Source organism: Triturus cristatus, chromosome 6 (assembly GCF_964204655.1).
Source record: "Triturus cristatus chromosome 6, aTriCri1.1, whole genome shotgun sequence".
Taxonomy (NCBI): Eukaryota; Metazoa; Chordata; class Amphibia; order Caudata; family Salamandridae; genus Triturus; species Triturus cristatus.
In genome coordinates this window covers 1,495,377,425-1,495,643,841 of record NC_140589.1, presented here as the reverse complement: position 1 = coordinate 1,495,643,841, position 266,417 = coordinate 1,495,377,425, and the positions used below count along the sequence as shown (strand labels likewise).

The 266,417-nt window shown below is 47.2% G+C and overlaps 1 protein-coding gene across 2 annotated transcripts; it reads right to left on the bottom strand.

The window, feature by feature from the left end:
* Positions 1-147,699: 147,699 nt before the first annotated feature.
* Positions 147,700-244,838, bottom strand: LOC146821594 (uncharacterized). 2 transcript variants are annotated; one of them, XM_085612620.1, is made up of 8 exons: positions 244,633-244,838; positions 234,677-235,927; positions 228,623-229,495; positions 173,716-173,810; positions 169,566-169,733; positions 153,221-153,378; positions 149,470-149,718; positions 147,700-148,936 (listed from the first exon to the last, which is right to left on the bottom strand). In XM_085612620.1, the coding sequence occupies exons 2-7, from the start codon at positions 235,915-235,917 to the stop codon at positions 149,476-149,478; spliced, it is 2,778 nt and encodes a 925-aa protein (XP_085468746.1). In that variant the 5' UTR covers positions 235,918-235,927; positions 244,633-244,838; the 3' UTR covers positions 147,700-148,936; positions 149,470-149,475. The 2 variants fall into 2 exon arrangements, with proteins under 2 accessions (XP_085468746.1, XP_085468745.1); XM_085612619.1 differs by lacking the exon at positions 147,700-148,936 and having other exon boundaries at positions 149,263-149,718.
* Between the last annotated feature and the right edge of the window lie 21,579 nt (positions 244,839-266,417).

Genomic DNA, 266,417 nt, shown 5'->3' with positions numbered 1-266,417 from the left:
CATTCCGAGAACCCGATGAACATTTCGCAGTTGCGTAAAGAGAGACAAGAAACATGCATGAAACAATTTAGTTGAAAGAATGTTAAGAACATCCATATACATAAGAGACCATGAATGTAAGCGCAATAAATAAAAGAGCAACAATAATGCGGATAACAGATGGACATATCATAACGGATGGACATATCACTATCTGACGAAGAAATGCATGGAAACACATTGTAGATGATAAAAGACCATGCATGTAAAATCAATAAATAAAAGAATACACCATTGCAAATACCAGATGAACATATTGTATTTCATAAAGGTACAAAAGAGATAAAAAGGACATGTATGACAAGATATTAAATGTAAACACATTCCTTCAACGACTAGGCTGCATCTGTTTACGCTGCCCGGTGCATACCTGTGTGCCCTTGTGGTGCCTGGGGCAGCTGCATCTGTCGCTGGTTCCTGTCTCTCCCTCCCGCCGTCGCCGGACATCGCGACCGCAGTGTGGGGGGAGCGCAAGACGGGACTACACTTCCCAAAATCCCTGGAAACCCCGGAACCGGAATTGGCATAGTTTCGCGCCCGAAGGCGCTACTAAAGTGACTCCGCCCTCGGCAGAGCGGGGGCTCCTTCAACGACTAGGCTGCATCTGTTTACGCTGCCCGGTGCATACCTGTGTGCCCTTGTGGTGCCTGGGGCAGCTGCATCTGTTGCTGGTTCCTGTCTCTCCCTCCCGCCGTCGCCGGACATCGCGACCGCAGTGTGGGGGGAGCGCAAGACGGGACTACACTTCCCAAGATCCCTGGAAACCCCGGAACCGGAATTGGCATAGTTTCGCGCCCGAAGGCGCTACTAAAGTGACTCCGCCCTCGGCAGAGCGGGGGCTCCTTCAACGACTAGGCTGCATCTGTTTACGCTGCCCGGTGCATACCTGTATGCCCTTGTGGTGCCTGGGGCAGCTGCATCTGTCGCTGGTTCCTGTCTCTCCCTCCCGCCGTCGCCGGACATCGCGACCGCAGTGTGGGGGGAGCGCAAGACGGGACTACACTTCCCAAGATCCCTGGAAACCCCGGAACCGGAATTGGCATAGTTTCGCGCCCGAAGGCGCTACTAAAGTGACTCCGCCCTCGGCAGAGCGGGGGCTCCTTCAACGACTAGGCTGCATCTGTTTACGCTGCCCGGTGCATACCTGTGTGCCCTTGTGGTGCCTGGGGCAGCTGCATCTGTCGCTGGTTCCTGTCTCTCCCTCCCGCCGTCGCCGGACATCGCGACCGCAGTGTGGGGGGAGCGCAAGACGGGACTACACTTCCCAAGATCCCTGGAAACCCCGGAACCGGAATTGGCATAGTTTCGCGCCCGAAGGCGCTACTAAAGTGACTCCGCCCTCGGCAGAGCGGGGGCTCCTTCAACGACTAGGCTGCATCTGTTTACGCTGCCCGGTGCATACCTGTGTGCCCTTGTGGTGCCTGGGGCAGCTGCATCTGTCGCTGGTTCCTGTCTCTCCCTCCCGCCGTCGCCGGACATCGCGACCGCAGTGTGGGGGGAGCGCAAGACGGGACTACACTTCCCAAGATCCCTGGAAACCCCGGAACCGGAATTGGCATAGTTTCGCGCCCGAAGGCGCTACTAAAGTGACTCCGCCCTCGGCAGAGCGGGGGCTCCTTCAACGACTAGGCTGCATCTGTTTACGCTGCCCGGTGCATACCTGTGTGCCCTTGTGGTGCCTGGGGCAGCTGCATCTGTCGCTGGTTCCTGTCTCTCCCTCCCGCCGTCGCCGGACATCGCGACCGCAGTGTGGGGGGAGCGCAAGACGGGACTACACTTCCCAAGATCCCTGGAAACCCCGGAACCGGAATTGGCATAGTTTCGCGCCCGAAGGCGCTACTAAAGTGACTCCGCCCCCCGCGTCGCGGGACCGCGCGCGGGCGGCGCCGGGCTAAGCCCGGGCAAAGGGCGGGCCCTCTGTGGCCCTCAGAGGCACAAGGAGGCCGGGCTGGGCCACATCTATTGCCATAAAAATCAAGGTACTGTAATCCGATTGGTTTTCCAAACTATCGTGATCCACTGGTGAGGCTGAGTGGTGGACAAAGTTTTTAACACTTATATACTGATCACTGATTCCTTGAAGTATAAGCAGGGGACCTTAATCTATTCTTTTGATGTGCCCCGACCACTCGGGCAGTGAAGTACTAAATTGTGACTGTAATTTGCGCATTTTGTGTGGGATACACTGAGAGAAGGGGGACTGTGACAGATAGGGTACCATGGCTTCCAAACCTAAAACAAGATCATCGAAGAGAAAACCAAGTACCCCATCGGTGGCCAAACAAACTGGATCGAATATCACTAATGTAGCTGGACACTTAGCCCCCCCCACTGCCATAGATCTCATGCTACGTAAGGTCATTGGGGCAGTGGATGGGGAGATTGAGCGCGCTGAGAGACGCCTCTCGATGACCCCTACAAACAACCCCCACTCACAAATACAGAGTACACTCTCGCAGGTGTTAGATATAAATCTTTGTGACAGCTCACAGGACAATATCAATGATATTTCATCTGAAAATGTGCCATGCGGCCAACTGGTATCAGAGATTGACCCTCCCCTTGCTAGGTCAGCAAAAAGACTATTTGTACCAAAACATAGACCACCTAAAAGGCGCACAAAGAATATGCATGCAAGGAAATTAAAATCAATTAACATGGGTGGGAAGACACTAGAAGATGAGATTATAGAAGTAGATGTGCAAGGTCCACTAATCCCGCCAGGATGGCTCCAACCGGTAATAAGTGACCTTCAAAAACATTTAGAAACCTTCATTATCTCACAAATAAAACCTTTAATTAGCAAAATAGATAAAATCACTAATGAATTGCAAAAGTTAGGGAGACTGAAGGAAAATGTAAATCCCATCTCTATTGGAAACCCAACTTCAATTGAAACCCCCTCCTCAAGGATATTACCCATGAATAATAACTGCACAAGCAATGAGCCATGTACTATTGCCCAGGTTCATGTGCCGCCTAAAACTATAGCCCACTCGCAGAACAGAGGCTTTAATGAAAATGTGAAAGAACCTAGCGCTAAACCCCAGGTTCCGCAAAGTCGGGCGCAGACGTTGTTAAGGCAGGTCGTTTCTCACAGCCAGGTAAATAAACAACAAAAAGACTATGAGAGCAAAGGAGAAACTCTCCCCCCCCCCTCGTGTAAATTTACCCCCCCAAACAAGCCCCTATGTTGTGGTACTTGCTGGGGTGCCTGAACTGAGGATGGGTCAAAAAGAGCCATACTTAGATTTAAAAAACAAGATTATTAATTGGCTTAATATACACAGACCGCTCCGGGGGCAGGAAAGGGGAGAAATTATTCACGTGAGGAGAGTATCATGGCTGGGGACCAGAGAGAAGGATATTGAGGGGGACTGTGTCATTGTAAATTTTAGGAATCCGGGTCTAGTGGAATACATATTGGGTAACTTTAATAAAAATGTAACTAGTACTGTACAGGCTATGCCATTAGGTTATTTCTATCTGAGAAGTAGAAACACATATCCCTTGGCCCAAAATCAGGGAAGGAGGGAAGGAGGAATAGACGATTATAGGAAAAGAAAACCTCAATATAGTCACTTCTCATCACTGGATCTGGATGGCCAGCAGTGGAAAAATAGATTCAGTCCCCTTCAATACCTGGACGAAAACGACTGACTAACCAACCCAGATATACAACCTGTGGGGAAAGAAACTAGAATGACCAGGGATAACATTGATTTAACTCCTACAGGAAGATATACACCGAACCCCCAGGAAGGCTCCCAGCAAAATCAGAATGGGGAGATACAAGACACCCGGCCTGAAGAGAGAGAGGCAGATGCTCTCCATATTTGTGATTCAAATTTGATAGGGAAACAGGGGGGAAAGGTGAAAATCACATCCTGGAATATAGCAGGTTTAGCAGGAAAAATAGCTAATGCAGATTTTAGAAATCAATTAAGGGAATCCCATATAGTAGCTCTACAGGAGACTTGGGCGGTTGAGCCCGACCTCTATCATTTGGAGGGTTACAAGCTATTTTTTGTCCCTGCACAAGAGAGTAGGGCAGGCAGAGCTAAAGGAGGTCTAATAATTTATGCTGATATTAATTTAAAGGGGAGATGGATAGTGCCATCCTGGACCTCAAAAAATTTGCAAGCAATAATATTTCATGGCTATGGGATGAAGGTACAACTATTTAACATTTATAACTCAGGCTCAGGAAGCGGCACTAAAACCGTGCTAGAGGAACTAGACACTAGATTACAACAGGAAGCCGATTCAAGGAAAGGCGGTGTAGATTCATTTGTCCTCTTAATGGGAGATTTAAATTGTCATTTATGCCCATATTTAACTTCAGTAACCACGGACTGGGATCTTTGTCCAGTTAGTAAAGGGCCACACTTCGAGCACAGCTCGGAGGGTACATCACTTACAAAATTAATAGGTAGTCACTCATTAGTACATACCATGGATCTAGTAATCCCAGGGCCAAAGGCTACCTTGGTACCAACTTTTAAAGGCAGGGGATGTTCGTCTATTATAGACTACATCCTGATAACTGCCTTTGCCAAACAATGGGTGGGGATGGTATGCACTAAATGGAGTCCCTTTAGTGATCACAATCCCTTATTTATAGAAATACTCTGCAGGGGTTATGTTGAAATGAATAAACAGCTAGATATTATCTTACAGCCTTCAGATCAAGGAAGGCGTTTAAAATGGGCAAAAATCAATGCCTCAGAATTTTATACTGCACTGATAGTAAAGGGGGAAAAGTGGGTTGAAGAGTGTCTAGATTTTAAAATAGAAGGAGCTGATTTAGTAGCTGCCTTCAGCGAACTAACTAAATTGGCCGAAAAATTATTGGAGGCGAAAGGTCCTAGAAAATCTGGGACCCACCCAAGATGGTTTGACGCAAGTTGTGCACGAGCGTTAAGAAATCTAAAATTAAGCCTTAAAGTAATTCCAAGGGACACAGTGGAAGTGGTAAAGTGTAGGAAAATTTATAACATTAAGATCAAAGAAAGGAAGGCTTCCCTAAAAGCAGAACTATGGGCTGACTTAAGAGAGGCCGGTGAAAACAGGGATTTTATTGAATTCTGGAAAATCATAAATAGGCCCTGTTTTCACGACCAAAATGCCCCAGTCATTAGCACAAATATCCTCCCGCAGCAATGGATGACCCACTTCGAGAGCCTTTATAACCAGTCTAAAGATCCTAAACATAAAGGGGAATGGGATGGTAATAGGAGCTGGGTGCAGGATTTTACACTCTCCGAGATTATCCAGGCAATTAAAGGGTTGACTCCAAATAAAGCCCCCGGGCCTGATGGCACCCCCCCAGATTTGTATAGAAGTAATATTGACTTGTGGGCCCCAATTTTAACGAGGGTGTTAAATGCAGCTATCAAGACAGGACTCCCTAGGTCGTGGTCCACCGCCTTAATTGTACCTATTTTCAAGAAGGGAAATAGGGACAATCCTCAGTGTTACAGACCCATATCACTGATCGACGTTTCTGCCAAAATACTGGGGCGGGTGATCCTAAACCGCTTAATGATCTGGACAGAAGAGCACCATACAATAGTGGATACCCAGTATGGTTTTAGAGCAGGAAAGTCGACCAGTGACCAATGTTTAAATTTATACCTTTTGGTCGCTAAATACACCAGAGCGAGCAATGGTACCATGTATATGGGTTTTATGGATCTGGCGGCGGCCTTTGACAATGTAAATAGAAGTAAACTTTGGGAAAGGATGAGTACTTTGGGGATTGACCAGGGACTTATAAGTATCCTAAGAGAATTACACTGGAACACCACAGCCAGGGTTCGCTTTAGTATGGAGGGAGGGCAAACTGACTCCTTCCCATGCTCTAGCGGAGTAAGGCAGGGATGCATTCTTGCCCCCTTCCTTTTCTCATTATACATTAATGACCTGGAGTCATGCCTCATAGCAACGGTGTTTAAAATTGGGACTCATACCATGGGCATTGTAACCACCTTCCCATATTTAGGTCTATTACTTGATGGCAAGATGCAATTTGACACATTACTAGAGGAACACTGTACTAAATTGGCTTCCTCATGTGGTGCAATTATGAACTTTGCCCAGAGACTGGGACGTTAGTCCCCAGAGCAAATAATGAGCTTGTATCGCTCAATAAGCACAGCCAAAGCAGTATATGGAGCCGAGGTTTGGGGCTTTAGGGATGCCAAACAGTTACAACTAGAGGAAGACAAATTCATCCGTAGAATCCTCAAGATCCCACACTCAATACCAGCTGAAATTGCACATTCCGAACTCGGAATTCCGTATATTGTAGATCAGGTCAAGATTAGACCGGTCTTGGCTTGGCTTAGTATTTGGGCTAATCCGGAGGCTGTATTAAGCCAAGAAATCCTCTCTGACTGTATACAAATGGACAAAGGGATGTCAATCCCTTGGCTGAATTATGTTAAACTAACTTTAGAGTCCGTAGGTCAGCACACCCTTTTTAGCACCCCTGCACTAATCACAAGGAACAATAAATTACAAATCAAAAGACTGTTGCTTGACAATTTGGAGAGGCTTAGGGAAACTAAAGCTTTTGCACTAAAACGGTCAGTGGTAGCACACTCCTTAGTTAAAGAGGCACCGGGTATGGAACCGTACCTATTTCTGATGTATAATCACCAGGATAGGTTTTTAATGTGCCGTTTTAGGCTCAATTTGTTGCAAAATATTTTAGCTTATCCGTCTGGTTTTACTGCAACTATTGAGCAGAAGGGTGCCTGCGGCTGCGACAACATGTCTCCGCAGGACACCCTTCATTTTGTATTATTATGTCCATTTTATCGTTACCCAAGGCGTATGTTTCTGGTTGAAATCTTAAAAAATGGAAAATTTCGGCATGCTAAAATAGCCCTCCTGTTTTTACAGAGAGCAAATGATATGCATACCTTATGTTCAGTAATAGGTTTTCTAAAAGCGGCAGTAAGACTAAGAAATACCAGAGACTAACCTATCATGAATAATATATTGATTTTTTTTGTATTTTAACAGGGTGATAGATGGTTAATTTTGATATTGATGTGATAAAAAATCATGTATGTTTCTGTGTTTTAAAATATGTACTTTTTATGATGATTTTTAACCATCGAATAAAGAATTAATTGATTGATTGATTGATTGAAATGTAAACACCACATTCCCCTTTTTTCACAACAAAAGTAGGAAACCACGCACTACCACGCCCCACATCTCATACCAAATCCCACACACCACGAAACACACCAGCTGACCAGTCTAGCATGAAAAGCAGCACACTGGAAGAAACACCAAAGTGGCGCAACAGAGGACAATACAGAGCTCAAAATAAGATGACGGGTGACTTACACCTTGACAATCATCCCAACTATAACAACAAGAAATGGGTGGCTTACTCACTCACAGCCATCCTATCCAACAGCACAAAATGGATACATCCACGCAGTCATCCTAATTACAACAACATGAAATGGGTGACTTACTCACTGACAGTCATCCCACAAGGATATAGTGAGCAACGGGCGACAAACCACTCGCAATCATCCCTAAACAAAACATAAACCATTACGAAACCTATGGGTAACTTATCTTCACACAGTCATCCCAACCAACATCAAGAAATGGGTGATATCCAAGCACAGTCATCCCAACCAACATCAAGAAATGGGTGACTTTTCCACGCACATTCATCCCAACCAACATCAAGAAATGGGTGACATCAATCCACAGTCATCCCAACTCAACAACAAGAAATGGGTAACTCGCAGTCCTCCTTCAATAAAAACACATCTACTATAGGGATAACTATGGGGACTTACTCCCTAACACTCCTCCCACAACTAAACGGCTAGGATAGAAATGGGTGACTTCCATGCCACACACCTTACCTCAAGCAATGGGCATCTCACTTGTGCACAAGTAGGAATACACAATGTCACAGAAACCCTTTTAACATATTCGAATCACAGTAATAATTCCCACACACAGGCAACTTGTGTACCAACAATAACAGACATCCAGTCGAAATAGCAGTGATCTTTTCCACCCGTAAGGTAAAAATTATAAAGATCTAAGAGACCTGCCATTGAATTTAAGAAGCGCTCCAACAATGACTTATCTGAATAGTGTGAAACGCCCGTTGCCTACGGCATTGGAGAAGAAGAATAGGAAGAACAAAAAGATGGTGGCACGTAGGAAAAATATGTCCCAGGTGGCCCGGGCACGTACGTGCTGCAAAACGTGCTGCGGTCTGGAAGCTATGAAGACACCGCCAAAATCTCCGCAGCACCTTCACACGACCCCAATGGGCATGGTAAGGGGTGCACGAGCCGCCTACAACACCATCTCGAGGCCCGTTCAAATGCCGCACACCAGTAACAGCATAACCACTCGGCCCATACCAATGTCGCACCTTGAAACTGAAAAAAACGTGTGGCACATCAGACCCGACAATTTCCATCAGCGCAAGTCACCAATCTGGAACAGTGAAAGAATAGTTTAAAACATGGGTCGTCCGTCAGCCGGTTCCTAATATTAGTAATAAAGTTGATGCCACTGCAGGTCTTTTTTGCCATTAAGTGCACACTGGCAGCAACTCCACACCGGCAGCTGACAACAAAACTAGTGCATGCAGTGCTAGCAAAGCTGCCTACTGAGTCAACCATGTGGACGCCTGTACTAATACCCTGGAGTGAAGGCTGTTAGATGTAGCGTAACACTGGTGGGGTGATCCCCAGGGCATCGTAGATTTCTGCAGGGTCCACTACCTTGAAACTTCTTCTTAATTTCACAACAGTTCTCTTGAAGCTTTTCTTTGTAGTCTTAGCTATTCAGTTTCTTTCTGCAGGTTAACTTCTTTAAATCAACTTGCACACGTAGTTCTTTCCTTAATATCATCGTCAAAATGTTGTAATGAAACTAGGGTCCATACTCTAAGGTGTAGATTACGTAAGAAAGTTTATTTATCTTAGTTCCAGGTAAAGAGTTCCAAAAGTAAGCTTCTAGGATAAGCCAACCTCCCTGCTGCTCAGCCCATACTTAACTGACACTCACAGACACCCAACATTCCAGTGCATCAGTGTGCACCAACATTCCACACAGCACACTCATACTGGCTGAGCAGCAGGTATAACACATTGATAGGGACCTATAGGACGAGAAGCACAACAGATTCCTCCCTTCTTTAGGTATCAGTACTGCCTAACTCATTGTCGGAGTTGGAGCCCCTTTTCATTAGTTTCCATAAAGAATCTAAGCAATTTTTCCAGTATTGTGGAGGGGGGAACCTGATACAGCCTCACTAGTGGACCATCATCTCCTGGCGTCTTACTGCCTGTCATCTCTGCTAGTGCCTCTGAGTTCCTCTAATTCCAGTTGGCTACCAACGCTTTGCCGTTGCTCAGCCATGTGTTTTGGAAGATCTGTCATCTGAAGGTACAGTTTCAGGGCAGTCTCTGACACAGCGTGGGTTGGGCAAATACCATCCGTAGATATTCAATGCAAGCTTCATTTATTTGGTTCCTAGAGATGATATCCACCCCCACGTGGTGCCAGTATTTGCACATGGGGTTTTGCCTTTTTAGGAGGCATGGTAATAATCTGATTTTGTCCCCCTTCCAAAACAACCAGTGCCTGTATTGTATGCATGTGTATTTTTCCTGTCTGCACCATGTGTTCACAACCTGTCTTGCTGCCTCAACGGACCGCCAAGGCCTTTTGGGCCGGGCATTGGTGTGGTTATCTACTCCAATCCCCTCTTTACTTCAGAAACCTGGGCCATACATTCTCCTCCCCGGGCTAGATTAATGCTGCCCACTTTGTTGCCCTGCTGTCCATATAATCGTGGGTGTCCTGGAAAAGCAATGTTGTGTACTCCCTGATGTGACTGACAAAAATGTCATTTGTCAACATATAAGTCTGCAGTCTCCATAGCGGAACTTTTAGCCTGACCAACTGTGTTAGTATAGTAAGGAGCAGTAGTGAGTTGTCTGATACATAGTTGTTTAAGTTTGTATATTTCGATGTCCTCTCTTCATCCCAGTATGTAATCTAAATGACTGCATATTCCATGCAGCGGTGAGTGGTGGGAGTATGTTTTCTGTAACGGGTGGTAGTGCCTCCAAATGTCCAGCAACTGTAGGGCAACCATGTCCCCCCCCCCCCCCCCCATGTAATTTCCACGTTGGGTTTAAGTCCCTTCCTCAAGGAAAAGTTGCCCATACATCAATCTTAAATAAAATTAAAGTCCCCACCCATACAATTTGCATGTCCAAGTATGGAGCAATGAGTCTCATTACTTCAGGAAAGAAGAGCACATCATCTATGTTTGCAGCATAAATGTTAACAAGGCAGGTGTCAAACCCATCCAGTATTACAACCATGATCAGATATTTACCCTTAGGGTCTTAGTGTACCATCCTCTCAATGAAAGGGACCCCGGCCGAAATCCAAGTCACCACCCCTCCTCTGTAATTAGATTATGTAGCTGCAAATGTGTTCTCCCTCATCCTCTTTCCCATTTTCACCACTTCATCTTGGAGCAGATGGATTTCCTGCAACATTACAATTTGCGCTTTATATCTGCGGAATAGACTGTAATGTTCAGGGCAGCTATTAAGGGCTATGATGTTCAAGGTTATTAACACCATAGCCATGACCACAATAAGCGTTTAGCGAGAGCTTCTGTTCGAGTTGGGCCTGGATGACAGCCCCTGATTTTGTAATTACTGCTGTGCCTGCCGTCTCAGCGATCCTCAATGCACCTTGTACTTTCTCAGAAAAACAAAAAATAATTCTCTCCAAAGCAAACAAAGCACCACCCCATAGTCTCTCCTCCCCCTGAAGTTGTAGGTACGAAGAGCATCATAAGCCACTCTTTGCCGCCCCCCCCCAGTGTACCATGAGCAGGGACACTAGACCCACAGACCTATAATTCCAGATGTTTGGACTTCCAGGATAGCCCATCCCAATATCAGGCATATGCAGTCTTACAGCATAGTCTCTGCAGTGTGCCACCCAGACGGTGCGGCAGCAACTTCGCAGCAAGGGCCAGAGTCACATTACGAGGTGCTGGCTATTTCCCTGGAATTGATGTTGCCTTTTCATTGATTCAAGGCTCCTCACGGGCACCTCACGTTCGTCTGATGATGACTCTCCCTCTCTGTCTTTTGGCTATACTCGTGAATTGTTATCCTCCGTGTTTGTGGGGCATCGGTCGCTCAGGTTCCATGTCTCCATCTGCCTCTCCACTGCGGTGTCGGGTGCTGCAAGCGTGAACTCTCCACGGACTGGCCACCATGACTTGCCACACATTTCCATCCAGGCCTACACATCTTCAGGTTTGTCAAAAAAGTAACTCTTACCCTGAGCGCTAACTTTCAGGAACACTGCAAAGAGCAACATGTACTGAAGGCCTATGGCTAAGAGTTTTTGCTTAAATTCAACATAAGTTTTCCTCTGTGCTTGGTCCTTCCTAGTGTAATCAGGGTAGATGGTTATGGCATGATTTTTGAAGGTGCACCACACCACCATTCTAGATTCTTTCAAAATACAATCATGGTCTTTGTGATTTATAATGTGTGTTATCAGGGCCCTAGGAGGAGCCCCTGGTGGGAGCCACGTTGTCAGAGCGTAGTGAGCTCTATCAACAATAGACATGCTCAATAGACATTTAGCAAAAGACACACAATTGATGGACGGAAGGCAGAACAAATCAAAACATTCACCCCCAGTCAAGAGATCTGGGTTAAATCCATCATTCTTTTGCTCACTATGTCACCCCAGTTTATACCTGGCCATATGCAAATCAGTCTTGACCCTGTGCATCATGGGAACAGTACAGCCCAAACTGCCAAGCCAGGTCCTCCCTGGACCAGAAACAAGCAACCTAGGACCGGTATCAGGGTATCACCCCTCTTCAGCCAGGATAGCTTGATTCCAGGGGCCCAGTGAGCGCGGGACCCACGTCTGTGCATACCCGGCGCACTTAGGGTGAGAAAGCAAAAGACACACAATTGGGGTGAATGTATGACATTGTTCTGCATTCTGTCCATCAACTGTTGTTTTTGCATTTGTCACTACGAGTGGGACAGGTATGCACAGACGTGGGTCCCGTGCTCTCCATGCCACTGGAATCAAGCTACCCTGGCTGGAGAGGGGTAAAACCCTGAAACCGGTCCTAGGATGCTTGTTTCCAGTCCAGGGAGGGCCTGGCATGGCAGTTCGGGCTGGACTGTTCCCATGAGGCACAGGGTCAAGACTGATTTGCATATGGCTGGGTTCAAACTGGCATGGCATCGTGAACAAAAAAACGATGGATTTAGGCCCAGATCTCTGTACTGGGGTGAATGTATAACATTGTTCTGCATTCTGTCCATCAACTGTTGTTTTTGCATTTGTCACCCCGAGTCGGACTGGTATGCCCAGACGTGGGTCCCTTGCTCTCCATGCCTCTGGAGTCAAGCTATCCTGGCTGAAGAGGGTTGAAACACCGAAACCGGTCCCAGGATGCTTGTTTCCAGTCCAGGGAGGATCTGGCTTGGCAGTTCGGGCTGGACTGTTCCCATGAGGCACAGGGTCAAGACTGATTTGCATATGGCTGGGTTCAAACTGGAATGGCATGGTAAGCAAAAACACAATGGGTTTAGGCTTAGATCTCTGTACTGGGGTGAATGTATGACATTGTTCTGCATTCTGTCCATCAACTGTTGTTTTTGCAATAGACATTCAGGTCTGAGCTCTCGCCGTTCACAATCTTCCTGAAATTATTATGAGCTGTCCCCTCTGCTCAGGAAACCCCAAAAAACAAAAATTGTTGCAGCGTAAGTGGTTTTCATACATTTTCTGCTCTTTCTTCTAAAATCCTCGTTGTTGCAGCTAACTTAGCCATTTTGTCTTTTAGTATTTTGATTACTGATTGAAGGTCCAATACCATACTTTTCCACCACCTTGCGCAGGTCTGCATGCAGAAGGTTCACTTCTACAGAAACTGTCTCTAGCTTCCCTTCCAGGGCCTTTGGCAATTGATGAATTGCTGCCATCAATTCTAGTCTACATGGCTCCTTCAATGGATGGAGTCACCTGTACCCTCTGGGACTTCACCTGCTGCGTCGTTCTCTGCATGGGGGGGCCTGCTTCATTGTGTAGTACATTATGGTGTTGCTGCAGTTTAGCCACTTTCTTATTTCCCATAGTTGTGCTGCAAGAGGCCATCCTCACAGGGTGTGTCAGGCGCCTCCTACGTCTCCCTTAATGCATAGGGGCTCCGGTCGCCCCCAGCAGCACTTAAATCTGCAAGCCCATGGCAGCAACCCTGTATGACACACAACAGGCTATATGGCAGCTCCACACATCTCTTATCTAACCTTCTTCTGTGGGCCATCACACATCCAATTAGATGTGGTCAATGTGAGTTTCTGGAGCCAAACACTCACAGAGTGCCGTTGGACCCTCGCATTGGTTCCTGGTTCGAGCAGTAGCGACTTGTGGCCCACTCACAAGCTTTCACAGCCCAATCGGTCTTTCAATCTTTCTCCCTGGGGGGGCAAATCAGTGTCCTTCAGGCTGCTGCAAGGGGGAGGAAGGTCCTCACTGCCATAGCAGGATGCCTTGCTGAAGGTCGTTGCCCAGGGCATATCGTAGCTGCTTCAGCACCCATTGCCAGTCGCTAGTTCCATGTGGCCAATACACAGTTTCTGCGCATTCGGCTTAAGACTTGGGGGTCGCACTCTCTCAGCGGGCAGTCTTGCGCCAGATCTGAAATGGATCGTCTTTCCTGCAGCACGGCAGTGTGTTTCACACTCTCAATATGGTCGCTCACACTCCATACGTGGCCTCCGCTACACACTGGCAGTCTGTTTCTCAGCATCAAACGTGCCCCGGATGGTCCCCACAGGATTGCTCAAGTCAGCGACATCTGTTTTGGTTGATCTGGTTTGAATCGGTCCAGTGCTTGCTCAGGATTTTGAAGAATTACGTGTGGGGTGAATGGCCATCCCCCCAAACAGAGTTGATTAATCTAGAACATATGTGGCACACCTGTTCATGCATCTACAATATATATTCAAATCAGCTTTGGCGGATTGAAACCAAGTTTTTAAAATCATTTAACACCAAGTCTTCTGTGAACATAATAGATTATTTACCATCGCAGAAAAGTCAAAATAAAATGTGATAAAAGCAGCAAGTAAATAAACAGTTTAAAATACACACACCATGTAATATAGTTGCATTTTATAAAAAGCCAAATAATCTGAGGCATCCATGTAATAGAAAAACGTTCTCACAAACAGTGGCGTATGCTACAGGTCTAAAATACAGGTGATAGAAATATCCTTTCACTAAGGGACAGATGTAAAAAATGTAGAGATTGTGATTTCCTAATTATGAGTCTTACTGAATCGCAAATAGGAAATCGCAATTCCTAATGTACAACATAAGTATAAAGAAAATAGAGATTTCTAATGAGTTTGCAAATTGTCCTACCTCATGAATATTAATTAGGTAGGTTGCAATTTGTGACCCATTAGGAATCACAGCCATCACAGGGATGGTGGTCAGCTGAGGTCAGCAAACCACCTTGTCTATGATTGCTTTTTAATAAAGCAAACATATTTATTAAAATGCAGTCTGTTTTCCTTAAAGGAGAACATGATGTATTTAACAAGCAAAAAATGAAACTTTGAAGTTTTATTAGGTCTCAGCTAGACAGCAAAGGTGCTGTCTTGTCGAGACATGTTGTTTACAATATGTGAGCTACAGCCTGCCCATAGGCTTACCATTTGTTCGCTTCAATGTCCCTCTCGTATCCATTGTAGGAGAGTAGGGTCTGCAATCCTATGATCACCCAGATTTTTTTGCTTTTGCTTCATTGGTTTACGACTTTCCCCGGCTGTGGGCCTGCCAATCAGACCCACAGCCTAGCTGTTCTCTCTCGAAATTAACACACATGTACGTTAGGTGCATCCACTAATTGGAACTGGGCCGCCTTGTCAGTCCCTGTCTCAGCATACCACAGGTATCCAGGGCATCGGTGTACCCAGGGCCTACCAGGGGCTGAAGCATGTATTATGCCACCCCTGGAATGGCCGCCCAAATCTGACACAACTGGCTGCACGACAGCTGGGGCCACGTGGTGTAATCACCCGTTGCTGTAGGTGTAGTATTCCTACACCTAAACCCTAAAATGGACACATGGATTCCTATCAGTCACTCCTATAGCAGGCCTTATCAATCCTGAAGGCAGAGTGCAGGGAATCATGTGGGACGGTGCTCTGGCGCGAGCTGAGCCCGTCGACGGCTTGCGGAACCAAGTCCTAATAGCCGTTCCATGGTGACGCGGGCCAACTACTTTTAATGCATTATAATCCTGGCGGTTATTTGCTAACTTTGGCCTCACATCACCTACACATGTCGAGTAAGGTGTCATACGAATGGGAATACAAACCCCTCGCCAGTCCTGGTGACGGGGTTAGCATTCCCCCCTTTTAGAGGGACACGACATGGAAGTAACCTTGAACCCCGGTTAAAGTTGACTCAAGCCTCAGCATCACAAAATGGATGCTGCCACCAGACACAAGTCTGACCTCCTGCTGCTGGGGGACCTTCCAGCAAGGGGAGCTTGGACAAAGGGTTTCCTGTCAAGGGCGGTGTTAGCACCGTCCCAGACAGGGTTTGTGTATCCCAGGTAGGCAGGGCTGAAAGGAAGGTGATTGCAAGTGGCACCCCGGTGCTCACTGTGCATAGCCCGGCTCAAACCAGTTTCGGGGGCACACCAGCCCCTGAGCTGGCGCGAAGCCGGACAAAGGATAGGGGTGTAACCACCCCCCTCCTGGCTCCACCCATAGGTAGAACCTAGTCACGGGCCAGCCCCTTTTCTTAGAATAAAGGTAGGAGCGAGTCCCCTTCCCAAATTGGATAATCAGATAATCGGATAACTCCGAATCACGAACCACTTTCCACGAAAGGAACTCTTGACTATTTCTGAAGACTCTCCCTTGTGGCTAAGGAGTAGCCACCCTGCACCAGCAGGCACCATCTAAGCGCTTGCGGGTTGCTGTAAGTCTCTCCTACGGATCAAGACTGCCCAGCTCGACGAGACCCGAGTCCCTGCCATCTCTGACCTTTTACCTACCTCATCAGCCCAGCTGAGAGTCGTAGGTGTGACGAGACCTGCGGGACCGGCCATCTTCAGAACCTGCACGACGCTTATCTAGCACGCCCACCGAGGGACCCTCGAGTGAGTGCACCTAGGGTTTGAGAAGCCCTAACCCTGAGCAGCTCCAGCATCGAAGTCTGCCTCCCCAGCATCCCCGAGATCTGCGTGGGGGCCCTTCCGCTCCTTGCTGTTCACCGCGTTGTTCGACCACTTGCCGACCGGCTTGTGGCCCTCTTCACGACGCACCACGATTGTTTCATCACTAGTCTGGTTGCTCCAGACTGGCTCTTGCTCCCCTTCAACAGAGGAGTACCACGGACCCTCCTGGTCCACTCCCGACGCCATCTTGACTCCCCCGCTTGGGTTGCCACTGCCAAGATCCGCTGCCCCTGCCTGGGCCCAGCATCATCGACAGCAGACACCTTCGTGGGACAGCTCGCCCTCCATCCTGGTCGCCGCCGCGCCTCCTGGCCCGAGGAACAGCCGAGTCCGACGTCACCCACTCACCTGGTCGAGGTGACTTCAGCCGGTACCCTCCTGGTACCACACGATCGCTGGCTAGCGGTTGAGAACTGAGTCCCCTCTGCTTTCAGGTTTCCTTCATCCCCGATCCAGGCTTGGATCGCTCTGAACATCGTCACTGGTCGCCTGCCAGCAACTTCTTCCTTCAGGCTCCTGAGACTACACGAGGACTCCCGACATCTTGCCGAACTTCACGCAGCCGCAGCCTCCGGGCTAGGTAACTCGAGCATCTCGGTGCTCCATCGCAGGTTCGCTCTACAAGTGTCCAGTTCCTTTTTCGTTTAGTCCCACTGATCGGATCACTCCGGAATCAGTACCTCCAGACTCTAACCATTCGCATTTCACTGTTAGTGTAGATGGTTTCTCGTGCCCCTCGGGCATTTGTGTAAATTGTGCAACTGAAGTATTTTCCTAAGAGTTTTGTAGTGTGCTTAGCTCCCTGACTCATAAAGAGCCAGGGTAGTCTTGTTATAAATAAATATCCTTTATTTTCATAACAACTTGTGTGGTGTCCTTTCGCTTGGTGTTCAAGGGGTATATGTGATGGTAAACAGCTGGCTTAACACGCCCTCTAGAGTTTAGCCTAAGACTGCTCGTATCCACGCTACTAGGATAGCTGGTCTAAAAGGTTGACTTACAACCAATCATCAATAAGGGTCGTTTGGAATGATACACAGTGATCACTAGAATAGTGAGCACTACATATCAGGCCAACTTCTCACATTGGTGAGCAGCGGTTGGGATTTGAGCTTGCTGTTGTTTTACCACACACGTATCCTAAGAATATCGCAGTGAAAGATCACATAAGTACCCAGGTACATATAACTTAACTTAGAATACTCCGAGTTCTACTGAACCGGCTGTTGTAGTGTAACAGGGCTTAGCACACCCTGACTACAACTCTTAGCAAGGGATCAGTAGGTAAACCCATAGTGTAGGTAGGTGCAACACTTACACCTCACTAGAAAAGCATGTCGATCCACGGAGAGTCTTCGCAGACTCCCTTAGTGGTCAGTGACCCTCCACAGGTCGTGTCACGATATGCAACTCTTAGCTTCAAGGAGATGCGACAACTGTGCGCCTCCAGGAAGCTAAACCAGGGTTCTAACCCTACCATCGCAATTCTGATAGGTCTCTTAGAGGCGTACGATGCTAGGAGGTCCTCTAACACAGGTCCCCCCAGTGCAGATGGGAACATGCCGCCCTTAGAGGGAACCCTCGGTGACCCAGACCTCGACCTCCACACAGAGGAGGAGGACGAGGACGAGTTATCGGGAGACGAGGCAGACAAAGGTCCAGTGGTAGTCGGCAGGCTTACTAGGACCAATTTAAGCAGGCATGAGAATGGAACTGGGGGAGCCCCGGGCCCACGCTCAAGCAGGCTTAACCTTGGGAACGGACGAGCTAGGTCTCTCTCCAGAGGCTCTGGCAGATCGGTTCATACACATGTCTCTCAGGCATCTTCTCAGAGAGGGATGACTTCCCCTCAGAGGAGGGAGCATGAAGCGAAGATGCGGGAGGTCAATCTGAGGATCGAGCGGGAAGAACTTGCCCTCGCCAAAGAAAGACTTGCCTTGGCCCGAGAGCAGAAATTAAGTGGGTTAGATCCCACTGGTGGCAGCATTCTCAATAGAGAGAAAGACAGGGGTATAGACACTAGACACCTGAGTAAAATAGTGCCCCCCTTTAAACAAGGGGACGACATCCACAAGTGGATAACTGCCTTGGAGAGGGCCTGCACTGTCCAGTGCGTCCCCCCAAGTCAGTGGGCAGCTATACTGTGGCTTTCCTTTGAAGGTAAAGGAAGGGACAAGCTCCTCACTACAAGAGCTGAGGATGCTAACAACTACCAAGTCCTGAAGAACACACTGATTGATGGGTTCGGCTTAACCACGGAACAGTACCGGGTGCTGTTCCGGGACACCCAGAAAATTCAGTCTCAGGATTGGGCTGACTTTGTCGATTGTGCCACTAAGGCTTTGGAAGGCTGGTTGCTGGGTAGCAAGGTTACTGATTACACAGGATTGTACAATCTTATCATGCGAGAACAGATTTTAAACAACTGTCAGAACCAATTGTTGCATCAGCACCTTGTCGACTCGGATCTGACCTCTCCCCAAGAATTGGGAAAGAAGGCGGACAGATGGGTCAGAACAAGGGTCAAGCAGAACCAGAATCAGAACCAGGGTGGTCAGAAGAAAGCAGACCAAAAGGGTAACAAGAACGAACAAAATGACCAGAAGTCTTCGACAGGTCCCCAACAAACCAAAGAGGGTGGGGGTCAGGCTTCACAGAAGAAGAAGACTCAAGAAGGCCAGTCAAAAAGGTGGTGCCAATACTGTAAAAGTAAGACTCACTGGTTTAGTGAGTGCACCAAGAAAGGAGGGCAAACTCCTACCACTGCAGCCCCTAAGGCACCTGCGCCCCCTAGTACGGTCAGCAGTGGTAGTGCGCCTCCCAAGGCATTAGTTGGGTTAACCTTGGGAACCGAGGGGAGTGACGACTTAGTCGGCACGCTCACTCAGGCCGTCCTTGTCTGTACAGGGGATATGGATATGTCCCCTGATGCCAGTCTCAATACTTTGGGAAAATACAGACAGACACCTTTGATAAATGGAAGAGTGGCTCAGGCCTACAGGGACACGTGTGCCAGTGTCACCATGGTGACGCCTAACTTCGTGGACCCTGGACAGATCATGCTAGGTACCAGTTACCTAGTGACCAATGCCAGCAACGTCACTACCAATCACAGTATGGCAGTTGTTGATTTCTCCTGGGGAGGGGTAAGTGGCCCGAAAAAGGTTGTGGTTAGTTCAGACCTCCCCGTAGAATGTCTGTTGGGCAATGATTTGGAAACGTCACAATGGTCAGAAGTGGAGCAGAGGACTCACATGGAGATGTTAGGCTTGCCAGCACATGTCCTTGCTGTGACCAGGTCACAGGCCAAAAGATGCCCCACTGAACAGGTGCTGGATCCTGGAAGAACGGACCAGACACCTTCCAAGAAAAGGAGCAGTAAGGGTAAGGCTTCGCCTTCCCCCTTGCCCCAGGTCGTGGATCAAGTCTCCGAGGAGGCTGACCTTAAAGAACTGAGGGAAACTGAGCCGCAAGAGCTTGAACCTGGTCAGGTTGAGTTTCTGGGCTCAGGGGGACCCTCCAGGGAAGACCTGGGGAAGGCACAGTTAGACTGCCCCTCACTTGAACCCCTCAGACAGCAGGCCGCTGCTGAGGCTGCAGGGAACGCCACAGGTACCCACAAAGTGTACTGGGACGATGGACTCCTGTACTCCGAGGCAAGAGACCCCAAACCTGGTGCGACCAGGAGGCTGGTCATCCCCTTGTCTCTGAGAGGTTTCCTTCTCACCTTGGCCCACGAGATTCCCCTTGCAGGTCACTTAGGCCAGAATAAGACTTGGGACAGAATTGTTCCACACTTTCACTGGCCTCACATGTCCGAAGATACGAAGGAGTTTTGCCGCTCCTGTGTCACTTGCCAAGCCAGTGGTAAGTCAGGTGGCACGACAAAGGCCCCCCTCATACCACTACCAGTGGTGGGGGTACCCTTTGAACGAGTGGGGATCGACATTGTCGGACCAATGGAACCCCAGACAGCATCAGGGCACAAGTTTATACTGGTGGTGGTGGACCACGCCACCAGGTATCCTGAAGCTATTCCCCTTAGGACCACTACAGCACCTGTGGTGGCACGGGCACTACTTGGAGTGTTCTCCAGAGTGGGCTTCCCTAAGGAGGTCGTCTCAGACAGAGGTGCAAACTTCATGTCGGGATATCTGACTGCTATGTGGAAGGAATGTGGTGTCAACTACAAGTTCACCACACCCTATCACCCACAATGCAATGGGCTTGTTGAGAGATTCAATAGGACCCTAAAAGGGATGATTCACGGACTACCTGAAAAGCTTCGGCGGAGATGGGATGTCCTGATACCCTGCCTCTTGTTCGCCTACAGAGAGGTCCCGCAGAAGGGGGTTGGCTACAGCCCTTTTGAGCTTCTGTTCGGACATCCTGTAAGGGGACCCCTTTGTTTGGTAAAGGAAGGATGGGAGAGACCTCTCAGAAAGCCGGCATCAAACATTGTGGACTATGTGCTCGGTCTCCGCTCGCGGATGGCGGAGTACATGGAAAAGGCGTCTAAAAACCTTGAGGCGAGCCAAGAATTACAGAAAGCTTGGCACGACCAAAAGGCTGTCCTAACTGTGTACCAGCCTGGACAGAAGGTGTGGGTGCTGGAGCCAGTGGCCCCAGCAGCACTCAAAGACAAATGGTCTGGGCCCCACACGATCATTGAGCAAAAGGGAGAGGTCACCTACCTGGTAGACCTGGGAACTCCCCGGAGCCCCCACAGGGTGCTCCATGTAAACAGGCTCAAGGCATATGTCGACAGGGAGGGCATGGGCTTGCTCATGGCCACAGATGAGGGACAGGAGGAGGAGAGTGACCCTCTCCCAGACCTGCTCTCTCAGAACCCTGACGATGGATCAGTAGATGGTGTTGTCTTTTGTGGCAGCCTCTCTGGACATCAACAAGAGGATTGTAAACAGGTTCTTCAATCCTTTCGACATATGTTCTCTCTGACACCCAGTCAGACCAAGTGGTGTACCCATGAGGTCGACACTGGGGACAGTCTGCCCGTAAAGAGTAAAATCTATCGGCAACCTGATCATGTCAGGGACTGCATCAAGACAGAGGTGCAGAAAATGTTGGAGCTGGGAGTCATTGAACCCTCGGACAGCCCCTGGGCTAGTCCCGTAGTGCTCGTGCCGAAACCTCACACCCAGGGCGGTAAGAAAGAGATGAGGTTTTGCGTGGACTACAGAGGTCTCAATGCGGTCACTAAGACCGACGCCCACCCGATACCAAGAGCAGACGAACTTATCGACCGGTTGGCCTCGGCCAACTACTTAAGTACGTTTGACCTGACAGCTGGGTATTGGCAAATCAGGTTAGCTGAGGAGGCCAAGCCCAAAACAGCATTTTCTACCCCGGGTGGGCATTATCAGTTCGTGGTAATGCCCTTTGGTTTGAAAAATGCACCTGCCACCTTCCAAAGGCTGGTGAATCGAGTTCTCACTGGGTTGGACGACTTCTGTGCGGCGTATCTGGACGATATCGCTGTCTTTAGCTCCACCTGGGAGGATCACCTGGTCCACCTGAGGAAAGTGTTAGAGGCCCTGCAGAAGGCAGGCCTCACTATCAAGGCCACCAAGTGCCAGATAGGGCAGACACAGGTTGTATACCTGGGCCACCTTGTAGGTGGAGGCCAGGTTCAACCATTGGAGAGCAAAATACAGGCCATCCAGGACTGGGCTCCTCCAACCACCCAGACTCAGGTTCGAGCTTTCTTGGGCCTGACTGGTTATTACCGGAAATTTGTCAGAAATTATGGATCCATTGTGACCCCGCTAAACGACCTGACAAGTAAAAAGATGCCAAAAAAAGTTCAGTGGACAGCAAGCTGTCAGAAGGCATTCGATGACCTAAAGCAGGCCATGTGCACAGCACCTATCCTAAAGAGTTCAGACTACTCCAAACCATTCATTGTCCAAACAGACGCTTCGGAGCTGGGTGTGGGAGCTGTTCTATCGCAACTGAATTTTGATGGTCATGACCAGCCCATAGCTTTTATTAGCAGGAGGCTGACCCCCAGAGAGAAGAATTGGTCAGCTATTGAGAGGGAGGCCTTTGCTGTGGTTTGGGCCCTGAAGAAGTTGAGGCCATACTTGTTTGGCACTCACTTCAAGATTCAGACCGACCATAAGCCCCTCTTGTGGCTAAATCAAATGAAGGGTGAAAACCCCAAACTACTTAGGTGGTCCATTTCCCTACAGGGGATGGACTTCACAGTGGAGCATAGACCTGGCACTGATCATGGCAATGCAGATGGGCTCTCCAGGTATTTCCACTTAGAGCAAGAAGACTCACCTGGTCAAGGTTAGCTTATTGTCCCAAAGTTTGGGGGGGGGTCATGTAGGAGAGTAGGGTCTGCAATCCTATGATCACCCAGATTTTTTTGCTTTTGCTTCATTGGTTTACGACTTTCCCCGGCTGTGGGCCTGCCAATCAGACCCACAGCCTAGCTGTTCTCTCTCGAAATTAACACACATGTACGTTAGGTGCATCCACTAATTGGAACTGGGCCGCCTTGTCAGTCCCTGTCTCAGCATACCACAGGTATCCAGGGCATCGGTGTACCCAGGGCCTACCAGGGGCTGAAGCATGTATTATGCCACCCCTGGAATGGCCGCCCAAATCTGACACAACTGGCTGCACGACAGCTGGGGCCACGTGGTGTAATCACCCGTTGCTGTAGGTGTAGTATTCCTACACCTAAACCCTAAAATGGACACATGGATTCCTATCAGTCACTCCTATAGCAGGCCTTATCAATCCTGAAGGCAGAGTGCAGGGAATCATGTGGGACGGTGCTCTGGCGCGAGCTGAGCCCGTCGACGGCTTGCGGAACCAAGTCCTAATAGCCGTTCCATGGTGACGCGGGCCAACTACTTTTAATGCATTAAAATCCTGGCGGTTATTTGCTAACTTTGGCCTCACATCACCTACACATGTCGAGTAAGGTGTCATACGAATGGGAATACAAACCCCTCGCCAGTCCTGGTGACGGGGTTAGCATTCCCCCCTTTTAGAGGGACACGACATGGAAGTAACCTTGAACCCCGGTTAAAGTTGACTCAAGCCTCAGCATCACAAAATGGATGCTGCCACCAGACACAAGTCTGACCTCCTGCTGCTGGGGGACCTTCCAGCAAGGGGAGCTTGGACAAAGGGTTTCCTGTCAAGGGCGGTGTTAGCACCGTCCCAGACAGGGTTTGTGTATCCCAGGTAGGCAGGGCTGAAAGGAAGGTGATTGCAAGTGGCACCCCGGTGCTCACTGTGCATAGCCCGGCTCAAACCAGTTTCGGGGGCACACCAGCCCCTGAGCTGGCGCGAAGCCGGACAAAGGATAGGGGTGTAACCACCCCCCTCCTGGCTCCACCCATAGGTAGAACCTAGTCACGGGCCAGCCCCTTTTCTTAGAATAAAGGTAGGAGCGAGTCCCCTTCCCAAATTGGATAATCAGATAATCGGATAACTCCGAATCACGAACCACTTTCCACGAAAGGAACTCTTGACTATTTCTGAAGACTCTCCCTTGTGGCTAAGGAGTAGCCACCCTGCACCAGCAGGCACCATCTAAGCGCTTGCGGGTTGCTGTAAGTCTCTCCTACGGATCAAGACTGCCCAGCTCGACGAGACCCGAGTCCCTGCCATCTCTGACCTTTTACCTACCTCATCAGCCCAGCTGAGAGTCGTAGGTGTGACGAGACCTGCGGGACCGGCCATCTTCAGAACCTGCACGACGCTTATCTAGCACGCCCACCGAGGGACCCTCGAGTGAGTGCACCTAGGGTTTGAGAAGCCCTAACCCTGAGCAGCTCCAGCATCGAAGTCTGCCTCCCCAGCATCCCCGAGATCTGCGTGGGGGCCCTTCCGCTCCTTGCTGTTCACCGCGTTGTTCGACCACTTGCCGACCGGCTTGTGGCCCTCTTCACGACGCACCATGATTGTTTCATCACTAGTCTGGTTGCTCCAGACTGGCTCTTGCTCCCCTTCAACAGAGGAGTACCACGGACCCTCCTGGTCCACTCCCAACGCCATCTTGACTCCCCCGCTTGGGTTGCCACTGCCAAGATCCGCTGCCCCTGCCTGGGCCCAGCATCATCGACAGCAGACACCTTCGTGGGACAGCTCGCCCTCCATCCTGGTCGCCGCCGCGCCTCCTGGCCCGAGGAACAGCCGAGTCCGACGTCACCCACTCACCTGGTCGAGGTGACTTCAGCCGGTACCCTCCTGGTACCCACACGATCGCTGGCTAGCGGTTGAGAACTGAGTCCCCTCTGCTTTCAGGTTTCCTTCATCCCCGATCCAGGCTTGGATCGCTCTGAACATCGTCACTGGTCGCCTGCCAGCAACTTCTTCCTTCAGGCTCCTGAGACTACACGAGGACTCCCGACATCTTGCCGAACTTCACGCAGCCGCAGCCTCCGGGCTAGGTAACTCGAGCATCTCGGTGCTCCATCGCAGGTTCGCTCTACAAGTGTCCAGTTCCTTTTTCGTTTAGTCCCACTGATCGGATCACTCCGGAATCAGTACCTCCAGACTCTAACCATTCGCATTTCACTGTTAGTGTAGATGGTTTCTCGTGCCCCTCGGGCATTTGTGTAAATTGTGCAACTGAAGTATTTTCCTAAGAGTTTTGTAGTGTGCTTAGCTCCCTGACTCATAAAGAGCCAGGGTAGTCTTGTTATAAATAAATATCCTTTATTTTCATAACAACTTGTGTGGTGTCCTTTCGCTTGGTGTTCAAGGGGTATATGTGATGGTAAACAGCTGGCTTAACACGCCCTCTAGAGTTTAGCCTAAGACTGCTCGTATCCACGCTACTAGGATAGCTGGTCTAAAAGGTTGACTTACAACCAATCATCAATAAGGGTCGTTTGGAATGATACACAGTGATCACTAGAATAGTGAGCACTACATATCAGGCCAACTTCTCACATCCATCATTCCTGTTTGTCCATGGCATGCATGCGTCATGCCTCTTCGTGTGTTTGGCCCTCGTCCAGAGCATAGACCAAGTACTTGTGTCCATCCAGTGCTCCCATTTTTGGAACTACTTTGTTTCTTTGTCTTTGAGCACTCCATATGAGTGCTCGTGTTTTCACAGGCACAGTCTTCTCCTATTTGCCCCATCCCTGTAGCTTCCTTCCCTCCCCAGATCTTGTTCCTCACCCGCACTTGCTCATGTTTCTTTACCCCCCCCCCCCCCCACCCCCCCTTGTGCTGTTTCTGGACAGGAAACCAAAAACCTCTACAGACAATCCATTTTGTTTCTTGTTTCAATGGCTGCCCCTGCAGAAGCTCGTAATTTAAAGGGCATCCAAGAAAACATCACTGCAGACAAGTTGCGGGTAAAACAACAGTTGATGGACAGAATGCAGAACAATGTCATACATTCACCCCAGTACAGAGATCTGGGCCTAAATCCATCGATTTTTTGCTCACGATGCCATTCCAGTTTGAACCCAGCCATATGCAAATCAGTCTTGACCCTGTGCCTCATGGGAACAGTCCAGCCCTAACTGCCAAGCCAAGTCCTCCCTGGACTGGAAACAAGCATCCTAGGACTGGTTTCGTGGTTTCACCCCTCTTCAGCCAGGATAGCTTGACTCCAGTGGCATGGAGAGCACGGGACCCACGTCTGGGCATACCCGTTCCACTCGGGGTGACAAATGCAAAGACAACAGTTGATGGACAGAATGCAGAACAATGTCATACATTCACCCCAGTACAGAGATCTGGGCCTAAATCCATCGTTTTTTTGCTCACCATGCCATTCCAGTTTGAACCCAGCCGTATGCAAATCAGTCTTGACCCTGTGCCTCATGGGAACAGTCCAGCCCGAACTGCCAAGCCAGGTCCTCCCTGGACTGGAAACAAGCATCCTAGGACCGGTTTCGGGGTTTCACTCCTCTTCAGCCAAGATAGCTTAATTCCAGTGGCATGGAGAGCACGGGACTCACGTCTGAGCATACCCGTCCCACTCGGGGTGACAAATGCAAAAACAACAGTTGATGGACAGAATGCAAAACAATGTCATACATTCACCCCAGTACAGAGATCTGGGCCTAAATCCATCGTTTATTTGCTCACCATGCAATTCCAGTTTGAACCCAGCCGTATGCAAATCAGTCTTGACCCTGTGCCTCATGGGAACAGTCCAGCCCGAACTGCCAAGCCAGGTCCTCCTTGGACTGGAAACAAGCATCCTAAAACCGGTTTCGGGGTTTCACCCCTCTTCAGCCAGGATAGCTTGATTCTAGTGGCATGGAGAGCACGGGACTCACGTCTGAGCATACCCGTCCCACTCGGGTCGACAAATGCAAAAACAACAGTTGATGGACAGAATGCAGAACAATGTCCTACATTCACTCCAGTACAGAGATCTGGGCCTAAATCCATCGTTTTTTTGCTCACCATGCCATTCCAGTTTGAACCCAGCCATATGCAAATCAGTCTTGACCCTGTGCCTCATGGGAACAGTCCAGCCCAAACTGCCAAGTCAGGTCCTCCCTGGACTGGAAACAAGCATCCTAGGACCGGTTTCGGGGTTTCACCCCTCTTCAGCCAGGATAGCATGAGGAATAGATTAACTTTATTTCTGCCTCTCATGCCAATGCATGTTTAAAATAAACATGTTGCCAGAGAGAAGAGCTGCAGAAACACCATTGGCTCGCTGACTAAACATAGTGGGACTCAGCAAGCCACATCTGGTAGTGAAAAGCCTCCAGGATAGCATGTCTCTAGCAAGAAATGAACCCGTGTTGAAACTTCAAAGGGGTGATAAATGCAACTGCCTGAAACATGAGTCATCTCACACTGTTTTATGCAATTTCAGGGTGTGAAAGTTGAAGTTGGCTCCCTCAGCACTACCATGTATATGCTGCCTTCATTCCAAGTCAACAGCAATCCAAGCTCCACAGAGATCACTGGACAATATAGCCAACCGATGTAGACTGCGCTCTGCAATCAGATGGCACGTTAAGACAACAGTCATTCAACTCCACATAATTCAATACAATGCCACACAATTCCATAAACCACGAATCCACACCGCATACTTCCACTACACACAACACATTTCAAAAGCTCATAATTTCTCGCCACTCAATTCAACTCCACACAATTCCACTCTATGCCACATAATTACAATCCAACAAATTCAAAACCACAAATTTCCACACCAGGACACATAATTCAACTTCACATAATACCACTCCACACAAAATAATACCAATCCACATAATTACACTGCATGCAACACAAGTCAACTCTACACAACATAATTCCACACATAATCACAGTTCATGCTACATAATTACACTCCACATTTATCCACTCAGCTCCAGAACACATAATCACCTTCCACAAAATTCGACTCTACACCATGCCACTTAATTACACTCCACATAATCACACTCCACACCATGCCATATAATTCCACACAACGCCACACAATTCAGCACCACACAATTCCACACCATGCGACATTGCACTCCACATAATACCACTCAATACCAAATAATCCAGCTCCACATAATTACACTCCACTACATACCACATAATTACACACTACATAAATCCACTGCATGCCACATATCAACACTCAAAATAAATACACCCCACAACATGGCACATAATTTTACTGAACATAATTTCATTCAACGCCACACAATTCCACACCACAGAATTAAAATCTACACAGTTCCATTCCACACCACATAATGACACCCCACAACATATAATTTCACTACACCCACATACATCCAATTCATAACACAGAATTCCACATCATGCCACATAATTCCATTCCACCACATGCCACTCCACGGCAGACAATACCACTCCACATAATTCCACTGCATGACACGCAGTTCCAGTCCACATAATTCCACTACACTCACTACCACATAATTACTATCCACATAATACCACTGCACACCATAATTCCACCTCACATAACTCCACTCAGTGCCACATAATTCCACATCACACAATTCCACTCCATTCCACATAGTTCCGCACCACTAATTGCAACCCATACGATATAATTCAACATCATGTCACATAATTCCACTCCATTACATGTCAATCCACGCCTCATAATGCCACTCCATGTAAATCTACACGTTGCTAGACGAGGGCCAAGATGACTGAGCTAAATGGCAACTGGTTTGTTCCTGCTCCTAGCTTGTAAAACATTATTGCCCTTGCTAAGAATATGCCCTCCCAAATGTAATAAAACAACTCTGTTGTGTGTTCGTTTTCTGTAGTACGGAATGAAGTATCTGTTTGTGATTTTGAAAAGCTGTTCTGTTTTATATACTTCAAGTAATGCAGGGCACTTTAAATATGTAAAATAAACATGATTGGCCTCTACTGTGCAAACTGCAATGCTGTTTGTATTAAAAGCGCCCATCATGGAAACCAAGCATACTTTTTAAATGTACTGCTCAGTTTGGAAATAATGGCTTTCTGATATATGTAGAAGTTAAAACATTTCTGTAAAAAATTGCCCTCAAAATCCTTTAAAAACCATGTACATGCCATAGAGTGGTATCGTATTGGACTATGTGAAGCAAAAGCATGCAAAAGAGGCGTAATGCTACCAGGAATTATGTTATGCGACATTTATAGCGCGCACGGATACTCAGGAGTGTCCCGGCGTGGGAGCCAGTTTGAAGGAGACAGAAGGGTGTGTGACGAAGATGGATGTTAATTAAAAAGCAAGGTTTTTAACTGCTTTTTAAACAGCCTAAGGTCTTGGGTGTTTCTCAGATCGTATGGAAGAGCATTCCAGGCTTTGGCCGCCCTAAATGAAAGGGAGCTTCCCCCTGTTCTAGCAAGGCGGTATCGTGGGATAAGGGCGAGGCATTGCACTGTAGAGCGTAGATGTCTGTGAGGCACATAGAAGATAGGAGGGCCCAGATTTGTATAAGGCACCATGGGCAAGGGTTAAACAGAACGCGCTGCCCCACCGAGAGCCAATGCAAATCCCGGAGATGTTGCGTTGTACTAGACCTACCAGAAATGCCCAACACCGCTCTCATTGCCGCATTCTGAATGGTCTGTAGCTTTTCAGCTGATAACTGGGAAGGCCAATATATAACGCATTGGCGTAATCGAAGCGCGACAGGATGAGGGCACGAGTCACCATTTCCTTCGCTGATCTGGGCAGTAATGGCAAGAATTTTTAAAGTAATTTCAGTGTGCTGAAGCATGCTCCGGCCAGTTTTTTTTATCTGTGGGGAAAATCTGAGGTCCTCACTGAACCAGACCCCCAGATTCTTCACTGGACTTCCCGTTGAGTTAGGCATGGGTTAACCTGTTGGCCAAAGATCATCCCTGAAGTGCAGAGGGAAGGACCAATAAAGGAGTACCTCAGACTTGTCCTCATTGCATTTGAGCTGAGCCCCCGTGAGCCATTTAAAGACTGCTGCAAGTTTTTGTCAGGGGACAGATCTTTTTCCTTCCACGTAAAGAGGATCTGGGTATCATCAGCGTAAGCTATGATCTTTGCACCCAGCTTCTCCGCCAGATAGATTAACGGCGTGATGTATACGTTGAAGAGAAGTGGAGTCAAAGTTGAACCCTGAGGGACTCTCGTAGTCACCTTTCTTGGTGCTGAAGAAAATGGAGGCAGCCAAACTTGCTGGGTTCTATTCTCTAGAAAGGATTCAATCCAATCCCACGCCGAACCTGAGATTCCAACATTAGAGAGACGGGCCAAAAGTTTGCGATGAGGCACCGTGTCGAAGTCGGCAGAGAGGTCCAATAAAATTAGGGCCGCTCTGCACCGGAATCCAGGCTTTCTCTGATAGCCTCCGACATCTCAACCAGGGCATTCTCAGTGCTCTATGTGGCCCTAAATCCCGACTGGGCTGGGTGGAGGGCACCAGCAGTCTTAACAAACTTGGAAAGTTGTTTGTGGACTGCCTTCTCGCACACCTTCGCCACAGCCGGGAGAAGTGAGATAGGTCGGTAACTGGCTAGTGTAGCAGGGTTTAAAGAGGGCTTTTTTAGCAGGGGGAGTAGTTTAGCCTGTTTCCACTCTGGTGGAACCATAGCGGTTTGAAGCGATAAATTGATGATATTGTTCACTTCATGGTTATCCACCTCCGTCACAGCTGCTAGCTGCCTAGCTAAGCAAGGGTCAGCTGGGGAACACGATTTAAGGGATTTGAGAATTGCCAATGTATCCAACAGGGAAATAGATGAAAAAGCTGTAAGGGAAGTGCGGGCTGGGAATAATAAACTAAAAACACAATTCATTGATATGGCTCATGGCTATTAAAAATTCAACACATTGCAACCTTAGTTTTCACCTAAAATTCGTAAAGGCCATGCATGTAAAAACATATGAGAAATGAAAGGGAAAAAAAACTCATCAAAGAGAAATCAATGATAAAAACCATAAATTATATTCAGGAGAAAGTTTTGAAGACCTACGAAGCAATAATAGTTCTAGAGGGCATAAAAGAAATGGGGGCAGAAAGCACATTGTGGGTGAGGCAATACACAAAATTCAATAATGTAACTAACAGTTCTTAATAAGTCTTATCAGTACATCATCTGTTTTAGCCTGATTTTAAAAGAAGACTACATAAAGTGCATAATATAAAAACACACTGTAAAAGGGTAAGAGGAAACAGTCATAAAGTAGGTTCAGAAGGGAAATCTGACTACAGACACTTCATATGCAAGGATGTGCTGATAAAACGGGGGGAACAGGACTGACTTATAGAGTCTGATTACCCACCTGACAGTCATTAACAATGAGGCTGTTGACTTTTCTAACTTTCCCATGACAGCGCCTATATATTTGACCACTTTGCAAATCAGCTGTGCATCTTGTCCTAGCACATAGATGGAGGTATCCTCGCTAATTGTCCGAAACCCCAGTCTTTTAAAACATGGCTTTAATAGATGAATCCTTAGGTCCAAGAGATAGGGACACACACCTATAATATTTGAAAGTGATTCACTTTTGTAACCACAGCCTGTGCAACATTTGCAGGATTTCCCTTGTTGAACACTCCAATTTGCTCTTAAATCTCCAAACTATAAAGGTTTAAATCTCAGTCTCGTGATTTTCCTTCTTAACTCAGATTTCACATAACTCTGGGCCCTAAGTGAGTTATAGGAGGGTGAGAGGAGCGCCCCCTTTTTTAGTTTGCTTAGTTCCTTTACGTTCTATATAATAATGCGATTAAGGAGGATTGCTTTGCTGATATCTTGAAGGGGCTATAACTCATTGTGCTGTTGCAGTGTTTCTTGAGGCTTAGCTCATCTATAATTCTGGAAAGATTGTTAATGCAATTGGATTGATGGATTTCCTGGTTAGTGCACAGTCCTTTCCAGAGCACACTCATAAAGCGTGCCCGATGCCACATTTTTCAGCCTATAGGAGTACTTTATAAAAAGTAAATCAGCCATCGTAGTGCAATTAGCGAGCCCAAATTTCAACCTTCTGGTAGACTGGAGTGCATTAGGGAAGGCCAAAAATGATCCTTATGCAGTTTATTGCCATAGGTAGAAGACCAATATAGAATTGCTAGCAAAACCATTTTTTAAATAGTCCCAATATCAAATCTCTAGATGAACTGCAGAGTTTAAGATACATTTGACGAAGTTGGTACCTCAAGTAACTGGATTTATTTAACATGGCCTTGTGGTGGATTCTGTGGCACATATTGCTATCTTGTCAAACCCCCAAATACTGATAAGCCCTGACATCGTCAATGCGTTTGCCTCCAATTGACCAATTTGACTGGCTTTTAAAGTCCCCAATGATTACATTTTAGATTCTGATGCATCAAGTTGTAAGTCATTATCAATTATGTGTCTATGGAGGGTAGCCAAAGAGCGTGAAAGACTAAGAGGTGTATGGGCCATATCATTTGCATACCTCAAGACAGGAACATGCACAGAATCCATCCTTCAGTTCTGAGATCTGCTGTGTAAAGATTAAAAAGAAGTGGTGCCAATACGCAGCCCTATTTTAACCCACGTTTAATGGGGATCTTCCAAGAGACTCTAGTGCCCTCCCATACCTTCATCCGAACCCATGTGTCCATGTGCAACAGATGGATTGTGTTGTAATTATTAACCTTTCATATTGTGTTCTTCCATTGGAGTTTGATATTATTTTCCATGTTATTTTATCTCTTGTGCTTTTCCCTCTTTCCCCCTTCCTGTTTTCATTGGTGCATTCCAGCCGTTCCGTTGGAGTTGGCTTACGAATGCTGAGAGGTTCTAATCTCCTGTGAAGAGGGTTGTGAGACATTGTTAATGCGGAGAGCGGAGACTGAAATAAAGACTGCTTTACATACTTCATGCTTCCAGTGTCTCCTTAACACTGACAAAGAGGATGGGATGCGTTCAGCATTTAGAAGTGTTTCCGGATGCCCCATTAAAAAAAAATATCCCCAGAGCACCACCCTATTCACTTTGTAAAGCAACACTAAAATCGAGATAGCATACATAAAGCCTGGTGCCACGATTTATTACTTTTTGTTTTTCACAACAAATTTTATTGTTGACAGACACGAAAGCCCAGGTGACACCAGGGCAACACATTGTATACGTATCATGGCAATGGTAAATATGTCAACTTTTACAATATACAGTTGTCGAAGATAGGAATATCCAAAAATCTGAATTAAATGCAAACAAACATTTGAAACAAAAAACATTGGCGTCACAAAGTCCATATATATGTCATTGTATAAGATCTCCAATCGTAATATTTGAGTACAGGTATAATTATTCTCAATATTAGTACCCAGCATTAGGTCTTTATGGCAGATCTTCGTTGTGTATTGTAGAGTAGATGGGTTCCAGATACAAACCCCGATAATCAGCCCACCGCTTCCATATCTTCGGGTGTTTCTGAGGACATCCCCGAGCCTTAAAAATTGGTAGTTCTAGCCCCATGGAAGAGTCAAGGCCCCGTTTCCAGGCCCCTACAGATGGTGGGGAAGTCACTTTCCAAGCCTTAGCGATATCTCGCTTAGCTAGAGTAAGACCCAGGAATAGCAGATGTCTTTTGTACTTGTTACCTCCTATTCCCTCCGTAATATGGAGCATAGCTAAACGCGGCGGCCATGGACCCCAGCACCTAAGAGAGACACGCCAAAACCGCAATAATGCGGTACATTCCCATATCGTGTGGAGGAGAGTGCCATCGGCCATTCCGCAGCGCAGACACAGGGGGATGTAATCATCTCGGCGTGCCAAAGCCTGTAGCGAGTAAAATATACACAGTGGAGGTATTAAAACTGTATAAGACAAGGGCGCACAGCAATGGCCGCCCTGCGCCGGGACTCAAGAGCCTCCACCCAATCGTCCTCATCAAGTGGGCCCAAATCTTTATGCCAGGCATCTCTAGTCCTATTACGTGTAGTGTGGCTATTAGTGACCAAAGTGCAATATAATGCTGTAATTTTGTGCGCACCCATCTCGCCCAAAACACCTTAGCCTCAAAGGGGTTGAAGTTAGGAATATTGTCTTGTTGTGTTAAATAAGGGGAGAATGCGTGACGAGTATAGAATTGTGTGTAGTGATTTAGTGTCAGTTAACCAGTGCTCGACAGTATAGGCAGGGTCCTGTCTATCTCTGTACCATCAGTCATTTAAAATGAGAAGATGGGATGCAGCATGATACGCCTGGACGTCTGGAGTATCGAGCCCCCCACAGTATATGGACTGGAAGCATGTTCTTAGTGCGACACACAAGGAACCCCCACCCCAAAGGAAGTGATTAAGGACCGCGTTTAATTGCTGGAACCATGTATACAATATTGGGTGGGGATTTTTTTGAAGTTGATTAAGAAGGCGGTGCAGCGAGACCATCTTAAAGATGGCCGATCTGCCGAACAATGATAAGGGAAATTGTGACCAGGAGCGCACCTGTTCTTTAATTTGGTTCAACAAAGGGGCCAAATTCTTATTCCAGGAGGCGGGTTGAGATGCCGACAGGAAGACCCCAAGATACTTAAAACCATTTGACACTACCGTAACCTCGCGCGTCCAAGTCCCAAGTTGGTCACCCCCCCGCATACAGGCGCGTTAAAAAAATAATACATCGTCAGCGTACAACGCTATATAATCTGTGACCTCCTGAGACCACTCGAAGCCGTATAACTGGGCATCAATTCTAACCCACGCCGCGAGTGGCTCCATGACAAGTGCAAAAAGATAGGGAGATAGAGGGCATCCCTGCCTGGTTCCCCTTCTGATGCGAAACGGCTGCGAGATCGAATCAGAGATCCGCACCGAGGCGGTAATTTCTGTATATAGGAGGCGGATGTATTTAATAAGTCGAGGGCGGATGTTAAGGCGGCTCAGCAGTGCAAAGAGGTAGGTCCAGCTAAGGAAATCAAAGGCCTTGTCAATATCCGCAAGAAGGAGCTCAACCGACTCGTCCAGCCAATCTACAGAAGCAATAGCGTTGTGTGCACAACGGATATAATGTCGGGTGGCGTGTCCGGGCATAAGGTCTGCCTGATCTGGATGAACTAATGTTGCTATGTGTGGGACAATGCGGTTCGCGATGATTTTAGCTAGAAGTTTCGCCTCCACATTGAGTAGGGAGATCGGTCTATATGAGGTATGCAGTTCTGGGGGCCGACCCGCTTTTAAGAAGATCACTATTTCAGCGTGACACCAGTCAGCCGGGAGCCGGCCGTTCTCTGCCACCGCGTGAAGCGCTGCCAGATAATGTGACGATAATTGAGACTTTTTTTTTTAGAGAACAGGGGTCCCTGGACAGTTTAGAATTAGTTTGGGAATAAATATAGTCTAGATAGAAGCTATATTCACTGTCCAGCTGGACAGGGTTTTAATCACAAGATAAATATATACACAAAGTATACACAAAAATTCAAGTGGGACATATCCAACGTCCTACTTACACATGGAAACAAGGAAACAAACACAGATAAGGAAGAAAAGGATCAGGCAAAACAAAACGTATCTGCGTTGTATAAATTATGGCAGAATCATATGACGTGAAAACACCATTGTACATTAAGTATTTGCAGTATATTAATTGCATATGATGTAAAGACTGTCGACGGCGTTTCGATCTCTTGCTAAGATTAATGGCACCATCTTCAGGACATTGTAATATACATGCCTGCTTACAATTGGCGTACAATTGGATAATATCACCAGTGATTGTACAATTAAATAATACGTATGGGGAAGAAGGGAGGACAACGAACGGATTCCGATGTTGCCTCGGGGGAGCCAATGCAATGAAAACAACCTCGGATGGGATGAGCCGAGTATGTAGGTGGGACGGGGAGATAGAGGCAGGCGCGACGGAGGGCGCCGCGAGGAAGTGAGATCCGTGATAAGGATCGAGTACTTCGTGTTGGCGACTAGCGATGGTCGGTTCCCAATCCAGTGGAATTAAGCGGAGAGTGTTGGGTCCAGCACTCGAGTACCAGGAACAGCCTGAGTCAATGCTCATGGTCTGACCTCTAATTGAGAAGGGCACCTCTTATAGAACTCACAAGGAAATCCATTCGGGCCTGGTGCGCTACCCAAGCTCAGGTCTGCGAGAACACTCTGAATCTCCTCGGTCGTAACTGGGGCATCCAGGTCATCGCGCACAGAATCCAGCAAGGACCTCGGGGGCAGATTGGCCAGAAACCTGTCAATGGTGGCCTCAGGGAGAATCTCCTGTGGGGTGTATAAATCTATGAAGTAATCCGCAAAACTGGTAGCGATTCGTGTAGGGTCTGTGAGTACCTTGCTCGCTGGTCTGACAATTTCAGGAAGTATCACGGGTCGGAGCGACTGCTGGTATAGATGATACAGAAGGACACTAGATTTGTCCCCCCACTGATAAATCCGACTACGCGTAGCCAGCCAATACGATGTGGCTTCGTCCAACAGATGACTAGCATACAGCTGTTGTGTCATGGAGAGCTGAAGGCAAACCGCACCACTATCTGCCTCTCTACTCCTTCATTCTAGGTCAATGATTTGGGCCTCAGTACGGAATAGCTTTCCTGGTGTAGTCTACGTCCTGCAGTGCAAAAGGCAATGTCCACCCCCCTTAGTGTTGGCTTCATGGCTTTCCAAAGGGTCACGGGGGAGTCAACTGTACCAACATTGTAGGAAAAATATTCAGAAATGGCTGTGTACTTTTGCTGGTGGTTGTGATCGTCCTGTAGGAGCCACGACAAGAGGCGCCAACGGGGTGGGGATCGCCCGGGGCCCAGGTGCAGTAGTAGTGTAACTGGAGAATGATCTCACAAACCCCTGGGCAGGATCTCGACTATCTTGATTTTGTGGATGTGGGGAGCAGATATGAATATATAATCAAGGCGAGAAAACGAGTCATGAGTGCTCGAAAAGTATGTGTATTCGTTCACTGTCAGATGTAATTTCTCCCAAGTATCGACCCATCCCACTCCCTGGGTCAGTGTTTGGAGTCGCGACTCACACATATCAGCCTGCAGCCCCGTACTACACCATCTATCTGTCGAAGGACACATTACGTCGTTCCAGTCACCGCCAGCTGTCATCAGGCCCTGCGGGATCTCCGCCCAAAGGGAAGTTAATCGCTCCACCAGGTTCCACGACAAGGGTGGGGGGGTATACACACAAATTAGAGCGAGGTGCACACCGTATAATGTGCCCGTCGCCACTATATATCTGCCCTGGAGGTCCGACAAGGTCCTATCATGTACAAATGGCACCCTGTAATGGATTAGTATCGCTTCTCCCCGAGAGCCCCTAGTGAAGCCAGAGTGGAAGGTCTGAACAAAGCCAAAGCGCGCAAGACATGGTGTCTTGTTACCCAACAAGTGAGTTCCCTGTACCATTAGTATATCTGTGTTATAACGCCTGGCCTGGCGGAGTATGGCCCCTCTTTTAATCTTGTCCAGCAGGCCACAGACATTCCAGCTAACAATATTCAATCACCACACCTGGGTTTCTGTCATATCGGGTATCTGACGTGCAAGGAGACCGGCATGTGGGTGATATGATACGATTGGACTCTATACAGGGGAGGGGGGGGGGGGGGTAGGATCCGCTCACAGCCAATGAATGCCCGATAAACATTTCTTGTACATTAAAGCATCTTCAAACCAACTGAAACTTACAAGTCCGTGTAGCCCTAGTTTTAATCCGCCATCAAGATTAGTGTATCTTATCAAACAGTTCTGCCAGCATTAATTAGGAAGATGTAGTATTTTGTTGAACCTCCAATACACGTCTGCGAGAGTTGCTGCGATTTCGGGACCTTCTCTTAGAGCGCTTCCGGGCGTTGCTGTTTCCCGCTGATCCTGAGTGGGTCCCGGCCAGAACCTCCCGATGAAGTGTCTGAGTCTATTCCAGAGGGAACATGGAGCTTCAGTTTTACCGATTCGTCCGTCCAGCTGATCACCTCTTCAGGTGACTCAAAGAAATAGGTCCGTGACTTGTAGGAGACAGGCAGGCAGGCTGGAAATAGTAGGGAATATAGAATTTTCAGACCTCGCAGACAGGCTTTTGCTTCAGTGAATGATTGTCGGCGCTGTTGGACTACTTTAGTGTAGTCTGAGAAGATCAAGATGGATTGTGAGGCGTAAGTGAGGGCCTCCTACAGCCTTGCGTGTTGGACAATCACATCTCGGTCCTTATATTTAAGGAATCGGGCGATAATTGGATGGGGGCGTGCCCTGGGAGGTGGTTTCTGCTGCAGAGCACGATGTGCCTGCTCGATTATGAAGCATGTTGACAAAGAATCGGCTGGGAGCCACTCCATGAGCCATTTAGTTAGAAAATCAGCTGTATTGTTGTTCTCGCAGCCCTTGGGGAACCCTGCAAAGCGGAGGTTATTCATTCGAGCGCGGCCTTCCACGTCTTCTACTCTCGCGACTCCAAGCTGGACATCTTCTTTTGAAGGGTGGTCACTGTGTCCTCCGTCGTAGAGATCCGTGATTCAGTTTTGGTAATCCTCTGCACAGCGTTGCGAAGATCCTGCCGAAGGAGCATAAAGTCTGATCTGACCACACCGATTTTTGCTTCCAGTGCATCTCTGGACTGCATAATAGCTGCCAGCAGCGCAGCATTATCAGGAATAGCAGTCGCCGCACTCTCGGGGCAGGCGCCTGGGCCCAGGCTCCAGTGTACTTGTCCATTGTGGATTGTTTAGATGTGGCCCCCAGGGTTCATCTTCAGCCATTTTGCTCAGGCTGGAGGAGAAGCGCTACAGGATAAATGCCAATAGCAGGCCGAAGGCCCGTGATTTATTGCTTTTTGAGCCATTAAATTAATCACCAGAAAAGTATCCTGGGTTTCACACCACTTTCTGGATCCTGTCTGATACAATGGCAACAATTCCTTGCCCCGCACCCACTCCTCCAATTGAGACAGTAGGATATGTGTGAAAATCTTTGCCGCACTATGGTGGAGGGCAATAGTTCGAGAATTTTTCGGGCCGTGCAGACTTCCTTTCTTGTGCAGCGGATGTTAGATTAAATTCCTCCAGGAATTGGGTATTATCTGAGTTTCCAAAACTGAGTTGTCACTGATAAAGTGGAGCCAACCAAGTCTCCTTGCTTTAAATATGGAAATTGGTATCCCATTTGGGCTGGGGAATGGGGAGTGGGGGGGGGGGGGGGAGGGGGGTGTTGTTGTTATCTCCTCTACTCGCCTTTAAAGATTTAACAATCTCTTTCACGTTGATGTAATGTTGGCATTTTGATCGAGACATAAGTCTGAAGGTTCACTCTGTAGCAGTTATTTATCCTGGTATAGTTCTGAGACGAATAGTACTCAGTTATCTGCATCAATGTTAATTTCATTCCTAGAAAATTCTATTGATCGTATTAACCTCCAGAATTATTTTGAGTCATGATCGGCTGCCCATTTTTTGATACTATACCATCTCTTCAATTCGAAGCTATTCTTTTCCTTCCAGCATTTTTGCTTGTATTCCACTGCTAGTGTTTTCAATTATTGCTTTTTGGCATTGTTGCTGAATACAGCATTTTTTCTCCTAAGACTAGCGTGTTAATTTCATTTTCATGTTGCCTGCTCCGCTGTGTGCCTGTTGTTTGCCTGACCCACACACCCCCAGTGCTTGGGGGAGTGTGAGGAAGAGAAATGATTCACTAAACTGAGGAGGACCTTGATTCATTTTGTGATGATTTTTCAGCCTGGCGGGTAAGTGGCCAAATTGTTGACTAGATTCTTACTGAAGATAGTGATACGGCTTTCATAAAGCCCAACCAAAAATGGGTTCCATTTATTTTGTTCAATCTTGGTGCCGCCTCCTTCTCAGAAATCGTTTAATGTTTAATATTTTGCTTAATCCTCAAATACACTTTGATTGCTTGGGGAAGATGATCACTTTATTTTCTATGTATTTTTTCAAAAGAGCAGATTTGTTGATTGAAGGACGGTAGGAGGTACCAAAGTGTTCTTTAGCACCACTTTGACCCTACTTTCCAAGCCTCCTGTTCATAACCCTGGCTAGTCTATCGGTTAAAATGCTAGCATGTTTTTCTATCGGTTAAAATGCAAGCATGTTTTTATAATAGCTAAGCATTTGTGTTTACACAATTTAATGACGATTCAACATATTCAACTAGCACTGCATATTTCAACTAGCACTTCTTAGGGTCTGTTTTAAAGCCCATCTCTCGAGCTGTTCTGATATGGTTTTGAAGGGCCTATGTGACGTGACTTACTTATTTTTCGCCATTGGTTTTTAACGGTGTGACGTTAAGATATAACATTGATTGAGAGAGGATAACCACTATGATCAGAAGATGCCAATTCTGATCTGGGTTGCTTTGTCATCCCTTTTTACATATAGAGCGGTGCCTCACATCCTGAGCGGATGCCAGGTGAGGTGAGGCGCGCACCCGCACAAAGCCGGGTAAATGCTTTGGACTAATGCATAAAACTTTTGGTTTTTAAACGAATGTTTGTTCCTGACACACTTGGTGGTGTCTTGATACATTTCGAGTATCACTTTTGAACCATTTAACCCACTGTTACAATGATCATTGTGAATGTTTTGAAATCTATATATTAAGTTTATGTGAGTCTTTCTATTTTTCACTAGGTACTATACCAATACTTCTGTCTGTATTTTTCCAAATTGGATCCACAGATATACGCCAGTTGTATGGTTCATCAACCTTGACTTTATTGTTTGATTTATTTTTTGCACATTGAAGCACTTACTTTCTCGCAGTAGCTAATTAAACAAAGGTCCTGACGAAAGCCGGTATTTCAATATCAAAGGGCTGAAACATGTAGACCAATACATCCGACAGTTATTTGTTAAAACTGTATAGACACTGCTTTTACTTTGACACCAAGACAGCGCTGAATAAAGATTTTTGTGTCTTGTTAGTCAATTTTAAAATCACCAATTTTTGCACATTTTTACACTAGCACTGCAACCATCACCCCGAAAGCACATACTGGCTTTTTCCACACAAGTGAAGCCTTTGCTGCTTTTTTCACTGAACCATACCTCTCAATTTTCTAATGAGGGTTAGGTTCATTAAGAGTTCCCAGATGATGAAGCAAGCCACTTCGGTGGGTGATGGGATCTCATTAACTTTTCTTTAAGACTCCTTTTCTTACATTTGTAATGGTCATTGTTTGTGTTGGTGTGGGTTATATTCATTTCTAGACCTCCAGTTTTTACTTGTATTTTGGTACCAAGGTGTAGTCTAGTAAGTTACACTTTGAAGCCGTACAATGTGAGGGTTTTGCACAAATGTAAGGGAGGAGAAAACCATTCAAATTAACTACTGGTATACGAACAGCTTATGACAGAAATTAAGTTCAGACCGATCTTTAGATTAAAGTTGGATTCTACAGGAGATATGCCCCATAAATTTGGCAGATCCTTGAATGGGTCAGGAAGCAATAACTAATAATCCAAGATACTATTCAGGTCTCCTGTTAATATTAACTCTACGGCTACGGAGTGGTAATTGGTGATCCAGATGTTTAAATAGAGCCCTTTGCACAGAGTGTTTCAGGAGACTATCTGGAGGGATGTAGATGGTGTACACCAGTAGTGATTTACACTTTTCTGGGGCCAGGACATTTGAAGACAGTTAATAATTTGTAAATAGACTCGATTACAAGGCTTACTGCATTATGTTCCAAACGAGTACTAATTAAGGCTGCCAGGCCCCCTGATAATCTGTTTTATTATAGCTTCTTAGCAGGGTTAGTCCAGAAAATATAGTTCTGTATGGTAAATTCCTCCCACTCCCATGTTTCCTGTAAGCAAACAATATCGAAATCTTGAAATTGAGTGCATCTGAGCCTTAAACTTGGACATATTGGCGATGTTCCATGAGAGGATGGATAAAGTGTAACATTTGGGCCTATGGCTGTCTGGTTCATGACATGGTGGGCACGAGTGCCTGGACGCCATGGCCAATGCTCATGTATTGGGATGTTGTTAGGGTTAGATGTTTCATTACATATACACCTGCAAACAGACTGAACAGAGATCATTATGTTGTTTAGGCTTTTTTTGAATGCTGACCTCCCAATAGTGTTCTGAGGATTGATTTTGGTTCTGACTGTCCCTTCGAAAGAATTGAACTTGTGTTTTTTGACAGATTACGTAACGATGATGGATAATGCTGAGGAACCTCTGCTTCCACACTTATGCCCCATTCCAGATTTAAACATTTTTTTTATTTAAGTTTAACTTGAAAGTTTCAGGGTAATGGCAAATTATTCTGGTGGATTAAGTTGATTTATCCCAGTGAAGTTGTTTGATTTGGAATAAACTCTACTGGCTGGATATCTGTTATTTTTATTGATGCAAACATGGCGAATAATGAAAATAAGTGGAGAAGCGTGCCTCTGTTAAGGATATTATGTGGGCCTTCGCTATTATACTGAGGAGACCAAATTAAAAATAGATTGCTGTGTCTACGCTGAACCTGCGTTTATCCAAGTGCACAAGATGGTCTAAGTGATCAGGCCTCTGGACTGGGCACCCTTCATCACTTGGCCATGTTCTGATCCCTTCGTCCGAAGCACCAATTTTGGAGGAGGTAGGTCCATTATTCTCCTGAGATGTAAGGTTGAGGCCTAACTTTTTTTGAGTAGTGATACGGGATGGAGCCATCCTGTAGGTTCCTGTGGCATAAAATTGGGGCCCATCTTTTGTGGGGTAAGTTTTACTTTTTGATTGAATACATCACCCTTCAAGTTTTGATAATGTCGATCAACCTCTCCAGGTTCCATCTGCACAGTCTCATAAGAAGGCACAGCTAACCTCATTGTATCAGGTCGAAATTTCCCAATTAAGTCATAGTGGGCTTCCTTAGATACTGTAAATTATCCCGCCTCAGTGGTGCAAGTTTGGGCACTTGTTTTCAGGCCTTCATTTTCAAGTACTGATCGGGGCCGATGTTTGGGGATAGTTTCACTCTACACTCCTGAGCACCTCCCACTGTTCTGTTTGGAGGTGACATTGGTTGAAATGTAATCACTGACTCAATTGGAGCCTCTATGTCGAAGTTCACTCGGCAGTTGCGTTTTTTATTTACGTTTAGGGAAAAAAAGTTTGGGATATTAGTTTCTCTAGTTTTCATGAACCTTTTTAGTTTTGTCTTGTTTTTCTGAGACAAGCGAGTTGAGACTTCTGTGGCTGGCTTGGCTACATCTGTGAGCACACCCAGAGAGGATGGTCTGGTCGTGTTCATCAATTTAACCTTAGATTCGCCAGGGCTAGGGAGAGGAGGTTGTTCAGGCAGTGCCTCAGGCAGAGCCCAGGCTGATTCAGAAAATTACCTGCACTAGGAACTTCACACAAGCCCTGCCGGTTAGAGTAGGCACACAAAAAATCAAAGGAGAGAGGTAAGAGCGATAGGTTCAGCTAGCCTCCCAACGTAATAGGCATAATCAAGTAAAGCAGACCAAGATATAAAACAGTATATTCAGGAAAGTATGAAAAGGAATTCATTCAAGACCCTCATCCACGTATTCAGCCTCAAAGCAGTATATTTTGCCCCGATAGGGTTGATTTTGTGGGTAGCATAATCATCTAGTCTTCTTCACGTGAGTGTTCCGTTCTCTGAGTGAAGGAAGGTCCTCCTTCGTGGAGGTTGACTGTCTGCTTGGAAGCAGTGGTAAAGTGTGTAGCAAATTTAAAATGATCTCCAATCCCAGAAGAAAATGAGTTTTAATTTTGACAACATATAAAATCGGATAGGGATAATGTTAAAAGCAAGAAGCAATGTTGTTAGGATGAATTACTTATCTGGGGTATGAGGTCTAGTTGACATGTTTCAGCCGTGAAAAGCCCTGGTTGGTCCATGGCTTTCGTCAGGGTCGGGTGAAATGGCAGCCCTCAGATTTTGAAGGAATTAATGTAAGTGCATTTCCTTACATGTATCTTTGTCCATGGAATTGCTCATGGGTGGACATGTCAAAAATGTAAGTCCAAAAATTGCCTTATTAAAAGAGAGGATATTGCCTCATGGGGTTGCAGAGGACCTACGCGTCCATTCACATTTGGAAATCGTCCATTTAAACGAGTGTCCTGGTCTCTCTCATCCGGGATGTTAACATGTAAGGGAAAGCCACTTACATAGGTTCCTTCAAAATCTGAGGGCTTCCATTCCACCCATGTTCACCGTACGGGAGCCTTATTTCGTGCTGTGCGACATGCTGGTTCTCGCAGAACGGCTCTCACAGCAGTGTAGTTACAATGAACATGCAGTCTTCGATGGCCCTGAGACTTCGAAAACAGGGGGCAAGTCAAAAAGTCCTTGGAGAATGCTCAGAGTTCAACACAGCAAAAGGTAGCAGGCACGCACAACAAGGCAGGTAGCAAAGTGGCAGTCCCTCCTGCAGCTCAACAGCAGTAGGCCAACACAGCGGAGCAGTTAGCAGAGTGACAGTCCTTCGTGGCAGCACAGCAGTACTACTGGCAATGCACAGATGTAGAGCCAGCAGTGTCTGTTTACAGGTCCAGAGAATGTCTGATTTGAAGGGGTCAAAGCCCCAGTTGTTATACCCCAAATTGCCTTTGATGTAGGGGGTGACTCCAAAGGAGCCTCTGAAGTGCACAAGGATCCCTTTCAACCCAGTCCTGTCTGCCAGGCTATCTGTGGAGGATGATAAGCACTTTGTGTGTGGGCAGGACACTACCTATTCAAGTGGAGTGCGAGCCCCTCCCATCCCTCCCTGCCCAGGAAGATCCATCAGAATGTAGATGCAGTTGAGTGTCCTTTGTTGTGGCTGTCTAGAAGGAATGCATAAATGTAGCTGTCACCCAGCCCAGCCCATACGTGTATTGGAGACAGGCTGTCAGGCACACAGAGCAAAATGCTTAACACCAGCATGTTCCTCTACTGATACTTGCCAGAGGTGTAACTGTGCAGTGCAGGGGGCCCCCACTCACTCTAAAGCCTATGAATATCTGTGAGATATGAGAGTGTCAGGCACCTCACCTCATTGTCAGGGGACTGTATAATGTTGGTTACACTTGTGCTCCCTGCAGCCGTGGCTCGTACAGGTAAGAGTAGTGGGGCAGTGTGGCTGGGTGGGGGAGGATTTCGACAGACGACAGAAAGTTAAATAAATAATTAATTTTCCCTCGTCGTCGTCGGTCCAAATCCCCTCCCACCACCACCCAGCCTCACTGTTCTTACCTGCACGGGCCGCGGCTGATCTTCAGGCTTTTGCTAAATAGCTTACTGTCTCCTGTGTTACTCGTGTAGCTAGATCACTCTGAGACCAAGCAGCATTCAGAACGCCAATGCATTCATGCTTAAGGACTGGTGTTGGCGTCATCCCCCCAGATATTCAAATGAAAATGGCAGAGAAGAATATAGGACAGAAATCCTCCTTACATGGTTACCATGCCATTTTTCTACCATCTTTCAGTTTGTACCAGGAGAGCTGCTAGTGGAAAACTATATGCTTTTCCCTGTGCGAACAAATGCTGTTCTTGGAGATGTGCCAGGCCTGCCAAGCCAAGTAGGGCAGGCTCACACTCAAAGTAGGAGACAACTCTGAATATTCACACTGTAGAGAGCATGACAAGTCCAAATAGTGAAAAGGCAGAGTGAGCCAGTATGTGGGGAGAGCAGGCACCATTTACGTGTAATCACTAAACAGTTTAGGTGCACTGAATAAAGTGCACAAATTTAAGCATTTGCTCTGTCACTGAGCATGTGAAGTTATTTTCAATTAACTGGTTCAGTGGCATCAGTATTTTCCCTGCATAATACTGTTTCGGGTCCAAAACATTAAAAGGTAAAAATAATATGTGAATGGCACTAAAGACGTGATGTTCAATAGCGTGGAATTTGATTTTTTTTTTGTGAACCTTGAATTAACAGCATTTTTTTTGCCATAACTGGGAAGCTAATATATTTCATTCATAATTGCAGGTACATGTGCATTCACTAATATTCATTTTTTATATAGAATACTTTTTAGGTCTGGCCTAGAGATAGTGTGAGCAATAAAAACATCTTATTGGAATATATAACCACAGCCTACAGTTTTCACAAGTATATGTCCACTTCATCCATTGGCTTATTTCACTGTGAATGACGGTATTCATTCTTGCATATCCGCAGAGAAAGTAGTCTACTTTAGTGCAATTTCTGCATTCTTTTCATGTTTCTTTTTTTAAAATTACTTTTAATGTTTATTGTATCTCTGGGAAAAAAGAAAATATAAGACATATTGGATTTGCCAATGCTTGTTTTTGATAGTTTCCCATTAAGCCTGGTACACAGTCTTGGAATGCGAAGTGGGGAAAGCACGGGACAAACCACACCACTTAAAGTAAGGTATTGGCTTTCCCCATCTCCTGCTTTCCACTGATGAATTTATTTTGTATGTATCCTTTCATCAAGAAAACTGCATATAATGGGCTCGTCATGCTTCATGGCATTCCTTGCACTGGCACCCCAGAAGGGGCAGGGTTAGCTGCTTGTACAGGTATGTGCACTTCAAAGAGCTTACAACGCATATTGCTGATTAACCTAGTATTGCAGGGCATACTTCTTGGCTATAGGTTTCACAAAATAATGGCAGACGAGAGCAGCTTAGGACAGTGGGGCATTCTAACTTCAAGCGCATGGCAGGATGCAGGAATGCTGACCTTACTCCCATCACATACGCTTTCTCCTACCAGTGCATTGTTCTCTGTTTACATGCAGACTATGTTCCAGTATACCACAAGAACAACATTTGGACACTCCAGGACATATTTATCATACCTTCACACAGCGCAACAAGCCACCTTGCTGAGCTGCACTGCCTGATGGAGAAAGGGCAGGAATGCGTTGTATTTAACTTCATAATCATAGGGGACATTCCTGTCCTTTTCTTGTTCTGGCGCACTTTTGGCTGCCTAGCACCAATGCAGGCATCCTTGCAAGGGAGCCTGCTTTGTAAGTAGGATTGTTTTTTGTGCAGGAAGGGACACTTTATGGCACAAAAACAATCCTGAGAGGCATTTTCCTCTTTCTCTGTGTGCTGTGAGGAAAAACGAGGCAAAATAAAGATATTTCTATTCGTTATACCTCCCCTGGGGAGGCGTAGCATTTTGACGCATTCTCAGGTGTACAACTAATGGTAAATCTATGAATGCTCCAAAATACATGGATGGATGCATGGGAACACCCACGCTCCACCAATGGATTACCTCCCTGGGGCAGAGTAACACAAGGCAGCGATTTATCAAGCCATGCACTGCCTCGCGTGACCTGGTAAATCTGACTTTAATGTTGTGTGCTCCTGGCGCCTACTTGTGTGGCACAAGTGTGACACAACACTGATAAATATGGGCCTTTTTCCGAAAAGCAAGCAATGTTTACGTTACTCGGTCACACTAAAGATTCCATCTGAAAACAGACCACAAGAATATATTTTGGAAAAATATAGCCTTCCAAGGTTTTGATTTAACATAAACAGGTTGTTATATAAATTTGTACCTGTATTTGCTCCTTAAATCCAGCAAGCTAACACGTTTATAACAAGGTAACATGCTATTCTAACTACATTCCCATTTTTGGAGGCAGATGCAGGGCAGCACTTTTAGTGTGATATTTATACAAGGTTGAGATTCTGCTATTCGGTGTTTTGAAGTTTTTGCAGTGTACATTTGCACATGCTTTCCACATGGAACATATATTTCACATTCTCTTACAGTATTTATCGGATGTGGACGTGCTGACACCAGAGATGAGAATAGAGGAGGTTTAGGGAAAACCCCAGGAATGGCTATTGAAACATGTCTTAGTGCATGACCTTTAGTAAATGTGGAAAACTGACAGAAAATTGACTACACAAATATTGTCTCAATGGTGGGACTCTAACTTGCACAGAGAAACTTATTCTGGAGTAATCAAACATATGTCTCTGCAGAGGACCAGAAGCTGACCTTCTGCTTACTTCCAGAAGATACTTATTAGCAACATTTACTTCATCTCAACAGTTATGTGTATGCCTGAGATGCTACTGGTCCTCCACCCCAGGCACACTGGAACAGAAGGGAATGACGCACATGATGAATCAGGACGACATTGGAATGTTGGAGGGTACGATAAATGGCCATTGAATGTTTTCATAACTGGTAATATCGGTCTCAATTCATGGTACAGCGCGACTTCCACAATGAATGCCATTAGGATTTAGATATGAACCCTCGGTCATTTCTCATTATATATTTAAGACCCCGATCCCAAAAAAATCAACCAGTTAAAACTTATCAATGAAATGAGAATGATGAGAAAAATCCACAGACATATCAGCCGTGACTCAGGACCCCAGCCCCGACTACCAAGCCACAAATGCATTTTGATGGGTGTCCCACCTTATATACGTCTGTGGAAGCTACGCCCCTGCCCCTCTCACCTGGTAATTCTCATTGGAAACTCATAACTATGGTCATGTACAACACAACGGCCTGCCCTGGGATCACTCACTTTAAATGTATTTTCACTACACACTCTACTTCGTCTCTTCTACAAGAAGCCTTGGCGGTAGAGTTGCCAAATCGGTGCATGTGGGCAGGGTTCCATGCTTCTACTCTCACATTTTACAAATCATTTTATGAAATGGGTGATGCCCCATGTAATAACCCCAAGTCATAAATGGAGGAGGTACACACACACAAATTAATAAGGTGAGCTGAGCTATGGGTCTGGCTCAGCTCTAAGAGCCTGTGCACGAGCCGAGCCGTGAAAATGTTTGGTATGTATAATTAAAACATGGTACAATCCCTTCAAAATCTGAAAAAGTGTATTTCCTTAATACAGCAGACTCATTCCATAGACAAACATTTATTAAAAGTGATAGGTTTTAGAAACATTCATCTTCCCCAAGATCAATGCTATTAGTGAACTAAGAGGTAAGTTAGTTGTACTGTAAATGCTAAATGTGGCCTTGATTCTTATTATAGATGAAGCAACATTACAGTCTATTATATCAAACACAACAGGTGTTTGTACAGTGCTCATCCTGAACTCAAGCCATTGAAAGCGCTCTGGTGTGATAATACAGAAGGAGGCTCTGTGGAATAAATGATTTGCATAGTATCACACAGTTTGGGGAAGCAGGTAAGCCAGGTATTGATTCCAGGTTATCTGGTTTCACTTTTCAAAATTCAGCTACCAGATGGGTATCTCTGTCAACCTCTCTCTCTTTCTCTTGTTTACATCAAGGGTCACTTTTTTCTCTTTCATTCTTGGCTCAGGACGAGAAAAACGGACAGACATAACATACCTGACGAAAGGCCCCGAAACCCAATTACCAAGGCATGAATGCAACACCCCCACTGAACTATGCCGCTGTTGGGTGGCCGATGGCGTTCAGCTGACAGGAGCTCTGAGTCAGGAAGACTTGCCTCTTATCCATCCCTTGAACTTTAATGGTGTATTTGCAGCATGTGCTAAGTTATAAGATTTCTGGTACAGTGATAGTGAGGGGGTAATTTCTGTAGGCAGGCTGGGCCCTTGCCAAAAAGAATTATGCATCATGCATACACTTTGGAATTGTATTTTGTACTCCCCATTTGTTGAGAAAAAGTTTTGTATATTCTTTTTTCGTGTTATACAACACAGTCTTGCCGCTTGGTTTTATATATTTTTTATGGTTTTGGCTTGACAGCACGGCTGTCCCCAGACAATTATGTGACAATCACTAGAGAGGGGCTTTGGCTCCACCCACATGTTGGGAAACAGAAGTACATGTTTTGATTGGACAGAAGTTGTGAGAATCCACAAAAAAGGTGCTTCCAATCCACACAGCTGTAATCATTTTATTTATTTATCCAGCTGCCTGGGCTTGAATTTTAAAGGGCACACACATGACATTACAATGCTATTAAAGTACCTTAGATAACTAGATAATTTATGGGATTTTTATGGCAGTAGCGCAGATGAGAGGAGGACAGTCATTAGCATTCATGGATGTTTAAGTCCAGCTTGACAGTGCAACTCTCACTTGACCTTTTAGCCAACACCAATATTATTCTATAGTTCTTTGCCTCCACACAAATAAAAATCCATTGCAGTGCTATGTGCTTGTAATGCTTCACAGTGCTATGCAACATTCACTTCAAAGCCAAACCTATTCGCACTGCCAAAGCTTGTTCAACTAGTCAATAAGATTTTTAGTGGATCCTTTTGTAAGTCAGAATGTAGGACTTCAGCCATATTATTACGAGGGATCTACTCGGCTCTACCTGATGATTGGTGTCTCTGAAAAGTAGACTACCTTTTTTCCAGATTGGGCTTTTCCCAGTACCTAGGTTAAATAAATGACATACTGTTTTCTCTACATACCAACATTACGTCCATCCGGAAGCGATAACTCCCATTTATCTAGTGGGATGAAGACTCACAAATGTCAACTTTCATACATCCTACAACAATGTAACAGCAAATGGAATCCATTTTATATGAATTGACTAGTTTGTGTCCCTAAAAGGCTACAAATCTGTGGAAATTGTACATGTCAAGCGGGACAACCTGGCCACGTTTCAGATTTCTAACTTTGCTAAAAGTAATTTGCTAACATCTCTGACCCCATCTGTTAAAATATGCTGTACCCCTATTGTCTTCTTGTATTAAAAATGTAAACTTTTTCATGTTCAAGTCCATAGTTCTTTACAGTCCTATTTGACAAAAAGTCTACAGTACTGTTATTTGTTTTGTAAAGTGTGGGTTCAGGATTTTTGTTTCCCCTTTCTTACACTCTCATATGCATCCTAAACATATTAATGTACTGGAAGCTAAAATGCTTCATGATAATGAACAGAGGTATCTCCTATCTTAAAAGCATATATATATATATATATATCTATAGTCAGGAAAGGTATTATAGATTGTGAGGCATAAATCAAAAAACATACCTGCCTCCTCTTTTTGAACCTCAGTGTGAGACTGTATAAGGAAACATTGAAAGTTCAAAAGACATAGATCAAGGTATTTTGTGACTGAACCAAACACAAACATTTGAATTCAGTCTGTCTCCATATTTGGAGCCAATGAAGAGACTTATATGTGCCTGTAATGGACTCTCATGTTGGAGACTGACAACCAGTCTTATTTATAGGGATGGATAATAAAATTATGCAAGAGATTGGTGGGATAATGTGATATCTGATAGAGACTTATAGCTGCAGATTCCTTATCAAACAAGCATTTACAATGCAACGGTCTCGGCATTGTTAAAGTTAGAGCTATTGGCATTGCTCATGACATTATTTTTGTTTATATTTTTGTTTTTAAAACATTTAAAGAAACGGCAGAGTTCTGTACGACCTGCAGGCGACGTAGGAGGAAATTTGGAGGCCTCAGTAGATGGAATCGCTATAGCTGAGGCAAGTTGGAATCAGGACAAGGGCTATGGTTTTGCACACATGTAGTAGGAATAAAGGAAAAACATTCCTGAGAATGCGTAGCAAGTTGAAACATGCACCTGAAACTTGGGTTTCCGCACCAAAAACCAGCTTGCCTCGTATTTTCCAGGCATTCACAGCGACAAGTAAATTTCGACATGCTTTCCCAGGGATGTGGACATTATTGCACTCTGTAATTTCTGGGCGTTGTAAACTTCGACCAACTTGTCATTTTGACCAGTGTAAATCGTATTTGCGCAGGGGATTGATAATTACCAATGCACTCGTCATCAAGCCTCATTCATGTGAATGAAACGTTGCATGCTTTCAACACACTACAGATCAAGCAGGAACAACATTAGATCTACTTGTAAAATAATTCTAATGATACCAGCTGGCAAAGGAAGGGCTGATTAAGAGTTACCTCGCAAGAATTTGTAACTTTATTTAAAAAAAAAAAATGCAGTAGTATTAGCTCACTTTCTAAAATGTAAATAGCTAATAAGGCACTAATTTAACTGACAAAAACACTCTCTTAACACTCATAAATATGGAGTGTCATTTGAACTCCTCCACACAGAAATATGTAGCGTAACCAAATGTACTTAATTGGCAGTTAGGGGTTTTGTTTAGACGGGGGAGAGGGGGTAATCACGATTTTATAACTCCAATAGGTAGGCTAGTCATCACGTTTAAAGTACCGTGGCCATGCTAGTGGTGAAGCATCGATATGAGTCTCAAGCACTCTCATTCACACATACGACAATTGTACATTTACATGGACATCTGACAGCATTAATCGGCCACACAATGCAGTGCAGCCCCAAACAATGTTTCGTGGGTGTCCTAGCACACTATTATTATGGGACTTGCAGTTTCAATAATAACATTATCATTTGTGAAAAAAGCAGGCAAAGTAATGTAGGCTAAAAAGCAAGAAATAAATGGAGTTACACATGACATGCTTTGATTACTACTGGCCGCCTCCTGCAGGGCAGGAACGCCCCTCCTCATGTTCATTATATTTTCGCCGGTGTCCTAACACAATATTATGAGACTTGCAGTTTAGCTATTAATATCATGTTTCAAAAAGGAATGAAAAGTGATTTAGACTAAAAAGCAATAATTTAAACGGTGGGGTTACAAATGACAACAACTCACAAAGCAGCAGCCTTACTGATCGTCTCCTGCAGGACAGAGAATACACCTCACCGTGTTCATTCCATTACAAGAAGTACAAAAGCTCAACATTGCGCTGCTCTGTATTTTTTATCATGCGGGTGCATTTCAGTACTTCAGATTGTATCATCCATTACGTATTTATTAAAAGTGATCGTTTCTGGACGTTAACTTAAAAGCTGTTCTCCTCGAACACCCGCCCTCCTGACAATACCATTATTGAACTAGAGGTAAGTCAGTTGTCATGTGCACCCTATATATTGGGTTTTATTGCAGACGGGGCAACATTGTACCAACCTAATAGTATATTGAACAAAAACTGGAGGTTTTGTCTAGCGCACATTCTGAACGCACGTTTGAAGGCTCTTTCAAGCGTTATGAAAAAAGGGAGTCTTTGTGAAAAAAAACTTATTTGCCTAGGATCACACAATTTCCTGAAGCGGAGAAGTGGGATTTCTTGTTTACAGTAGTGCAATCCAGAGACCAGATGGGTATCTATTTCTCTCTTGTCAGTTTTACATCAAAGGTTTGTCATGACAAAAGTTTTCTGGGTGATGACCCCACTGCAGTCTAGAACATGAATCATTTTAGTTGTTAGTAGAAGGAGGAGACCCCCCCCCCCAAACGAGGGTGCCTTGAGTGGTACATGCACAGGTCCTGTGAAGGAGGGGTAGTGGTTGCCCCCAGGGACATCTTAAGGATTTTGGGGGCCCTGGGCCAAACATATTTTGGGGGCCCCTGTTCAGAACAGCTTTGAATTTATGATCCAATTTGAGCCCCTGTTTCCCACGCAGTTTCTGCTTCCTCAGCTGCGTTAGTGATCCAGTTTGCATCATAGGCATTAGTCTATATATTCCCGATGTAAACGGACACAAGCAGCTGACAGCGGTAGGATTTAGTGTTTCCTGCCCTGCTATATTAATAATTTTTAAATTGTATATGTGTGGCTGAATTACTCTGTGCTTTTTAACAATTTCTCCTACCTACGCACACTTACACTTTTCTTGATTCTGCTTGCCTACAAATCCTTAGCTGCTTTGATACGCATCTTGCTTTTCCTCCAGTCCTGGTCCGCCGCGGCTGATACACCGATTGTGCGGAGGGCTGGGGCTACTATCGGGCTCCTCACTTCTGGCAACGCAGTTTCCACTTCCTCAGCTGCGTTAGCGATCCAGTTTGCATCATATGCATTAGCCAATATATTCCCGATGCAAACGAACAAACGCAGCGAGCGCGCCAAAGGCAACCCTGTCTGTGCTGTGAGGCGTCCCGGAGGCGTCCGGCGGCGGCCATGCTGCCCATTTCCCCTCCGGTGAGTTTCTTGCACTATATTACAATAGAAAAAAAACTGCTTAGCCTTAGGCGGCTACCATTATGTCAGTGTACAGCGGCTGATCCGAGCTTGGAGGTAGACTTTCGATGCAATAAGTGCAACTGGTCTCTCCTCCAGCCCAGGAATCTCACACCCAAGATCCTCCCACGCAACAATAAGTGTAAAAACAATAAGAAAATAGAGGACTTATAGGCCACCCTTTTAAATTGTCACTCTATGCGAAAGCATGAACCACACATTTATGGCCTACTTTTAGACGAACAGCCTAATTTTTTATTTCTCACTGAGACCTGACTGTCTGAAGCCTCCAACCCTACTATAACCTTGGCCATCCCTATGGGTTATAAAATCCTTAGGAGAGATTGGGAAGGGGGGCGGTGTCGCCATAGTTTACTATCAAAAACTAGACTGCTCTCCCATCCCGATGGAAAACATCGAGAGCGCAGAGTCCTTAGGCTTACGCCCTACCTTATCCCCCCCATCATAGCACTGCTGCTTTTCTAATTTACAGACCTCCCAGTGCAATTGGAAATTGTATTACTACGCTTAATACAGCCGCCACCTCCCTGGCCTTAAAATACAACAACTGACTTATTCTGGGAGATTTCAATATACATATGGACAATGGAAAAGACTCTCAAACAATTTCCTTGTTGGACACGCTGCAGGCCTGCAACACGTTTCCATCTATTTCTTCGGCCACCCATGAGAAGGGCCATACTCTAGACCAAATCTTTCACAACTTTGACATATCAGTAAGTTTACCTCTTCCCATTATCTGGTCTGACCACCTCCTATTAAAATTTGTCATTCCCAACTCTGCCACAGCTCTCGGGCTAACACAGGGCAGAGGGACTCTAATTACAGGACGTTCCATAAAATATCTGTTAGACCTGTCAGCCCTTTGGGTGGTCCCTCCTCATCATTATTTATTTTGTCCCACTTTTGCCTCAAACCCTGTTATAATTTTTCCTTTTTGGGAACCACCAGACTTTTTAGTGTTGATGCAGGGTCAGGGAGCCATTTTCCCTACCCCTGGAACTTCTGTCTGAGGGCCTGAGACACAAAATGGTGGCCACCCATTGTCACCTGTGACATCACCAGAACCCACTGGAGGTTTCTAGAACCTTCGGTAACATTCTAGAACCCTGTGACAGTGGGAGGCAGTTTAGAATGTTGGGAGGCCATCTCAGAGTGGCAGTTGGCATCTGACTGGAGAAGAGAGAGGACAGATATAGGAGGAGGTCGGAGTAAGGCAGCAGGGGTGGAAACCAGTGCTTGGAGTGGGGTCCAGAAACCCACCCTTGATGCTAGTCCCTACTGACCAAGCCCAGCCTGAAGCCCTGTGTGGGACCAAGACCAGAAGAACCATCTTAAGGACCTGAACAGTTGGAACAGGCCTTAAAGAAGAAGAACAGCAAGCTCCTGACCTGTTCAGTGGTGTCCTCCTGGAGTCCTGACGTCGAGAAGCCTGGAGACCTGGGGCCTGAGGTAGAGAAGCGGCGCTGAGAGAAAGCAGACGTCGTACCCGGAGCCGTCAGAGGTCGAGTGAGGGCGCCGACGGAGGTCGTGGAGAGGCGCCGGAGGTCGAGTGGAGAGTCACCCGAGGTCGAGGTGAGGGCGCCGACGGAGGTCGTGGAGAGGCGCCGGAGGTCGAGTGGAGAGTCACCCGAGGTCGAGGTGAGGGCGCCGACGGAGGTCGTGGAGAGGCGCCGGAGGTCGAGTGGAGAGTCACCCGAGGTCGAGGTGAGGGCGCTGACGGAGGTCGTGGAGAGGCGCCGGAGATCGAGTGGAGATTCACCCGAGGTCGAGGTGAGGCGTCGACGGGGGAGTGAAGTCCGCCCACCGGAGACGCCGGAAACTGAGGTGAAGCACGCCGGAGGTCGGGAGTGGAGATCGCACTCCGGAGACACCCGGAAGCGGGGAGGTCGTGTCCCTGCGACGCCGGAAGGCGACATCGAGACGAGGCCACCCAGCGACATCGAGTCGAGACCGCCCAGCGACATCGAGTCGAGACCGTCCAGCGACGTCGAGACGAGGCCGCCCAGCGACATCGAGCCGGAGCCGCCTCACGACACCGACACGGCGCCGAGCGGAGCCGATCATCGTGAAAAGGGCAGTAAGTGGTAGAGGGGGCGTCTAAGGCCCCGTGGAGCCCTAAAAGACCATTCTAGGGGCTAGAGGGGTGTTAGAACCAGCCTGGGAGTGCCAGGGGTGAAATAAGACTGGTGCAGTGACATCTGTTAGGGGCTGTGTAGTTTGGAGGGCCAGATCTTTAGGTTACCCTTGTTCTGCCTCAGCTTAGGCCACAGCCTTGACCAATCTAGGTGGGACACCCCCATGCCATCCAAATGACCACAAGCTGTGTATGGGCAAAGTAAGACCAAGTTACCTCATGAAAGTGATCGGATCTGTACTGTCATTGATTGCCTTTCCTTATTTATTGAAGGTGCTTTATTTATTGTCTTCCACTAATTTATTCCTGCACTGTATTTATTGTCTGACTGTATTTATTTGCAGTCTGTATTTATTGCACCTCTATTTATTCTTTGCTTACTGAGGACCTGAATCTATTTATTGAAATTCCAAAGTAGCATTGTTTGTTTGACCTGCTCTTTTTAAGGAAAATCCTATTGTATTGTATTTATGTTATGAAACCTGCAACTAAGAGAAAATAAGATAAAGACATATATATATTTTCAACTTGACTTGCATAATTTTTACGGTGTAGTGTCGTTTTTGGAACAGATGAACGCATGGTTATAGTGAGGGTGTGACGTACGCTTAACACGGTGCCTGCCCCCAGCCGCTCGAGCCAAGCTACCACTGTGCTGGGAACCTGGTGACTGCTAACCCGGTTGCCCGGTTTCCAACATAAAATTGGTGTTCAGCGGTGGGATAGAGCTGTGCTTGCGTCTACTCGACAATAACTGTGGGTAGTCCATAGGCCTACACCGGGGGTTTTCTCCAAGCGGACTTCCTAATTTTGAGTTTTGTTTTTTCCAAATTTACTTCTGGTGGTGGGAGGAGGTATTACAAAAGGTACCCCCCTGCATAGCTTCTGTAAGCAACTGTCTTCTATCCTGAGTGGGCAAAATGGAGTTTGTGTTGGAGGATGTGGAAACTTACACTGTGGCCCAACTCAGAGAGTTTTGTGAGCGAGAGGGGGTGTTTTGTCCCCAAGGTGCAAAGAAAGGTGAGCTCCAGACCAGCTTAAGGGCTTGGGGGGAGGCACGTCGAGAAAGTAAGGTTGAGAAGGAGGATAGGGATGGAGAGCCTGTCAGCGAGGGGGCTGGTTTGTACCAACCTGAGGTGGGGAACCTATTAGAGGGGCCCAGGACACTTTCAAGGAAGGGCAGCAGTGTCTCTAGTGGCGGCTTATCAGAAGCAGTATTAACTGACCGGAGGGAGAAAAGACAGCTCACATGGGAGTTGGCGAAGCTGGAGAAAGAAAAGGAGGAACGGAGGATGGCTCACGAGTTGAGGCTCAGGGAGATAGATCTCCAGATCCTACGGGTCGGGGCACACACTGTTCCTAATGGTGGCAGCGAAGAGAGAGAAATCACCAGGGAACCCAAACCCTATCTGCCAAAAGACATAGTAGCCAGCTATAGTGCGGGAGATGATATCGCCAAATGGCTAGCGGCCTATGAGGTCTCTTTAAGAGCCCATGGGGTTCCAGAGAAATATTGGTGAGGGGGATTGTATAAATACATGCCTCTTGCTGGCAGGGATACATTATTGGCCCTAGAGCAGGATGAGCAGACCCACTACCCCACCATGAAAGTGGCGCTCGTGAGGAAGTTTGGACTAACACCCGAGAAGTACAGACAGAAGTTCCGGGGTAGCCACAAACTGGGCACACAGAATTGGGTGGATTTCCCGGACTATGCAAAGAAGGCATTAGAGGGTTGGATACAAGGCAGCGAGGTGAGGGACTACAAGGGGTTGTTTGATTTGATGTTGAAGGAACACCTGCTTGAAAAATGTTTCCCTGACCTGCGTCAACACCTGGTGGATAGCAAGCTGACCAATCCCCGGAAGCTTGCTGAGGAGGCGGACATTTGGGCTAGTACCCGGGTGTCCACAAGGGGGACTGGAGGGGACTCTCAAAAGACCGGACAGGGCGCCCCCCAGAAGAAAGAGGGAGGGGAAAAGAAAACGGAGTTCTCTAAAGGCCCCCAAAATAGTTTCCAAGGGAAGGGAACGGGATTCACCCCTAGGGCTAACCCACCCAGAAACCCTAATCCTGGCCAGAGTCAGCAGCCAAGGGTTGTCCATTGCTTCGAGTGCGGTGGTATCGGACACTATAAGGGAGATGTGAAGTACCCGAAAAGACCACCCCCTCCCATCGGAGGAAAGGACCCCGGAGTAGCTAGTGTAGTGCTCGGGGAGGAGATGCCTTTAGATAAGGGAAGGGAGTGGGCGGGTGTCACTTTAGTGTCCCTGGGAGAACGGGAGATGGTTCCTAAGATCCAGGTGCCCACAAATACCACAAAGTATGGGCAGTGGGTCACCATCAACGGCCAAAGAGGGGAGGCTCTGAGAGACACAGGAGCCAGTATGACTATGGTACGTAGCCAACTGGTGTCTCCAGAGCAGGTGATTCCCAATGTACTCCACCCTGCCGCGATGGCTGACGGCAGAATGGGCCACTATCCGGTGGCCGAGGTTCCATTTGAATGGGAAGGGGTTGCAGGGTTGCTTCGAGTTGCCGTAAGCCCTGCCGTGCCAGTCGATTGTCTGCTGGGGAATGACATGGAGCATAATGCTTGGAAGGAGGTGGAATACCGGACTCATGCTGAGATGCTGGGTACACCTGACTGGGCCTGTGTCAGCACAGGGTCTGCGACTACCCGGAGGGGGAGTTCGTTTAGGCGGGAGCCTGGAACAAAGTCACCGCCGGCTGCCGACCAAGGGAAGAACCGAGGGCAGGAGGAGCCTGCCTCGGCATCCGCGCCCCGTGTGACGGATAGGCCACCGGAGGTGGTGGACCAGGAGTCCGCGGAGGGGGATGTTACCGAACTGGAGAACCTACCCATCCCGGCCGAGTGGCACGTGGAGGGAGGGCCGACCAGGGAGGAATTCTGCAAGGGCCAGAAGGAGTGTCCTACCCTCGAGGGACTGAGGCGACAGGCCGAAGCCCAGGCAGCCGGGAACGTTGAGGGGAACTACAACATTTACTGGGAGGATGGCCTCCTCTACAGTGAACCCAAGGCACCCATGCACGGATCGTCACGGGCCTTGGTAGTCCCTCAACGTTATCGAGCCTTCCTCCTGGAATTGGCTCATGAGATCCCCTTGGCAGGACACCTGGGGCAAGACAAGAACTTTGCCCGGCTTGTCCCGCACTTTTATTGGCCTCAGATGAAAGTGTCGTCCGACACCTATTGCCGGACGTGTGTGTCTTGTCAAGCCAGTGGGAAAACAGGGGTGAAGCTGAAAGCTCCCCTGGAACCACTTCCTGTCGTTAGCACCCCCTTTGAAAGGGTGGGCATCGACATTGTGGGTCCATTAGATCCGCCTACTACAGCTGGTCACAGGTTTATCCTGGTTCTGGTGGATCATGCCACACGGTACCCAGAGGCTATACCTCTGAGGACCATTACTGCACCTGTTGTGGCCAGGACCCTGATGGGAATCTTTACCCGAGTGGGTTTTCCCAAGGAAGTTGTGTCCGACAGGGGGACCAACTTCATGTCAGCATACATGCGGGCCATGTGGAAGGAGTGTGGGGTGACCTACCGGTTCACCACTCCTTACCACCCCCAGACCAATGGTCTGGTGGAGAGGTTCAATAAAACCTTGAAAGGCATGATCAGAAGGCTGCCTGAAAGCCTGCAGAGGAAATGGGACGTCCTCCTACCCTGTCTATTGTTTTCTTACAGGGAAGTGCCACAGAAGGGAGTGGGCTTCAGCCCCTTCGAGCTTCTGTATGGGCACCCTGTGCGTGGACCTCTCAGCCTGGTGAGAGACGGATCGGAAAGAACTCCCAGAAAGCTTCCCCAGGATGTGGTGAGCTACATGCTGGCCTTCCAGAGCCAAATGGCTAAGTTGTGGAAGCAAGCTTCTGACAACTTGGAAGCCAGCCAAGCAGTGATGAAGGCGTGGTATGACCACAATGCTCACCCGGTGGAGTTGGAGCCTGGCCAGAAGGTGTGGGTGATCGAACCAGGAGAGCTTAGCGCCCTCCAGGATCGCTGGTCAGGACCCTTTGAGGTGTTGGAGAAGAAGGGTAAGGCTACCTACTTGGTGGATCTGAAGACCCCTCGCCAGCCCCTACGGGTGCTGCATGCCAACCGCCTCAAACCCCACCATGAGAGGCCCGAAGTCATATTGCTGATGGTGACTGACGGAGCAGAGGACGTGGAAAGCGAGCCTCTCCCCGACTTATTTGCGTCTCAAGAGAAGGATGGGTTGGTGGAGGGAGTGATTCTCTCCCCGTCCCTAACTCCTGAACAGCAGGAGGACTGCCGCCAGGTCCTGGGGCAGTACTCTTCGTTGTTCTCCCTTGTTCCGGGTAGGACTCACCTGTGCGTCCATGACGTGGACACAGGAGACAGCCCACCTGTGAAGTCAAAGATCTACCGGATGACAGACAAGGTGAAGGCCAGCATTCACAGTGAAGTCACCAAGATGCTGGAGCTAGGAGTGATTGAACCTTCCAGCAGCCCCTGGTCCAGTCCGGTGGTACTAGTACCAAAAGCTGCACCACCGGGAGCCCAACCGGAACTGAGGTTCTGTGTGGACTACCGGGGACTGAACTCAGTAACCAAGACTGATGCTCATCCGATTCCAAGAGCGGATGAATTGATTGACCGGCTGGGAGCTGCCCAATATCTGAGTACCTTTGACCTTACTTCCGGGTACTGGCAGATCTCTCTGACTGATGGAGCTAAGGAAAGGTCAGCCTTCTCCACGCCCAAGGGCCACTACCAGTTCTGCGTGATGCCCTTTGGGCTCAAGAACGCACCTGCCACGTTTCAGCGTCTGGTGAACCAGATCCTCACTGGAATGGAGAGTTTCTCTGCTGCTTATCTGGACGACATTGCCGTCTTCAGTAACAGCTGGGAGGATCACTTGCGTCACCTGCAAGCTGTTCTCCAGGCCCTGAAACACGCTGGTTTAACGATCAAGGCCAGTAAATGCCAGATCGGGCAGGGGTCGGTAGTGTACCTTGGACACTTGGTGGGTAGGGGAGCGGTGCAACCCCTCCAGGCAAAAATCGAGGCCATCATGGCCTGGGAACCCCCCAAGACTCAGACTGAGGTCCGAGCTTTTCTGGGCCTCACCGGATATTACCGCCGCTTCGTAAAGGGTATGGTACCATTGTGGCCCCCCTCACGGAGCTCACGTCCAAGAAGCAACCTCGACGGGTAGTCTGGACGGAGGCTTGTCAGCAGGCCTTTGTGAAACTGAAGCAAGCCATGTGCGAGGCCCCGGTCTTAAGGGCCCCAGACTTTTCCAAGGAGTTCATTGTCCAGACGGATGCATCGGAACATGGCATTGGGGCAGTGTTATCGCAACTCAATGAAGAGGGTCTGGATCAACCCGTGGTCTTCCTATCCCGGAGACTACTTCCCAGGGAACAGAAGTGGAGTGCAATAGAGCGTGAAGCCTTTGCAGTGGTATGGGCTCTGAAGAAGTTGCGGCCATACCTGTTTGGCTCGCACTTCCTAGTTCAGACCGACCACAGACCCCTTCGGTGGCTGATGCAGATGAAGGGGGAGAATCCCAAGTTGCTAAGGTGGTCTATCTCCCTACAGGGAATGGACTTTCAGGTGGAACATCGGCCTGGAGTGGACCACGCCAATGCAGACGGTCTCTCAAGGTATTTCCGCCTTAGTGATGAGAACTCCCAAGGGGTTGGGTAGCTCTCCCCACTTTCAGCTGGGGGGGACGCGTGTTAGACCTGTCAGCCCTTTGGGTGGTCCCTCCTCATCATTATTTATTTTGTCCCACTTTTGCCTCAAACCCTGTTATAATTTTTCCTTTTTGGGAAGCACCAGACTTTTTAGTGTTGATGCAGGGTCAGGGAGCCATTTTCCCTACCCCTGGAACTTCTGTCTGAGGGCCTGAGAAAATGGTGGCCACCCATTGTCACCTGTGACATCACCAGAACCCACTGGAGGTTTCTAGAACCTTCGGTAACATTCTAGAACCCTGTGACAGTGGGAGGCAGTTTAGAATGTTGGGAGGCCATCTCAGAGTGGCAGTTGGCATCTGACTGGAGAAGAGAGAGGACAGATATAGGAGGAGGTCGGAGTAAGGCAGCAGGGGTGGAAACCAGTGCTTGGAGTGGGGTCCAGAAACCCACCCTTGATGCTAGTCCCTACTGACCAAGCCCAGCCTGAAGCCCTGTGTGGGACCAAGACCAGAAGAACCATCTTAAGGACCTGAACAGTTGGAACAGGCCTTAAAGAAGAAGAACAGCAAGCTCCTGACCTGTTCAGTGGTGTCCTCCTGGAGTCCTGACGTCGAGAAACCTGGAGACCTGGGGCCTGAGGTAGAGAAGCGGCGCTGACAGAAAGCAGACGTCGTACCCGGAGCCGTCAGAGGTCGAGTGAGGGCGCCGACGGAGGTCGTGGAGAGGCGCCGGAAGTCGAGTGGAGAGTCACCCGAGGTCGGGGTGAGGGCGCCGACGGAGGTCGTGGAGAGGCGCCGGAGGTCGAGTGGAGAGTCACCCGAGGTCGAGGTGAGGGCGCCGACGGAGGTCATGGAGAGGCGCCGGAGGTCGAGTGGAGAGTCACCCGAGGTCGAGGTGAGGGCGCCGACGGAGGTCGTGGAGAGGCGCCGGAGATCGAGTGGAGATTCACCCGAGGTCGAGGTGAGGCGTCGACGGGGGAGTGAAGTCCGCCCACCGGAGACGCCGGAAACTGAGGTGAAGCGCGCCGGAGGTCGGGAGTGGAGATCGCACTCCGGAGACACCCGGAAGCGGGGAGGTCGTGTCCCTGCGACGCCGGAAGGCGACATCAAGACGAGGCCGCCCAGCGACATCGAGTCGAGACCGCCCAGCGACATCGAGTCGAGACCGTCCAGCGACGTCGAGACGAGGCCGCCCAGCGACATCGAGCCGGAGCCGCCTCACGACACCGACACGGCGCCAAGCGGAGCCGATCATCGTGAAAAGGGCAGTAAGTGGTAGGGGGGGCGTCTGAGGCCCCGTGGAGCCCTAAAAGACCATTCTAGGGGCTAGAGGGGTGTTAGAACCAGCCTGGGAGTGCCAGGGGTGAACTAAGACTGGTGCAGTGACATCTGTGAGGGGCTGTGTAGTTTGGAGGGCCAGATCTTTAGGTTACCCTTGTTCTGCCTCAGCTTAGGCCCCAGCCTTGACCAATCTAGGTGGGACACCCCCATGCCATCCAAATGACCACAAGCTGTGTATGGGCAAAGTAAGACCAAGTTACCTCATGAAAGTGATCGGATCTGTACTGTCATTGATTGCTTTTCCTTATTTATTGAGGGTGCTTTATTTATTGTCTTCCACTAATTTATTCCTGCACTGTATTTATTGTCTGACTGTATTTATTTGCCGTCTGTATTTATTGCACCTCTATTTATTCTTTGCTTACTGAGGACCTGAATCTATTTATTGAAATTCCAAAGTAGCATTGTTTGTTTGACCTGCTCTTTTTAACCTCTTCAATGCCTATGACGAGCTGGTCTCGTCATGGGCCGCGGTTGCGCTGTGCCCATGACGAGACCAGCTCGTCATAAACCCCGCCCGCTAATGAAAGCGCCGGCACAGGGCGGGGAAAGGGGCGGGCACTGAAGGGGTTAAGGAAAATCCTATTGTATTGTATTTATGTTATGAAACCTGCAACTAAGAGAAAATAAGATAAAGACCTATATATATTTTCAACTTGACTTGCATAATTTTTACGGTGTAGTGTCGTTTTTGGAACGGATGAACGCATGGTTATTGTGAGGGTGTGACGTACGCTTAACACGGTGCCTGCCCCCAGCCTCTCGAGCCAAGCTACCACTGTGCTGGGAACCTGGTGACTGCTAACCCGGTTGCCCGGTTTCCAACAATATCCATCCCAATTTTTAGCAGATGACCTCGGTCATTCCTCACCGGAGCTGGCTGGCTGCCCCGACTCGGACACCCTCTCAATAGATTCATGGCTCCAAACCAACATTGATGCAGTGGTACCAATTGTTTCCCGCTCCACAAAGAATTCGGCCCCACCAGCTCCATGGTGTAATAATACCCTCGGATCTAGCAAAAGAAATTGTAGAAAAATGGAACGGAAATGGCGTAAATCCTAGCCACCTGAGGACAGGAAGGTGTATAAAGACAACTTAAAAGCTCATTACATTCTCGTGAAGGCAGCCAAGAAAAATGTCTTTCAAACCAAGATAGAAATTGCCCAAAATAAGAGTAAGGAAATCTTTAGTATAGTTAAATCCTTTACCGCCTGAAAGCTGGCACAAAGGAAGGGCCATGCACGGAAGAATGGTCTAAGCAAATAGCTCAATTCGTCCTCAAAAAGATCTCCGTTATCCAACATGCCTTCACTAACAGCTCAGAGGAAGAACTGGCCTTCTACCTTGGTTCTAATAGCATATTTCACCTCTTGGATCCTCCATCTTCACTAGCTTTCCCTGAGTTTCAGCTTGAAGAGTCACTGACCCTTCTCCAAAGCATTAAGTCTGGCTCTCCTACCGAACCATGTCCAGCGAATATCCTGAACCTATTAGCTCCCACCATAAACCCCAAGGTAAACCAGCTCTTTAATGCTTCCCTCGCCTCAGGCAATATTCCGAAAATATGGTAGAATGCTAAGCTTCATCCACTGATAAAAAAGGCTAAGGCCAAACCTACGAACCCTACCAACTACAGGGCAATCTCCCTTCTTCCGGCCCTCTCCAAAGTATTAGAGAAGCATGTAAACCAGGCTCTCCAAAAATACATTGAAGATGGGAAGCTCCTTCGTGAGTCCCAATCCGGTTTTAGGGCTAACTACAGTACGGAGACCGCTCTGCTGGAAGTGACTGAATTTCTCAAGGGTAAGCTGGACCAGGAAGGCAAGGCTGTTCTGATACTGCTCGATCTGTCGGCGGCCTTCAATACGGTCCCAGATGAGAGGCTCCTGGAGAGACTTGCTAACATTGGCCTGGGGGGGACCGCCTTAACATGGATGTCATCCTTCTTGGCAAATAGATCTCAGGATATGGTAATCCAGAAACACCTGACTGGAGCCCTTGGTGGCCATAAGATCTGCCGTGCCTGCCAGCGGAAAAGGAGAAAATAAAACACTTAGGAAATGTCATAGACAAGACACTCTCCATGTGTTTTCAAATCTAAAATCTAACAGGCGTTTGCTTTGGCATACTCAGGATGCTAAAAAAATTCCTGCCACTGTTACCGCTTGAGAGCAGAAAGATTGTGCTGCAGGCTCTGGTGACATCAAAGCTTGACTATGTCAACAGCTTGTATCTCAGTCTTCCAAATTCCTTATCCAGCGCCTACAAGTGGTACAAAATGCGGCAGCAAGAGCCTTCCTGAGACCTAAACCCAGATCTAGTATGACCCCCTATTCTTAAGTCTCTACACTGGCTCCACATAAAAGAACGGATTGACTTCAAAGCGATGACCATCTTCTTTAAAAATTCCCTGGCTCAGGAGCCGGCTACCTAAATAAGCGCGTTAATCGCTACACAACATGTAGACCCCTAAGATCTTCCAATGCCAATCTGGCCATCGTGCCTAAAATATGCCGTGCCCGCACTGGAGACAGATCCCTCAGCTTTCTAGGCGCAAAATTGTGGAATAGCCTACCTGAGTCTCTGAGACTAACCACAGACCTACTCTTTCAGGAAAAACCTGGCTTTTTAATAACTGATGTGTCTTTTACGCACATTTTCCTCCCGCTGTCAAGCACCAGGACACTCTAGTCTGAGTAGCTGCACGATTTATTAAATACATTATTTCATTTCATTAGGGCCCTGACAGTGCAAAGGAACACTTGTTCAAATTCTAAGAGCCTTATTTATGAGGCCTTGCTTCACTTTTATGCTGCGTATGCGTCACTTTTTGCGACGTACCGGCAGTGTAAAAAATGTGCCATGTTGCCCCCTATGTACAAAGTGGCGCATCTAGACAGATGCATCACTTTGTAAACCCCTGCACCACATTATACCTGTGCCAGGTATAATGTATGCAGGGTGGGTGTTGCCCCGCAAAAAGCTTTGTAGAAGTGACGCATTGAAATCTATGAGAACTCAGTGCGCCACTTCTAGGACGCCATTGCATCAATGTCTTACACCTGCCTCACAGCTGGTGTAAGACTGATGCAGGAAAGCCCCATGTGAAAGGACACATTGCTGGAGTTGCGTCTATTTTCAGACATACCCCAGCAATGCATCACTTTTGCGGCTACAGATATGTCAGAAATACTGACGTATCTGTAACTCCTTGCAACATGATGCATCATACAGTAAATATGACGCATCCATCATGCGATGCATCACTTCTCATAAATAAGGCCCTAAATGTGTTTACATCTAATGTTCAGGGATAGTTTTGTGTGTTTTCAATATTGTAACTCAGCAGCAGCTCACCAATATAATTTCTTTGATGCCCTTCCATTTCTTATATGTTAGGCATTGTTTTGATCTAAAAGAAACTTTTTTTAGGTATATTGCATGAAACCAGCACAACATTTCTCTGCAAAATGGCTGTACTAGACTTTCACACATCAAGTACATAAAAAAGAAATTAAAGGAAAACCGTATTTAAAACAATCTGTTTAAGCAATATTCAAGGTCATTAGGGCAAAACTCTGGAGAACAGAGCTGACTTTGTCAGGGGGCCCCCTGAAAGGCTGGGGCCCTGGGCCAGAGCCCACTTTGCCCATGCATTAAAACGTCTCTGGTTGCCCCGCAGAATCATCCTTCGATTTCTGCACCCTGTAATACGCCCCCGCTCACCTCCGAGAAATAATCGGATTTTTGAGCCTCATTTTCTATTTATCTAAATCGCTTCTCCAGCTCTCGGCGGAGTGTTTGTGGAAAAAAACGCCGCGCCTGTGCTGCATCGGGGCTGCTTAGCAGCCATCACACCACTAGTCAGTCCCATTAAATGACATCCGGTCTGGGAGATGGACAGATTCGCGCTCGCGGCCGCCTGATGCAGTGGGTCACGTGCCTGGTGAATGCGACAGAATGCGGAGGGGGCTTAGGGGTGGGGGCGGCTCGCGCCCGGCCCGGACTGCTCGGAAGACAGAATGCTTTCTAAGTGCAGTTGTATCACTCTGACAGTCCGGAGCGTGAATCACCCCCACTTATGTTCAACTCGCGCTGCCAATTAGGCCCACCTTTGCTTCGAAGAACAAGCAAATTAACGTCTGTTAATGGACTCCGGCAGAAGTCTGGGTGCCAGAGCTGCGTATGGCGTAACAGGTCTGGCGCGGAGGGCTGCGGCTGCGACCCTAACAGTGCAGAGGGACTGCTAAAGGGACTTTCTGTGTGTGTGTGTGGGGTGAAGGGGGTGGTCGTAGGGCTGAACAGCCAATTAGTGGTCACCAAAGAGACAGCCTGAACAGCTGATTGCTGGCTATTAAGGGCGTGGCTATCATTAGCGCAGCTGGTGCAGCGGCACCGAGTCCTTGGGCTATGAGGACCACTGCACCTCAACGATGACCATATTTTGCAGACAACCGAGGGGGTGTGAGAATCGTTCTGTAATTCCTCGTGCTCTTGCTCGCCTTTCACCAAAGTTATATATTAAAAATATTTACTTGCATAATGGCCGCTTTAATGCCTGGAGATGACATAGAAAGCAGACTAAAATGGCACCACCTACATTGAACGCGGCAGTCCAGTTAGTGGTGTAGCAAGAACATACGGAGACACCACCGCCTTTCTCCGAGGTCAAGCAGAAATGCCTCGGAGAAACGCAGCTGCGTTTTCGGATTCGGGGCGTGTTTTTCTTTCTCTCCTCTTGCCATTGGCTGGAAGGTTTACATTCCAGAGGAGAGAAAGAAAGTAAAAAATACGCCCCCGAATCCGAAAAAGACGGGGCTTCTTTGGAGAGACAAAGCTCTTCTCCAATGGCTGACCAGCATTTAAGAGGCCAGCCAATGGAGAAGAGGGAAGAAGAGGGGCGGGTTCAAGCCCCTCTTCTGAAAACATTAAATCTCGGAGCGAGACTGCGCAAGCGCAGCTTTTGCAGCCGAGACCTAAAAATATTCCCAGGTGTCAAACTGTATCTGGATTTTTTTTTTACAATTCCCCTTGCGCGCCGGTAGGTGGCAATGTTTGGCTTCACCATTTGACACCGCATGGCATCGGTGATGTCGTTCACGTCGGAAGTGACGTGCATGATGCCTATATAGGTGCCACCCTAGTGGAGTGACTTCACGTCTTGACTATTTTTGCCGCACCAGAAGCATATAGCCAAGCTGAGAAAGAGTGACTGGTGTGCTAAAGGTGAGGTCCGAAAGGATCTCTTAAGTTAGAGAAGACAGTCCGCAGAGCGGGAGGATGGGGGGTCGTAAGGAATCTGCGGTTAGATAGAGTCTCTGCCAGATAAAGCATTGCCAAAGGTAAGTAACTTGTTAATTTGATAGAGACTTCTAGCTGCAGATTCCTTATCTCAGAATAGATACCAAAACAATATCTCTCCCCGGAGGTGGGTCTGTGGATTGTTTTAAACTAGAAGTCCTAGAGGACCAAACGGGCAAAATGCCCATCTCGCCGGACCAGACTGATGAAACAGTAGTGTTTGGCAAATGTGTGCAGTGATGCCCATGTAGCTGCCTAACAGATGACCAAGCCTGGGACTCCTGTTGCTAATTCACTGGCTGCAACTGTAGCTATGGTGGAGTGAGCTCTTAAGCCCTAGGGGGCTTTATCTTGGCCATTACATGTTAGATATTGATCCAGTGGGAGATGGTTCTCTTTCAAATTGCCATCCCTTTCTTTGCCCCCTGCAAATCCAACAAAGAATCAACCGTCCAACCGGAAATCTTTGGTAAGATCAATATAGAACATGAAATGCTCTTTTTGTATACAGGCGGTGGAAGGCAGGGAGAAGTTCTGCCCATTGGAAAAAGGTATCTATACCTTTGGTAAGAAAGATGCCCGAGTTCATAGCACCAATTTGTCTCAGAAAAATGAAGTGTAAGGAGTGTTAAGGGAAAGCATTTGTAAGCCGCTAAACCTCCTGGCAGATGTTATCACCACACGGAAGACAGAGTTAATTGTGAGGAGTCTTAAGAGGCAGCTGTGTATTAGCTCAAAAGGGGAACACATGAGAAAAATCTAAACTAAATTCAAGGCCTATTGGGTAATAATGAAAGGCTTGGGTGGATAGCTACAAGCCTTAAAGTAATCTAGTTACAACATTTGACTTAAAAAGGGATCGTTGATCCGGCTGCTGTAGAAAAACGGAAATGGCACACTGATATCCTTACAATGTGCCCAGAGCAAAGCCTTGCCGGGCCAGGGATAAAACAAAGAGGAGAACTTCAGACAAGAGTGCAGACAGAGGGTCAACAGATTTAGATGTACACCACAAAACAAACTTGTTCCAACAGCAGGTGTAGATGGCTTTGTTAGAAGAATGCCTGGCTGCCAGAATGATATCACATACTTCAAGAGGGAGATCAAACACCTTCAGCTGTTGCAGCTCAATCTTCACGCATGAAGGTGGAGAGTGGACAGGCTCAGGTGCAGTACCCTGCCCTGTTGTTGCAACAGAAGATCCTCCCGAATGGGCAGCCTGATTGGAGGACAGATGCTTATGCTTAGGAGTTCGGAATGTCATACTCTCCGTGCCCAGTCTGGAGAAACTAGGATGAACTGGGGCCCGGTCGTTCATGATCTTCATGAGAGGACAGGAGTGATATCGGAGAAAAGGCATATAGGAGACCTGAACCCCACTCAAGATAAAATGAGTCTCCTAGCGAGAGCCGTCTTGGAAACTCCAGCACGTAGAAGTGCTGATATTGCACATTCTCAGCGGTGGCGAACAGATCTAATCAAGGTTATCCCCAATCTTGGAAAGGCCTAGCACCACCTCAGGATGAAGAAACCATCATGATCTACTAGTCATCGAAAGCGGAGTTTGTCTGCTCTGGTGTTCAGAGAGCTCGCAAGATGTTGAACAACCAGGAATATGTCCTGATGTTCCAGCCATGTCCAGAGACCCTGTTTGTTGCAAAATCACATGGCGGTGGTGTTGTCCGTGAACACTTGAACTAGCCTTCCTGTGGTGATGTATGTTTGGAACGCTGCTCTGTCGTGGAATCCGACACGCGTGGTGATTCACGCGCGGTGATTCCACGACAGGCAGTTATCTCTGGGCCCCTGTTAGGACGAGATCGTCCCATCTTCTTAATTTACAATAAACCACATTTGAACATAAAGGTTCGCCTCGCCCCTTCTTCACTTCCCTTAATGGAAGGAAGAAAGGCTTCAATGCCAGATGTATTGCTCTCATTTCCAACAAACTGATGTGGAGCTGAGATTCTGCCAATGACCAGAGGCCTCGGATCTCCCCTTCTCCCAGGTGGCCGTCCCAAACCACAAGTGACACATCTGTCACTACTGTGAGCTCTGGGTGAGGAAGAGAGCGAGGTCTACCATTGACTGCAGATCTTTTGCAGTTCCCTATAAAATCTGGACCAGGTCGGAGAGATTTCCCTGATGCTGTGCCCTATGGGTTTTCGAATCCCACTGCAGAGCCCGCATGTGCCAATGGGCATGTTTCAACAACAGGATTGAGGAGGCGGGGAGACTCAGCAGCCTGAGTCAATCTCACCGACATCCAGGATAGAGGCTGAAGAACAAGTTACTTCGGTAACGCTTTTTCTGGTGGATACAGTATCTGCCCGTGGATTCCTCACCTTGTGAATATCCCCTGCGCCAGCATTCCACTGAACTTTTTTCCCAGCTCTCTACGCCGACGTGGACGTCATAATACCTCGACTCCGCTCGCGACTCCGTATGACGTCACTGGAGCCATAAGAGAGCCACGTCGGCGTGATGACGTCAGTTCCACCCATTTTTTCCGTGCCTCCGAGGCGAACAGGTGGACCGACAACAGATTCAAAGTATACACAGTATACAACATTCGAACAAATATACATAGTACATATACAAAAAGGAAAGCTTATGAACAAAAGCATTCCCTAAAGGTGTACCAGATAGAAAGAAGACACAATATAAAACACATGCCAAACAAGACATCCTTTAAGGTATACAAAGGTGGACAACGGGGAGGCGGGTGGGCCAGTGAGGAATTCACAGGCAGATACTGTATCCACCAGAAAAAGCGTTACCGAAGGTAAGTAACTTGTTCTTCTGATGGATACGTCTGCCAGTGGATTCCTCACCTTGTGAATAGATTCCCACAGCAGTCCCACTCCCGTGTCCACCTTCCTATACCAAAAAGTCCTGCAAGACAGAGCGCGCGAAGTGGCCCTCCCTCCTCATCTCAGAGTCTAAGCAATAATGCTTCTCGAAAGTATGGATGGAGGCCCAAGTCGCGGCTTTACAAATGTCTGCCACAGGAACACCCCTGGCCAAAGCAGAAGTAGAAGATTTAGCCCTAGTTGAATGAGCTCTAATACCCTCAGGTGGGACCTTACCAGCCAGGGCGTAGCAGATCTTGATGGCTAGGATGATCCATCTGCACAAAGTGCGCTTGTGCACAGCTTTGCCTTTAGATTGTCCAACATAACCCACGAAGAGCTGATTGTCCAAACGATAGTCCTTCGTTCTGTCCAAGTAAAAGCTCACAGCTCTTTTTAGGTCCAGTCGGTGAAGCCTTTCTTCCTCCTTGGAAGGATGAGGAGGAGGATAAAACACAGGGAGAGTAATCGACTGCCCCAGATGAAAGGGAGTCACTACCTTAGGTAGGAAAGCAGCCCTGGTCCTAAGAACCATCCTTTCAGCATGTAAGGTTAAAAACGGGAGTTCTGAACTAAGAGCTTGAAGCTCACTCACCCTCCTTGCCGAGGTTATGGCTACAAGAAAGACCGTCTTAAAGGACAACAGCCTCAAAGGACAGCTATGAAGGGGCTCAAAATGGGACCCCATCAAAAAAGTTAAGACAAGATTAAGGTCCCACTGTGGCATCACAAAAGGAGTAGGTGGAAACCTGTTTGTAAGGCCTTTGATAAATCTTAGTACAATAGGAGATTTAAATAAAGACGGCTGATCTGGAAGACATAGAAAAGCCGATAAGGCCGACAGATAGCCCTTGACTGTGGCCACAGCACAGCCCTGCTGAGCCAAGGAAAGAGCAAACTGAAGCACATTAGAAAGATGGGCTTTTAAAGGGTCAATGGATCTCTCTCCACACCATTTAACAAACTTAGACCACCGATATGAGTAAATGGACTTGGTGGAGTGTCGCCTGGCTGATAAAATAACATCCACCACATCCGGCTGGAGAGAGAAGGAACTCAGGTTGCCCCGTTCAATCTCCAGGCATGAAGGTGCAGGCTCTGGAGGTGGGGGTGAAGAACCTGCCCCTCCGATTGCGAGAGGAGGTCTGACCTGAGAGGGAGACGGAGTGGAGGGTGCGATGAGAGGTGAAGTAGATCTGTGTACCACACCCTTCTTGGCCAATCCGGAACGACCAAAATAACTTGGGCCCGGTCTTGGCAAATCTTCCTCATAACCCGAGGAATCAAGGGTATGGGAGGAAACTCGTAAAGGAGTTGTGAGCTCCAACTCAACTAAAACGCGTCCCCCAACGCCCCCTGCATCGGAAACTGGAGACTGCAGAATGACGGGCAATGCGCGTTCTCGCGGGTGGCAAGCAGGTCTATCCGAGGAGTCCCCCACATTCGGAAGATGTGTTGAACTACCTCCGGATGAAGCATCCACTCGTGGTCGACGGAGAACTGCTGACTGAGACTGTCTGCACGTATGTTCAGCACCCCGGCTAAATGATTCGCCATCAAGCAAATCCGATGATCCTGAGCCCAGGACCAGAGCCGTAACGCTTCCCTGCAGAGACGATACGACCCTACTCCTCCCTGCTTGTTGACATACCACATCGCGGTAGTGTTGTCCGTCAGGACTTGAACCGACTGACTGCGAAGGGAAGGGAGAAAGGCCTTGAGCGCCAAACGTGCAGCCCGTAATTCCGTAATTCCAGAAGGTTGATGTGAAGCAACCTTTCCTCTGGAGACCAAAGACCCTTGATCTCCCGATCCCCCAGATGAGCACCCCACCCCAGGGTGGAGGCATCCGTTATTACTGTGGCAACCAATGGAGGTAGATGGAAGGGCTTTCCTTGAGACAGATTGCCCCCCACACTCCACCAAGACAGATCCGCTGCAGCTTCTCTGGCGATCCTGATCGACTCCCTGAGATCTCCGTTGTGCTGATACCACTGCCTGCGGAGGCACCACTGGAGTGCCCTCATGTGCCAGCGTGCATGGTTGACCAACAGAATGCAGGAGGCCAACAGACCGAGCAGGCGAAGGACCTTCAGAACTGGAATAACCGCTCCATTGTGGAATAAAGGGACCATCTCCTGGATGTCGAGAATTCTCTGAGGAGGAGGAAATGCTCGACACACAGTAGTGTCCAGTACCGCCCCTATGAACAGGTTGCGTTGAGAGGGCACCAGGTGAGATTTGGGCACATTGATTGAAAAACCCAAGTCGAATAACAGCTGAGATTTTACCTGCAGATGATTTTGCACCATCTCTGGGGACTGTGCTTTCAGAAGCCAGTCGTCCAGGTAGGGGAAAACCGGAATCCCCGACCTCCTGAGAAGAGCAGCAACCACAGCCAACACCTTCGTGAAGACCCGAGGTGCGGTAGTAAGACCAAACGGGAGAACCGCAAACTGGTAGTGTTGCGACCCAACCGTAAAACGGAGATACTTCCTGGGCGACTTCAGGATTGGGATGTGGAAATACGCATCCTGCAAGTCGATCGACACCATCCTTGCTGCAACCTGTGAAGAACCTGTGCAAGGGTCAGCATCTTGAATTTCTCCTGTTTCAGGTAAAAATTCAAGACTCTGAGGTCCAGGATTGGACGCAATCTGCCGTCCTTCTTGGGAATCAGGAAATACCGGGAGTAGCACCCCTGGCCCCTTTCCTGCTCTGGAACCACCTCTATCGCACCTTTTTGTAGAAATGCAAGAACCGCCTGCTGCAGAAGAAGCAGATGGTCCTCTGAGCAAAATCCTTGGCAAGGAGGGTAAGGGGGAGGAAACTCCTGAAAGGGAAGGGCGTACCCAATCTCCACGAGGTTTAAAACCCAAAGGTCCGTCGTAACGGATTTCCAACCTCGCAGAAAGTGGGACACCCGGCACCCCCCACAGGTCTCACATGTTCTAGGATGGGGGATCTAGGACTGTTTCCCTGAAGCTTCATTGGGAGCAGAGGAGGCAGAAGATGAAGATGGGTTGCGGCCAGAACCTCTCCGGCCCCTTTTCCTTCCTCTATACGACCTATAGAGAGGATTCTGCTGTTGCTGCTGTTGCTGTTGTTGAGGCTGACGGAAGGTACGAAATGAAGACCTCCCAAATCCTCTATATTTTCTGAAGCCAAGCCCCTTAGCAGGAGTCTGTAAACCCAAAGACTTCGCAGTAACCTAGCTATCTTTAAACCTTTGCAAGGTCGGAATCGGCCTTCTCCTCAAACAGTTTTTCTCCATTAAAAGGCAAGTCGACTAACGTGGCCTGAACATCCGCAGAGAAGCCAGAAGTACGAAGCCAAGTTGCCTCCTAGTGGCTATCGAACACCCCATAATTCTAGCCACAGAATCAGCCGTGTCTAGACCCGACTGAATAACCTGCCTCGCTGCAGCTTGGGTGTCCGTAACAACCTCCATAAATGAGGCTTTCTCTTCATTCAGCAGCTTAGGGGCTAACAGCTTCATCGAGTCCATCAAGGCGTGAACATAGCACCCCAATAAACAAGTGGCATTGGTTGATTTAAGAGCCATGCTTCCAGACGAAAAGACCTTCTTGGCTGTTTGATCGGTCTTCTTAGAATCCCTATCCGCAGGTGTTTGTGGGAAGGCGCCTGACGATTGCTTCGAGCATGAAGCTTGCACCACAAGGCTCTCTGGTGAGGGATGAGAAGAAAGGAAGCTTGGATCCCCCGAGACCACCCTGTATCTCCTTGCCACTTGTCTGGACACTGCAGGCGAAGAAGGAGGCTTGCGCCAAACGTCCATCACTGGCTCTAAAATAGCCTCATTAAAAGGCAACAAGGGCTCTACTATTGACGAAGGTGAATGCAGGACTTCAGTCAACAGGTTCGGTCTATATTCAGCAGAGGGCAACTGCAAGTCCAGCAACTCTGCAGCCTTTTTGATGACCGTATGATAAGGGGCCAACTCCTGTGGCAGTGAAGACCTAGCCGAAGAATGCTTCCATTCTGGAGTAGTATCCAGACCACTAGCATCCTGAATGCCTTCAAACTCATCAGAAGATCCACCGACCTCATCTTCCTTCACTTCTTCCCTATAACGCTCCTCCTCCAAAATCCTCTGGGCTGCTCTTCGAGAACGGATCCGGGGACTCGGCGGCGCCGTACGTGGAGTCGGCAGCACCGGTGGAGTAGGTGGCGCCAGGCGTGGAGCAGTTTGAGTTGGCAACGGAGTCGAGGAAGGCTCCGAAGGCAAACGATCCAGATGAAGCCGGGATGGATCTCCAGACGGCACCGGGAACTGCCACGAAGGAGCCATCGGCAAGAAGGGCATAAAGGGAGCCTGAGCATAATGCTGCGGCACTCCTAAAGTGTATGCCATAGGACCCACGGGACCAGATGGTCCACCGGATGGGAAGGCAGCCCTTTGAAAAACCCCATACATTGCATTGAGGAAATGCGTTGGATCCGCACCCGGAGTCGGGAAATGCGGGTATGGGTTCGAAACTGAATCCGGCCGAGGAGTTTCAGGAACCGGAGCCAAAGTGTCCTCTATTGGCGCCGCCGGTTCAGCTGGCACTGGAGAAGGCTCTTCCTCCTGACCCGAATCGGCGTCGGAAGCTGGAGACTCCACTGGCGCCGGTGACTGCGCCGCGGATCGCGCTGAAATCAGCATCAGCGAAGGAGACCTCTCAGGTGAAGGAGATGGAGAAATAACTTCCTTGCTTCGACGCCGAGGCAACGGCGACCTCGAAGCCTTACTCCTCGACGATCCGCGCCGAGAGCTATGCTTCCTCTTCTTATGATGCTTCTTCGACTTCGAAGAGTGTGAAGTCAACGACTCCGGCCTCGACTTCTCCTTTTTCCTACCTCTTCTTTCCTTCTTCGCCTTGGCCATGAAGAGTTTCGCCTCCCTCTCCTTCAGGGCCTTGGGGTTCATTTTTCTGCAGCAGGAGCAGTCATCCACATCATGGTCTGAAGAAAGGCACCACAAACAATCATCGTGGGGGTCAGTAATGGACATGTGGCCCCCACATTCCCTACAAGGTGTAAAACCTGATTTTCTCGTCGAAGACATAGCTTATCCAGAAACAGTAACTCCAAGACAACAAAGTAGCAGGAGAGTGCTGGAAAACCGTTGTGCATCGACGGTGCGGAAAAAAGGGAACCAACGTCATCACGCCGACGTGGCTCTCCTATGGCTCGGTGACGTCATACGGAGTCGCAAGCGGAGCCGAGGTATTATGACGTCCACGTCAGCGTAGAGAGCTGGGAAAAAAGTTCAGTGGAATGCTGGCGCAGGGGATATTCACAAGGTGAGGAATCCACTGGCAGATGTATCCATCAGAAACATCTGAATCATAGCCTGAATGCACAAGTTTCTACTTGTGTAACGATATATCTGTAAGAGACATTAGTTAGTGATAGATTCCTTACCTTAGAATATCCCCAGGCATCAGACTGGATCCGAAAAGTTTTTCGTCAGCATACCCCTGTGCGTCGGTAGGTGGCGTTGTGCAGCTCCGCGTCCGTCGCTGGTGTCGTAAGCGCAGAGAGGACGTCACGGAGACTACTTAGGCACCACCCATGTGCGCTGACGTCAGTTCTGTACACGACTTTCCGCGCCAGGAACGAAAAGCCATGCAAGAAACTGACCACTGGTGCCATGAAACTAGGGCCCTGAAAGGGATGACCTTAACCCTAGAAATCAGTTCGCAGAACGGGGAGGATGGGTGGGGTGGTAAGGAATCTATCACTAACTAACGTCTCTTACAGATATATCGTTACACAAGTAGTAACTTGTGCATCTGAAAGAGACACATTAGTGATAGATTCCTTACCTTAGAATAGATACCTCAGCAATACCAACCCCGGTGGTGGGCCTGCGAATAGATTACACCAGAAATTCACGGAGAACAGAACGGCTAAAGAAGCCGTCTCTCCGGACTTGACTGTCAAGGCAGTGATGCTTGGTAAACGTGTGCAGCGAGGCCCACGTAGCTGCCTGACAAATACCCTGCAAGGGATCGCCGCGTCCCAAGGCAGTAGTGGCTGTTGTCGCCCTGGTAAATTGGGCACGCAGCCCCACATGAGGCTCCTTCTTAGCCAACGAGTAACACACTTTGATGCACAAAACAACCCACCGAGAGATGGTTCGTTTGTGCACGGCCCGACTTTTTTTGGGGTCCACGTCGCCAACAAAGAGCTGGTCATCCACCCGGAACTGTTGTGTGCGCTTTAGATAGAACGAGAGTGCACGTTTTGGGTCCAGACGGTTGAGCCCCTCTTCCTCTTTTGAAGGATGCCGAGGCGGAAAGAAGGTGGGCAAAGTGATGGTCTGCCCGATGTGGAGGGCGTGACAACCTTTGGCAAGAAAGAAGGATGGGTCCTTAAAACCATCTTGTCCGGATGAACAGAAAAGAAAGGAGGTTTAGAAGAAAGAGCCTGGAGCTCACTCACTCTTCTGGCAGAGGTGACAGCTACCAGGAAAGCCGTCTTTATAGTGAGAAGACGTAAAGGACAGTTATGAAGGGGCTCAAAAGGAGCGCACATCAGATAGGTCAAAACAAGATTTAAGTCCCATTGAGGCATTATGAAAGGCACGGGAGGAAACGTGTGTGTAATGTCTTTCAGGAAACGGTTAACAACCGGGTACTTAAAGAGAGAAGGCTGATCTGGAAGCCTAGAAAGGCGGAGATGGCCAAAAAATAACCTTTGATAGTGCCCAGAGCAGAGCCCTGCTGGGCCAAGGATAGTATAAACAGAAGGACCTCAGAAAGAGGGGCAGAAAGGGGATCCACAGACTTTGCTGTGCAGCATGCCACAAACTTGTTCCACCGGCAGGCGTATACCGTCTTAGTGGAGGGACGCCTGGCTGCCAGAATGACATCACAGACTTTGGGAGGAAGATCGAAAGCTGTCAACTGTCGCCGCTCAATCTCCACGCATGGAGGTGGAGGCTGGACAGGTTCGGGTGGAGGGCCGTCCCCTGCCAATGTGACAGAAGATCCTCCCGAAGAGGCAGACGGATCGGGGGATCGATCGCCATGCTGAGTAGCTCGGGATACCAGTATCTTCATGCCCAATCTGGAGCCACAAGGATGACTTGGGCCCGGTCACGCTGCATCTTCTTCAGCACTCTGGGCAGAAGAGGTATAAGCGGAAAGGCGTACAACAGACCGCAACTTCGACGAACAGCGTCGCCGAGCAAGTGCCGCCTTGGAAATTCCAACTCGCAGAACTGATGACATTGTGCGTTCTCTTCGGTGGCAAATAGATCTAACCAAGGCTCTCCCCACTGCAGAAAGAGACCTTGCGCCACGTCAGAGGGCAGACACCATTAGTGATCCATCAAGCACCGGCGGCTGAGTTCGTCCGCCCTGGCTTTCAGAGAACCTGCCAGGTGTTAAACCTCCAAGGTAATGCCTTGATGTTCCAGCCATGTCCAGAGGCGCAGAGCCTCCTGACATAGGGTCCACGACCCCACCCCACCCTGTTTGTTGCAATACCACATGACGGTGGTGTTGTCCGTGAACACCTGCACCACACTTCCCCGGACAGACGGAAGGAATGCCTTCAGTGCAAGACAGATTGCCCAGAGCTCCAAAAGGTTGATATGGAGCCAAGACTCTGCCGGAGACCAGAGGCCTCTGATCTCCCCCTCTCCCAAGTGGCCACCCCATCCCAGGAGGGATGCATCCGTCACCACTGTGTGCTCCGGTTGGAGAAGGGAGAGGGATCTGCCATTGACCCAATCGCAATTCGTGAGCCACCACTGCAAGTGTCGTGCAGTGCCCTCCGAGATCTGGACATGATCGGACAGGTTGCCCTGATGCTGTGCCCACTGGAACTTCAGGTCCCACTGCAGAGCCCGCATATGCCATCTGGCATGTTGCACTAGCAGGATGCAGGAGGCCATCAGGCCCAGGAGCCGGAGGGTCATCGTGGCTGAAACCCGGGATAGAGGCTGAAAGAAAGGAATCATAGCCTGAATATCCCGGACTCTCTGCTCGGGAGGATAAACCCGAACCCGCATCGAATCCAGAACCGCTCCGATGAAGGGGAACTTCTAAGAGGGACTCAAGTGCGACTTCGGAACGTTGATGGAGAACCCCAGCAAATGCAGGAGGTTGGCTGTAGTCTGAAGGTGGGTGACGACTGTCTGGGGCGAGCCCGCCTTCAACAACCAGTCGTCGAGGTAGGGGAAGACTGACTGCCCTGACCTGCGCAGATGAGCTGCGACTATCGCCATCACTTTCGTGTACACACGAGGGGCGCTGTTAGACCAAAGGGGAGCAAGGCAAACTGAAAATGCTCCTGGTCTATCGTGAACCACAGGTAAGGCCGGTGGGCCGGCAGGACGGGAATGTGAAAATATTTGTCCTGCAAGTCCAACGCTACCATCCAGTCTCCAGGGTCAAGGGCAGCCAATACCTGAGCCAGAGTGAACATCTTGAACTTCTCCTTCTGGAGGAAGCGATTGACGTTCCTGAGGTCCAAGATGGGGCGCAGGCCCCCTTTGTCCTTCTTGGGGACCAGAAAGTAGTGGGAATAACAACCATGTACTACTTCTGGCCCAGGAACACGCTCGATGGCCCCCTTGGCCTGGAGGGCCGTGACTCCCTGTTGGAGAAGCGCAAAGTGATCCCCCGACATGCGGCAGAACTGAGGTGGCATGGTTGGGGGGGAAGACTCGAAGGGTAGGGATTAACCCCTCCAGACAATTTGCAGCACCCATCTGTCTGAAGTGACAGAACTCCAGTGATGTCGGATCCTGCCGCCCACCGGTGTGGGGTGCACCCCAAATCTTGGACTAGGAAGGCTTTGAGGCGAATGCTGCAGGAGCGGAGGTGGACTGACCCGCACGTTGGCCCCCTGTGCCGACACGGCGGCCTACACGCCCACAGCTGCGCTGAATTTGGTTTTGCGCAGGCCTCTGGCTGAACGAGCGTGCAGGGGCGCCCCTACCTTGGCCTCGAAAGGAACAAAAGTTAGACTTGGCCGTGGCCCGAGAGTCCTTGAAACGCTCCAGTGCACTGTCTGCCTTATCGCCAAACTGGCGAGTACCATCAAAAGGCATGTCCATGAGGGAACTCTGGACGTCCCCCAAAAACTCAGTGGACCGCAGCCAGGCATGGCGACGCAGGGCCACTGTTGTGGAGATCACTCTACCTAAAGAATCCGCAGTGTCCAGCCCACACCGAATGGCGAACTTCGCGGCATCCTTCAACTCCGCAACAGCTTGGGAAAGTATAGCCTGAACCTCCTCCGGGCACTGGGGCAGTGTCTGCGCCACTGTGTCCCAGAAAGCGTGAGAGTAGTGGCCGAAGAGGCATGCGGTGTTGACTGACTGCAGCCCCAAACTGGCAAAGGAAAATAACTTCTTGCCAAACTGCTCCAGCTTTTTCGATTCTTTATCTGGTGGGGTGGTAGGGAACGCACTTTGGGAAGTGGAGACCTGAATGACCAGGCTCTCCGGAGTCGGATGATTTGTCAAAAAGGCCGGGTCACCCGGTGCCAGACGATGACGCCTGGCCACGTTCTTATCCACCGGAACCCCTGTGGCTGGCCTAGACCAGGTGCCCATCAGAAAATCCATCAAGGCCTTATTAAACGGAAGCAGAGGTTCCATAGAACTTGCCGCCGTCTGAAACACTTCAGTCAGGAGGTTCGTCTTTGGAGTGACAGTAGGCAGATCAAGGTCAAGGGCCTCAGGTGCTCTAAAGAGCACCACAGTTTATGTGGCGCCCTCCTCCATGACAGCGGGAGGAGACATAAATCCAGGCTCAGAGGAGAGGTCAAGGCCACCTGCATCCTCCGAGTCCTCCGCCCACTCATGTTCAGACTCGCACTGCCATGCAAGAGGGTCCTCTGACCCCTCCTAGACATCCCCCTGCTCCACGGCCCGAGGTACAGGCGGCAGCGGCGGGGGAGGCACAGGGGAATACAAAGTCTCCAATGGCGCCGGGAACGGGGGCAGGCACGGCGCCGGTCTACGCCGATCCGGCTCCATGTCCCAATTAGGGTCCCAAGCCGGAGCAAAATTGCCCGGAAACGCAGGCAAGGGCAGAGGTGGGACGAACGGAACCCATGGCAGCGCCAGGAACGGAGCCGCTGGGGGTGCCGGGGCCGGAGCCGCCGGCGGAGGACCTTGCGGCGTCGGGCCGGCGCCGACGGCGGAGTGGGTGGCAAGCAAGGGTCCTCAATAGGGACCGCGGGGCCCGAAGGCGCGCCGGCGGGGGCCCTGGGCCTGAAAAGGTGGTCGATGGCGGCAAGAAACTCTTGCACCTGGGCCGGAGTTGCTGGCGGACCCGGATAGGGCGGGTAGGCCGCGGGACTCCTAGGCTCCAACGGAGCCACAGGGGAAGAACCCCTGGCCCCCTCGTCTGCATCCGGAGACCGACGGGGGGATGACAGAGAGCGAACAAGCTTCTTCGACATTTTCTTGTGACGTCTCTTACCCGATTCCGAGGGTGAAGACTTTGACCCCGAGGAGCGATGATGATGGCTCCCCGGTCGGTCCCTCGAGCGACCCCTGGACCTCGAATGGCGCGGAGACGACTGCCTGGCCTCCAGCAGCTTTCGAGACCGCTCCCGCAAATCCTTCGGAGCCATGGCCAGACAGACAGTGGGAACTTGACCGGGAGTCATGGTCGCGCTTCAGACAGTAGAGACAGACACCATGGGGGACGGCCACCGACATCGTACGGCGACAGGCCCCGCAGGATTTAAACCCAGGCATCCCTACGCGGCACCAGGAGTCATGACTCAAAAGAAGTAGAGACAAAAAGTCGTAAAAAGTCAGTCAAAAAGTGACGAGGGTACGTGCTCTAACCGGATCTGCGCTTGCTGGCGTGGGAAAAGAAAGAACTGACGTCAGCGCGCATGGGTGGCGCCTAAGTAGTCTCCGTGACGTCATCTCGGCGCTTACGACGCCAGCGATGGACACGGAGCCGCACGACGCCACCTACCGACGCGCAGGGGTACTGCTGACGAAAAACTTTCCGGATCCAGTCTGCCACCTGGGGATATTCTAAGGTAAGGAATCTATCACTAACGTGTCTCTTTCAGATATCCTGGACTCACTGCTTCGGAGGATAAGCCTGAAACTGCACTGTGTCCAAAACAGCTCAGATAAAGGGAGAATCTGAGAGGGATGGATTAAACCCAGATCAGTTGACTGGGGGTGAGTGCTTGCAATGTTCAACACTCTGTCCATCATTTCCTTTGGTTTTGCTTTGTTCTCCATAAGTTGGCAGGGTATGCTGACGTGAGTCCCTTGCTCACTTTGCTACTGGATTCAAGCAAACCTGGCTGAAGACGGCTGAAATGCCAGAAACCGGTCCTAGGAAGCTTGTTTCCTGTCCAGGGAAGACATGGCTTGGCAGTTCGGGCTGGACTGTTCCCATGAGGCACAGGGTCAGATTGATTTGCATATGGCCATGTCTGAACTGGGGTGGCAGAGTGGGCTAAAGAACGGTGACGGATTAAACCCAGATCAGTTGACTGGGGGTGAGTGCTTGCAATGTTCAACACTCCGTCCATCATTTCCTTTGGTTTTGCTTTGTTCGCCATAAGTTGGCAGGGTATGCTCAGACGTGAGTCCCTTGCTCACTTTGCCACTGGATTCAAGCAAGCATGGCTGAAGACGGCTGAAATGCCAGAAACCGGTCCTAGGAAGCTTGTTTTCGGTCCAGGGAAGACATGGCTTGGCAGTTCGGCTGGACTGTTCCCATGAGGCACAGGGTCAGACTGATTTGCATATTGCCATGTCTGAAGTACTGGGAATTTTAAGCCCAGCGGTGCAGGGGAACACACCCTATGACTTCGGGTTCTTCCTGTTTCAGACCTACAGAAACACAGAGTCTTCTGGGTGAAGTCAAAGATCAGTTTATTGGCTGCAGACCAATTACAGGTATCCTAGAAGTACAACAGCGTGTATGTTCTCAGGAGACTGCTAAAAATCACAGAAACGGGCTTCTCCTTAAATACAAAATATCATGCTTCAGGCACGCATTCCTTGGTTTGCGACATGGCCATATACATGTATACATTTCAAACGAAAAGGCAGAGTCATGATGACCATCCCACATTCCAGTTAAGCCAGCCCGCAATTATTTACCCAGCAAGGCTCAGATCCCACATCAGATATCGATAGGCCCCAATAAACATGAGCATCTCCTGTTTGCAGGAATAGTCAGGTGCGAAAGAGATTAGCTGGAGGCTTGTGTAGGATGAAAAGGCTTTATGGTGTGTCAAGCCCTGATGCTAATCACAGGTGGCCAGAGGACGGGGAACTTGTGAGACCGGACTGACCTGGGGCAGCGGAGCCAAGCTGCCCAGGTCACAGAAAAGTCAAAGGAAAGCACATGTGCTCTAAAAGGCCCGTATTTGCTTCATGCTATGTAGCCTATGTGAGGGCAACCATAAGATGGCCACCGCTCTAAGATGGAACCCACGTAGTGATGTATAATAACGTATACACAGTGCATTCATAGCTAAAACGTTACACAAAGCACTTGTACATACCGCATTAACCATTCGCGGTTCACTAATACCGGGATAGACAGGGGTAGGGCCCTGCCTCCTACGCGGTCCCAAATTCTAAAGTACGACAGACCCTCCTTTTGCCCTTACATAGGCAATAACTATACTCATTTCAATCCGAGTCGAGGTCAATATTCACGAAGTCATGGAGATGTTGCTGTAGCATCATCCTATTACTTAGCTCGTCCCTTGATACAGGTTTCCTTACACATAATGTAGCACAGAGGCCACATAACGCAGGTGCACACTGTATGCCCAGACAGAACAGGAAAAGGATGGCTAAGATCATTCCAATGACCATCAGAACTTTCCAACCCCAGGCAGATATCAGTTCCCAGAACCACCCCACCAGTGACCAATCTCCTTTATCCACGTGTATGGACTCAGATATTTTATGTAGTTTGGAGATGGCTTGATAAACTGTTGGAGCGTTATCTGGTATGAAAATGCAACAACTAGATTGGATAACCTTACATACCCCACCGCGGTCTGCAAGTATGACATCTAGAACCATGCGGTTCTGCAAAGTCATGAGGCGATCCGCTTGGAGCTCAGCTGTCAAATTACCAAGGGCACCAGCCGTAACATTAACAGTGGATTCAACCACACGAGTCAGTTGTCTCAGGTTCCTACTATTAACCATAGGTCCCCAAAACGGCAGGAAACCCAAAAAGAAATCTCCCGCTTCCTGACCGGCAGTATCCTCCTTACTAATCACGCCTCTCACAACTCTGGTCTTGTGATAGTCAGAGGCGGCAGTAAATGTTGGCGGTAGCAGATTTGCAATATAACACGTGCCCGAGAAATCAGGGGGCAACCATGTATATGCTCGGTCATTGCAGATTAAATATGTACCCTTGGCAGCCAAAAACGCAGGGGAAAACTGTGACGGAAAAGTGTACGTTTCAGTACAGTCACTTCTTCCCAGTTGAGCTCTAGGATTCTGACCATTACCTTGTAAACAGAACCGACCTATGTGGGGTACGACCCAGATTGGGGATGAGATTTTTCGCTGTCTTTCACCCAGACTAATACTATACCCCGTCGCGTTCCACCCTACATAAGCTCTCAACTCTTCTTTGGGAATAGATGAGTATGCGTCGATATCTCTGCTCATATCGGCAACTCCTCTCATTAAAGCTTTGTTATTGGTGCTAGGTCTGATGGAACGCGGTTGTCGCGGGGAGTAGGCGTCTAATGCGAAGAGAAACATGGTCTGGAATGCCCATGACGATCCATTGTAACTAAACGGCAGCACTAGATAGGGAATACCCTTATTAATGGTATGTGGCATTAAACCACACACCCAGCAATTGGTTGTATTCATGACTAGTTGGTGCTGGTGCAGGAGCTGAATAAACGAGTTATTCACAAACTCTGATCGTCTAGCTTGTTCGTGTTCAGGCAGAAGGTGAAAAGAATGTGAGGAGATAGTAGGAGGAGGTATAGGCTGTACAGTGGGTGCAATGGGCTCTTGAGAGGAGAAGAATACAAATCCTACAGTAAACACTACCATACTACATAATACAAACAGGAATAAAAATACAAAACGTTTGCTCTTCATTATTTTACACATTCTTGCTTTAAAGTTCATTTCCTCAGCGAGTCTCTCCATCTTAAAAAACTCCATCCTCTAATCGTGCCACTCGCGGCGGGTGAGTATCTTCTGCTAAGGAGTACGCCTGTCAGTCCAGGGAACGCCCTAGACCAACCAGAACCGTTGACCTAACGTCTTCGGCCTGTATCCCAAAGTCTTGGCACCGCGACCCTGCGGCTGAACCCGGATGGTGGTTCGAAAAACAAAAATCAAGAAAGTCCTTCAGATGGGAGAGCTCTGGTTATCAAAAAATAAAAAGGTAAAAGAAAAAGAATATTTATTTGTCCATAGGCCTTGGTCTTAGATTATAGTGGAGACGGCCAGGTACTGTTTGATCTTGAAACAAGAGTTCAGGCTCTGTAGTGTCCAATCGAATTGACGGTGGCACAGCTTCTTGCAAAATATCGTCACTCTGTTGTGCTGAAGTTGTGCCTTTTATGCATGCATCACTGAACGGCACAAAACGAGGTACAGTGTCTGTTTCTGAGTCTGCGATACCCTCCTGGACCCACTGGTCATACGGCAGAGGCAAAGGGATCCTTTTCACGTGGGCGCCGTGGATCCAGTTCTTCTTCCCCTTTACTCGAACAGCTGATCTCGTAGACAGAAGTACGAGATAAGGGCCGATCCAACGAGGCTCATCGTTGCTTTTGCGCTGGAATTTTTTTACCAAAACCCACGTGCCAGGGTCGATAGGGTGTCCTGGAGCCTCAGAGGCCTGGGGAAGAGTATCGTGCACCTGTTGGTGTAAAACACGTAATTTAACCGTCAATTCATACAAGTAATCAAGCAGTACTGGATGTTCGATTTCACTGAATTTTGTCGGTCTTGGCACACCCCATACATTGGCCTGGCGGCCAAAAACGACCTCGTAGGGACTAAGTCCCACTCGTGAATGCACGGTCATTCTGGTGGACAGGAGTGCTAGAGGCAGAGCGTCAGGCCATTTAAGACCTGAGCTCGCCTGGATTTTGGCCAGTTTGAGTTTTAGAGCGCCATTGTAGCGCTCTACTAATCCAGCTGATTGGGGGTGATTTGCAGCGTGGAATTTCTGTTTTACCCCTACTCCCTCACACACATTCTTCATCACTTGACCCACAAACTCACTCCCATTATCACTCCACACCATTCTTGGCATTCCAAACCTAGGGAAAAATTCCTTCACAAGGGCTTTGGCTGTGGATAGAGCAGTGTTGTCTTTTAGGGGATAGGCCTCTATCCATTTTGAAAAAGCGCAGACAACCACCAATACATATTTCAGGTTGTTGCATCTTTCCATGTGGATAAAATCTAGCTGCAAAACTTCAAATGGATATGATGGAGGCGCAAAATGACCAGCTGGAGTTGGGGTTCCCCTACCAGGGTTGTACTTCAAGCATACCATACAATTCTTGACCACATTCTCTGCGCACTTAGGAATTCCAGCATTCTGCCATACTGGAGCCAACAACTTACAGATTCCTTTCGTACTGATATGTGCCATTCCATGTGCCATAGTAACCACTGTAAGCACATATGCATCAGGTAACACCCATCGCCTATGTTCTGACAAATCAATCCAACAACCATTCTCATCCAACTTACCCATACTTTCTCTCCACTTGCTCAACTCTTTCTCTGTGGCTTCAGCTTGAAGGTACTTTACACTCTCTATTGTGTTTTCACACATTCCAACATCACCAACCCATCTGGCAGGGCCTGCAACATACATTCGAGTCTTCACATCTTTTGCTGTTTCTTTCGCGGTTTCATCAGCAAACGCATTACCACGACCAACATCATCAGTGATTTTCTTGTGCGCACTGCATTTCATAATCGCAACTTGTAACGGTAGGGTCAGTGACTCAAGGAGATCATTCACCAACTTGCCATTCTGAATCTTAGCTCCATGCGAAGTCAGGAACCCACGTTCCTTCCACAATCGCCCAAAACTATGAGCCACGCCAAAGGCGTACTGGCTATCCGTATATATGTTCACTTTCATTCCTTCAGACAACACGCATGCTCCCGTAAGGGCAATCAATTCTGCTGCTTGAGCCAAATTTTGTGGCACACGTGCAGTTTCCACAATCGTGTGCAAAGTCGTGATAGCATATGCAGCAGTCGTATCACCATTCGGAAGCTTAAAACACGAACCATCCACCCATAAAGTACCATCACACTCAGTCAGGGGAGTATCTTTAAGATCTACTCTCCCTTTCGTCTCTTCTTCTGTTCTGAACAGGCAATCATGTTGCTCAATCTCATCTAGGTCTGCTCAATCAATCAATCAAAGGCATTTATAACGCGCACTACTCACCCGGAGGGTCTCAAGGCGCTTGGCGGGGGGGGGGGCCGCTACTGCTCGAACAGCCAGGTCTTGAGCTTCTTCCTGAAGGAGAGGTGGTCTTGGGTCAGGCGTAGGTCGGGAGGGAGGGAGTTCCAGGTCTTGGCGGCCAGGTGGGAGAAGGACCTTCCTCCTGTTGTCGCTCTTCGGAAGTGGGGGACGGCGGCGAGGGCGTGACTGGTCGATCGGAGATGGCGTTTGGGAGCGTAGAAGTTGAGGCGGCTGTTGAGGTAACTCGGGCCTTGGTTGTGTAGGGCTTTGTGTGCGTGGGTGAGGAGCCGGAAGGTAATTCTTTTGTTGACCGGGAGCCAGTGCAGGTCTCTCAGGTGTCTGGAGATGTGGCTGTGTCTGGGGATGTCGAGGATGAGTCTCGCTGAGGCGTTCTGGATCCACTGGAGTCTCTTCTGGAGCTTGGCGGTGGTTCCGGCGTAGAGGGCGTTGCCGTAGTCCAGACGGCTGGTGACGAGGGCCTGGGTGACCGTCTTCCTGGTCTCGGTGGGGATCCACCGGAAGATCTTACGTAGCATGCGCAGGATGTTGAAACAAGACGAGGAGACGGCGTTGACTTGTCTGGTCATGGAGAGGGAGGAGTCCAGGATGAAGCCCAGGTTGCGTGCGTGGTCTGTCGGTTTGGGTGCGGTGCCCAGGGCGGGGGGCCACCAGGAGTCGTCCCAGGCGGAGGGCGAGGAGCCCAGGATGAGGACTTCCGTCTTGTCTGAGTTCAGTTGCAAGCGGCTGGTCGTCATCCATTCGGCTACGTCTTTCATCCCTTGGTGTAGGTTGGCTCTGGCGGTGGCGGGGTCGTTGGTGAGGGAGAGGATCAGCTGTGTGTCGTCGGCGTAGGAGATGATGTTGAGGTTGTGTTGGCGTGTGATGGCCGCAAGGGGGCTCATGTAGACATTGAAGAGGGTGGGGCTGAGCGAGGAGCCTTGGGGAACGCCGCAGATGACTTCTGTTGCTGCAGATCTGAACGGGGGTAGGCGAACTCTCTGTGTCCTTCCAACGAGGAAGGAGATGATCCAATCCAGTGCCTTCTCCTGGATTCCGACGTTGTTGAGGCGCTGCACTAGGGTGCGGTGGCAGACAGTGTCGAATGCCGCGGAGAGGTCTAGGAGGATGAGGGCCGCTGTTTCTCCGTTGTCCAGCAGGGCTCGGATGTCATCGGTGGCAGCGATGAGGGCGGTCTCGGTGCTGTGGTTGGCCCGGAAGCCAGACTGTGAGGGGTCGTGGGATCCGTTCGTCTCGAGGAAGGCGGCCAGCTGCTTGTTGACTGTCTTCTCGATGACTTTGGCTGGAAACGGGAGGAGCGAGATGGGGCGGTAGTTCTTGAGTTCGGTGGGGTCCGCTGTTGGTTTCTTTAGTAGAGCGCTGAGATCGGCGTGCTTCCAGCTCTCCGGGAAGGTGGCGGTGTCGAAGGAGGTGTTGATGATGTCCCGCAGGTGGGGTGCGATGACAGCGTCGGCCTTGTTGAAGACGTGGTGAGGGCAGCGGTCGGTTGGGGATCCGGAGTGGATGGAGTTCATCGTGCGGATGGTGTCTTCGGTGTTGATCGGTGTCCAGGCGCTGAGGGTGGTGGTGGGGGGCGTTGGTGCGGTCGTGGGGGGCGTTGTTTGTGTGCTGAAGCTGTTGTGTATGTCAGCGATCTTGTTGTGGAAGTACGAGGCGAGGGAGTTGCAGAGGTCTTGCGATGGGGTGATGTCGTTGTTTCCGGCGTTGGGGTTGGAGAGCTCTTTCACGATGTTGAAGAGTTCCTTGCTGTTGTGTGCATTGTTGTCCAGGCGGTCCTTGAATGCTGTTTTCTTGGTGGCGTGGATCAGTTGATGGTGCTTTCGGGTGGCGAGCTTGAGGGTAGTCATGTTGTCCGGTGTTGGGTCTCTTCTCCAGGCTTTCTCGAGGGCTCGGCAGTTCTTCTTGGAGCATTTGAGTTCGTCGGTGAACCAAGGGGCCTTCTTGCTGCCGGGTCTGCTGGGCGGGGTCCTCAGAGGGGCGAGTTCGTCCGCGCAGTTACTGATCCACTTCGTGAGGTTGTCGGCGGCCTGACTGGGGTTCGCTGAGCTGGCGGGAGGGTGCTGGCTCAGGGATGCGGCGAGTTGGTCGGCTGTGATCTTGTTCCAGCTTCTTCGTGCAACCTGTGGCTGGTGGTGGTGGATCGTGGTCCTTCTGAAGCTGAAGTGGATGCAGCTGTGGTCCGTCCAGTGGAGTCCGGTGGCGTGGCTGAAGACGATGTCCTTGCTGGATGAGAAGATGGCGTCGAGTGTGTGTCCGGCGAGGTGGGTGGGGGTGGTCACCAGCTGCTTGAGTCCGAGGTTAGCGAGGTTGTCAAGCAGGGTGGTGGTGTTACGGTCGTTGTCGTTCTCCAGGTGGAAGTTGAGGTCCCCGAGGAGGATGTAGTCAGCGGAGGGGAGGGCGTGCGGGCTGATGAAGTCGGCGATGTCTTCGCTGAATGGTGTGCGGGGTCCCGGGGGTCGGTAGATCAGGGTGCCTCTGAGGGTGGTCTTGGGGTCGGTGTGGATCTGGAAGTGCAGATGTTCGGCGGTTGTCAGGGTGTCGTCGGTGTTGGTCGTGATGCGGATGGTGTTCCTGTGGATGATGGCGATGCCTCCTCCGGTCTGGTTGCCGCGGTCCCTCCGGGTGATCTTGTATCCCTCTGGGATGGCGATGGCGATGTCGGGCGCTGAGGAGGCGTTCATCCATGTTTCCGTGAGGAAGGCGACGTCAGGAGCTGTGGTGTCGAGGAGGTTCCAGAGTTGGACGGCGTGTCTGTGGACGGAGCGGGTGTTGAGCAGGATGCACTTCAGGTGGTTGCTGCTGGTGTTCGGCTTGGTGAGTGTTGGTGCAGTGCAGGTCTGGATGCAGGTGAACTTGCAGGAGGGGCAGCTGAAGGGTCCGTGGGTGCGTCTCGGGGTGGCTCGGTAGCATCCTGGGATTCGGCCGGTGTTGAGTGCGTTGAGGGTGGCGGCGTCGTAAGTCCGGCGGGTGGGCTGGGGTCTGCGGGGGCCAGGGGTCCTGGCGCGGGGCTCGGTCCAGGCGCGGACGGGCGCAGACGGGCTTACCTTTGGTGCACCTTCGGCGCTCAATCGGTGCTCCCGCTGCGCGCTTCCGCTGCGCGGTCGCTCAGGGGGCGTCATAAGAAGGGAGCCGGGAGGGAGGGTCCGCTGGGAGGCGGGGAGCGCGGGGGCCAATCGGCAGGCGGGGGGGCAGGGAACGGCGGGAAAACCTATGCGGGCTTGGTGGGCGGCCCTGCGGCGGCTGGGGCGCCGGGGATCCGAGGTCGGGCAGGCAGCAGGTAAGGAGGCAGGCAGAGCAGGCGGGCAGCGTGGGGGCGACCAGGCCGTGGAGGGCGCAGTGGTCGCTCCTGATCCGAGATCTGGGTCCCCTTAAGAAGGGAGCCGGGAGGGAGGGTCCGCTGGGAGGCGGGGAGCGCGGGGGCCAATCGGCAGGCGGGGGGGCGGAGTCGCGGCAGGGAACGGCGGGAAAACCTATGCGGGCTTGGTGGGCGGCCCTGCGGCGGCTGGGGCGCCGGGGATCCGAGGTCGGGCAGGCAGCAGGTAAGGAGGCAGGCAGAGCAGGCGGGCAGCGTGGTGGCGACCAGGCCGTGGAGGGCGCAGTGGTGCTGGAACTGGTAATAATGTAGCTGGATTCAACGTGTTGCATCTCTTTATGTGTATATGGTTTGCTAACAGTGTCAGCTCATAACCAGATAATCGCGCACTAGTTAAGTGTTGTGTCTTGGTCCTGTTTAACAATGTGTCCACAGCATGTGGAACCATAACAATCAATGTATTATCCATCACTAGGCCAGCAGACTGTCGAATAGACATAGCTGCGGCGGCTGTGGCTCTCAGACAACTTGGCAATGCCCTCGCTACGAAAAATATGCGCATGGACGCGGTCTATCGCCAAAAGGCTGTGTTAACACTGATAATGCGCAACCATCTTTTTCATGAACATACAATGTAAAAGGCTTGCTGTAGTCAGGGGTACCCAACACAGGAGCTGAACATAATGCATTACGCAATTCCCAAAAACTTTTCTGACACTCTTCAGACCATGGGATAGGATTCGGTGTGTCTTTACATGTTAATGCTAACAAAGGTTTTGCCAACAAGGAAAAATTGGGAATCCAATGCCTACAGTATGAAGTAATGCCCAAGAAAGCACGCACTTCTCTCTGTGTTCTTGGCACACTCAACTGTGCAATGGCTTGAATTCGTTCTGGGGTCAGTTTCCTTCCCTCCTTCGATAAGAGATGACCTAAGTAGGTCACTTCTTGTCGACAATATTGCAGCTTTGAGAGAGACACTTTGTGATGGAAGGCAGACAAATGACGCAACAATGACAAGGTAGCATTTTTGCAAATCTTTTCAGTATCCGCGGCGATTAGTAAATCGTCAACGTACTGAATGAGGAAAGCGCCACTGGGTAAAACCAGTGCATCAAGCTGCGCTTTTAAAGCCTGACTGTATATTGATGGACTCTCACAGTAGCCCTGGGGAGCGGGTTTAAAGCGGAAGCTTCGGCCTCCTAAACTAAAGCCAAAAATGTCTCTGCTCTCCTCTGCAATTGGGATGCTAAAGAAAGCATTCTTTAAATCGATCACTGAGAACCATGCAGCGGAGGCTGGAATCATGGTTAACAAGGCAGTTATATCAGGGACAACTGGAAACTGTGGCACAACAATCTTATTAACCTCTCTAAGATCAATCACAAATCTGTAAACAGGTGGCTGTGAAGGGTCCGTTCGTTTTAAGACAGGTAAAACAGGACTATTGCAAACGTTGCCTCTTGTCTCTTCAATTACACCCTTTTTAATCAAATCACTGACAATTGCTAACAATGCTTTCTGACCTTCATTGGAGATCTTGTACTGGGCTATACGTGGCAATCTGACATTGGCTTTTAAAGTGACCACGTATGGCGGTATTTCCAAAAGACCCACATCATTGGGACCAGTAGCCCAAAGGACATCCGAAAGGGATGACAATTCAGGTGGCATTGCATTTTTAGACAAATACATTGGGGAAATCACTTTCTTGCCTAATGTAAGTTGTACTCCTGAGGTGGAACAATATAGTGTTGCATGCAATCTTTTTAGCAAATCTAAGCCTAGCAAATTTTAACCACAACCTGTCGTTAGGATGAGGGGTGCTTTTAGCTCACAAGGTCCAACAGAAAGTGACATAGGACTAGAAATCGGGTTCCTAACTGGGGCGCCAGAAAAACCTACTGAGACATTCATTTCGCCAGACAAAGGCGCGTCAGGGAGTTTTGAATGCATGATTGAACTCTTTGCAGCACCAGTATCCAGCAGAAAGGGCTCCGTTACATTTGCTGTAGTTACTTTAACATAGGGTCCGCTCTGATCCACTGGCACTGAAACAACTCCTAGTAATCATTATCTTCTACATTGTCATCTTCTGCATAATAATCATTATTGTAGTACTGAGCTGTATTACCAGTCGCGTTGGCTTGCTGATCAAAGCTATTTATGGTATTTTGAGGCGGAAGTGGACGTGCGTTCTGGGGAACATTTCCACGCCCTCTGCCTCTAGGAGCTTGCTGACCACCTCTACCTCTTGCGCCATACGCATTACGGTTACGCTGCATTAATTTAGGGCAACTATATTTAAAATGACCTTCCTCTTTGCAATATGAACATTGGTTGGGACCTACAGGGATTCGTGGTTGATAATACCCATTCATTTGCTGACTATTCTGAAATTGTTGGGGCTGCAGATGGATACCTTGTGTTTGCCTATAATTATTCTGTCCTCCACGTGGTGGATAAGCCTGCTGCAAGAGGACCTTTGTTTTCAGTTCTTTCGTTTCCTTATCTGTTCTATCCTTCTCATCTTTGTCTCTATTTTCATAATACTGTGCAGTAGCCAGTATTTGCGCTGAAGAGGAAACAGCCCAGGAACTTTCGGAGTCTTTTAATTTCTTACACAACTCAGGAAGTAGATTCTGCACAAATTTATCAACAAATAACCGTTGGCCACCTTCAGTGCTCATGTCTTGACCACTGTGGTCGATAAACGTTTCTTAAAACCTGGTGAAGAAATCAGACACTGTCTCATCTTTCTTCTGCTTACATGCGGATAGTTTATCCCAATTTACGCGCATCGCAGGCATTATAGTTTTCATGTAGGTAATAATTCGACCAGGGAGTTCTTCTACTAAAGGGTCAGGTTTCGCGCCACCAACTTGGCCAGCATCTGCAGCAATAATATTAGCCCATGTGTTACCCAATTCTGCAGCGTGATCTACATTACGAATGGATCCCCATAAAGGCTGTGGAACAACATTCCCAAAAAACATGTCTATGTCAGCCAGATTCATTACACATGATTCTGCAGTTTGTGATAACTCCTTATAATAACCTGTAGGGTTTTTACGGGGGTCAGGCAATGTCTGCTTAAGCGCTAACACCTCAGATCTCTTCCATGGGACATGCACCCAAACACGCTGAAAATGAGCTGGAGCAGCAACAATATTTCTAGCGGCATCAGCCGCAACGGCTTCCTTCCATACCGGAGGGACTTCTCTCATAGGGTATTGTCGCGCTTTTCCCTTCTTCCCCACAGGGAATTCCTGTTCGAACAATGATTGTTGACAATCACCATTTCTGAGGGACAGTAAAGTTGCAACTGCTTTATCTACATTGGGGCCCACAATTGTACCTTTTTCAAAATCAAATCGCACTCGACACAATTCCTGTGGGTTTGGGTTTGCACCATTATCCTCCAATTCCTCACAGAGGAATTCACACATTTTGTCAAAGACATACCTCTGTGTTGGGGCATCCCATTGGTGAAAAACGGTAACAACTGATTCCACATTATAGAGTAAAGGGAAACCAATCCACCTACGCGCCAGATGATCTAACACCTCTTTCTCGTCAGGACCAGGCAGCTGACTGCGCAATTGCTTACGCTGTAAGGCAGGAGTCGCACTAGATGACCCAAAGAGAGGCGACATTAGACTAGTAACTACATTAGCTAGTCGTTGTCGTGCTGAAGGAGAGGTTGAGGCGAAAACGGGGGGATAAACAGAGGGAAGAAAAACAGATTCAGATACAGGTACCTGGGTAGTGTAAGAAGGAGCGCCAGGGGAAGCCGCTGGCGTGCTAGGCAAAGTCGCAGGAAGCGCGGGGGTAACAGGTAGCAAAACTGGCGGCCCTTGAGAGGGCTGCACTGCAGGGATAGGAGCCAGCTGAAGAGGAGCTGGCGGCTGTGGGAAGGCTTGCGGCATATTTACTGGAGGCTGCACATTTACAAGCTGTGGAGGTGCTGTGGCATTTTGCGCATATGGGTATGGTGAACTTAACAAATGGGACATTAGGGAATCTTTCTCTTTCTCTTTTGTCTCATCTTGCACAAGGGGTGACAAAACAGGCTAACATTTATCAATCCCTAGTTTGCGCTGTCTATGTAACTGTTCCTTCATTTGTTCCTCCTCATTATCTTTAAATTGCACAGCTGCTTGCATCACTGACATACCTCTTTCTCTCTTATTCCTCTTTGCTAGCTTAATTTCCTTCTGTTTGGCTTCCTTTCGCCATAGGTGGAAAGAATCAAACATCGCCGGCCGGGCTTTCCTTTTAAACAATTTAACTTCCAAATTATCTAAGATATCTGTATCGAAACTACCATTTTGGGGCCATTTTAAAACACCGTCCTTTCTGGTGTATCGGATCCATACTTCATTATATGCAATGGGGCCTACGCCATGTTTTACATAAAGCTCATAAGTTGGAGTACCAATTGGAGGAACCGGACATGAATCCTCTAACTGGAAATCCCTTCTACAACTTAAACAAAACCAATTACCAAATACACTAGCACCAGGCATCTTCGCTCACTAGTCTAGTTCCCAACTTCAAAGGATTATCAATTACGATAGTCTCGTGAATACACGAGTCCTCTGGCTTTGGGGTTTGCAAACTCCAAATCAAAATAATCCCGAAGGATACCAAATTCAAACTGGGAGACGCTCCACTTATACTTAACTGAATATCGATGATCAATGGCGTCACCAGAAGACTCTCTCGCTCTACCAAAATCGTCAAGGGTCCAAAACAGGGCGATTAATCAGGGCAGCAGTCCTTCGTAGCCGTCGGGACGCGGAGAACCTCGCAGAAAAGACTTTCGGACCACGTCGACATGCAGGGGTCGATGAAGTGGCGGCCTTCCTCCAGAATTTCCACACAAAGCTCCTCACGAACCTCTGGCTTGGACCGGTACCGCTGAAATCGCCCAACGTTGGGCGCCAACTGAAGTACTGGGAATTTTAAGCCCAGCGGTGCAGGGGAAAACACACCATTAAACTTCGGGTTCTTCCTGTTTCAGACCTACAGAAACACAGAGTCTTCTGGGTGAAGTCAAAGATCAGTTTATTGGCTGCAGACCAATTACAGGTATCCTAGAAGTACAACAGCGTGTATGTTCTCAGGAGACTGCTAAAAATCACAGAAACGGGCTTCTCCTTAAATACAAAATATCATGCTTCAGGCACGCATTCCTTGGTTTACGATATGGCCATATACATGTATACATTTCAAACGAAAAGGCAGAGTCATGATGACCATCCCACATTCCAGTTAAGCCAGCCCGCAATTATTTACCCAGCAAGGCTCAGAACCCACATCAGATATCGATAGGCCCCAATAAACATGAGCATCTCCTGTTTGGAAAACAAGCCATAAAGCAGGAATAGTCAGGTGCGAAAGAGATTAGCTGGAGGCTTGTGTAGGATGAAAAGGCTTTATGGTGTGTCAAGCCCTGATGCTAATCACAGGTGGCCAGAGGACGGGGAACTCGTGAGACCGGACTGACCTGGGGCAGCGGAGCCAAGCTGCCCAGGTCACAGAAAAGTCAAAGGAAAGCACATGTGCTCTAAAAGGCCCGTATTTGCTTCATGCTATGTAGCCTATGTGAGGGCAACCATAAGATGGCCACCGCTCTAAGATGGAACCCACGTAGTGATGTATAATAACGTATACACAGTGCATTCATAGCTAAAACGTTACACAAAGCACTTGTACATACCGCATTAACCATTCGCGGTTCACTAATACCGGGATAGACAGGGGTAGGGCCCTGCCTCCTACGCGGTCCCAAATTCTAAAGTACGACATGTCTGAACTGGGGTGGCAGAGTGGGCTAAAGAACGGCGATGGATTAAACCCAGATCAGTTGACTGGGGGTGAGTGCTTGCAATGTTCAACACTCCGTCCATCATTTCCTTTGGTCTTGCCAGAATCTGAGAGGGAGTCATGTGTTACTTCCACACATTGATAGTGAACCGCAGAGAATGGAGGAGGCTTGCTGTAGACTGGAGGTGGGAAACAACTGCCTTGTTATTATTATTATTTCGTACTTGTACAGCGCACTATCACCTTGCAGGCATCCTGGCGCTAAGAATCATAAAGACTGTTTAATGTGGGCAGAAGCAGAGAACAGGCAGCATTATTTAGGGGCTGGGAAATAGCCAGGTCTTTAATCTCCTCCTAAATAGGAGGAGGTCACTCACCATTCTTAAATCCAGCGGAAGCGCGTTCCCAAGTCTGGCAGCTATCACACTGAAGGCTATACCTCCAGATCTAGCTTTCTTAAATCTAGGTACACTTACCAGTCTGGCAGATTCAGAGCGCAAACATCTCCCTGGGATATACCAAACAAATTTTCTCTGCAAGGCGACAGGACCAATCTCGTGCAAGGCCTTGAACACCAAGCAGAGATATTTGAACTGGATTCTCTGTCTAATAGGGAGCCAATGCAACTCCGACAAAGCCAGTGAAGATGATGCAAAACTCGGCCAACCAAGCACCAGCTTGGCCGCTGTAGACTGGATGCGCTGCAATCTATCTAATAGATAGTTCAAGGAACCCAGTAGCAGCGCATTACAGTAGTCCAATCTACTCAATATAGTGCCCTGAACCACTAAAACTCGTGCCTGAGAAGGCATTAGTGGAAGAATCTTTTGCAGAGTTCGTATCATAGCGAAACAGCTTCCTACTAATTGGTTGACCTGAGCTTCCAGCGTCAACTTGTTGTTAAACATAACGCCCAGTTTCCGAACCTTCTCCACTGGGCGTAGGGCCTTAGGGAGATCCAAGGGCCAAAAATTATCCGGCAACATCGGAGAGGCCTTCCCTGCAGAAAAATAAAGAACCACAGTTTTTCCGGCATTAAATTGTAGGGAGTTTCCTTTCAACCAATGAGACATCGCCCTCAGACAACCATGAAACGCCTCCAAGGAGGTCGACTCATCTCCCTCCATGGAGAAGATTAATTGCGTGTCATCAGCATAATTTACAATCTTAATATTATATGCCCTAATGACGGCCATCAGAGGGAGCATATAAGTATTAAAAAGGATCGGGCTAATTGCAGAGCCCTGGCGGACACCATGCATGATCTTAGAGAAGGAAGATTGATATGGAGGCAAGGCCACTGCTTGACTCCTCCCTGAAAGAAAAGATTGGAACCAACAGAGGGCACAACCAGTCACCCCAACCTCTTCCAACCTCCTCAACAAAATGGCATGGTTGACCGTATCGAATGCGGCAGACAGGTCAAGCAGAACAAGAGCTACTGTCCGACCCCTGTCTGCCTGCATTCGAAGCTCGTCCAGTACGGTCACCAATGCCGTCTCTGTGCCATGCGCTGGCCGAAAACCAAATTGTACCTCCTCCAAGATTGAATATGCTACTTACCAGTATGCATCTGTTCTTGGCATGTAGGGCTGCTGACATTCATATCTGTTCATAGATCGCCGCCTAGTGTTGGGTCCGGATGTTTGCACGTTGTTGTCCTGGAAGAGTCTTCGAAGTATCCTTGGATAGGTGACTCCTCCCCTGGACTACAGTGCGCATGGGCATCCTCTCCATCCTCAGATTGTTTTTCGCCATTGTGGCCGTGATGGAGTAGATACAGAAAGTGATGACCATGCTTACAGTAATTCTGAGAGCTGCAGCTGCTACAGGCGCCGGGGAGGAGGGAGGGCGATATGAATGTCAGCAGCCCTACATGCCAAGAACAGATGCATACTGGTAAGTAGCATATTCAGTTCGAGGCATGTGGGCTGCTGAATTCATATCTGTGCATAGAATATATAGCAGTGCCCTCTTATTAGCGGCGGCTACCCGTGCCAGCTGCAGCGGTCTGAAAAAGAGTTTTGAGAACAGCCTGTCCTACAGCTGCCTGCTGTTTTGATTGCACATCTACACAATAGTGTTTGGTAAATGTATGTGTAGTGGACCAGGTGGCTGCTCTACATATGTCATGCAAAGGAATGTTTCCTAGGAAAGCCATGGAGGCCCCTAACTTACGTGTTGAGTGGGCTCGAGGGGGAATCGTTAAAGTGCGTTTAGCCTTTTGATAGCAAATTTGAATACATTTAACGATCCATCTGGCTATTCCTGCTTTGGAGATAGCGTTACCTTTGTGGTGTGGGGCAAAGGCAACGAAAAGTTGATTTGTTTTTCTAAAGGGTTTGGTCCTGTCGATATAATACATGAGGGCCCTTTTTACATCTAGTGTATGGAGTGCCCTTTCTGCGACAGTTTGTGGGTTTTGAAAGAAAACAGGCAGTTCAATAGTTTGATTCATATGGAACTGCGATACCACCTTGGGCATGAATTTGGGGTTGGTACGTAGTACGACCCTGTTGGCGTGAACCTGTATGAATGGCTCTTGGACGGTTAGTGCCTGGAGTTCACTAACTCTTCGTAAAGAAGTTATCGCTACTAGGAAAGCTACTTTCCAGGTAAGGAATTGAATCTCACATGAGTGTAGAGGTTCAAAGGGTGGACCCATCAGGCGTGTGAGGACCAAGTTGAGGTTCCACATTGGGGCTGGTGGGTGGGTAGGTGGAATGACTCGTTTGAGTCCTTCCAAGAATGCTTTGATGGCAGGCACTCTGAATAGAGAGAGGTGCTGCCTGGTTTGTAGATAGGCTGAGATTGCGGTCAAATGGACACGTATAGAGGTGTACGCCAGATTGCATCGGTATAGGTGTAATAGGTAACAAATAATGTTTTGGATGGATGCGTCTAGTGGGTTAATGTCATTATTATTGCAATAAATGACGAACCTCTTCCATTTGGCTGCATAGCAAGCTCTGGTAGTGGGTCTCCTGGCCTCCTTAATGATGTCCATACAGTCAGGTGGCAGGTTTAGGTAGCCAAACTCTAGGACTTCAGGAGCCAGATTGCCAGGTTCAGCTGTTGCGGATCTGGGTGCTGAATCTCTCCATGGTTCTGCGTCAAATGCGCGGGTTTGATCCGCAGCCTTTGATGCGGCACCACGGAAAGTTCGAGAAAGGTGGTGTACCATGGCTGGCGTGCCCACGTTGGAGCAACCAGGACGAGTGTCAGTGAGTGTTGTCTGAGTTTGCGTGCCACCAGCGGTATCAATTGCGTCCAGGTAAGGGTAGACGTGTATGTGCTGCCTCCGTAGATGTGCCGCCACAGTAGCTAGGCACTTTGTGAACACCCTGGGTGCTGTTGTCACGCCGAAGGGAAGGACTTTGAATTGGTAGTGCTGCCCTTGAACAGTGAACCTGAGGTATTTCTTGTGTGAGGGGTGAATGGGTATGTGGAAATACGCATCCTTGAGGTCCAGTGTGGCCAGAAAGTCTCCCTGCTTGAGCAGCGGGAGGACTTGCTGTAGAGTGAGCATGTGAAAATGCTCGGAAAGAATGTACTGGTTTAGGGGTCTCAGGTCTAATATAGGTCTGAGTGACCCGTCCTTTTTCGGTATTAAAAAGTACAGGGAGTACACCCCCGTACCTTGCTCGTGGACGGGTACGACCTCGATTGCGCCTTTTAGAAGCATGCTTTGCACCTCCTGCTGTAAGAGCGTTAAGTGCTCTGAGGACATAGGACGGTTTTTTGGAGGTATGGTGGGTGGAGTGGAGGTTAGTTCTAGACAGTAACCGTATTTGACAATATCTTTGACCCACCTGTCCGTGGTGATGGAGTTCCACGTGGACAGGAACCTTTGTAGCCTTCCCCCGACAGGTGTTATGTTGTCGGGAGGAAGGGAGAGGGCGTCACTGCTTGTTCTTGGGAGAGGACCTGGTGTTGCCGTAGCCGCGTCCTCTGCCCTTTGTGCTGGAGCCACGATATCCACCCCGGGTGTTTTTATCGTAGGTGTTTTGTGTGTTGCCCTTGTTGTATGTTTGCTGTGACCCCTGTCCTCTACCTGCTCCTCTATTTCCGGGGCGACGAAAGGAGCCGCTCCGAAAGGACTGCGTCTGTAGGGCCCCCATGGACTTTGCAGTGTCCGTGTCCTTTTTTATTTTCTCTAGGGTAGTGTCAACCTCCGGCCCGAATAAGTAGTCGGGGTTGACAGGTTGGTTGAGGATGTTATTTTGTACCTCTGGTTTGAATCCGGAGATTCACAACCAGGCGTGTCGTCGCAACATGACGCTAGTGTTTATGGCTCTGGCAGCTGTATCCGCGGCATCCAGTGCACACTTAATGGATGCATTTGTGAGCAGTTGTCCCTCCCTGATGAGGATCTCTGCACCTTCTTTGTATTGGTCAGGGAGATGTTGGAGTAGTTGCTCTAATGTGTCGTAGTGCGCTCGATCATAGCGAGCGAGTAGCGCTTGAGTATTGGCAATGCGCCATATGTTAGCTGCTTGGGCGGCAACCCGTTTGCCAGAGGTCTCTAGCACCTTGGACTCTTTGTCCGGGGGAGGAGCATCACCTGTTGTTTGCGAGTGTGCTCTCTTGCGAGCATTCGCAACGACAATGGAATCCAGAGGTAATTGGCCTCTAATGTAAGTAGGGTCCCCAGGCGCCGATCTGTATTTCTTGTCGATCCTGGGGTTTATCACTCTTGCCCTGGTGGGTTCCTTGAAGATGTCCTTTGCTGGCTTGAGGACCCCCTTTAACATGGGCAGAGTCTTTATATTCCTTTCTGAGGATGCGAAAGTATCCATGAGAAAGTCGTCCTCGATGGTGTCAGAGTGAAGTTGCACCCCATGATTGGCCGCAGCACGTTCAATTAGAGCGTTGAACGCGGCAGTGTCTTCTGTGGGAGATGTTTTTGCTCCATAGAGTTGCGGGTCCTGTGCATCCGTAGGTGCACCTGGGTCTACAGGGTCATCCCAAGCTTGATCAGGGTCCTGTTGTCCATCAGGGTCCATCCCTCCGGGGTAGGGGACTTGGTCACCCATGTAGTCCTCCAACGCATCCGTGTCGGAGTGTGTGGGAGAGAAGGATTGTGGATCCTGGTAGGGTGAATGGAAAGGTTCGTAAAGAACTGGTTCTGAAGCCACTGGCAGCTTTCTCTTAAGTGGGATCCGGAAGGAGTCCAAAGCTGGCTCAGAAGTTATTCTCCTTTTGTGGATAATCATCCTGCCGCTGTCGGCGTCGATGATATGCGATGGAGACGTCTCCGCAGAGTGTTCGGCAGGCGTGATTGTGGTGTGGGTGACCCGTGTCCTGATTTGGAACAGTTTCGGGGCCGTGGATGGTGGCAGGCCAAAAGTAATGTTGGCTGGTGCCGAAGAGGCTGTTGGAGCTTTTATTGGCTCGGAGCCCGACGTGTCCTGGAGGACATTTTTATTTTTGGTGCGTTGCGCAGCAACGGGTGGCACCTGGAGCGCCCTTGATTCCTTTGCGCCAACCGGTTCTGTGGAGGCGGGCGTGGACTTTTTCGGCGCCGGTGAGTCGTGGAGTCGAGGGGCGGGAATGGCCGTCGACGCCTTCGATGAGTGTGGCTTTGGTGGTGCCGTCGAAGCGCTGTGAGACGCGGCAGGTAGTTTGACCTTTGGGGTCGGAGCCGATTGCGTCGGTGCCGGGAGCCGAGTAGGTTTGGTGGCACCGAAGGTCTTTTTCCGTATGTCGACTCCGACGTCGGCCGCTTCGAGCTCGGCACCGAAGTCTCGTTTGTTGCGCTCGGTGCCGACGGGTTTTGCTGGCGTCGAAGGTGTGGAGGGCCTCGATCCGACCAGCGCCACTTTCGGTTTCGGTTTCAGTTGAACCAATACAGCTTTTGGTTTCGGTTTCGAAGAAGGGAAACCAGCCGGTTTGGGCATTAATGGCTGCCGCTGAATGTCCGAGGGCGGGGCCGAAGAACTGCGGGATAGGTCTTGGGTAAGGCCCGAAGGCGATCCCTCGACCGGTGCCATAGACTGTTGCACTGGGATTTCCTCAGTCTGAACGGGTAGGCCTTGCTCGTCATCGGAGCTACTCTCTTCGGCCCCTAAGGCCTCATTGTAGTCTCCTACCTCGGTGTCGTCTTCATCTCTGCGAAAGAGTGTTTCGTCGACGTCTTCCGATCCGGAGTCATGTTCGGAAGCGGGGCTGGAGGGTAGGTTCTCCACTTCTTCGACATCTTCGGTCTCGGCGCTGAAGATGTCGGCCGGGGCCGGTGCCGCTTGCTGCGCCTCGAGTCTCGCCGCTCGTCGATTCCGGAGAGTCTTCTTGGATCGAAATCGGGCACAGGCCATACATGTAGATTCGTCATGATCCGGTGAAAGGCATTTGTTGCACACCGGATGGACGTCGATGTGTGGATATTTCGCATTGCATACAGGGCACCGCTTGAATGGTGTCCTCGATTCCATCGTCGATGTCGGGTCGATGGTCGGGTAAGGTGCGAAAAAGTTGGTTCTGGAAGTTAGTAAACTAACAAAGATACTATCGATACCGATCGGGAACAGTACCGACGCGAACTAGAGGCCTTTTGGCCTGGAAAGAGTTTTTCCTAACTTGAGTCAAGATAAGCACATCCGAACCCAATGGCGGAAAAAAACAATCTGAGGATGGAGAGGATGCCCATGCGCACTGTAGTCCAGGGGAGGAGTTACCTATCCAAGGATACTTCGAAGACTCTTCCAGGACAACAACGTGCAAACATCCGGACCCAACACTAGGCGGCGATCTATGCACAGATATGAATTCAGCAGCCCACATGCCTCGAACATCATTGTTCTGAAGATGTTTTGAAAGGTGATTTCCCACCACTCTTTCTACAATTTTAGCCGGGAACGGCAAAAGAGAGATAGGTCTATAGTTACTAGGGCTCGCAGGGTACAATGTAGACTTCTTCAACAGAGGCGTCACAAGTGCCTGCTTCCACTGCGATGGAACCACACCACTGGAGAGAGACTGATTACAAATCAGCCGAAGTATGGAAAAAAGCTCCACTTCAAATTCCTTCCAGACTCTCGGTGGCAGAGGGTCCAGAGATGAACCTGACATAACCCCTAACGTCACCTTACCAAAGTCTTCTACTGACAGGGTCGGAAATTCGGTTAATAACTTCCCACAAGGCAGGCTCTCGGGGAGGGTAGGTGTAGTTACACCCCCTCCGCCCCCCAGGGACCACAGCCAGCACTAGTGTGTTCTGGACTCACTACCTCCTGACAGCGAGGGATCTTCCCCAGATCCGCAATAATCGTATTAATTTTGTCATAAAAAAAGCTTGCCAGGCTATCGCATAGCTCTTGCGAGGGGGGAATCTGATTCTTGCCGCACTAGGGGCTGGTCAGGGTGTTTAAGTTTTAAAAATGCACCTCGGTCTATTCTGAGCCTTTAGTATAGTGCTAGAGTAGTAATTAGCTTTAGTTAAATTTATTTCTGCCTTATAGCACCCTATCAAATGTTTCCAACAAATTTTTTCCTTATCGTTATAGCTCCTCCTCCACTTCCTCTCCGCCTGATTACACTCAAGTTTCTGTTTTTTTAATTTGTCATTGAACCAAGGTGCTGAAGCTCTTCCTACCTTCTTATGCACTTTAAATGGGGCAGTTGAGTCTAGGACGGAGGAAATCCGTCCACAAAAGGAGGCGTAATTCTCCACTTGCCTACCTAGTGAAAAACAGTCTTTCAAATCAAACACCGGGGCATGTCCTCTATTTCTTAGAAGGGTCTTCCAATCCCTACTAACATAATTAATAACAGAGCTCCCTGCTTGGGCATTGTCATAAGGCATAGTTACCAAAAATTTTACCAAAAAGTGATCCGTCCAAACCATTGGCAGAATACCCACAACATTAAGAACTTGGTCCCCAGAAAAAATAAGATCAAGTGTGTGACCGTCCTTGTGAGTAGCCTTGTTCACCCGCTGGTGAAGGCCCAAGCCTATACATGACTGTAGGACATTGTTGTAACCAGAGTCCAAAGACCCATTCATCCACAAATTAAAGTCACCCAGGAGCACGACCCTAGCGTGGGTAGCGGCCAAGTTGGTAATGGCCTCCAACAATAACTGCTGCTGCCGCATACATAACGCCCCCGGAGGTCTATAACAGACCACCCAAGTTAAAATATAGCCCTGAGCTTCTTTGATGACAATTCCAAATAGCTCAAATCCCTCAATTGTGTCAATCTCTAATACCACACAGTTCCAAGAGTCTTTGTAAATTACACCGACTACTCCTCCTCTCCCCCTCAGTCTAGGTTTGTGTAGGATTTTAAATCCAGGAGGGCAAGCCCAACCTGGCTCCACCTCACACGCAGGGTTGGTCCAGGTTTCAGTCATAAATAAAACATCTAGTTCTTGGAGTTCCAGTAGCAGCTGGATTTCAATGCAATGTTTTGGAAGTGATCTCACATTGAGCAGTCCACACAAAAGGTTCCCCTGTCTCAAAAAATCAGAGACCGGAAGGGCAGTCTGTTCCAAAGTAAATGTGCCCAACCCCTCTGCCGCCACTCCCAGCCTACGCAATTCCATACTGGAATAATTTACAGAGCTACTATCTCCCCCTGAATCCAACTTACCCCCGGCCCGAGCAGCATCGCTGGCGCTGAGCGCGACCTTAGCGCGGACGGGCGCAGACGGGCTTGCCTTAGGCGCGCCTTTGGCGCGCCCGCTGCGCGTTCGCGCCAGCATTCACTATATGCAGCTCGAAGTCCGGGAAGCTGGACCGCTAACCCGACAAGATGGCGGTGCCCCTCAATCGGAAACCGAGCACAAGGGTCGGAGGAAAGAACCCAGTGAAGGTTCCGAAAATTACAATTCTGCCCGTTTTTTAGGTAAACACACACAATATGTTAAAATATTCCTCACAGTACTTGTGAGCCTGCCTTAAACAGCCAATCATCGAGGTAGGGTAACCCCTAACTCTGCAGATGATGCAACCACCACCTTCATCTTGGTGAACACCGAAGGGGCACTGGTAAGACCAAAGGGGAAAACAGCGAACTGATAATGCTGATGGCCCACCTTGAATTGCAAGTAACGTCTGTGGGCAGGCAGGATGGGGATGTGAAAAACAATGTCCTGCAATACAAATGCTACCATCCAGTCTCCAGGGTTGAGGGCAGATAAGGCCTGAGCCACAGTGAGCATCTTGAATTATTCCTTTTTCAAGAAGTGTTTGCGGGGACGCAGACCCCGTATAGGACAGAGGGCTCTACCCTTCTTTGGCACCAGAAAATAGAGGGAATAGCAACAACAACATACTTTTGATGCTGGCAACCTCTCCCTCTCAATGTCTCCTTTGGCCAGAAGGGCCAGTACTTCCTGTCACAAGGTGGTCCTCTGTCAGCCAATCTGGGAATGAAGGGAGTAGCAGCGGGACATGTTGGAATGGGAGGGCGCAACCCCATTGGACAATCTAAAGCACCCATTTGCTGATGTTATGTCCTTCTACAGGTGAAGATGGTGTCAAATTCTGCTGCCAACCGGATGGCAATGCCTGATTGATGGCAAACGAAAGAGGCTTTGACTGTGCGGTTGCAGAGGGAGGGTGGATTTGTTCATACCTCTGGCTTGGGCCCTACAAGACTTGTGAGAGACTCGTCCATGGCCATGAAAGGACTAAGCATGCTGGCCGTGGTGACTAGGTGGGAAAAGATGCGACTGATAGCGCCTACAGTAGCAAGAGAAGGGGTGTACGGTGGAATGCGGCTATCAGAGAGCTACGGAGAGCCTCAACGACCTAGCAGTAGCCCTACTGTCTTTAAATCGTTCCAAGTAAGAATCAGCCTTGTCTCGAAAGAGACAGGTGCCATAGAAGGGATTGTCCATAAGTGAGGCTTAGACATCGTCCGAAAAGTCAGTATTCCCAAACCAGGCGTGAAATTTCAGCACCACCAAAGAAGCAATGGCTCAGTCCAGTGAGTTGGTCATATCCAGTTCGCATCATATTGTGAACTTTACTGCGTCTCACCCATCAGCAATAGCTTAGGAAAAGAATGGCCCAGGCCTCATCTGGGACGATAATCAGCAATTGCGCAATCATATCCCACACAGTATGGTTATAACGGCCCAATTGATACGCCGTGTTAACAGACTGAAGTGCCAGGCTGACAGAAGAAAAAAATTATCTTTCAGAAGGTGTCCAGCCTCTTGGATTTCCTATCCGGTGGAGTGGTAGGAACGTGGCTGGACTGATCTGGGAAGTTGAAGCCTGAAACACAAGGCTCTCAGGGGTAGGGTGCTGGGAATGGAAGGCTGGGTCACCAGGAGCAGGGCAATGGCAGCGAGCAATGGTACTGTGCACAGGAGTGCCTGTACAGGGTTTAGCCCAGGCCCCCGAGCTGGACACCAGTGAAGGCTTCGTTGAAGGGTAGTAAGGATTCTGATGGGAATATTCCCCAGTTGAAGCACCTCTGTCAAAACGTTTGTTATGACTTGAACCATGGGCAGCTGTAGGTCCAGAACCTCAGCCACCCTTTGGACCACCATCGAGAAGGAAGCCCCTTCCTCCATAGCCACTGTGGTAGAAGAGAGGAGGCAGTGTCCGGTAAGGTATTCAGACAACAGGTCCCAATACTAGTCTCCCAGCTGGTATGAATACGAATAGGGATACTCAGATTCCCTTCATTCGTGTTCCTCAGTGAACCTTTCAGTATAGTAGGGCTCTGGATTCAATTCAGGCCATATAGGCGTGGTCGACACTGGTCTGGCTCCTATCGGAGTAGAGAATCATGAGGGGTTTGGTGCTGCTGATAGGAATCAGGGCGCTGGGAATGCTGCCACTGGACCAGTACTCGGAGGTCACGAGGTCGTGGCTGGGGCCAATTCGGATCTACCAACAGATCATAATGGTGCCAAGGGTGAACCCGCTGGTGGTGCTCGAGTCGTAGACCCTCACAAACCTGTGGATCTGAAGCACCTGGGTCTACAGGGTCATCCCAAGCTTGATCAGGGTCCTGTTGTCCATCAGGGTCCATCCCTCCGGGGTAGGGGACTTGGTCACCCATGTAGTCCTCCAACGCATCCGTGTCGGAGTGTGTGGGAGAGAAGGATTGTGGATCCTGGTAGGGTGAATGGAAAGGTTCGTAAAGAACTGGTTCTGAAGCCACTGGCAGCTTTCTCTTAAGTGGGATCCGGAAGGAGTCCAAAGCTGGCTCAGAAGTTATTCTCCTTTTGTGGATAATCATCCTGCCGCTGTCGGCGTCGATGATATGCGATGGAGACGTCTCCGCAGAGTGTTCGGCAGGCGTGATTGTGGTGTGGGTGACCCGTGTCCTGATTTGGAACAGTTTCGGGGCCGTGGATGGTGGCAGGCCAAAAGTAATGTTGGCTGGTGCCGAAGAGGCTGTTGGAGCTTTTATTGGCTCGGAGCCCGACGTGTCCTGGAGGACATTTTTATTTTTGGTGCGTTGCGCAGCAACGGGTGGCACCTGGAGCGCCCTTGATTCCTTTGCGCCAACCGGTTCTGTGGAGGCGGGCGTGGACTTTTTCGGCGCCGGTGAGTCGTGGAGTCGAGGGGCGGGAATGGCCGTCGACGCCTTCGATGAGTGTGGCTTTGGTGGTGCCGTCGAAGCGCTGTGAGACGCGGCAGGTAGTTTGACCTTTGGGGTCGGAGCCGATTGCGTCGGTGCCGGGAGCCGAGTAGGTTTGGTGGCACCGAAGGTCTTTTTCCGTATGTCGACTCCGACGTCGGCCGCTTCGAGCTCGGCACCGAAGTCTCGTTTGTTGCGCTCGGTGCCGACGGGTTTTGCTGGCGTCGAAGGTGTGGAGGGCCTCGATCCGACCAGCGCCACTTTCGGTTTCGGTTTCAGTTGAACCAATACAGCTTTTGGTTTCGGTTTCGAAGAAGGGAAACCAGCCGGTTTGGGCATTAATGGCTGCCGCTGAATGTCCGAGGCCGGGCCCGAGGGCGGGGCCGAAGAACTGCGGGATAGGTCTTGGGTAAGGCCCGAAGGCGATCCCTCGACCGGTGCCATAGACTGTTGCACTGGGATTTCCTCAGTCTGAACGGGTAGGCCTTGCTCGTCATCGGAGCTACTCTCTTCGGCCCCTAAGGCCTCATTGTAGTCTCCTACCTCGGTGTCGTCTTCATCTCTGCGAAAGAGTGTTTCGTCGACGTCTTCCGATCCGGAGTCATGTTCGGAAGCGGGGCTGGAGGGTAGGTTCTCCACTTCTTCAACATCTTCGGTCTCGGCGCTGAAGATGTCGGCCGGGGCCGGTGCCGCTTGCTGCGCCTCGAGTCTCGCCGCTCGTCGATTCCGGAGAGTCTTCTTGGATCGAAATCGGGCACAGGCCATACATGTAGATTCGTCGTGATCCGGTGAAAGGCATTTGTTGCACACCGGATGGACGTCGATGTGTGGATATTTCGCATTGCATACAGGGCACCGCTTGAATGGTGTCCTCGATTCCATCGTCGATGTCGGGTCGATGGTCGGGTAAGGTGCGAAAAAGTTGGTTCTGGAAGTTAGTAAACTAACAAAGATACTATCGATACCGATCGGGAACAGTACCGACGCGAACTAGAGGCCTTTTGGCCTGGAAAGAGTTTTTCCTAACTTGAGTCAAGATAAGCACATCCGAACCCAATGGCGGAAAAAAACAATCTGAGGATGGAGAGGATGCCCATGCGCACTGTAGTCCAGGGGAGGAGTCACCTATCCAAGGATACTTCGAAGACTCTTCCAGGAAAACAACGTGCAAACATCCGGACCCAACACTAGGCGGCGATCTATGCACAGATATGAATTCAGCAGCCCACATGCCTCGAACATCATTGTTCTGAAGATGTTTTGAAAGGTGATTTCCCACCACTCTTTCTACAATTTTAGCCGGGAACGGCAAAAGAGAGATAGGTCTATAGTTACTAGGGCTCGCAGGGTACAATGTAGACTTCTTTAACAGAGGCGTCACAAGTGCCTGCTTCCACTGCGATGGAACCACACCACTGGAGAGAGACTGATTACAAATCAGCCGAAGTATGGAAAAAAGCTCCACTTCAAATTCCTTCCAGACTCTCGGTGGCAGAGGGTCCAGAGATGAACCTGACATAACCCCTAACGTCACCTTACCAAAGTCTTCTACTGACAGGGTCGGAAATTCGGTTAATAACTTCCCACAAGGCAGGCTCTCGGGGAGGGTAGGTGTAGTTACACCCCCTCCCCCCCCCAGGGACCACAGCCAGCACTAGTGTGTTCTGGACTCACTACCTCCTGACAGCGAGGGATCTTCCCCAGATCCGCAATAATCGTATTAATTTTGTCATAAAAAAAGCTTGCCAGGCTATCGCATAGCTCTTGCGAGGGGGGAATCTGATTCTTGCCGCACTAGGGGCTGGTCAGGGTGTTTAAGTTTTAAAAATGCACCTCGGTCTATTCTGAGCCTTTAGTATAGTGCTAGAGTAGTAATTAGCTTTAGTTAAATTTATTTCTGCCTTATAGCACCCTATCAAATGTTTCCAACAAATTTTTTCCTTATCGTTATAGCTCCTCCTCCACTTCCTCTCCGCCTGATTACACTCAAGTTTCAGTTTTTTTAATTTGTCATTGAACCAAGGTGCTGAAGCTCTTCCTACCTTCTTATGCACTTTAAATGGGGCAGTTGAGTCTAGGACGGAGGAAATCCGTCCACAAAAGGAGGCGTAATTCTCCCTACCTAGTGAAAAACAGTCTTTCAAATCAAACACCGGGGCATGTCCTCTATTTCTTAGAAGGGTCTTCCAATCCCTACTAACATAATTAATAACAGAGCTCCCTGCTTGGGCATTGTCATAAGGCATAGTTACCAAAAATTTTACCAAAAAGTGATCCGTCCAAACCATTGGCAGAATACCCACAACATTAAGAACTTGGTCCCCAGAAAAAATAAGATCAAGTGTGTGACCGTCCTTGTGAGTAGCCTTGTTCACCCGCTGGTGAAGGCCCAAGCCTATACATGACTGTAGGACATTGTTGTAACCAGAGTCCAAAGACCCATTCATCCACAAATTAAAGTCACCCAGCAGCACGACCCTAGCGTGGGTAGCGGCCAAGTTGGTAATGGCCTCCAACAATAACTGCTGCTGCCGCATACATAACGCCCCCGGAGGTCTATAACAGACCACCCAAGTTAAAATATAGCCCTGAGCTTCTTTGATGACAATTCCAAATAGCTCAAATCCCTCAATTGTGTCAATCTCTAATACCACACAGTTCCAAGAGTCTTTGTAAATTACACCGACTACTCCTCCTCTCCCCCTCAGTCTAGGTTTGTGTAGGATTTTAAATCCAGGAGGGCAAGCCCAACCTGGCTCCACCTCACACGCAGGGTTGGTCCAGGTTTCAGTCATAAATAAAACATCTAGTTCTTGGAGTTCCAGTAGCAGCTGGATTTCAATGCAATGTTTTGGAAGTGATCTCACATTGAGCAGTCCACACAAAAGGTTCCCCTGTCTCAAAAAATCAGAGACCGGAAGGGCAGTCTGTTCCAAAGTAAATGTGCCCAACCCCTCTGCCGCCACTCCCAGCCTACGCAATTCCATACTGGAATAATTTACAGAGCTACTATCTCCCCCTGAATCCAACTTACCCCCGGCCCGAGCAGCATCGCTGGCGCTGAGCGCGACCTTAGCGCGGACGGGCGCAGACGGGCTTGCCTTAGGCGCGCCTTTGGCGCGCCAGCATTCACTATATGCAGCTCGAAGTCCGGGAAGCTGGACCGCTAACCCGACAAGATGGCGGTGCCCCTCAATCGGAAACCGAGCACAAGGGTCGGAGGAAAGAACCCAGTGAAGGTTCCGAAAATTACAATTCTGCCCGTTTTTTAGGTAAACACACACAATATGTTAAAATATTCCTCACAGTACTTGTGAGCCTGCCTTAAACAGCCAATCATCGAGGTAGGGTAACCCCTAACTCTGCAGATGATGCAACCACCACCTTCATCTTGGTGAACACCGAAGGGGCACTGGTAAGACCAAAGGGGAAAACAGCGAACTGATAATGCTGATGGCCCACCTTGAATTGCAAGTAACGTCTGTGGGCAGGCAGGATGGGGATGTGAAAAACAATGTCCTGCAATACAAATGCTACCATCCAGTCTCCAGGGTTGAGGGCAGATAAGGCCTGAGCCACAGTGAGCATCTTGAATTATTCCTTTTTCAAGAAGTGTTTGCGGGGACGCAGACCCCGTATAGGACAGAGGGCTCTACCCTTCTTTGGCACCAGAAAATAGAGGGAATAGCAACAACAACATACTTTTGATGCTGGCAACCTCTCCCTCTCAATGTCTCCTTTGGCCAGAAGGGCCAGTACTTCCTGTCACAAGGTGGTCCTCTGTCAGCCAATCTGGGAATGAAGGGAGTAGCAGCGGGACATGTTGGAATGGGAGGGCGCAACCCCATTGGACAATCTAAAGCACCCATTTGCTGATGTTATGTCCTTCTACAGGTGAAGATGGTGTCAAATTCTGCTGCCAACCGGATGGCAATGCCTGATTGATGGCAAACGAAAGAGGCTTTGACTGTGCGGTTGCAGAGGGAGGGTGGATTTGTTCATACCTCTGGCTTGGGCCCTACAAGACTTGTGAGAGACTCGTCCATGGCCATGAAAGGACTAAGCATGCTGGCCGTGGTGACTAGGTGGGAAAAGATGCGACTGATAGCGCCTACAGTAGCAAGAGAAGGGGTGTACGGTGGAATGCGGCTATCAGAGAGCTACGGAGAGCCTCAACGACCTAGCAGTAGCCCTACTGTCTTTAAATCGTTCCAAGTAAGAATCAGCCTTGTCTCGAAAGAGACAGGTGCCATAGAAGGGATTGTCCATAAGTGAGGCTTAGACATCGTCCGAAAAGTCAGTATTCCCAAACCAGGCGTGAAATTTCAGCACCACCAAAGAAGCAATGGCTCAGTCCAGTGAGTTGGTCATATCCAGTTCGCATCATATTGTGAACTTTACTGCGTCTCACCCATCAGCAATAGCTTAGGAAAAGAATGGCCCAGGCCTCATCTGGGACGATAATCAGCAATTGCGCAATCATATCCCACACAGTATGGTTATAACGGCCCAATTTATACGCCGTGTTAACAGACTGAAGTGCCAGGCTGACAGAAGAAAAAAATTCTCTTTCAGAAGGTGTCCAGCCTCTTGGATTTCCTATCCGGTGGAGTGGTAGGAACGTGGCTGGACTGATCTGGGAAGTTGAAGCCTGAAACACAAGGCTCTCAGGGGTAGGGTGCTGGGAATGGAAGGCTGGGTCACCAGGAGCAGGGCAATGGCAGCGAGCAATGGTACTGTGCACAGGAGTGCCTGTACAGGGTTTAGCCCAGGCCCCCGAGCTGGACACCAGTGAAGGCTTCGTTGAAGGGTAGTAAGGATTCTGATGGGAATATTCCCCAGTTGAAGCACCTCTGTCAAAACGTTTGTTATGACTTGAACCATGGGCAGCTGTAGGTCCAGAACCTCAGCCACCCTTTGGACCACCATCGAGAAGGAAGCCCCTTCCTCCATAGCCACTGTGGTAGAAGAGAGGAGGCAGTGTCCGGTAAGGTATTCAGACAACAGGTCCCAATACTAGTCTCCCAGGTGGTATGAATACGAATAGGGATACTCAGATTCCCTTCATTCGTGTTCCTCAGTGAACCTTTCAGTATAGTAGGGCTCTGGCTTCAATTCAGGCCATATAGGTGTGGTCGACACTGGTCTGGCTCCTATCGGAGTAGAGAATCATGAGGGGTTTGGTGCTGCTGATAGGAATCAGGGCGCTGGGAATGCTGCCACTGGACCAGTACTCGGAGGTCACGAGGTCGTGGCTGGGGCCAATTCGGATCTACCAACAGATCAGAATGGTGCCAAGGGTGAACCCGCTGGTGGTGCTCGAGTCGTAGACCCTCACAAACCTGTGGATCTGAAGGAGCTCTAGAGGGTTTCAACCGCCTAAACACGAGGCTCATGGCCTCATAAAATTCATGTACCTGTGCAGGAGAAATTCGGGAAAACGTGAAGGAGAGCCAGTATCAGTTGGCGGCTGCACAGGAGCCACCTGCAAGGGGGGCCGGGACATGTGGCATCGTTCCCTTGCATCATCTGTTAATGACAGGCTCCACAAGGCCTGAAACGGGTGGGTTTTTTCTGCGACATTTCCTTTAAAAAATCATAAATAGCACACCAGTCATTCACCAAAGGGTCAAAGCCAGTCAAAAAAGACTGAGGGGAGCTCAATCTGGTTCCCCGCTGATGACACCACTGATGCCACATAGAGCCGAACAATGCTACCTATAAGCAGGCAAGAGAAAATACAAAATAAATTGCAGATCCAGTCTGATGCCTGTGAATATTAAGGTAAGAAATTTGTGGCTAGAGTCTTTACCAGATAAAGCATTACAGAAGATAAGTAACTCGCTCAACAGCACCAACCGGGTCATCTGCTATAAACTCTGCTTATGGTGATGCTACTTGGACCCATTGCATTTTGTGGCTAAGCTTTGAATGGAATCCATGTGGGAGACTGAAAATAGAATTAACTAAAAACCCCTGTTTGAAAAAGAAGATTAAATAATGAAGAAACCAGGATTGGAACATTACCGATGTACGAAACAACGACCCGGTAGCCTAAGAACTCACGTCTAGAAATACACATCTTAAAAACGGTTTCTATAGTATAAGCCTATGACAATAATGGCTCACACCCGCAGATGTGCACCCACGCACCACTGAAGCTGCGATCAGCACTGCGATCCTGTATACTGCATGGTGAATACTGAGTTGATTGTCTATTTTGCAGTGACTGAAGATAGCTGGGAGCGGACAAGGAACGTTAGGAGTTGCAACTCATGCCTTTCTTTTTATGTATTTCAGTTTTTGACGCTTATTATATGTTGGTAAGTGAGAAACAAGTTTGATGCTATTAACATACAATGTTGTAGTTTGGGATTGCAGTGTATTAAATAAGCAAATTGGACATATTATTGCACTTCAACAGTAGAACCCTTGTCTAGAATTGTTTATTTTTTGCTTGACAACTTTAGAACTCTGGGAGACATACTCCAATGTACTCATCACACTGTATTACTACCATGCCCAATTATACTTCCCAATTGTATTATACTTATAATGTGTTTTACAGTGTTCTACTATTTATTCACAAAACTCAATAAACAGATCAAGCAAAAAAGTAAGTCTATGACAACACTGAAAATGTTACAAATGCAAACAATGCATGGCGAAATATTGCCAAATATCATTTGAGGTGCTCAAATTCACAGTGGAAAAACAGAGTTTTGTGAATGTACCAAGACTTTATGCACTTCATGAAGTATGAAAAGCTGACCAAGGTAAACTGTACCCGGAAGCACTTCAACAATGTTTTATCAAAAAAACACACAAAGCACTTTCTAATTGTACTGTAGTCTCAGATATTTATGAATATTTGTTAGAGTAAATGCAATGTTTTTGAAGGAGGCTAAATGCATTGTACTGTATTCCGTTTTTTTTACTGCGGTAACAGCAACTTAAAAAAGCACAGGATGCACTCAATTACCAGTGTAGCAGTTCTTGCAGGACAGAATTCGGTCTCAATGGGGAATATCAATCTTTTAATCTTTTAAAATGTGGAAAGCATCACATTTATCGCCAAGGATGGCCAATTGGATATCACAGCTGTATTGAACAAAGATGTCTGTTTGCTTGGAATGCTACAATTTTCATCTGCATGTATGAGCACAAAAAGCAACATCAATCCCACGTGACTAGTACAACAGCACTAAATTTGACCTGTTAGTTAGTGCAAATATAATTTTTTTAATAGTCGTGGAAACATTGTACCACCATTAATGTAACGTTGCTCAGCACCTGGGCAATCTCTATTCTCGAGCCCCTGCGGAGGTTGCAGCCACTAGGCTGCTCATTTGTCCGATTCTACCAATGTCTTATTCTAAATTGTTCGGGCACACAACTATCAAGTTACTTAACTTCGATAATACTGTTTCTGTTGGATCGTGCAGATTCCTCCCCTCAACCTAGAATATTCCCCAGGTGCCAGACTGGATTCAGAGATTTTTTCATAGCACGCTACTAGGTGGCGGCATACGGCTCTGCATTGGCTCCACACTACACCAGAAGTGACAGTAAAACTGCATATAAGTGCCACCCCTGCATATTAACATCGGTTTCTTATCTTTATCCTTTCCACGCCCACAGGTGTGAAGAGTGAACACATGTTCGTAACAGTGTGCTCAATAGTAACTTGAGACCTTTTTAGATGTTAAAAAGAGGCTACATCACAGAACGGAGAGGTTGGAGGGCAGTGAAAAATCTGCTGTTAGATAAAGTATCCACCAGAAAGAGAATTATTGAAAGTAAGTAACTTGTTTTTCTGATGGATAATTCTAACCACAGATTTCTAACCTTTAGACTGAATACTAAAGCAGCACCTCACCAAGGTGGAGGGTCTGTGGAGTGAACTCAGACTAAAAAGTCTTGCAGGACTGAGCAGGTGAAATGTCCTTCATGGAGTGCATGGCAGTCAAGGCAGTAGTGGTTTGTGAGCGTATGCACTGATGCCCAGGTCGCAGACTGGCAGATCTAAAGGACAGGAACTCTGTGTGCCAACAGATTGGTAGTGTCTTTTCTTCACACAAGAGAACCCCTAAAAAAGCTGATTGCCCTCTCCCCGGTTCTTGGTATGATCAATGTAAAAGCTGAAAGCCCTTTCGGGGTCCAACTGATGAAGCCTCTCCTTCTCCATCAAGAGGTGAGGAGGAGCAAAAAACACTGCTAAAGCAATGGATTGCGCAACATTGAAGGAGTCATAACTTTTAGTAAAAAAGAAAAACAAGCCCTCTGCACCATTTATGTCTGGCGAAACATGGTGTTGGGTGGTTGCACTGCCAGTGTCTGTAGTTCAATCCAATCACAGGACAAGCTGACAGAATTGCAAGGAGGAAGGCAGCATTTTAGGTCAGGGGGATGCAGAGAACAGCTATGCATTGGCTCAAAGGGCGTACACATGAGAAATATCAAGACCAAGTGAAGGTCCCCCTAGCATCACAAATGGATGGAAATGTGTCAATGTTTAATAAACCAACTCATAACAGGCATTCTGAACAAGGATGATTGGGCCGGAAAATGTAGAAAGACCTCAAGGGCTGACAGAGAACCTTTTATAACCTTTTATAGTGCCCACTGAATGGCCTTGCTGGGTTAAAGATAAAACAAACAAAAAGATGACTGGTGGCTTCAACTGTAGGCAGTCAATGTTGCGAACACCACATGGCTTACAAATTTGTCCCAGTGCACAGCATACATGGATTTTGTAGAAGGGTGTCTGACAGCAAGGATAACATCCATCCGCACGGCAAATGAAATACAGACAACTCTCACCGCTCAATCTCAATGCATGTAGGTACACATTATGTAGATTTGAGTGGAGGACCCTGTCCTGTTGGTGGGACCAGAGATCCTCACAAATTGGCAGTTTGATGGGAAGACAGATGCTATGCGTATGCCTAGGAGTTCCGGGTACCACACTCTCCTGGCCGAAATCGGTGCCAATGGTATAACTTGGGCCTGGTCATTCTTGAACTTCAGAACTTGGGATAGGAGAGGTAGAGGCAGAAAGGCGTACTAGAGCCCGATGAATGGCATGCAGCTCCAACCGAATGATGTGGAGCCGGTCCTCCACCAGAAACCAGAGTCTGCTGGTTTCTACGTTCCCCAAATGACCTCCCCAGCCAATCAGTGACACGTCCATTAGCACTGTCAGCTCTGGGTGGGGAAGTGAGAAGGACCTGCCACTGGACAGTTCTGACAAAACATTTGTTTCGGTCTCCATGGAGGGTAGCTCTATTCTTACTATCTCAGATGCCATCAAAACCACCACTGCAGATGTGGCATTCTCTTACATTGGTGGCCCATGTGGTTATTCAATCTCTGTCTCAGGAGTGGTATCAAGCCCAATGGCATTCTGTTAATCAAGCTATAAGGCACCATCAATATAATGAGGTGGGAGCAAGCCATCCCCTTCACCACATCATCGTCATCAATATCCTGGGGCGTACCCATCTCTGGCACAGGATCTGAGTCTGAACGAAAAAGATAGTGAAGCCTTTGTTGGCAATTACAACATGGTAATCTCACGCTGCATGATGACTGGTTGTGCTTTTGTAATTTCATAGCATGACATCGGTCAAGCCCAGGGTGTAATCAATTTATGGTCCAACATTGGCGTTGGCACTGGATGATCCTCTAGCACTGGTGGCTTCGGTAGAAGTGTTGGGGTGAGAGGAACTGCCATGGAACGTGGCTGGGGCTTGAGTGGAAGTCTGTACCAGAGCAGGGGTGTGGAATTTAATAAAATATCTACTTCTTCATGGGCCAGGTTGCTTCATAAATCTACTTACAAATGCAATTTCTTTATTGTATGATTACCTAAAATCATTTACAAATACAATACATATTACGTCATAAATAAAAGCATTGGTTGGTTAAAAATTAAACAGAAAAATTGTAAGAACATCTGAGAGAGAAGGCAAGACAGCATAGAAAGGAGTGAGACTGAAAGGCATGGGAGCGTAGGCGTGCAAACGTGCAATACGATGACATTTACATCATAGAAAAATGCATTTTTATGAGTACATCTGAAAAGTAAGACAAGTTGTGGAGTGAAAGGTGGGCAAACTGCACTGTGATAATAGTTGAATGATAGTGCAAGAGCGTAGGTACAGAGTCGTAATACCTAGGCTGCTGCCACAGTTCGGGGTGTTTGGCTCGTATAGTATTTTGCTGTTATCTACTGTTCTTGCGTTGAGCGTAGAGTCATTCCAGCTACCGCATGAACTTCCCAATTAGTGCAAGCTCCATCTGCACTATGGTGTTGTAGATAAACATTAGAGCCTCCTTGCATGATCTTACTCCATTTTGGATGAACATAGTTCTTAGATATAGGCGCTTCGGGCTTAATAAGACTGGACAGCAGCAGATTACGTGCTCTGCTGATTCTGTGTTATTGGCACAAACGACATCCACTGCTTCCTGATGGTATATTTTTCCAGTGTGCCCTGTAATCCTGTATTGGTAATGTTAGGAGCCTGGTCCTCAATACATTCTGTAGGGCTTGCCTGCCCAATCCTGCTTTCAGGTATGGTTGACATGGGATAGCTTTGTGTGAGTAGACAAGGCTCTCTCCGCCACAAATGGATCTGATCCGTTCAAGATCCTGTGGTCTTGAAGTGATCTTTCTCTGCTTCTTTAGCAGGTTTTTTAGGCCGCCGTTGTTAAATGAGTGACCGTTAGAAGATCAGCTGCCAGACCCAGTGTCTTATTGGCTGTCACGAGGTACCTTGCCCAACGACTAGTGTTGTCAGCGAAGACTATTTGTAGTGCTTCTTTGATAGTACCAGGACTTGCCTTAATCATATGATGATGGAATTTTACTGTATCTTTTTTACATTCTATGTCCATTGCTGTGATATTGAATTCTAGACGAATCAGTGTGCGCCTTGTCGAATATGAAAGCTTAAAAATCTTTCTGACGGCCATAAAGTGCAAATGCTCCAATTTGTCGGTCAGCAAGCCAGGGAAAGCAAGATGGCCATAGCTAAGTGTTGGAATTAACTTGGCTTGCATTACTCGTCGAATGCCCTCCATTGAATGGCTTAAGAGCTTATGAAGTAATCTACATAAGGCATGTGTGACCTTGGTCGCTTTTGCCTCCAGTGTTTTGGCCTGTAGTGTTTTTCTACCGGTGTCTGAGAATGGTGCTCTCAGATAAGTGTACTTAGTGTACTTATTGGCAGTGGCAATTCTTAACGGGCCGAGATGCCAGCCCAGTAGTGATTTTTTGGGTTAGTGGCCAAAGACCAGCACCTTAGTTTTAGTTTGTTTTCCGTATTATAAAGGTATAGTGTCTCCAATGCCCTTTTCATGCCTATTCTAGTTTGGTCCAATAGGACAAGGTCATCCGCAAACTGCATAATCGGTAGTCTGAGATGGCCCGGAAAGATGTTGGTTTTTAGAAGTGCATCTCCCAGGTCCGCAGTATATAAGTTAAACAGTGTGGGTGCGATCACACAACCCTGTTTTAGCCCCTTGTTCGTGTAGATCTTGGCTGTTTCAAATCTCTGTGTGAGCTTGGTGCGGACCCAAGTGCCGGTATGGAGTGACATGATGGCCGCCAAGAGTTTCCTCGGTATACCCCAGTTTGCAAGTTTTGCCCACAGTATGTTACGGTCGATGCCATCGAAAGTGGCGCTATAGTCGACAAAGCATGCAAATAGCGGAGGGGTGGCAACCTCTGTGGCCTTTGTTGCCATATATGATGGTGCAATGGCACTATCCATTGTTGATGAATTTGGCTGAAATCCTGTCTGGTATTGCAGTATGATTTGATTATTTGTTATCCATACCTCTAACTCTTTCAAGAGCACTTTTGTATAAGCCTTCCCGTCAACGTCTAATATTGCGCTCAGTCTGTAGTTCTCCGGCTGTGAAGCCTCTCCTTTTTGTAGATGCAAGATGGAACCTTTCCACGAGTCCAGTACTCCTGAGGTATTGTTGCAATGGTTAAATAGGCAATGCATGTGGGGGGCCCAGAAGTCTCGATCTTCATTGAAGACGCTGCCTGGTAGCCCATTAGGCTGGGGAGCCCTGTCCTTCCAAATTACCTTGAGGGTGGTTAAAATTTCTTTTTCTGTAGGGGCAAGGTCCTCAGTCTCATTCAATTCGTCGGGGTAATTGCCTTCTGCCTCCATGGTTGTTGCCGTGGTTTTGTCTTGGTCGACATATAGCCTTGTTGCGTGGGCTGGCCATTTGTTGGCAGGTACAGCATTATGGATATGTCTTCCACCATTTACACCATTAACGTAACTCCAAAATTTCCTGTTCTTATTGGGAGCCAGCAGAGCATAGATGTGTTTCCATTTATCATCAATGATGGTTTGTTTCAACTGCCATACAGTTTTTTTGTGCAGTCTTCTAGCTGTTTTCAAAAGTGTTTCCGTCCGTGGGCCCTTTTCCCTCCTATACTGTAGCTCTGCCAGGTGGAACCGCTTTTTACTCTCTCTAAATGCTTTGAAGTCAATAAGGTTGGCTGGCCCATTTCTGCTACGTTTTCCTTTATATGTGGATTGCCTTCCTGCAATCAGTGCATTAGATAGCGAGGATATGATTTCTGGCCAACTTTTCTGAGGGCCAGTTGTGCATATGACCTGTTTCCTCTTGTTGTATCTAGCTTGGCTTATGGGTCCCCATTTAAAAAGTTTTATTGCTGCTGTATCATTGTTTGAATAAAGCTTTTTCCCAGCAGTTAGGTGTTCTGCATGCATCATGGTGCTTACATTGACAAGGATGGATATTGGATGGTGATCGCTAGCAGTAGTGTGTGACACCTTGTATTCTTCATACCTCTTCAGTAGGTTCTTGCTCAGAAAGATGTAATCTAGTGTGGAGATGTTTTTGAATGTAGGTTGTTGTTTCGTATTTGGTTGCCCTACTTGGTTCACGGACTCCAGGTTAAATTCGTTAATGCAAGCTTCCATGATGTTCCGTCCATTATCTCCTTGGGAGCCTTTGCATTATTTTGTTCGGCGGGGAACCCACCTTGCTGTCGCTGCGCTGAGAGAGCCTATCATCTTGGGAGACATCGCGCTGGAAGCGCAGCACCATCTACGGCTGTTAGTCCCCCTCGCCGCCGCTTGCTGACACAGAGTGGCCGCTGAGTGGGGGGACTACAGCCCCCACAATTCCTGCGCTGACCCGCCCACCAACCAGCACTTCCGTGCCCAGAGGCACAAAACACAGCTGCTCCCTCCGCGTCGCGGGAGCCTTCGCATTATTTTGTTCAGCGGGGAACCAACCTTGCTGTCGCTGCGCTGAGAGAGCCTATCAACTTGGGAGACATTGCGCTGGAAGCGCAGCACCATCTACGGCTGTTAGTCCCCCTCGCCGACGCATGCTGACACCGAGTGGCCGCTAAGTGGGGGGACTACAGCCCCCATAATTCCTGCGCTGACCCGCCCCCCAAGCAGCACTTCCGTGCCCGGAGGCACAAAACACAGCTGCTCCCCCGCGTCGCGGGACACGCGCGGGACGAGCTGGGTGAAGCCCGGGCAAAGGGCGGGCCGTCTGTCGCCGTCCGGGGCTGGCCAAGGCTGGGCTGGGGTACCCCCCCTAACACTGACTTCAAGATATGCGAAGTAAGACTTTAGTTTAAATTTCGACCTAACCTTATTATTTGTTCTTGTCTATGCCAGGATTACTCTGTGTCATAATACAGTGTTTAATTCATCTAACAAATTGATTCATCAATCGTTTAAACTGGTTCGTTGTCATCCCCTTTTCCAATCTGCATTTATATTAACCCTTGTAGGAACATGAGTGGTCGACGTAGTAAACCTAGGAAATCTCTGGTGGGAGGCTCGGTCCTAGGGACTCTTGATCTTTTCATTACAAGGGCTGCCTCCGTGCTCGAACGCGAGATCGAAATCACGGAAAGGCGTCTATCCTCCGAACTCTTGTATAGTAAACGTTCATCCCTGGGCAAAATACAGTCAGCAACCACTCCAAAGGTTCAGATCCTTGATAATTCCCAAGAGGCTGACATTAGTACCCCATTTCAACTTCAAGACCGAACTTCCTTAACACCACCACATACGAATGATACATCCATTGACACGACTTCAGATACTACCTCAGAGGAGTTAATAACTACTATTTCCTCTAGGGATTCCTCGCTCAAGGAAATGCATAACAACACAATTGCCCTCAGGCAAACAACAGGTAAAAGGAAGCGTGAGGGGACACACCAGGCCCGCAAACACACAAAAATGCCTAAATTAATCAGGAACAACCCAAAGAACACCGAGAAAACTGTGGGAAAGGGAATACAGGATAATTACATTCAACCCACCAATCTCACCAATGACTTAATGGGTAGTATGGAGAAATTAGTTAAATCGCTAATACTGCCGTTAATAGAGCGAATCAAAAGAATGACTGAACAACTGGGGAGCATAGAAAAAGCAACCACAACCAATACAGATTTACTCAATGAATTAGTTAAGGCTAGGCCCCACCAACAAGACCGTACGATACTAAATGGGCCAAAAACAGCGGCGAAAACATCTCGTAATATCACGTCAACAACACAAGTTAAGAAAACTGCAGCCCCCCTGACAACAGACAAAAGTCATTCCAGACCTCAGGAAGTGAGCTCGGAGAGCCAGGCAACACCAAAAGATAAGTCTAAGACCAATGCCTTCACGAAGCTTCTTCCTACTGAGCCCCAAATGACGAACAGGGACGATAAAGCGGACGGGCCAATCAATAAGACAGACAATTCCCAGACTAGTGTAGCTAGGAAGTCCCTTTCCGCTAAATCTCAAATGTCATACCAGCAAAAAATTGACCTACCACCAGAAACGGTACCCTATGTCGTGGTTTTAACTGGGGTTCCGGAACTACCAGTGGGAAAAACTGAGGGCCAACAGGGACTTAAAAACAAAGTCATATTTTGGCTGAGGAATAACAGGCCACTACCCCTCAATATAAACGGGGAAACTCTTCACGTTAGAAGATTAGGGTGCGTAGGATGTAGACCAAAAGATATCAGAGGTGATGTAGTTATAATAAACTTTAGGGACCGTAGAGCAACCAAACACATTGTTGACTGGTACTCCGAGAAAAGAGGGGAAGAAATTTCTACTCACGACCTCAACCACTTCTACCCACAATCCCTATTGGCCCATCCCCCAAGATCCAGTGCCCTTTATGGGCGCAGTAGGGAAAACTTTGGTCTAAATGGCCTTGGTTTTAATGTTCCCACATTTAATCATTTATCTTTGCTCTCAGGGCTGGAAGGAGTTGACTGACTGCTTAAACGAGACATCGGGGTGAATCATGTTTCTAGACAATCAGAAATTTTACCAACTCTAAAAGTTAACTTAAAGCCCGATAAACAGCCCGAAACCCCGAATCCTATTGTATATAGGCCGATAAGCTACCATGAGGTAGAAAATCAATGTACCATGGCAGGAGAACCATCACCGGGCATTAATACGCACAAAAAAGTAGATGCTGTGGAATTTACTGAAGGGTCTTCAATGGAACAACCTTTAGGGCTAGTGGGAACTCCCCCAGCCAAGACCGACTCCTCGATTGCATTCCTATTCTGGAATATTGCCGGATTACGCCGGAAAATAGAAAATGGTATGGGGATAAGTTTCCTGGAGAAATTTCATATTATATCTCTCCAGGAGACCTGGTTAACAACTGAAATCCATCTGGTAGGTTACAAAACCTTTTTTTCCCCTGCAATACATTCAACCTCAGGTAGAGCAAAAGGCGGCCTGACAGTATTCATTTCAAACACCAAAGGGGGCCTGGCCATTACTCCACTAGCCTTGGAAACAAATTATCAAAATTTGCTCCTCCGTCTTAGTAAAGACGAGTCCGTTCTATTAGTGAACTTTTATAACAATCTGCCAGACAGGGAACTTCAAACTGTTGTGCGACAGTTGTGCTCCCAATTATCCACCATATCTAGGGATTCTGCAAAAGGAGCCACCATTTTATGGGTGGGCGATTTTAATCAACATCCCTGTGAACACTGCACCCATAACTTGTGTGGGTTAATGGACGAGAATGAAGAACCATTGGTACATTTTTCCCACTCAAGTATTGGAAACTGCCTAAACGAATCCTTACTCGACCTGGATTTAAAAATTGTAAATAAAACAAATGTTTTAACTCAGAGGTTAGATGCAACTTACATTGGAAGAGGCAGTCAAACCACCATAGATTTCATTTTGATTTCTAATTTCTCAGGGAACCGCGCCACCAACTTTCAAACCCTCGTTAGTACACAAAGTGACCACTGTGCCCTTACTATAACATTCCACCCATTGCGAGAGGACAGCACGCAAATTATAGTTAGGGCACTGAGGCAAAATACCCTACACTTGGTCAGACTTAAAGGTTTCTCATTGAAATGGGAAAAAACGGATCCCCAAAAATCACAAGGAAAGTCATTCAAATGGCTTACAGTTCGATCTTTAAATGCCTAGATTTGGATCACTGACGAAATATCGAGAAGAAGAATATCGAATTGCCAAAATATCGAAGGAAAAATATAGAATGCCAAAATATCGAAGCCCTATCTCCAAACAGGTAAGTACAAAAATATAGAATCCTAAATATCGTTGTAAAAAATATAGTTAGTCACAATATCGAATTTTTTTAAATGTCTTAAAATTAATGTAAAATTAATGAAATAAAACATAGAATTAACTGAAACATACTTAAAAATACTTAAATTAGTTTAAAATTAATAAATAATTAATGTAAGTAAAAAAATAATAATAATACATATATATTAACGTAATATTTATTACAAAAATGCTATATTTTTTACGTAGGATAGCGGGCGGGTAAAATTTACTATTACCACTCCAGTAAGTGCAATAGTAGGGAAAACGTTGGATAGCGGTAGGGTAAAAATTACTATTCCCACTCCAGAGAGTGCAACAGTAGGGAAAGCGTTGTATAGCGGGAGGGTAAAAATTAGTATTCCCACTCCAGACAGTGTAATAATAGGGAAAGCATTGGATAGCGTAGGGGTAAAAATTAATATTCACACTCCAGAGAGTGCAACAGTAGGGAAAGCGCTGGATAGCGGGAGGGTAAAATTTACTTTTCCCACTCCAGTGAGTTCAACAGTAGGGAAAGCATTGGATAGCGTAGGGGTAAAAATTACTATTCCCACTCCAAAGAGTGCAACAGTAGGGAAAGCGTTGGATAGAGTAAGGCTAAAAATTACTATTCCCACTACAGAGAGTGCAACAGTAGGGAAAGCGTTGGATAGCGTAGGGGTAAAAATTACTATTCCCACTCCAAAGAGTGCAACAGTAGGGAAAGCGTTGGATAGCATAGGGGTAAAAATGACTATTCCCACTGCAGTGAGTGCAACTGTAGGGTAAGCGTTGGATAGCGTAAGAGTAAAAATTACTATTCCTACTCCAGAGAGTGCAACAATAGGGAAAGCGTTGGATAGTGGGAGGGTAAACATTACTATTCCCACTCCAGAGAGTGCAACAGTAGGGAAAGCGTTGGATAGCGGGAGGGTAAAATGTACTATTCCCACTCCAGTGAGTGCAACTCTAGGGTAAGCGCTGGATAGCGTAGGGGTAAAAATAACTATTCCCACTCCAGTGAGTGCAACAGTAGGGAAATCGTCAGATGGCGTAGGGGTAAAAATTACTATTCCCACTCCAGAGAGTGCAACAGTAGGGAAAGCGTTGGATAGCGTAGGGGTAAAAATTACTATTCCCACTCCAAAGAGTGCAACAGTAGGGAAAGCGTTGGATAGCGTAGGGGTAAAAATTACTATTCCCACTCCAGTGAATGCAACTGTAGGGTGAGCGTTGGATAGCGTAGGGGTAAAAATTACTATTCCCACTCCAGAGAGTGCAACAGTAGGGAAAGCGTTGTATAGCGGAGGGTAAAAATTAGTATTCCCACTCCAGACAGTGTAGTAATAGGGAAAGCATTGGATAGCGTAGGGGTAAAAATTAATATTCACACTCCAGAGAGTGCAATAGTAGGGAAAATAATAATTTAATATTTTATTAAAAATAAATAAATTATTAATACCAAATAAAAATATTAAAATTAATTACCAATCACACAATATTTAAAAAGTAATTAACAGCCAATTCATTTTCAATACCAACAATTAATAGATAAAATTAATACCAATTAATAATTAATTAAGAATAAATTAATTAGCAATATACAAAAATTATTTCAATAATTATTTACAATTAAATTCATTCCCACCATATTCCCCTATAAACCCACAAACCGCTACAAATAATCAATTAATACAATTAACATAATTATCAATTAAACAATTAATACTAATTAATTACCAATTAATACAAATTATTTACCAATTAATAATTAATCAACAACCAATTAATTTTCAATACCAATTAATAACGACCTAATAACAATTAATTTACTTCCCACCCTATTCCCCTATAAACCCACATCCCGCTACAGAGATAAAATGCAAAATTAAATTAAAAATAATTAATAAATCCTAAAAATTATTATTTAATGTACTATAATTAAATTACTTCCCACCCTAATCCCCTATAAACCCACAACCCGCTACAGAATTAAATTACACAAAAATTTAATAACATAAAACTCATTACTTTAAAAATATTCAAACATACATTCAAAAATGTATACATACTTTTAACACAATATTTTACCCGATTTTCGATATTCTTCACCACTATATTTTGGCAATTCGATATTCTGTCCATTCTATATTAAAAACTCGATATTCTGTCCTCTCGATATTTTGAATTCGATATTATGTCTGTTTACCCTAGATTTGTCTGTACATAGTGAAGAAGTAATAAGTAATTTTGAGGAGGTCACAAAAGCAATACAAGCAGCACCGTTTGTAAAATTAAATAATACTCAAAAGAGATGGTTTAACCACCGATGTACAGTGGCGCACTCTAAACGGAAAGTTGCCTTGCAAAACCCAAACAGGGTGCCCCAAGAAATAGCAGACTTAAGGCGGGAGTATAACAAAGCTTAAAAGGATAGGAAAATAGAACTCAAACAGGCCCTATGGGATCAATTGCACAAAAGCTGTATTCTTAAAGATAGCTCCGCGTTTTGGGCTGTGGTAAATAACAAGTTACTTACCTTCGGTAACGCTTTTTCTGGTGGATACAGTATCTGCCTGTGGATTCCTCACCTTGTGAATATCCCCTGCGCCAGCATTCCATGGAACTTTTCTTTCCCAGCACTCCACGTCGCCGTGGGCGATGTCACAATGCATCGGCTCCGCTCGCGACTCCGTACGACGTCACTGGAGCCATAAGAAGCCCACGTCGGCGTGATGACGTCAGTTCCACCCATTTTTTCCGAGCCTTCGAGGCGAGCAGGTGAACCAACGACAACTCCAAGTATACACAGTATACAGTATACCAACACATAAACATAGCATACAAAGAAAAGGAATGCTAAACAAACAAGCATTTCCTACAAATGTACAAGAAAGTATCAAAACATTCCAACAAGACCTCTTTCATGGTATACAAAGGTGGACAACGGGGAGGCGGGTGGGCCAGTGAGGAATCCACAGGCAGATACTGTATCCACCAGAAAAAGCGTTACCGAAGGTAAGTAACTTGTTCTTCTGATGGATACACCTGCCAGTGGATTCCTCACCTTGTGAATAGATTCCCACAGCAGTCCCCACTCCCGGAGGAGGGTGTCCACCTTCCTATACCAGAAAGTCTTGCAAGACAGAGCGCGCGAAGTGGCCCTCCCTCCTCATCTCAGAGTCCAAGCAATAATGCTTTGCGAAAGTATGGAGGGAGGCCCAAGTCGCGGCCTTACAAATATCTGCCACAGGAACACCCCGGGCCAAAGCAGATGTAGATGACTTTGCTCTAGTCGAATGAGCCCTAATGCCCTCAGGAGGAGTCTTACCAGCCAGGGCGTAGCAGATCTTGATGGCAAGGATGATCCATCTCGATAGCGTGCGCTTGTGCACCGCTTTACCCTTTGAACGACCAACGTAGCCAATGAAGAGTTGGTCATCAAGACGAAAGTCTTTAGTCCTGTCCAAATAAAAACTCACATCCCTCTTCGGGTCCAGGCGATGGAGTCTTTCCTCCTCTTTGGAAGGATGAGGAGGCGGATAGAAAACAGGGAGAGTAATGGACTGCCCCAAATAAAACGGAGTGACAACTTTTGGCAGGAAAGCAGCCCTGGTCCTGAGAACCATCCTTTCAGCATGCAAAGTTAAAAACGGGGGTTTAGAACTAAGAGCTTGAAGCTCACTCACCCTCCTTGCCGAGGTTATGGCTACAAGAAAGACCACCTTAAAGGACAACAGCCTCAAAGGACAGCTATGTAGAGGCTCAAATGGGGACCCCATCAGAAAGGTCAAAACAAGATTAAGGTCCCACTGAGGCATTACAAAGGGAGTGGGAGGAAACATGTTTGTAAGGCCCTTTATAAACCTCAGAACAACCGGAGATTTAGAAAGTGACGGTTGATCTGGAAGGCATAGAAAAGCCGATAAGGCCAAAAGATAGCCCTTGACCGTGGCCACAGCACAGCCCTGCTGAGCCAAGGAAAGAGCAAACTGGAGAACATTAGAAAGATGGGCTTTTAAAGGGTCAATGGAACTCTCTCCACAACATTTAACAAACTTAGACCACCTGTAGGAGTAAATGGACTTGGTGGAGTGTCGCCTGGCCGATAAAATAACGTCCACCACATCAGGCGGGAGAGAGAATGAACTCAGGTTGCCCCGTTCAATCTCCAGGCATGAAGGTGTAAGCTCTGGAGGTGGGGGTGTAGAACCTGCCCCTCCGACTGCGAGAGGAGGTCTGCCCTCAGAGGGAGACGGAGCGGAGGGCACGAGGAGAGGTGGAGAAGATCTGTGTACCACACCCTTCTTGGCCGATCCGGGGCGATCACTATAACTTGGGCCCGGTCTAGGCGAACCTTCCTCAGAACCCGAGGAATCAAGGGTATGGGAGGAAATGCGTAAAGGAGTTGTGAGCCCCAACTCAACTGAAACGCATCCCCTAACGCCCCCTGCATCGGATACTGGAGACTGCAAAACGACGGGCAGTGCACGTTCTCGCAAGTGGCGAACAGGTCCACCCAAGGGGTTCCCCACGTCCGAAAAACATGACGAACCACCTCCGGATGGAGCCTCCACTCGTGGTCGGCGGAGAACAGTCGACTGAGACTGTCCGCACGCACGTTCAGCACCCCAGCCAGATGATTTGCCACCAGACAAATCTGATGGTCCTGAGCCCAGGACCAGAGACGCAGAGCCTCTCTGCAGAGACAACGCGACCCCACTCCTCCCTGCTTGTTGACATACCACATCGCGGTAGTGTTGTCCGCCAGGACTTGAACAGACCGACCGCGAAGGGAAGGGAGGAAGGCCTTGAGTGCCAAATGAATCGCCCGCAATTCCAGAAGGTTGATGTGAAGCAACCTCTCCTCTGGAGACCAAAGACCCTTGATCTCCAGATCCCCCAGATGAGCACCCAAGCCTAGGGTGGATGCATCCGTAATCACTGTGGCCACCAATGGAGGAAGATGGAAGGGCTTTCCTTGGGACAGATTGCCCTCCACGCTCCACCAAGATAGATCCGCTGCAGCTTCTCCAGAGATCCTGATTGACTCCCTGAGATCTCCATTGTGCTGATACCACTGCCTGCGGAGGCACCACTGGAGCGCCCTCATGTGCCAGCGTGCATGGTTGACCAATAGTATGCAGGAGGCGAACAGACCGAGCAGGCGAAGGACCTTCAGAACTGGAACAACTGCTCCATTGTGGAATAAAGGGACCATTTCCTGAATGTCGAGAATCCTTTGAGGAGGAGGGAATGCCCGACACACAGTAGTGTCCAGTACCGCCCCTATGAACAGGCCGCGTTGTGAGGGGACCAGGTGAGATTTGGGCACATTGATCGAGAAACCCAAGTCGTATACCAGCTGAGATGTTACCCGCAGATGACGCTGCACCATCTCTGGGGACTCTGCCTTCAGAAGCCAGTCGTCCAGGTAGGGGAAAACTGGAATCCCCGACCTCCTGAGATGAGCAGCCACCACTGCCATCACCTTTGTGAAGACTCGAGGTGCGGTAGTAAGACCAAACGGGAGGACTGCAAACTGGTAGTGTTGCGACCCAACCGTAAAACAGAGATACTTCCTGTGTGACTTCAGGATTGGGACATGGAAGTACGCGTCCTGCAAGTCGAGCGACACCATCCAGTCTCCTTGCTGCAACGCTTGAAGAACCTGCGCAAGGGTCAGCATCTTGAATTTCTCCTGTTTCGGGTAAAAGTTCAAGATTCTGAGGTCCAGAATCGGACGCAATCTGCCATCCTTTTTGGGAATCAAGAAATACCGGGAGTAGCATCCCTGACCCCTTTCCTGCTCCGGAACCACCTCTATTGCACCCTTCTGAAGCAAGGCTAGAACCTCTTTCTGTAGGAGAAGCAGATGGTCTTCCGAGCAATAACCTTGGCAAGGAGGGTAAGGGGGAGGAAACTCCCGAAAGGGAAGGGCGTACCCAGTCTCTACGAGGTTCAAAACCCAAAGGTCTGTTGTAATAGATTTCCAACCCCGTAGAAAGTAAGACACCCGACCCCCCACAGGACTTACATGATCCGGGATGGGGGATCTAGGGCTGCTTCCCTGAAGCCTCATTGGGAGCAGAAGAGGAGGAGGAAGAAGAGGGGTTGCGACCAGAACCTCTCCGACCACTTTGCTTCCCTCTATAGGACCTATAGAGGGGATTCTGTTGCTGCTGCTGCTGCTGTTGGGGCTGTCGGAAGGAGCGAAAGGATGTTCTTCCGAAACCCCTAAACTTCCGAAAAGCTGAACCCCTAGCAGGAGCCTGCAGAACCAAGGACTTTGCCGTCAATCTGCTGTCCTTAAAACGTTAAAGGGAAGAGTCTGCTTTCTCCCCAAACAGTTTCTGTCCGTCGAATGGCAGATCAACCAACGTGGCCTGAACATCTGCCGAGAAACCAGAGGAACGGAGCCACACCTGCCTTCTTGCGGCTATAGACGACCCCATAATCCTCGCCACCGAGTCCGCCGTATCCAGCCCTGACTGGATCACCTGTCTGGCAGCTGCCTGAGTGTCCGCAACAACCTCCAAGAAGGACGACTTATCCCCCTCAGGCAACTTAGGGGCCAAAGATTTAATAGAGTCCATCAAGGCATGAACATAACGCCCCAGAAGGCATGTGGCATTAGATGATTTCAGCGCCATACTTCCTGAGGAGAAGGACTTCTTGGCCGCCTGATCAATTTTCTTTGACTCCCTATCAGCTGGAGACTGAGGGAAAGCACCCGAAGCATGTTTTGAACAAGAAGCCTGCACAACTAGGCTCTCCGGGGATGGATGTGTAGACAAAAAATCAGGATCCCCTGGTGCAACCCTGTACCTTCTTGCCACCTGCCTGGAAACCGCCTGAGATGAAAGAGGTTTCTTCCACACCTCCAAGACCGGCTCCAAGATGGCCTCATTGAAAGGCAACAAAGGTTCCGAAGTAGATGATGGAGAATGCAACACCTCAGTAAATAAGTTCGATTTGTACTCCACAGAGGGCAGCTGCAAATCTAAGAGATCTGTGGCCTTCTTAATCACCACATGATAGGGCGCCAATTCCTGAGGTGGAGAAGATCTAGCTGACGTATGCTCCCACTCATGGGTGGTATCCAACCCACTTGCTTCTTCAATCCCCTCAAACTCATCTGAAGAAGAGTCGACTTCACCTTCTTCCATATATCTCCCTTCCTCCAAAACCCTCTGGGCCTCCCTCCTCGATCGAATCCGGGGAGCCGGCGTCGTCGACGTCGTACGCGGCGTCGGTGGAGCCAGAGGTACTGGAGTCGGCGGCGCCACAGGTGGAGTCGGCGGCGCCGGACGCGGCGCCGATGGAGTCGGACGCGGCGTCGAAGAAGGTTCCGAAGTCTGATGGTCCATCCGAAGTCGTGTCGGATCCCCAGACGGCGCCGGAAACTGCCACGAAGGCGCCATCGGCATAAAGGGCAAAAAGGGGGCCTGAGCATAATGCTGCGGCACCCCCAGCGTATACGCCATCGGACCCACGGGACCAGTTGGTGCTCCGGATGGGAAGGCCGCCCTGTTAAATATACCATACATGGCATTTAGAAAATTTGATGAATCGGTACCTGGAGCCGGAAATTGCGGATAAGGAACAGACCCTGTATCCCTTTGTGGAGTCTCCGGCGTCGGCTCCGCAGTATCTTCCACCGGAGCCGCAGATTCATCAGGCACCGGAGCAGGCTCTTCCTGTTCATCCATGGAGACATCCGACTCCACTCGAGTCGACGCCTTAGACGGAGCCGGTGACTGCGTCGGGGACTGAGCTGGAGCCCGCTTCGACGAAGGAGAACCTCTTGGGGACTTCGAAGGAGAAGGAGAAGGTGACAAGTCCTTGCTCCGACGCCGACGGGGCAAAGTCGACCTAGACTTCCTGGACTTCGAGGACCGACGTCGAGAAGAATGCTTTCTCTTTTTGTGATGCTTCTTCGACTTCGACGACCTCGAAGTCGACGACTCCTGCCTCGACTTCTCTTTTTTTTTCTCCCTCTCTTCTCCTCACCGATCTTCTTCATGAAGAGCTTAGTCTTCCTCTCCTTCAGTGCCTTAGGATTCATACTCCTACAGCACCCGCATTCCTCCATATCGTGGTCTGAAGAAAGACACCATAAGCAGTCTTGATGCGGATCAGTCATGGACATCAGACCTCCGCATTCCCTACAGGGCTTAAAGCCCGACTTCCTCGTTGAAGACATACCGAATTTTAAACAGTAACACAGCTATATACTACAAAGTAGCTAGAGAGCACTGGAAAAAAAACGTTGCGCGTCGACGGCGCGGAAAAAAGGGAACTGACGTCATCACGCCGACGTGGGCTTCTTATGGCTCCGGTGACGTCGTACGGAGTCGCGAGCGGAGCCGATGCATTGTGACGTCGCCCACGTCGACGTGGAGTGCTGGGAAAGAAAAGTTCCGTGGAATGCTGGCGCAGGGGATATTTACAAGTTGAGGAATCCACTGGCAGATGTATCCATCAGAAATCCCCATTTCTGCTAGAGCAAAAGAATCAACCATCCATTGATGTGGCAATCGATGAATTGACCTGGGTAGATTATTTCTCAAAGATATTTGGAGGGGGCCCAGCAGACATAAGCGCAGATTCAACCGCTGTTCCACCCAACACCAACTATCCACTAGAAATAGATATTGACATTGGTGAAGTTCAACGAGCCATCAAAACCAGTAAAAACGGTAAAGCCCCAGGACCCGACGGTGTCCCGATAGACCTATTTAAATCAAATGAAGAGCTTTGGGCAACAATACTTACAAGGGTACTTAGGGCAGCCTGTGAGGTGGGACTACTGGGCTCATGGTCAAAATCAATTTTGGTCCCAATTTTTAAAAAGGGGGACCGTCAGGAGGTATCGTGTTACCGTCCAATCTCCCTGCTGGATTCTTTAGGTAAAGTTGCAGGCAGGATCATCTTGGAGCGTCTCCAGCAGTGGGCGGAGGATGGCGGGATACTTTCGACATCCAGTTTGGATTCCGTGAGGGCCGGGGGACAGTTGAACAGGCCCTGAATCTAACCCTGCTCCTAGAGAAATACATATGTGCAAAAGCGGGCAGTATCCACATGGTTTACGTGGATCTGTCCGCTGCCTTTGACTGCGTTTGCCATGCTAAATTGTGGTCAGTATTGTTGGATATGGGGGTGGAACTACCTTTAGTAAATTTTCTGCGTGAATTGTATACAAATGCATCAGCTAGGGTGAGGTACGGTGCAAATGGGGAGCTATCGGCGCCGTTCAAAGTGGAGAGGGGAGTGAGACAGGGATGTGTCCTGGCTCCCTTTCTCTTCAGGCTTTATACCAACGGCCTGGAGCAAGCCATGCTGAACGGGAGCCAGGACCTTCCCCAAGTTAACAACCGTCCGATTCCGGCGTTGCTCTATGCGGACGACGCCGTGATATTGGCACGTACCCCCCTAGAACTTCAGAAGGCCCTAAATAGGTATTCCCAATTTATGGGAGAGTTGAACCTACGCATCAACATCAAAAAGACTTTTGTTATGAGTGTTGGATTAGCGAAACAAAGGCCAAAGAGTATATTCTTACACAATGAGAAATTGGATGTAACAGCTCAATATCCATACTTGGGCATTACTATCGATCACAAATTAAACTGGTCCCCCGCAATAGAGTCTAGAAAATTCCATCTAGTAAGAACTACTATGGCTCTTGTAAACTTTTCGAAAAAATTGGGCAGAAGACCACCAGTAGAGCTCATAAAAATATACAGAGCCAAGTGTCAGTCAGTAGCGCTATATGGAGCAGGAGTGTGGGGGTATGCAAATATTAAAAACTTACAAGTGGCAGAAAATGCATTCCTCCGTTTCCTCCTAGCGGTACCTAAAAGTACATCCACCTTCGCGTGCCATACAGAACTGGGAAATTCATATCTAATGGACCTAGTAAAAATTCAGCCACTTCTTCTTTGGCATCGCATATGGTCCGGGGATAAAAACACACTCACCCAGCAAATTATTCTAGATTGTATTGCTTTGGACCACTCATTTAAAATTGGCTGGTTGGCCTATATAAAAGGGTTCTTACTTGATTTGGGACTGGAAAAATACTATCTGGCTCCCGCTACAATCCGGTCACTATCAAGAAAGGCATTACAGGCTCTCTCATTGGCCCATCTAGAAGAAATTCGGTCAATGAAAGAAGCCTTTAAACCATCTGGGCAACACTGCGTTGCTGTCCAAACAACCTTATCAATCCAGCCATACTTAACCCACGATCTTACCACTTTTGAGAGATTTCTCTTAATAAGATTCAGGTTAAATATTTTTCACCGTCTGGTTGCTTTCCCGGAAAGAAACAACTGGGATACAGTACCATCATTGTGCCCGTGTTACGAGACCTCAATTCAGGCCACTATCCATACCCTTTTCTTTTGTAAATTTTATAGAGAGCACAGAAAGATCTGGCTGATCCTGCTATTAAAACATGTAGGAATAAGAAGATGCCGTCCGGCCCTGTTATTCTTACAATCATTGGGGGAGGAGTGGATGTCGAAGTGCATTGTTAAATTTCTGAAATGCATTTTTCGACATCGACTAAATCTGTAAACGTGCCCAGTTTAAAGTAAACCAACTGAGCAAAGTGAGAGCGACATCTCGCTAGAACGTTGTATATATTAGTAATGAATTCGTGCTAACACTATAATTAAAACATAGCGAAGTAACTAAGCAATTTTTACTGTTTTTTAAAAGAAAAAAAGTATTTTTATCTTGTATTAACTGTCAGTATTTCGTTTTTAAAACTGTTATGAAATGTAAATGTCTTTTTTATGTGATCTCTCTTATGGTATTTTTATCTGCTAAAAACCGAATAAAGAAATCCTTGACTTGATCTCCTTGGCGTCGTTCCGGATGGCACAGGTCTCTCATGTTGAAGTCCCCGGTAATGATACATTCGTGCCCGGGGTTCTCATAGAGGTATTCTCTGATCAGTCCAATAATCATCGTTGTGTTTGCGATTTTTACCTTATTGTTTGGATTAATATAGAGGTTAATTACTGCGATTGTGGTTGGAGTGCCCTTTAATCCAATTCCCTTTATAGTGGTGATCTGGACGTCAGGGGAATGCGTAGGCCATTCCTCAATTCGTGCTTGCAGGTTTAATTTTACAAAGATTGAAACCCCACCGATTGGTCTCCCAAAGAAGTTTTTCTTATTGGTCAATGTGTGAATTGCCTGGAAGCCTTTAATGGAATTTGGTGTAGCCGTCCATGTTTCCTGTAGGCATAGGATATCTCCTGTTTTGAGCAAATCCATGGCTTCATTATTGACTAAGGTTGATTTGAGCCCTGCCACGTTCCAACTTATTAGTCTGAACTTGGTTCTTATTCTTGCCTCTTGTGTGCCATTGAGATTGTTGATTTGAGCCTTCCCTGGTATGCCGTCTTGTTGGAATCCGGACAAGATTGAATAATTTCTTCTGCTAGGGATTTGCCCTCCTGTTGGTATGCAGTGCCGTTGAGATCCAGGCCCAGTCTTCTGATGTGACGTCCTGAGTCACTCTTACCTCCATGCAATGTCTGGTAGCATCGCCCCTCTTGAGCTTGATTTTAATGTTGTTATCGCAGTATTGACTCGGGATTGGTTTTATGCCCCTTAGGAAACTTTTCTGTGGTGCTGTCGCCGCTTGTTTGAGCGGCCTCTGTAGTAATACTTGGGGCTACTTTTCCGTTGGACATTTGTCTACGCGGATGCCCCAATCCTTGAGTAGATCTTTTTCTGCCATGATGTTTTGGATGTCTAGCTTGTTGGTCCACTTTGTTAGGGTTGACTACCTATGACTTATCCAGGAGTAATTTTTAAAGTGCAGCGATGCAAGATGGGCTTATGTTAAGTAGGCCAATGAGGGTATACACGACAGGAGGTATAGGATGTTTGAGCGATTTGTCTCAAATTCAGGGGTGAGGATTACTGTATGCTCAGTGTCTACCAGATGTCCCTTTCCCGAGTTATTTCCCTCAAACTCATTACTCTGCCCATTGTGCGCGGTTGTTCGATCTGGAAACCCTATTTGTCCATTATTCCAGCAAGGAGTAGCTTGTGTTTTCCCATCTGGTTTATTGTTAAAAGATTGCTCGCGGGTCTGGACCCTTTGGTCGTCCGGTGGCATCTTCCATGCTAATGTGAATTGTGAGGCTGCTATGTTTTGGCCTTTGCATTGTGTTTCCGTTGCGGGTGGATGTGCCTTCAACAAGCAAGGTTCCTGCTCAAGTGCTATTGTCGACTTCTCAATCTTTTCGCACAGTTGTATTTCCGTGGACCTATGTCCTGTTATTGGACTTTTCGTATTTTTGCTGGGTGGTGCCTTTGCCTCTCAAACTTCTGTTCTTTTGGTGGCGTTTCTGTGGTTGGCATTCACCACCTCAGCATAGGATTGTGTTTGAGGATTGATAGCAGTGTGGGTATTGGGAAACGTGGAAGTCGCCTTGAGGGGACCTTCTGTATGCTTCACGTTCGCATAGTATGGAATGGAAGTTTCCTGGCTGTTATACGCCGGCGAAGCTTCGACTATAGTACTGTTTCGCATTTGGAAGATGGGATAGTTCAATGGGCCCTTGTCGGTGCTGTCTTTGCCGGTGTCGGGCTAGTTGCAGACTTGGCTTAATACAGTTGTCCTTTCATTCTTTTTTTGTATAGATGTCATCCCGCTTTTCCTTTTGTTTGTTTTCAGAGATTTCCGTAATTTTTTCTTTTGACGTCTGAAGAGCTGCCCTTCGATTGGTCTTTGGTCAGTTTTCCTGCTTTGGTGTCCATCCTCTGAGCTGGTCGCTGGACTCCCACTTTTGCCTGGGAGCATCTTATTGATTGTAACTGTTGTGCCATTTGTTGCTTCTGGTTCCTTGGGTGTTATTACTGATCCAGAGTGTGATTACCCTTTTTAAGGGTTTTTCCTGTTTTGTATGTTGCTTAGCCGTGCTTGACTACATTAATTTATTAAGGTTGTTAACAAGTCAGGCAGGGTGGCTAACTTTTCCACTATTGCTTCACTAAAGTTTTTTTATTGGACTCGAGGTGCCCCCATGGCCATTTTCTCTAGTAGTCCACTGATCAATTTTAGAGTTTATCATGTCCACCTTTTTGTTGATTATCAAAACACTTTGACCAAGCATGTGTATTAAATCTACCTGTATCTCTAATTTGTGGGATTGCCAGGTGAGTGCCTTTACTGCTGCTAGCAATGATGAATTTATTGTGTTTAGAATGAGTTCCGGGCCATCCTTATTTATTGAATCTTGAACATCATACTATATTCCGGGGTTTTGGCCCGTGGCAACGACTGTGGGTTCCTCTGTCGTTGATTGCGGTTTACTGGTTGAACTTGCTTTTGTTTTTAATAGCTCAGTAAATGATGAATCTGGCGTGCAAAGGTCACCAAGTTTTTGTGGTGTTTGTGCCCTTCCAAAATTGTTAGCGGGCGTGGAGCAATTCTGATTAGTCCCCCGGCCAGAGAGGTTAATAGAGTCATCCAGTATTTCCTGGTGCCGGTCATTTATGGTGGATGAGGGCCTCTATTTCGGAAGTGTTCTTGTTGTGAATGTGACTAGATGGTGTTGGGCCCTGCAATTTGATTAGTGCTTCGCCATCGATTAAGGTTGATGAGATCTCAATGATCCCAGTTTGCTCTGACCAATGTTCTACGATGTTGTGGTTTTTGTATTTGCTGGTGGGCCTTAAAATATCATTGCTGTCCGTGACCATGCCTGCTGTCTCTGCGAGTCTCGCCATCTCTATGATTATTGATTTTCCCAGGCTATCCTGGGCTGTTCGATTTGAGACAAGTGGGGGAACTTCACCCTGAGTTACTGCCTCCTGGCTTGATAGCAAAGGGCTAGGGCTGATGGCTGATACGGCCCCTCTTCCACCGTACTCCCTGTGTGATCGACTTGGGATTCTGTCTTCAGCCTTGTGAAATATTGATGTATCGGGAGGCTCCCTATTGAAGGTTTACCCAAGTCTTACGAGCTCTTCGGTCCTCTTATTGTTCCCCGTTGCTGCCGCACTCTTGTTTCCGTATTGGCAGATCCTGCACTCCTCATTTTCCCAGAGGAGATCTTGGCGGTAATCCTATTCCTACGAGCCCCAAATATCTTGTGCGAGAATTTCCAATTGATGTGGAATGCTGAAGCCTTACCCTACGCACCCAGTCTATGGCCTGCTCTCTTGATTTCTGCTGCCTCGTTTGGCTATGGCTATGTTGAGTTCCTGTTTGGACTGACGTGGGCTGTCCTGGCTGGGGTTTTGGTCTCATTGGTAAGGTTGGATTCTGATTGAATTCTGATTGGCTGGCGAGTAGATCCTTCTATCCAGTTGTAAGAAATATATCAACGTTGGTAGTAAATGGAGTTAATGGCATTGATGAACAAGTTACTTACCTTCGGTAACGCTTTTTCTGGTGGATACAGTATCTGCCTGTGGATTCCTCACCTTGTGAATACCCCCTGCGCCAGCATTCCACTGAACTTTTTTCCCCAGCCCTCTACGCTGACGTGGACGTCATAATGCATTGGCTCCGCTCGCGACTCCGTATGACATCACCGGAGCCATAAGAGAGCCACGTCGGCGTGATGACGTCAGTTCCACCCATTTTTTCCGTGCCTCCGAGGCGCGCAGGTGGACCAACGACAGATTCAAGTATACATAGTATACAATATACAGCCAAATATACATAGTACATACCATAAAGCATAACAACATCTCAAGCAAGACATCTTTTAAGGTATACAAAGGTGGAAAACGGGGAGGCGGGTGGGTCAGTGAGGAATCCACAGGCAGATACTGTATCCACCAAAAAAAGCGTTACCGAAGGTAAGTAACTTGTTCTTCTGATGGATATATCCGCCAGTGGATTCCTCACCTTGTGAATAGATTCCCACAGCAGTCCCACTCCCGGAGGAGGGTGTCCACCTTCCTATACCAAAAAATCCTGCAAAACAGAGCGCGCGAAATGGCCCTCCCTCCTCATCTCAGAGTCTAAGCAATAATGCTTTGCGAAAGTATGGAGTGAGGCCCAAGTCGCAGCTTTACAAATGTCTGCCAGAGGAACACCCCTGGCCAAAGCAGATGTAGACGATTTAGCTCTAGTTGAATGAGCACTAATACCCTCAGGAGGAACCTTACCAGCCAGGGCATAGCAGATCTTGATGGCAAGGATGATCCATCTCGATAAAGTGCGCTTGTGCACAGCTCTTCCTTTAGAATGACCAACATAACCCACGAAGAGCTGATTGTCCAGACGAAAGTCTTTCGTTCTGTGCAAGTAAAAGCTCACAGCTCTCTCTGGGTCCAGGCGATGAAGTCTTTCCTCCTCTTTGGAGGGATGAGGAGGTGGATAAAAAACAGGAAGAGTAATAGACTGCCCCAAATGACTACTTAAGGCAAGAAAGCAGCACTGGTCCCGAGAACCATCCTTTCAGCATGTAATGTTAAAAAAGGGGGTTTAGAACTAAGAGCTTGAAGCTCACTCACCCTCCTTGCCGAGGTTATGGCTACAAGAAAGACCGTCTTAAAGGACAACAGCCTCAAAGGACAACTATGAAGAGGCTCAAACGGAGTCCCCATCAGAAAAGTTAAGACAAGATTAAGGTCCCAGTGTGGCATTACAAAAGGAGTAGGTGGAAACCTGCTTGTAAGTCCTTTGATAAACCTTAGAACAATAGGAGATTTAAATAATGACGGTTGATCAGGAAGACATAGAAAAGCCGATAAGGCCGATAGCTAGCCCTTGACCGTGGCCACAGCACAGCCCTGCTGAGCCAGGGAAAGAGCAAACTGAAGCACATCAGAAAGATGGGCTTTTAAAGGGTCAATGGATCTCTCTCCACACCACTTAACAAACTTAGACCACCTATATGAGTAAACTGACTTGGTGGAGTGTCGCCTGGCCGATGAAATAACATCCACCACATCAGGCGGGAGAGAGGAAGAACTCAGGTTGCCCCGTTCAATCTCCAGGCATGAAGGTGTAAGCTCTGGAGGTGGAGGTGTAGAACCTGCCCCTCCGACTGCGAGAGGAGGTCTGCCCTCAGAGGGAGACGGAGCGGAGGGCACGAGGAGAGGTGGAGAAGATCTGTATACCACACCCTTCTTGGCCAATCCGGGGTGACCAATATAACTTGGGCCCGGTCTTGGCGAATCTTCTTCAGAACCCGAGGAATCAAGGGTATGGGAGGAAACGCATAAAGGAGTCGTTAGCCCCAACTCAAATGAAACGCGTCCCCCCAACGCTCCCTGCATCGGATACTGAAGACTGCAGAATGACAGGCAGTGCGCGTTCTCGCGGGTGGCGAAAAGGTCCACCCGAGGAGTCCCCCACGTCCGAAAGACATGACGAACCACCTCTGGATGGAGCCTCCACTCGTGGTCGGCGGAGAACTGCCGACTGAGACTGTCCGCACGTATGTTCAGCACCCCAGCCAGATGATTTGCCATTAGACAAATCTGATGGTCCTGAGCCCAGGACCATAGACGCAGAGCCTCTCTGCAGAGACAATGCGACCCCACTCCTCCCTGCTTGTTGACATACTACATCGCGGTAGTGTTGCCCGTCAGGACTTGAACAGACTGACCGCGAAGGGAAGGGAGGAAGGCCTTGAGTGCCAAACGAATCACCCACAATTCCAGAAGGTTGATGTGAAGCAACCTTTCCTCTGGAGACCAAAGACCCTTGATCTCCAGATCCCCCAGATGAGCACCCCACCCTAGGGAGGAGGCATCCGTTATCACTGTGGCCACCGATGGAAGCAGATGGAAGGGCTTCCCTTGAGACAGATTGCCCTCCACGCTCCACCAAGATAGATCCGACGCAGCTTCTCTGGAGATCCTGATCGACTCCCTGAGATCTCCGTTGTGCTGATACCACTGCCTGCGGAGGCACCACTGGAGCGCCCTCATGTGCCAGCATGCATGGTTGACCAACAGAATGCAGGAAGTGAACAGACCGAGCAGACGAAGGACCTTCAGAACTGGAACAACCGCTCCATAGTGGAATAAAGGGATCAACTCTTGAATGTCAAAAATTCTTTGGGGAGGAGGTAATGCTCGACACACAGTAGTGTCCAGTACCGCCACTATGAACAGGTTGCGTTGAGAGGGCACCAGGTGAGATTTGGGCACATTGATCGAAAAACCCAAGTCGAATAACAGCTGAGATGTTACCTGCAGATGATGTTGCACCATCCCTGGGGACTCTGCCTTCAGAAGCTAGTCGTCCAGGTAGGGGAAAACCGGAATCCCCGACCTCCTGAGATGAGCAGCCACCACTGCCATCACCTTCGTGAAGACTCGAGGTGCGGTAGTAAGACCAAACGGGAGGACCGCAAACTGGTAATGTTGCGACCCAACCGTAAAATGGAGATACTTCCTGTGCGACTTCAGGATTGGGACATGGAAGTACGCGTCCTGCAAGTCGAGCGACACCGTCCAGTCTCCTTGCTGCAACGCTTGAAGAACCTGCGCAAGGGTCAGCATCTTGAATTTCTCCTGTTTCAGGTAAAAGTTCAAGACTCCGAGGTCCAGGATCGGACGCAATCTGCCGTCCTTCTTGGGAATCAGGAAATACCGGGAGTAGCATCCCTGACCCCTTTCCTGCTCTGGAACCACCTCTATCGCACCCTTTTGAAGCAAAGCTAGAACCTCCTTCTGCAAAAGAAGCGGATGGTCTTCTGAGCAGGAACCCAGGCAAGGAGGGTAAGGGGGAGGAAACTCCCGAAAGGGAAGGGCGTACCCAGTCTCCACGAGGTTTAAAACCCAAAGGTCGGTTGTAACAGATTTCCAACCTCGCAGAAAGTGGGACACCCGACCCCCCACAGGTCTCACATGATCTAGGATGGGGGATCTAGGGCTGATTCCCTGAAGCTTCATTGGCAGCAGAGGAGGCAGAAGATGAAGATGGGTTGCGACCAGAACCTCTCCGTCCTCTTTGTCTTCCTCTATACGATCTATAGAGGGGATTCTGCTGCTGCTGTTGCTGCTGAGGCTGCCGGAAGGAGCGAAATGAAGATCTGCCAAAGCCTCTGAATTTCCTAAGCCCAAATCCTTTAGCAGGAGTCTGCAAACCTAAAGATTTCGCCGCCACCCTGCTCTCTTTAAATCTTTGTAAGGCGGAATCAGCCTTTTCGCCAAAAAGTTTTTGTCCGTCAAAAGGCAAATCTACCAAGGTGGCCTGAACATCCGTAGAAAAGCCAGAAGAACGAAGCCACGCTTGCCTCCTAGTGGCTATCGACGATCCCATTATCCTTGCCACAGAATCAGCCGTATCAAGCCCCGACTGAATTACCTGCCTTGCAGCAGCCTGAGTGTCAGTGACCACCTCCATAAAAGACGCCTTATTCCCTTCTGACAACTTAGGGGCTAATGATTTCATAGAGTCCATCAGAGCATGAACGTAGCGCCCTAGTAAGCAGGTGGCATTAGTGGATTTAAGCGCCATGCTCCCTGAAGAAAAGGTCTTTTTAGCTGCCTGATCAGCCTTTTTGGACTCCCTGTCCACAGGAGTCTGAGGGAAGGCTCCTGAAGCATGCTTCGAGCATGATGCCTGCACCACCAGGCTTTCTGGAGAAGGGTGGGAAGATAGAAAACTTGGATCCCCAGGAGCCACCCTATATCTCCTTGCCACCTGTCTGGAGGCTGCCGGCGAAGAGAGTGGCTTACGCCAGACATCCATAACTGGCTCCAAAATAGCCTCATTAAAAGGCAACAATGGTTCACTAGTCGAAGCTGGCGAATGTAGAACCTCAGTCAGAAGGTTTGGTGTATACTCAGCAGAGGGCAACTGCAAGTCCAGCAACTCTGCGGCCTTCTTTATTACTAAATGATAAGGAGCCAGTTCCTGCAGTGGAGAGGATCTAGTAGAAGAATACTCCCACTCCGGAGTTGTATCAAGACCACTAGCCTCTTGAATCCCTTCAAAGTCGTCGGAAGATGTATCCACTTCACCTTCTTCCACCTCCTCCCTATAACGCTCCTCTTCCAAGACTCTCTGAGCCTCTCTCCTTGAGCGAATCCGAGGAACCGGCGCCGGTGGCGCCGTACGCGGAGTCGGTGGAACCGAACGTGGAGTCGGCGGTGTCGGAGTCGGCGGCGCCTGGAGTCGGAAGCGCATGACACGGAGCCGAGGGAGTCGGCAACGGCGTCGAGGAGGGCTCCGAAGAAGGCCGATCCAATCGAAGTCGAGATGGATCCCCAGACGGCGCCGGAAACTGCCACGAAGGAGCCATCGGCAAAAAGGGCATAAATGGGGCCTGAGCATAATGCTGCGGCACTCCCAAGGTGTATGCCATAGGACCCACGGGACCAGAAGGTGTGCCGGATGGGAAGGCAGCCCGTTGAAAAATCCCATACATAGCATTTAGAAAATGCGTTGAATCCACACCCGGAGTCGGGAACTGTGGACAAGGGATCGATCCCGAATCCGGCTGAGGAGTACCTGGAACCGGAGTCGAAAAGTCCTCGACAGGAGCCACAGGATCAGCCGACTCTGGAGAAGGCTCCTTTTCCTGTTCTTGCTCGACCTCAGAAGCAGAAGACTCCACTGGCGCCGGTGACTGCGCCGGAGACTGCGCCGGAGACCGCGCGGAGTCCGCTTCAGCGATGGAGATCTCTCTGGAGACTTCCTAGGAGATGGAGAACAAGACACATCCTTACTTCGACGTCGAGGCGAAGTCTATCTCGAAGCCTTGCTCTTCGAAGACCGGCGCCGAGAGCTATGCTTCCTTTTCTTGTGGTGTTTCTTCGACTTCGAAGAATGCGAAGTCGACGACTCCGGCCTCGATCTCTCCTTCTTCCTACCTCTCTTCTCCTTCTTTGCCTTGGCCATGAAGAGCTTCGCCTCTCTTTCCTTCAAGGCCTTGGGGTTCATCCTTCTGCAGCTGGAACAGTCCTCCACGTCGTGGTCAGAAGAAAGGCACCACAAACAATCTTCATGAGGGTCTGTCATCGACATGTGGCCCCCACATTCCCTACAAGGTTTGAAACCTGATTTCCTAGTCGAAGACATGGTGAATTCACCAACAGTAACACACTACAAGACTACAAAGTAGCAGGAGAGTGATGGAAAACCCTTGCGTGTCGACGGCGCGGAAAAAAGGGAACTGACGTCATCATGCCGAAGTGGCTCTCTTATGGCTCCGGTGACGTCATACAGAGTCGCGAGCGGAGCCGATGCATTATGACGTCCACGTCGGCGTAGAGAGCTGGGGAAAAAAGTTCCGTGGAATGCTGGCGCAGGGGATATTCACAAGGTGAGGAATCCACTGGCAGATTTATCCATCAGAAATTGAAGGCTTGATGTTATAGGCTTTACCCTTTGAGCTGTTGAAATGTACGGGATTTAATGTCTAAGCCTTTTCCTGCGGACCCAGGCCCCATAGTTGAGTCTTGTCCAGTGAAGGTCCTTTTTTTAACTTGTTTTGTTATTTATTATGTTGAATATTTTTATCTTGAAGTCTTGCTTAGGTGGCCTCTTTTAGACAGAAAACAGAGACGGGCGTGGTATGTGTGAAAGATGGGATATGGTCAAGTAAGCTTGACACTAGAAGGAGTTCCGGGCTCGGGCAACTCCTCCCACGGCTGAGTCTAAGTCTGAGTCTGGGTTTTCCGGTTCAACATCGGTCTGTGTCCTTTTGGGGTCCTTCCTGACCCCTCTTTGGTCCAAAGATGCAGCAGCAAGGTAGCAGGGTGCTATCAGGGGGATGAGCTGCTAGGCTGCATTCCAAGCAGCTTCCGCTGCCAGGCGATTGCCGGCACACCACACAGCAGCTCCTCCTATCCGCCTCTGTTCAGTGGCACCGGTTAAAAGTTACAGATTCCCAGAGTCAGGAGTACTTGGCTTACTGGGGGTACTTTGGGGTAGCAGCAGGAGAGAGCAACAGTTGACGGAGCTGGTGGCTGAGGGGAGATAAGGGCATTGGTAAAGGTGTTGGTAAAGGCTTGGCGGCGCCCCTAGAGCAGTGTGGCAGCAATCACGGCCAGTATGACCACAATGTGCCCTCTCCCGTTGGGCCCATTGTACCGTTTGCCACCTGGCGGAGTTTACCCTCTTCGAAGTGAGGGTTGCGGGGGGAGCAGAAGTCACAGGGGTCGCGGGGGTGCCCTGGGCGACAGCTGCAATAGAAGTGGCAAACGGTAGGCGGCGGGAAGCAGAGGAATGAAATAGGGTTGGAAAGGTATAGAGGTATAGAGAGCAGGGTGCGCTGGAAGCACCGCAAGCCGCACCCAATCTAGTTGGGCCACTTCTGCGGGATTACCTGGGCTCTTCACTCTGCGGTCACCGCTAAAGGTGACCTCGCTCTCGTTCCTCTCTCCTTCCTCGCTTTCCCTCAGCCTCCGCTTAACTACGCTCACCTGACAAGACTCCACACCTCTGCCTCCCCTCGTTTCGGTGCCTCGAAGCCTGCGAGCTCCTCGCTCCCCGCTGGTGAGCCGGTGAACGGACGGTCTATCGTCCTACTACTAAGCCCCCAGTGTGCTGGAATCAACAGGGGATCAGGCTAGGGCCGGGGCCGTAAACAGTTTGGCAGCAGTTTGGGCGTCCTCCCGCTCCCTGCTCCTGCACCCGCGCTGCTGCTGCGACCTGCTGTCAGAGTGAAAACATGGCAACTGGAATGGGAGTTGCTCAGGAAAGCAAATGCTTTTTGTCTGTATTTATCGGAAAACAGCTACAATGACCAACCATAAATATACTTGTCCTGTAACAAAATCCACTTGCCCCTTTGGTGCCATGTAGTGCAGCGACAAATGATGGCAGCAATCTCATTATATAAGAGCTCTGATATAGCCACTCTGATTATGCCAGGGCTCATACCATAGTAGTGTTTGAATACTTGAAATCCCCTTATATTGCCACGATCTACATACTGGGGCTGAAGGTAGAGGTAAGCAATTGTTCCAGGGTTAGAATGCCCTTTTGAGTCTGTGCAAACCTGTAAACCTTCATGTTTTAAGGGTTTTCAACAACTCTTCTCTAATCTTTTCCTATACTGAGAAATGTTGGAAAATTACTCCTGACAATGGCAGATGTAAACCTTCTTCCAGAGTTGGGAAAAAAAGTGGTTGGAGGGAAAGTGAACTTACAAATACTCAGATTTCTGCATGAGCAAATCTACACATGCTTATTTGCTCAAGCTAATTTACAGTTCACAAATATGTTCTAGGAGTACTATTTCTTGTCCTACTTCTGTAAATTCTTGGGAATTCACAAAAGCTGTATAGCTGCACTTAATGCAAGGACATATACCATTGGAGCACTTTTGAGACTTTCTTTAATAATTGGCCCCTAATTTGGTCTGACGTTGACCGTGACCATTTGGGTTTATTAAAATTCTGTCTCGCTCTCTGTATCGGCTGGCTTCACTGTGAGTGACAGCATTCTGCTCTTTCACAAGGTGCATATCTGCACACAAAGTAGTTTTGTTCAGTGCCAGTAACTACTGTGGCAGTGTGTGTTTTTTGAGACCAAAAATCAATTTTTGCTTTTGCCATTGTTTGTAATAATGGTGAGGGCCCGGCAGCTCCCACACCAATAAGGTGTTACAAAACCCATGCCAAAACAAGTCACACATTGACAAAACTAAACGCTGACCACCAATTTCAGATCTGCCTGTAACTACTGTGGCAGTGTGTATTTTTTGAGACCAAAAATACATTTTTGCTTTTGCCATTGTTTGTTATAATGGTGAGGGCCCGTCAGCTCCAACACCAATAAGGTGGTACAAAACCCATGCCAAAACAAGTCACACATTGACAAAACTAAACGCTGACCACCAATTTCAGATCTACTGGCTTTGCCATTGCTTGTTTATTTTTGTTTCCCATAATCTTATTGAAACTGGTTATACTGATTTTCCATTATGAATATTTTTGGGAAATACTACCATGCATCAACACGTTACTAAATGATGCTGCAAAGAAATGGTACCTGAAATTTGAAAGTATCCTCAATCTTGCGTTCAAGCTTCTGCAAATATTTGCATCAAATCAGAGAGTATTCTGGGAGCATTATACATAGCCTCATATTGCTAAACTTTGAAAACGTGTGTACACATTTTTATACTGGAACCACTGTCAGTAGTGCAGTCAGAGCTTACAACATTTACTTAGAGCGCTCACCCGAATAATAAAGGATCTCAAATAATGAACCCTAAATACAAGTTTGAACAGCATTATATGGGCAATAATATTACCTTAACAGCAGAAAGTGCCCTTCCTTGATCCATAATGTGGTACTGCAAACTGGCAGCCAAAAGTAATTCAGGGTGCTTTGGAACCAACTGAGGAATTAGTTCCGTGGCCGGTGACATCGAAGTACGACTTGTATCAGGACACCCTCGTGCATTCTCCACGGATTCAGAGTGGCAGGATGGGTTGGGGTCCCGCTTTGCTCTTTTATGCTTGTGTCTGCACCTGAACTTACAGGAGTATTTTGAGCTTGAAGCTGAACGGTCGCAGAAGTGGGACAGGAACCATATCCGGGCCCATGACTTGGAACAGAAGTGGGACCTATTCGAAGTCTGCAACTTCTTCTGGTATTCGGGAACATACCACTACAACTTACAGTCTCGGATCATCTTTGGGTGCAAGAGGGCACACTTATAACCTGACCTAGAGCTCTGTTTTGAGCTCAGCCACCAAATACACACCTTGCGTGTCCGTGACCTACAACTACTTGCTGAGGAAGAAGCAGCATGGCTTGAAACATGCAATTTCTTGTGGGTACATTGTTCACTAGCACACTGTGAAACAATTTTGGAAGTCGTTGGAAAACTGACAAAACCAGGAGAGGGGCACCGGATCTGCCTCGGAAGAAACAGAAAGAAAAGAGTTAGTGTCAGCGCCCAGAGTGAGGCTTAAATGCAGCCCCGCTCCATCACTTTTGAGGTGGTGTGGAGCCAATGCGGAGCCGCATGATGCCACCTGGAGGCTGGCTGGAGCACTGGTATGAAAAAAATCTCTGCATGCAGTCCGGCGCCTAGGGAAAAGTGTACGGTGGGACATCTGCTGTATCCATCTGAAATAGAATGGAAATAAAATGAATTCCTTTTATTTACAGAATACATTTAGAATGTTAAGATTCATTGTAGGTGTCTGAAAACTATATTTCCAATTATCAAAATCCTTTCTCAATGTGGCCAACCCTAAGGAACAGATTGTGTCCATTGATGAATGTATGCGTGCAGTGATATATAGTATGTCTGAAGCAAAATATATACAGTACAAACCCAGCTAAGGAGCAACAGAGCACAAAGCAACAGGTCTGAGATTTTCCACAGTCATGGCCAATCAACAGCACATACCAAAAGAAACATAATAGCAAGAAATTCACAAAAGACCTGATTTTATGTTTTTCTGAAGAATTTATTTATGTATTGTTTACTGCTGTCCAATAAGATATGTACCAACATACAATTCCTGCACTTTGAGGCATGACACAGTGCATGTCCATCGAGGGCCGGAGTCTGAGATCACTAGTGGTTCATCCACTAGTTAAAAAATCTGTGATTCACAGATACTTTCAACATTTACATTTTTCTATTAACATACCATTTCTTACAACTGTGTAAAAGATAGTTCATTGTCTCTAGGTTTGTCATTGGTGATCAGGTCTTCTGCAACCTTTTCACGCATTCCTTCTGGTCGAAGACGTTTCTCTTGGTCTGTGGACCAAATCTCTGATGTTGAGTGGTCACCAGTGTAGACATCAGACACAGTTTCAATTTTGGACCAGTTGTGATCCTTTTTAGTAGTCAGGTCTATTAGAAAGCTTCTCCAGTGTGCATTACGATCATGGATCTTGGGAATAAAAAAAAGAGAAACGACAAAAAAATAATTGTGTAATAAATTAGTTTAAAGAAAACAAATCACAACACAAATTAATTTATTTTCATATTATACACTCCCAGCATGTTTGTGGTGAAGTGAAGTGTTATATTTCATCACAAGTGTGCTTCCCAGTACACAAACGGTGAACATTAATATTTTCTAATTAGAGTGGACTACAACCCATTCCTGTATTAAAGAGTCACCACAACACAAGATCATCCCTCTAATTAGCTGAAAGGTTTTAATTTTACTTTGATATCTTCAGTTTAAAGGGACCCTAACACAGAAATGCCGTTCCTAGTAAACACTGCCTTTAAGATGCCCTGAAAGACCAGCTCTTCAACTGTGAGCCATTGCATAGCTGACCCAGGCACTCCCTGTGATAACGCATCCCTCCTCTCAGTAAACTCCACCACCCTGAAGCCTACATAAATACATATGCCAGCATATGTTCTTTATTGAAATGAGATTTGACTTCATCCTCATTCCTCACAATGTTTCCACACTGTTACCACTTCACTATCAACGTCCTTATTCCTGCTGGACAGATTTCAGGAGCACCATAAGAGAACAAGCATTGGCAATGCAACAGGTCTCGCATTTATGCGAGTTTGAGCTATTTACATTGTAAATGACAATGCCTTTTATTTATGTTTTGGTTTTTGAAACATAAATAAAACGCATTGTCATTTCTATTGCATTGCAAATGCTTGTTTCATACTGGTTTGCTGAGAGAAAGCTATGTAAGCATGCAGGCATACAAGGAGGAGTGAAAAAGAAAGGCAGTGCATGAAGGAAAACCAATGTGAACCCCATAGTTGCTTAATGAATTGCACGCCTGTCTCATGCCTCTGTGGGTTTGAAATGGATGTCAAGAAGGCAGATCATATAAAAATGAAATGAGAGGGACCCCTTGTACTAGACCAGGGGATTAGGGTACTACTGACAAGTAGAAATTAACTTCCCTTGGTGGAAAATTGAAATACAAATTGGGTTTTATTAAAACCCTAAACAATCATCATAGTTAAAAATAGACATGTAGCTGTCTATATTCATATAACAAGTTAATGTACCATATACACATATTAATTACACACACATTAAATATAAACGTATTTCATTTAAGTCGATGTTTGCAGAAAATATGATAAAATCAACAGAAAAGAGGAAAATTTGCCTAACCTAAATTCAATACATTGGCCAAACAATCAACAGAGAGACAGATACAGACAGTACATTTTGTCATTAATTATCACATCCGGGTTCAACACTTGCTTGGCTAATCCTAGATACACTTTACTCGTTTTATATCTATAGGATAAGCTGTTCCACGGATTGTACAAAGTACAGCGTTGACGCGTTTCGATGGTTTTCTTTAATATTCCATCTTTATCAAGACCAATAAATATAGAGTATAGACAGCTACATGTCTATTTTTAACTATGATGATTGTTTAGGGTTTTAATAAAATAATTTTTAATATCTAATTATTGTATGGTCCAATTTAGTATTGTGCAAGTTCTAACACATGGGCTATAGTTCTTGTTGGGAGCTTAGAGACCCAATTTTTATTTCAATTTTCCACCAAGGGAAGTTCATTTTTACTTGCAAGAAGGCAGATCAAGCATTGAGGCAGAGGGTGAGCGGGGTGGACAGCGCATCGCGAGGGGCTGGCTGGAGATGAATGGCAGACAAGAGCTGACAACAGGGAGCAAGACAAAGAGGGCTTGACAGGGATACATTCAGCGAGCGGCACAAAGAGGGCGGGCACATGTGAGACAGTGCAAGGACAAAGATGGCGAGGGACAGAGGAGCATTGAGAGAAGGGGGCTGCAGAGAGGGGAGTAGTAAAGCCAGGATGTGAGAGAGAAATGGGGAAGACACACCTCTGCGATCAGCTGTCCTGCAGTTCCCCCGGGGCACAAGCAAGCATCCACTTCTATCAGGACACCTGATCGCAGCAAAAAGACAGAAGTGGATGCCTGCTTGTGCCCCGGGGGTACTGACATTAAAAAAAAAAAACAAGCAAAGCGGCATTTTCGTTGTTATGGCAATAAAATGGCGTGGGATTGTCCACTGTCCCTTGGACACGCGCATGCGGTCTGCATTGGACAGATGGCGGGAGCAGCCATCATTGTCCATGCAGGCGTGTGCATGAGCCCACGGCGGAGAATCGATTCCAAAAAGTCTGTCTGACGAGAGGAGCGCATGCGCTGCTTTTTGCCAGGCGAGACCTAAAACATATAGGTGGTAAATTTTACCCACATAGCCAGTATTACCACCATTACTGGCAGGGATGTAGGCATGCTTACATGGGATATAAGCTCTGACACCCGCTGGAGGGGAACATTATCAGTGAAATTAGGTGGCAAACAGAGAGAGCTGCTAGGATACATCATAACTCCCTGCCAGTGGAAAAGATTTTCATAAGCACCAAACGTTGGTGATAAAAAAAAACTAAAGCCAAGTGGTAACGTATGTTACATTTAAGGCCATGTTCAATGGTTCTGTGCGGCCTTGGTGAGTAGCAAATCTACAGTCAGAATCCGTCCACAGCTAAGAGATAGCATAGTTGCAGACCCATCCAAAGCATCAGGAATAGTGCAGCTCATGCAAGTACATTCTTGGTAATAAGGACCATGTTATACCACCAGACGAGAGAGTAAAAGCAAGCCTGTTCCAGCAAAGCTGCAGTAGCAACTTGCACTACAACATAGCTATGATTAGAATAATCCATTAATCTATCCAGTGGATAACACAAGCCACAAAAGAGCGAAAAACAAACATAGCTAAACTGCCACACTTGTGGCCCACATGATTGCAAACTGTTGATCAATTGGCATTCATCTCCATTACAGAGTACAGAGTGGTTTGACAGATTATTGATGAGGAGCCAGATAAGTGCCTATGTGAAGCAGATTATCCACCAAAAGCAACATCCTTTGCAAAACTAAAGCGTTCACACTCTCCACCACACTTCATTCACAGCCGACCACCACCACTCAAGAATTTAGGTTAACCTACACATTTCCACCACATTTAGTGACATTAATGACCACACATGCTAGACTTACCTAAGTTCACACAACGAATGCCTTAATAATGGCAGCGCACACATTGGAACATGCATGACACACAGTAAAATGTAAGTAGCCTGCAACCATTGTGAGTCCCTTGTGTGAAGGTTGAGTACCTACAACCACATGCGAATGTTTGAAGCACATAGCGGGGTATGAATGGTAGGCATCAAATCTTTAGGGATTATTAGCTCACCGGCACAAAGCCCAGTGAATGCAGTAAGTTCTGCCATTTTGTGCCACTGTATCGGGGGCAGGTCAAGCCATCAACATGTTTCCAATATCGCACCACTTTTCAGAGTATTGGATAAACAAAATCACACACAAAAACACCTCACCTGGACCTGGTTCTACTGCCAGTGAAACAGCATAAAATAATTTAACAAAATACGTACAGACACATGTCGCCTCAGTGTGGACATGTCAGTAAATGTTCTTTCACAAGCTTTGCATTTGTAAGGCTTTTCTCCTGTGTGAATGCGCTGGTGCCGTCGCAGTGCTCCCTGTTGAGTGAAGGTTTTCCCACACTGATCACAGAAATAGGGCCGAGTCTCTGCAGTAAAGGAGGCATAAGAATGCACCAGTATTATGAGCATTGGAAGCTCAAATATATGGAAGAACAAAACAGCAGAACATGTCTAGTAGCTGCGGCAAGTTTTGATTATTTTTAGTTAAGAATCTGTTATTGATGGTTTGATTTGAATGTCTCATTTATTCCATAATGTTTGCAGGTACTACAGCTCAATGTAAAGAAAATATATTCACTATAGGAAACAAAACTCCTGTCAGGAAAATAAACTGAAACATTATCTTTATCAAAATATATTTAGAGTCAGTTATTACTTAACCGTAATTGATGGTTTACGATAAATTAAGAAATAAGTTGTGCTGTTTTAAACTGTTCTTCAGTCACCTAACTTTAGGCCGGAAGTACAAAGGGAAAAATCGCAAAAAGTAGTTGCAAATTGTACACCAACTTTTTGCAACCAGTTTCTGATTTTGCAATGCAATATATGTACTAATATGTCGCACTACAAAATCTCCAGTTGCAGAATAAATTAATGAATATAATTTAGGCAGGCCACTTATTTGTGACACCCTATTATTGGGTACAAACAAGGAGATGGTGGCCTGCCAGCAACAGCAGATCTCCATATCTGTGTTTGCATTCACAAATGGTATACCCTTTTTTCATATGTAAATATATTTTATTCATTAAAGGAGCCTGTGCTGTTTATTAAAAAAAACAAAAGGTTTACAGTTTTGGACAACTTTCTGGGTCATCTGAACCACTGCTTACTTATTCCTCCCACAAGGTCACCAGACACCATTCATAAATCACTTTCCCCTTTGGTAATCAGTTGCCAGTTCATATAAGGTGTTGGTAAGTGAGAAATGGTTTGAGATTGCAACTGAGGCCATAACAAATCACAATTTGGAGAGAATGCCCCTTCTACGCCCATTCCTAATTGAACAAGCATTTGCAATTGCGAGATTTTGAGCTATTGGCAGTGTAGGTGACAATGCCTTTTATTTATGTGTTTAAAAAACAACACATAAGTAAAAGGCATTGTCATTTACAATACCAATAGGTCAAAGTTTCTAAAATGCGAGAACTATTGCATTGCAAATGCTTGTTGTTTACAAGCACCCCATGCTGCGCTTTCACGTTAATAGAAGCCACGCCCCTTTCTTTAGACAAGCCGTGTCTAAAGAAAGGTCCTCGGACGCTATTAAAGTGAACGTGCAATATGGGGCGCTTTTACCCAAAAAAGCATTTATTTGTCAAGTTGACAAACAAATGCTTTTTTTTGGTAAAAGCGACCTTTGAAAGCGCACATGGAGCGCTGAATATACTGAATGTTGCAGGAAAAAGCATGTCGTGCCTGCAGTAGGAGAAACTCATGAAAGAAAATAGTGCTTACAGACTAAATAAGACATACCGTGTAACAAACGAAGTAGAAGTAAAAGGGCCAGTCCTCATGGGAGGTTACAAATGAAGACAAGGTGGGACCAAGGAGGGACTAATAAGCCTATTTTTCAGAAACCAGCATTTACGAAGGACAATGACACAAGTCAATGACAAATATGGGCAGAGAGAGGGCAGGGTTTCAATTCCATACTCCAATACAGCAGGCCGCGCAGAGCTGCGCATGACCTGCCAGGCTCGACCTAAAAACCGGGCTTGCAAAATATAAGTCAATTTTGCATCATTTGCAATAACAAATTGGGTTTGACATCTGGCCAACAGTGCTGTCTATAGTCGTGTCTATGTCAATCTATAAAATGGTATAAGTAGCAATCATGACTCAACTTTTGCACTGGTTGCCCTGTTTGTGGATAATGTAATGGATATTATAAATGGCTTTAAGCAGGCAGTAATTTGAACGCAGGTCCATTTAAAGCTGTTGGTAACAAAATATTAACCTGGGATAATTTAAATGTCCCTACATTTCCGTAGATTATTGCCAAGAGCTAAACAATTTCCAAGAAGTTTCAGAGCAACTTGAGCATGCACTTCAATGTACCTTTTTCAAGGACAGTTCAATGATTCCAAAGAATAATCTTCTTTAAAGCCACTTACATTACCTTGGTGATCTCTGTATCGCCGATTCTTTTTAATTTAAAAATAAAATCATCCAATTACGTCATATACCTTTTTTGTTTCAAAATAATTTAATCATCTTTCAATCATCAGTGCTGTCAGTGCAGTTCAGGAGACAGTGTGAGTTCAATAGGCTTCTATTCGTTCATTCGTTCATAATACTTTATTTCGGTTATTTGCAAACCATAAAAGACACATAAGATATACAATACATTATCACAAAAAGCCAAATATTTCACTAGGTACAAATGCAAGGTAAAGAATACATTTAGCAGTATAGGCACAAAGAGAGGACAGAGTTTCACTGGTCCAAGCATTTTCTCAATCTAATGCATAATTTTAAAAACTCCTTGAGTTGGAGGATACTGTCGCTGTGCAAAAGCTGGAAGTACAAAAGTGCCGGCTTGATTTGTTTAAAACCAAGTTTTTTTAAAAGAGTTACTAGATATTGTTTACGTGGAAATTCATAAAATTTACATTAAAAAATAAAATGCAGCATGTCCTGCGGAGACTTTCCGTCGCAGCCGCAAGGCGCTGCCGATTGGTTAAACCTAAATCTGTTCAGTAAGAATTTCTCATGTGAGGTCAAGGACCCTTCCAGATATGGCTCGATGGCCACTGTAGTCTTTAACATAACAAACTTCCTCACACTCGGTTTCTGAAGCTCCACTTCTTCTCTCACAGTCCTCCTATCCAGCAGAAATGCTTGTTTAATGGACTCCAGATCTCCCTTTGAAATTAGACGCGGATTGGCAAAAAGTTCAGAACGACCAAGTTTAGCGAAGTTTGATTTTAAATAGCTTAACCAGGGAGAGCTCAATGCCTTGTCCAGGGTCATAAAGTCCTTCACAATTAAATGTGTAAGGGGTATGTCCTCATTTAGCCATAATTTGAGCCAAAAAATCAAGGGGCGTAGGGAAAGTAAATCACATAAATATTGTGACCCCAACTCCTCGTGCACAGCGAGGTTAGACGTACCAATGGGGACACACAAAAGACGCTTCATAAATAAGTTTTCTACAATCTGTAATTGCTCTCCACCGACATACCCCCAAATTTCACTGCCATAAGATGCAGTTGCCACAGACTTAGCATTATACAATTTCAACATAGCGCAAATGGGTTTTTTCCCCAATTTAGCAGCAAAATTAAAAATAGAAGCATTAACCCTCACCATTTCTCCTTTTTTTTTTTTCAAGATGAGGTTCCCAGTTTAATTTTGTATCAAAGAGAACTCCTAAATAGGAGAATGTTTTAGTTTGGGGGATTATTTCTTAACCAATCCTAAAAAGGAAGGGTCTTTTTGGTTGCTGACCAATTTGTAAAACAAATGATTTTGTATTATTTACCAGAAGGTCTCTATCTCTCATAAATGAATTCAAAACAGTTAACAAAGATTGAAGTCCCTTCTCTGTTCTAGAAATTAAGACTGCATCATCTGCATAAAGAAGTATTGGAATTCCACGCCTGCCAACTCTTGGGCAGTCAGCACAAACATCCTGTAACACACCATCTAAGTCATTAATATAAAAGTTAAAAAGAAAAGGGGCCAAAATGCAGCCCTGCCGGACACCCTTTCCAATGCTAAAATTATTTGTTACACTCAAATCTTGGGAGTATCTCACGTTGGCTCTGGTATTACAGTGTAGGTCAACCAAAAAATCAACCAGACCGCTATCAACCCCTTTCGACCTCATGGACTGCCACAGCTTTCCCCGATTTACACAGTCGAAGGCGGAGGACAAGTCCATAAAGGCAAGATGAATGGTGCCTTTCTGTATTATGGTATATTTACTTAATATCAGGAAGAGGTTAAGGCATTGAGTTATTGTCGAGCGGCCTTTGCAAAAACCATACTGCGAGGGAGACATAATATTCTTTTCCTCCACCCAATCTGACAGTCTTTGCAGTACGATTCTTCCTATAATCTTAACCATAGAGTCTATCAGAGAAATGGGTCGATAGCAGTGTGGGCTACCCTTGTCTCCCTTTTTGAAAACCGGGACAATTGTAGAAACACCCCATGATCGTGGACATCCTTTTTTTTACAGCAGCATTAAAAACAGACTCTAAGATGGGTGCCCAGAAATTAGGATCAGATTTGAATAAATCAGGGGGAATCCCATCAGGACCGGGAGCTTTCCCACCTGTAATTCCCAATATGCCCTCCAAAACTTCGCCTCTGTTAAAAACAATTTGTACACCAGTATTACTACAGGCAGAAGTCGTATTCGTGACCCCTGTACAACAGTATAACTTCTTAAAATGCACTTCCCACTCCTCCTTGGATATATAACTTTCTAAACCATCTCCCGGATCCTGAGCCAGAAACGGTTTCCTCATCAAGGCCCAAAATCCAGTACTACTTCGAAGGGTGGCAGGATCTAAAATCTCTAACCACGCCTCTTCCCTAAGAGATTCCTTATGTCTAGCGATAATATTTTTATAGGTCTTTCTACACAGCTGGACATCAGCTTTTATCCTAGGTTTTGACGCCAATGCTGCTCTTAGATTTCTGGCGGCTTTTGAACAATCCTGATTAAACCACCTAGGTCCTTTTTTTAAATCCGACTTTTTTACAGGTACTGATAATAGCTGAGACACCTTAACCGTTAGACAATGGAAAGCATTTAGGACAATATTTGGGAGTGCACCCTCTTGTGTGCATACCGTAATTTCGTCTGCACATGTAACTTTAATTTAATTGTACAACAAATCGGGGGTAACCATAGACCATCTCAGCCGACGTCTGCCATCTGTGGTATTCACCCTACCAATAAGGGAGTCTTCTCTTTCTTTAACTATCAGTGGACCCCTCATAAGAGCAGTGAGGGGATTATGGTCACTGAATTCATTAGCTTCAATAGAGAAGGATCCCACAACAGACTGCATTACGGGTGTTAACAGAATAAAATCTATAAAGGTTGCCCTACCGTTCCCCTTAAATGTCGGGGTATCAAAGCACTTATTCGGGGCCATCAAAGCCATCATAGGTGTTAGATCCAACTCATTAAGCATATCGTTGAGGTATTCCCCCTCAATTGAATGCTCAAAGTGGAAATTCTCACAGTGCGAGCAATTAAGTTCAGTAATCCTTTTAAAAAGAGGGTCACCACAGGGATGCACATTAAAATCCCCCATCACCATGAGATTGTGTATACAATCCTTCATAGAGTTACTAATAAAAGTATTCAGTGTTACTATCTGACTAGAGTTAGTGCTACAATTATTAGCATTATAAAAATTGACCAGGCCGGCCCTACAGTTATCCCCTATTAAAACTAACCCAATAATACCAGTGTGGTTTGTTATGATTCTCCGAACCTTACAACAGAGTGCTATAGAAATAAACACAACCAATCCCCCTTTGGGTCTACCCCTAGTGGTCGCTACTGCCGGGACATAATAGGCCTTGTACCCTTCCAGGAAATAATTGCAATCAATTCTCCAAGTTTCCTGTAAACAGATAACTTGGTACTTCTTAATGTACTGAATCCAATTGCAGTCCCTCATTTTTGTACCTAAACCCGCAATGTTCCAAGAAATTATGTTATTTGAATTTATAACAGCCGAGATACTCTCCAAACACTCCAGAACCTCTGATCTCCGAGTTACCTGCCCAACAGATACCTCATGTCAGTCACATGACTCTAATCCCGATAGGGCATCAAACCTGTTATGAGTTACAATATTGAAACCATTCCCTCTCTGGTTACCAACATTGTATACGTATTCTCCATTGGGAGGCAGTGACTGTGGGGGTGTACATGATCTAAGAGGACCAGGGGTCGGTGGATTTCTAATCAGGTGGGAGTAAAAAAAAAACAAGGGGCGTATACAAATACTATTAGGAGTGTTAGCCAATGCAGCGGCTCTGAGTAAGACTGTGGCAGCATGTTGAGGATGCCTAAAATTGACGATAATGCAGTCACCATTTGTAGCCTTGCTAGATGGTCCGATCCAGCTCACCCTTCTTGTTGTTATTATTTGGTCGGCAAATTTAACCGGAAACCCACAGTTCTTATTAAGCCAAAAGACCGTCCTATTCTTTAGAGAGTCATGAGTTTCCTCAGGCACCTGATATGCGCGAGACTCAATAGGAGGGACATTTGTAAGTACAGCCACATAAGGAGCACAATCAGGTGGAAGATTGACATGACGAGTTTTCTTTACATGACTGTAAGCTAGCTTTCCCTCAGGAATTCCAGTAACCCTTGTGTTCTGCATAATTGGAATATTGGGTATATTGGGATCAGGTAGGGCAGGTTCAGCAACAACCAATGTATTCTGCCTGTTATTTGGTAAATTATTTGGTAAATTTCCTCTGCTTATTCCCATACCCTCCACGATTAGTTTATTATTTACTACAGCTGAGTTTCCTGATGCTACAGCCAAATGCGATTTTAACAACCCACCTAATCTTTCCACTTCCAGGGCCAATATATCTAATTTAGATAGCAAAGGTTGCATCAACTCAGTGATTTTTGCCTCTAATGTTTCCTCCAGAGAATGAATCAGAAGAGTAAATGGTTCCAGGTCAATAATAGAACTAGTTTCACCCATTCCACTACCTTCCTCTAGGTCCTTTTGCACTACCCCGCTATTAGAAACTCTATTGCTCCTCCCTGTTCTAAGCTTACAGTTCTTCCCCCCACGCTTAACTTGTACCTTCCTGCACAGTCTTACTGGTCTATGGTGGGGTGATGAGAGTGATGTCTCTTCCTCTATTAAGTCAGGTACTAATTCTGGGTGATCTACAGTCTGGTCTGCATGTACCTGAACTTCAGTCGTTACGACAGCCCCACTGCCCCCTTCCTGTCTATCTGTGGCAGCTACGAACATCAAGGGAGAGGGCAACTCTGCGGATAAGACAGAATCGTTACCTCGCCCTAGAGAAGCTCTGCGGGTATTATTAATTTGATTCACCTTTTGAACAAGATAGTTTTCCATGGAACCAACCCCCATTACGGGTTTATTCATCTTAACCTTTGCCATGTTATCAACCGTAACAATAATCCTTGGAACAGTACAGGTTTACCAGGAAATGTACCAAACGGCTAACTTCTAGTGACACATAAAGTTAAACACAATAAAATGCACAATATAGTGAATGAACAAGTTCCACAGCGAATAAATACAGGGTCCGTGGCCCAGCCCTGTCTCCTCTGGCCTCTGAGGGCCACAGAGGGCCCGCCCTTTGCCCGGGCTTAGCCCGGGGCCGCCCGCGCGCGTCCCGCAACGCGGGGGACGGAGTCAGTTTTGTAGCGCCTTCGGGCGCGAAAATGCGGCGCTTCCGGGGTGCAAAGGATCCTGGGTAGTGTAGTCCCAACGCTCTCCCCCCACACGGCGGTCGCGTTGTCCGGCGACGGCGGGAGGGAGAAGCAGAGGCCAACAGGAAAGGCTGCCCCAAGAACCACAGGGGCACAGCAGGTAAGCACGAAGACGCTGGTGATTGTGTCAAAATCGTGGCAACGACCCCCTATTCTATTCATGAATGATCCATATACATACTAGGCCTCCCATATGCAGTAGAAAGCTCCAAGATACTTTTCTACCTGACCTACACACTCGACTGTGTTACTGCAACTAATGGTGCAAGTGGTGCTTGAGTGGCTGAATGTTTGCCCTGTCTCCCCAAGGAGAAGTAGTGGAAGCTCTGCACTCTAACTCCCACACTAATTACCCTTCCTATACCTTCCACACACTGACTTTGACCCCTTCTTACAATCATGCACGCATCCATTCTTCCAGCTGTGCACTCAATCCCCATCCATCCATCCATACACTCAATTCTGTATGCTTGTTCTTAGCAACTTACGGTTCACAGCCTCTAGTTCATTACACAATTGCCTTTCTCTCACACTTACTCCCCACGCTCCCTTTGAACTCCACATCGATTCATGCACTCAGTCTAGCTATCCAATATTCACTCACCCATTCAATTATTCATCCTTTACCTTACTTATTCACCAATTCTCTGCTACTACACCATACACTGCCCTTTGACCAGAGTGCCCCATTCTCACAACAATACACTTATCCTCACACACTGCCTATGCCTCCTTCACACATTCATGCCCTTACAACAGCCATCTACTGATGCAATCACTTCCAACCATACAATCAATCGTTCTTCCATCCAACCATTAAGACAGAGTAGCACTCACACTACACACACGACACCTATCACTCACATAGTTACAGGCTCACACATCTACAGCATTCTTATAGAAAAATAACAAAGAATGGTAAACAGAATGGCTTATAACTGAAAGTGCATGTCAGACGTAGTGGCTTTAGTGAAAGGCTGCTTGTAGTAAGGCATTCTGAATGTTTATTGTTTTTTCACATTGGGAAGCCTGACTCCAAGTTGGCTGTCAAGAAGGGTTGCAAAATCAGTTTATTTAACCTCTTCAGTGCCCATGACGAGCTGGACTCGTCATGGGCCGCGGTAGCGCTGTGCCCATGACGAGTCCAGCTCGTCATAGACCCCGCCCGCTAATGCAACGGCCGGCACAGGGCGGGGAAAGGGGCGGGCACTGAAGGGGTTAAGCCTCTGGTGGCTTCTCTTCAGCCTGCAAGGGTGAATCATTTCTTTTGTGTTTTTAAGCTTCTGCTGCAGAAATGATCAAGTTGTTTCAGCAAGGAGAATCCTTTGTGAACGCACTACCTGAGGCACTGCAACGGACTACTCCCCTGTTCCATTCTGGACCATGTTTTATCCAAAGCAGCCTAATGGACTGCACATCTCATTTCATGCTGCGATGATGGGAAGTGGTTCACCCACCTAGAAGTGTAGACGCAACACTACCTCACCTCTCACGCTCCTCTAGCTGCTGTGGTCAGATCCAGTCGTGAGCTGGGCAATCACTGCATCATACGATACCTGGGACCAGCAGCTACATACTTTGTCAGACTACCAACTGAAAGTAAAGGGATCTTGCTCCCTCTCAATTCAGGTCGTCTATCTGGAGTAGCCATTGAATAAATGAGAATTCCATGCCTGTTGGGCGCTAGATGAGGGAGGCAATTAAATCTACCCTGGAAAAAATTATATGTTGCATGTTGTCTATGAAAGTCTTTTGCTAGAAAACAGCAGGGCTCTTGAGCTTCTCCTTGCCAGCTGTCAGTACCTCATAAAAAGATGCCTTTCACTGTGCATTGTAGTAATTATAGTACTGCATTCAATAAAGGGTAACATAACTACAACTATCAGAATCCAACCTTAACAAGAAATGTCAAAGCCAATAGGTTTAGCTTTAAGGTAATAATACATGCAAAGAGCATCTGTGCAGGAGTGTGTTTGCATGCATAAGCACTTAAAAAAATAAATCTATAACAAGCATTGGCCAGGCTAACAGTGTGCTTGACCTGTCCCTTTTTGCAGGATTATCCCCAAACGTTTTGCCTTCCTATGCCTGTTTTTCAGACCTTCTTTTTGTTGGCTTTAGGACTCTAACTGCTAATCAGTGTTAAAGTGCATATGCTCTCTCCTCTAAACAAGATAAGATTGGTTTACACCTGCTTGGCATATTTGATTCACTTGTAAATCCCTTGTAAAGTGGTATCCCATATACCAAGGGTCTGTAAATTAAATACTACTAGTGGGGCTGCAGCACTGCTTGTGCCATGCACAGAGGTAGGCTCTGTAACCTGTCTCAGGCCTACCACAGCAGGGCATGTGTGCGCAGTTTACTACCTCTTTGACTTGCCATTTAAAACTACTTGCCAAGCCTTAAACTCCCCTTTTATTACACATAGGTCACCCCTGAGGTAGGTCCTAGGTTGCCCTAGGGGCAGGGTACTGTGTACGTAGAAGGTTGGACATGTGCCTTTATGTGTGGCATGTACTGGTAGTGACAACCAGCCTAGTTTATTTTCACCATTGGAGGCCTACTTCTCTCATAGGCTAACATTGGGAATTCCCTTATATACTTTTAAGTGGTCATTTCTGATCAGAAAGTAGTGGCGTTGCCATGTTTGATATGTTTAGAATAGTGGGGATAAATTCTCCTTAATGTTGTAGTTAGATTTTACAGTACTATTTTCGAAATGGCTACGCAAACAAATAATGCAATGAATGCTGAATAAATCATACATTCACCCCCACTCAAGAGATCTGGGTTAAATTCATTGTTCATTTGCTCACCATGCCACCCCAGTTTGGACCCAGCTATATGCAAATCAGTCTTTACCCTGTGCCTCATGGGAACAGTCCAGCCCGAACTGCCAAGCCAGGTCCTCCCTGGACCGGAAACAAGCATCCTAGGACCAGTTTCGTGGTTTCACCCCTCATCAGCCAGGATAGCTTGATTCCAGTGGCACAGTGAGCCCAGGACCCACGTCTGGGCATACCTGGCGCACTTAGGGCGAGAAAGCAAAAGACACATAATTGATGGACGAAAGCAGAACAAATCAAAACATTCACCCTCAGTAAAGAGATCTGAGTTAAATCCATCAATCTTTTGCTCACCATGCCACCCCAATTTATACCTTCCCGTATGCAAATCAGTCTTGACCTCATGGGAACAGTCCGGCCCGAACTGCCAAGCCAGGTCCTCCGTGGACCGTAAACAAGCATCCTAGGACCGATTTTGGGGTTTCACCCTTCATCAGCCAGGATAGTTTTAATATAGTGGCACTGTGAGCCCAGGATGGATTTAATCCAGATCTCTTGACTGGGGGTGAATCTCTTGATTTGTTCTATCCATCAATTGTGTGTCTTTTGCATACCCGCCCTAAATGCGCTGGGTGTGCCCAGACGTGGGTTCAGGGCTCACTGTGCCACTGGATTCAAGCTATCCTGGCTGATGAGGGGTGAAACCCCGACACCGGTCATAGGGACAAATTGGGAAAAGCTCCTGGCCCAGACAATCTGGATGTGTGGCTGGGTCCCTTAACAGCAGCCTTTAATGTGATCCTAGCGGAAGGTGTAGTCCCAAATCCCTGGAGGTCATCCATAATAGTACCTATTCATGAAAAAGGGAGGAGGGACGATCCTACTAATTATCGCCCAATTGCTCATTCTCGCTACTGGATGGTGTAGGTAAAATCTTTACCGCCCACCTGGAGACCTGGGTGGAGGACAACTGCATAATAACTCATCTTCAAGTCGGCTTCTGAAAGGGCCAGAGCACAATTGATCAAGTCCTGCGACTATATATGATTTGCTTGAAGTACGTGGCTGTTCGAAAGTCATCTCTCTTTCTGGTTTTAATAGACCTAAAGACTGCTTTTGACCTGGACCAGACTACATTTAGGCGCATCTGGATTATGCTGTTCCCAAATACCTGTTAAACCTGCTAATTAAACTCCAAACAAGTAATATAGCAGATGTAAAATAGGTCATAAAGGCGAGTGCACGACCATATTTGGCATATACACAGGGGTTAGGCAGGGATGCGTGTTAGCACCAATTCTATTTAACATCTATATCAATGACAGGGGGAAGCTGCATATCGATCTTGCCCAAATGTACCTAAGCAAATCCCGATCCTTATATTCGCAGATGATGCGGTCATTTTAGCATGCACAGAACTGCCAATGCACCAGTTATTGGAAGGATTTTAGCTTTTCTGTAAATCTATGAAATTAACGATCAACATACAGAAAACACAGTTCATGATAATGAACTCAAAGCCCACGTTAAAATAGTATTTCAAGATCTATGGAAATCCAATAGAACAGATTAAAACCTTCAACTAGTGGGTATTCGGATTGATGATAAGAGTCCTTGGGGCACCCAAGTAACCAAGTCAAAAGCGGTTCTCTCCCAAGAGGCCGGAGTGGTTCGGAGATTTACAAGCAAGTGTAATAACCGTAGGAAAAAACCTGCACTGACTGCGGATAAAACCAAAGCAATAGCTGCAAAAGCTCTTATGGCGCTGAAATATGGGGACATGTAAATGTGCAGGCCTTACAAAAAGTGGAAAACACCATCCTGAGATGATTGTTACCCCTAGGTCTAGGGACACCATTGGTAATTCTCAGAGCCAAATTGGGAATGACTTCTGCTGCAGAATACATCGCTTTTCAGCCAGTAAGCTATTGGATATGAGTACGGTACCAAAAGAGCCTGAAGGACATCCTGAGATCCCTAAATTGTAAATGTTTGCCTTGGTTTAGAAACATTTGAGTATATCCTAAAATCAATAGATTGTCCCGATTTATGGCTTTATCCAGATAACATGACTAAAGCCACTTTACCAAGGGTGATAAGGAAATTCTGGGCTTTCATGTGGCAAAAGCATGGGGCTACAAAAAGTGCCCTAGTGTCTAAAAATCTGGACCTGAAAGTTGAACCCCGCTGGGAGCCTTTCCTTGACTGGATTGCGCCACCTGAAAAAGGGCTCTATACCTCAGATTTAGGCTAAGTATGTTACGGGTGCAAACCTATACCAAATCCTTGTCCAAGAGTTACGGTCAGAGAGCTGGAATGTGCAACTGTTCCAGGGGCGGCCCAAAAACTTTGAAGCATTTTATGCTACTCTGTGGCAAGTCATTAGCCTCCCCGAAGGCGTTACCTCCGCCTCCTGTTTTTAAAACACTGTACAAGGAGCTGTAAGGATGTCCTTTCATTTTTATATAGAACTGATCAGTGAGAGATCTATCAGGCTGAGGCATTATACATTTTCGCTGCTTGGAAGGGAAGATGACCGATTACAACATAGGGATGGGACAGTAGCAACCTTAGCAAGATAGAGAATCAAGGGATATTATTATTATATTTTATTCCTGTCTGGAGCATCAGGTTGATACTCGGAACAAATGGTTGTTACAGTTCTAAATTGCACTTTCTTTCAATGGGGGGACTAGGCCGGTGATTTGAGCCCATATAGATACTACCTAATAAGCGAGTGGTAGAGCTTTACTGCAGTTTTACAAGGTGGTCCAAGGTTATAAATGTCTATCTCTGGCATCAATATATTTTTAAAAGACTTTGCCCTGCACAGATGCACTTTAGCTGGCACCTCTTGAGACGCCTTAATACTTCCAAGCCATCAGCTGGCATAGTCAAAAATTACTTATAGCACTCTTCTTCGCCCGTGGCATATTTTCGTATACCTAGATATGCTATTTTCTGTCCCAGTTTAAAAAACAAATGCACCCTTGATCTAATACATCTATGATTTTATTTGTTATGCCTCCCAATGTAGCTAAACTGCACCTTATTTGTGATGTAGTGGAGGTTAATATACACATCCATGTTATCAAGGGAAGCCAGGCAGACTATTTGCAAACCCAATGAGGTGTTTAACATATTCAGGCAATAGCCTGCATCTATGAAATTATAGAATGGAGGCATTCTAGCATAAGGGATCATGCTGAGGGGAATGTAGAATTCGGGGCATGTATTAATATAATGAGGTGTATACTTTTGGGGATTCTGCAATGTGTAATTTTATGATTTATTATTGTATGGCCTTACTGCAAAGCTGAATCAATACATTTGACTTGAGACTTGACTTGAGCTGGGGTAGAGCTGTTCCCTGCCCCACTTACATTTCATAGGGCTGGCTTCAGTACACTCACAAATAAACTTGCCACCAGCTCATTATTACCCTAAATCACTTGGAGCTTGGACAGGGGAAGTAAGGAAATATCCAGAAACAGATGGGGGAAGGGAGTAGAAGTTTCTCCCACTTCAAAAGCTGGCACCAAGTACATATATTGGACTCTCAGACCAATTCTTTGGTGCACTGCTGAAACCGTGGAAGAATTTAGAAGGACTGGCTTGTTCTTCAGATGACTGCTCTGCTGCTTGAGGTGTGCTTTGTTCTTCAGAAGATGGCCCTGCTGCTTGAGGAGGCCTGCGTTGATGCTTGAAGGAGAGAGTATCATCTCCTTGAAACCAGGACTACCAGAATAACTCCAAGGGTGAGTTGGCTGACCTCCTATTCTAAGCTACAGGGAAACAACACGCTCCAGAGGCTCCCTGCAACTGACCAGCTGACCTGCTACTACTGGCCCTGCCTGGACCTGCAACTGTTCCTGTCTGAGCCCTGCTGGCATCTGCTGGAGTGAGAACCTGATCCAAAAGAGGCACCTTCTCAGGTCGTGGACTCTTAGCTGACATCAGTTGAGCTGTTACTGTGAAATCCGGGAGTTTTGAATTCTGCACACTGACCTTTGAGAAGGTAACTTTTTCAGTTGGACTAACCTACTCCCTATATCCAGCCTGTACTCCATCGCAGTCGGCCTGAAGGTGTGACTTGGTTCCAGTCTAGCACAACCAGATACCTATAATTATTGCTTTCTGCTTCTTGGTGCTATTCTTACCTAAACCACTAACATTGCATATCTCCAATTCTCTTAATTGTATTTTCGTCATTTTGGTCTCAAATTATTTATTACACTTTACTCTATTTTTGTAAAGTCAGTTTTAACTTCATTACTGTTTGTATACTGCAAAAATACTTAACACAGTGCCTCTGAGTTAAGCTTGACTGCTTTTGTGCCAATCTACGAGACAGTTAATCACACGTTAATTTAGTGACTTTTGTGGTTCACCCTGACAAGTATTGTGTTTGTTGCTTGAGAGGGGGTTTTAACCCCCCTCAATCAAAAACAATTTTCTACAGTGAAATAGTTAGATTAGCTATTACAAACTGATTACACGTTGACACTGCAGTTAAAGAGACGCTAGCAGCTTATCATACCACTTCACATTAAACTACATCTCTTCTTTTCAGGCTCTTAGAAGTTGCAATTTGTACACACTAGTTGAACCTCAGTGGAAAAACCAGGTAGGTCCTATATTCAATTCGGTGTCATGCACAAAAGGGATTGAAAACAAGGTGAATGCAAAGCAACAGATCTTAACCAGTTATGTTGAGTTCACGAGACAGACAACTTTGATATCTGTCACTGCCCAACCTGACAGCCTTTGAAAAGGTATCCTTTAGCCATTTTTTCATTTGGGTTTGAATTTGTTTTATGAATACTGAATTTATATTACATGTCACACATGGCCTGCCCCTTGTTATTGAAGTTGTGAGCAATGCAAACATGCTGTGCTTTTTAAACATGCACTGTTTGGACTATGATCTGTCTTATCCTCATTTGCCTCAATACGTTTAACGTTTATGGAGGAAGAATGAGAATAGTGAAGGTGGGACAGAATCCAAGCCTTGCCAATACATGTGAAATAAATAAATGTTAAGTCTGATCAAAATATTTCTCTATGCAGAGGTCCATAGCAATTACTATTTTTTTTATAAATCTTGTTTTGCATACTAGTTGTAGTGTTACAGTAAGAAAGATGTGTTACTGTTCCCATGGTGAAGCCAACTTGGTCAGGCTCAAAGTATGATGGGGGTGGCCGTTGTGCAGTTTGTTTTTTCCAGTTTCAAGGATTTCACGCTCATTAGAGTTACATTTGCTGGGGGTGTTGCTGTAGACTTACTGAAACTAGTGCTAAATGAGGTTCCTACTTATAGGGACCTTCAGATCTTCATTTTACTTTTTTATGGTAGCAATATTAACAATTATCACCCATTTAGCCTATGTGCAGATAGGCTGCAATAGCCCCGGATACTAAAATTAACTTTATCATACATCGCACACCGAGCTCTAGTGCCACCAGGAACTGTGTCAACAATACTCATGAAGGATTGACAATTGAGTGGGCAGGGAGCCGAGTTTCTCTAAGAAAGTCTGATTGTGAAGAACACCAGTTAACTCACAATGTCTCTCCATGCATCTCATATCTGCTCAGGTTTCACAAAAATTTGATAGGACAGTAGCAACAGAAGCCACCCTTTTCAGCATTTAATGTGACCGAGAACTGAATATTCTTCTCAAACTCTATTAAGCACCCATATGCATACAGCCATCCACCTAAGATCGACATGCACCCTAGCTGGAAGACCCTTTTAGGTCTGTGTGATCTCCCTATGCAAAGTATGCAGGATGATGTCTGCAGTACTATAGAGACTGTGAATCTCCTTGGTTTGTGACGGACTCAAACCAGTATTGATCAGGGATGTACATACTTACTAATAAACAAGATATTAAAAAAGGCAATTGGTGAGAAGTGAAAAACAAGGAACTGAAAGTTGGAGGGTTTCCAAGGAAGAGCTAGGGGAGTTATCACACAAAGGTCCATGGGAATGCACAAAGTTAACTTTTCTCACCTGCATGGACATTACTGTGCTGCGCCAGAGAAGCTCTCAAGCCAAATGTTTTCCCGCACACTTCACACTTATAAGGCTTGGCACCCATGTGACATCGTTTATGACACTTTAAGTATTCGTTTGTTGTAAAATGTTTTCCACACACATCACATCTGAAAAGCCGCTCTCCTAGAAAGATACATAGTATACATGTGAGTTTATTTAAAGTTACACAATGGGAATATTATATGCATTTTACATCACACTTTCAAAAGGAAATTGCCTACAGAATCATAAACTGTATTGACAATTCAAAAGATAGTGTAAGTGTTAGAAATGGGGGTCTCTAGTTGACAGGGGTAGGTACCTTTGTCCAAATAGGGACCCTTGCTTCTAGTAAGGGTAAGGGGGATACACACTTTAGATAACCCTTGCTCATCCCATTGGTAACTTGGCACGAGCAGACAGGCTTATCCCAAAGGCAATGTGGAAAGTATTTGTATCAACACTCACAGTAACACAGTGAAATCACCACAAAGGGACACCACACCAGTTTAGAAAAATAAAGTATCTTTATCTAAACTAAACAAGACCAAAACGACAAAAATCCAACATACACAGTTAAAAATATGACTTTCAAAAGGTTTCAAGAACTTGTACCACAGAAAACTATGGACGTGTGTCTTTTCACCAAAGTACCTGTAGTTGTGTCAAAGTTCACCTAGCCAAACAGCCGCAGCGTTGGAAAACAAAGAGATGCGACACTCCTGAGAGCCTGAGGAGGCGAAGCGACAGTCCTGCTGCATGCAGAGGAAGGGTTGCATCTATTCCGGTCTGAAGGGGGAGTGATGCACAGATTCTTTGTGCCGGTTCCGGTCCGAAGGTGATGCGTCGGGGAAGCGTTGAGCACAGGTACGATGCATGGATCTTCGGGATGCGTCTGCGTCGGTCCTCTTCAGCCGTGATCCCTCGATGCGTCGATTCTTGCAGCGACAACATTCGTAGCGGCACGGCGATGCGTGGAAATTCTTCTTGCGCCGTGGAGATAGGTCGGGACAATAGCCACAAGAAGAGCGAGGAGTCGATTTCTGTAGCTCTTTGAGTTTCTTCTCTCTTCCAGCTCCCAAACAGCAGCAACAACCACCAGATGCCCAAAACTGACACAGGTACCTCAAGGCAGGTCAGAACTCACAACAGCAGAGTTCAGGGGAGCTGGGGGTGAAGTTGTTTTGTTTTTGAGACTTCTGAACAGGAGGCCAGCTCACTTCATGCCCTTGGAGATCTCCTTCAAGCAGGGGACACAGCACACAGCAAAGTCCTTCTCCTTTCCTTGGCAGAAACAGCAACTGCAGGCCAACCCCAGACACACAGCAAGGGCAGTACTTCTCCTCTGTCGCTTCAGTTCTTCTCCTCTGCAAAGGTTCCTCCTGAAGTTCAGGGGTTTTAGGTCTGATACTCATACCCCATAATGTCTTTGTTCTCTTTGTGCAAGGGGCTCTGAGCCCAGTTCAAACCAGTTCTGGGGGCACTCTGCCAGTGCACTACAATATCCTTTGTTAGTGTGAGCTCTGGTGCCAGACACACCACAGGGGGGCGGAGCCAGCATTGTGGAAGGCAGGCACAGCCCTATTCAGGTACAGGTGCTACTCCTCCCACCACTCCAAATGCAGATCAGGCCTATTCAGCCTAGTGCTGACTCACCCAGACTCCTGGAGCCACCCCAGCCCCTGTCACTCTAAAGCCAGACAGTCAATCCACAAACAGGCAGAGGCACACAGGAAGGTTGAACAAGAAGACAGCCACTTTCTAAAAGTGGTAATTTAAAACACACAATTTAAAAACCATCTTTACTAAAAGATGTGTTATTTAATTCTGAGATCAGGGGTACCAAACTCAATTTTTCCATCTTATCCCTATGGGAAGATTTGCTTGTAAAATGTAACAAAGCATTCCCCATTCTGTCCTATGGGCAAATTAGCCTTTCAATAACGAAATTGGCAGTATTTCACTATCAGGACATGTTACACATACCAGTACGTGTCCTACCTTTCACATACACTGTACCCTGCCCAGGGGGGTACCTTGGGCCTACCTTAGAGGTGTCCTATGCGTTATAACCGGGAAGGGTGAGGCCTGGCAAGTGGGTGCACTTGCCAAGTCGACATGGTAGTTAACAAACTGCGTGCAGGGACTGCAGTGGCAGGCCTGAGACCTCTTTTCAGGGCTACTCATGTGGGTGGCACAACCAGTGCGGCAGGCCCACTAGTAGCATTTAATTTACCCGCCCTGGCACACATAGTGCACTTTACTAGGGACCTACTGGTGAAACAAATATAATCAGGGAGAACCAATCACAATATCAATTTACACAGGGAGCACATGCACTTTGACACTGATCAGCAGTTGCAAAGTGCCCAAAGCATCTAAACCAGCAAAAACGAAATCCAGCACAGCAGCAAAAACACAAAACAAAAAATTCTCACACCATCCCTTCCAAGTTGAATCATTTTGGTTAGGAGACAAGCCGGCTATGTGGGTAATGGTAGGTCGGCAGAGGGCTGAAATAAGAAACCTGGTAGCTCTACTAAAAAGAGCTATCAATCTACAACATTTTAGACATATTTTCGTTATGCTTTCCTAACTTACCTGTTCCAGAATTAAACATCTACCTATGTTAATCACTTAGTTATTTTAAACAGCATTTATTTATTTAACAGGCTCAAGGGTTCACACCACTGTGATATCAGTTAATCTTTCAGAAAAAAAATCCCATAACATAAAATAACTTGACTCCTCGTGGAGGACCAGCACAAACAGGGCACCCATAGGAGCTGTAAGGAGAATGAACTTCTCATACATCACACAATTAGGGCAATTGCCACCATGAGCTTGGTTATTAACACATGGGCTAAAGGGGGAGCACAGAGGGTAAGGCATAGAGGACAGGCAGCAGGTATTTCACAGTTCCTCCCCTTTTTAGGTCGAGCCTGGACAGTGCATGCGCTGCACTGCATGGCATAATGTATTCAGGTAGGGATTTGAAGCTCCACCCATATTTTTCATTGGCTTGTGCCATTGTCCACTTTAAAATGTGGCTGTTCATTGGTCAACAGGCTTAGTTGTCCCTTCTTAGTACCGCCTTGTCTAATTTTGTAACCTCCCATGACGACACCTCCTGTTACATGTGCTTTTACTCGGTAGGCTTTAATTACAGCCTCCAAGCACTATTTTCTCGAATTGCTTTGTCCTGCCTGCTGTTGTAGGCACGACACGCTCTATCCTAACGCTTATTTTATTTATTTTTATAGAACGGGCGCCGAACGCATTTGCAAAGTAATAGGTCTCTCATTTGCGAGAGTTTAAGCTATTGGGATAGTAAATGACAATGCCTTTTATTTATCTATTTTAAAAACAACAAATAAATAAAAGGCATTGTCATTTACAATGCCAATAGCTCAAACTCTCGTAAATGCGAGACCTATTGCATTGCACATACTTGTTGCCTATGGTTTTGCCTCCACCACTCATTGCCTCAGTCTGATACGCTGACTGTTATGCCGGCTAATAAAAAAAGGAGCTAGGATTCAATGACATAGAGTGGATTCAGTTCCCTCAGAGCAGGTAAAAGCACAGCCTCTGCCCCTTACTCTGCGCTTATAAGCATGTTATCCATGTGGAGGATGAGGAAAGACTCAGCGTGCTTCAAATCCACAGAAGCACAGTTTCCATGTAGGTTCCACTTTGCACATCTACAGCAAGTACAGTGTTAAGAACCCAGCATCCAAAATGCAATCTGGCCATGCCTGGTAGCGTCAAATTGCTAATATTTTACCACAATGGTTGAAATGCTAAGAGCAGAACGGTTTCCTCACAATTCAGTCCTAACTTCTTGTATTTGACTTCTCTGGAAACTGTTTCAGAATGCAGCACATTTCAGGCTTTGTCAATGGGCAGCAGAGGAATGATTGCCTGGAAGATGGTAGGCTGTGTGACAGTCCTTACAAAGGCACAGGCAAAATGTATTATTGACCATTCAGGAGGTCAGTGACATTAATTCTAGTCCTTACTTTTCTTAGGAGTTTTATTCCTCTTGTGTTGACTGTAATAATTAGTTGAAACTTCATGAGGCCATTTTTGAAAAAAGAACAATATGCATTTGTGTTACACTAACCTGTATGAGTTCGTTTGTGGCCATTAAGTTTGCCTTTATCAGCAAAACAAGCTCCACAGTCTTCACAAATATACGGCTTTTCTCCAGTATGTGACCTGCAATCCACGAAACAAAATGCAGGATACTTCAGGTAAACAGTAGAAATTCAAACAACTAACTTTAACAAATACAATATGACACAAAGTACATTGCATGTTCATTTAATCTGTAGTATCATTTCAAATCAATTCTGATAAATGTATTTTATTTTGGTTAGGTAAATTGTATGGTTTCCATAGCTTAGTAATGGGCATATGTGTTCACTATCTATATTTATTGATTAAACCCCCTCCACCCTCGTCCCCACCTATCTATCTAACCAACTAACCATCCAACAACCATCTATGTAGGACTACATCTTTACATATAGGAGTTGACTCAAGATAGTTAATGGGAGCGCATAAAGGTAGAGAAATTGAAATAATGTACAGTTTGGTTATGCAGGAGAACTCTTCCTTTGCGGTATTATGTTTGCATATCTCCATGTTTTCGATAAGCATATTTGTGTATATTTGATTTCATGTGTATTTAACACTGCCATATTGTTTGTTTTCCCGTCTATTGTAGGCCACTCTGACCCATGTATGCCAAAAATGTTTCTTCCTAGGAGGTTGTTATTGAATATGTGATCTGCCTTTAGTTTAGAATTTGTTTTTTGTTTGTAACTTATTGTTTGATTTGAAAATTCAATAAAAATAATTTAAAAAAAAAAGGAGAACACTTCCCAGCTGTTGTGCTTGGAAGATGCGAATCCGACAGAAGGAAGTTCACACCGGTTGGCGATTTGAATCTCAGCGCCTCAGGTAATGTGACGATATAGGGAATCACCATCCTTTGAATGCCTTGCAGAATAGTGGAAGGTGTATCCATCCCAAGAGAAAGAATCTCAGAGCTTAAATGAGGGACTCCTAAAATAGGGTTACTATTCACCAGTAGAGTAGTGACACTCAACCCCAAACAGGAGGAGCATTCAAGCAGAGATACTAGGGAACATAACATGAACCCCGATATCACTCTATCCTGTGATGTAAATACATATCACTTTTGGTTGCCACCTTGACAAAAGAATAAATAGTAAACAAAGGATTTCTTACATCTCTTTATAAAGGAAATGAGGATCCTCAGGGCTAAGCTTTCTCTCCTTTCGTATCCCTTCTTGATCCCTTTCATTGTTTATCAATATTTTCCTTTATCTGATTCCTTTTTCTTAATCATCTTTGTTGGAACGCTGGATAAAATCATCACAAGGAGCCCAATGTAGTGAAGACATATGTTTATTGCCAAACATCCCAGCCACAGCTGAGAGAACACAGATCTGAATCGCGGTTAACCGCTGATAAAATCCCCGGAACAGAATATTCCATTGTACATGAAGGGGGTAGAAGCAGGGAAGGAAACACTTGGGAGATACCACAGATCCCCCTTTCTTCATAAAACATGATGTTTGTTTATGCCTCTATTCATCATGTGGGTCTCATTATCTAGCATACTGCTATTGTTATTAGTTTCCACAACAGGAGGCTGACTTGAATTGTCCTTGACCGCAGAGTAATTGAGCTTCACTCATGATGGTCCGGGGGGCCAGGGAGGAAGAAATTATGCATCAGCTGGCGTATCAACCTTAATCTCAAACTATGGGTAGGAATGGGGTATGGGTAGAAATCTAAAGGTTGTAAGCCTAAATGTTAGAGGATTGAATAACCCAGTGAAGCGGTCTGCAATCCTTTCTCTGTTGACAATTTTGGGAGGGGGCATTTGCCTTTTACAGAGACTCACCTTTTCTCTAGGGACACTATGCGCACAAGACGCTTCCCACAGCAATTCTGGTCCTCTGGACCGGCCAAGAAAAATGTGGTGGCAATCCAAGCACATTTACCTGGTAAGGTAGTGGCCACTCTAGCTGAAATACGAGGGCGTCTGTTGGCGATTAGAATTTTATGGGATAACACATACATCACATTGGCCTCTATCTATACCCCTAATACCCAACAAGAATCATTTACTCTTAAAGCAGAGGTGTTGACATCCCCAGATGCGGCTGTACTGGTGGGAGGTGATCTTAGCAAACACAAGGTGATCTTAACCTGGTGATGGACACAGAAATGGATCGGTCTGGACAGAGGTCGATACAGGCCGGGGCCTTCTCCTCCGGGGTTTGGGGTGGTTGGCAGATAATGGTCTGCAGGATGTCTGGTGCTCTCATCACACTGGAGTGAAACACTATACCTATTACTCTGCGGCCCATAAATCGTATGCTCGGCTGAACCACTTTTTTGCCTCCAAGCCACTGGCTCGCCGATTAGTGGACTCTTCTATTGAGCCTAGATCTCTCTCTGACCATGCTTTAATCACGGGTAGCATCCACACACACCATACCCAGACAACTCCCCGTAGCTGGAGCTTGAGGGAAGGCCTCTTGCATTCCCCAGAGATCGTGGCGGCGATAAAAAATAAGCTAGTAGAATACCTACAGTTTAATGATGTGGGGACCGCATCCTTGGCTGCTGTCTGGGAGGCATTGAAAATGGTGATGAGAGGAGAATTTATCGCAACCTCTGCAGCAGAGAATAAGGTCAGGAGAGAAAAACGACAAGAGCTTGAGCACGGAGTGGCAGAAATGGAATCAATACACAAAAGAACGGGGCTCCAAGGGTGTGGAGAGAACTAGAGAAAAAAAGACTTTTATTGAAACGTTTAGACCTAGATAGGGCAGAGTATGCACTTCTCAGACTACGCCATATATTTTGTGCACAGAGGCTATGGGCTAAAACACAGACATCCTCGATTCTGGCGTTTAAAAGACCATCTGGGGAGGAGGTCAGTGCTGATTCGCAAATAATAGATGTCTTTAGATCCTTTTATCACACACTCTATATGGGGAAGGACCCACCGGTACTAGACCCTTGCTCTTATTTAGAGAACTGTACCCTCTCTAGCCTGCCAAAATCTACGGCTGAGCAGCTTGACCAACAGATATGCATAGAAGAAGTAATCTCTGAAATCTCCGGCTTAAAACGGGGAAAGACCCCGGGCCGGGATGGCTGCTCTGCCCTGTTTTACAAGTCTTTCTGTCAGGAACTAGCACCCTTCTTGACTCAATTAGTCAACTCATTCCTGGAGACAGGATCAGTAACAAATTCCATGTCAGAAGCGGCTACCTCAGTTATCTTAAAACCCTCTAAAGACCCCACTGAGTGTGGGTCATACAGACCCATTTCCTTATTAAACATCGATCCGAAAATATTTGCTAGTGTCTTGGCAGCTCGCCTAAACCCTCTGATGGCAGACCTGGTTGACACCAACAAGGCTGGTTTTATTCCTCCTAGGTAGGGGGGAGATAATGCTAAGCGCCTTTTTCACCTCATGGATTGTGTGCAGAGATCACAAAGGCATGAGCTGTTTTTATCCATAGACGCAGAGAAGGCTTTCGATAGGGTGAGCTGGTCTTATCTGTCACTGACACTGTGATATTTTGGGTTTGGTGAAAATTATATCAGATGGATCAACTACATTTATCGGGCTCCCAGGGTCTTTGTCTGAGTGAATGGTACAACTTCCGCTACATTCCCGATCTCCCGCGGGACAAGGAAGGGATGCCCCCTGTTTCCCCTTTTATTTGCTCTGTATATGGAGCCTTTTGCGCAACGCCTGAGGGACGACCCACAAATTGAGGGACTGAAGTTTGGGAATGACACTCACATGGCCAGTTTATATGCTGATGATGGTATATTATCGCTTACTAACCCTCAAACTACCCTGCCTGCATTACTCCTAGAATTAGATACATTTAGCGACGCCACAGGCTTTAAAGTCAATCTGAATAAATTGCCCATACTGAATCTGTCGATTCCTCAGGCTATAGTAGACCGTATCCAGCATCAGTTTCCATTTCAATGGACACAGCAAGACATATTGTACTTGGGTATTCGGCTAGCCCCTACCATTTCACGAGCTGTGGCCCTAAATTATGCGATCTTGCTTGATCAAACAGCTTCGGATGGCCGGGTTTGGGAGAAGTGCGGCTGTAAAAAGGACGATCCTCCCCCGTATTCTTTATATCTTTCAAACGATTCCCTTGGCACCACCGCCAAAAGCGTTGGGCGAACTACAGTCCCTAATCAATAAATTTGTCTGGGGAGGGAAAAAGCTGCGCATATCGTTTTCACAACTGATGCTCGCTAGGAAGGAAGGAAGGAGGAGTAGGACTCCCTATGATTACCCAATATCATCAAGCATCGACCCTCCGGTATATTGTAGAATGGAACAGACCCCTGTCTGGTAAACACTGGAATTTTATGGATCAATCAATAGCAGGGGTCAACATATGGCGAGAGATTTGGCTACACCGCACACACAGAGCGTAGGGATTGTATTCCTCCTTAGTTACGTCTTTAACTATGAAGGTGTGGAATGCGATGGCTTGCAAGAGTGGCTGGACCACTTTTCCATCTCCAATAACCCCGATAGTGGATAACCCGGACTTTCCACTAGGCCGTGATTCGGCAGTGTTCCAAAGATGGAGGGAGGAGGGGTGCAAGAGGCCTGGATCGCTATTTGATACAAAAAGATTGATCCCAATTGAACAGCTGAAATGTGAATAGGACCTCTCCCCATCTGATGAGTTTGCATACCACCAGATTTGTCGTTGGGTTACATCGTCCTCCTGCCACGGAGGGGCGTCACAGCCGCTTACGACATTTGAAAAATGGTTGATTTGCAAGAAGGATGACCTGTGCCTGATTTCTGAATTGTACTCAATGCTTTCTACAGGTCACATGGGGAGACGAACAAAGGGTCAAGACCGGTGGGAGGCAGAATTGGGAAGGACACTCTCTGATAAAGAATGGGCTGATATACATTATCGTGCGTACCACACAGCACATAACACGGCAGGGTCGGAAATCGCATTTAAGGTTTTATCGTACTGGTGAACAAGTTACTTACCTTCGGTAACGCTTTTTCTGGGGGATACAGTATCTGCCTGTGGATTCCTCACCTTGTGAATATCCCCTGCGCCAGCATTCCACGGAACTTTTCCCCCCAGCTCTCTACGCCGACGTGGACGACGTCATAATGCATCGGCTCTACTCGCGACTCCGTATGACGTCACCGGAGCCATAAGAGAGCCACGTCGGCGTGATGACGTCAGTTCCACCCATTTTTACCGTGCCTCCGAGGCGCACAGGTGGACCAACGACAGATACAAAGTATACACAGTATACAAAATACAATCATATACACAAAGTATACAAGGAAAAGGAAAGCTAAATAAAACAAGCATTTCCTACCAATATACAAGAAAGTATAACAACATCTCAAGCAAGACAACTTTTAAGGTATACAAAGGTGGACAACGGGGAGGCGGGTGGGCCAGTGAGGAATCCACAGGCAGATACTCTATCCACCAGAAAAAGCGTTACCGAAGGTAAGTAACTTGTTCTTCTGATGGATACATCTGCCAGTGGATTCCTCACCTTGTGAATAGATTCCCACAGCAGTCCCCACTCCCGGAGGAGGGTGTCCACCTTCCTACACCAAAAAGTCTTGCAAGACAGAGCGCGCAAAGTGGCCCTCCCTCCTCAGAGTCCAAGCAATAATGCTTTGTGAAAGTATGGAGGGAGGCCCAAGTCGCGGCTTTACAAATATCTGCCACAGGAACACCCCTGGCCAAAGCAGATGTAGACGATTTTGCTCTAGTTGAATGAGCTCTAATACCCTCAGGAGGAGTCTTACCAGCCAGGGCGTAGCAGATCTTGATGGCAAGGATAATCCATCTCGATAAAGTGCGCTTGTGCACCGCTCTTCCTTTCGAATGACCAACATAGCCCACGAAGAGCTGATCGTCCAGACGAAAGTCTTTCGTTCTGTCCAAATAAAAACTCACAGCCCTCTTTGGATCCAGGCGATGGAGTCTTTCCTCCTCTTTGGAGGGATGAGGAGGTGGATAAAAAACAGGGAGAGTAATAGACTGCCCCAAATGAAACGGAGTAACTACTTTAGGCAGGAAAGCAGCCCATGTCCTAAGTACCATCCTTTCAGCATGTAATGTAAGAAAAGGGGGTTTGGAACTAAGAGCTTGAAGCTCACTCACCCTCCTTGCCGAGGTTATGGCCACAAGAAAGACCACCTTAAAGGACAACAGCCTCAAAGGACAGCTATGAAGAGGCTCAAACGGGGACCCCATCAGAAAAGTCAAGACAAGAATAAGGTCCCACTGTGGCATTACAAAGGGAGTAGGAGGAAACATGTTTGTAAGACCCTTGATAAACCTCAGTACAACCGGAGATTTAAATAGCGACGTTTGATCAGGAAGACATAGAAAAGCCTATAAGGCAGATAGATAGCCCTTAACCGTGGACACAGCACAGCCCTGCTGAGCCAAGGAAAGAGCAAACTGAAGCACATTAGAAAGATGGGCTTTTAAAGGGTCAATGGATCTCTCTCCACACAATTTAACAAATTTCGACCACCTGTAGGAATAAATGGACTTGGTGGAGTGTCGCCTGGCCGATAAAATAACATCCACCACATCAGGCGGGAGAGAGAATGAACTCAGGTTGCCCTGTTCAATCTCGAGGCATGAAGGTGTAAGCTCTGGAGGTGGGGGTGTAGAGCCTGCCCCTCCGATTGCGAGAGGAGGTCTGCCCTCAGAGGGAGACGGAGCGGAGGGCATGAGGAGAGGTTGAGAAGATCTGTGCACCACACCCTTCTTGGCCAATCCGGGGCGATCAATATGACGTGGGCCCGGTCTTGGCGAATCTTCCACAGAACCCGAGGAATCAAGGGTATGGGAGGAAATGCGTAAAGGAGTCGTGAACCCCAACTCAACTGAAACGTGTCCCCCAACGCCCCCTGCATCGGAAACTGGAGACTGCAGAATGACAGGCAGTGCGCGTTCTCGCGGGTGGCAAACAGGTCCACCCGAGGTGTCCCCCACGCCCGAAAGACGTGACAAACCACCTCCGGATGGAGCCTCCACTCGTGATCGGCGGAGAACTGCCGACTGAGACTGTCCGCACGTACGTTCAGCACCCCGGCCAGATGATTTGCCATCAGACAAATCCGATGGTCCTGAGCCCAGGACCATAGACGTAAGGCCTCTCTGCAAAAACAAAGAGACCCTTCTCCTCCCTGCGTGTTGACATACCACATCGCGGTAGTGTTGTCTGTCAGGACTTGAATCGACTGACCAGGGAAGGGAGGAAGGCCTTGAGCGCCAAACGAATCACCCGCAATTCCAGAAGGTTGATGTGAAGCAACCTTTCCTCTGGAGACCAAAGACCCTTGATCTCCAGATCCCCCAGATGAGCACCCCACCCTAGGGTAGAGGCATCCGTTATCACTGTGGCCACCGATGGAGGAAGATGAAAGGGCTTTCCTTGAGACAGGTTGCCCTCCACTCTCCACCAAGACAGATCCACTGCAGCTTCTCTGGAGATCCTGATCGACTCACTGAGATCTCCGTTGTGCTGATACCACTGCTTGCGGAGGCACCACTGGAGCGCCCTCATGTGCCAGCGTGCATGGCTGACCAACAGAATGCAGGAAGCGAACAGACCGAGCAGGCGAAGGACCTTCAGAGCTGGAACAACAGCTCCATTGTGGAATAAAGGGACCATCTCCTGAATGTCGAGAATTCTTTGAGGAGGAGGAAATGCTCGACACACAGTAGTGTCCAGTACCGCCCCTATAAACAGGTTGCGTTGAGAGGGCACCAGGTGAGATTTGGGCACATTGATCGAAAAACCCAAGTCGAATAACAGCTGAGATGTTACCTGCAGATGACGCTGCACCATCTCTGGGGACTCTGCCTTCAGAAGCCAGTCGTCCAGGTAGGGGAAAACTGGAATCTCCGACCTCCTGAGATGAGCAGCCACTACTGCCATCACCTTCGTGAAGACTCGAGGTGCGGTAGTAAGACCAAACGGGAGGACCGCAAACTGGTAATGTTGCGACCCAACTGTAAAACGGAGATACTTCCTGTGCGACTTCAGGATCGGGACATGGAAGTACGCGTCCTGCAAGTCGAGCGACACCATCCAGTCTCCTTGCTGCAACGCCTGAAGAACCTGTGCAAGGGTCAGCATCTTGAATTTCTCCTGTTTCAGGTAAAAGTTCAAGATTCGGAGGTCCAGTATCGGATGCAATTTGCCGTCCTTTTTGGGAATCAGGAAATACTGGGAGTAGCATCCCTGACCCCTTTCCTGCTCCGGAACCACCTCTATCGCCCCTTTTTGAAGCAAAGCCAGAACCTCCTTCTGCAGAAGAAGCAGATGGTCCTCTGAACAGTAACCTTGGCAAGGAGGGTAAGGGGGAGGAAACTCCCAAAAGGGAAGGGCGTACCCAGTCTCCCTAAGGTTCAAAACCCAAAGGTCTGTCGTAACAGATTTCCAACCCCGCAGAAAGTAGGACACCCGACCCCCCACAGGTCTTACATGATCCAGGATGGGGGATCTAGGGCTGCTTCCCTGAAGCCTCATTGGGAGCAGAGGAGGAGGAAGAAGAAGAAGGGTTGCGTCCAGAACCTCTCGACCCCTTGGTCTCCCTCTATAGGACCTATAGAGGGGATTCTGCTGTTGTTGCTGCTGCTGAGGCTGTCGGAAGGAGCGAAATGAAGACCTTCCGAAACGCCTAAACTTTTTTAAACCAAATCCTTAAGCAGGAGCTTGCAGACCCAAAGATTTAGCTGTTACCCTGCTGTCCTTAAATCTTTGTAGGGCGGAGTCAGCCTTTTCTCCAAACAATTTCTGTCCATCAAACGGCAAATCCACCAATGTGGCCTGAACGTCCGTGGAGAAACCAGATGAACGGAGCCATGCCTGCCTTCTTGTGGCTATAAACGAGCCCATTATTCTCGCCACTGAATCTGCTGTATCAAGCCCCGATTGAATCACTTGTCTAGCAGCAGCTTGAGTATCTGCGACCACCTCCATGAAGGACGCCTTATCACCCTCAGGCAGCTTAGGGGCTAAAGACTTCATTGAGTCCATTAAGGCATGCACATAACGACCCAGCAAGCACGTGGCATTGGTAGACTTAAGTGCCATACTTCCTGAAGAAAAAGTTTTCTTAGCCGCCTGGTCAACCTTTTTGGACTCCCTGTCCGCAGGAGACTGAGGGAACGCTCCCGAAGCATGCTTAGAGGAGGACGCCTGCACAACAAGGCTCTCTGGAGACGGGTGCGTAGAAAGAAAATCTGGATCCCCAGGTGCCACCCTGTATCTTCTCGCCACCTGCCTGGAAACCGCCGGAGAAGAAAGTGGTTTTCGCCATACCTCCAAAACAGGCTCCAAAATAGCCTCATTAAAAGGCAGTAAAGGCTCCGAAGTCGAAGTAGGTGAATGCAACACCTCTGTCAGCAGATTAGATTTATACTCCGCAGAGGGCAACTGTAAATCCAACAACTCTGCCGCCTTCTTTATAACCATATGATAAGGAATCAATTCCTGAGGTGGAGATGACCTAGATGAAGTATGCTCCCACTCAGGAGTCGTATCCAGGCCACTAGCCTCTTGTATCCCTCCAAACTCAGCAGAGGACGTGTCCACTTCACCTTCCTCTACCTCCACTCTATACCTTTCCTCATCCAAGGCTCTTTGGGCCTCCCTTCTCAACCGAATCCGTGGAGCCGGCGTCGTCAGCGCCGTATGCGGCGTCGGTGGAACCAGAGGTGTAGGAGTCGGCGGCGCCAAAGACGGAGTCGGCGGCACCGGACGCGGCGCCGATGGAGTCGGCAACGGCGTCGAGGAAGGCTCCGAAGCCTGATGATCCAGCCGGAGTCGCGATGGATCAGACGGCGCCGGAAACTGCCACGAAGGCGCCATCGGCAGAAAAGGCATAAACGGGGCCTGTGCATACTGCTGCGGTACCCCTAGAGCATACGCCATAGGACCCACGGGACCAGTCGGTGCACCGGATGGGAAGGCAGCCCGATTGAAGATTCCATACATGGCATTTAAAAAATGCGAAGAATCAGTACCTGGAGCCGGGAACTGCGGATAAGGAACCGATCCTGTATCCATCTGCGGAGTACTTGGCAACGGCGCCGCAGTGTCCTCTACCGGAGCCGAAGGATCCTCAGGCCCTGGAGAAGGCTCCTTCCTTTGTTCCTGCTCATCATCAGAAACAGACGACTCCACTGGAACCGGAGATGACGCCGGTGAAGGCGCCAGTGACTGCGCCGGGGACTGCGCCAGTGACCGCGCTGGAGTCCGCTTCGGCGAAGGAGATCCTTCCGAAGACTTAGGAGAAGGAGAAGGAGACAAATCCTTACTTCGACGTTGTCGAGGCGAAGCCGATCTGGACGCCTTGTTCTTAGAAGACCGGCGCCGAGAGGGATGCTTCCTTTTTTTATGATGTTTTTTAGACTTCGATGACCTCGAAGTCGAAGACTCCGGCCTCGACCTCTCCTTCTTTCTACCTCTCTTCTCCTTTCCGACCTTGGCCATAAAAAGCTTCCCCTTCCTCTCCTTCAACGCCTTCGGATTCATCCTCCTGCAGCTTGAACACTCCTCGACATCGTGGTCAGAAGAAAGGCACCACAAACAATCATCATGGGGTCCGTCATAGACATGTGGCCCCCACATTCCCTACAGGGCTTAAAACCCGACTTCCTCGTCGAAGACATTACAGATTTTCTCCAACAGTAACACCTAACAACTACAAAGTAGCAGGAGAGTACTGGAAAAACCGTTGCGCGTCGACGGCGCGGAAAAAAGGGAACTGACGTCATCACGCCGACGGGGCTCTCTTATGGCTCCGGTGACGTCATACGGAGTCGCGAGCGGAGCCGATGCATTATGACGTCGTCCAAGTCGGCGTAGAGAGCTGGGGAAAAAAGTTCCGTGGAATGCTGGCGCAGGGGATATTCACAAGGTGAGGAATCCACTGGCAGATGTATCCATCAGAAACTATACACCAGCATGGATGCACAGCTGGGACAAAAGCTAATCAGAACTATGTTGGAGAGGGTGTGGGATGACAGGATCCTTAGTGCATTTATTGTGGCACTGTCCCAAACTGCAGCGCTACGGGACAGGGGTGCTAGGTAATATAGGCAAGGCTTTTGGTACTTCCATACCTATATTCCCTGCATACACCATTTTAGGGCTATCAAACCCTCTAACCTTCCCCTTCTCTCTCTGAGGGGCAGACAAATTGCGCTAGCCCTATTAGAAGCATGACAAGTAATCCTAGCACATTGGGGGACGACGATTATCCCTGAATTTAATGCTTGGCTTTAAAAACTATGGATAGTGTTGGCTATGGAGCGACTGTCTATGGTGGCTGACAATAAGGGAGAGTCATATGCTGAGTTATGGGCCCCTTTTCTATAACTGCTATCCAAAGAGCTGAGAGAGATCACATGCCCCAAATATCTACAAATTCTTTGATTGTTACCGCAAGACGCCCCCTAATTACTGTTGCAGCTGTAATCATGGGAGGCAATCAAGGACTATTTCTGTTTATGAGGCCTGGGGGTGGGGGAGGGATGACTGGTGCGGACTGTGGGAGGGGGGTGGGGGGAGGGGTTGTTATTCAAAGTCTTGCCTTTTTTGTCTTTTCATTTTTAGGTATATGAGTCTATGCTTATACAGTCTTGACACAATTATTGAGACTCTGCCGGCCTCAGGGTTGTGGGCATACAGCTGTGTAATTATATATGATGTAAGCGCTGCCAGTCTGCAGTTGTAGGTATCAAGCTGTGCTCTTTTATTCTGACTCTCCTTAATAATAAAAAGATTGGTTCCATAAAACTTTGTCAATTAAGTTACACAACATGCACTCTTATGGACCTTTCTATTTGGATGTCCATACCCGGCCCATCCTTAGCCTTTCTTTTGTCTTGGAGAATCCAAAGTGGCCTTCATGTGCCACGTTTATGAGTTTGCTAACTACACCCACTGGGGGAATTAGCATGCTCCCCTAAACAGACAGCCATCCATGTTTCACACACCAAGGAGTGTAATAATGATGGTGAGGTCCTGTGACTCGGGATGCAGATGTACTTGGTAATAAGCTGATGCCAAGCCTAGAGTGGAGAAAATTTCGGTCCCCTTTAAAGCTGTGAACATTTCAGAAACTGTGGGTAAGGGAAGTCAATCAACCAATACCTTTTTATTTAGGGCCCTGAGATCCACACATAGGCCCATTGTATTATCAAACAGCCTTACGTGCTACCACGATGAGGCTTCGCTTGGTTCAATAACATCTTGTTCACACAATTTTTCAAACTCTCTTCTCACAGCATCTTGGACATTCAGCTGAAGCCTATGGACCTTGGATACTACAGGGGTAGCATGATTTTTACATTTTGTTTGGACATATCTTCATTGGTAATGAATTCTCCCTATGAAGTAAACTTTCATAATTATGGGTTGGCCTATTTTTGAACTTTTCCTGAAAGACCTTTTCAGAAATTATAGTTAGCCTAGAACATGAATCAAACATTGTCTCTAAATGTATTTCTTCTATTTTCACAATATCATTACGACTGCCCTCATCTGCATCACCCACCTGCAGTACTATTTCATCACATATTTCTGATACCTTGGAGCTTTTGCTTCTTTTTTCATACTTCTTACTTTTACAACATGCAATTAAGTGTCCCTTCATGCCACAACCATTGCATACAGCCATTCACGCAGGTTATTCTCTCCAATTAGCCATATGGCCTGTCATTCTACATCTGTAACATCGCCCTTTAAATATCAGGTAATTTTCTTTAAAAACTCTCTCCTTTTCTCTTTCACAGCATTTACCTCCCCATTTTCTTCATGTGTGTTACATTTAACTTCAACTTTCTGTTATTTTACACAGTATACCATGTGTTCTAACTGCTTGGAAACAAAGAGAACTTCACTTAAGGGGGACGGGGGGTCATCTTTGAGCTATCATTTTTCTCTTATTCTATCAATGTTGCAGCATGTTAACAAGAGCTGGGCACAAATACGTTCATCAAGTAATAAGCCAAACTTGTATGTTGTTGCTAGTTTTCTCAGGTGCGGAAAAAAACTCCTCTATACTTTCACCTTCCTTCTGTTTCATTTTCCCAATATGATATCTCTCCAGGATTATGCTTATTCTGGGTACAAATTGGTTGTCTAGTTCCCTTAAGCATATTTCAAAACCATTAAACCCCTTTCATCATCCTCAGCTAGCTCAGGTAAGTGCTATAAGGTTTCTTGCCCATCAGCACCCAAACAATGTAACAATAGTGCCACTTTTCTTTCAATACTCACAATTAAGGCCACAAACCATGAGATAGTTGTTGAAAACTTTCTTCCACTTTCCAAATCATTTGTGGTTCCCCATGAGTACTCATAAAGAAGGGTGGTGTGGTAATTCTTTGCACTGTATGAGAGTTTTCTGTTGGTACTATGTGCTAAATACGAATATATGACGTTACAACGCATGCGTTTACAAGGTAACTTTTAAAACGCAACTACCATTACATCGCAAGTTTTTGCAACACATACCATTACAATGCAAATGTTGTATAATAAATTGAATGATCCATTATAACGCATACTACAACAACGCACACACTTACAACGCAATATATATATATTTTTTGTATAATAAACCCCTGGAACGGGATGCAGGGAAAACAGTGGGTGGGGAAGTGTATTAAAACGTAAATAATGGATATTAATACACAAGCATTAACATTAATACTCGAGTATTAACATTGATACTCGAGGTTGATATTAATAATTTAGATAATAACATTTATATAAATGTATTTAAATAATTGCTACAGCACATACTATTTTATAACACAATATTTAATTGAATTACCCAATGGCAAAAAAAACGGGTAACAAAATTAATACTCAAGTACTTTTTTCAGGATTTTATTTCTACTTTATAATTTTAATCAACATTACCAAAATGCATAATACATAGATAAATTAAATATAAAATTTTAATTAATATAAAGTAATTTATTTACGACATTTTAACAGAACATACATTTAACCAACATTTTACATTTTTTATATTATATTATGTAAACACAAAAAAAATACACAAACATGAAAACACTACTTAATAACACAAATAAATCGTGAATTTTCACATAACAAAGACAGTATAACACACAACTAATACCAACACCAAAAAGAAAAGTTCCGTTTTAAAAATACGAAAAAAAAGAAATGAAATTACTTTGACCCGGAAATAGCCAAAACAGATGTTAAAACCTACTAAAATAAAAAGATATGAAAAGTAACATAACAAAATATTTATATTCTCACACACCATTACAAACACAAAGAAAAATTAAACGCAAAACATATTTTACTTTCAAATAACGTTTACACAACAAAACCTATAAAAGGAGCCATCCACCATATTTAAAATTGTAGTTACCTGATTACCAGAGACTGTACCTGGGATTACACTTTCCAAATCCTACTTGTCGAAGAAAGCCAGCTAAAACTCGAAGTAAGTACAAACTATAGAAATATATAGCTACTTAACAATTTTTAAAGACGCAAATAAACTAAATTCCAACATATTTTTTTTTCCAGTTTCTTACAAAACTTTACACCATCCAACCAACTTTACTAAATACTTTGGGGTCGATTAGTATGTCGTGCGGATCGCCACCGCCCGCATGGCGATGGCGATCCGCCCACAATTTTAGTCCGCCCGCATGCCTTCCCCCCCGCCATATTAGTATGGCGGGGGGGGGGACCCCGGTGGATGGAAAGACCATCCACCGGTTTTCCACCGGTCGCCGAGTCGACCGGGCGGAAAAGGGGCTGTATATCTATATTACAATTCATGCTGTGAAATGCCTTTCCATAAAGGCATGCGGTAACTGCATGCGGGTACCTATTGCGGGCCCCCAGGGTATTGGGGGGTTGGAGGGTGCATATGGGGGGGTACCTATGGCACCCCCCTGCATTTGCATGCACAACATGGCAGGCACCACGCGGTGCCTGCCACGTTGTGCATGCAAATGCACAACATGCCTTTTTGCCATTGCAGCGGGTGCAGCTGAAAGCACCGCCCGCCGCAATGTCAGAAATGCGGGATGCGCCCGCCAGTGTGGCGGGCGCATCCTAATCTTCCACACGAGACCGCCGCACATATGGCGGGCGGTCTCATCTCCGTTAGGGTGGCAGGGGGACAAGAGTCCGCCCGCCATCCTAATCAGCCCCTTTATTTGGGACAATATATATCTAAAGTAAGTCACAATATATTTTTTTTTCTCATTTAAAACAAAATGTAAAATAGTTGTTTTATAGTAAATAATGCTAAAACGAACGAGACTTAACCAAAAAAAATAATTATTATTCACTTTACAAAATATATTCAAAGTTAAGATAATGTTTCCGTTTAAACATTTTTTTACACTTGATTCTGAAAATCTGCAGGATTATAATGTATTAAAATTACTATTCTTACTCCAAAGGGTGCTTGCCTGTTAGAAAATGCTGGATAGTGTTTAAGTTAAATTAACTATTCCATCTCCTAGAGGTGTTTGATCCAGAAAATGTGCAAAAAAAGGGTGCTTGCCTGTGAGAAAACACCGGATAATGTTTAGGTTAAAATAACTATTCCAACTCCAAAAGGTGCTTGATTCTGAATCCAAAGAGTTCTTGCCTGTGAGAAAATGCTGGATAGTGTTTAGGTTAAAATAACAATTCCTACTCCAAAGTATGCTTCCCTATGAGAAAATGCTGGATAGTGTTTAAGTTAAAATTACTTTTCCAACTCCAAAAGGTGTTTGACTCAGAAAATATGCACGACAATACTGTATTAAAATTACTATTTCTACTCCAAAGAATGCTTGCCTCACAAAAAATGCTGGATAGTGTTTAGATTAAAATTACTATTCCAACTCCAAAAGATGCTTACCTAAGAGAAAATGCTGGATAGTGTTTAGGTTAAAATAACTATTCCAACTCCAAAAGGTGCTTCCCTGAGAGAAAATGCTGGATAGTGTTTCAGTTAAAATAACTATTCCAACTCCAAAAGGCGCTTGATTCAGAAAATGTGCAGGATAGTAGTATGTTAAAATTACTATTCCTACTCCAAAGGGTGCTTGCCTCACAGAAAATGCTGGATACTGGCAGTGCAGGGATATACAGGACATGCTCTTTGTGACATCGCGGCGGTGCTGCCTGCAGCAGCGACCGCCGCAATGTTAATCGCCAGAATCTGATCGCCGCGGTTGAATTTCAACTGCGGAGCATCCTAATTGGACTGGCGGTTATGCCGCGGTCCTTGCGGGTGGTCTTTTCCCGCTACCATGGCAGTCGGGGAGATTTTCCGACCGCCATCCTAATGGGCCCCTAAGTTATTCTCACTAGGAAACTTCACCAGTAAACTACATATATCTAATAAAACTCAAATTATATTTTTATTTTCAGAAACACAGAAAACCACAACTAATTATCCAACACAAAAGAACATTGCAACATCTAATTCAAAGGTAAGAGAAATTGATTTGTTTTCCTATACAATTAATTAAATTTCCTTCCTCGAAATAAAGCGGGATTGTTAATGTTAAGCCCTTCCCCGCTCATGACGGAACCACTCCGTCATGAGCCACGGGTGCGCTGTGCTCATGACGGAGTGGTTCCGTCATGCTGCGGCCGTTGGCGGCCGCTCCTCCCACGCGGCGTTAATTCCCCGCCTGTGCGGGCGATTAGCGCAGTGGGTGGAGTCATGACGGAACCATGCCGTCATGAGCACAGCTCACCCGTGACTCATGACGGTGTGGTTCCGTCATGAGCACAGCGGCGCTGTCAACCCCCCCAAACCCCCCCAGCGCTGCGGCGGAATTCGCGCCGCAGCGAAGGGGTTAAAATACAACAAAAATAGAGATACATCAAAATAAAAACAATAACGAGATATTAAAAATGCATACATTGTAAACTGTGAAAAAAACTAATAAAAACATACTGTCATTTTCCCTCTAAACAGGTATATATCACTAAATTTTAAATAAATAACATTGTTTATTTCTTTCTTCTCTTTACAGGAAAAAAGTGGCAACACCATCCAAAGAAGCAAAATACATCCAAAGCAAAAGAGGGAACAGGCTGCTGAACCATAGTGGGTATGTTTATTGTAAGGAGAGACTATCTGAACCCAGGTGTCATTGGAGGTGTGAGCAATATTACACAACCCACTGCACAGGCAGAGCGGTTACTCTTGGTGACACTGTTTTAAGGACCACAGACCATAACCACTCTGCCTCTGCAATGGAGATTGAAGTTCGTGAACGAATAAATGAAATTAAAGATATTGCATCCACCTCCATTGAACCCTGTGGTTCACTTTTAAGTGAGGTATCACAACAAATTCCCCCACATGTTGCAAGTAGTATGCCCACAATACCTAATTCGAGAATAATTATTCAATGTCAAAAACAGACAAGAAACCCACAAAGAGTAACACCCCAAACATACTCTGACATTATTATTCCACCTGAACTCTCTGTTACTCCTTCTAATGAACCTTTCATATTGCATGATAACGAAAACCCTCAAAAGAGAATCCTAATATTGAGCACACCACAAAATTTAGTACGGTTAGAAAACAATGCTATTTGGATGATGGATGGAACGTTTAAAAGCACACCCCATCCATTCAAACAAATCTACACTATTCACGCATACATTAACAATACAGTAATTCCCTTAGTATACAGTTTACTATCTGCTAAACAATCCTCAACATACAGTGAATTTTTATTAGTGATAAAATCTAAAACATCTTACAAAAGTCCTAGAAAAGTAATAATTGACTTTGAAATATCTATGATTAATACAATTACAAAAACCTATCCAGAAACCCAAATTCAAGGATGTTACTTTCACTTTTCTCAGGCATATTGGCGCCAACTTCAAAAAACATCCTAAATTGAGGATTATATATCAGACAGTAAACTACAGTTTGAACTCAAAAAACGAACTACACTTTGCTTTGTTCCTCCTGACATTGTACTACTCTTCAATTACTGAATCTGAATATTTTACAGCAAATGAAGATAAATTGGCACCTATACGAAATTATTTTGAAGACACATGGATTGGCCATCTAAGAAGGTCAAGTCACCGAAGGAGACCCTGTTTCCATGTAGACTGGTGGAACTGTTACTCGACCTGCTTAGAAGGAGGGGCAAAAACAAACAATGCCATAGAGGGATGGCACAACTCCTTCAACAAAGCAATTGTCAAATCTCACCCTAATTTCTATCATTTTTGGGAAATTTTGAAGAAGGAGCAAAGATTCCAAGAAATGAGAATGGCGCAATCATTAACAGGTAGTCTGAACCCACGTATTTCTACCAGAACTAAGGAAATGTCAGAAAGACTATTGGGTGTAATTCAACAATTTTCGTTGACAGTGGCTTCAGACTACCTTGATAATCTTTTGCACACATCCTACACTTTTAAAACACATATATTGTACTTGTCTGTTTTACCCTAAAACAACTCCTACTAATTCAATTGAACATATTCAAAACATATTAAAATTATAAATAAAAGTCGGATCTTCTTACCTTCAGAAGTTTCCTATCTTCAACTCTTGGGACTTGCATTCCATCCATTACTTCACCAAGAGTGCTTTTGTTTTTAACCCATAGTAAATAACAGAGAATCCATTTTAAAAATCCATCACCCGATGAAAAATATATTAATATGCACATTAAAAATAGGTGCATATGTGAAAATCCGCACGCAATAAAAAAATCACGAAAAAAAATTTTTTCTGAAAAAACGGAACAAATTCCAACGTTGCAATCCACTTCTAATCGAAATCCAATAACATGTCGATATTGCTAGAAATTCAAAAAACAGAAACCCAAGAAAAAAATGCCGAAAATATTTTTTGTTTTATATAGAAAAAACGCAACACATTACAAAAATTAAATCCATCTAGAGCTAAAATCCTGTAGAAAAAATTAATGAACACATCCAAAGTGTATTACAGTTTAACCAAAGTTTAAATACATACGACAAAACTGATAAAAATGTGTTATTTATTAAACAACGTACCGCTAAATCAAAAAGGTACACATTTCAAAACACTTTTGTTTCATTAAGGGGTCGATTCCGATCCGGGTCGAACAGCTCTCCGAGAGCTGTTCGTAGCCTTACCTTGCGACTGACACGTACCCGTAGCCGGTCCGTCCTGTTGATGAAGTACGATGCGCATAACTGCCAAAACCCCGACCGTCACGTAGGCTGTGATTCAAGCTTCATTCTCCGTTCGAGCCGAAACTCTGAACGCTGAACCGAGTCGCCCGGAAGCAGTATCCATAGCAGTTTCTGCCCGGACAAGTACGATACGTACTTCCTACGCGCCGGACGGGTCGCCATGTACGGCACATCACGGCATCCGTAAAAGAAGCATATCAGCTATGATTCGCGCCACAACTCAATCCACAGCTACGAGATGGACCAGCTTGCAACGGGTACGAGACGGAGCAACAAGCAGCGTGCACGAGACGAACACATCATGAAACCCATCGCGCAGGTCATACCAGTACTCTGCATCTATGACCAGATCAGGAACAGATGCGGGCGGCGCAGACGGTAAGTCAGACACCTACCATACAAACAAATGGCACATACCCGCAAAATGGCACACACACATAGGGGATCCGCATCCTGGCAACTAACAACAGCCCACCATAGGGGTTGTATGACCAGCACCACTACCACCCCCACCCATGGGGCTTATGTTGCCCATCACCCCTGCCAACCCCACTCATAGGGGACCTGTTGCCCATCACCCCTGTCACCCCCACTCAAAGGGCTTATGTTGCCCAGCACTCCTGCCACCCCCACCCATAGGGCTTATGTTGCCCATCACTACTGCCACCCCCACCCATAGGGAACCTGTTGCCCATCACTACTGCCACCCCCACTCATAGGGCTTATGTTGCACATCACTACTGCCACCCCCACCCATAGGGGACCTGTTGCCCATCATTCCTGCCACCCCCACCCATAGGGGACCTGTTGCCCATCACTACTGCCACCCCCACCCATAGGCGACCTGTTGCCCAGCACTACTGCCAACCCCACTCATAGGGCTTATGTTGCCCATCACTCCTGCCACCCCCACCCATAGGGGACCTGTTGTCCATCACCCCTGCCATCCCCACCCATACGGGACCTGTTGCCCAGCACCCCCGCCATCCCCAATCATAGGGTTTATGTTGCCCTTCACCCCTGCCAACCCCACCCATAGGGGACCTGTTGCACACCCCTGCAACCGCCACTTATAGGGCTTATGTTGCCCTTCACCCCTGCCACCCCCACCCATAGGGGACCTGTTGCCCAGCTCCACTGCCACCCCCACTCATAGGGCTTATGTTGCCCTTCACCCCTGCCACCCCCACCCATAGGGGACCTGTTGCCCAGCTCCACTGCCACCCCCACTCATAGGGCTTATGTTGCCCATCACCCCTGCCACCCCTACGCATAGGGCTTATGTTGCCCAGCACTCCTGCCACCCCCACCCATAGGGCTTATGTTGCCCATCACTACTGCCACCCCCACCCATAGGGAACCTGTTGCCCATCACTATTGCCACCCCCACTAATAGGGCTTATGTTGCCCATCACTACTGCCACCCCCACCCATAGGGGACCTGTTGCCCATCACCCCTGCCATCCCCACCCATAGGGGACCTGTTGCCCAGCACTACTGCCACCCCCACCCATAGGATGGGTGATGCACCACACATCCACCATACTCCAACATTAGGTATGTCAGCAAAATACATCCACCCTACATCATGACAACAGTGTGTAGTCTGTGACAGATGCCCACAACAGTGATTATGACTTCAAACATACAATGTAACTACCAGCACATGTGTGACCAAAAATTGAGTGTGGCCTACACAAGGCAAGCATCACAATAGCACGGTGTCAATATAACAATAACACCCCCTCACTGTGTAGAACAAAAGTTAAGTGTGGGGTTCCAAAGTGCAGCAAATGTCGAGCATTGTGGTGATGGGGTCTAAACCCCCCCCTCATCACAGTGACCAAAAGGTAAGTGTCATCATGGTCAAAGCTGCAAATGCCAAACAGCATGTATGATTCCCGGTCCCAACACATGAAACACTTTTGGGGCAAAGTAGTGGTTGTGTCCCCTACCCACAGTGCTGTGAAAACAAAACATACTCTCTGCCATGTGCAGACAAGCACCACACATGGGGCTGACAATACATACAGTGTACAATGACACAAAAGCAGAAGTGACCATCACAAAGCATATACACATCTCGAAAATAGACACACTAATCAAAACAACCTGTGGAGACTGTAGGTGCCAGGTCACAAACTCCCATTCCATGCCAGCAATGGCACCTAACAACCAGGATGAATGTGCAGAATGACGTGATATGACTCACAGGGACAGCAGGGTAAATCACAAAAACAGCATCCAGACAATGGCCCACAACAGCAATACCAATGCACTGATGCAGATGCAAAAACACAAACAGGCAACCTCACACTGCACATCTGACACAACATGTGTGTGTGTGTCTCAGTATACCCAGGCAATTACACAACACATGAGGGGGGCTGAACCACAGTGGCACAGATGTGGACACAGTGCCCTACAAAAGTAAACCATCATTGGGACCCCCTTAGTGGGCAATCAGGCATTGTGAGATGAGTGGGAGCACAAAAGACACATGTGACACAAGCTGGAATGAACACAAACTAACACAGCAAGAGACTGACACACAACAGCACTACCCCCAGGGACCAGACATTGGGGTGACACAAGCATGCATGACACCTCCACTGTGATGACAAAGGTAGATGTCGTACAAACTGTGAAACCCAGACATGTGTCCTGTGCCACAAACGTACATCACATCTACACAAACACAAATCACTCAGCATGGCCCGTCATCCATGGACAAACGAGAGCTAGGGGCCCATCCAAGCAAACATTTACATCAGTCCACCCTCAACACCACACACCCTGAACTGAAACAATGTGCATCTGTGAAGCCCACATGGACAGGTGACATTGTACATGCACCCATGACAAACACAGGAATGTAGGGAGGAACTAAGGTGCACAGACCCATCACACAAGGACAGTTTACAACCCTGGTGAATGACAGACATACTGCACAGTATGCGGTACCTGGCCATGATGTCAAAGCTCGCGTAACCTTCAGAATACCTGCCACAGTCCCAGGACAATGCAGAAGCCAAGGCGAACCACAAGGCACACATGCTGACAACTGCAAACATTGCAGCCCTGAACCGGACAAGTGGGAGCAGTCACACACACATACACATGTCTCAATCACTGAAAGGTATCACCTAGGGACAACTACATGATATTGCGAACAATTAAGTGCCTTGGGGACCCCTGACTGTGTCCCATCTGCGTCTGACAACATCATCACCACTCAGAACTGACAAATCCCAATGATGAAACACCAATTAACAGTAGTGTATCGTGCACCCACACATCTGGCAGCCCATGGCAAAGTTGTGGGATGAACACAGTACCACTCAGCAAGCATAAACAACAGGATCATATCAAGAGAACACTGCCTGTGTATGAAAAGGGATGTGGACACACACATGCTCACACAACACACACCACACACCATGGGCCCAGGCTGTTTCACGGTACAACACACTTACTTGAGGGGACCCAACTCCTGTGGAAGCCCAGCTGTGCCAAACATAGTCACAGCACGTCTCACTCATGTTAGCAGAACACTTGGTCAGTCAGCCATCAGTTACCACACAATGAAGGCTCTGCTCACAACAGCCTGGGTACGTGAGTCTCCCCTAAGTTCTCTGCACATACTCAACACATATGTACAGCAAGTTGCACAGAGGACCCAGTTGCTCCTATACCAATGATGCCCACACCTGTAGGTCCAGTGGTGATGCGCCCAAAGTCAGGGAAATAGACAAATTGGACAATGAGAAGAACAAGTTACTTACCTTCGGTAACGCTTTTTCTGGTGGATACAGTATCTGCCTGTGGATTCCTCACCTTGTGAATATCCCCTGCGCCAGCAACATTCGGAAACTTTTGTAGCAGTCCACGCTGATGGGGTCGAAGACGACGTCACAGAGACACGGCTCCGCTTGCGACTCCGCTGACGTCACCGGCTCCATAAGAAGACCTCGTCAGTTCCGCCCTTTTTTCCGTGCCTTCGAGGCACACGGACAGACTGACAGCAATATATACACAGTATACACAGTACATGATATGCAAAGCAACACAGTGTGGAGAATAAATAGCAAGGCACAAGAAATAACATAATGCCTTTGACAGTAACAAAACACATTTGAAACACCATCAATAGAATTACAGGTATAGAATTACAGGTATAGAAGGATGGACAACGGGGAGGCGGGTGGGCCAGTGAGGAATCCACAGGCAGATACTGTATCCACCAGAAAAAGCGTCACCGAAGGTAAGTAACTTGTTCTTCTGATGGATACATCTGCCAGTGGATTCCTCACCTTGTGAATAGATTCCACAGCAGTCCCCACTCCCGGAGGAGGGTGTCCACCCTTCTATACCAGAAAATCCTGAAGGACGGATCGCTCAAAATGACCGTCCCTCCTCACCTCGGTGTCTAAGCAATAATGTTTTGCGAAGATGTGGAGGGAGGCCCAAGTTGCCGCCCTACAAATGTCCTCCACAGGAACACCCCAAGACAAAGCAGACGTGGAAGACTTTGCTCTAGTGGAATGAGCTCTCAAACCCTCCGGAAAGGGTGCACTTGTGCACCGCTCGACCTTTCCTGCAGCCAGCAAAGCCCACGAAGCCCACGAAGAGCTGATCATCAACCCTGAAGTCCTTTGTCCTGTCCAGGTAGAAGCTCACCGCCCTCTTAGGGTCCAATCGATGAAGCCGCTCCTCCTCCTTGGAAGGGTGAGGGGGAGGATAGAAGGAAGGAAGGGTAATGGACTGCCCCAGATGGAAGGGAGTTACCACCTTAGGCAAAAACGCAGCCCTGGTCCTTAGAGCCATTCGTTCAGCATGCAGTCAAGAATGGGGGTTTTGAACTTAGAGATTGAAGCTCATTTACCCTCCTTGCCGAGGTGATTGCAATGAGGAATACCGTCTTAAAGGACAACAGCCTCAAGGGACATTTGTGTAAGGGCTCGAAGGGAGAACCCATAAGATAAGTTAATACCAGGTTTAAGTCCCATTGAGGCATAATAAAAAGAGTCGGAGGAAACTTGTTTGTAAGGCCCTTTATAAAACGAAGAACAATAGGTGATTTGAATAATGACGGCTGATCCGGCAAACAAAGGAAAGCCGACAAAGCTGATAAATATCCTTTCACAGTAGCCACAGCAAAGCCTTGCTGAGCCAGAGAAAGGGCAAACTGTAGAATGTTAGATAGACGAGCCTTCAAGGGATCAATGGACCTCTCTCCGCACCAAAGCACAAATTTAGACCACCTATATGAATATATAGATTTGGTGGAGTGTCGCCTGGCCGATAAAATAACATCCACCACATCTGGGTGAGCATCTTGAACTTCTCCTGTTTCAGGTAAAAGTTCAAGATTCTGAGGTCCAGTATTGGATGCAATTGCCGTCCTTTTTGGGAATCAGAAAATACCGGGAGTAGCATCCCCGACCCCTCTCCTGCTCTGGAACCCCCTCTATCGCACCTTTTTGAAACAGCTTCAGGACTTCCTCCTGTAGGAGAAGACGGTGGTCCTCCGAGCAAGCACCTTGACAAGGAGGGTAATTCGGAGGGAACTCCCGAAAGGGAAGGGAGTACCCATTTTCTACAAGATCCAGAACCCAGAGATCTGTAGTTACAGATTCCCAATCTTGTAGAAAATGGGTAAGCCGGCCCCCCACAGGACCAGCATGATCCGGAATGTCGAATCTAGGGCTGCTTTGGGGTGGTGGGAGGGGCTGAGGAAGAGGAAGAGGAGGAGGAGAGTTGACGGCCACGTGAGCGGCCCCTGATTCTTCCTCTGTATCCCTTGGACAAAGAGCCTTGCTGTTGTTGCTGCTGCTGTTGCTGGGTCGGTCTATAAGAGCGAAAAGTCGCCCGTCCAAAGCCCCTATATCTTTTGAAAGATCCTCTCGGCTGGGATTGAAGACCCAACGACCTAGCCGTAGCCTTACTCTCCTTGAAGCGTTCGAGAGCAGCATCCGCCTTCTTACCAAACAAACCAGACCCATCAAAAGGCAAGTCCAATAAAGTCGACTGCACATCCGAAGAGAATTCGGAGGACTTTGGCCATGCACCCCTCCTGGTGGCGACAGAAGACCCCATGACTCTGGCAACTGAATCTGCTGTGCCCAGTCCACTTTGAATGACTTGGCGTGCAGCCGCCTGGGCATCAGTCAGAACTTCATTGAAGCCGGCCCTATCCTCCTCCGATAGCTTTGGTGCCAATTTTTTCGCTGAGTCCATGAGCGCGTGGATATAGCACCCCAACAAACACGTTGCGTTTGTCGACTTAAGAGCCATACTGGCTGATGAAAAGACCTTTTTGGCCAATTGGTCTACCTTTTTGGCCTCTCTGTCCCCTGGAACCTGAGGAAAGGCACCCTTGGACCTTCCCAAACAAGCCGCCTGAACTACCAAGCTCTCAGGCGATGGGTGCGAAGGTAAAAACTCAGGGTCCCCTGGAGCCGCTCTATATCTCCCTGCAACTGTCCTGGAGACCGCAGGAGCTGAAAAAGGCTTGCGCCATACCTCTAGTACAGGGTCCATAATGGCCTCATTAAAGGGCAACAAAGGCTCCGAGACTGCAGTAGGCAAATGCAGTACCTCAGTAAGAATGTTAGACCTGAACTCCGTGGTTGGTAACTGAAGGTCTAACAACTCCGCAGCCTTCCTGATGACCGCATGATACGGCGCTGCATCTTTAGAGGGCTCATCTGATGGTGGAGTGATTTCCGACTCTGTAGACAAATCCAGTCCACTTGCCTCCTTTAGCTCTTCAAACACTTCATCAGATTCAACTAACTCTCCTGCTTCAGCTTCTTCCAAAAGAAATCTTCTCTCATCCACCACTCTCTGTGCTTCCCTTCTGGAACGAATCCGCACCAGCGGCGTCGGCGGCGCCGTGTTCGAATCTGACGGCGCCGAACACGGATCCGCAGGAGCAGCCGGCGTCGAACGAAGTCGAGTCGGCGCCGGTGAAGAGGGAAGCGGTGTCGATGTTCTCGGCGCCGGTAGCTGCCAAGACGGCGTCGCCGGAAAGAATGGCATGAATGGAGCTTGAGGATAGACCTGCGGCACTCCCAGATTAAAAGCCATCGGACCCACAGGTGCACCAGAGGTATACATGGCCCTTGAAAACACCCCGTACATGGCATTTAGATAATGTGTGGGGTCCTGACCTGGACCAGGGAAAGCAGGATACTGGTCAGGTATCACCGGACTCGGGCCTGCCGGCGCCGATGGTGGAACAAGCGGCGTCACAGGCTCACCCGGGGCTTGAAGATCCTCGACCGGGGCCGGAGACGGAGCCGGAGAATAAGCTGGAGCCGGAGATGGAACCGGCATCGGGATGACACCGGAACCGGAGATGTAGCCGGAGCCGGCGAAGTCACCGGAGAAGAAGGAGCTGGAGGTGAAGTCGGGACTGGAGAAGGAGACACAGACTCTCTCCGACGTCGAGTAGGCGACTTCGACTTCGGAGCCGAACCTTTATCGGAGTGATGATGTGAAGAATGCCTCCTCTTCTTCTTATGCTTCTTACTTCTCGAAGCATGCCCCGAAGTCGATTTGGACGCCGACCTCGACCTGGATCTAGACTTCCTTCTTCCTCTTTTTTCCATCTTCATCCGAGCGATGAAGAGCTTCGCCTCTCTTTCTTTAAGAGCTTTCGAGCTCATCTTGCGGCAGTTGGAACAACCATCCACATCGTGGTCGGATGAAAGACACCAAACACAATCTTCGTGTGGGTCTGTAATAGACATGTGCTTGCCACATTCTCGACAGGGCTTGAAACCCGACTTCCTAGTCGACATCTTCCCGAAGAAAGACAGATAAATCCAGAAAATAGACAAAATAACAAGTGAAGCTACTAATAACGATTCCCGAAATCCGTTGGCGTCCTCGGCGCGGAAAAAAGGGAACTGACGTCATCACGCCGACGAGGTCTTCTCATGGAGCCAGTGACGTCAGCGGAGTCGCGAGCGGAGCCGTGTCTCTGTGACGTCGTCTTCGACCCCATCGGCGTGGACTGCTACAAAAGTTTCCGAATGTTGCTGGCGCAGGGGATATTCACAAGGTGAGGAATCCACTGGCAGATGTATCCATCAGAAGCACATCATATGTGCATGGGTGCAAGCCACAGATGTGACCATGCAAATGAAATGTTCACAGAGATGTCCACAAATTGTTGATCATGACACACCCAGTTAGCTGCAAAGGATGACATGGATACCAACCAGAATAGGATACATATCTCATGGACCACATGGAGTACCTCACACCAACACCTCAGTATTCAACATTGTAAATCCAGCATTACAACAGCAAGGTCATGCTAAACATCATCAACCTAATGTACAGCTAAATCAAGTTCACAAGGATAAAGAAAAAAGCTTTATTCAGCACATGAAAATTTAAACGTCCGTTCAAACAAAAGGCCAATGGCCAGTATATTATCAAATGACAAGGAGTGAACTTGAGTGACAACTGTCACACGTTGCTTGCCTGCACTGATAAGGACAGGGGACATCCCCTCGGAGGGGCATACATGGGGGCAGGCCAGGCACCGCAGGGACAGGATTAGGGAGCAGCAGAAGGAGGCAGTGAAGGGGTGGTGGATGCAGGAGAGTCACTGGCAACTGCAGTGGAGCTGCCTGAAGTGGTGGGTGCAGTCACAACTGTGGGGCACAAGTCAGATGGGGTGGGTGCCGGCACAAATTCAGTGGGCAGGTCAGATGGAGTGGATTGGGTCCCCACTGCAGTAGCCAAGTCAGACGGGGTGGTCGTGGACTCCACTGCAGTGCCTAAATCCATGTGAGCGGAATGGGGTTCAGGTGAGGTCGGCAGGACAGAGGGGGGGGACACGGTCCCCACATCAGTGGCACTAACCGTCTGACCGTGTGTGGAGGAGCAAGTGGTGGGGAGGGGAGGGCCTCAGCATTTTGGGGATGGTGTATCTGTGGGTGGGGGAACCCGGGGCAGGGTGTGGCGGGGGAACCTCTGGAGTGGTGGCCTAGTGGATGGAGGATATAGACTTCGTCTTGGAGCTGCGTGGCGGGGTTGGGGTATTGCTCTTCCGGCTCGGGGGGACTTGGGTGGGGGCCTCAGTCTAACTGTGCCTGGGAGATGGTGTCCGGGTGTGAGGGGCACTCTCCTCTGTGTGTGGAGTCTTCCTCTTCCCCTTGTAGTCTGGATCTACTGGGTCGGTGGAGAAGAGGCCAAGGTCACAGAGGAAGAGCTTCTGTGGAGATGGGGTTGCAGGTGAGGCAGGGAAGGGGGCTGGGAGGGAGAGGTTTCGGAGGACTGCGGAGTGGTTGTGGATGACTGTGTGTGTGTTTGCAAACCATCCCCTGTGAGTGTGGCATCAGTCCCCTGCACTTGCTTGCGTGCACGTCTAGACCTTGGTTTGGGTGTTTGTGTGCTGCCCGTGTCTGTGGCTTTGTGAGAATGTGCAGGTGTGTGTGTGCTTGGGACAGGTAGGCTGCTAGGAATCATGGGTGGTGCAGGGGTAGGAGGGTTGCAGGACTTTTGGAGGAGGAATACTGCTACCGTCAGTGAGGAGGCCCCGGACTGATTGGTCCTCTGTAGGGCTGACATGCCCGATGAAATGCCCTCCATGAACCACACCAGTTGCGTCAACAGACTGGGGTGTGCATGGATGACACTCAGCATCAATGTCTGCCCTACATGGATCTGTCTAAGTAAGTCCACAGACTCCTCACTCAGGGCAGCAGGGGACACAGGGGCAGGGGGTGCGGTACCTGGCACAAAGGAGACATGCTCCAGAACACGGGAGCCTCCACGGACCTCTGAGATGGGAGCCGATGGGAGAGTGGTGATGGTGGTGGTGGGGGCGGTGGCGCGGACAGGCTCACTAGCTGGGTTTTGGTGGCTGCTGACACCCGCCTCCACAAGGGAGTCATCCTCAGAGCTACTGTGGCCCTCAGCTGGGGTGGATGGTGCTGAGGACTCCTTGGTGTGGATCCGCTCGCCCTCCATGCCACTGGGTCCCCCCCGACTCCTCTCCTTCTGTCCCAGTCAGGCTCTGTGGCTCCTCCTGGTCCTTGGAGCTGTCCCCTCCTGTGGCCGTGGATGTATCTGGATAGAAATAGTAAGAAAGAGAACAACATCAGTCACCTGTACTGACTGCACACACCACAGTGAGTACATCACATTACAGGGCAAGGCCTAGCATCATCAGCTGAACACTGCTCAAAGTGCCAACACTGTTTAGAATAAGCCAATTGTCATTCTCACCATCAACCATGGCACACATATCCCTCCTGGACTTGCACCCATATGTCTGTTGCATGTTGGATGCTAATACCCCAATGTGCCGACATGCACCACCCACACATTTGTTGGACATGCAAGTGAACATGTAGGAGTAGGTCACTATACACACAGCACATCTCTTGGCACTGACTCAGTACAGGTGTCCGGATGAAAGGATGGGCAGAGACTCATTTCACATGCTTGTGATGCATGCCAGCAACACACACTATGATGTTCTCATGTCCTGATAGTCAATGCCACACTGGGGTGCATGGTGCACACTTGAACACAATGCAAGTCAACACTGTCTCCTGTCACAGGGGCAGGGCATCCAGACAACAACAGTATGCACTGTGTAACAATCATAGCTCAGGGGTAAAGCAAACTCTGCAGATGACAAGTGCACTTGCCCATCCCCTGCAAACAACATATTTGGGACCCAGACGACCCCACATCATGCAAATCAGACATATGAGTCTCTGCGAACACAACTCCCTGTACATTAGCACATCACAGTCTGCTGTGCATGTAACCCAGCTGCCTGAAGTGCACAGTTGCATATACCATTGTGCGCTGTCAGATGATCATAAACCTATATGTCACACAGGTCTTGTCTCTCACAGTCACATCTCAGATGTCCTGCTGACCCTCAAAATCATGGACACCCCAGTTGTACGTAACAGGAAGCCACACCATAATGACACAGAGGGAGATACCTGAAGGCACATGTCACTAAGCACAACAAGTAAGTTGATACACAGGAGTGGGATACCAAAGTGTTTGTAAATGCCCTTGAGTAGGCATGACTGCCCAGGTCTACGTGAAACAGTGTTTGGCCCTGGACAGTAATCAGGTGGCTAAGCAAGTGTGACATACTTTATATACATACTCCTGAGGCCCACAAATTGGAGTCCCCTACTGCATGGTTTTGTTTGAAATACCCCAGCCACATGTGGCGAGTCAGACCAGCAGTTGGAACACATATCAAGGGCACACACAGATCACATGTCAGATCCCAGGCAGTGGGTAAACAATTGACCCACCCATGAAACACACAACGGGAACAGATGCTGTCCGGAAGCTGAAGCATGGCTGAATGCAGGGACACAGTGCCCTAGTGACACAAGCAACAGACTGTAGGGGCCACACCTGTGGAACAGATGAGAAGGGTGCATCACACAATTGAGGGACATGAGTATTGAACTACAAGACCTACGTAACGTGGAAGTGTGACCAGGCCAAAAGACTGCAATTAGCATGTCAGACATAGTACACAGATTAGGTATGGATTTACCCCCTCCTTGCTGCTGTCTGGCCTTCAGCTGCCTATCCAGGTCCGCGAAGACCACCACCAGTATCCGGAGCACGTGGGGGGTCAGGGTCCCGTGTCCGCCCCTCCTGCGAGGAGGTGACAGCTTCAGCTGGACTCTTGCGATCCTCCGGGTTTAGCTCCGAAGGTCCTGCCACCTCTTCTGGCAGTTGCGGATCCGGCGCTTGTAGACCCCCACCGAACGAACTGCCCGGCCGATGGTCAGCCATATCTCCTGCTTCTGGTGGGCATCAACCTGTGAGGATGACAAAGTTAAAACTACATTAACACACATGCCCCATAATTGTGCTGCACACATTTGGATATACATGTCATCATCACAAAGGGAAATGAGTTACACAGGTAGTGCAACCATGGAAAAGGACAAATAACCTGCATGTCTGACATGTTAACAATCTGGGAAGTTTAAGCAAGCACAAATGCACTTTAGCAGCAGAACACCTGTTCATTAAATGTACCTAAACACTTTGGGGGATGCAAGTACTCAGTGAGAATGCTTGCCACTAGTGTACACACTGCTAGTCAGACAACATGCATAATTCAGAAGGCAGTGGACTGCACACTCACCTGCTCCCCTGGTTTCCCATACAGCTTGCTGTACTGTGGAAGGAGCCCGTCCAGCAGGGCCTGGTTCTCCTCCTCAGTAAAGGCTGGGGCCTTCTCCAGAGTACGTGCCATAGCAGGAGCCAGAGGATGCAGAGACAGCAGCAGTGGTAGCAGGGATGTGGTCCAGTAGCATGTAGTGCAGGCAAGTGAGCTCCCTGGGGGCCAGCCAGCCTTATATCTGTGCTGCAGAGGCAGACTCTGTGCCATGTGTCCCCAGTGATAGGTCCAACACGGTTGCATTCTATGAATCTGGCCAATCCATTTAAATGTACGACTCGTACACGTCTTCTGCATTGTTCAAATCTTCACCTTGATAAAACCCTAGGAATTGCAACATTGTTGTAGGCATCCAACTGAATTTCCAGCGCACAACTCGTACAAGTTTTGAATCCGCATCCGTCTCGATGACAGTCCAGAGCCAATGGGTGCGCCCGGCTCCGCCAACTGACTGTACAACACGTAGTTTGAAAATACACATGCACCCATCTCCATACGATGCAATGGCCAAGGCGTATGCCTGTCTCGGACCATGCCTGCCACGCATGCATGATAGTCACCCGCGTCGGACCTCATTGCAGTCAATGGCAAAGCATACGCACTGCTCGGTCATGAAGCGTGCAATGCGTACGCATGGTCACCCGCGTCGGACCTCATTGCAGTCGATGGCAAAGCGTACGCACGGCTCCGTCATGAAGTGTGCAATGAGTACGCATTGTCACGCGCGTCGGACCTTATTGCAGTCAATGGCAAAGAGTACGCACGGCTCCGTCATGAAGTGTGCAATGAGTACACATTGTCACCCGCGTCGGACATCATTGGTGCAACTATTTGACGGCTTCAACACACAATTACTTGCCAGGGACACATGTGCACACCTACTACACTACCGCATTGGCCACACAGTGTCCCATGGCATGTAATGCTGCATTCCCTGTGTGTTGGGGGGGGGGCAACATCTGGTTTGTTGTGTGGCACTTTTGTTCAGCCACTCCCAGGCTGTGCACGTGTTCATGGGGGCATAATCCTTTGTGTGTTGTGCACATTACCACTGTGATGTGCAACTGTACAGTAATGGGCATGAGTCACGGACACAGTTGCAGGTTGGATATGTCTAGGACATGTCACATACACCCCGAGTCCTGGGGTGATGGCAGGTACATCACAGTGAGACCTGTAGCCCCAATTCAGATGTGCACCCACAGTCTGTATGCATGTTGTGTCTCAGATGTGGATGAGCAAATGTGCCCAATGGGAGACAGTCTCCACATCCATGTGGTATATGCAGCAACCTTGATGATGTGTGGGTGTCTATGAGACGTACATGTAGGGCCTGCAGCGACAACAGTGGCCACTACCTGTGGGACTCACGCTTGCCTAATTGTGATGTGTACTTGATACGCCATGTCCATGCCAGTGTCGATGTGGCAATACAGGGACCCTGGGAACCTGCATGGCAAAGATCTGTGATGCCTGGGAGACATCAGGCCTCACTTGTCACTGTGGTGTATTTGTAACGACACAGCAGTACATAGGTCGGGTGACACAGCCCAATGATTGGCCATTGCACTACATGGGACTTATGTGGACATGTGGAATTGAGATGTGAGGTGATGGTCATGTAGGTGACATATGTGTCCATGCCCAACAGCACACACCTCAGTACATTGTGTAATGTCATGATGTATCATGTGATATTGAACCTGGTCATGGCCACATGGGTGGATGAACCGACAATCTTCCTTTGTTCATCTCTGTTTTGCAGGACACCAGCTGTCCATCGACCGTTCCCAGACCTTGAAACCATGCAGGAACGTGACTGCATCCGACGGTACCGCTTCACCAGGTCACTGATTGAGGAGTTGGCGCAACATCTGCTACCTCGCCGGACATACCCTACAGCACTGACCACAGAGGTGAAGGCGATAGCAGCCCTGCACTTCTTTGCTACTGGTACCTTCCAGTACACTGTGGCTACAGCAGGTGGTATGTCGCAAACTATGTTTAATCGTGTGCTACGCGATGTCTTGGAGGGGATGTTGCATTTCCTTGACCTGTACATCAAGTTCCCTAGCCCAGCTGAACTCCCTGAAATAAAGGATGCCTTTTATACACTGGGGAGGATGCCGAACGTCATTGGATCTATTGATGGTACACATGTGGCCCTGATACCACCACAGGCACATGAGCAGGCATAACGGAACAAGAAATATTTCCACTCGATCAATGCTCTGGTAGGATGTCTTGCAGACATGTGTATCACATATGTGTGTGCACAGTTCTCTGGTTCTGCGCACGATGCCTACATAATGAGGAGTAGTCGCATTGCAACGCTGATGTCACAGATGCCAGATCAGCGTGCCTGGCTTGTCGGTGTGTACTGACTGTTTACCATTGTGTGTGTTTGGCAATGTTGTATTCCGCACTCCTACAAAACTCAGCTACTTGTTAATTTTTTTGTGTGTAGGTGACTCCGGATACCCCAACATGCCGTGGTTGCTGACGTCCCTCAGGAACCCTGTGATACAAGTTGAGATGTGCTACAATGAGGCACATGATCGGAGCAGGAGGGTGATTGAGCAGACATTTGGCCTCCTGAAAAGCCACTTTCACTGCCTGGACAAGACCGGAGGGGCCCTCCCATATGAGCCTGCAAAGGTGTGCAAAATTATCCTTGTATGCTGCATGCTACACAACATCGCAGTGCGGAAGAAGGTGCCTCTCATCCAGGACGACGATGACCTACCTCCGCCACCTGTGGAGGATCCCGGCCTGGGCCACAATGCCAGTGACGATGAGGACGAGGGCGACGTCCGCTCACAGCTCATCAACAACTTCTTCACATGAATGAGAGTTTCCAGGGTTGCTATGTCAATGTATGGAGTTAGCCTGAAATGTGTTGTGGCTGCTCTGTTGCTGTCTGAGTGTGTCTGTGTGCCACTTGACTGGATGTGTGCAGTGATGTGTCCATTCAGGTGGTGTGTACTCCACAATAGGGTAGTACTGCTAACTTGTTTCTTGTGACATGTTTTGTGCATGTGTATTGCATTTCTCTCCTGTTCTGCTGTGCTTTTGACTGGGTCTTGTGTCTGTCCTTCCCAGGGTAATTTGCCTGTTGTTTGGTCAACACTGACCCCCAACACCCAGAATCCAACACCAGTGTGGGAGTAGTCAATTGACATCAAGTGATGTGCCACACACCGCTGGACTTCAATTCTCAGACACTCTGTGACCGTGTGCCCACCGTAACGTACAATTACCTTGCAACTATTGTGGAATAAACATGTTGCTGATGTGTAATGAACCTGTGCTATGCTTTGTTAGGTGCGTTGTCTGTCTTCCCACATCTGATTGACATTTGCTTACCTCACCTGTGGACTAGTTACCACTGACTGTGGATAGGTGTTGTGTCTGTGCATACCAATGTGTTTCAGGTCAGCATCATTGTGTGGGATGAGTAACATGGCCATGGTGAGTATGTGTTGTGTTGCCATAGTGGTGTGTCTCCCTCATATGTGTCACATCACCATGACTCACCTAACGTTGGTCACATTGTTGTAGTATTTGGCATGCACTGTGTTGTTTAGCAGATTGACGTCTCTATGACACATGACAAGCTGGAGTCACAACAGAGGTGTACTGGTGAGTTTATTTTCGGACGTGTGCGGAAAGTGCACAGGATGGTGGGTGCTATACATTGGTTTTTGAATCCAAAGTTCACATTAGAGTTGGAAGTGCTGGTAGATGAAATGTCCAAAGTAAAGTCCACAGTCATCTGCTACATTGGACTAACATGAACCCTCCATGTCATGTGGGCGGGTTGTGTGCGAATGAACAAGGTGAACGGGTTGCGCACAAAGAACATTGTCCAGAACAGGTTTAGAGGCCCTGGGGGATGTGCTGGGACATCTGCCTCTCACATGTCCTTCTTCGGACGACCCCTCTTCTTCTTGGGGGGGGATCCTCAGGTGCAGGCCTCTGCAGTGCAGGGGACTCTCCGCCAGAGTCCTCCTCTCTCCCTGTGGCGCTGGCAGAGGGTGTTGCAACAGATGTTGTGGCCACACAGGGAGGTATGGACAGGTCTGTGCTGATCTGGCGGAGGCATTGGAGTATGTCCCGATGCACCACAGTAAGGGCATCCCACTTTGCCTCCATGCGGGCATGGTGGGCAGCCTTCTCCTGTTGTATGTCCTTTGAGGATCCCCACTACCTGGCCAAATCCTCCGGTGCTATCCTGGTATGCATCTATGATGCATGCCAGTTGGGAGTCATCATGCAGTCCAGACCCCTCTGCAAGGCGCGCCCTCTGCCTCCGACCCCTCCCAGCACCCCTATCCACACGAGCAGGACCAGCGGCGGGCTGCACAGCTGACACTGGGACCCCTTGGGTGGTGTTGCTGGTGGTGTTTGCTGTAGCTTCCGGGGGGTCCTGTGTCCCTGTGCTGTGGGTGTTCAGTGGCCTTGGTCTGTCCGTGTTGGCGGGGGTGCCCTGTCGGTTTCCAGATGCTGGAGGCGTGGGTACAGGGGGTGCAGATGTTGATGCTGCTGGTGCTGCATGATGACTCACACCGGAGGGGCCAGGTTGGTCGTCGTCATCCGAAGAGGACCGAGACAGAGTCAAACCAGAGAGCTCAGTGTCCACCTGAGTCTGGGATTGGGAATCCTCTTCATTTGGAGCTGGGTCCCCAGCACCACCTGTGTTTGGAAGAGACACACAATGTAAGTTATGTTTCTACAGGCATCAATGGTTCACAAACATGACATATTCTACTGTACGAACGGATGCCTGCCTGTACACTGCTTTTTAGGTCTCGCCTGACCCAGCGCATGCGCTGGTCTGGCGAGACTTATTGAGAGGGCTCCAAAAAGTGCTACCAGGCCAGCCTAAAGCTACAGTGCATGTGCGCGGGCGCGCGCGCCGCGCTTTACCGCAATTACTTTCACTTTGGCGGCCCCACGGCCGCTTTGATGTTTGATCGTGATCCCGATCGGATCACTTTAAGTTTCGCGGCCGCACGGCCACTTTGCATAGCCAATAGGTCTCGCTTTTGGGACCTTATAAGTATTTAGTTATGCAACTGTTGCATGGCTAAACACTTATAAGGTCCCAAAGGCGAATGCTTGTTTCCAGCTTGTCACGGACAGAGATTGATATTGTTGTAGCACATTGCCCAGCCATGAGGAAACATTTCAATGTGCATTTCGAAGTGTGTGCATGCCCAGCTCATGGATAGATTTGTCTGTACATGATCATTGCTACTCAAGGGCCATCACGTTGCTGACACAGGTGTGTCATCCCTGTACACATGTAAGCTTTAACAAGGACATACGTGCTATTCCACTGGGGATATGTTGTACTATTGGGGCATGTGTGGTAGCAGAGTTTGCTAGTCTTTGTGTGCCACATTGGTGTATTGGTACAACATGGTCACAGTCCGGTATGCCTGTGATCTCTTTGGAGGAAGTGTTTTCTTCCATGGTTCCTAGTTCCCATCTCATTTATACAACTGATGAGGTCACCATTGTTAATGAGTCTGGTGCTGAGTTTTGTACATGCATATGTGAATTGACTTGTCAATGTTCTCCATGGTGACATGGATTGGGCAAGGTAGCACTCTGGCTTTTCAATGCTCATGACAGTGAGGGCCGGTGGTGTGTGTGTTGCAGTTTGGCCGCTGTGAGTAGCAGGTCTCCTCCAATGCTGTCCATGTTTGACCTTGTGTCTACAGTGTCTATGTCAGTGAGCGGTGTGTTGTGTGAAGGATGCCTATGTTTCAGCACGATGTAGGGGTGGAATGCAGCTCACAACAGCACCGAGTGTGAATGTGACCATGGTATGTTGTCGGCTATATTGGTGTGTCCATTCCATTCACTGTTAGATGTCCCCTGTCAATGATGTATATGTGATTTCCTGTGTGTTTTGTACAATGTACCAGATATATGGCTCTCCACATTTGTAATCTGCAAGACACACCTCCCCTGCCCGGCCAGGGGGCACCCCTGGACACTGCATCCTCAGACAATGATTTAGAACATATGTTTGCAATGGCTGTGTGTGCGACCGGGTTTTGTTTGGTCAGTGCATATGTGTGATTGTCAGCCACATCATTTCTCGGGCCCAGTGTCAGACATCTTGACAGTCCCTTCCCACACCCTGTGGGGCGAGCATGGTTCAGTGTGAGCTTGATGGGCCATGTGGGTGGGTGGGGATTGTCTGTGACTGCAAGTCCCATCATGCTCTTGGCTACACCCCCCTTCCCAGCATGCCCATACTTCCTTCCTTTTGACTCTGCTTCCCTGTGAGGGAGTGTGACAGCAATGGCAAGATGGCTGACTGTGAAGTCCTGGTGTTTGTTGTTGCCCAGTTCCCAGCAGGGCCTTGTGCTCCCCACAACAGAGCCCAGTGTCAGACATCTTGTCAGTCCCTTCCCACTCCCTGTGAGTCGAGCATGGTTCAGTGTGAGCTTGATGGGTCATGTGGGTGGGTGGGGATTGTCTGTGACTGTAACTCCCATCATGCTCTTGGCTACACCCCCCTTCCCAGCATGCCCATACTTCCTTCCTTTTGACTCTGCTTCCCTGTGAGGGAGTGTGACAGCAATGGCAAGATGGCTGACTGTGAAATCCTGGTGTTTGTTTGGCTACAAGTCCAAAGAGAGCCCCTGTGCTTCACACAGCATCACCCAGTACGGGGTATCTTTTGCTGATATTTCACTGTGGTGTGGGTCAATGCATTCTACCCGGTGAGTTGTGTGGAGTTTGTGTTGGGGGGCGTGTGTGTCTCCACATGCTGGTAAGTATGGTCAGAGCTGTCAGTCCTCCTTCCCACCCGGCCAGACATCCCACCATGAAACATGCTTCCATTGGAGGGCGTGCAAGTTGTCTTTCAGGATGTTAGTCAGTCAGTGGTGTCCTGCTTCTGATTTGCACATAACCCCTACAAGGGGCTTGTGCTCCCCACAGCAGGACCCAGTGTCAGCCATCTTGTCAGTCATTTTCCACTCCCTGTGATGTGGGCATGGTTCAGAGAGGTCTTGATGAGCCAATTTGGATGGGGAGCATTATCTGTGACTACAAACCTCATCATGCTTTTGGATACACTCACTTCACCTGCATCCTCACTATTCCTTCCTGTCAGTCAGCTGCACTGTGAGGTAGTGTGTTTGTGATGGCAAACTGTCTGGCAGTGTTTATTTGGCTTTGTGCCACTGCCTTGCTCTATTTGTTTGTAGGTTGGTACATGTCATAACACAGTTCCAAGTCACTATGAGATAGCAGGTATTGGGTTTGTCTGACTAGCATACACATCTTGGGATGATTATCTATTGGTTACTGTGGCTTTGCTTGCGGTGCAAGGTTTCACTGTCCCCTTGCCACACAATATTGGGTATGTTGTTTGTGTACTCACCAGGCTCTGGTATGTCTGTTAGACCATGGACGCTCTCTGGTGGTAGGATGTCCCGCACCTTCTCCTCCCAGGTCCTGAAGTAGACTGGTTTGGCAGGAGGGCCACCGCCGGTGTACTGACTCAAGGCATGATCTTTCTCAATGAGTTTTTTTACCCTCCTGCGCACGTCATACCACCTGTTCTGGATATCGTCCTTTGTGCGCTTTGCTGGTGCTTGTGCGTTCACCTTGTCCACAAGCCTCGCCCACATCTTGGTTTTCTGTGACATGGGGGTCCTGTGGACCAATGTACCAAACAAATGTGGCTCTACTCTGATGATCTCGTCGACCAGCACTTCTAACTCACTATCTGTGAACTTTGGATTCTTCTTTGGGGGCATGGTGATGGGTGGTGGTGGTGAGTGATGTGTGTGTGAGGGTGCAAGTGAGGGTGGGTTAGTGTTGGTTTAGCTAGCTGTATGTGTGAGTGCTTTTGGTGAGGTGCCGATGGTGTGTGAGTTGTGTGATGGGTGAGTTGTGTGTGTGTGTCTGTGGTTGCTGTGTGATGGTGTTTGCTGCTGGCTGTGTCTCCTATTTGCAAGGGATCATGGTAGTGATTGAAGTCCTTTATATAGGTGGAGTTGTGGGTGTGTCTTTGTCCCAGGTTTTTTTTATTTGATATTTATTGGCTTTGTCATTGCTTGTTTGGTCCTTTTTTTGTCTTTTTTCCTTTGGGTTTTCTAGGCATGAAGGAGACGTTCTTCTGACCGAGACGGACGCTGATGTTGGCTCGTGCAGGCTTCTCCGCCTCGTTCACGCTAACTATCTTCTGTGTTTCATATGCATCGTTGCGGAGATCTCTATTACTTGTGGGCCCGGTTTTCTGTGCGTGTCGGTCGTGCGGCTTGGTCTCCGTGCGAGTCGGTCTGGGTTTACATGCATTGCATCGTACTGCGCGGGTCGGACATCGCGGGTATGTGTCGGTCAGGTTCATTCAGGGTTCGTGTCGGTCGGTGAAACTCGCGTCGGTTTTCCGGCCGAATCACTATTTTCCCTACGGCTCGGTCGTACGGTTTGTATTCCGTACGTGTCGGTTGTAATTCACACGAGTTGCATTGTACTGCACGGGTCGTATGGCGCTGGTCTGTGTCGGTCGGTCTCCGGTCCGGGTCCGTGCCGGTCGGTACGTTTTGCGACCGGAATCGGCCCCTTAGTGTTTAATATATATACCATTAACCACTTAACAAAACAAATGTGGTTTTAGAACTAAAAGACCCGACGTGGAACTACTACTGCAACATGTAATGGCGGAAATTAGTTTGTGAAAACACATGAAACATACGTAAAATACATTTACTAAATAGATATACCTCCCTCCTTACAATAAACATTACCACTACACTATGGGGCCTATTACGATGGCGGGCGGACTTAACGATGAACGGGACAAGCCACCAGAGGTGCGGCGGTCTGGCTCTGGCCATTAGGATGCCACCTCCACCATGGCATCCCCCATCCACAACATTGGGGCGAACGGTGCTCACAGCACCGCCTGCCACAATGCTGTCGATGTACGTTGTGCATTGGCATGCACAAGGTGACAGGCACCGCGCGGTGCCTGCCACCTTGTCTGTGCCAATGTAGGGGGGTACCATAGTGTGCACCCCCCACCCCCAACACTCTGGGGGCCCGCAACGGGCCCCCTTAAGCAGAAACTGCATGCCTTTCCATGGTGGCAACACCGCCATGGAAAAGCAAGTCTCCGCTGGCATCATAATATGGATGGCGGTGTCTTGCAGACACCTGCACCATATTGTGGCAGTTTTCCACCCGGTCGTCAAGTCGACCGGCGTAAAAGTGGCGGACGGTCTTCCCGTCCGCCGCAGACCCCCCCAGCCATCCTAATGTGGCGGGGACTCATTCATGGCAGGCGGATCGCCCCCGCAGGGCCGGCGGAGGCTACTGCCGGACCGGTGGGGGCGATCTGCCCGTCATCCTAATGGACCCCTATGTATTTTAAGAATGTAAATGTATTTTACCTTAACGCAGCTCTCCCTTGCTTCTGTTGTCTCCAGCGACGATCGCCGTAATGATGAAACTTACGTCTACGCGTCGACGTCATAAGTTTTGGTAAAAATGAAAAAAGGACATTTTCTCTCATTGACAACAATGGAAAAGCGTGAGAAACTTATTATAAAAATGTATTATAAAATGTTACTCTACATAATAAAATACAAAACTTTTAATAAAATGTTAAAATATACTCTATTTTTCTATATAGTTTTCAGAATTTATTACAATTAATATAATAATGTTAAATTAACAATAAATATTTCTGAAAAGTAAATTACCTGTTTCCTATTTCTTTGAACATGTTTATTTACCTTTAATAAAAATATAAAATACCAAAGAATTCTTTTTGAATTTAAACCTTGTTAAAAATTTATGTATTATTTTTTTACATTTATTAATAATTAATTCCATATACTTTACATTAAAATGAATATATCATTAATCACAATTTACTATTAACAGTAATAGTATTTAAACTTAACATTAACTTTATTTTTCTCTATGTACTTTATTTAAAATATTGAAAAACATTTAATTTGTGTTTAATAATACTTTCTTTAAGTTTTTACATAACAAATAAATACTTATAAACATTATTTATACCTGAATATTAATTTACTCAAACTTTTAACCTAAACATTAAAATTAAGTAAATAATTATTATCATCAAAATTAAATATTTACCAACAAAATTAATACCCGAGTATTTTTTTATTATCTTATATTTAAAATAAATGTCCTATAAATGTTTCCATAATAATTATGACAGTAGCATTACTATTAATACCTGAGTATTAATCTACTAATAAATTATAACTATTCCATAAATTATGTATTGTTATTAACAAACATATTAACTCTTAAATAACAATATAAATATATAAAAACGAATGAACTATAAATAAATAATTATATTTTATAAATAAATATTACTTAAAATTATTTAACATGCATAATCTAAAAATATAACAAACACTTAACATACAATACTTACCAATGGGTTCTAAAAGCATGCGTTGTACCTATATATGCGTAGTAATGGCATGCGTTGTGTAATCATGCGATGTAGGTGTAATTGTTGCGTTGTAAAGGCATTGCGTTGTAATGCCTGCGTTGTAAAGGATGTTTCTGGCTAAATACACCTCAATAATTATTAACGCATTACTAATCAAAATTCCACTCAGATTAGTAACATGAACTGAATAACATAATGTGTCCCAAGACCTATATCCCTCTGGCGTATATGTGTATGGGTCACTGGTTCAGCTTGGAGATCCACTGTAAGTGTATGAATCACTTATTGGTGATCCACAGTTAGTGTGTGGATCACTGATTGAGCAAAGTCCTATCTTCACATAAGCACAGAAACGGTACCAAGCAGTACTTTGGATTATATTTGGAAAACATTTAGTAGGTGGTGCAATGGTTATATGCTGAATTTTCCCTGAGATGGTAGGAAGAGGAAACGTTCACACAGGCAGGCACGAAAGAATGGGCACTACAATGTCAAATCCCTTCGTAACAGAGGCAGTGAATTCTATCTTTTCGATAAGTTGTGTTCCAACTGCAATCATATGCTCGTATTGCTCCACTTAACTATGCTCACTAGCCTCTGACATGAGTGCAAACGTACGCACCACTCAGGGAGAATGAGAGAACCAGATGGAATGCGCTGACTCTCTTGAAGAGATGAGTGCACTGTTCTTCTGATGCGGGGTCGAATCTCGTGAAGAGATGGGCGCGCCATTCCTTTGAAATACTGAGTCACAAGGTACTAATGGCCAGACTCCTCAAGAGTGTTACTTTTCTTTAAACAAATGAGACAGTCTGGGACGACGCAGATACTGTCCACCAGGGTAGTTCGGCTTCACCTCTTGAAGTCCTCTCACCAATGTTCTGCAATGTGTAAGAGCTGAGAATAGCACCTCCAATCAGAGGCAGAGCTCTGACTGCATCAGCGTGTTTGGGTGTCGGCCATCAACAATCCCATCCTCTACGTCAGTGTGGGAACGCTGTATGAAATCATCCCAAGGAGCCTAACGTAGTGAAGACACATGTTTATTACCAGACACCCTAGCCACAGCTGAGATACTACAGATCTGAATCGCGGTTAACCGCTGATGGAATTCTGGGAACGGAACATTCCATTGTACATGAAAGGGGGAAGAAGCAGGGGAGGAAACACTTGGGAATACCACAATTTATCTCTTCTGTCATATTTTCACCCCTTCCTGTTTCCTCTTTCTCATTCACTTGAATATCTTTTACCCCTCTATTTCCTCTTATGTTCTCTAGAACCATCTACACTCTGACAACACACAGGACATGGCGAGGGATTACATCTTTAAACCACGTATTGCTTTCTAACGAAACTGCAGAGATATACATAACTCTTATTCTTGAATCCGACATGGGACAATCGAACCATTTTTTCTTTCCAGCTTGATAACACGCCAGTGGTAGACTTGACTAAATGATAATAACACCTACTAGTATTGCCTTGAGGTACTTTTATTATCCACAAGCACCATGCAAGGCTGTTATATACCAGCTCCAGCATAGCTTACTTAGTTGCGAGTTCTCTGAATAAACACTATGCAGTAGCTGTTTTTAGTAGCAGATTTCAAAATAAAGTTACATTTTTCACTATAAACAGTGGCTAAATGATCACACAGGTGTCAGGTGGGAAGGGGCAGAGCCAACTGCGCTTGAGTCTATCACTGTTGCGGGAGGCGTGTTCTTTAAGATGGAAGGTGGATGTAGAGCTGAGGATATGCAACCACATTAACACTAGAGGTTCATGTGGTCAAGTCAATTTTAATGAAGTAGTTGATTTCAATGTGAACATTTCAAAGTAATCTTACAACAAAATATGTTCAGTTGTAAATAACAAAAATGTAATTAAACATTACTCCAAGCACAAAGGGATTTCGTCAAATTTAGCAATTTAGCATGGAAATGGCTTCATTGGAAGGATAAACAGCACAGTGAAGAACAGTATACAACTGGTGATAACAAGCGCTGGGAATTTTAGGAAGGCACCAAAGTAAACTGTATGGGGATTGTATGACACAACCACGCATTCATTTTCTATGCGTTCCCTAACAACGCAGGCGGAACAACAAATCCGTCTGAACCAGACATTCCATTTACAACTCAAGTCGTTACGACGACTTGCCTTAGGGGGGTGCTGGACTTTGGAATAGTATAATCTACTATTCCAACTCCAGTCATTATAAAAGTAGGGAAAGCGTTGGAATTTGAAGTCCAACGCCGCTTGACCTCATGCATGTCTTAACGAGTTGCATTATAAATGCAATGCGTGGTTCAGACGCCTTCATTATTCTGCCCACGTTGCAAAGGCAACACGTTGTTCGGCGGTCGTAGTATTTGCTGTTTCCTATGTAAGGGCTTTCTATTTTTTTGTGTGTCACTAGAGCATCTTTTTAAGTAGCTGATGAGAAGAGTGGCTGTCACAAAACCGTCACAGCTGTGGTTAAGATGGAGTAGGGAGATGGAATTTGGAGAATCTGCTCAATCCAAAACATTTGATAATCACAGGGAAAGAAGAGGGCGAGTGGATGCCTGTCATATTGCCTAAAAGAGTGAGGCAAAGGATTATGCAGTTCTTGGGTGCAGTCAGAAATGTTGAAGGCAGGAATGTGGTGGTGCATAATGGGGAGATTTGACAACCTGCATGGCTGTGCAAAGTAGAGCACCGCAGTATATGGAAGAGAAGTAAGCATGTTGGGAAGTAGTGTTAATTCGAGTCATAGTTGCAGTTAGAGATGCATCAGAGATTTCCAGTCGAAGGAAGATGAAGAGGAGATGTACATGAACATGGTGGTGGAATGATTATGTCAAATAGAATGGGCAAAACATACCATGTTGTGTCAAGGACGAACACAGGATTCTGCTTGTGTGCCACATTTTGCTTTGAGTTTATCTATGTTCTGTAAAGTTCTTCTTGTGCAGCATCATGCTAAAGTGTAAAAGGTCATACTGGAATGAGGGAAACTGGGGATACTGTCAGCTGCTCCCAGCGCTTGTTAGGTAGAAGCCGGTAGTGGTTCTGCACTATTTATGCTGGTCAGTAAATCACTTCATCTAAAAACTAGACTTGCCATATTCTTTATAATAATACTTAAACTTGAATGGTTTAATGTTCGACCAACTGCTACATTATCATTGGATTTTACTAGGGAAAAGCAGGTCAAATTTAAGTCGCACAATCAACTGCAACTTAACTTCAATAATAAGCTACCCTCACAGTTCGCTAAAAACAGATGTAAATCTCCTCATGGGTGGTAAGTGAGCCTACACATTCTAAAGATTTATAAAAGTCTCCCTCACTCACAAAACTCAAGGCATGAATGTAGGTTCGCCCAGAGGACTAGAAAATGGCGAGTCCTTGTGCAATTTCACACAATTACTGCATCACCTCCACCTGGACCTTTCAGGTGTAATCTAGAAAGGTTAACAAACGCATTCACGTTTGTGAATAACAGAAAAGACTGTGTGGATTTTGAGCTCATTAATATTGCTGATCACCGGGGCCACTGCAATTATGCGGCAGGAAAGGACCAAATTATGTGGCAGGGTTGACTAAACTATGTGGCAAGAAAACGTAAATTATGCGGTGTAACACAGCACATTTTCATGCGGTATTACATCCCCATTTTGCCATTTTTACACGTTAACACTCTATGGGCAGAGGTCTCACCTCATTAATGAAAGTTAACAACTAAATGAAGCTGCCTGATAGGCAAGACCCAAAAAGTCATAATTTTACCTGTAGTTAGAAGACTGAAATGTTATAATGGGTGCAGTGCTCTTTTAGTAAACCTTACTTTAAAAAAAATCCATAACCGGTTGTTAAGATTTGTTCAAGATGAAACTGGAACAATTTACTACAAGGAAACATGGGAGCAAAGCCTTTGCTTCTGTTCTGTTGACTCATCAAATCTGTTTGGAATTCGTCCTTTTCAGGGGCAGACCATATTTGCAATATGTGCCCTCTGCCCTTCAGCTGGGTGCCCCAATACTTTGGGGTTTTAAACACAGCGGTACCTAAACAAGGACAATAATCAAAGAGAAAGATGAACATAGACTCAGAGTCAGTACTATATTTAAAGCTGTCCAGCCGGCCAGAAATGCTTTTAATTTATAAAATGAACACGAAAACAATAAAGTGGGACACAAGCCTGCATCCTACTGAATGTGTATAAAGAGCATAAACACAAAACAAAAAAACACGGAAAGGCTCAGGCAGAGCGACTTGCTTGTATGTTACACATTCAATTAGCACAAGCAAGAATGTGATGGGACACCGTCACACATAAATAATATTAAGTAGAAAAGCGTTTACGGTGTACATTGAGTTGACGACGTTTCGATACCTTTTAAACATTTTTGGGATCCTCATCAGGATATAGTATTACATGACTGAAAAAAATTGCCTGCAATTAGACAATAAGAGAGAAGAGAAAGGGGCAAATAGTTAGGGTGAGTTTAAAATGAGTAAGAACGGCGTAAGATACCGTGCAGATGCACGTGAGGAGGTGAGAGCTTCAGCGCAAATAAGCATTCTAGATCGGTGTCATAGACGGGCCGTGGATTATGTGACCGTGGTACAAGACACAGGAGTGGTGAGTAGTAGTAGGGTGAGATCCAGTGTGTCCTGTGGCCCACAAAACGTAAAGTCATGGGTCGATAGCACTAAACTTCTAGATCGTGCTTGACTTTTGGAAAGGTGAAGGGGGTGAGTTCCTTGTGAGCAAATTAGAGCAACATGATAGAATGAAGTTAAAAGAGTAAAGAAGCACAAAATATTCTGATATGGAATGTAATGTATATAAAATTGAGAACACATACTCCATTAAGGGCGACATTCCTATTTTCACGAGAAGTGTCACAAGGGACAGAATACATGGAAAAAGTTATGCATTGCTTGAATTGAAAAATGCAATTTTAAGGACGACATGCTTATTTGCACGGTGGAAAAGTGAAGAAGTGTCACAAGGGACAGAACACATGGAAAAAGTTATGCATTGCTTGAATTGAGAATTGCAATATCAAGGCAACAATGGAAAGGCATGAGTAACACAAGGTCTAGAGACCATGAAATATGTTAGGCATTGCTTGAATTGAATATATACAGTAGCAAATAATGCAGTGGAAGCGCCAGTTCTGTAATGTAATAATGTAAAAATAATGAAAGTTACCCCAAGGTGCAGGGTCCACAGAGCTTGCTACAGGAAAGCAGAATAATCAAGAAAAGGGCAAGAAGAGTCAGAAGGGGTAGAGTTACAGAATTGGAGAGTTCAGCGAGGGCCAAGTTGAGCTTCTATTTAGCATAGCTGCCAAAGTTTCAGATTGCTTATGTGTGACATTTTCATAATTTCAGTGTAAATATGACTGACGTTCAAAGCAATGAGTGACACCTTCTGGCGAGCATTGAAGACGAGGGAAACATATAAATATCAGAAATTACACCCATTTGAGCAATGAGAAACTCTAAGAACTTCTGAAAAGCACCAAAAATTGAAGGGCACTAACGTCAGAGGAGGGCCCATAGTGATAAATGAATGCAAAATTGGCAGTAAGATTCAAATGGTTTAATATTAAAGTAAAAGCTTGTGAAGAAGTGCATCACACCTACAGACTCCGGACCGCTGCACACGGCCAGTGCAGGGATAGCCTTGCAGCTGAGCAGTGATTCACACACTACAGCTCTCGACTCCTCTCAGGCCAGCTCTGCTCTCAGTAGATCTTGCCGGGCTGCTTTGATGGTGATAGCGCTGTCTAGTGACAGACAGCCTTTCTGTTGTAGTATCTGTCTACCATGGGTCAGGTTAGGAATGCAATCAGGGCCTCGTCTCCAGACTGTGACAAACGTACATAACTGGTGGCCTTCACTGGTAAGGGTTGAGTTCAGATTCGTCTGGCCTGCTGATTATGTCCAGATCGGCTAAAGGGAGTGCTGCAATTAAGTGAAACACCAACAAAAACTGAACATCACAGCACACCAAAGTAAGTGTCATGCACAGTGCCAACACAACAACAAAGGAAAAATGCAAACTAAGAAGTTTTCATGTAAATTCACCCACTGGTGGTAGTGAAAAGTAACAACATGGCAAAACCAGATGCAGGACTATTGTTTGCACAGGCACAATAACACGTGAATCACCACACAGCACTCCCTAGGCTAATGTTTACCCAAAGTCACCAGTCAATTGTACATACATTAACAAAAAGAGATAGTTTACTAGCGACACAACCAAAAACTTTCCAAAGAGGATAGTAAATCTTGAAGCAGTCAGATTTCTGGCTAACCTGAATGGAAAGCAGATTGCAAACAGCTAATAACACTGTCTGTGCACCGTTGGCACATGGTTTAGGTCAGTGTAGGTGTAACTGGTGTAGTGAGGATAAGGACACACCTACAGACATTGCTAAGTTAGCATAAGTTGGACGCCATTTTGCCGCTTTTGCTCACGTTACTACATGGCACATTCCGGGTAAACACTTTGCTTGCTCGCTTTCACATGAGAACTGTCTGTATTTCATGTATTCATTTGAACACTCTGCTCCTCGTCTGCACAGCGTGTTCAAGGTAAAAAACACAATGAGCTCTGTGGAATTGCTTTGGTCAGTCTCATGTCCCTAGTCATAATATAGAACACAGCTACAACCCTGGAAATCTGGTACTTTTAATATTGCTGTGCATGCATGTTAACACACTTGAAGAAAACGCTTTCCAGGATAGAAGAGCTGGGCTTGTCTGGAGATGTAGATTCCTCATCTGAACTCGGAGGTATGGGGTCCCCTGACAAAGCCTGGAGGTCTTCTATAATTATAATAAACTAGCTTATAGCAAGGGGAGGGTGGTAAGGCGCTGTAGTCCTGGTTCCACTATCATTATAATATGATTTCTCCTTTAGTCCTATATGGAATTGTAATTATGCTGATTTGTTTGATCCTATGCATTTTGCTGCTAGTACTGGCTCGTGTATTGCATTATAGAGCACGTTAGTTAAAATAAACATTTTAAACTATACTACGACTCTATTTACTCATGTTGTGGAGTACGAGAGTTTGAACAAAAGAGTGTTCTTGTTCCCACGTATCCTGAGAGAGGAAGGAGTAACATGTTCTAGGATGTCTAATCATTGGTAGCTTCGCTGTAGTACGGAGAACGAATGAGACCCTGTAGCTAGTCGGATAGGGGCTCTAGGCACCGAGGTGGGTATTTTGGTACACCACTACACACTGAGGTCCTGTTTTTTTGCGCATAGGTCTGCATATGTGCAGAATCCCTGCAACACTGGCAATCCTTCAGATTACAATCCCGCTGCCGTTTCTAGATCTCTCCTCAGGGTCCGACTCTGTCCATGCTGGCCCGGTCGGTACTACGTGTCACTGTGCTGCCACCCGCACCCTCCAGGGCCTCCCGGCCACTGCGTCTCTGCTGCCTCGGCGTTTCTAAAGTCAGACTCCTGACAACAGCTAGCTCCTGGTAGTGAATGGGCTCTGGTTGCCCACAAATGAGCGAGGAGGGCGACCACTGTCACAATCCATAACTGACTGCTACCTTCGGAATGTACATGCAGGCCTCCGTCTTAGAAATTGTAACTGCGGGAGCAGGCAGTGACATAGGGCTCACCTCAGACTGCTGTTGGCTGATGGGGCAGGAAGAGGAGGCTAACAATGCAATGGGGTTCAGTAAGGAACTGTAATTGGGATAGCTCTTTGCCGCAACTCCCTCCTTTGTAATTCTTAATGTGATCACACATTATTTGCGGTGTACCAACTTACACAGGAACCCATATAATGCAATGCGCAGTGCAAGCAGGCGCAGGAGCTTGCTGGCTGCGCACTTCCGTTTGAAACTTTACTTAAACTTTGCACTGCGCTCGCGCACCGCTGGTCATGTGACTCACCTATAGGCGTGTTTCTGTGACACACGAGTCTCTGTTCGCATTGACTGGGTAGTAACCATAGGGCAAAATAAGATGGACACTTGTGATGTCAGTGCTGAATGCCGTGGTGCATAGGTAACATTATATCCAGAGTCAGCTCAGCTGAGTCAACCCCCAAGCCTGCGTGGATCGTTTGCTGCCACTAGTTTGCCAAGTCAGTCACACAGTAGAGCTAATTAGAGCACTCCACTTCACAGCTGAGGAGGTGCTAAAAATGGGTGACTTTGCATTTCAGTGCGGTGATAAGGATCACTGCACTGAAATGCGTTAGTCGAACGCCTGATACGTGGTACTTGGCAGGGCTGATTTAGAAAAGTTGGAAGGTCTGAGGACAGATCCATGGCAAGAAGGACAGATTTAGTATAATTTACAGCAGAGTGGTCCAATCCTCAAGTCTGTTGAGACCTGTTCGAATGCTTCCAGGGTGTAGGATCCACTTTAGTTCTTCTTTGTTGAGGAGTTGCGCAATGTCCGCGCTTCCCGATGGTGGTTTAATCACACTGATGATGGTCCACCTGATGTCGTCTTCGGTACGCCCAGTGGCCATAAAATGTTCTTCAAGTGGGGCATTGGGTGTTTTGCAGTGTAGCTGGCTGCGATGTTGAAAGATCCTGATGCATGCTTTCTGGGTCGTCTGCCCAATGTAAATTTTGTCACAGGGACATAGAATGGCGTAAATAACATTACAGGTGTTACAGTTAGAAAATTGCTTTAACTGTGCCTTGAATTTACCAAAACAAAATTCTTTACATTCAATTGTAAATGTGCATGCAACGTAGTTACCACATTTTACATGACCCATGAGCGGTTCAAATCCCCAGTGTTCATTCAATGTACCAGCGGGTTTAGGAGCGGGTAGTGCTGCTCGTACTAAATGGTCCTTTATGTTTTTGCTCTTACGAAAAGCAAAGATCGGACGTTCAACTTTAAGGCTACCTGCGTTTAGGACTTCCCAGTGCTTAAGAATGCTCTTGCGCACAGTGTGGGACATTGGTGAGAAGGTGGTAACACAGACTAGCCGGTTTTGGGGGGATTTTTTGTATCTGTGATAAAAGGCAATCTCTAGGACAATACCATGCCCTTTTCAATGAGTTGCGCATACGTCTGTGTGGGTAACCCCTGGATGTGAGTTTGTTGCTCAAAGCTTTTGATTCGCGGAAGTAGTCTTCTTTGAGTGTGCAATTTATCCTGATGCGAAGGAATTGTGAGTAAGGAAGTGAATCTCTTAAGGCACGAGGGTGGTTACTCTCATATCTTAAGAGTGTGTTCCGCTCAATGGGTTTTCTGAAAAAGCTAGGGATTAATTTCCCATTTTTATGTTGGATGTTAAGATCTAGGAAGGATATCTCAATTCTGCTGTATGCCAGTGTGAAGTTTAGCCCTTGGCAGTTATTGTTGAGCCAATGTTGGAACTGTGTAAGGGTGCCTTCCGAAATGTGCCATATTAGGAAAATGTTGTCAATGTACACACGGAAATCCTGGTGTGAAAAAGGTTACATGGAGACAAGATACGTGTTGTCTCTAAATGGTCTATATGGAGTATGGCCAGATTGGGTGCAAAGACAGCGCCCATTGAAGTACCTTTGACCTGTTGGTAATATTGGTCTTCAAAAAGGAAAATGTTTCTGGTGAGGCATATTTCCAGCAGTTCCAGGATAAAGATGGTGGGAACTGCATGGGGACGTGGTCTAGTGTTGAGTACTTGTTCTATTACTCGTAACCCCTCAATCTGGGGGATGTTCGTGTAAAGAGATTTGACATCCAGTGTGCACAGGATGTCTGAATCTGGATCGAACGGATGGTGTTCGACCAGATTGATCATTGACACATGCTGTCTCTGATGTAGCAGTCTGTAACTAGGACAAAATCTTTAATGAAGAAATCTACGTATTGCCCTAGTGGGTCTAGAATAGAGCCTCAACCAGAAACTATTGGTCGGCCTGGTGGATTTTCATGATTTTTAAGTATTTCTGGTAATGTATAAATGACAGGGGTGCGTGGCGACTTGGTGTTGAGGAACAGATATTAACTTTTGCTCAAGAACCCTTGTTCTATAGCCTGATTGGTAACTTGGAGAATAAGGTGTTGCAGTTCCCTTGTAGGGTTAGTCTGTAATTTACAGTAATGATCCGTGTTGGACAGTTGTCTCAGTATTTCATTTCTGTATAGGTCTATCTCTTGAAGGGCTATGCCACCCCCTTTATTAGTAGGGTTGATAATAAGGGTTTTGTTAGCCTTGAGGTTAGTGAGGGCGGATTTCTCTTCCAGTGATACATTGTAGGGGATTAACCAGCGGATCGTCTCGAATTGTGAGACATCATTGAGGACCATTTTTTCAAAGGTCAGTATCTCGCCTGGAATCATGTTGGAGAATGGAGAGAAGGTGGATGGGGGACTCAGTGGAGTATTGGCCGTGTTCCCCGGTGTGGAGTTGAGCAGGAAATAGCTGTGTAGGCGGATCTTACGAAAGAACTTCAATAGATCAGTCTGGAGGTCCAGAAAATTCGGATGAATGGTTGACACAAATGAAAGGCCTTTACTGAGTAAGGATTGCTCTGATTCAGAGAAAGTATGTTTGGAGAGATTAAAAATAGGTATGGCCATACTGTTGCACTGATCAGCTGTGGTAGCTAGCTCTTCTAACATTGGTAATGCTTGTGGCGGGTCTGGCGTTCCCTGGGGAGGGGTGGGGGTTGTGCCAATGTTGTTGCTGTTTGACCCTGCCTCATTTTGGAGGGTCGCTCTGGCCTCGTCCTAAAAACAGGTTGGTTTGGGGTTCTGGTTGAGGTACTGGGCCCTTCGCCCTGGTCAGAGTTGTCTGATGTTTCAGCAGATGTGTCTGAGAAGCCTACCAGATTATCACGCCTTTTGAAGTGTCCCCACGGGCGTGTGTTTTAAGGGTTATTGTAGGATCTGTTCAAATAAAAGTTCTTTTGTAAATAGGGGTATGTCCTTTCTAGCGTGTAGGACTTTATATCTTTTTTTTACTTTGAGGGTTTCCTTATTTTGTTCTAGGGGGTGGAATTCATCTACTGTGTTTTGCACTTGTTCCAACAATTTCTTGCAATCAGCAACTGGACTATTATCTTTGATTTGTTTCTCTAAGTCACTGATTTGTTCTGTCAATTTTTGTAATGCCTCTGTTGCTGTATCAAACCCCAGCAACATCCAGTGCCGGGAACACGTAGTACCAATGTAGCTGAAATTTGTAACATACTTGTTATTGTCAGTGGATACCCGGGGATGTTCCTGACCTGTAGGCCTTCAGGTATAATATTTGCCTTAAGGTATTCTGTCAACATGCGTATCATTAATTGCAACCTGACGTACTTCTTTTTACATTTCTCTAACTGTTCAGCCAGAGAGGCGTTTGTGTTTATTGAAGTTTCTGTGGATTCAGTAAATAATGTGGGTGCTTCAAGAATTTTCTTGATGTATTTGTCCGAATACAGTGGCTTATGGTCTGGCATAGTCCAAAAATAGTGGTGAAAGGGGAAAAGGGTGTGAGGGGAGGAAGAGTGGAAGCAATGAAAGTGACCCACTTATAAAAGAGGTATTAGAGTTTAGAGCCCTTGCAATCCAGCAATTGCGCTTAACATGCTATAGAGGACAAGGGAACCCAGTTCAATTGGTCAGGGACCTTGGGTAGTTACAAGTTTTAAATACGGCGGTCCCTAAACAAAGACAATAATCAAAGAGAGTGATGAATATAGACTCAGAGTCAGTACTATATTTAAAGCTGTCCAGCCGGACAGGAATGCTTTTAATTTAGAAAATTAACAAGAAAACAATAAAGTGGGACACAAGTCTGCATCCTACTGAACGTGTATAAAGAGCATAAACACAAAACAAACAAAAAACCAACAAAAAAATACTTTGGGGGCTATATTCTGATGGCGGTTAGACCTCACCCGATGGCTCATTGGATGCGGTCTGATCGCCATCTGCTGCTGTGGTCCAACCGGCGCATTACAATACGTGCAGTCTGATGCTTTCCAATGGGCTCAAGAAGCCTGTCGGAGGGTTTGTAATCCCTACAATTGGGGCAGTGCCTTCTCAGGCACCGCCGGAAGGATTACAATGTCTCTTTCTGCCTTCCCTTTCTTGGCGGTTCGCCTGCCATAAAAAGGCAGGCGGAATGTGACTTTGGGGGGCCCTATTGGGCCCATCATCCCCCGGCCCCCCACGATGTTGCCTGGGTGGCACTTACGGTGCCTCCCCTAAGCATCCCTGCACCATGTGGCAGGCACTGCATCGTGCCATCTACACGGTGCACAGATGTTTTTAAAGTGTAGATTTACTATTGTGGCTTATGCTGCATCCCACAGCACAAGCCACAATAGAAAATATACACTTTGTGACCGCGGTGAAGGCAGTCACATTGTAATAAGGCCAGGGGGACCACCGACTCCTTGTCGTGCGGTCCCTCTTCAGCTTTAGTGCCGGTCAGACGAGAGCCCGTCTGCATCGTAATGATACCCTAAGAGTAAATTATGCATGGAAAATACTTTTGTGAATTGGGTGCCATGCTTTTCCAAAACAACACTTAGGCAGGGGTTGTTTGGGGAGCTACACCTCCCCCAAAAATGCTTTCAGCTGGGGATATGGTGAAGTGTCAGATTTCACCTGAGATTTTTACATGCCCACACTGACAAAAACACACACATTCACTTTCATCTCTGTTTTGAAAGCCTTAAAAAAGTTGATTAGTTTGAAAATTAAAAAAATGTGTTTTAAGTGCCCCTAACAATTTACTCTTCTCTCTCTTTTCACTGCTTCTTAATCTCCCCTCATGTCTTGCTCCTTATATAATGTGTTTTAACAAGATATCCCAGCAGGAATGTTGGGAATTCTGAAGCCCCACCCCCTGAATCTTATTGACAAAGCTACGCCCCTGCACTTAGGCAATGCAGAGTCATATAAATAAAGTACCTGTGGTTGCCCCATTTCACCAAAATACAGAAGCTGAAAAAAATGAATGTGTAAAGACAAACAATTGAGGATCCTCAAGAAATAATATATTTATGATAAATTGAGCTTACCTGGTGTGAATCTTGAGTTGAGAGGGCTGTGCAAATCCCGAATGGCAAATGCTGCATACATAAGGCTTCTCTCCAGTATGTGTCCTCATGTGGAACACTAGGGCAGTTCTAGAGCTAAGTATCTTGCCACAGACAGAGCAAAGAGGACGCTTTACGCGCCCTTCGTGCTTCCGCATACAGTGGGTCCTGACGTCCCTCTTTCTTTTGAATGTAGCACTGCAGAGGGAGCATGCAAACTGCCTCTCTTCTGTGTGCACACATGCTTTGTGCTCTTTCCAGCTGTTGTATGTGGAAAAGGATTTGCTGCACACATCACACTGATAGACTTTTCCAGGTAAGCACTGATGAACGTCCTTGCAGTGATCCACATATTGTTTTCGTGAAGCAAACTCCTTTTCACACCTATCGCATTTGATAATGTAGGGAGACCTCTTGGCGGCTGCACTGCCACCACTTTTATTTACGTTGAAGTCCTCATCGGAGTCAATGTCGCCTTCATCCTTCTCATTAAAAACATCATAGTCAGAACAGTCATTGCTATAGTCAATTCCAACTTCTTCCTCTTCCGAACAAACAGTATCTTCTTCAGTCTCCTCACTGCGCAGGACACTTAATTTATCTTTGTTTTCTTCTTCCTTGTCCTCAATATCGTCCGCACGGTCTTCATTTTCCTCTTGAGCTTCTTTGCCATTCCCGACTTTTACTTCAGAGGAGAGTGCAGGGTTTACCTTTTCGTATGCAGATGGTGCTGACCCGGAAATGGCTGTCTGACCCCGGCATTCAAGACTATTTCGATTACGCACATCATGGTCCCCGGATATCACCACTTTACAGTGAGCTGGGAGATACCTCCTGTCCTGTATTTCTACTTTTCTACAAAAATAAGAAACCAACAACATATTAAAAGTTCTGGGTACATTTTTAATAAAAACATTTTAAGAAGACTAGAATGAAGTATTGCTTGTATTATCATAAATAACGCAGATGCCCTCACAATGTTTAATCTCGTGAGCAAAGAAAAGAAAGGAATTGTTTTTGTGTATTATGAGCAAAAAAAGGACAAACTTATTTTCATGGTGAATCCCTTTTGTTTTTTTCTCATTATCAACCTGGGAGGAGCGGGGGTGTCCGTGAAACCTAGTTGTGACAGGAAAATGCTTGCACGACTATTTTCATGTAGAGGTTATCTCGCCAGTAGAGCATAAACATACATAAAAGCTATGAAGATGTGCTTAGGTGTGCCCACGCCAGCTGCCTTCAATTAAAAAATAAAGTATGGCGCCATTAGGTGTGTTTTGATTGAACTGTGGCTATATTATCGGTATCAGGTGGTTGATAATGGTAAAGAGCCTATGGACCATGTGTAACAGGATCAGCCTAACCGTAACTCTGTCCTACTCCTAGTTCCTGACACTTTCTCATTCTCAACATTTGTAATGATTCCACAGCCAATGACAACAGAATGGCAGCACAAGAAATGGGAACATTGGCAAGCTTAAGCATAGAGGTTTAACAGACTTTTCTTACCAACTTCTGGATCGCTACAACAGGAATCCTTTGGAGCAGTGTCACAGAACGTGTGTAGGGGTCGCCCACATAGCTAGCTACCATATTTTGCAGACAGGCACATGACTGGAGATGTCCTAACACTGCCAAACGTCTTGTGTAGTGTGCCCTAATGCCAGCTGGGGGCTAGGCTTGATGAAGAGTGTAGGAATGAGCCATGTTTTTTATTGAGAAAATAGGGGTGCCCCTGAGGTTAATTCCTAAGTCACGGTGCTTGTAACATTCGTTTGCAAAACAATTTAGGAACAATGTTTAAAAATACAAAGACCTACAAGGCGGACAAAATTGAATGAATATATCACCAGTAGATACAAAATTATTAGGTATACTTTATTTATGTCACTTTATATATACATTATAAAGGGATTACGTATCATATTCATGTATTTTGATACTTTCAAAATAAAGACAGAAGATAGAACATATGTTTCTTGTTTTTTTTTTGGGGGGATGAGTCAAAATTCAAACATAATATATAAACTCAAGTATGTATCTACAAAAGGTTTGTACAAAGTAACAGATTACAATTTCAAATAGTCATGGCTGGGTTGAATTTTGACTCATCCCCCCCCCCCCCAAAAAAAAAAAAAAAAAAAAAAAAAACAAGAAACATATGTTCTATCTTCTGTCTTTATTTTGAAAGTATCAAAATACATGAATATGATACGTAATCCCTTTATAATGTATATATAAAGTGACATAAATAAAGTATACCTAATCATTTTGTATCTACTGGTGATATATTCATTCAATTTTGTCCGCCTTGTAGGTCTTTGTATTTTTAAACATTGTTCCTAAATTGTTTTGCAAAGGAATGAGCCATGTTTGAAATTTATTTTTTTTCCAAGAAATTATCAATTAAAGAAGGCACGTGATAAGGCATCAATCTATTTAATTTTGTTCAACTTTTTCACATTACTCTTTAACCTGGTTTCTTTTAAATCCGATAATATTCAAGAACATTTACCTAAATCCAAACTGGGGGAACAAAAATGTGAAAAATACAACTTTGACAAACTAACATAATTTCACTAGACAGCTTTACTTTTTGGATGTTTACCAAAAGCCTACTTTCAACCAGGTTAAAAAGAAAAGCAGTCCCCTAGCTTTAAATGTTCTAAAACATTTTCAATCTGCAGCCTGTTACATTGTTGCAGGTTTCATTGTCCTCATATTTTTGTCTTTCAATTATTTTCACAATTGCTTTGTAGTCCAGTAGTTTCCAAACGTTTTAGAACCATGTTTTGGATTGGCAAACACTGCTGACGCACCTAGCTTAAACAGATATGAGGCATGGTGATTTTTCAATGTAATAGAAGACACGGTTTCCAAAGGCCGTGAATTACCAAAATAGCATGCGTTCCTCTCTAACAACAATTGTTTATAAATGTCAAGACCTTGACAACACCCTTCTAAATGTCTTTATTGGGCTGTAGCCAAGATATTGATCTGCCCTTAAAAGTGGCAGATGGTGAACTGCACTGAAGCTCTAACATTTTTCTGAGTGGTGTAAGAAATGGGGTTGTTAGTTGACTGGGGTGTGAGTCCTTGTCATGCAGCAACACCACAATCCTTGTCATGGTGAGGCACAAGCCAACCCTAAATTAACATGTGCTCAACAACCTGGTAACTTCACACAAAGCAGTCAAGCTTACCTTAGAGGCAATGTGTAAAGTATTTGTGCTACACTTCAAACAGTAATAAAGTGAAAATACCACTCAAAAAGGATCCCACACCAAAGTAGAATAAATCAAACAAGACCAAAACTACAAAAATCCAATCCGTAGTTCAGTTCAGTAAGTCACAAGTTCAGGCCAACTGTGATGGAGCATGGGCAGGCTACAGGGACCCAGTTAGGCCCACTGAACAAATGACCTTGAATCCTGGCTTGCACAGTGCTGCGAAGATCCGCGTTGAAGATGCGTCGCACACCTGATGCGATGAGTCAGTTCTGAGTTGCAGAGAGGCTGCGATGCGAGCTCCTGCATCACCGAGGATCCTGTCGATGAGGGTGTGCGATGTTAAGTTCGGCGTCAAGGATGCGTTGCACAGTCGGGTGATGCGTTGGGTCTGAGGAGCTGCGAGGCAGATTCTGGCATCGTTCTCAAGGCTGCTGTCAATGAGTGATGCGAGTGCCAGCGATGATTCCAATGCGGAGGCGGGCTACGATACGATGCAGATTTTTGTGGCAGTCTGATCCATGTAGCAGAGGTGATGCATTGTTTCTGCTCAGGGTTGCGGGGCGCAACAGAGGAGAAGAGTCGGTTACGCTGGATCCACACAGGCTGGCAGAGCTCTTAGGCCCTTGTCCAAGGGTCCAGGACTGTGGCGGCCATACTTGTCAGGATAGGCTTATAAATGGCAGAGTCCAGGTGCTAGGGTCGAGGTTGTTGGAGTCTTCTGTTCCTGAGGCTCGTCAGGAGGCCAGTCAAGTAGCCCTTGGAGTCATTCTGGGGGTCTTGGGCTCAACAGATGAAAGTCCAGTCCTTCTCACCCAGGCAAGAGGGTAACAGGTCAGCACAGCAAGGTAGCAGTCCAGCAGAGTGGCAGTCTTTTAAGCAACACAGCAGCCATTCTTCCTGGCAGAGTACCCACAGATCCAAAAGTGTACTGAAGAGTTGGTGTCTGAGGTCCAGTTAGTTTGTATACCCAGTTGTGCCTTTGAAGTGGGGAGAAGCTTTTAGAGGCATACCTTTGAAGTGCACAGGTGCCCTGCCTTCCTTGCCCTAGTTCAAACAGGGGGTATGCAGTCCTTTCTGTGTCCCCAGCTCCTCCCTCCCATCCTGCCAGTGATGGCCCATCCAGTCACACCTAAGCTCCCCATTGTGTGTGGCTGTCTAGGAGGAATACTCAAAGCCAAACTGTTAACCACAACCAGTCAGGTGACACAGAGACAGGTTGCAGGCACCAAATGGCTAAGGTAGGATAGTGACAAACATCTAAAAGTGGCGTGCGTCATCCTGAAGGACATGTGCACACATCACCACGCATGCATGCGCCTATGAAACGGTGCATACACCATTTTTCTTAAATACACTTACACAACATGGATCAGAGCAAAAAAAAAAAAAAAGAAACAAACAAACATAAAATTGGAGTCCAGCAAAGGTTTTAAGGTGGAGAGGATGGCAGTAATTTACTGTTTGGTCCTTCCAAATCATAAAATATATAACATTTTTTTTTTTTCTAAAAGGACAGCACGGGTGGAAGGGAAGGGAAATAACAGCACACAAGGAAGAGAGCAACGCTGATCACAAGCGGAAGAAGTTCAGGAGGGAGAGAGCTGGAACACACATGCACTCTTATGGAGATCTTAAACGAATAGAAGTAGCTCCCTAAAAGTCAGTAATGGAAGCAAACAAGCCAGCCAGTTAACAGGACGGTAAAAAGGGTATGTTCTTACGAAGGGTTAAACCAATAAGAATCAAGCACATGAGAGTGATAATAAAGCCAATGAATGGTAAGCAACAGGTGGGCTGTAAGCTCATTTAAGATCTTGCTAGGCTTACCATAGGTCTTTTGCAACCACACAGCTTTCAATGTCTGGTAGGCGAGACCTACAAACTTGTGCCTGGAGCGTACCTCATTGTCTTCCACTGCAACCTGTTTTACAGTTCTAAAACGTCCTGTTCATGTACCTTCTTTTTCTTATCCTCAGCACTTGTACATTTAAACACTAGAATTGCATTAAATACATATATTTATGAAAAGAGGTCTAAATATCCTGCTGATCATGTTCGTGCTATGGAAAAAGTAATTAAAACAGAGGGCAAGCATAATGGCAAAGAACAACACCTGTATGATTCCATTTTAGGCACTGCACACACAGTCTATGACTCTAAATGTAATTCCATCCTGCTTCAACTTAGACCACCGGACCTGCATATTACCCTATTCATTGCCCTTACCCTATCACATACAGTCCTGTGCTCTGGATTAGCTTACCCCAAAACACATTTTGTGTCCCATTCTCCATTTTGTGACCTGCAGTCTCTCCCTTCTATATCCCACCTCACACCACTGTTGTGCTGTCTTGTCCATCTTTCATGTCCCCACTGGACATCCCTTTCTGTGTTCCATCCACTGGCGTCCTGTGCTACAACCCCTGTATTTGTGTGGTGCTGAGAACTGAATTTATGTGGTGGGGTTACTCATGCTGGATCTGCTACAGTTCAGTTACCTGGGTATGAGCCCCCGGAATAATGATGTACAATCCCCAAAGCCATTTCTCCTTCCACAATGCATATAAATAAAATATTGAGTCATCAGTTGAAACTTATCCAAACATAAGAAAGCTTTAAAGAGGGGCATTTTGGGTCAAAAAGAGTCAGAGCTTCCAATGTCTTACAGATATCTACTGAAAAGAATAGATTATTATGAGGAACAAAGAAATAAAATACATTAAAAAATTAGAAACTGTCCCCCGAAAGAGGAAAAGCTGAAGGTTAGCCTCCCTAATTGACATAAAACCTTGTTTAAGTACTGTACCTTAGTCGAGTGCTGTAGCCAGACTCCTCTGCAAAGCCTTCAGAGCAGTGCTCACATGTGTAGAGGTTTTCTTGGGGTTCTTCTGAAGAATGGGTTTGGACATGAAGAGCCAGGTCACACTTGACAACCCTACCACAATGAGAGCATACTGTAGCCTTCTTTCTTTTCTTGCGCATGGCCTGAATGTGGACTTTTCTACCCTTATGAAACTTAAACTGCTTGTTGCAATTCATAAATTGGAAGTGCCTTTCTTTACTGGGTACAGTCAGCCTGTGCCGCCAAAGGTGCTGATGGCGAGAAAAGAACTGCTTGCACATATGACAGTGGTTCTTGATGGCTAGGTTCATAGAGTATTTTGTTGCCATATGCGACTGGTATTGGTTCCTAAACTGAAAAGACTTATTACAAGTTCGACAGCTGTAGGTTTGCCACATGCTCTTCACTGACTTCCAAAGGGAACTTTTGTGCTTACTTTTATCAGGGTATTTGGAGTGGCAATTGCTTTCATGCTCACCTTGCAAATTTCTGGTATCAGTACAGATTTCTTTTGATATACAATGATGCTGTACACAGAGGTTAGCCTCACTTCTGTTAGTATCTTGAGGATGTTCAACAGCATCCATGCAAAATGTTCTCATGCTTTTTAGTTGTAACACTTGTACCACTCCAGGAGGTGCATTTTCTTTAGCATTATGTTTCTCTTGGTCCTCTGGTGTTTCTTTGACAGAACTTACAGTAACTAACTGTTGCAAAGCATAACTTGACTGGTCAACCTCAACTTCTTGAATGTGCACAGAGGAGGACTCTTTATTCCCATTTTTCCGTTCTTTGCAAGCGTCTATGAATCCTTCCCATCCTTCTGGCTTCATCTCTTCAAATATCAGAAGCAAATCCCTGCATCCTAATTTCTCTGCCACCTCCCTCATTCTCTGCACTTGATCCAACTCTAGCTCCACCTTCGCAGTGTAGATAAATTCTAAAAACGAGGTAAACTCTGTGGAGCAAATGTCAGACACAGTCAGCGTGCAATCCTTAGTGTGGGATAGCTCATCACTGAGAAATAGCTCCTTGAAGTAACTACTTGAGGCAGCCAGCACGGCTCTGTGGACCAAAAACTCTTCCTGTCCCCCCAGGTGTTTTGTATGAATTCTTGTATCACAAAGATGACCTAGCTGGTAAAAGGAGTGCAAGGAACACAGAAGATTTGAAGCGGCAATTTTTGATTTAATGAGGATCTTCATATTGTCTAACCTGCCAAAACAGAATATATATTTATTAATATAATCACAGGGTAATAATTTGTTCTAACTTGTAAAATTTATTTGAAGACTGAAACCTGTAAATTCTTCATAACATAAAAACATACAAGAACACAAATGACAGGCATGATGACCAGAAAAGTGGTTAAGTCATAAATGTCTATTCTTCAGTTGTTCCTTTGACCTGACCTACATTTGTGGAAGTGTGTTCTCTGCAGTGCCTAATTTGAGCTGGTGCTTTCCGGTGCTCAGCACCGGCACCTAATCCTCAGCACCGGTGCTTATTGCACCAATTTGGGACACTCATTTGGAAGGCACGTGATTTTACCCAGAATCACAGGATGTTGAACCATGCCGAGACTCGAACCCCAGCTCTGAAATCGGGAGCTCTAACCATTAGGCCAAGTCCTCTCCAGAATAATAAGTGCGCAGGCTCTAGTCAGGAGGCAATTAGCACCAGCACATTTCTCCGGTTGGTGCAGCCTCTTGAGGAGAGCCCCAGCACTTTTTATTTTACAAATTAACCACTGTTTCTCTGTAGCGTTCAAGTTCTTCTGACTTTACTCTGTTGGCCATTCTCGACAGCAAGGCTACTTTACCAAAGTATACAAGAGAAGGCCTTAGTGTTTATAGGCTATGGCCAGTTAATATACCTATTAGTGATCTACCTCGAACAATCAGTCCATAACATGTTGACAGAACCAGTAAATGGTGCAGTATTACCCATTTGCTGTTTGGGAATTCCCTTTACTACAAAGACCTTCAGTTGTACAATCATGGGATGCATTCCAGGTGGGATAATGGAGAAGAAAAAAGGAATGTGACTCAACAACCCTCTGTATCCAAGAACACATTTGAGTATACTCGCTGACACTACCTCACAGTCATTGCTTACTAGGCAAGGTATCTAGCATTCATGCTATGATAAGAAGTTAGACACTCTACATAAATTGGTTTGGAACTAACTCCTTATTTTACGAACTAGACTTGACATGGTCCTATATGAATAATAATGTTGGGTTCTTCCTTGGATTCTAGATAAAATGATAACAGCAACTTACTAATGGCCACAGTTTACTTAATAGAATGGAACTGAAGCAACTCTGGCTGTAAAGCCAGTAAATTATGATCTTTCTGAGTAGGTATGAAAAAGTGGCCCTAGCGAGTTTGCTTGATAGGTTCTGCCAAGCAGACAGAAACATTATGACTTACCCTCCATTTTGATAAATACGTACCTTGTGTTTAGAATTGTGAGGGATAGTGATGTATGATCACTTAGAGCGTTACTAAGCAACTACAAAACTATAACCGCCACTCTTTACCGAGACTTCACCTCTCAGATTAGACTACAGTCAATTAAAAGAGATAGATCTGCAGCAACACCAGTGCTTATCATTTCAACAATATTAATGTTATTAATAATAAAAACAAAAGTAATGGTGGACTGCTTGAATTAATCTCAGCCACGAGAATTACTCTGCGACTCATCCAGTATACCAGCTTTTTTGTCCCAGCAACATTACAGACCTGAACCAACCACATGCACATCTGCCAGGGTCCTGCTCTAACAAGAACAGTCCAGATCTAACTGCTAGGCAATGTCCCCTAAGAATGGCAACACAAGCAAACCAAGACTATTTCACTCTTGTTGGGACTCATCAGTAGGGTGCACCTTGCACCCTATGGCACAACAAGTAGAAGACCCATGTCTGGGACTTTTGGCATGCGTTTTCCTCTGCAGCCCCTGTCTCCTAATGTTAGGGTCAGAATATTGTGGCTCACACCAAGTGGTGGTCACAACATCTGACACAGCAGTGTCATGCAAGTCAACTTGGCTAAGGCAAATAGCTACCCCCCTCGGAGCAACAACCACCTTTCACTCCAATATCAAATCTAATAGAGGGCAATTGTGCTGATTCGTCAAGATCTCAGAATGTGTCTCTGGCCATGCAATTCTTTGGTGTACTGAAGCATATTACCACCATGGTCTGAGTAGACGCAGGTAGTTTTCATAACAGCCAGACTCTTGGGTACTGGCAATAATCCAAGTCAACATCTAAGAGATAGCATCCATGGAAACTAAAATGTACTTAATTTTCACCCACATTGCAAAAGGGACTTCCTTTACTTACAACTGCAGGCTAACCTCATTACCTCCAGGTTTATTTTCCTTAAATCTAGTTATCCATCCTCCTAATTGGACAGGTTGTGGGAACCTCAACACACTTTTTAATCTCAGACAACTTTTGGTTAGGCTTACACTCACTGGATTACCATTCCTTCCACCCTTGAGCCCCCAGAAGTCAGATTTTGAGTGATTCATCCAATTTTCAAAACTGTAACTCCACAAAGGCAATAACCAGATTATGCCATACTGCAATCAAATAAATATATCCCTACATAATATGAATCTAGCAATTCGTATACTTTGGTGCAGTGTTAACCCAGATTTCCAAGAACTGTTGATTGTACACTGTCCCTAAAACACCTCGAGTACTGGTCTTTAATTTTAATAAACTCGATCAAAATTTATTTTTTCGATTGCCATAAAACAGCCCTTTCTCTGGTTCAAAATTTAAAGTGGCAACTCGATCCCTAGTAAGCAACTTTCCAATCAAGAGAGCTCCTCACAATTCCTTTCCTAGAAGGTTCATAACAGAGTGTTGTCCGAGACAAGAAACATAAGCATTTATGCACTTTCCCAACACATAACTACATAAACCTCCTAAGGCATATAGGATCTGGATCTTGGCACACTGTTGATACGATTGACATGGTCCATGCTGAATATGCTGCAAGTAGACACAACAGGCTTGATCCGGGGGCATCATGTTTTAATTTATTGATCTTTCTCTGGTGATACTTTAAAAACAAAATAATAATAATGAGGAAGCATATGTTCAACACATCTTACGCATGACACATGGCTACTCTTGGGTTACGCTAGGCTAAAACATGGCCATAGAAGACCTGAGACACAGACTAGTCATTGCAACTCCATACTGGAGTATGAACCGCATCAATCCTTGGACAAACTATGAGAAGAACTCCGCAACCAGGGAGAGCCTGAGATCTAAAAGGACCACTTTTCTTTGGACAGATTATCTTTCCAAGGCATCTTGAAGAGGAAAGCCATGAACATAGGTCAGCTGAAAACTATGGGAGACTGCGGTGCATGAGATACTAGCACTCAGCCTCTGTGTCTTTGTTTACAACTCCTTGGTTCTGTGCCCCTCTTTCCTCCTCTTCCTTGGTTGTGCCTTATTTTCATGACCTATGTGCTTACTCCATAAGTGAATATGTGGTTTTTAGATGCACTGGCGGTGGGTAGTATTGGGCTTCTTCCCAACCCTACAGCTGAGAGCAATTCCCACTGGGGTGGAATTGACAAAGGGTTTGTACTTTGTGAAATAAAACCTCACGTTGAGAATAATGCCACTCACCCCCTTCCTGTACTAGTCCCACTTTGAAGACAGCCGTCAGTCACTCAAAAGTTTCAGGAAGCAGCAAGTCCAAGGGTTATCAGGTTTGGGTGTAAGATAGTTGCTTCAGCTTTAGTACAAAGTACTAAGTTTTATCTTTTGCATGCAAACTCATAAAAATATGTTCCCATCCAATTAATGACCATGATAACAACTGTTTTACATGGGATTGCCACTGTAATTTTGATGTTTGAAGTGCAGTTATAAAAAATATATACCAGTCTATCGTACTAAAGACAAATGCTTCCTCGAAAAAAAGGAAATCATTCATGTATATCTTTTACTAGTTTCGTGCAAGAAATTTCGCAAGGTTGTGCAAGGTTCCCAGGAGATTTAATACTAGAAGATACAGAATTGAGATAAATGCAAGACATTGATATCATTACTCTTAATGTTATATATACCTAGTCCTTACAGCTAAAAACAATGGCAACATTGGAGTCAACACCTACCTTGTTCCCATCAGAGTTCTGTAGGCTGACCTTCCTTCTACTTCCCCCCTCTACCATTCCAATGAACTTAAAATCACTTTCAAAACTGTCTACGCTCTGTTCCTCAAATTGTGTGTTGACCACTACTTCCACTCCCATGTCTCCCACTGGAATACTGCCTCTTCTCTATTCATTAGCACTGCTTTGCAGCAAGGTTTGCACTGTACAAATCTCCCACACAGTGAAAAAAAAGGAAATCCAAGTTTTTAATGAAAAATATGTTTTACTCCTTAATTATTCCGAGTGGTGCGTCTTCTTTGGTAAACGAGATTATCACTGCGGATATATGCCTACTTGCCAACCCTACCCATTTAGGCAGTAGGAGTACGCTACCTATAATAAAGCAGTCCTACCACCTATAATTTCATACTGTCTACCAATTTTTTCAAAGCCTGAGAAGGACTTTACAATTGTTGCCCAAGCACTGTGACAGAAAGAAAATAATCCCCACCGCTGCCCAATAGAGTCTGTCTGAGACTGAGAACAGCCTGAATAACCAATAAAATACTTCATCACAGTGAGTCCAGCCAATGAGAAGCCATGAGGGTGGGATTGGGTGTCTGGTACTACTCCAAGGTGCTGCAGTGTCTAACTATTGTGCCCGGACAACAAGCAAGGACCTATCACAGAGTGTAGAGGGGCAGGGCTTCATGTCAAAAACACTGTGAGAGACACTTCTGGGTGCACCCCCCCTGAACTCCAAAAAACTCTAGAAAACTTGCTGAGGCTACCTGTTATGTCATGGGAGTTTTAACACACATTAATAGACATCGACTACTTAAAGTCTCCAAAGACGACTGGAATCCCACTCAGTGTAGGGGTTTCCAGTTTGCCTTCCCTGCCACTGAACGACATCAGCTCTTCACCAGGTGACGTGTCAAGTGAGGTGATCGAGTATCACACACAGTGGCACCGTGTGAGTTGGTAGGTGTTCAATCAGACCACTCATGCTCGTCTGTAATCTTGGGGAGACTGTTTCAGAAAGTCAAGCTCAAGTTCGCAGCGTGGTATCAGAGGGGAGGTGAAGACAATTTTGAAACTGGTGAAGTTGGTGAAGCTGCTGATGAAAGTGAAGATCCTGGTGAAGGCACCGGTAGCAGTGGCCTGTTTAAATTCGGGGTCAGAGTGAAGAGGCACCCGCTCCAGTGATCTGTCTGCAACTTAAATGTGCATGTTCTTTGAATGATGACGGCTTGTACTAGTCTGCCCTGCTAAATCTGTTCTGCAAGTAATGGAAGATTGTACTTTTTACCGTCTGTGACAGTGGGTTTTCTTTCCTACTGCCATGTTGTAACTATTATGTGAGGAAGCAAAGCTTGCGCTGATGCACGATTTTCATATGTCATGTGACAGGGGAAGCTTTCGCTGCTACTGAACTAGCTGTGCCTGTCATCTGAAGGAGTGAAGCCTGCACTGTTTCTGCCCAAGGTGCACATGTTCTATGAAGAAGGGATGTTACTACTGCCATTTTCCCATCATATAAAAAAGAAAGCATATACTAAATGCGCTTATAATATAATTGTCCCGTGATGGCCTCTGAACCAGGAACTCTTTCATAATATTGAGACACTGAGACCTCTAGTCCTGACCTCACAGGAGCAATATTTGAGCACTGAAACATGTCAGTGAAAAAGAGAATCAGCATCAGGTGCTCGTTCCTTGTAATAAATGGATGCTCCAGACAGAGAGGTGAATTCTTCAGTGAATCGGATTTATTTAGAGAAAGCACTTCAGCCACGGCCAGGAGCGTCGTACCCTCAGAGGCTCGGTCAGCAACTCAGTGACCGATCGAACCCCCGAGGATGCACACTCCACGCATGGGCACAGAACATAGAATGCTAATTATCAACAGTAACATCAGTGTAATATAACAGTGCAGAGTAACACTATAATGTAAACAAATACTTATACTTAAACCACTACATCACCTCCCCCTATATAAACAAACATTTTAAATTCCAGCATTAAAATGTAACAAGAGCCTTGAATCTCGATGGTAGCTTCCTAACACGACATCCCCGTGAACTATCTTCATTGCTTCCCAATTCAATACCAATAGGTGGACTACTTGGCAAAAGTATTTGCTCCTTTGGAGGTTCTTGTCGTTCTTGATCATGCAACCAATAGGACCAATCAAGCTCATCCTCTCCCACAGGAGCTTTCTTGTACCTAATTAAATCAGATTGCTCCTTACTTACTCTAATCAATTGTCTTTTGTTCCACCAGCCTTTACCTTGGAGAAACGCGGCACCTTTACTGACTTTACAAACTAGAACAGGATTCGAAAAAATGGACTCTCCTTTTTTAACTTTAATTTTTTTTAAATAAAACCCAGTCACCCACCACAATCGCAACATTGGTGTGAGAACACCCTCCATCAAAATGTTTTTTTCATTTTCTCTTGACTTACCCTGACTTTATCTGCCAAGTTCTTACAACCAGTGTCAACTTGTGTCAGCTTACCACTATCCAACCGAGACGGTAGTAAAACTGTCTTAGCCTTTCTACCTCTCAGGAGCTCGAAAGGGGTGACACCTGTGGTACAGTGTGGAGAAGTGTTGTAATTCCACACTTTCTTTTCCAAAAATGATTTAACATCATGACCAGCGGCCAGCGTTGTCTGAATTCCCTCTTTAAGTACTTTGTTGCCCCTTTCCACCAGCCTGTTTGAAGCCGGCGAATACCTGGCTACCCTCAAATGCTTGACATCGTGATTCTTCAAAAATGTGCACATTTTATCAGAAACAAAGCGAGTCCCGTTATTAGTAACCAGAGATCTAGGAGCTCCCTCTAAGGAAAATACTTTGTTCAGGAAAAAAATAGTGTTATCAGTGGTGGGTGCGTCCACAAATTTATAATACATCCATTTAGAGTGGCAATCCACCGCCTGAATCAAAAATCTCGATGACTCATTAAGGACGTTGTATGGTCCAGAAAAATCAAGTCCCACTTTTTCCCAAGGGTTCTCAGGAAATTCTGTGGGGTGCAGAGGTAGTTTTGGAATTTTCCAATGCTTGTCTGAAAGCAAACACTCTTCACATCCTTCCACCATACCTCTCACTTGAGCATCTAAAGCAGGCCACAAATAATGCAGATTAATCCTCATGCATGTCTTAGATACCCCAAGGTGCCCTTCATGAGCGATCTTGAATAAAAGTATTTCTTAAACAACTTGGGGGAATAAATGTATCTCCTCGTAATACCAAACCATCCTTGACAGAAATTTCATCTGCTACTAATGAAAGATTTCTTAGTTCACCTGACAAGTTCCTTGCCTCAGGTCATTTAGACGAAGAAAAGTCTATAACTTTTGATAAAATAGCATCATTAATACATACACTCTTCCATTCTGACTCTGAAATAACTGCATTTCAGTTTTCAATTGCATCAATTGCATCAAGCACAGCAACATATTCTACTTCATCCTCATCCGCCTCTTCCTCATCGTCTTTCTTTATCAGCATTCTAGACAAACAGTCCGCTTGACATTTTTTGCCCCCTTGAATATATTTCATGTCAAAATTATATTCTTATAATTTAGAGATTAAACGAGTCAATCTTGCTGACATGTTATTATTAGGGACTTTACAGAAAATGAACGTCAGTGGCTTGTGGTCAGTAAGAATTTCGAATTTTTGGCCCCAAATATACATCATAAATTTTTGAGCCGCCAAAACACAAGCCAAAAAGCACTATAATGCTTCTCAAAAGGTTTCAGAGACCTAGACGCAAACGCCACATTTTTTTCTTTACCATTAACTCTCTGACTAAGGACTGCCAACAGAACATAGAATGCTAATACATCAACAGTAACATCAGCGTAATATCATAGTGCAGAGTAACACTACAATGTAAACAAATACTTATACTTAAACCACTACAGTCCTCCTGTTTTTCATTTTAATCTTGTGCTACAGAGATACAATAAAATATTTTTAGATCACCCAAACACTATTTAAATATAGGCAGACAGTTTTAAAAAGTGATCGTCGAAATGTCATCATAAGGGACTGAGGGCCATATGTAGGAGCACATTTTCCCATAGACACAGAATGGGTAAATACCTTTGATACATCTGGCCCATAGTCTCATGCAAACTAGGGGACTGATAACTGGGAGACTGTGCAACCAGTGAACAGTAGTACTTTCGATGCAGATCATTGCTAGATGTGGAACACACTGATGAAGTATACTACTCTAGGTTGGTGAGAATTCATCATCCTATGTGAGTACATGGATGAATGGTAATTCAATAAGAGATGTGTCTATTTCTTACAGGCGTTTATATGTACTTCTTATATGTTTATGTTTGTTTACTGGGAGCATACAACAGTCCTTTAGCTACGCTCGCTACAGCATAGTAGTCGGTTAACTATCTACGTCATTTTTGGTGGCATGGTTATGCTGATTAATCATTTTGGAGCCTGAAGAAAAATCCTACCTCTCTTTAGTCACTGAATAATGACAAGTATTGCATAGGTAAAGTAACACTGGGACACTGACTGAAAAAGACGAAACAAGTAAATAGTAACGAACCCCTGGTGCGTGCAACAAATCTGGAAACACACTGTTTACAGTACGAATGTAGAGCAAATGAATACGTTCCTTTATACTTGGTTATTTCCGTTATATCGATTGCAGAGGTTCTGTTTGGAAGTAACAGCTTTATCTATTCCGTCATCATTGCTGCTGTTGATAATCGATTTCGATAAATGTCTGCTTACCTCCGGAGGAGCTATTCTGCCAGCCCCAGCTCTCATCCCAAGTGGTAACGAAACGCATGTGGTACACCATCATTTTCTGTCAACATGAGAAAGTTCAAAATAATTTCTTTCCTCCCAGTGCGTTGCCGAGCAACGTTTATATTTGTACGTGGAAGCACCGCGCCTCATTCTAAAACCGAACATCCTTCGACGGCAGCCTCTGATCTGCGCATCCGCAGGAAGTGCTCGCTCTCGCTGCGTGACACAGGAAGTCGTTTGCTGCAGCTGTTTTCTACTCTGCGTGATTTGTGTTGTCAGAACGGAGGGAAAGGTGGGAATATTCCAAATGAGATCTACGGTTACACTGGAAGAGTGAGGCTGAAAGGAGCGGCGTTTAGAAGACAAATTATGCTAATACCGCCTGTGTTACTCAGACACAGCTCTGCTCTTTCAGACTGAAACCACCTGCGTAATAAGATGAAATAAATAAAAGAGTGCAAATAGCATTACATTTTGCATCACTGCTCAAGGTCGTAGGAGACACTACATTTCGGGGTGGGGGTGGCTATGGGCCGGGCATAGATGGATAATTTTGAGGAGAGCCGAGGCGGGAGTCTGGTTTGGGTCTAAGAAGAAAAGCTCAAGCCGAGCCATCAAATGATGTAAATCAGGCAATAATGTAATGTCATGAAAAAAATGATAAAGACTTTAAAATGAACAACACATTTTTTTTCAGCATTTCGATTATATCACTGAATTAAGTGACATTGAACGTAATATATTTTTTTTTAAAAATGAAACATTCAAGAATATCCCTATTCCTTGATGGAATTGCCACAAGTTACCTAAAATGTGTCAGTTTGTTACTTTTCTCCGGTTTTATAGCATATACTGTTGTTCCATGTGAAGCAGAATATTTTACATTAACAATGTCAAAGTGATTTTTTTTTTTAGAGCGCGGATCCTGTACTTAATTTCCTCAATGTGCTCTCAATCTGGATGGGTAAGAAAAAATATACATATTGAAGTAAAGCCAGTCAGTCAGTCAGAAAAACTTTATTTCGGCTGAAAGCCATAAAAGTCATAAAATAACAATAAAATATTAGCAAGAAAGATAAAAAGATTTAAAACATGATTCTGAGTGCAAATACAATTCAACAATTCACGGATTAAAACAAAATAATAACAATAATTAATACCATAGAATTGCCCTAGTGAGGTAGAAGTTGTCTTCTAGTTAGCCACATAGAAAAGAGAAATTTGGCTATCACAGTAACGTATAGGGGGGAAGAATCATATTTCAGCAACCTGAAGAGATCTCTGTGGTTCTTAACCCCTAAATTCTTAGCAAGTTGGATTATCCATTTTCTGCGGGAGATTTTATATGCCGGACAGAAGATTATAACATGTACCTCCGTTTCATCAGTGACACCGCACCCAGGACAAAATTGTCTGGGTAGGCCAGCCCATTTATTTGTTCTCGAGAAAAGGGGGAGAGACCCGTGCCTAAATTGTAGGAATAGTTTTTTGGCCATTACCGGGTGAATCAGATCTAATGCAGACTCGAATCTGTAGCTGATTTTGACCTCGAGAAAAGCCGAGGTCAAATTTGCAGTGTTAATAGATCGAATGATCTGAGTCAACTTATGTTCCTGCAGAATTTTTGCCAATGAACTTTTTGGCAGAGAGGGACAAGTATCCTCAGGTGAGAGCCAGAGGTCTTCTCTCCCTATATCTCTGAATGATTTTCTAACGTGGGCTAACCAAGGAATAGCGCCCGCCTTTGGTAGCAATAAAATGGACTTCAATTCCTCCTGAAAGGTGGCGAGTTCAGGAGTGCTCCATAGTCGTCGCCAATACATTGCTGGTCTGCAGGCGACCATGTCCGCAATTGGTTGAATACCAAGGTCCATCCTAAGCGGCTGTATAGGGGTACTCATCGGGAGTGCAAATAATTGTCTAAAAAATTTGTTTTCTGACTTAGTTAAAGTAGTGGATGAGTAATGGCCCCATAATTCCGCACCGTAGGCTGCCACCCCCCTTGCCTGGGTTTTATAGATCTCTACCAATGGGCTGATTAGCTTTAAGTGGCTGTTTTTAAGCATCTTTAGAATTCCCCCTGATATCTGGACGAGTTTTAAGTTTACTTTTGAGATCTGGGCGGCCCAAGTCATTTTATTATTGAGGGTCAAGCCAAGGTAATCAAAAGTGTTCACCCGTTCTAGAGGCAGACCATCCAGTTTCGGTATGGGACGGTTGGTGGTATCTGCGTGAAACACCATATATTTAGTCTTGTTCACGTTAATGATTAGATTCCTCTTCCTGCAAAAAGTGGCAAACCCATCAAGAACTCTGGCCATGCCCATAGGTGATCTAGACAGAAGCAGGGTATCATCCGCAAACATAAGTACGGGAATTTTCCTGCCTGCCAACTTAGGGGAATCTATGTCGCTTAGGGCCAGAATGTCTTCAACCAGACCATTTAAGAAGAGGGCAAAGAGTGTTGGGGCTAGAACGCAGCCCTGTCTAACTCCCTTTTCTACCCGAAATGGTTCTGTGAGTTCTCCATGGAGTCCAAACCTGACTATAGCAAAGGTATCTTTATGGAGGCGTTCTAATAGATCACAGAGGTAGAGAGGTAAGCCCATCCCCCTTAGTAGCTCCCACAGTTGGCTACGGTCCACCGTATCGAAGGCAGACTTTAAGTCAACAAACGTGAGGTAAAGACTGCCCCCTTCTAAGATTATACTTTTCCAGTGGATCATTTGCAGCCTAAACAATTGGTCCACAGTTGACATTCTAGCTGTGAAACCCACCTGGAGAGGGGTCAGAATGTTAGTTTCCTCCATCCAGGTTTGTAGTCTCCCTAAAAGAATGCGAGCAAAGATCTTCTGGGCAACGTCTATTAGGCTAATAGGCCTATAATTGGCCGGATCAAGTGGTGAGCCCTTTTTGTGTATTGGTATGATCTCGGCTCCAGCCCAAGTAGGTGGTAACGGCATTCCTGCTAGAATTGCGTTAAAAAGACCAAATAGATAAGGAACCCAGATGTCGGGCTCGCTTTTAAAAAGGTCACCTGGGATCCTATCTAATCCTGGGGCTTTATTTGGTTGGACTTTGCCAAGGGCAACTCTAACCTCGCTAAGGGTACACAAGGGGATCAGGGCCTGGTTTGAAGATAGGCAAGGGCTGGTAAGGGAAGGGGAGGTGGACAATAATGAGGGCTGAATTGCGTAAAGTTCTTTAAAATAAATGCGCCATGTTTCTTGCCCATGGTTGGGTTGAAGCGCTTGAGTTGGGCGTGACGTTCCAGTTTTAACTAAATTCCAAAATGATCTATGGTCCCTGTTTTTTAATGCGTAGGAGATTTCCTCCCATCTACAGATTTCCCACTCTTTTTTAGCTTCGTTGGTACTTTTCTTAAAAAAGGCCCTAGCTTCCTTTATTTCTGGCTTGGTTCCGTGTTTAAGCGTTGCCAAGAGCAATATCTTTGCTTCCCTGCACGATTTATTAAACCAAGTTGGGTTCTCCATTGTGAGTGAAAAAGTACTCTTGATAGCCCTAGTGAAGTGGGTCTCAAGGGTGCCACATAGTTCTATATGTGTGGCTCCAATCAGCTCAAAATCTAAATGAGCCTCTGGTGTAATTGGGGCTCCCATTAATTTCTCCAAAAGAGGGTAGATCTCAGAGTACATTACACCGAGATTCCTGTCAGATAGGGCGATCTTCTCCCATCTGACTCTTCGAGAGCCATCAGATGTAGTCAGGGGAACAACACTAGGTGGATCGATAGAAGGGGAATGGTAATTTCTGAAACCCTCCAAAGTGGCAATGATGGGATTATGATCACTTTCGCAGCGTTTAGTCACTCGGAAGTCCAGGATCCTTGGCCACAGTCCCATACTAAACATCATATAATCAATGATGGACGTTTGGTCATTTCTTTCAAATGTTGGATTACCTGGATTATCTGCGGGGAACCTACCATTACATGCCCTTAACGAATGAATGAGTGTCAATTGAGTAAGTTGGAGAACCAATGGCGTCCAGGCCTTCGTAGGATAAGAGTTGGAAGGAGGTATAGCCCACTCTTGGTCCTCTTCCTGGGATACAGGGGTGGTCAGTCCATTCAAGGGTTCGTAGTGGCAGTTAAAATCCCCACCAATTGCCAAGAGGTCAGTATTAATAATGGTGGAACTCAAAAGGGCATCCAATCTACTCAGAGTGGTAGACTCCTGACCATACCTCACAGGACGAGAATATATGTTTATGATGGACAATACCTGGTTTTCCCAAGCAGACATAGCTACACACATAATGTCCGGTGAGTCGGTGTTAATTCTCTTAAATGCACAATCCAAGTGAGTCCGTACCCAAATAGACAGCCCTCCAGAAGGCCTTCCCCCATTTGGCCTTACTGCAGGTTCCCAGAAGGTAGCAAACCCTACACGATGGTGGGGCTTCAATGCCCATGTCTCCTGAAAAAGGCAGATATCGTGATCATCAATGAATTCCCCCCATTCAGGGAGTTCTAGCAGCCGTGTTAAACCTGCCACATTCCAGGACAAGATTTTCAACCCCGTAGCCTTGTAGGTGGGGGGATGTTAGAAAACCCCGGGCAACGGGGTTAGCAGTCACCCGGTTTTTCCCAACACAAGGGGTAGCTTGGCTCGAGCGGTCGGGGGTCAGGCACCGTGTTAAGCGTACGTCACACCCTCACAATAACCATGCGTTCATCCGTTCCAAAAACGACTCTACACCGTAAAGATTTATGAAAGAATCTCTTTGTGTTTATCTTAATTTTTCTCTTAGTTGCAGGGTTATGACACAAATACAATACAAAAGGATTTTCTTCAGAAATAGCAGGTCAATTAAATAATAACACTTTGCAGGTGCAATAAATAGGATTAGGTCATAAATACACAAGGAATAAATAGAGGTGCGATAAATACATAGGGCAAATAAATACTGTCAGACAATAAATACAAGGCAGGAATAAATACGGTCAGACAATAAATAAAACACCTTCAATAAATAATATAAGCCATCAAACAATTGCAAATCAGATCACATTTATGAGGTAGATTGATTTTACCATGCCCAAGTACAGCTTATGGTCACTGGGGTGGCCTGGGGATGTCCCACCTAGAGTGGTCAAGGCTGGGGCCTAAGCTGAGGTAGAATGAGGGAAACCTAAGGTTCTGATTCTTCCAACTACACAGTCCCTCACACAGGTCCCTGCACCAGTCTCAGTTCACCCCCTAGCACTCTCAGGTTGGTCCTAACACCCCTCTAGCCCCAAGACTGGTCTTTTAGGGCTCCACAGGGCCTCAGATGCCCTTTCTACCACTTACTGCCCTTTTCACGAAGATCGGCTCCGCTCGGCGCCGGGTCGACGTCGCTGGGCGGCTCCGGTTCGATGTCGCGTCGATCTGTTCCACTTGACGTCGTGTCGATGCCGTCGGGCGGTTCCGATTCGATGTCGCTGGCCGGCCTCGGTTCGATGTTGCGTCGATCTGCTTTACCTGACGCCGGGTCGATGCCGTGAGGCGGCTCCGGATTGATGTCGCTGGGCGGCCTCGGCTCGATGTCGTGTTCCGGCGTCACAGGGTCACGGTTCCCCCGCTTCCGGGCGACTCCGGAGTGCGACCTCCACTCCCGACCTCCGTCGGCTCCACTTCGGGTTCCGGCAACTCCGGAGTGCGATCTCCACTCCCGACCTCCTGCGCGCTTCGCCTCGACCTCAGGCGACTCCGGAGTGCGACCTCCACTCCCGACCTCCTGCGCGCTTTACTTCAGCTTCCGGCGACTCCGGAGGGCGGACTTCACTCCCCCGTCGACGCCTCACCTCGACCTCAGGTGACTTCTACTCGACCTCCGGTGTCTCTCCACGACCTCCGTCGGCGCCCTCACTCGACCTCTAGCGGCCCCGGGTATGACGTCTGCCTTTTGTCAGCGCCGCTTCTCCACCTTGGGCTCCAGGTCTCCAGGCTTCTCGACGTCGGGTCTCCAGGAGGATTCTACCAAACAGGTCAGGAACTTGCTGTTCTTCTCCTTTAAGGCCTGTTCCGGCTGTTCAGGTCCTTAAGATGATTTTCTGGTCTTTATCCCACACAGGGCTTTAGGCTGGGCTTGGTCGGTAGGGACTAGTATCAAGGGTGGGTTTCCACCCCTGCTGCTTTACTCCTTCCTCCTTCTGTTTCTCTGTCCTCTCTCCTCTCCAGTCAGGTGCCAACTGCCTACTCCAACTGCCAACTCTGAGCTGGCTTCCCAACATTCTAAACCTGCCTCACACTGTCACAGGGTTCTAGAATGTTCTGGAAGGTACCAGTAGGTTCCAGCTATGTCTCAGGTGACAATGGGTGGCCACCATTTTGTGTTTCAGGCCCTCAGACAGAAGTTCCAGGGGTAGGGAAAATGGCTCCCTGACCCTGCATCAACACTAAAAAGTCTGGTGGTTCCCAAAAAGGAAAAATACTAACAGGGTTTGAGGCAAAAGTGGGACAAAATAAATAATGATGAGGAGGGACCACCCAAAGGGCTGACAGGTCTAACACGCGTCCCCCCCAGCTGAAAGGGGGGAGAGCTACCCAACCCCTTGGGAGTTCTCATCACTAAGGCGGAAATACCTTGAGAGACCGTCTGCATTGGCGTGGTCCACTCCAGGCCGATGTTCCACCTGAAAGTCCATTCCCTGTAGGGAGATAGACCACCTTAGCAACTTGGGATTCTCCCCCTTCATCTGCATCAGCCAACGAAGGGGTCTGTGGTCGGTCTGAACTAGGAAGTGCGAGCCAAACAGGTATGGCCGCAGCTTCTTCAGAGCCCATACCACTGCAAAGGCTTCACGCTCTATTGCACTCCACTTCTGTTCCCTGGGAAGTAGTCTCCGGGATAGGAAGACCACGGGTTGATCCAGACCCTCTTCATTGAGTTGCGATAACACTGCCCCAATGCCATGTTCCGATGCATCCGTCTGGACAATGAACTCCTTGGAAAAGTCTGGGGCCCGTAGGACCGGGGCCTCGCACATGGCTTGCTTCAGTTTTACAAAGGCCTGCTGACAAGCCTCCGTCCAGACTACCCGTCGAGGTTGTTTCTTGGACGTAAGCTCTGTGAGGGGGGCCACAATGGTACCGTATCCCTTCACGAAGCGGCGGTAATATCCGGTGAGGCCCAGAAAAGCTCGGACCTCAGTCTGAGTCTTGGGGGGTTCCCAGGCCATGATGGCCTCGATCTTCGCCTGGAGGGGTTGCACCGCTCCCCTACCCACCAAGTGTCCAAGGTACACTACCGACCCCTGCCCGATCTGGCACTTGCTGGCCTTGATCGTTAAACCAGCTTGTCTCAGGGCCTGGAGAACAGCTTGCAGGTGACGCAAGTGATCCTCCCAGCTGTTACTGAAGACGGCTATGTCATCCAGATAAGCAGCAGAGAAACTCTCCATTCCAGTGAGGATCTGGTTCACCAGACGCTGAAACGTGGCAGGTGCGTTCTTGAGCCCAAAGGGCATCACACAGAACTGGTAGTGGCCTTTGGGCGTGGAGAAGGCTGACCTTTCCCTAGCTCCGTCAGTCAGAGAGATCTGCCAGTACCCAGAAGTAAGGTCAAAGGTACTTAGATATTGGGCAGCTCCCAGCCGGTCAATCAATTCATCCGCCCTTGGGATCGGATGAGCATCAGTCTTGGTTACTGAGTTCAGTCCCCGGTAGTCCACACAGAACCTCAGTTCCGGTTGGGCACCCGGTGGTGCAGCTTTTGGTACTAGCACCACCGGACTGGACCAGGGGCTGCTGGAAGGTTCGATCACTCCTAGCTCCAGCATCTTAGTGACTTCACTGTGAATGCTGGCCTTCACCTTGTCTGACATCCGGTAGATCTTGGACTTCACAGGTGGGCTGTCTCCTGTGTCCACATCATGGACGCACAGGTGAGTCCTACCCGGAACAAGGGAGAACAACGAAGAGTACTGTCCCAGGACCTGGCGGCAGTCCTCCTGCTGTTCAGGAGTTAGAGATGGGGAGAGAATCACTCCCTCCACCGACCCATCCTTCTCTTGAGACGCAAACAAATTGGGGAGAGGCTCGCTTTCCACGTCCTCTGCTCCGTCAGTCACCATCATCAAAATGACTTCGGGCCTCTCGTGGTGGGGTTTGAGGCGGTTGGCATGCAGCACCCGTAGGGGCTGACGAGGGGTCTTAAGATCCACCAAGTAGGTAGCCTTACCCTTCTTCTCCAATACCTCAAAGGGTCCCGACCAGCGATCCTGGAGGGCGCTAAGCTCTCCTGGTTCGATCACCCACACCTTCTGGCCAGGCCCCAATTCCACCGGGTGAGCGTTGTGGTCATACCACGCCTTCATTACTGCTTGGCTGCCCTCCAAGTTGTCAGAAGCTTGCTTCCACAACTTAGCCATTTGGCTCCGGAAGGCCAGCATGTAGCTCACCACGTCCTGGGGAAGCTTTCTGGGAGTTCTTTCCCATCCGTCTCTCACCAGGCTGAGAGGTCCACGCACAGGGTGCCCATACAAAAGCTCGAAGGGGCTGAAGCCCACTCCCTTCTGTGGCACTTCCCTGTAGGAAAACAATAGACAGGGTAGGAGGACGTCCCATTTCCTCCGCAGGCTTTCAGGCAGACTTCTAATCATGCCTTTCAAGGTTTTGTTAAACCTCTCCACCAGACCATTGGTCTGGGGGTGGTAAGGAGTTGTGAACCGGTAGGTCACTCCACACTCCTTCCACATGGCCCGCATGTATGCTGACATGAAGTTGGTCCCCCTGTCGGACACAACTTCCTTGGGAAAACCCACTCGGGTAAAGATTCCCATCAGGGCCCTAGCCACAACAGGTGCTGTAATGGTCCTTAGAGGTATAGCCTCTGGGTACCGTGTGGCATGATCCACCAGAACCAGGATAAACCTGTGACCAGCTGTAGTAGGCGGATCTAATGGACCCACAATGTCGATGCCCACCCTTTCAAAGGGGGTGCTAACGACAGGAAGTGGTTCCAGGGGAGCTTTCAGCTTCACCCCTGTTTTCCCACTGGCTTGGCAAGACACACATGTCCGGCAGTAGGTGTCGGACGACACTTTCATTTGAGGCCAATAAAAGTGTGGGACAAGACGGGCGAAGGTCTTGTCTTGCCCCAGGTGTCCTGCCAAGGGGATCTCGTGAGCCAATTCCAGTAGGAAGGCTCGGTAACGTTGAGGGACTACTAAGGCTCGTGACGATCCATGTAGGGGTGCCTTGGGTTCACTGTAGAGGAGGCCATCCTCCCAGTAAAGGTTGTAGTTCCCCTCAACGTTCCCTGCTGCCTGGGCTTCGGCCTGTCGCCTCAGTCCCTCAAGGGTAGGGCACTCCCTCTGGCCCTTGCAGAATTCCTCCCTGGTCGGCCCTCCCTCCACGTGCCACTCGGCCGGGATGGGTAGGTCCTCCAGTTTGGTAACATCCCCCACCGCGGACTCCTGGTCCACCACCTCCGGTGGCCTATCCGTCACACGGGGCGCGGATGCTGAGGCAGGCTCCTCCTGTCCTCGGTTCTTCCCTTGGTCGGCAGCCGGCTGTGCCTTTGTTCCAGGCTCCAGTCGAAACAAACTCCCTCTCCGGGTAGTTGCGGACCCTGTGCTAACACAGGCCCAGTCAGGTGTACCCAGCATCTCAGCATGAGTCCGGTATTCCACCTCCTTCCAAGCATTGTGCTCCATGTCATTCCCCAGTAGACAATCGACCGGCACGGCAGGGCTTACGGCAACTCGAAGTGAACCTGCAACCCCCTCCCATTCAAAGGGAACCTCGGCCACCGGATAGTGGCCGGTTCTGCCGTCAGCCATCGCGGCTGGGTGGAGTACATCGGGAATTACCTGCTCTGGAGACACCAGTTGGCTACGTACCATAGTCATACTGGCTCCTGTGTCTCTCAGAGCCTCCCCTCTTTGTCCGTTGATGGTGACCCACTGCCCATACTTTATGGTATTTGCAGGCACCTGGTCTTAGGAACCATCTCCCGTTCTCCCAGGGACACTAAAGTGACACCCGCCCACTCCCTTTCCTTAGTTAAGGGCATCTCCTCCCCGAGCACTACACTAGCTACTCCGGGGGCCTTTCCTCCAATGGGAGGGGGTGGTCTTTTCGGGCACTTCGCATCTCCCTTATAGTGTCCGACGCCACCGCACTCGAAGCAATGGACAACCCTTGGCTGCTGACTCTGGCCAGGATTAGGGTTTCTGGGTGGGTTAGCCCTAGGGGTGAATCCTGTTCCCTTTCCTTGGAAGTTATTTTGGGGGCCTTTAGAGAACTCCTTTTTCTTTTCCCCTCCCTCTTTCTTCTGGGGGGCGCCCTGTCCGGCCTTTTGAGTATCCCCTCCAGTCCCCCTTGTGGACACCCGGGTACTAGCCCAAATGTCCGCCTCCTCAGCAAGCTTCCGGGGATTGGTCAGCTTGCTATCCACCAGGTGTTGACGCAGTTCAGGGAAACATTTTTCGAGCAGGTGTTCCTTCAACATTAAATCAAACAACCCCTCGTAGTCCCTCACCTCACTGTCCTGAATCCAACCCTCCAATGCCTTCTTTGCATAGTCCAGGAAATCCACCCAATTCTGTGTGCCCAGTTTGTGGCTACCCCGGAACTTCTGTCTGTACTTCTCGGGTGTTAGTCCAAACTTTCTTACGAGCGCCACTTTCATGGTGGGGTAGTGGGTCTGCTCATCCTGCTCTAGGGCCAATAATGCATCCCTACCAGCTGGAGGCATGTATTTGTACAATCCCCCTCCCCAGTACTTCTCTGGCACCCCATGGGCCCTTAAAGAGACCTCATAGGCCGCTAGCCACTTGGCGATATCGTCGCCCGCACTATAGCTAGCTACTATGTCTTTCGGCAGATAGGGTTTGGGTTCCATGGTGATTTCTCTACCTTCGCTGCCACCACTAGGAACAGTGTGTGCCCCGACTTGTAGGATCTGGAGATCTATTTCCCTCAGCCTCAACTCGTGAGCCATCCTCTGTCCCTCCTTCTCTTTCTCCAGCTTTGCCAACTCCCATGTGAGCTGTCTTTTCTCCCTCCGGTCCGTTAACTCTGCTTCAGATAAGCCACCGCTAGAGACAGTGCTGCCCTTCCTGGAAAGTGTTCTGGGCCCCGCTAACAGGTTCCCCACCTCAGGTTGGTACAACCCAGCCCCCTCGCTATCAGGCTCTCCATCCCTGTCCTCCTGCTCAGCCTTACTTTCCCGTCGTGCCTCCCCCCAAGCCCTCAAGCTGGTCTGGAGTTCAGCCTTCTTGGCACCTGGGGGACAATACACCCCCTCTCGCTGACAAAACTCTCTGAGTTGGGCCACAGTGTAAGTTTCCACATCTTCCAACACAAACTCCATTTTGCCCACTCAGAATAGAAGACAGGTGTTTACAGAAGCTATGCAGGGGGGTACCTTTTGTAATACCTCCTCCCACCACCAGAGTAAATTTGGAAAAAACAAAACTCAGAATTAGGAAGTCCGCTTTGAGAAAACTCCCGGTGTAGGCCTATGGACTACCCACAGTTATTGTCGAGTGGACGCAAGCACAGCTCTATCCCACCGCTGAACACCAATTATGTTAGAAAACCCCGGGCAACCGGGTTAGCAGTCACCCGGTTTTTCCCAACACAAGGTGTAGCTTGGCTCGAGCGGTCGGGGGTCAGGCACCGTGTTAAGCGTACGTCACACCCTCACAATAACCATGCGTTCATCCGTTCCAAAAACGACTCTACACCGTAAAAATTTATGAAAGAATCTCTTTGTGTTTATCTTAATTTTTCTCTTAGTTGCAGGGTTATGACACAAATACAATACAAAAGGATTTTCTTCAGAAATAGCAGGTCAATTAAATAACACTTTGCAGGTGCAATAAATAGGATTAGGTCATAAATACACAAGGAATAAATAGAGGTGCGATAAATACATAGGGCAAATAAATACTGTCAGACAATAAATACAAGGCAGGAATAAATACGGTCAGACAATAAATAAAACACCTTCAATAAATAATATAAGCCATCAAACAATTGCAAATCAGATCACATTTATGAGGTAGATTGATTTTACCATGCCCAAGTACAGCTTATGGTCACTGGGGTGGCCTGGGGATGTCCCACCTAGAGTGGTCAAGGCTGGGGCCTAAGCTGAGGTAGAATGAGGGAAACCTAAGGTTCTGATTCTTCCAACTACACAGTCCCTCACACAGGTCCCTGCACCAGTCTCAGTTCACCCCCTAGCACTCTCAGGTTGGTCCTAACACCCCTCTAGCCCCAAGACTGGTCTTTTAGGGCTCCACAGGGCCCCAGATGCCCTTTCTACCACTTACTGCCCTTTTCACGAAGATCGGCTCCGCTCGGCGCCGGGTCGACGTCGCTGGGCGGCTCCGGTTCGATGTCGCGTCGATCTGTTCCACTTGACGCCGTGTCGATGCCGTCGGGCGGTTCCGATTCGATGTCGCTGGCCGGCCTCGGTTCGATGTTGCGTCGATCTGCTTTACCTGACGCCGGGTCGATGCCGTGAGGCGGCTCCGGATTGATGTCGCTGGGCGGCCTCGGCTCGATGTCGTGTTCCGGCGTCACAGGGTCACGGTTCCCCCGCTTCCGGGCGACTCCGGAGTGCGACCTCCACTCCCGACCTCCGTCGGCTCCACTTCGGGTTCCGGCAACTCCGGAGTGCGATCTCCACTCCCGGCCTCCTGCGCGCTTCGCCTCGACCTCAGGCGACTCCGGAGTGCGACCTCCACTCCCGACCTCCTGCACGCTTTACTTCAGCTTCCGGCGACTCCGGAGGGCGGACTTCACTCCCCCGTCGACGCCTCACCTCGACCTCAGGTGACTTCTACTCGACCTCCGGTGTCTCTCCACGACCTCCGTCGGCGCCCTCACTCGACCTCTAGCGGCCCCGGGTATGACGTCTGCCTTCTGTCAGCGCCGCTTCTCCACCTTGGGCTCCAGGTCTCCAGGCTTCTCGACGTCGGGTCTCCAGGAGGATTCCACCAAACAGGTCAGGAACTTGCTGTTCTTCTCCTTTAAGGCCTGTTCCGGCTGTTCAGGTCCTTAAGATGATTTTCTGGTCTTTATCCCACACAGGGCTTTAGGCTGGGCTTGGTCGGTAGGGACTAGTATCAAGGGTGGGTTTCTGGACCCCACTCCAGGCACAAGTTTCCACCCCTGCTGCCTTACTCCTTCCTCCTTCTGTTTCTCTGTCCTCTCTCCTCTCCAGTCAGGTGCCAACTGCCTACTCCAACTGCCAACTCTGAGCTGGCTTCCCAACATTCTAAACCTGCCTCACACTGTCACAGGGTTCTAGAATGTTCTGGAAGGTACCAGTAGGTTCCAGCTATGTCTCAGGTGACAATGGGTGGCCACCATTTTGTGTTTCAGGCCCTCAGACAGAAGTTCCAGGGGTAGGGAAAATGGCTCCCTGACCCTGCATCAACACTAAAAAGTCTGGTGGTTCCCAAAAAGGAAAAATACTAACAGGGTTTGAGGCAAAAGTGGGACAAAATAAATAATGATGAGGAGGGACCACCCAAAGGGCTGACAGGTCTAACACGCGTCCCCCCCAGCTGAAAGGAGGGAGAGCTACCCAACCCCTTGGGAGTTCTCATCACTAAGGCGGAAATACCTTGAGAGACCGTCTGCATTGGCGTGGTCCACTCCAGGCCGATGTTCCACCTGAAAGTCCATTCCCTGTAGGGAGATAGACCACCTTAGCAACTTGGGATTCTCCCCCTTCATCTGCATCAGCCAACGAAGGGGTCTGTGGTCGGTCTGAACTAGGAAGTGCGAGCCAAACAGGTATGGCCGCAGCTTCTTCAGAGCCCATACCACTGCAAAGGCTTCACGCTCTATTGCACTCCACTTCTGTTCCCTGGGAAGTAGTCTCCGGGATAGGAAGACCACGGGTTGATCCAGACCCTCTTCATTGAGTTGCGATAACACTGCCCCAATGCCATGTTCCGATGCATCCGTCTGGACAATGAACTCCTTGGAAAAGTCTGGGGCCCGTAGGACCGGGGCCTCGCACATGGCTTGCTTCAGTTTTACAAAGGCCTGCTGACAAGCCTCCGTCCAGACTACCCGTCGAGGTTGTTTCTTGGACGTAAGCTCTGTGAGGGGGGCCACAATGGTACCGTATCCCTTCACGAAGCGGCGGTAATATCCGGTGAGGCCCAGAAAAGCTCGGACCTCAGTCTGAGTCTTGGGGGGTTCCCAGGCCATGATGGCCTCGATCTTCGCCTGGAGGGGTTGCACCGCTCCCCTACCCACCAAGTGTCCAAGGTACACTACCGACCCCTGCCCGATCTGGCACTTGCTGGCCTTGATCGTTAAACCAGCTTGTCTCAGGGCCTGGAGAACAGCTTGCAAGTGACGCAAGTGATCCTCCCAGCTGTTACTGAAGACGGCTATGTCATCCAGATAAGCAGCAGAGAAACTCTCCATTCCAGTGAGGATCTGGTTCACCAGACGCTGAAACGTGGCAGGTGCGTTCTTGAGCCCAAAGGGCATCACACAGAACGGGTAGTGGCCTTTGGGCGTGGAGAAGGCTGACCTTTCCCTAGCTCCGTCAGTCAGAGAGATCTGCCAGTACCCAGAAGTAAGGTCAAAGGTACTTAGATATTGGGCAGCTCCCAGCCGGTCAATCAATTCATCCGCCCTTGGGATCGGATGAGCATCAGTCTTGGTTACTGAGTTCAGTCCCCGGTAGTCCACACAGAACCTCAGTTCCGGTTGGGCACCCGGTGGTGCAGCTTTTGGTACTAGCACCACCGGACTGGACCAGGGGCTGCTGGAAGGTTCGATCACTCCTAGCTCCAGCATCTTAGTGACTTCACTGTGAATGCTGGCCTTCACCTTGTCTGACATCCGGTAGATCTTGGACTTCACAGGTGGGCTGTCTCCTGTGTCCACATCATGGACGCACAGGTGAGTCCTACCCGGAACAAGGGAGAACAACGAAGAGTACTGTCCCAGGACCTGGCGGCAGTCCTCCTGCTGTTCAGGAGTTAGAGATGGGGAGAGAATCACTCCCTCCACCGACCCATCCTTCTCTTGAGACGCAAACAAATTGGGGAGAGGCTCGCTTTCCACGTCCTCTGCTCCGTCAGTCACCATCATCAAAATGACTTCGGGCCTCTCGTGGTGGGGTTTGAGGCGGTTGGCATGCAGCACCCGTAGGGGCTGACGAGGGGTCTTAAGATCCACCAAGTAGGTAGCCTTACCCTTCTTCTCCAATACCTCAAAGGGTCCTGACCAGCGATCCTGGAGGGCGCTAAGCTCTCCTGGTTCGATCACCCACACCTTCTGGCCAGGCCCCAATTCCACCGGGTGAGCGTTGTGGTCATACCACGCCTTCATTACTGCTTGGCTGCCCTCCAAGTTGTCAGAAGCTTGCTTCCACAACTTAGCCATTTGGCTCCGGAAGGCCAGCATGTAGCTCACCACGTCCTGGGGAAGCTTTCTGGGAGTTCTTTCCCATCCGTCTCTCACCAGGCTGAGAGGTCCACACACAGGGTGCCCATACAAAAGCTCGAAGGGGCTGAAGCCCACTCCCTTCTGTGGCACTTCCCTGTAGGAAAACAATAGACAGGGTAGGAGGACGTCCCATTTCCTCCGCAGGCTTTCAGGCAGACTTCTAATCATGCCTTTCAAGGTTTTGTTAAACCTCTCCACCAGACCATTGGTCTGGGGGTGGTAAGGAGTTGTGAACCGGTAGGTCACTCCACACTCCTTCCACATGGCCCGCATGTATGCTGACATGAAGTTGGTCCCCCTGTCGGACACAACTTCCTTGGGAAAACCCACTCGGGTAAAGATTCCCATCAGGGCCCTAGCCACAACAGGTGCTGTAATGGTCCTTAGAGGTATAGCCTCTGGGTACCGTGTGGCATGATCCACCAGAACCAGGATAAACCTGTGACCAGCTGTAGTAGGCGGATCTAATGGACCCACAATGTCGATGCCCACCCTTTCAAAGGGGGTGCTAACGACAGGAAGTGGTTCCAGGGGAGCTTTCAGCTTCACCCCTGTTTTCCCACTGGCTTGGCAAGACACACATGTCCGGCAGTAGGTGTCGGACGACACTTTCATTTGAGGCCAATAAAAGTGTGGGACAAGACGGGCGAAGGTCTTGTCTTGCCCCAGGTGTCCTGCCAAGGGGATCTCGTGAGCCAATTCCAGTAGGAAGGCTCGGTAACGTTGAGGGACTACTAAGGCTCGTGACGATCCATGTAGGGGTGCCTTGGGTTCACTGTAGAGGAGGCCATCCTCCCAGTAAAGGTTGTAGTTCCCCTCAACGTTCCCTGCTGCCTGGGCTTCGGCCTGTCGCCTCAGTCCCTCAAGGGTAGGGCACTCCCTCTGGCCCTTGCAGAATTCCTCCCTGGTCGGCCCTCCCTCCACGTGCCACTCGGCCGGGATGGGTAGGTCCTCCAGTTTGGTAACATCCCCCACCGCGGACTCCTGGTCCACCACCTCCGGTGGCCTATCCGTCACACGGGGCGCGGATGCCGAGGCAGGCTCCTCCTGTCCTCGGTTCTTCCCTTGGTTGGCAGCCGGCTGTGCCTTTGTTCCAGGCTCCAGTCGAAACAAACTCCCTCTCTGGGTAGTTGCGGACCCTGTGCTAACACAGGCCCAGTCAGGTGTACCCAGCATCTCAGCATGAGTCCGGTATTCCACCTCCTTCCAAGCATTGTGCTCCATGTCATTCCCCAGTAGACAATCGACCGGCACGGCAGGGCTTACGGCAACTCGAAGTGAACCTGCAACCCCCTCCCATTCAAAGGGAACCTCGGCCACCGGATAGTGGCCGGTTCTGCCGTCAGCCATCGCGGCTGGGTGGAGTACATCGGGAATTACCTGCTCTGGAGACACCAGTTGGCTACGTACCATAGTCATACTGGCTCCTGTGTCTCTCAGAGCCTCCCCTCTTTGGCCGTTGATGGTGACCCACTGCCCATACTTTATGGTATTTGCAGGCACCTGGTCTTAGGAACCATCTCCCGTTCTCCCAGGGACACTAAAGTGACACCCGCCCACTCCCTTCCCTTAGTTAAGGGCATCTCCTCCCCGAGCACTACACTAGCTACTCCGGGGGCCTTTCCTCCAATGGGAGGGGGTGGTCTTTTCGGGCACTTCGCATCTCCCTTATAGTGTCCGACGCCACCGCACTCGAAGCAATGGACAACCCTTGGCTGCTGACTCTGGCCAGGATTAGGGTTTCTGGGTGGGTTAGCCCTAGGGGTGAATCCTGTTCCCTTTCCTTGGAAGTTATTTTGGGGGCCTTTAGAGAACTCCTTTTTCTTTTCCCCTCCCTCTTTCTTCTGGGGGGCGCCCTGTACGGCCTTTTGAGTATCCCCTCCAGTCCCCCTTGTGGACACCCGGGTACTAGCCCAAATGTCCGCCTCCTCAGCAAGCTTCCGGGGATTGGTCAGCTTGCTATCCACCAGGTGTTGACGCAGTTCAGGGAAACATTTTTCGAGCAGGTGTTCCTTCAACATTAAATCAAACAACCCCTCGTAGTCCCTCACCTCACTGCCCTGAATCCAACCCTCCAATGCCTTCTTTGCATAGTCCAGGAAATCCACCCAATTCTGTGTGCCCAGTTTGTGGCTACCCCGGAACTTCTGTCTGTACTTCTCGGGTGTTAGTCCAAACTTTCTTACGAGCGCCACTTTCATGGTGGGGTAGTGGGTCTGCTCATCCTGCTCTAGGGCCAATAATGCATCCCTACCAGCTGGAGGCATGTATTTGTACAATCCCCCTCCCCAGTACTTCTCTGGCACCCCATGGGCCCTTAAAGAGACCTCATAGGCCGCTAGCCACTTGGCGATATCGTCGCCCGCACTATAGCTAGCTACTATGTCTTTCGGCAGATAGGGTTTGGGTTCCCTGGTGATTTCTCTACCTTCGCTGCCACCACTAGGAACAGTGTGTGCCCCGACTTGTAGGATCTGGAGATCTATTTCCCTCAGCCTCAACTCGTGAGCCATCCTCTGTCCCTCCTTCTCTTTCTCCAGCTTTGCCAACTCCCATGTGAGCTGTCTTTTCTCCCTCCGGTCCGTTAACTCTGCTTCAGATAAGCCACCGCTAGAGACAGTGCTGCCCTTCCTGGAAAGTGTTCTGGGCCCCGCTAACAGGTTCCCCACCTCAGGTTGGTACAACCCAGCCCCCTCGCTATCAGGCTCTCCATCCCTGTCCTCCTGCTCAGCCTTACTTTCCCGTCGTGCCTCCCCCCAAGCCCTCAAGCTGGTCTGGAGTTCAGCCTTCTTGGCACCTGGGGGACAATACACCCCCTCTCGCTGACAAAACTCTCTGAGTTGGGCCACAGTGTAAGTTTCCACATCTTCCAACACAAACTCCATTTTGCCCACTCAGAATAGAAGACAGGTGTTTACAGACTCTATGCAGGGGGGTACCTTTTGTAATACCTCCTCCCACCACCAGAGTAAATTTGGAAAAAACAAAACTCAGAATTAGGAAGTCCGCTTTGAGAAAACTCCCGGTGTAGGCCTATGGACTACCCACAGTTATTGTCGAGTGGACGCAAGCACAGCTCTATCCCACCGCTGAACACCAATTATGTTAGAAAACCCCGGGCAACCGGGTTAGCAGTCACCCGGTTTTTCCCAACACAAGGGGTAGCTTGGCTCGAGCGGTCGGGGGTCAGGCACCGTGTTAAGCGTACGTCACACCCTCACAATAACCATGCGTTCATCCGTTCCAAAAACGACTCTACACCGTAAAAATTTATGAAAGAATCTCTTTGTGTTTATCTTAATTTTTCTCTTAGTTGCAGGGTTATGACACAAATACAATACAAAAGGATTTTCTTCAGAAATAGCAGGTCAATTAAATAATAACACTTTGCAGGTGCAATAAATAGGATTAGGTCATAAATACACAAGGAATAAATAGAGGTGCGATAAATACATAGGGCAAATAAATACTGTCAGACAATAAATACAAGGCAGGAATAAATATGGTCAGACAATAAATAAAACACCTACAATAAATAATATAAGCCATCAAACAATTGCAAATCAGATCACATTTATGAGGTAGATTGATTTTACCATGCCCAAGTACAGCTTATGGTCACTGGGGTGGCCTGGGGATGTCCCACCTAGAGTGGTCAAGGCTGGGGCCTAAGCTGAGGTAGAATGAGGGAAACCTAAGGTTCTGATTCTTCCAACTACACAGTCCCTCACACAGGTCCCTGCACCAGTCTCAGTTCACCCCCTAGCACTCTCAGGTTGGTCCTAACACCCCTCTAGCCCCAAGACTGGTCTTTTAGGGCTCCACAGGGCCCCAGATGCCCTTTCTACCACTTACTGCCCTTTTCACGAAGATCGGCTCCGCTCGGCGCCGGGTCGACGTCGCTGGGCGGCTCCGGTTCGATGTCGCGTCGATCTGTTCCACTTGACGCCGTGTCGATGCCGTCGGGCGGTTCCGATTCGATGTCGCTGGCCGGCCTCGGTTCGATGTTGCGTCGATCTGCTTTACCTGACGCCGGGTCGATGCCGTGAGGCGGCTCCGGATTGATGTCGCTGGGCGGCCTCGGCTCGATGTCGTGTTCCGGCGTCACAGGGTCACGGTTCCCCCGCTTCCGGGCGACTCCGGAGTGCGACCTCCACTCCCGACCTCCGTCGGCTCCACTTCGGGTTCCGGCAACTCCGGAGTGCGATCTCCACTCCCGACCTCCTGCGCGCTTCGCCTCGACCTCAGGCGACTCCGGAGTGCGACCTCCACTCCCGACCTCCTGCGCGCTTTACTTCAGCTTCCGGCGACTCCGGAGGGCGGACTTCACTCCCCCGTCGACGCCTCACCTCGACCTCAGGTGACTTCTACTCGACCTCCGGTGTCTCTCCACGACCTCCGTCGGCGCCCTCACTCGACCTCTAGGGGCTCCGGGTACGACGTCTGCCTTCTGTCAGCGCCTCTTCTCCACCTCGGGCTCCAGGTCTCCAGGCTTCTCGACGTCGGGTCTCCAGGAGGATTCCACCAAACAGATCAGGAACTTGCTGTTCTTCTCCTTTAAGGCCTGTTCCGGCTGTTCAGGTCCTTAAGATGATTTTCTGGTCTTTATCCCACACAGGGCTTTAGGCTGGGCTTGGTCGGTAGGGACTAGTATCAAGGGTGGGTTTCTGGACCCCACTCCAGGCACAAGTTTCCACCCCTGCTGCCTTCCTCCTTCCTCCTTCTGTTTCTCTGTCCTCTCTCCTCTCCAGTCAGGTGCCAACTGCCTACTCCAACTGCCAACTCTGAGCTGGCTTCCCAACATTCTAAACCTGCCTCACACTGTCACAGGGTTCTAGAATGTTCTGGAAGGTACCAGTAGGTTCCAGCTATGTCTCAGGTGACAATGGGTGGCCACCATTTTGTGTTTCAGGCCCTCAGACAGAAGTTCCAGGGGTAGGGAAAATGGCTCCCTGACCCTGCATCAACACTAAAAAGTCTGGTGGTTCCCAAAAAGGAAAAATACTAACAGGGTTTGAGGCAAAAGTGGGACAAAATAAATAATGATGAGGAGGGACCACCCAAAGGGCTGACAGGTCTAACAGGGGATATATAGGGTAAGACCTAGGGGAAGTAGATGTGGTGGGTGTTAGGCCTATCTCTGTGGAGGGGTCAAAAGGGGAAATGTTAACAAAAGGGATGTCGGAGCAAGACACTATTGGCTCAGGAAATAATATATCAGTTGTCTTTAGTTCTATTGGGAACGATAGCCCTGGGTTGGGGCTTCCACTCGGATACGGAGTCGAAATCAAGGCGGGAAGAATGCCGTAGTCGATACCTAAGGGTAGAGTGTTCCTATCATCTAAGGACTCTAGACATTCGAGGGACGCTACGGGCCAATTGATAGATTTTCCCCGTATTCTGTGATCGTAGCCAGCATCCAGGTGTATCGTAATATCTGAGCCCGTGGGTGCCTGGGGCTGTAATGATGGGGCCAAGCTCTCGGTTGGCTCCGTCAGGGTTGTAGCTATGGGCCTGGGGTCGGAGGCTAGCTCCAGTCAGTCAATGCAATCCAAGGAACTGAACCTGTTTTGGCATGGTATATCAGAATAGGCAAGATGTAGATCAGTCTCTTGGGTTCCACTGTGGCCTATACACGGTCTCTCTGTGTTTGGTTGTGCAATAAATGAGTTCCTCCTATATTTGTGTGCTCCCAGCGGATAAAGTATGAAAGTGGGGGGGAGTGAATTCCATTGCCCATATTATTCCAACCACCCTCGCCGACATAATTAACCACCCTAGGATCTTTAAAGTTCACAATTATACAATCACCCCTAATGTTCTTCACACCCCGGCCTACCCAAGATACTCTTCGAACCATCAGAATTTCCCCATTCAAATTTGGAGGCAGAGGTCTGTTTACATTCAACCAGTGTACTGTCTTGTTCTTCAAAGACTGGTAGGGTTCAACTCTGCCTTGTGGGAGTTCGGGTACACCTGTTAGGACCACAACATAAGAACTACATTCTGGTGGTAGGTCAAGTCTTGGAAGAATCTTGGGGGTAGGGGAGGGATTAGTTCCAGAGATGGTCAAAGGAGAGGGGCAGATTTGGGATGTAGGACCCACTAGGCTACCAGATTCACAGGGTGCTCCAGCCTGTCGTAATGTGGCGGAACAACCATGCCTAGGGTCCTTATTGTTGGTTAATACCCCTCCAGTTTGGGCAGCGTTGGAAACGGAAGGATGGACAGCCACCTGTTCAGTGAGCAAAGTACAGGGTAAAATAGACGAATGGTGGCTAGATGAATTCAGAGCTGGATGGGCTGATGCCACTGTGTTTGGCT

Excerpts from the sequence above, each read along its gene's own strand:
- LOC146821594 (XM_085612620.1), bottom strand. The coding sequence starts at position 235,917 with ATGAAGATCCTCATTAAATCAAAAATTGCCGCTTCAAATCTTCTGTGT. Across the intron at positions 173,811-228,622 it reads CAACTCAAGATTCACACCAG|GTCACATACTGGAGAAAAGC; the intron begins GTAAGCTCAATT and ends CGTGGATTGCAG. Across the intron at positions 149,719-153,220 it reads CACTGAGGCGACATGTGTCT|ATCCATGATCGTAATGCACA; the intron begins GTACGTATTTTG and ends TTTATTCCCAAG.